Source organism: Dermochelys coriacea, chromosome 1, assembly GCF_009764565.3.
Source record: "Dermochelys coriacea isolate rDerCor1 chromosome 1, rDerCor1.pri.v4, whole genome shotgun sequence".
NCBI lineage: Eukaryota > Metazoa > Chordata > Testudines > Dermochelyidae > Dermochelys > Dermochelys coriacea.
This window is the reverse complement of record NC_050068.2, coordinates 119,260,804-119,528,074: the sequence shown is the minus strand read 5'-3', so window position 1 is coordinate 119,528,074 and position 267,271 is coordinate 119,260,804. Positions and strand designations below refer to the sequence as shown.

Sequence of the window (267,271 nt, the reverse complement as noted above, 5' to 3'; positions counted from 1 at the left end):
TCTAACAGCATCATCAAAATTAGCATCGATAGCAACCCTCCAGACTTATGAAGGTCCGCCTGCCATATGGTTCTAGTTAACAATATCCAATCCTTTTTCCTCTCCAAGTGTCACACAGTAACTCTTTTGGGTAATAGTCTCTTGTCCTCTGTCCAGCTTAGGCCAGGTCAGTGCTAGAAACTTTAGCCAGTTTAGTAATGTCAGTTAGGGGTGTGATATTCTTTACAACATTTCTATACTGGCAAAAGCTTTAGGGTAGATGCAGGTATACTCACATAAAAGTGATTTTTCCAGTGTAACTTATTTCACTCAGGAAACCAATATAAACTGTATTGAAAGCCATTTTACATGACAATTGTTTTCACACTTTCTCTTCATTCAGTAAGGCCAAATTTAATTAGGAAGGTTTGCTGGTATAGTTATGCCAGTATAGCTACACTTTGACATTCTCTCTTTAACTATTAACTTCCACCATCAATAGAGTAACTAAAAATAGAGCTTTCCACAATATCCAACTTTTCCCCCTTGGGTTAGTTGCATGAGAAGAAAGGCAAAATAGAGAACAGAAAAAAATCAGAGTAAGGACACCAACCATCAACCTGCCACAATACAACAGTAAGCAAACATCTATAGGCCTGTTTTACCGTTTGAAAAGTAGAAAATTGCACAGCTAAGGACAATTGTGCAGGTGGATCTGCAATAAAAGAAATTCGGGCTCTTTGACAGAAGCTTCATAGTAATTGTTTCTGGTAAGAGTGGCAGTACACCTTGGAAACTGAACACTCTGAAACCTGTCTCACACCCGTAATTCCTCAACAAATCTTTTCTTTCTTCTTGATAGTCCTATGTATTCTACTATAAGCAACTGAAGTTTTGAAATATAGTTCATAGGTCTACACTGTTTTAATTTGACAATGTAATTGAAATAAATTAACTCTTCCAGTAAAACAGGTTCATTTTAAAAAGCAGAGCTTGAAGAGAAATCACTATAAAATGAATAAATTTAAACCCTTAGTGTTCCACTTTAGCCTGGTGAAAGAAGCCCAAGGGCAGTCAGTCTATTGTATACCAACATTAAAGAGACAGTGGCAATCAATGGTATCTCAGCATAATAAAGATCTCCTGCTACAAGGCATCTGCCAAGGCATTTATCAAAAGTAAATGTCAAACAGAAGTCAAAGTGTTACAAGAAACATCAGACCTGTGGTGATTTTACTGTAGATAATTATTTCTGTAATACCAAATGACTGGTTTACATTCATATTATCTGACGGAGCCATAATGTTGTCACTATTCATCAAGTTTGGAGCTCCTTTGCCAGGCACCTGTACTTTCTCCTAATTCTTTCAGCAGTGTGGATCCTTGTTCATGCTGCTTTCATACTGGCTTTCCCAGAGAGCTAGAGCAATGAAACAAAAACGGTAAAATGGGTAAGAATGGGGAGAAAAAGACGATCTGGCTTTACATGTGGTTTGGTGGAGATGCAGGAGTGAGGCTAATTTTGAGTTTTGCTTAGCTGAAAAACAGCAGCCTAAGCAGACTGACAGCTACATTTAACTGGTTCAGAGAACAAATTTCATGTGGTTCAGCTGTCAGAAGCTAGCTGATAACTGGAATCTGTTCCACTTCTGTCACTGACCTGCTTCCTGCTTGTGTAATCTTGGGCAAGTAACTTCCTCTCTGTGTGCTTCTGTTCCTTCCCACCCAAACCATTGTGTGTTTAAACTATAAACTTTTCAGGGCAACGATTGTCTTTCACTATGTGTTCATACGGTGCCTAGGACTATGAAATCCATATCTTCACTGAGGCCTTGATACACTATCATACTACTGCAACTGCTAATAAAAGTACAGAATGTTTGTTATGGTTTATTGGTATATTTTCAGAGCATACAAATAACCCATCATTCCATCTTTATAGACGTAAAAGCAAAACAAATACATGTTGTAATGAATACGCTTGTTTGCGAGAGACAATTATTGGTTTTCAGTATTATAATCTGCTTTTAGATTTTAATTGGCTAGGAGCAGCAATCATGTTTTCATGTGTTTCTTTTGCAGTGCCTCTCTTATTGCCAATATTTAACAAACAAATAAATAACTCCATACAAAATTCCATGTAAAGGTGAAAAAAGGTTGCAGAGTGATGTGATCAAAAGTAAGAAAATTAATTGTCTGCACAATCTTTATCCTGGCCCTTGGGTGCATGCTTTACAATACAGTCTTTTGTTATATGACCTTGCGGAAAAGAAGAAAATTTTAATAGTGTCTCTGCTATTGCATAAATCTGGAAACCCTGAATTTTATTTGGTGTCTCTATTGCTCAGAGAGATTTAGGTCCAAAACCCAAAACAGAAATAGATGGATCTGTTGCTGAAGATGAAATCCTTGATGGGTTCAGGCAAAGAGAAATCATATAAGAATGAAGAATTGAGATTTCCGGCTCAATCAGTCCACTGACATATCAATAAACACAAAGATTTACTCCCAAATGTGACATACAAGCTGAAAATAATGCTCAGCCATAATTTTAATTTAAAAACAAGCTTACGCTAATAGGGAAATTAGCTTCTTTCAAGATGCTTCTAAATGTAAATGTTAGCCTACTTCATGTTAAAAGAAAAGGAGGACTTGTGGCACCTTAGAGACTAACAAATGTATTTGAGCATAAGCTTTCGTGAGCTACAGCTCACTTCATCGGATGCATTCAGTGGAAAATACAGTAGGGAGATTTATATACACAAAGAACATGAAAAAATGGGTATTACCATATACACTGTAACCAGAGTGATCACTTAAGGTGAGCTATTACCAGCAGGAGGGTGGGGGGGGGGGGCGGGGAAACCTTTTGTTGTGATAATCAAGGTGGGCCATTTCCGGCAATTGACAAGAATGTCTGAGGAACAGTGGGGGGAGGGGGATAAACATGGGGAAATAGTTTTACTTTGTGTAATGACCCATCCACTCCCAGTCTCTATTCAAGCCTAAGTTAATTATATCCAGTTTGCAAATTAATTCCTATTCAGCAGTCTCTTGGAGCTTGTTTCTGAAGTTTTTTTTTGTTGAAGAATAGCCACTCTTAGGTCTGAAATCGAGTGACCAGAGAGATTGAAGTGTTCTCCAACTGGTTTTTGAATGTTATAATTCTTGACCTCTGATTTGTGTCCATTTATTCTTTTATGTAGAGACTGTCCAGTTTGACCAATGTACATGGCAGAGGGGCATTGCTGGCACATGATGGCATATATCACATTGGTAGATGTGCAGGTGAACGAGCCTCTGATGGTGTGGCTGATGTGATTAGGCCCTATGATGGTGTCCCCTGAATAGATATGTGGACAGAGTTGGCAACCGTCTTTGTTGCAAGGATAGGTTCCTGGGTTAGTGGTTCTGTTGTGTAATGTGTGGTTGCTGGTGCTTTGCTTCAGATTGGGGGGCTGTCTGTAAGCAAGGACTGGCCTGTCTCCCAAGATCTGTGAGAGTGATGGGTCGTCCTTCAGGATAGGTTGTAGATCCTTGATGATGCGTTGGAGAGGTTTTAGTTGGGGGCTGAAGGTTATGGCTAGTGGCATTCCGTTATTTTCTTTGTTGGACCTGTCCTGTAGTAGGTGACTTCTGGGTACTCTTCTGGCTCTGTCAATCTGTTTCTTCACTTCAGCAGATGGATATTGTAGTTGTAAGAATGCTTGATAGAGATCTGTAAGTGTTTGTCTCTGTCTGAGGGGTTGGAGCAAATGCGGTTGTATCGTAGAGCTTGGCTGTAGACAATGGATCGTGGGTGTGGTCTGGATTAAAGCTGGAGGCATGTAGGTAGGAATAGCAATCAGTAGGTTTCCGGTATAGGGTGGTGTTTATGTGACCATCGCTTATTAGCACCATAGTGTCCATGAAGCGGATCTCTTGTGTGGACTGGTCCAGGCTGCGGTTGATGGTGGGATGGAAGTTGTTGAAATCATGGTGGAATTCCTCAAAGGTTTCTTTTCCATGGGTCCAGATGATGAAGATGTCATCAATGTAGCGCAAGTAGAGTAGGGCAATTTGGCATGTCTCTTATTCATAGTTCATGTTTTCTCTAATACCTGTAAGAACACAGGAAGTGCTGTTCCGGAGTATTTTGCAGAACTAGACTCATCATTTATAAAACTCCTAATGAGTAAGTAAAAAAAAAAAAAAACCCACACTAGCGATGATTCTCCTTTCACTGATATTGGTGTAAATTAGTAGTCATTCCATTGAAGTCAATGGAATTACACAAGTTAAAGTGTAGGGGGAGAATTTCTGTATTTCTGTTTTGGCATTAATACCCACACGCCCTATAGAATTCCTGACAACAACAACTAGAAATCCATCTTGGCTGCCCTTCTTCCCCCTCCTCAGGTATATTTTCCTGCCCTTTTCTACCGAAACCCGGCAACCATGTGACACATGATCTGCCCAGTAACAGCAGAACATATAAGGGTTAGCACATCAGAGGGAAGCTGCTTCCCATCTGAGTGGCAGAGTGCTGGATCACAGCAGTGTGTTCTATTCAGGTGCGTAAGCCAGAGCATTGCACCTTAGGGTTGTGGGAGGGTTTAACACACTTGCACACAAGGGTGAGCTGCTAGCTGCCACCCTCTCATCTGGATCTTATTTGCACCCACGACGCAGGGGAGGAGAAAGAAGAATCATCAGCATCAATCAGAGCTACCACCTACCTGTTGCCTGAGGTCCACATTCCTCACTCTGCTGAGTCATCTGGTTGGTTCCAGACCCGATCTGTGTTGTGAGGTCAGGAGGCTCCAGACACAAGCTTCAAGAAATGGTAGAGCCCTTTTAAGTCTTCCATATCCCTTACCTGGGACCCATCTTGGGAAGAGAGTAAACCCTTTTTGGTCACAGTCAGTAATAGTTATAGAGTCACCTTTACCTATTTACCTTGCTTACCTGTGTTGGGAGTCCTTTATAGCATATCTCGTTTACTTACCTTGTTTCTAACAAACATACCTGTGTTTTACTCCTGCACTCCCTTGTTGGTTTTTATTTTAGGTGATCTCAAACCCTGATAATAGATGTGGATAGGGAGATGACTCTCTCGACTGATCTCCGACCATCCTAAAACCCAGACAACAAAAGGGAGAGTTGAAATAGACCCAATGTTTGTGTAGATTTCTGAAGGTCTGATAGAACTATTTGACATCCTTGCCCAGCAAAAGGAAATATGATTCAGAACAGTGCTGGGAAAGCATCCAAAACAACTTACAGAAAGAGGCACTGTGGTTTTATAGGAAGATCTGGTGTTTTGGAAAGGCTGTTTCAAAGTTTTCTACTTTGTCAAAGTACTAGGTTAAGTTTTGGGAAAGATGATGCACTTAAGAACATAAGACCAAGCATTCTGGGTCAGACCAAAGGTCCATCTCGCCCAATATCCTGTCGTCTGACAGTGGCCAATCCCAGGTGCCCCAGAGGTAATGAACAGAACAGGAAATCATCAAGTGATCCATCCCCTCTCACCCATTCCCAGCTTCTGGCAAACAGAGGCTAGGGACACCATCCCTGCCCATCCTGGCTAATAGCCATGGATGGATCTATCCTCCATGAATTTATCTTATTCTTTCTTGAACCCTGTTATAGTCTTGGCCTTCACAAAGTCCTCTGGCAAGGAGTTCAGCAGGTTGACTGTGCGCTGTGTGAAAAGAAATACTTCCTTTTGTTTGTTTTAAACCTGATGCCTATTAATTTCATTTGGTAACCCCTAGTTCTTGTGTTATGAGAAGGAGTAAATAACACTTCCTTATGTACTTTCTCCACACCAGTCATGATTTTATAAACCTGTATCATATCTGCCCTTAGTCATCTCTTTTCCAAGCTGAAAAGTCCCAATCTTATTAATCTCTCCTCATATGGTAGATGTTCTTTACCCCTAATCATTTTTGTTGCCCTTTTCTGAACCTTTTCCAATACATCTTTTTTTTAGATGGGGTGATCAGATCTGCATGCAATATTCAAGATGTGGGCGTACCATGGATTTATATAGAGACAATATGATATTTTCTGCCTCATTATCTATCCCTTTCTTAATGATTCCGAGCATTCTGTTTGCTTTTTTGACTGCTGCTGCACATTGAGTGGATGTTTTCAGAGAACTATCCACAATGACTCCAAGATCTCCTTTCTTGAGTGGTAACAGCTAATTTAGACCTCATCATTTTATATGTCTAGTTGGGATTGTGTTCATTTATTATTTAGTTTGTGCAGTTGGTGCTAGAAGGATTGGAGGCAGAGTGTGAGTTCGTTGTATCCCCACCATCTCCAGAGTATATTAAATGCCCATAAACTTTATTAATTCAGCTTTAAGGTTTCCCAGTGTTGCCTCATGCTCTTCCACAAAGTGGAGAGTGGCTGAACATAAACCTGTGAAACCCAGGAATTGAAACTTAAAATTTCTGAAAACCAGGAAATAGAGAGCTAAGATACATCCCACCTGCTGGATCCTTGGCAATGATTACTCTTTCCACAGAATGCACTGGCTGTATGTTAGTCCCATGGCTGCTCTGGTGTCATCTCTTCATCTCCTGACTCTCTGCTTGTCCACCACAGCCCAGTTCTCTCTCCTCAGCCCTTCTCTCCACAAAGAGGCAGGCATCAGGATGGAACCCAGAGGTTGAGTTGCTGGGGAGAGGATGAAGAAACAGTACAGGGGCATGAATGTGGCAGATGTTGGGAACAGTGCTGAACCCCCCTCCCACTATCCGCTACTGCAAAGCTGTGATCCCCTCCCTTCCTCACCACTCTTCCCTGCACTGCTCCAGCACCCGCATAATCCCTTTCAGTGCTCAGACCTCACTATACTCCCCCAACTGTTCCCACATTTCCTCCAACATGGACATTGCTCCGACAAGAGCCGCACTGCTCCAATCACACCCACCCACACTGCTTTGAGCCCCCAGCTCCGCCCTCTTCCTTGCTCTTCCATTTTCCTAGTAAGCTTGGAGGAGTCATGGGGACAGTGCTTAAAGTGATCAGGGGTCACCACTCTCATATCTGACAGTCCCCTGGCCCAGCAATTATTTCTGCCCTCCAACTCCCAAATGAATCCCCTCACATCACTTCTGCTCCTCCTGCAGCTCCTGGGTTCTTCACCCCTCCCCCGACACTTCTCCCAAGCCTGATGAGGGCTGCAGCATGATTTTCTTCTCCCTCTTCCTAGGGGAGAGGGAAGGAACAGGAGGAATGGGGAGCTGTTGGGTTCTTTCTGCTCCCTCCCTGCCCTGCATGGGAATGGTGTGGGGTTGCTGCTGAGAAGAGGAGGATGGAGTTCTGCCTGTTGCCTGCAGCACCATGATTGGCTTTTCTTCCCCAGGAAACAGGGCACTAAAGAAAGCAGCCAATCAGAGTGGGTTCCCCCACCCCCCCACAGTACTAAAAATGTAGGCCCTGGAATATCCTGGCTTGCTTCTTAGCAATTTTATTTCTCAGGTCTGAAATCTGTTGCAACCTGGCACACTTTAAGCACTGCATGCGGAGGTGGGAATGGGGTGACGATGTGAGTAATGCATGTGCCAGCTGGAGACAGGGAGTGGCAAGGAAAGTAGAGATGCTGCATCCTTGCCTCACATCCAGGCTTAGTGTATGGAGAAGGGGCTCTACATATCCATCTGCATTGGGAGGATCAGAGTCATGAAGTGGCCGACTGATCTCAGTGAGATGGTCTCAGCTGAATGGGAATGCCCCATGAAGATTAATGCAACCTGAAACAATAGCTCAGACTTGGGAACTGCTCCATTCATTTCAGTGCGTGTCCTGTCCCCACCCCCCCGGCCCCAGCAAGTTGCAGCACTTTTGGGCCTGCGTTACATACCAGCCATGCCTCTTCTCAGCTCCTCACCCTAGTCTTCGCATTGTATGCCGGTGCCATGCACCAAGCATTTCTGTTCCCAGCTCCTCACCCCATCTCAGCACTGTGTCCCTGTTCCATGCACTGAACATGCTCATTTGCATCTCCCCATCCCAGTCTCATCGCTGTAGCTGCATGTTTTGAAGAGAGGACAAATGGGGGGCATGGAAGTGGTGGGGGAGAGCAGAATCCCTTCCTACATCCCTCACTTCATAGCTCTGATGCCCCTTCTTTCCTCTCCACTCACTGTTGACACTTTCTCTTTCTAGCTAGAAGTAGCAGCATTGGGGTATGGGTGAGCCTAGTGTTCCTCTCCCACTGCTGGAGGCAGCATGGAGAAGATGGGGAGTTCTAGGTTCCTTCCCCTGATCGAGAAGCAGTCTGGGGGAGCAGCGGGACACTAGGTACAGATTCCTGCATTTTAGGAGATTTTAGACCAATGTTTTAGGCAAAAGGCAGACAAATCTCAAACAAATAGGAAGCCTATGGACTAATTATTAGTAAATCTAGAATAGTTTGTACCTGTCAGACACCAACAAACATGCACCAAAAATCATGAACCTCAAACATTTGTGTAGTGTCTGTCAGACACACACAAAAAAATTAGTGTTAACAAAAACCAACAACCCCAAAACTGTCAGCACGGAAGTACATATATTAAAATTAAGTAGGCTATTCGCTTTTCCACAGATCCAGTAGGAGCATTAGATGCCAATATCCAGATGCCAGCCAGAAGCCCAAATCTGCCCCTACGGTATACATGTAACTTCCATTGTAGTCAATGGGAGAACAGCTATTTAAGTGAGACATGTCAACATTGATCCTATAAAAGAAATATTGTTTGATATTAACCCCCCCTCTTCCCCCCCGTGACGCTAAAACCCAAATCCTCAAAGATATTTAGGCATTAACTCTCTCTGAAATCATCAGGAGTTAGGTACCTAAATAACTTGAAGGATCTGGGCCTAAGTACTGTGTGACCATGGAGATGAATGCTGCTCCCACCCACCAACTACACAGGTGATTAGAATGAATGGAAACGGCCAGGAATAAAACACAAATCAAAGTCAGAAGTATTACTGGCAGCCAGAGTACACTAAGCAATTAATAAACTGCTTCTGAGGCTGATAAAGTGCCAGAGATCACAAGTTTGATAACTTCAAAAGCTGTATTGCTAGCATACACATATCATGAATAGTATTCCTCTGTTCCCATCTCAAGAGAAACAAATCAAAACAAAACAAAGCTACCCAGGGACAGATTGTGCCCCCAAAACACAGCATTGAGTAGGGGACTGCGGAGTCACACTACCTCAGGGGCGAGCTCCTGTGGCGAATGGTCACTGCACCTCTGGCTATGAGGCTGTCATGTACACACACTTCCATAGCTGGGCATGACCCTGTGTCTTCCCCATTCTTTTTGGAGAGGTTAGTGCCTCTAGGAATATTCCTGCCCTGCCCTCAAGGGAGTATGTGGACTGTGATGTGATCTTAAACAGGAGATGCAAGGGAAGAAACGGGAGAGCTCCTTTTTCCATCCCTATTATGGAGAAGCTAGCTACAATCTGGCCTTAAACCTATAACGTTACGCCTTCCATTTTGCCTAAGCCTGTGTTTAGATTAGGATAAACGAATATATGCTGCTAATCACAGGCCAGCATAAACAAATTCAGTATACACACAGGAGTATCATCCATTGTTTCCTATAACCCGAACACTGGGATTGTTGGCACTTGCATAATGTTTAATTATTTAGTCAGAACATAAAATGTGTCTCTCTTTTAAAACACATTTTAATAAAATGTCTCAATAATTAAACACCGCCACAGTTATTAGCAGTAGGGAAGTCTTTCAAAATATATTAGTCAAAGCAAATAAGTAACTACATCTAATTCCACTCATCAAAATATACCACTTGGAGAGAAATCCCCAAGAGGGATCAGGGGAATCAATACAGACGACTGCATATGAGTGAGCAAAAAAACCTCAAAATATAGCAGTTTAGCTACTGTATCTGGCAATTTCAAGTCGACAGAATTCAGTCTTAATTTACTCATTAATCTGTATATCTGTTCCTTAAAAGACCAAATCAATAGTATAGATATTGCTGAGAAGTTCATCTATACTTACTGAGGTTAAATTCAGGGCCAGCGGAAGACCTATATGAGCTTATTGCATATTCTGGAATGTGTGGACATAGGCCCAAAACTAAAGGCCCAACCTCTCAATCCACAGAGACAAAGAATGAAAAAATAAGGACAAGAGTGACTGTGATAGGGATAAAATGAGGGATCCAGTGGGGGACACCAAGCAGAGAATCCTGAGCAGCACTTGCTGCTCCTTAAAGGAGTCCAAGGAGCCAGTGGATGCTGCCCAGAGGAACTCTGCCCAGAGACATGAGGCAACGAAGTGTCAGAAACATGTCCCACAGTTGCAGACCCCCCTCACGCCAATGCATTGAGCTTTGTCCTCCTAATCTGGGGAATGGCCATCTTGGTCAGCGCCAGGTGGAGGTTGACAAGGAGATCTTGCAACTTTGTGGTGCCCATGAATGATGTGCGCAAATACCAGGAAGGTGGGGAAACATGCTCAGCAGGAGATTCTGGATGAGCCGGAAAAGGGACTGCAGCCTGACACATTCTACATAGATGCTCCACGGTCTCCCTCTTGCTGCAAAAGGGGCAAGTTTTGGGAAACTCCATGAGCCCTGCCAACTGCACAGCTGTGCTCAGAGCTGCATGGAGGAGCCACCAAATAAGATTCCCAGGGGACCATGGGACTAACGTGGAATATAGGCTGGCCTCCTTGGCCTCTGCAGACAGCAGCAGGGTCCTATAACTTTGGGTCATGGCAGGACGTGAGGGCCAGGAAGTAAACAGTATGGAGCATTAGCATCTATAGAGATTTGTGAGGCATGGTTCTGAAATGTGTTCAGCCTGCTTAGGTGATGCATCAGAAGCAGACAAGGGGGTCCATGGAGTGGGGACCTGAGGGCAAGCTCTGGAGGGCCAAGCATGAACAGAGAGTGATCTCCCATAGGGCTTGCTTAAAATAAGTGAGAGAAGCAGGGGGCAAGGCTGCCCTCACTTTCTGAAGCACAGAGTGGGGTTGTATGTGGGGTGGGCAATCCCATGCACTGGCCAAGCACCATGGCACTCCAAATGTAGTCCAGGAGGTCCATGATTCTGGTGACTCCAGCCAGGACCAACCTCTGGTGCTCCAAGGGGGACTCCACCACCTGCATACGAAGATGTGGGTTATGTACCAGTGGTTCAGCAAGGCAGTCCTCCCCCTCAGTGGCCACTACAGACCCGGTTGCTGAAAACAGATTTCAGGTCCTGAAGAAATCCTGGTTAAGACTGGCAGCTCAGAGAGATCTCACAGATGGAGATAAAAGAATTGCCGGTCATATCAGAGCCCTCAGAGGTAGATGTGCACCAGCACACTCAATGCTGGATTATAAACACCAAAAAGGAGTCTCTGCAGAACCGGAAGGCAGAATGCATAGATCAGGCTGTGAATGAAAACCTGGCCCACTCCGCTCTCTCCCAAGGCCTATGTGGGATATGATGGCCTGGGGACTGAACCCAAGGCCTTTGGCTCTAAAAACAAGAGCCTCTACTGCTTGAACTAAAAGAACCAATCCTGGCAGCTTAACATCCGTAAAACTCCTAAACCTCTATATGGACCAGCCACTACAGAAGGAAACTGGTGAATTTCACTGGATTAGAATGTGATTTCCAAACAAGACAAAAAAAGGAAAATGTAAGAGTTAGCCAAGGACAGAGTTTGAAAGCTACTGTGATTATCTGAGAAAGGTTTAATCCACAAAATTATTTATATAATTTGTCATTGATATAGGGATAATCAGATTCTGATCTAATTTATACCTGTGTAAATACTGAATAACTGTATTGAAATCAATTATCAGCATCTGAGTTATTTTATTTAGCAGCAATGGAGATTTTTATTTTTTCTTCTAAATCAGACTTTATGCTTTAGCAGCATTTCAGTACTCTTTTGCAAACAATTAATCTCATGTCCCTCCACCTTCTTCTAAAATCACCTATTACCTTCAGCTCAGGGCTCTATTTTATTAAAAGAGACTTATAAAAAATCTTTATTTTTAGTGTCACCGCTGTTCTCATCAGGCTGCATAACACAGGCAAAGAAACCTCCATTTCCACTCCTGAATCCTTGGGGTAATGTCTAAGGGTCAATATGAGTGTTACTATTCCAAAGCACTCCAGCTGCAGTCATATCAAACAGGAACTAGGTGAGAGACTTATCTAGAAAGGTTGATCCCAAGAAATTATCCACCAGGCTAGAACAGGGAAAAACACCTGGGGAAAACTAGCACAAATTTGCTTTTTCATATAACTGACCTCCTGATCTCCATTTTCTCATATCAAATAAAAATTTAAGTACACATAAATGAACTTAAACTGTGAATGGTACCATTCTGTAAAGAGACTAAAAGACTGAAGTGCCCCCCATAACAGTGCACAACCACCTCTTGTGAGTGCCGCCTGTCGGGTGAGTGCAAACCTGCACTCTCTCTGCTCATGGTGCCTTGTCAGCCATTAACCTTGGCAGATGGATCTTCAGTGGCTCAGCCTTCTGGGCCTGCCCCGGTGCCCTAGTTACCATCTTTAGCCTGGTCTCTGGCCTCAGTTCCCAGCCCCTTCTGTGCTAGCTTTAAGTCTGCATCTTCCCTGGTATAGAGCAGTGCCCCAAGGGCTTTCTCCCTGGAGCCTCTAAGTCCTGCCCTTCACTTGGGCCCATAGACGCTGACTCTGTGGGTGCTCCGGGGCTGGAGTATCCACAGAAAAAAATATTGGATGCTCAGCACCCACTAGCCACAGCTATTCCCACTCCCACTCATCAGTTGACACCACCACCAGCTGATGGGGGTTGTGCCACCGCCTGACAGCTGACGGGGGGCCAGAAGCACTGCCCAACAGCTGTTTGGTGGCTCAGGGAGGGGCTTAGGGGAGGGCAGAGAGCAGAGAATCGGGGGGACCTCGGGGAGGGGGCAGAATGGGGGCAGGAAGAGGCAGAGCAAGGGCGGGGTCTTGGGGGTGGGGGCAGCAGTTTGGGGGAAGGGGGGGTGGAACAGGGGCAGGAAGAGGCAGAGCAAAGGCAGGGTCTTGGGGGAAGGGGCAGAGTGAGGGTTGAGCACCCCTGGGGAAAAGGAAAAGTCAGCACCTGTGCTTGGGTATCTAAACAAGCTTTATCCCCTTCTCAGGGCTTAGGCCACCCTACCAGTGGCCTATGGGTGTCCCAGGCCTGTCCACAACTCTGGATCCCAGGCCAGAGACCCTATAAATAACAGCTACATGCTGCTTTCTGTAACAGTTGCTGGTGTATTCCCTGGGCCACTTCCCACATAACCTCTTCATCTTCACCCTTACCGCAGGGCTGAAAATCTCAACTCCTCTCTTTCCTCACCTTTGTGGTCCCAACCAGGAACTGGGCTTCTCAGGCCCTGCAGCTCTTTTTACCTGGGCCTGCTGCGCTCTGATTGGTCGCTTCCCTGCAACCTTTTGAGGCAGGTCTGGAGGACCCACCTTCACTGCTCCTTTTCTGGTGTGGGAGTTTGGTAGGACCGAGAGTTCTCCAGAGTATACCCCATCACACCCTGCTTTACTACCTCTTCAGTAAAATAGATCAAAGCAAGGTCTACCTGCCCTGATCTGCTAACAGTGATTTCAAGGTAACTTAAATTCTATATCTCACTGTAATCAAATAGTCTAAAGGGAAAATGTGGAGTCAAAAGTAAACAGGAATCTCTCTGGAGGATAGCTAGAGGCACTATTCACTACCAAGGGTGTTTTGAAACCAGTTGCCCCAGATAGTTATTGTCCTGTTTTCTTTTTCCTCTGAATGGAATGTACTCAGTATCTGAATCAGACTTTAAAGAAATAAAGTTACTATTCAGCAACAGGCTGCCTACTGCTGGACTGTGGCATCACATCCGGAAAATGGAGAAAGCAACACAGGACAATCTTGGGAGGAGCTCCTTGTAAACATCAGCAAACCCAGATCACATCCCTCCTTAAAACTCTCCTTTGCTGTGATGCCTACAAAAACCTTGACAACGTTTAGGCCACTACCCATCATGCTACCCAATATTGTCTGATTGTACCCTTGTTCTCCCCCTCTTGGTCTGTCTGTAGCCATCTGTTGTCTCTTGTCTACTTATACGGTAAGCTGTTTGGGGGACTGTCTTTTTATTCAATGTTTGCACAGTGCCTACCACAATGGGGCCTTGGTTCATGACTGGGGCTCCTAGGTGTTACAATTAATACGTAAGTAATAACATACGAAGGGAAGCCTGCAAGGAAGCTTCACTGCACTGAGACAATGCTCTGTTAAGCCAGAAGCAACTGGCCATGTCATCTCATGTTCTTTTCTTCTTTCTTTTTAAACGTATAGTGTTGTTTTTTTCCTCCCTTCTGTTCTTTGGATTTTCACTGGTATTATACGGGATGGTAGGAATAAACTGTAGGAGGGTGTGTATTCTCCTTTGCATCCATCTCATTAGCTTGTTTATACATTGCCTTCCTGAACTATTACAGCTATCTACCTACTGCTCTCTTTGTTTGTCATTCATACTTAAAAGTCAGAATGAACCACTGTAAATAAAGGCATGTTCCAAAGAAAGGACCTAATCCTGCAAACACTTATGTACATGAGTAATTTTACAAACTCAGTAAGACTGTATTCACATGTATACAATTACTCATGTGTTTTTGCAGGGCGGGCTGAAGTGTGTCCTTCCAGTTATTCTAAGAAGATGCAACATGCTACAGGTGAATTAAAAAAAAAGTGAATAACTGTTCAAAGGAGGGGCCAGATTGGACATTCTCAGGACCCTATTCTTTACCCCCTTCTCTGTGCAGGCAACATACCCATAGAAGTTCACTCCTGCCCAGGGAGCATAGAATAAGGTCCAATGAGTAATAAGGACTTCAAGATTATTTTGGCTGAGAAAGGAAATGAGTTTTTTTCGGGACTGTGATTGGCTGAAATCCTTTTGTTATAACTGTGGAGGCTTTCCATCGCTCCTTTCAACACATGATACAAATTCTGGTTGGTTTATTGACATTGGCCAAAGTAGCTAAATGAGCCTAAGTTTTTGAGGTGCTTATGATAGTCCCATTAAACAAAAGTCACTGTCTATTTGGGTGGAAACAAATGAGGTTGGAGGTGGCTTTAGTCCAGGAGACACACATGCCAGAGCTGGGGTTGGGATGAACTTGGGTCTCCAATTCATTCACTTCTGTGAAGAAATGCAAGTTTACTTGATGATGATGCCACCCTTATTCATATTGGGCACTTACTCATGCAAATAGTCAATTGATTTAAATGGGACCAATCACATGAGGAAACAATGTTGCTGTATCTCTGTGTAGGCAGGTATCAATCGTCTAGGACAACATAACTCTTAATTGTGGTTAGGAGGGTCTTCCAGGATTCCCTTTGTGACTTCCTCTCCCAGCCTCAGATCTGTCCACATTGCTCCACATGCCAACACAAGAGCACAAGAGTTGTCCCAGTTTCCTTCCAGGGCTGAGCACCTCATTTCATTTGTGCTCCCAGCACCTGCCAGTAGGGACAGCAAGGGGCAACATCCAAATCCAATAACCTGCCCAAGCCATGGAGTAGAATTTAATTTTCTAGTAGACAGTCACCAAGGATTTATTTTCTGATCCTTCTCAAGGCAGATGATGGCTCCTATATTTTCTTTCCATGCCTTTTCCTCATTAGGATGTTTCTCCAGTAGATTTTGTTTTCAGGCAGCTTAGTAGAGTTAATTACAGATTAATTACAAACTCCTGGAAATCAAAAGACCATAAAGAATCCCAGAATCCAGTGGGTATACCAGGCATTAGTATGAATTAGTAGGCATTCTGATACCATCTGTAGACAGGTGCTGCCGTCCCAAGGCACCCCTCATGACGTGGGATGGTTCTGCAGGCACCCTGCTTCCGTTTTCCTTTGAGGTTCCTCTGACAGGGTTCCCTCTCCACTCATGACACCTCCTGCTGGTCATTCTGGGGATTAGCTCCATCTGCACCCTCCCCAGTGGTCTCTCCACCTGTCTTCTCTTTGTATGTGGCTTCTGTTGCTCTTGGTTCTGCCGCTTCCAGTCTGTGGCTTGGCCCTCCATCCAGGTCACTAAGTCCCTCCCCGTCTGGCGAAATCACAGTCTTTCCATCCCAGCTGTCCAGCAGGCGTCTCCCACGCCCTGAACCACTACCCAGTGGTTGGTAGGGGAACCCAAGCCCGCCCTCTACACTGGGTTCCAATCCAGGGACCTTGTAACATACAGCTTAGACCTGTACTGCCTGTGACCTTACGGCTGTTTCTCTGGGCTTTTTCCTACCTAACTGGCTCGCTACTTCTCTGGGTTCACCAGCTCCTTTACTCCCTCCTCTTACGGAGTCTGTGCAGCCTGCCTTCCTGCAGCCACAAACATTCCTCCCTCTTTCCAGGGAGTGACTACCCTTCCCTAGCAGCCACCTCTCTCTCTCTAGCTAGCTACCTGGCTTTCTACAGCCCCCCCTCCCCCCGGTTCATATCCTGGAGACACTGTTCCTTAACAATTTACTCCCTGGCTCACAGCCTAATTAGCTGCTTGGGCCCATCTGGCCCCACCTAACTCTTGCACATCCCATCACAGTTCCAAAAAACCCCCAAACTCTACACTTACATCCAGAGTCTTTAAAACAATATTCCCTCTCTCATGGAGTCTAATTTATTGAACACCATGCAGCTCCCCAAAGAGCCCCTTTTGGTGCCCCTCCCTGAGATTCAGGGTTTAACAGATCTCCTTCTAGGGACTATGCTTCAATCCTGGCCTCCCTGGCCTGCAAACTCTTCTCCTTCAGTTCAGGAGTTGCACAGCCCTCCTTCTTGGGCTGGGTCCTGGCTGAATTTCTCCTCCTAAACAGCTCCTCCAGCAGCTCACTCTGACTGGGCTTGGAGCATCCTATTGATTCCCTTGCCCAGTCATCTAATCAGCCTCTTGATCCATCCCAATAACCCCAAACTCCTGTCTGCGCTGGTTAGGAGAGAGAGGAGCATTGCCCCACCTACTCTACAAGGCTCCTGGATCCATACCCTTAAAGAAACAATCGTTTGGAATGTCCCCCATACTTTCTCCTCTCCCAGACACTGACTGTTTTCTGGAACCATCTTCCTCTCTCCCAATTACTGCTTCAGTTATTTTCCAGCTTTCATCTGCTTCCCTGGACACAAAGAACGTGGTAACTGGGCTCTCACATTATTCCCTAGGGCCTTAAAGAGCAGTACCCCATTACACCATGACACGCATGTGTTATAAGAACTTGAATAGAACAGAATGTCATTCATCAGAATTATTGACATACAGCATGTACAATTTTATTTGCAAAGAATCCATAATAAACAAATCAAAGTCACATGAGGATTAAAAATTTGAATAAATCCTCATTTTTCTGATACTGAAACAGAATGAAATCAACAATGAAAGGTACAGAGAGCAAAGGTACAAGATAGAATGATTTCAAAATCTACTTTGTATCAACAAAATTTTCCACAAACCTCACTGAATTTACCCACAGTTCTTGGGTATATTTTGGATCTTGCTGCGAGGAAATAGTTTAACATTTTCCTGGATGACTTCCATTTAAGCTGCTTTAAACCAGGTAGGGAAGGTTCTGAAAATAAAGCCAATGTACATAAAGAACTGGAATGTTTAGCTAAAATATAGACAATGAAAGATATTACAAAGCAAAACGATATGGAAGGGATTACAGACATACACCTCACCTTGGTACCCCTGCATTGAACAGCATCATGAGGTGGAGAATTATCTGGGTATTAGAATTAATAAAAGTCTTCTGATAGCATTTTCAAGTTTTTGATGTCAGACAATAAAACATCATACAGAAGAACCTCACCAATTTACACTAATTACTGGGACATCAATGACTGCTGGGAATATGCAAGTGAGGGTGAAATTCAGCCATGTGAAGAGAGCGAGCATAAGCCTATCATGTAAGACGCACATAAATCCTATTTTTAGGACTTAAATAGTACATAGACCTTATGCTGGCTCTCTAAATGTGTGACTTTCACCCTAGGTTTCTATGGAAGGTGCTGCACTGCCAAATCTTCTCAGAGTTGCTTGTTTTTTTCACAATACAAACCTGTAAAGTTACAACCATAAACAGAGTCCTGTAATTAAACCCTTTTCTCCCACAGTAGAGTGCTCATCATGTATATGCAACCCTTCTGCCTGTCACAGTTGGCAGCAACAGGGGCCGGGTTCAGTATCTAGGGGTTCTGTTTCAATAACACAATGTAAAACCAGCTCGAGCCCCCACCCAGTGATCTGGGACAATTATATACCACCCCCCTGGGCACCTCTAAGAGGCAATACTCCCTCTCGCAAGTTCAGAGCCTGAGTGTAGCAAAAGCCTTTTAATAAAGGAGGGAAACAACGAGGCATTATGTTGGGGAAACACCACAAACAGGACTCATAACACTAACCACGAGCAAAAGACCCACCCCCAAATAAGTTTGGCAGTGTCCTTTTCCCCTTAGGGTCTTAAGTCCAGCAACCCAATAGTCACCCCACCCCCAGTTTCTGTCCTTGGTAGGTGCAGCCCCCCCCAGAGTTCAGAAGTTCATCTGCAGAGTTTACCTCCCAGCCTGGTGGAAGTGCAGGGAGGTATGGGGGGCATCTTATGTGCTCCGCTGCTCGGGTCGACAGCTGATTGCCACGCCTCTCCAGGGGGTTCTGCTGCAGTGTTCACCACCAGCTGCGCCTCTCCTCTCCACCAACTGCCCAGCTATCTGCTCCGCTCTCCGTGCTAGCCGTCCTGCTGTCCACTCACCAACTTGTCTTCAGGCACCTCCCTACTTAACATAGCTCTCAGTGATCTCAGCTCTTAGTAACTTCAGTTCTTTAAAAAGAAAAGGAGTACTTGTGGCACCTTAGAGACTAACAAACTTATATGAGCATAAGCTTTCATGAGCTACAGCTCACTTCATTGGATGCTCAAATAGATTTGTTAGTCTCTAAGGTGCCACAAGTACTCCTTTTCTTTTTGTGGATACAGACTAACACGGCTGCTACTCTGAAACCTGTCATTCAGCTCTTTAGCAATTTCAACTCTCAGTGATTTTTAGTTGGTAGTAGGGGAACCTAAGTGCTGGTACACTACTAGCCCAAAGTAGGTCTAATGTTTAGACATAGGTATCAGTGATTTCAGCTCTGCAGCATGTAACAAGACTCCTAATAGAGCAAAAATTAGCTTTGTTATTACACAACAGAGAGAAAGGGTCAAACTGGTGTTTGGGACCCTCAGAAGGCACTCATGCTACCAAATACACAAACCTATCCCAACCTCTCTCAATTCTCCAGGTTTTGGAACCCATGTCCCTTGCCTAGCAAGTACTACTTAATTGAGGGCGAGTCCCTCCATCATAAAATGCCAAGTACAGTTCTACTGTCCTTGATTCACATAACCAGGATAACACCCTTTATTACTTCTGCCCCAGTAACAAAGAGACTGGGGATCTCACAGCAGCCAAAGTGACCATTTGGACAAGCAGTCCATCATGCTAGGCAGGGTGGGTGTGCCCATGCAAATGAGATCAGCCCCTGAAGTCCTTTTCCACAGCTCACCACCAGATGTCAGGGTAGAGCTCATTCTGACTCTGCTTACATATATGAAACAAACATGTTGGCAATTTTATTATACTCTTTGAGATTAACAGGCTATTAATGGTATCACAAAACAAGCAGCTGTTTGCTAAACTACTGTTGAACATTTTTACTGGTAAGACCTCAAATATCTATTTGTCTCTAGAAAAACTGAACAGATTTTGTAAAGGTTTTCTCTTTTAAATACAACAGATGGCACAACCCCATTTTGAAGTAAAGTCCAGAGAGATGTTTTAGCCTTAAAAACGTATTTATTACATTTTGCTATACATTGAAAATGGTTTAGTTGTGATTTTTTACTTAAAATTACTGAGCTAAAAGTTAAGAGGTAGCTATATTATAATAAGCAAAATAGTAAACACTGTTTAAGTCACAAAAATCTACAGTTTTCTGCATTCAGACACATACAATATACAATTTCATTTACACTATATGCATTACTTTAGCACTGGGGGTGATAGCACCTCCAAAACTTGAACTTGATCATTAAACAGTAAGTGGAAGAATTGGTTTTAAACAACATATGGTCCGTCATTTTGGGGAGAGAAAAAAGGTCCTAAGGATTTCTGGTCTTCACCTCCATATTTTTTTTCTGCTTGTTTGTTTGAATTTAACTAACGCTGTATTACTTTATATGAAAAGGCCATGAATTATCCTTGGTTTTTCCAATATTATTTCAGTAGATTTGCTACTGGATACTGACTGTATTGTACTTGTTGCAGTTGAGTAAAATGGATCATGTTGAGTCAGTCATATTGTTTCTGGGCTGGAAAAGTAGAATGACATCTACAGTAAAATTGATCACAGTTGTTTCCATACAGTCAAGAATATAAACCATAAATTAGTTTGCCTAAATACATTTATATTACATCCTAGGATTGCCAAAACAATCCATTTGGCTGAGACAAAATACGCAGGATCTGAAATAGTTTTGCACTATTTTCCATGTTGGTGGATAATAGTGACTGTTTAGCAATTGGCTATAGCAGAGTCACATGACCTTTTGATCTAAAATAAAGAAACTCCAGCACAAGATAATATTGATACAATAACCTATTTGAGGCAAAATCAGGCCCTACATTTGAGATACTTAAATTGATGCCATTCTGATGGACTAATCCTTTAAGGTCTGAGCATATATCATCTGACCACCCTGTAAAACCAGAGCTTTCTCCCATGGAAATCACTGGAAGTTTTAGTTTGATTTCAGTGGATCCACATGCAGGCCCATAGGAGCCAATTGTCACTGTTCCTGGCAAAGTCAAGCTAGTGAGAATATTGAACATAAAGGATGCTATCCTGGCCCCACTGACTTCAATGGGGCCAGAATTTCATCCAGAAGGTGGCAAGATCAGGCCCACATTAGAGTTAGGGCTGCACTTTGTGGGAAGGTATAAGACAGCTGCATTTGCTCATCTCTCAAAACTGTGTGTGGGGTCCATTCTTTGTATGTTTGTGAGACCCAGAATATTGTGTAGGAAACCCTAGATCACTCTATTAATAACCTCCTTTATCTTGAACATTTGTCTGTCAAACAGAGAATTTCCTTAGAGATATTTGGAATTGTCCCACGTAGTTGGACTGCTCACTCCCCAGAAATTCAGCTGAGATCAGATACATCTTAAATAATTTATAACAGAGAGAAAACTTTAAAGCAATATAACATACCATTAACTAGTTCAAGTTAATTTCCAGAAAACATTCTACTCTTCAGCGAGGATCTGAACGGGCAATAATCAAAGGATAACATCGATTTCTTTAAAATTTAATTTTATGTTGTACATTTTCCCTTTAATGTGGAATAGTTTATTTCCAGAATTATACAAATTGTAATGCAGTACCTTAAATAAACTTTGCATTGTGATTTCATGAGTTATTTCTTAATGTTAGTTTTTGGGGCTTTTTAAGATTGTGTTACGGTACCTGAAAAGTGTATCTGTTTATATTAGAGAGTGTCTTACAATACATTTAAGAAATAACTGTAGAATAAACTGTGATTTTGTATTCTATGATTTGAGAAATTAATGATTATTAATCGTGATTAAAGACTATATTGGAAATGCACATGCACAAAGGGAAGAGTGAAGGTTGCTCATGCAAACAATCTTGGGGCAGTTTGGATTTGAATCCGAATTTTGTGCTTGAATACATTTCCACTTTTAACATGAACAATATACAATTGATGAGGATGATTTTCATATTTTTAAGATTACCCCCAAATCCACAGGAGTCTGCCTTTAAGACTGAATTGTTAAACTTCTCCTACTCCTGGTTTCTGAACATTTACAAAAACTGTTGTCTTGAATTTTGTGATTCCAATGAGATCGGTGGGAGTTTTGCCCGAATAAGAACTGCAAGACTAGACACATTAACAGCAGATTCATATTTATGTTTTCAAAAGACTGACAAACATTCTAAATAATGTGATACAAATGATGACATTTATCTTTTTAACAGAAGCTCTATTCTGTTTTTATTCTTTAAATATATGAGTTGTACTATACACTTACTAGAATCTCTAAAGAGCAACTAATGCCACATTGAAAATCTTCAAAAACATGCTTTTTACCCATATATTCTTTTTATTTCCCTCATTTTCTAGTACTAAGGGGATCTGATGAAAACAGCTTATTTATCTCAAGTGTTCATATGTGCCAATGTCTTATTCTTTATCTAAGTTGACTTAGAAACGCTTCATTAAAGTTGATTAAAATACATATTGCCTTCTGCTCCCCAGACCCTTATGAAACATGAGATTTCAAAATCTCAGACTCATGGGTTAGAAAACAAGGACATTCTAAGTTAAAGTTTCCCTACATATCCCTGAAAAGAATAGTCTGGCAGGAAACCCCCCCCCCCCCATAAATTTATAAAAACTAGGAAGTGAACATCAAGGTGTTGCTAAATAGATACAGCACAACCACCCAGCCTTACTCTAGTGCAAGGGTTCTCAAACTTCATTGCACCATGACCCCCTTCTGAGAACAAAAATTACTACATAACCCCAGGAGGGGGGACTGAAGCCTGAGCCCGCCCAAGTCCCGCTGCCCCAGGTGGGCGGCAGGCAGAGCCCAAGCCCCACTGTCCTGGGTGTTGGGAGCCCAAGCCCAAGGGCTTCAGCCCCATCAGAGGGCCTGTAACCTGAGCCCCACCACCCACGGCTGAAGCCCTCAGGCTTCAACTCCAGGCAGTTGGGCTTGGGCTCTGGTGACCCCATTAAAATGGGGTCACAACTCACTTTGGGGTCCCGATCCAATGTCTGAGAACCACTGCTCTAGTGTTTTTATGGGAGGAGAGACTGTTTCCCTTAACAGGAGGACACTAATGTTAGGAAATTTCCTAATGAACTCTTGTTAGTTTCTTTGTGATTGTACAGCAGGAAGAGAGGAAGTATAATAAATTCAGCATGATCTCTATCAACCAGCAGTAACTACTTCTTCATGTCAATGTTGCTACACAACCAGGAGAGAGGCCCATGAAACTGCATAAATAGGGATCCTGATCTGGAGTTCCGGTGGGCACAATGAAAATAGTATTGTTACAGCTTGTTAACATACTGTGCTATTCCCAGTCCCTTTTGCCATTCAGATGAGGGCAGAGTTAAGGCTGGGAGGTTGTATTGTGTTTGAAGAAGCACCTTACTGTTCAGTTCCTGGTTTTGTAACATTTGAGTTTGGGCTCAACAAGTCCCATACGCTGGCTCGTTAATCTTTATCTGAATTCATAATCTTCATCTTTGATATCATAAGCATATCCATTTCCACTAAATATGGTGCCACAAACCAATATGATGAATTTCCATAAAAAATAGAACACGCGCATCTGGGTGAATTCCGGAGAAGAGCATTCATGAATACATACATGGGATTCCAATTAAATCTGAACACATTTGTTTCCTCTTTGCTTGCTTTTCTGTGCCCATTTGTGGAGCCAGTTTTGTTCAGGCAAATATTTCAGGAGGAATTTTTATTCATTTTCATGCACTAACAAGTTTATTCATGCCTCAGGAATCAAATCAGAAAACAGAAACCATACCATGTGACTCAGCTAACCAATCACACAGTTCAAACAGCAAATTCTGAATATCTGATAGAGTACTCACGGAAAACAAGTCATGAATACCTCATTGGCCCAAACATTTTTAAAGAGTGTCTGTCAGATAATGTCAGCTAAACAGATTTATATTATCATAATCCGATAGTGGACAATACTCAAATAGATAATGAGCCCTGTAACAATGTTTGCAACAAAAAGTTCAACAAGATTTAACAAAGATACTGGTTTTATGCAAATTTAATTGGGGATGGAGGGGAAATACACAATGTATATAGGCAGAATGTTTTTCTAAGTAGGTGTAAGTATGTCCTTAAAGAAGCTTATTCTTAAACCATTTCTAGTGCCACCTGGATTGTTACAGAAGGTTTAAAAGTAAACTTTTTGACTGCACTTATTGCACTCTTTTTTTCAAAGCTTTATAACAAAACCCTTCTGATGTACCATAGATTCTTCATTGTGATTAACTAATCTATAGAAGTTCAATTACGTGGACTACTGAATTATCCAAATAGCATGTACTATTAGTCTGAGATGTATCACCCTATTTTATAATCTGCGGCATATCACTCCAAGCTTGGGATTTCTTTTTGGCAAGTTCCATCCATGATGGCTGATCTGGAGCAGAATGACTGACTTTCTTAAACTGGTTCATTTCTTCTCTCTCTGTCAGCACTGAGGATTGAGCTAGTGTGAAAAAAACCATATATACATTGTGTTAGCTTGATGCTCATCTACAGACCTCACCTGTTTCTTTAAATAAACCTTTTAATTTCACATGGAAACTTATTCTACAGTGCATTAGCAAAGAATTAAAATTGTACTACAGATCAAACGCAACGTTTGCATGCACTTGACTTCCTCTAACAGGGGCAATGCATCTAGGTCCCAATCCAGTGAAATGTCCAATGCCCTCAACTCACATTGATTTCACTGAGAATTAGCCCATTATAAGCAGCATTCCTCAAAATAAAACTGTGGAAACTAGTGTTAAAGAAACAATTACAATTCTTGCTCTCACTGCAGACAGTGAGAAGTGGGAAAGAGACAAGTCACTGTGGCATGGATCCTGCAAACACTGGATCCATGGGCAATTTTGCTCATATGAGCAAAGTCATCCACATGCTTCAGAGTCTGAAGGACTGGATCCTACATTAGTATTTCAAGCATTTGTTTTCATACCAGGGACATGATGCGACAGTGGGCTGGCTCTTGGCAGAGGCTCGTTCACGTCAGACTTTGTCTCATTTCTCTGTTCTTCAGAAGAAGTTTTAGGTCCTAAATGTGAAGGATTTCTCCTGATGAAGTTTGCTTGTTGCTTCATTGACCCCTAATTACATTGGGGGGGGGGGAAGCAGGTAGAAATATTTTAAATAATTCAGCAAGAATGAACAGTGGGAATTTAAAAGAACATGAGCAACACAGGAGTGAACATGCTCCTGCATAACAATGGAAAAGTCTTGTCACACACCTGTTCCATTTATTTCACTCAAGTTATCACCAGTTCATAAAGCTTTAACATTTTGAGATTTGTTTCCAGGACACTAATTTTGCAATGTAAAAAAGTGCCTCTGTATTTTGTCTTATTTACAGCAGTGATTGCAGAAGGTTGTTATTTTCACTGCAAATTTATTCTCGGCCACATGCATCCCTCTGCTATGTGAATAGGGAGAAGCCATGCCTGGCAGAAAATGGTTTCTGGTACACACTGCAGGAGTTGTGGCTTTACCGTAGGTTTCCCTTTCTTCATCCCAACTCCATGAGTTTAGGACTCTGTGGTGGTGGAGGAGGCTAGGGTTGGGGTTAGATGTTCTTTGAGGCACAATTTTCTCCAGATCCTCATGGATTTCCTTAAGGAAGGCAATGACGACTACGTCAGCATATTCTCCCTTGGATTCCCCTACTGTCCGGTGAAATTCCCCCGTGGTGGGAATCCATTGTGGTATGTTTCTGGAAGGAACCCTGTTACCATGTGGGACAGAGATAACGGGAGCAGTGCAGTGGCACGGAGCCTCATGACCTATGGTCAGCAGGATCTTGGGGTACCTACAGGCTAGAAGGATCATGTCCCTTAGCTGTTGTATGGAACCAATCCACATGGTACAATCTGCAGGATACAATGCAACTTGAAATCAGGAGATTTCTGGCCCTTAGGAAGGAATTTCTCAAATAGGGGATGATTTGACCCTCTATGTTTTAAGTGTTGTGAACGTGTACAAACGTTATTATGGTTTATAATCTCATCTGGACACATAATTAGGGAACATTTCTTGTTAATCACACTGCCATTATTTATCGTTTGTCATCCTGTAGAGAGGCCTATTTTAAAATTTTAGAATATAATACAATAACCTCAAAGCTTATGCTCAAATAAATCTGTTAGTCTCTAAGGTGCCACAAGTACTCCTTTTCTTTTTACTTTCTATCAGGAGAGCTTCATGTAAGGAATTATTTAGCATGAGTTTTCTAAGAGGCAATGCTAGCTAATATCCAGTGTCACCATCACATGCAAGTCTGATTTATCACAGTACAAAGAGCCAAAATCTAGAGCATAAGAATATATATAAGAACATAAGAATGGCCACACTGGGTCAGACCAATGGTCCATCTAGCCCAGTATCCTGTCTGCTGACAGTGGCCAATGCCAGGTGCCCCAGAGGGAATGAACAGAACAGGTGATCATCAAGTGATTCATCCCCTGTTGGCCATTCCCAGCTTCTGGTAAACAGAGGCTGGGGACACCATCCCTGCCCATCCTGGCTAATAGCCATAAATGGACCTATCTTCCATGAACATATCTATTTCTTTTTTGAACCCCTGTTATAGACTTGGTCTTCACAAGATCTTGGTATTGTCACTGAGTGTCAAACAGAAAAGTTATTTTTACCTTATTTAATTTCTCCAGACCCTGAAAATTGTTGGCTAGAGCGTTTTGAAACCAAGTTGTTCTGTCAGGCTTAAATCACTGAAAAGATTTTGGATTACTATGAAATGTGTGTGTGTGTGTGGGGGGGGGGGTTAAATACACACAAAAAGAATAGATTCCCTCAGTAGGGATTGCACAATTTAGCACATCAGTCAATTTACTTCAGTGTCTATATACACAAAGCTAGGCCTTTAAGAAGATGAGTAATTTTACACTCAAGGAGCAATCCCACAACCACTCACATGTGTAAAATTATTCATGAGAGTAGTCGTGGGACTTTGCACGTGCACAAGTGTTTGCAGGATCAGAGCCTTTGTAATTAAGCATCAATAATAATTAGATTTTTACAGAATTATTTAATAGCAACTGATCCAAAGCAAGAATGCCACAGCAATTTTACATAAAAGCATTAAACAAGTTTGCCTGTAAGCACCTTCATTCTTTCCTTCTCCTTATTTTGTTTTTCTGTGTCTGACTTAATGTCTTGAGCCACAAGTTTCTCTTCTTTAGTAGGCTCCGGCTCTTGTTGCACGCCCTTCTGCTTCTGTCTTGCTATAGTAATCCAGGCTGGCGTGGACTGGCTGTCAGTTCCTCCTGGAGAGTCTGCTGTAATCACTGGGAAAGGCACAGTTGACAGATTCATTTGGAAACAAGGTTATTTGAAAGAAAACCTTAATTCATTTTAGCTCCTCCACTTTCTCATTTCAGATTTGTTATTACAGAAAATGTGATTAAAGAACATTTTATTTTGACCCCTTGAGGAGTTTTGATATTACTGTTCCTTATTCACTTTACTAAATTACAATTTTATTTGTAAGTGATGCTCCTGTATCTTTGTCCAAAGAGTGTCACTCCTGTCATATGAGCAATATAAAGCAGCACCAGTCAAATTACATCAACACTGCAATTGTCAATTGCAAACTCACAACAGTTGACCACTCTTGATCTTGCCCTCTCTCTCTCCTAAATACCAAGGCAGTGCTTCCATCGCACTCAAAAAGAGAAAAATGTTAAAATGGAAAGCCACAAAAATGAGTGCATCAGGCCAGTTTCACTGCTGGGGTAAGTGAATGAGTGGAAATTCCATTGACTTGAATAGCTGCACCCACTTACACCAGGGGTGAATTTGGTCCATCAAGCAGACATAGCGCTTACTTCTAACTGAACAAGTTAATCTCACAGTGCTTAAAAGGTACAAGAAAAGTAAACTAACCCTAAAACACTAACTACCTGTGGGCCTGCTCTCTACACAGGAAGTCAATGGAAGTCTTGCCATTGATGTTGATGGCAGCAGGATCAAGTCTTAAAGTATCAGGCACTTGTGTATCACTAGTAACTGAAAAATCAATACTGTCAGAGAGTGTCATTTCAGACTGGTGTATGAAATACAGGAACAACATTTACCAAGGAAATCCTAATTTCTGCAATCTCTGGTACTAACATCTGGGATTCTTGGGAGCTGTCAGGCAGTCCTGTAGGACTTGTCTTCACTAGAAAATTAGGTTGTGTTAGAACCTTGCAGACATATTAACTAATGTGATGCTCAACTTGCTGTTGCAGTGTGTAGACAGGGACCACTGTGTTTTACATAGTTTTTTCTGGACATAAGTAAACTCTACTGGAACCAAAGGTTTAAGCACAATCACTGGACAGGATGTTTACTATGACTTGTCCCTGTCTTCACTGCCTGCAAAGTCATGTTTAACACTGTATTAGTTAAACTCCTCAGGGTCGTGTTCTAACACAACCCAGTTTTCAATTAAGACAAGCATGACAAAGGAGAGACAGTATGTGGGGAACAAAGCAATCAGACAGTAAATTGTCAGAAGAGTCACCTCTCTGGAGTTAGCACTGTAGACTGGTCTACATTAAAAAGTTAGGTCGACCCAGCTACATCGCTCAGGGATGTAAAAAATCCACTCCTCTGAGTGATGTAGTTAAGCTGACCTAACCCATTGGTTCTTTTAGGATAAAATTTTGCAGGCTGACACCAAGTGTGTGCCAGAAGCACTCCTGGTTGTTAGAAAGGGAAGAGCAAAGCCTGAGTAATATTACCTCCTGCCAAGGACCCATCCAGCCCCTGCTCATGGCCCTCAGCTGATTCTGGTGATGAACATGGTCTCTTGATTGCCTGAAGACTCCAGCAGGCACAGTCAAACTCTGCAACAGGCCTGAGTACCCGGCTGCTCCATAGCATTCCATGGTTGCAGCTGTAGTTCTGGTTCTGCTCTCTGTTCCCCCTTGCTCCAAGCCCTTTCTCCAGACTGCTCCTGGTGCCTGATTCCTGCTCCCAGTTCCCATTCCTGGCTCCTGTCCCTGCTCCTGCTCTGGTTGATACTTCAGCTCTGACCTTTGATTCCTGAGTTTTGGCTCTTGCTCACTCCCTGGACTTGGCATTCAGTTTCTGAACACGGCTCTGGCCCTTGGCTCCTGGTTTCTGGCTCCGGTTTGTTCCCCAGGTTTGATAACTTGGCTCCTGACTCAGGCCACTAGGCCTGGCTGTCCCTGTTCCAACAATTAGGCGGCTCCCGTGCCCTGACCACTAGGCAAGGCTGCCCATAGCTGGGCATTACACCTCCCGGAAGAGGTGAAAGTAGATGATTGGTCCTGGAGAGGAATGAAGAAAAGGGCAATTCTTAAAAAAAAATTGTCATCACTGTCTAAAATAAGAAAGAAAAGATGAAAACACAGAGCTGCAGAACTGTTACTCTCTCTTCTCACGGAAACCTCAGCAGCCAGGAAAAATATTGTCAGAAGTTGTCATTCTCTGGTGTACAGTGCTCAGGGACTCCAAGGGAGTGAAGGAATAACCCAGACAACGAGGATGAGGTGTCTCACCCGGGGGCTTGTTAAGAGACACTACCTGAAGGCAGCTGATCACTAAGTGACATGAGTCAACCGGATGCCCAGACACTCTTACTCAGATAGCTCTGAGGGTGGAAGTTCGGACCTGAGGGATTCTGACATAAAAGCAATTTTAAACAAAATCCAGAATGCCAGAATGCAAGCAGGAGGTAATGGTAATGGCTTTGGAGTGACACCAAGAAAAATATTTCCCATGCTCTCCAACCAACAGTGGTGGTACTTGAATTCTTAAGATAGAGTGTCAACTACTTGAGAGGGAAAAGCTCCCACGCACAAGGATTAATCTCTCCAACTCCAGGCCAGCAGTAGTACTGTAGTAGGAAGCTCTGCAGAGAGAATTGCAATATGGCTCAGATCATCGCTTCGGTGACTGGATGCCCCTACAAAATTAGACTCCTCCCACAAGAAAATACTGCAGGTGCCTGTTTATTCAAATAATGCAGCACTGGTTGCTTATCTGCCCGGGATACCACTGGTTTCACTATGGAGGACTCCCTGAAAGCTAACAGTGCTCACCTCATGAGCCCCCATGTTCTAATACATTGATACATTCTCCCAAAATGACCATTTCCTCTGAATCATCCTGCATCCCACAGAGCCCCACAGCCCAGATGACTGGTATCTGTAACCACTAATATGGTTTTGACAGAAAGATTCCTTTTAACAGGCAGTTTGCCACTAACCACCAAGTGAGGAAGATTTCACACGGAAGTTTAGCAGAGCAAAATGTGTCTAATGCTTCTTAAGCATAAGTGCTAGAGAGGTTTAGAAACCGCTGGGTAACTTGGGACATACCACTACAACTGGAACCAGATGATTCTCTCATTGATTCTCACCACTCTCTAGAGATGAAAGCCCAGATTCACAAACAAACTGCATAATTTTTAGGTGCCTAGAAAAATCACTAGAATCAAAAAGCCTGAGTTAGGTACCCAGGCTTCCTATACAACAAATAGGGAGAGAGAGGTGCCTAAGAATGGGATCTACAAAAGCTAGCCAGCAGCAGATGCCAATGAGAAGGTGTATCCGAAGCGCCACCCCTCTTTGGGACTTGAATGCCTAAATTCAGGCTGGAGGGAGGCACCCATCTCTGCTTGGGATCCACAGCTGTGAACCTTCTCCTGGAGTCAGGTGTCTACGATTTTTTGTTTTGCAAGAAACACCAGACAAGAAGGAGAAAGAGGTGATGGTGGCACCTCCCTAATAACTTTTAGCCCAGTGGTAAGAGCACTTGCCTGGGATATGGGAGACCTGGGTTCAGTTCTGAAATGTTTCTCTCAGTCTCTCTGGTTGAAGCTGTTCCACTTTGTATAAACACTTACATAGTCATTGAAGCAGCCAAAGCAGGGGCATTTGGGCATTCAGAGACCTTTCTACAGTTCTGACTGGATGTTCTCTGCCCTTTGCTGACTGGCTCCAACCCTCTCCCTCCCTCCCAGTCATTTCACACCTGCCCCTCTGACTTTCTTCTCCACTGCTCTGCCCCCCTCATCCCCTTCTATGTCCCCTTTCCCTTTTGCTCACCCCCTCCAAACTAAACTAAACTAAAAAAAAAATCAAAAAAATCATGGCACTAACATGCTGTTTGCTGCCATCCCATTGTTCACTCTGCTTTCATGCCTTTCCCCACCCTGTGTCTGTCTTGTCTGTTTTGATTATAAACTCTTTAGGGCAGGGAGTGTCTACTTCTCTGTGTTGGTATGGTGCCTAGCACAATGGGGCCTGTTCTTGGCTTGCCCTTACGCATTACCATCAGAAACATGATTAATAATAACAATTAACGTCTGGGATTGCCCAAATAAGAGACATTTACCAGCACATGGAGGGGAACCATCCATTCCCCCACCCTCAGCCCCCTCCCGTAATAAATTGAGGGCACCCCTGTGGTAATGGACAAAGTGGCAAGTTTAATCCTAAATCACTTATTCATATAACCTTATATCCAAACTAAAGTCTCCACCTGTTTCTTCAGCATTTTCTGGTAGATGTCCATCCATCAACTTACACTCAATATGGCAAAAACTGAGCTCTTAATCTTTCCACCCAAGCCCTCTCCCTTCCCCTACTTCAGTAATTATGCACACTGCCACCATCCTCCCTCACCATCCTCCTGCTAACTCAGGTGTATAAACTCAGCAGCTGTCTTTCTAGATTCATATGACTAAACCATGTATCAAACCTACTGCTCCCTCCTGTGCAGTGTCTCTAAGATCAGCACCTTTCCTCTCTGTCCACACCTAAAACATTAATTTAGGCCCTCATCTCACTCCAAGGTACTGTATCCTCCTCCTTTATGGCCTTGACAAATGCCATCTTAAATCCATTCAAAACTCTGCTACAAAGATCATTCCTGGCTCATCGCTCTAATCATGTCTCACACACACACACACACACACACACACACACACACACCCACCCCTTTGTGTCCCTCTGCTGACTCCCACTGAATCAAACAAAAATGACTTGCCTTCACTTTGAAGATCCTCATGGCTTGCCTCTGTTCTAACATCTCTTATAGGATATTGAGCATTTGACATCTCCCTCCATGCTGCCAGTGATGCCAGAATTCCCTCAAACACTTTTGTACTTTCTCCTGGACTGTCTCTTATGGGTGCTAGAAACTCTCTGTAAAAACCACAAAGTTACCTTATTGTCCTTCTTCAACTGCCCTCAAAACTCACCTCTGAAGTGATGCTTCAAAAAAAAATCTACAATGACTAGACAGCTGACATGTTGTGATCACTGCTTATTGTGCTAAACATAATAGTCTCATTGTTATCTTGTTCTCCTGTTAGTTTGTCTGTAGGCATCTACGGTCTCTCATCATATATACTTGGACCATGTTTTTTGCTATTAGTGTAGACAGCGCCTAGGTCAATAGTAATGCATTGGTGTCTTTGGGTGTATAATGGGGCGGTACCCACCTCTCATGAGCACCCCCTTCTGGTTGGGTGTGTCTGCAATTGTTTAGTTTATGGTGACCCCTGTCAGTGGTTTCTTGGGTGGTTTTTCAATGAGTCAGCACTCCAGCCAAGTCACACACACTGTATGTGGGACAGAACAAACCCCTTCCAGGGTATATAGTCTTTACCTTGTTCTGGCCCTAGTATGGTGCTGTACCCCCAGGGCTTCCTCCCTTCCACACAGTCTTCTTGTGGCCCTCCCTGGACTCAGTCCTTACTCAGTCCCAGCAGCCAGCCAGGAGCTCCTTCACAGCTCCCCTGGTCCCTGCCAGCAGACTGTCTTAGGCTCCTTTCTGGGACAGGGTGTGGCAGGACCCTGAGGCCTCCATCAGGGGGCCTCTGGGTCTAGTCCACACCATCACAGGATGTAACCATAATAATAATGTTTTTAAATAAATAGGAGAAGATGACATCAAGCAGTTATGTTCTTCTTATAACACTTCTTCAAGGTTGAAAAACTCAGCATCCCTGTCAGCCATGTTAGGGGGGCAGCTATCACCTCAAAAGATGGGAAGAGAGCACTCTCGTACTAATGGCAAGCAGCTTTTTGTGATTATTTTCAAAGAAATTATCTGAATCTGTATGGACCTGACCCTGGATGGCAAAGTTGTGACAGTTGCATTCTTAGGAGCCATAGCTGATCTGTTTATCCTTTGGGAAGGAGGCTGTTTTAAGGAACCAGTCTGTACATTTGCTTTTGTGATAGTCTTTGCTATGACTGAAGCCAAGTCTGGCAGGAAAGAGAGAGGTAGAATAGTATTGTCAACTCACAAAGGAGACCTAGCCAGTGCAGGATTTACTACCGCTTCCACAAACAAGTTTGGCAGAGCTACTGCAGGCAGCATAACAATTGTATCAGATTATTTATTATATCTGTTTCCCAAAGGCTTCAATCTCTCTGGTCACTCGATCACAGACCTAAGAGTGGCTATACTTCAACAAAAAAGCTTCAAAAACAGACTCCAACGAGAGACTGCTGAATTGGAATTAATTTGCAAACTGGATACAATTAACTTAGGCTTGAATAGAGACTGGGAATGGATGAGTCATTACACAAAGTAAAACTATTTCCCCATGGTATTTCTCCCTCCCACCCCACCCCCCACTGTTCCTCTGATATTCTTGTTAACTGCTGGAATTAGCCTACCTGCTTGTCACCATGAAAGGTTTTCCTCCTTCCCCCCCCTGCTGTTGGTGATGGCTTATCTTAAGTGATCACTCTCCTTACAGTGTGTATGATAAACCCATTGTTTCATGTTCTCTGTGTGTGTGTATATAAATCTCTCCTCTGTTTTTTCCACCAAATGCATCAGATGAAGTGAGCTGTAGCTCACGAAAGCTTATGCTCTAATAAATTTGTTAGTCTCTAAGGTGCCACAAGTACTCCTTTTCTTTTTGCGAATACAGACTAACACGGCTGCTACTCTGAAACCAAAGGCTTCCGTGAAGGATTGAGACCCCATTGGAGGGAGGGGTGGCTAGACAGGCTACACACATAATAAAAGAGTCTCTGTCCCGAACAGCTTACAGTCTATCAAGTGATAAAAGACAATGGGTGGATACAACAAAGAATACAAGCTGGAGGAAGGGAGGACAAGGTAGCAGTCTAAAGCGTATTTGAGACTCTCCTTTAGAAGTGTGGGGTTCTGAGGGGCAGTGGAGGCCCAGTAGCCATGACATACAGTGGCTATCCACAAAATAAATATTTCACTCACCTTTTTCCTCAGTTCATTGGCCTTCTGATTCACCTTGAATAACACTTTTCTTTCTTATCTCATTCAGTCATTGGGCTGTCAATGCTCTGTTATGACTTGTGATGTGGCAAGTCAAAGGATTCGGGAACAGAGATAGTCACGGTGGAACCAAGAGTCCTTAGTAGTAATTTTTTTTAAATTAAGGCCAAATTACAGTAAAACTTGGTAGCAAGTCTTAAGCACAATTCAACTGTTGTTTCTGCTTATTACTCACAGGAAGAACACCCAAAAGTTCCAATACTTGTGCATTCTACTTTTTAGAGAGACAGGGTGTCCAGTGGGCAGGATAGAGGATTGGAAGTCAGAAGATGTGTTTTTTTTCCTAGATCTTCCATGGGTTGTGTGACATTGGGTATACCATGAAACCTCCCTGTGTCTTGGTTTCCCCATCTGTAAAATAGGGCTAAAGATACCCACCTTTGGACTACACTTTGAGATCTATGGATTAAAAACATTATATTAATGCTAAGTACTATTCTTTGCTTTTTGCTTCACTGGGTAGAAAAAAATCATTTAAGGTATTTAAAAATAATTAAAAAAAGAAAAGAAGTACTTGTGGCACCTTAGAGACTAACAAATTTATTAGAGCATAAGCTTTCGTGAGCTACAGCTCACTTCATCGGATGCATTTGAGCTGTAGCTCACGAAAGCTTATGCTCTAATAAATTTGTTAGTCTCTAAGGTGCCACAAGTACTTCTTTTCTTTTTGCGAATACAGACTAACACGGCTGCTACTCTGAAACCTGTAAAAATAATTAGTTATTGAATAACTTTGTCAAGTAATAAAGGATACTGGGCAATGATTCAGAATCATATTCAGTCATTCAGAATATGTTGACACTCATGGCTGCATCTTTTATTTGTTTCTTTAAAACATAAGGAGTTTTGAAAGAACTATGGGATTTCCTTCCTCCTCTTGAATGAAGTTTGCCCTCATTTTGGAAATAAGTGTCAATAAATGGAAAAGTACCGCCAGCCACATGTATATTGAGGCGAGAATCCCTTAATTCTGCTAGTGCTTTACAAGAGCACACTTAGAAAGAAGCATGTTATCTGCTGAAATTGCAGGTCTTAGTCTGCTTTCAAACTTTTCTCAAACAGAATTTCTCTTCCTTCTTCAAGACTATGGGCCTGATCTGGCAATGGGAGTTTTGCCTGCATAAAGACTGCAGGATCAGACTGTATACCCTTATGTGAAGGTTATTCTTTAATATATTTATCTCTAGTTATTTGAACAATAAGATTAAACCTGTAGAACTAATCTTGAGATACAAAAGGAACTTTTGTTGTTGACATATTTACTAGGTGAGTGTGGGTGATTTTGCACATTCGTAAGAGATAGTGGCCAATGATTATTTAATCATTCTCTTTTTCTGTTATCCATCTGCAGTCCTATATCACTTGTTATATATTTGAAAATTATTTTCTCTAACACTAAAAGTAACTGAAGCTGTAAGGCTTAATTTTTCAGAGGTACCCTCAGATATTACTCCCACATTTTTGTGTCCACAAATATTTGCAGGCACAAAAAATTACAGATGTATTTTATAGCACTAAGATGTCTAAGTATCTGAAAATGAGGTGCTTACATATCTAAGAGCTGTAAAATAGGTCTATAATTATTCATCACCACAACAACATGCAGGTACAAAGTCAGACTAAATTTGAGGCCTTTTTGAAAGTCATGACCTTAATATACAAGCAAAGTCATATATTCCAAGCATATTTTTAAAAGCAAATATTTTCAGAACTAATGCAAATGTTTTTGTGGGGGCGGGGGAACTAGGGTCATTGTTTTATAACATACTGTTTGTGGATGCATATTTCATTCCACGTTACTTTATCTTTGTTCATTCATAAACAAGCAAGTTACTTTAAGAAAGTATATAATGAATATGACATTTAGGATATCTCAGCCTACACATTTTTCTTTGTTTTTTAACATACCATATGTTTCTCTCAGTGTACGCACCTTATGCTTTCATATCAGGCTAAGCATCTCTGAAAGGTTTTGCTAAGCAGCTCTGACATCTTTTTCCCCCCCTCTAAGCTGCTGTGCAACATGAGCTGTAAATTTTGGTTGGATCCATAATAGACCTCCAAGAGAGTTTGTTACAGAGAAAACTGCTACCTCTACATCAAAAAGTCTATTGCTTTCTTGGAAAACAGCCCTATCAAAAAATTGTCTGAGACAACTAGAAACAACTTCTTTTGAAGAGAAGTAAGCTTCCTACATATATTGCTTTAATGCAATCCCGTTTAGATATATAAAAAAAGTCTTTTTTATGCAGGAAGACAGAGAGAAGTACTTTTCTTGTAATTTCAAAGCCTGGATTTTCTGGACAATATATTCTTTTGCTCTCCTTCCTTGAATTCCTTTCCAGAATGTCACTCCTACTACAATTTCTCAACACAAAAGTCAATTACTTTTATTTTTATAACTTTTCAGTGGCTCCAAAAGGCGCGCACAATGTTCTCCTACAGCGATGGGTTGTTTTTAAGATTTGTGCACAGTCATTTATCCTAAGAGACAAAAGGGAATACATGGTATGTTTATATCATGCCATCCATTCTGAAGGATCCCTTGTCACTTTACAAATGATGGCCCAGATCTTGCGAACATAGAGGGATGTGCATAACTTCCCTCTTGCGAGTTTAGATTTTAAAGACCTGTTGGGTTAATACTCATGCGAGGAAAGTGATACACATGCTTAAGTGTTTTTGCAAGCTTATGTGAGGTCATAGGCCACTAACAAGGCCTATGAGGCAAAAAGACATCCTTTAAAAAGTGGAAGATAAATCCTAATGAGGAAAATAGAAAAGAGCATAAACTCTGGCAAATGAAGTGTAAAAATATAATTAGAAAGACAAAAAAAGAATTTGAAGAAGAACAGCTAGCCAAAGACTCCAAAAGTAACAACATTTTTTTTTAATTCATCAGAAGCAGAAAGCCTGCTAAACAACCAGTGGGGCCACTGGATGATCGAGACGCTAAAGGAGCACTCAAAGACTATAAGGCCATTGCGGAGAAACTAAATTAATTCTTTGCATCGGTCTTCACTGTTGAGGATGTGAGGGAGATTCCCAAACCTGAGCCATTCTTTCTGAGTGACAGATCTGAGGAACTGTCCCAAATTGAGGTGTCATTAGAGGAGGTTTTGGAACAAATTGATAAACTAAATAATAATAAGTCTCCAGGACCTGATGGTATTCACCCAAGAGTTCTGAAGGAACTCAAATGTGAAATTGCATGACTACTAACTGTGATATGTAACCTATCATTTAAATCAGCTTCTGTACCAAATGACTGGAGGATAGTTAATGTGATGCCAATTTTTAAAAAGGGCTCCAAAGGTGACCCTGGCAACTGCAGGCCAATAAGCCTCACTTAGTATTGGGCAAACTGGTTGAAACTATCATAAAGAACAAAATTGTCAGACACATAGATGAACATAATTTGTTGGGAAATAGCCAACATGGTTTTTGTAAAGGAAAATCATACCTCATCAATTTACTAGAATTCTTTGAGGGAGTCAACAAGCATGCGGGACAAAGGAGATCCAGTGGATATAGCGTATTTAGATTTTCAGAAGGCCTTTGACAAGGTCCCTCACCAAAGGCTCTTAAGCAAAATAAGCAGTCAAGGGATAAGAGGGAAGGTTCTCTCATAGATTGGTAACTGGTTAAAAGATAGGAAACAAAGGGTAGGAATAAATGGTTAGTTTTCAGAATGGAGAGAGGAAAATAGTGGTGTCCCCCAGGGATCTGTACTGGGCCCAGTCCTATTTAACATATTCATAAATGTTGACTATTTAACATATTCCTATTTAACATATTCTTATTCCAGTCCTATTTAACATATTCATAAATGTTCCAAATATTCATCTGGAAAAAGAGGTAAACAGTGAGGTGGAAAAATTTGCAGATGATACAAAACTACTCAAGATAGTTAAGTCCCAGGCAGACTGTGAAGAGCTGTCAACCTCTGGAACTCCACTGTCAACCTCTGGAACTCCTTGCCAGAGGGTGCTGTTAAGGCCATTACTATAACGGGGTTCAAAAGAGAGCTAGATAGATTCATGGAAGATAGGTCCCTCAATGGCTATTAGCCAGGATGGGCAGGAATGGTGTCCTAGTCTCCATTTGCCAGAAGCTGGGATTGGGTGACAGGGCATGGATCACTTGATAATAACCTGTCTGTTCATTCCCTCTGGGGCACCTGCAATTGGCCACTGTCAGAGGACAGGATACTGGGCTTGATGGACCTTTGGTCTGACCCAGTATGGCCGTTCTTATGTGTGTGTGGAACTCCATTAATGGAGTGATGTGCCTGCAGTATTGGGTCTCCTATAGATAAATTAAAAAAAATCACTGAAATGAAGCTAGTTCAGGGTCTGAGGATGGCAACCGAGACACTGAACACTCCACAGTGCCAAAGAAGGAAATAGCACATTTAAAACAAATCACATATTTGAGGCAACACATTTTCAATCCTTTACACCTGGTGGAATTCTGCACCACTGCGCAATGCAGATTTTTGCAGAAATTAATCTTGTGCGCACAGGATTTCCTTTCTCCCATAGAAATGGGCTGGAGTGCTGCTGGCCACCACTAGGGGCTGCTGGACCTGGCAGAGCCAGTATCTGAGCAAAGGGGAGCTACGCAGCTGGGCCGGGGGTGGGGGGAAAGGGTGCGGGTGTCTGGGCGGGAAAGGGTGTGGGTATATGGGCAAGGGGGGCCCGCAGCTGGGCTTTGCAGGGAAGGAGGTTTGGATGTATTGGTTGTGGGGGGGCACTGTGGCTGGGCTCGGGGTGAGGGAAGGGTTGTGGGTGTCTGGCTCCCAGGCTGGGCTCAGGGGCTGGAGGGAAAGGGCCAGAGAAACAGGAACTGGGTTGTCATAGGGGTTTCTTTAGCTCTGTATTCCTGGGAGAATTTGCATGTCTCTGTATTGTTACAGACATAGTTGCTGATAGGTATTTTGAAATAAATGATCAAAATAATTGAAACTGGCATGATTATGTAGGGTTATTTTGACAAATAAAATTTGCAGAATTTTAAAATATTGTGTGCAGAATTTTTATTTTTTGGCGCAGAATGCCCCCAAGAGCAGCAAGTGTTCTGAAAACTTGACTTCCATATCATTTGAACGTTTTACACCATGTTTAATGTTATTTCTGGAGATTACATTATTTCCTTGTGCATTAGCACCACGAGCTCAATTCTGAAAAACTCCCATTGATTTAAGTGGAAGAAGGAACAGGCTGTGTGTGAATTATTGCTGTTTTTCCATAAATAGGGACTTTCTGATCTGTTATAAGGTGTTTCAACATTTTAGCTGTTTGGAGGGTGTTTATTTTTATTGCTACCTGCATCAGTCAAGTCATCTCCATGGAAATAGAGTCATAGCGTGTAAGGCCAGAAGACCACCGAGTCATCCAGTCAGATCCCATGTACATCTCAGGCCACCATCTGCACTGCACAGTAAACCTTACATCCAAAATTAGACTGAAGTATTACAGTACACAGGAGACTAGACTATTAGGTGCACAGGAGAGAACAGGAAGGACTGAGGTGCACCAGTGTCAAAGGCCCCCCCATTGGCAAGGAAATGATTGTGAAATATAACCAGATAATCCCAGCAAGTGACCTGCACCCACATACTGCAGATGAAGATGAAAAAAACCCCAAGGTCATTGTCATGCATGCTGATGTGGGAGAAAATTCCTTCCTGACCCCACATATGGTAATCAGTTAGACTTTGAGCATGTGAGCAAGAACCAGCCAATGAAGCACCTGAGAGATTATTTCCTACTGCAAAGAAAAGAAATGTTACAACAAACGTAATTATAGTATATACTCGTTCATAAGCTGCATTTTTTTTAGTAAAAAAGGGAAAATTCAGAGAAGGGGGTCGTCTTATCAACAGGTATAGAAATGGAGGGGTGGGACACAGATTCTCCCCCCAACAGAGGGAGCAAGGAGAAGCAGCACAGCCAGCAGGGAAGAGGAGGGGCCAGAGTCTCTCTGCTTCTGGCCGTGCTGCCCGGCCCGCTGGAGCAGCCTGCAGCGAGGCCAGAGCATCCTCCCCTGGCCCTCCCCAGATAAGGTGGGAATTATAAGGTCAGTTTACAAATGGGTCATAAAATTTTTCCATTTTTACTTATCCATTTTGGGGGGGGTCGGCTTATAAACGAACCGGTTTATGATTGAGTATATATGGTAATCTTTGGATTTAGCCTCCCTTAAGATGAGCATATAAACAAAAAGTTTATTTACATTTGATTCAATTCATGTGAGATAAAAGAAGTAGTTTATTTTTTCCTCTAAGTGAGGTTGGGGGGTGATAGAAAATGTGTTAAGATGTTAAAAATAGTTGGAGATCCTAAATGAAAGTTTAATGGAAAACACATCCTGACTTAAAAATGACAAGCCAGTAGATTTTAAACCCAAATATTTCAAAATCTCTTTGCCCTGGCTGCCAAAATCACCTCAGGATTCTGTGTTCCCTTTGCAATAACTGATGTCATCATATTAGAGAACTTGGATTCTCAACTCTGATTTGACTCTGGCAGAGGAAAGCAGAACCTTGAACTCGGGTCTTGGAAGGTAAGTGAAGATGGCTGATGGATTTTCAACTATGTATTTTCAAAATGTATTGGTAATCTTTAAGTCAACATGTATGTTACGTTAGGGCCTGACAGAGGCATTCAGGCACTGGGAGTGCAGAGCCGAACGGCAGCTCTAGGAGGGAGAGAGGAATTCTGCCTGTGGATGATACAGCCTGATCCCGACCCTGTACACCTGCCCTGCTCTGTTGGCCAATATGCATGAGAAGAGTATAGCTCTTTCTCTTCCTCTGCCCCCCTCTCTTGGGGTGCATAGTGACTGTGGGTGCACCGACGGTGCAGTGCCTAGACACAGGGACTTCCATTGTTTCTATTTCTGAGATGGGGAGCACAATGGGCAGCAGAAGTCTGGTTGTGCCATCCTCACATGTGCATTCACACAAGGGCTAATTATGGTTTTTGCTACTGTGACCCCACTGGTTAGTGTGTGTCACTTGTCCCACTCTGTATCTGATCCACAGAGGATGTGAATCTGCTACAGCCCCAAGCCATGGAGCTTGGCTCTTTAGCGCAAGCTGTAAAGACTCGTGCTTTTAGCCCTGGAGGTCCCCAGGGCCAGCCAAGACGACAGCAATCACACTATTTTAAAACATTTCCTGTTCAATTTAAAGGCACACAGCCACCAAGCCATCCCCAACTATTTCCAAAGGCCTTTCTAGTAGCCTTGACTGCTGGTTGTATTTGGGTGTGGAGTCAGCATGCCACCAACCTTACCAAACACTTTAATACCAGTTCTCCAGGTAACTGGAAAAATCTAGAGATTAAATTGAATGGAAGAGACCAAGTTGCTGTTGCGAACACTGAACATAGCAATCTTACTCTCTCCAAACCGCTGTACACGAAATGTGAACTGCGCCTCATCATAATAATGGTGCAATTTGTTTCCCTTTCAGCATAATTAGACCAGCACTCTTTTCCAGCCCAGCAGTGTCTCATCTTTTGAAAGGTCTAATAAACTTGAGGGATAGAAGTGGCCTGTTGCCAGAACTAGCAGAGGTTTGGATGCAATGCAATGTCAAGTGGGAAAGAGCAGAGCTGATGGCCCTGCATACCTGGGAACAGATTGTGTCCATCTAGCCACACATTCCTTTGAAGAGCTATGTTCTGGAGGGTTTTGATAGCAGCTCTTTGAGTTGTCTCTGCCACTGGCTAAGGAGAATGATGAATTTGCACGTACTCCTAGGTTGGTGAGAGTAGAGGGCAGGCCTTTTTTACAGTATAAAATAACTGAAGACTATGTCATCAGTTTGCAGTACTGGTCAGCACACTGCTCCACCAATTAATTTGTTTTCATTCGTTATCACAGGGGCCAGAGCTCAGCCATGCCTTATAAGCTGTGAACAGCATTGGTGGCTGATGCACTAGTGCACCGCCCCAGAAGCTTCTCAGGGCATTAGGGGAGCACACCTGCTGCTATACCTCTTCAGTGGGTGCTGCATAATGTCCCTTCCAAACCCAGCCACCACTGGGTATTTAGTGAGGATGGGCACAGCCTGCATATGTTACTGAAGACGACATATCCACAAGCAAATGTTGCCAACCCAGTGTCACATGATAAGCAATACCAGGACAAACAGTGCCATGATCAGATTTCTAAGCAGAAAGGTCCACAATGAGACACTCTGGACCTCAAGTCAATATAGAGCAGTCTGTTCCATATTTAAACTAACATTGTCCCTAGTTAGCTCATGCTAAAATGTCAGAAGCCATTTCAATTCTATTTATTCCCTTCCCCACAGCTATTCAGTGAATACATAGAAAATAGCATGACGGCTTCTTTTATATGCTTAGTCAGTTTCATACAGTTATGAAATGATCCAGGGTTCTTGTATGAGTATTTCATATCTTATACTAAATACGTCTGTAACCCTAGCCCAGCTATTCCAGTCTTGTTTACAGTGAGCAAGCAATGATAAAACCTTTCAAAGGAGTTTATGGGAGACCATGAATAAATATTGTGCTGAGCATGCTAGACAATTAGTAAACTCCTTCAATATCCCGATTAAAAAGAAGGATGAGTCTTCCAGAGGTCTGAGTCATCCATACCCTGAAAGGCTTGTTTGCACCTGCAGAATGTTACTTTTGGAATCACTATCCTGCAGCTCCAACAGCTCTTTTCCTGTTAAATGAACGTGATTAACTTGAATTTTTTTGTATTGGCTGATTTTTTAACGGGTGCTCTGACAGATGCTTTTCAACTATATGACTTTTTTTTAAAAAAAGCCAGTAAAAATATTTGATAAGGGGTTTTCTGTTTCTATGCTAATATCTATAAAGGCCTTCTCAGCAAGGGAGAGAGGACAGGTCTGAGAGCAGCATTGCTAAATGTGTCTGTCCCCACCCCCACTCCTAACCACACACTCAAGCTTGCTTGCCAGCCTCCTAAACAACAATGAGGTAAGGTTTCCCAACTTCAGGAACTGCAGAACAGCTCCAGGGAGCCTCCACACCTCCAGCTTCCCCACTAGGTTCCCATTGCTTCCTGGCACACTACCAGAGTCTGGGGAGTGAGGAATCTGGTAGGTATACCCTCCCCCCACCCTTAGCTTTCATCTCTCCCCAGCTTGGTGCAGGAGTCTGGAGAGGGAAGATAGGGACCACCATGGCCATCCTCCCAGCTGCTCTTGCTTCCTGGCTCAGTGCAGGGGTCCTGGGAAAAGGAGACACCATCCTGGCTCCAAATGGAGAAACAGCAGCAGCTCTGTTACTGAATTACGTGCACTTGAGCTCCCCCAACATCCCCAGTGCTGCCTGAGAATGTGGTCAGTAGAATAGCATGTGACATAGGAAGTACAAAGGCCCATCAGCAAAACCATAAAACTGGGCTGTACACAAAGGGCTGTCAAATACACAAAGTAAACACGCTAGGTCAGATTCTTAGCTGGTATAAATTGGCACAGCTCCCTGGAAGTCAACAGAACTACACTGATTTACAACAGCTGAAGATTGGAACCAATGAAAACAATTTAACTTCTTTCATTTACAGTCCTTTAAGTTGCAAACTAGTAAGCATAACATTTTCAGAAAGAGATGTGATTTTCAGTGTCAATGTCCTATAACTAAAGAGCAACCAGTAAAGTTTTCTGCAAGTTTTCCAGTAAGATTATTTATCATTTTACTGCAACGGCAATGAAATGTTACATCATTGTCATGAGCAAACCCTGGTTTTCAGATAAAAAGAGGAGTTAAATCTAACCAGATTGAATGGCTCTATGTCACGTCAGGCAACAATTTTTCATGTATTCTAAAATATGCTTACAAAAGAATGTTAAAAATGTCTGTTGGTTGTGGGGGTTTTTTGTTTTGTTTTAATACAGAATCCTTATTCATTCTAAACCTAGGAGAAATCAGCTCTTTAGTAGATTTGGACCACAGTACTACATCTGATTTGGCCACATATACCTGAACATTGGCCAATAGGTGAGTTGGGTCTCAGGTCTTTCTATACTGGGCCAAACAACACCACAAACTCCAAATAGCACTGAACTGGAGAAGTTCACATTCAGATATAGACTTGGACCTATCTCTGTACTTCAACAAATCTGGTTGTGAAAATCTCTAGCTACCTTTTTAGAGTCAATATCAAAAATATTGCTAATCTTTAAAATACACAAATTCAAAATGTGCAACAATTCCATTAGACCTCCTGTTACCTTACCAGAGAAATCTCAATGAGAAATCAGACTGTGGCCAGTAGGGTATTCAGGGTCATGTTTTCATCTTGCTCTGGTAGAAGGGATGATTTTGAAAAATTCTAACATACTGCACAGTACCCTAACCCCCCTTGGACTTTCTTTTAAATAGGTTTGTGGATCAGAGCTTGGCTCTTCCATAGGGTTGCCAGTTTTGGTAGGACATATTCCTGGAGATTTAATCATGACATAATCTTTAATTAAAGATCTTTAATTCCTGGAGACTCCAGGCCAATATTGGAGGGTTGGCAACTCTACTCTTCCAGTACCCTGGCCATTACAAAAAGCTTCACTATTTCTTATTAAGAGTCCATTCCTGCAATTGCCTCTGTGTGGATGGACTCCTGGGCTTGTTGCAGGATCAGGGCCTAACAGTCAGATCCTCAAAGGTATTTCACTGGAGTTCGGCACCTAAAATACAGTTGAGGACCTGGGCCTAAGTCAGTATCAGTGACCACAAGGAAAACGAGTGTTTGGAACTAGAAAAGAAATACCACTTCACTGGGTAACTTTTCATTAGCACAGATGGGATGCTGCTGCAGACTGAACTTGCAGACTATCTCGCATGGCTTCCATTAAGTCAAAGAGATATGATCAGCTCAAATGATTTTGAAACATTACTTTGCTGATATCATTCCCTCTTTCCCTTTGAGAAATAGTAGAGGTTTAATTTCTCATTTTTTGTTGCAACATTTAATTTCTATTAAACTGCATCTGCATGTATACAATGCTTCTGCTTTGGCAAACAGATTAGTAAACTGTACAAAGGAACAAATGTAAGGAATGTGTTACTGCTAGAAGTCATCTTCATTGTTTCAAAGAGAAGTATACCTTTCAAGACCATAAAAAACCCCCTCTCTGAATTCAAATGAGCTTAGACAACTATATAAAAGTATCAGAAGTCTTACCAGGCACTTTTGAAGGACATGATTTTTTCCCCAAGTCTCTGTCTTTACTTCTGGATTCAGGAGATTTAGTGACTTTTTCCTGCTTCTCCACGTTCACGTTACTGTTTGCATTAGTTACATTTTGCAAAACAGGCTTCCTAGGCAATGGAGGTTTTGTGCTAAGCTGTTCCGAGGGCTTTGTTTTAGATTTTATGTTGTCATTCACAGAGCCATTGATATTTACATCAGCAGTTTTTTTGATCTGTGCCTTTTCACCTTTTAGAAGTGATGCCAATCCCTCTTTTTCTAAATTAATCTCTGCACTGTATCTTTTAAACCCCTTCGATTCTGGTGAAGAGCTGTCTCTATATTTCAAGGACAGTGAAGTGGATCTAAGTTTTACTTGAAAAGGAGTTTTATCTTCACTGCGTGGTTGGCACTGGGATACCACTGGAATTGCATCAATGGCCTGAGAAACACAGCCAGCCACCATTTTGTCTGCTGCTTTGTCCGTGACCTCAGAGTCAGAATCTGCCAGTGACACTTGCTTTTTAATGCAATTTTTTTCCTCCTGCAGATCCGCGCCCAACTGCACATCCTCTTTCAACTTCTCATTTCTTGAAGAGAGCTTGGTTTTTGACGGGGGTAATTTGGCGCTTAATGGACTTTCACATTCTGAGTTTTCTTTCAGGTGGAGGCTGCCAGCTCTTGGTCTCTCCCATGCTGATGACACTGAAAATTTTCTCAGGGTACTGAGTTCATTGGCAGCTTTCTCTGTTTTTTCCCCCCAAATTGCCTCCCTGTGTCCCAGGGACTGATTGTTTTCCTTGTCAGATGCAGCTAGTTCTTGAGTGGGCGCAGTTTGCTCCAGAGACCAGGAAGCAGATGACCCCAGCTGCAATGACAAAACAGGCTGTAGGATGTCAGAAGAAACACAGGGTGAGTCTGTGAGCTGAGAAGACCCTTCAGGTAACTGCTTGCTGCAAGCTGGCAATGCAGCAGACTCCTCCTTTGTTTCCTTATTACAGGAAATTTCCATGGGTATCTGACCATCCTTCTGTACATTTTTTTCTGGCCCTCCCAAACAAGAAAAACTGCCAGTACTGGTTGAAGTATCCTCTTCAGACAGCAGATTATTCACTGAAGACCCATTAAAAAACTGTTTATTTTCTTGATTTAAAGTATTAACTGACACATCACACACATTCCTGGTGGACTCACTCAGTGTTCCCGAGGGCTCTTTTTCCCTTTGTGTTTCTCTATCCGGAGGGGGATACAGGGTGATTACTTTTTCTTTAGGCTCTAAAGGAGAAGGATAATCTGACTCAGAATGTGTTAATTCCAGCATAGTTTGGCAGCCCTCAGGATTATTCTCGTGTAATGAGGCTTCCTGTACAATGGCAGACTCAAAAGTGAACTGCCGTGTGGGAGGCCTTTCGTCTCTGTGTCTCAAGCCATGGGGAAAGTCTTTAGGCATTTCAGGTCTCTGCCAGGAGGCCACATCACTTGTCACAGCTGTGCTGTGTGTCAGCTTCTGGTGGCTGGTGGTGAAGACTTCATATGTCAAGTCTGTCAGCATCTCTCTTCCATCGTGCTCCTCTTCTTCTGGGGTGCAGCTCAAGTCATTCAGAGACTCTGATTGGGTCCGCTATAAAGAGCAAACAAGTATTAAGATTTTATTATTTCTTTATAACTTCACACACTTTTATTTATTGTTTAGACTGTGGCAGAGCCCACAGTCTGGCAACTGCTTTCCAAAGATAGAGGAAGACAGTCCCTGTCTTGAACACACATAGCTAATTAGTTTATATTTAAGTACTATATGCTGATTTCATCGTATTATGCTTGGCAAGCTGTATTATGTATATGTATAATAATTTTCTAACCAAACTATCAAGAAATCAAATGAAGATGTCATTTCCTGCCCCTACATAATTAACCTCTGATGCCTTTGTATCTGTAGCCAATATCCAGCAAAGCTGAAGCTGTAGGACTCTGGGGATAAGTTTTTGGGGCTGGATTCACCAGTGCAATTTGGCTACATTGTGGTGCTCCAGTGGCAAAAAGCAACTCCATCATGCTATTACACATCACACAAACCCTTCTTTGTAAGGCCTGACCTTGGAGTAGCAAGTCTATGCAAAGGGAATAGCAGAATAAAAGTATTAAATACGATAACGTACAGCAGATGGTCTTCTTATCTTTAGTCAAATTGTGACACACCCTTCCAATCTTTTGTAGCTTTTGTTTTCTTTTAAGAGTTAAAAATATTTCACAAAAGCTTATAAAGGATCTATTTATTTGGGAGGTCTTTTGATAACACATCAGGTAAGCTTTTGTAAATATGTACTTAGAACTGGCTGAATATACAGGATTATTTCAAAGCATTTTATTAACCTGTGGAATATGCATTTTCATACAGTGCCTTTGTTATCTTACTGAACCATTATAGTCTATTGTGTAAATCCATATTTTAGATGTAGGTACTAATTTGAGGACTACAAAGCTTGCATTCTAAAGTGACTTACGTCTCATTCTACTCCCAGTTTTGGGAACAACAAAGTTACCATGCTAGTTCAGTATAAAATGTAGACTATGCCAAATAAAGGTCCAGGAATATAAAAACAGGATGTAGATTAGGACAGAAGTACTCAGACAAAATTGTATGAGGAAAAAATTAGTGGTAAGATCTATTAGACAGTGCAAAAGCTTTCCAAGGGAAATCAGGGAGGCTCTATCACTGGTTATTTAAGACAGGACTGGACAAAGCAATAGTGACTATACTTTGGCAACACTCCTGCACTGGCAGAAAGGAATGGATTAGATAGCCTTTTCCATGGCTGCTTTTCATGCTTCTCTGATACAGCCTGCATTGTCATTATGCATAGCTCAAGATTGCTTTCCCAAGCACAAAAGTTGCTTACTGGTTTTGAAAAAACAACAAATCCTCTTGACATCATAATTGGGGGAAAATGATATTAATGTCTTTATGTCTTAAAGAAGGTTCAAAATATCCAGACACACTAATGCAAATAATGTATTAAGAGCCTGTACAATTTTAATTAAAAAAAATCAAGATTTGAGACAGAGTCAGAAAAATGTGTTCTCAAATGGCTGTCTTTTTTACTCAGAAAAACTTCACTGGGGTACAAAAAATGTTTTTTTGCGAGGGCATATTTTTTGCTCAATTTTCCACCTTTGCTGGTGAAGCCACATAAGGTTAAGTGATTGGATAGCCCCACATAAAGGGGATTGGAATGCACAATGTTCCCAGGAACTAGAATTTGGCTCCCACTCATAGGCCATGTGATCTCTTATTTATGTGCCTTTCTAAAGGTAAAAATGTCCCAGTTGCCTCGGGGATTTTTTTTAAAGCCCAACAACAAAATTCTTTCTAAAGGGTCAGATTTGACAGACCAAATTTCCATCCACAAAAATATGTTACAATCAAGTTATGCTCTGGTTTTTAAAAAATGAGTAACAAATGCTACTAGAGCATCAACTTTATCATCACGGTTAAACACTGAAATAGCACCTCATGGTAACTTTAAGAAGAAATGAAATGTAGCCATAAATCCTTATATCAAGAGAACTAACAAGTAATCCCCTCTCGCAGTGTGCAGTTTATACGTTGCCCTTAGGGGCTGTATTCCAGATGCATACACAACGCTTATTAAACATTAGTGATTAGAAAGCAATGAAGTATCCATTCACAGCTCTGGCACTACTTAATACATGCTTATAGAGGCTGAAATAAGAATGGCAAGTCAAGTAAGAATGTGTAGGTTAAAGTCAGTGCTGAGTTCTCTGTTTATTTTTACAATTACCGAAGGAAGTCTTCTCATTTTACTAGATCTCTGGTTCCGTGGTTTTATTAAAAGCTTGTGTTTAGCAGCAGAATTATCCAAGCAAGTGGAGAATTCAGGCGGAGTGTCAAAATCAGCTGCTGGCGAGATGCTGCTGTCAGATGTTTGGGGAGATATAGTTTTAGCACTTGCATGCCTAGGGAATAGTTGGCCTTCTGTAGAGTGGGGCCTAGAAGAAGGACCTGATGTGACCTAAAAAAAAAAACCCAAAGAAAACATCAAACAATGAAATCAATCAATGAAAATAGGAATTTTACAGAGAAAAACCTTATTTACTGGGATTTGGGGTTTTTTTTTGTTTTTTTGTTTTACTTTTATTTCAGTTGCACTGCAATTACTAGCTTTTGCACATGAAATACTGTGATAGCAGTTTTGCATTTTAACAGCTAGAAGATTGCAATATCCAGTCTTTTGGAAAAGAATGCGTCACCGTTAAATAGCAGACCTAAAACAAATGAAAAAAGAGTCAACACATCTGAGAAAGGAAATTAGGAAAAACTTCAAAGGCCAATCCTCCTGGGTCAGCTCCCTTTCTGACTCCTACCCACAACCTATGAGGCTAGAACCCTTCTGCATTCCAGTCATACAGGGCCACGTCCCGTTCCAATCCTACAACCCTCTCTTTAAGATAACACTGTCAAAGGTTAGTGTTCCCAATATTTAACCTACAGTGCATTTTTTCAGTTTATTTCCATTAGGAAAATCTGTGAAGTTTTTACCCCAAATGGAATATTTCATATCCCCCCCCACCGCACCCCAAAATAAAGTATCATTGCCTGCTCGCAGCCTGGAACTTCCAACCAGTACAACAATCTATCCAGAAATAATGCTCTTGGTATCTTTAGGATCTGGTAGTTTCCTGCTAGAGGAGTTCAACTTTTCAGGCTTCCATAAATTTAATATATAAATCCCAAGGTTTATGCATAATTCTCAATTACCATTCAGGTATGAAATTAGGATCATCTTACAAAATGAATTTTTAAAAGTGATTTTTCTTTTTCAATAATTAAATTATTCAAAATAAGGAAAAAAAAAAGGATATTGCCAAGGTATCAGCTATAACTTTAAAATGATCTCTTATCACTGTTTATAGCAGTCCTGTGGCAGCTTGAAACTGAAGTATATTCCCTTATTGCAGTTTTCCCCTTCATTCTCAGACAGCTGCAGCGGCACAGGAGCTAGCAAACAGAGCTCTAAACAGGGGATTTTGAGTGGGAGTTCTGTTGGAGGAGAAGGTAGTTGTACTTGGTTTTGTATTTTTAGTATTTGTGTGTGTGTGTAGGGGCTTTGTGCTGAGAGAGCAGCTGAGCCCTGCTTAGGGAGTGGGGCTTCTGACTAGGGGCCCTATAAAGGCAGCCAGCCAGTCAGGCAGCGGCACAGGAGCTAGCAAACAGAGCTCTAAACAGGGGAGTTTGAAAGGGGAGTTTGGCTTGTGGTGCTTGTTTGGGGTTTGCTTTTGCTGGGGGGTGTGTGGTCTTTTTGGTGTGGCTTGTGTTTCCCAGATTAACAGGATTTAGGTGGGAAGGAGATGACAGATACAGAGGCAGCTGTGGGAGTGACTCCTTTAGTGAAAGACACATTGAGGATGACTGGATGTGGAAGCTGTGGTATGTACATGATCCTGGAGGGGGGAACCGGTAAGAGTTTTTTCTGCATGAAATGTTGTCTGATAGAGCTGATGGAGGAAAAGACCCGAGGTTTGGAGATGCAGGTGGAAAGTCTCGTTGAGTTTAGGAAGGGGTTTGAGCAGATGATGGAGCAAAGATATGAGGTATCTGAAGGGAAAAGCTCAGACTCACAGATGGAAGCAGGGCTGGGGAATTTTGAGGAGAGACTGGATGAGGAAAGTGGTCAGTGGAAACATGTGACTCAAAGAACCAGGCAGAGAAAAAGACGGGCTAGTGAAGGAGAAATAGAGCTTAGGAACAGGTTTGCAGAGTTGGAAAATGAAGAAGGGGCTCAGCAGGTACTTGTTGAAGGTGGAAGGGTAAGGAAGAAGAGAAGAGAGGCTAGTCCTATAGAAAAAGGGGAAGAGTCAAGGGAGACTACACCAAATATGAGCCCCAGGAGGATACAGGATGGGTTGAAGAAGATTGTAAGGGAAAATAGGAATGGAAAGAACTTGCAGCCAGAGGGAACAGGGGAGAGACTGAAGAATAGCACTGTCACCAGGAAAAGACAGGTCTATGTGATCAGGGACTCTTTATTGAGAAGAATAGACAGGCCTGTAACTAGAGCTGATCCTGAGAATAGAAGGGTGTGCTGTCTTCCAGGTGCTAAGATACGGGATGTAGACCTGAGGTTGAAAAGGATCCTAAAGGGAGCGGGAAAGAATCCCCTAATTATCCTTCATGTGGGAACAAATGATACAGCTAGATTCTCGCTGGAAAGTATTAAGGGAGACTATGCTAGACTGGGGAAGACGCTTAAGGAAATTGAGGCTCAGGTGATCTTTAGCGGGATCCTTCCTGTTCCTAGAGAAGGGCAACAAAGGTCTGACAAGATTATGACTGTCAACAGATGGCTTAGGCAGTGGTGCTATAAGGAGGGCTTTGGGATGTATGGCCCTGGGAGGCATTTACAGACAGAGGTCAGTTCTCTCAGGATGGACTTCATCTGAGTAGGGAAGGAAATAGACTTCTAGGATCGAGGCTGGCACAACTGATAAAGAGAGCTTTAAACTAGGAATTGGGGGGAGATGGATGGGAGATGTCCAGAAAATCTCCACGCCAGATTTTAGCATTGAGAGGGAAGAAGATGAAGTAAGAAAGGATACAGCCGTGGGTAGGAGAATGTATATAAGGAGCGAGGGCAGTGTGGATACTAGTCTAATAGGTTATACTGGCTGTAGAATGACTGTGCCTAATAGGGTACAAAATGTGAGCGAGTCCAAACAGCAAAAATTAAGATGTTTGTACACCAATGCGAGGAGTCTAGGTAACAAAATGGAGGAACTAGAACTACTGGTGCAGGAAGTGAAACCAGATATTATAGGGATAACAGAAACATGGTGGAATAGTAGTCATGACTGGACTACAGGTATTGAAGGGTATGTGCTCTTTAGGAAAGACAGAAACAAAGGTAAAGGGGGTGGAGTAGCATTGTATATCAATGATGAGGTAGAATGTAAAGAAATAAGAAGCGATGCAATGGATAAGACAGATTCCGTCTGGGTAAAAATTACATTGGGGAAGAAAACTAGTAAAGCCTCTCCTACGATAGTGCTTGGGGTGTGCTATAGACCTCCGGGATCTAATTTGGATATGGATAGAGCCCTTTTTAATGTCTTTAATAAAATAAATACTAATGGAAACTGCGTGATCATGGGAGACTTTAGCTTCCCAGATATAGACTGGAGGACCAGTGCTAGTAATAATAATAGGGCTCAGATTTTCCTAGATGCGATAGCTGATGGATTCCTTCATCAAGTAGTTGCCGAACCAACTAGAGGGGATGCCATTTTAGATTTAATTTTGGTGAGTAGCGAGGACCTCATAGAAGAAATGGTTGTAGGGGACAACCTTGGCTCAAGTGATCATGAGCTAATTCAGTTCAAACTAAATGGAAGGATTAACAAAAATAAATCTGCAACTAGGGTTTTTGATTTCAAAAGGGCTGACTTTCAAAAATTAAGGAAATTAGTTAGGGAAGTGGATTGGACTGAAGAACTTATGGATCTAAAAGGTAGAGGCGGCCTGGGATTACTTTAAATCAAAACTGCAGAAGCTATCGGAAGCCTGTATCCCAAGAAAGGGGAAAAAATTCATAGGAAGGAGTTGTAGACCAAGCTGGATGAGCAAGCATCTTAGAGAGGTGATTAAGAAGAAGCAGAAAGCATACAGGGAGTGGAAGATGGGAGGGATCAGCAAGGAAAGCTACCTAATTGAGGTCAGAACATGTAGGGATAAAGTGAGACGGGCTGAAAGTCGAGTAGAGTTGGACCTTGCAAAGGGAATTAAAACCAATAGTAAAAGGTTCTATAGCCATATAAATAAGAAGAAAACTAAGAAAGAAGAAGTGGGGCCGCTTAACACTGAGGATGGAGTGGAGGTTAAAGATAATCTAGGCATGGCCCAATATCTAAACAAATACTTTGCCTCAGTCTTTAATAAGGCTAAAGAGGATCTAGGGGATAATGGTAGCATGACAAATGGGAAGGAGGATATAGAGGTAGATATTACCATATCAGAGGTAGAAGCGAAACTGAAACAGCTTAATGGGACTAAATCGGGGGGCCCAGATAATCTTCATCCAAGAATATTAAAGGAATTGGCACCTGAAATTGCAAGCCCATTAGCAAGAATTTTTAATGAATCTGTAAACTCAGGAATAGTACCGAATGATTGGAGAATTGCTAATATAGTTCCTATTTTTAAGAAAGGAAAAAAAAGTGATCCGGGTAACTACAGGCCAGTTAGTTTGACATCTGTAGTATGCAAGGTCCTGGAAAAAATTTTGAAAGAAAAATTAGTTAAGGACATTGAAGTCAATGGTAAATGGGACAAAATACAACATGGTTTTACAAAAGGTAGATCGTGCCAAACCAACCTAATCTCCTTTTTTGAAAAAGTAACAGATTTTTTAGATAAAGGAAATGCAGTGGATCTAATTTACCTAGATTTCAGTAAGGCATTTTATACCGTGCCACATGGGGAATTATTAGTTAAATTGGAGAAGATGGGGATCAATATGAACATCAAAAGGTGGATAAGGAATTGGTTAAAGGGGAGACTGCAACGGGTCCTACTGAAAGGCGAACTGTCAGGTTGGAGGGAGGTTACCAGTGGAGTTCCTCAGGGATCGGTTTTGGGACCAATCTTATTTAATCTTTTTATTACTGACCTTGGCACAAAAAGTGGGAGTGTGCTAATAAAGTTTGCAGATGATACAAAGCTGGGAGGTATTGCCAATTCAGAGAAGGATCGGGATATTATACAGGAGGATCTGGATGACCTTGTAAACTGGAGTAATAGTAATAGGATGAAATTTAATAGTGAGAAGTGTAAGGTTATGCATTTAGGGATTAATAAGAATTTTAGCTATAAGTTGGGGACGCATCAATTAGAAGTAACGGAAGAGGAGAAGGACCTTGGAGTATTGGTTGATCATAGGATGACTATGAGCTGCCAATGTGATATGGCTGTGAAAAAAGCTAATGTGGTTTTGGGATGCATCAGGAGAGGCATTTCCAGTAGGGATAAGGAGGTTTTAGTACCGTTATACAAGGCACTGGTGAGACCTCACCTAGAATACTGTGTGCAGTTCTGGTCTCCCATGTTTAAAAAGGATGAATTCAAACTGGAGCAGGTACAGAGAAGGGCTACTAGGATGATCCGAGGAATGGAAAACTTGTCTTATGAAAGGAGACTTAAGGAGCTGGGATTGTTTAGCCTAACTAAAAGAAGGTTGAGGGGAGATATGATTGCTCTCTATAAATATATCAGAGGGATAAATATAGGAGAGGGAGAGGAATTATTTAAGCTCAGCACCAATGTGGACACAAGAACAAATGGGTATAAACTGGCCATCAGGAAGTTTAGACTTGAAATCAGACGAAGGTTTTTAACCATCAGAGGAGTGAAGTTTTGGAATAACCTTCCAAGGGAAGCAGTGGGGGCAAAAGATCTATCTGGTTTTAAGATTCTACTCGATAAGTTTATGGAGGAGATGGTATGATGAGATAATGGGATTTTGGTAAGTAATTGATCTTTAAATATTCAGGGTAAATAGGCCAAATCCCCTGAGATGGGATATTAGATGGATGGGATCTGATTTACTATAGAAAACTCTTTCCTGGGTATCTGGCTGGTGAATCTTGCCCATATGCTCAGGGTTTGGCTGATTGCCATGTTTGGGGTCGGGAGGGAGTTTTCCTCCAGGGCAGATTGGAGAGGCCCTGGAGGTTTTTTTGCCTTCCTCTGTAGCATGGGGCATGGTTGACTGGAGGGAGCCTTCTCTGCTCCTTGAAGTTTTGAACCATGATTTGAGGACTTCAATAGCTCAGACATGGGTGAGTTTTTTCATAGGAGTGGGTGGGTGACATTCTGTGGCCTGCGCTGTGCAGGAGGTCGGACTAGATGATCAGAGTGGTCCCTTCTGACCTTAGTATCTATGAATCTATAGCTCAGACATGGGTGAGGTTTTTCATAGGAGTGGGTGGGTGAGATTCTGTGGCCTGTGCTGTGCAGGAGGTTGGACTAGATGATCAGAATGGTCCTTTCTGACCTTAGTATCTATGAATCTAAGTATGGTGGGCTGCTGATAGATATATATAGTTTCTCTCAAATAAGAGCCGTGAAATATTTATTTTGCTTATGGAGAAAAATCAGCATTTGTATCCAATGTGCCAAAAAACTGCTTTATGCACTGCAGCCAAACAGGTATTCTTTTGACTATAAAAGATCTGTTCCTGCTCCTATTGAAATCAAAGGAAAAACTCCCACAGACTTCAGTGACAGCTGGATCTCCAATCATTCTATATTAAAAAAAAAAGGGGGGGGGGGCGGATAACTCAGTTATGCCAGCTAAGGGATGTTTTAACTAATTTGGACTGAAGTTTTCTCTATGATATCTGCAATTTGATATCCAAACATGACTAATGTGTAACAATGATACATGGGTACATTACACATTAGTACCTTACAGTGAATACATTGACATTTCAGCTCCTTGATAAAGGCACAGCACTTGCTCGCCTGAATGACTGACATGAATGCCGAAAGCCCACCCTCCCCACCCCTTTCTCCTTGATCACTTGGAGATCAGACCTTAGGTAATCCTAACACTGATCATTAGATTAGGAAAATAAAGAACACAGTTTCTGTTGCTTCACTTAAAATACAGCATTCAAACTGACTTTCAGATGTATATTTGCTGCAGAGATCGTTTGTCAGGGTATGGCTGGCCTTGTGTGTGTGTATCGGGGAGGGGGGGGAGGGTTGAGAAAGCCCTTCCCAAGCAGTGCACAGTGATAGGGGACAACCATCATTCAGCTGGCTGCACTGGTGAGAACAGGGCGTGAGGCCACTGCAGGGGAGCCAGCCCCAAAGGGAGAGTATCCAGTGGAGGTGAGGCCACAACACAGTCTTCCCTCTTCAAACCAACAAAGCTGTGCTGTTGTGGATGGGGAGGACGACGACTCTGGCTACATCTTTTTCAGGGTGTAGCAGGTCGTGCTGCCCAGCATGTGCCCTCCCACAGCCCAGGAGGGAGGTCTTGCACTGTCACTGCGGTGATACGTCTCCTCCCCTCTCCTAAAGAAGCCCAATCTCTTAGAAGCTGTTGCTAAAGCCTGCACTGGCAGGAATGCATTTGTGCTGTGCCACTTTCTGGGTGTTTCCTGAATTGGCCAAAACACATTTATAATGTATTTACACCTGTTTTCAGAAAAAAAAAAAAGGGTTATTTCCTTTTTTCCTGAAATGGATTAAAATTTCACTTTGCTCAGTAACAAGCAGCATTTCAAATAGTTTTATGTGAAATATATATAGTGAAGAGGAAAAGATGCCAGCAATCTGTGTCATCTAAATGGGATTTAAAAGTATATTGTGCATGATTATCACATAACAGTCAATTTAGAACTGGCCAGCTTTTTTATTTTTCCTTTGCAATTCCCTCCCCCCATCTCAAAATTGCTCCTCACTTTACCCCTCCCCCCCGCATTGCATCCACGATAATGCAGCTGAGGAGGACTAACTGAGACTCTTCAGAACCTGTCAAAACCACTTTTCAATCAACCAGAATGATTTAGTGCTGATTGAAAAAAGGCATCTATTCACTTTTCCTCAAGGACTGCAGACATCACCACAGAAGAATTCCCAGCTCATGCTTGTCAGGTACTGACTAAAGACTGAACCCAGGTCTCCTAAGTAGCAATGCTAATCACTATTACCAGGCCAAGTGTTACTGCACCAATGTAAGAGGATGGGGTGGTTTTGTAGTCAAAGCAGGGAACTGGGACTCAGAGGATCTGAGTTTTATTCATGGCTGTGCAACAGACTGCCTCTGTTTGGGCACCTCATTTAGCTCTCTTTGCCTCAGTTTCCTCATCTGTAAAATGCAGATAATGATACCAGCCTCACAGGCTAAGTTTATCTATGTGTTTGGAGGCTAAATTCATTCATGTTTGTACAGTGCTTTGAGATTTTGAGATGGGTGATATACCAGAAGGGGTCTTTAATTATTATTATTATTATCATCATCATTATTACCACTACTATTATTATCCCTCAGTATTACAGTATGAAGAATTTTTTTAAAACAAATAGCCTTCACAACATACAAAATCTTTAAACATAAAAAGAGGAAAGCCACTGTCTAAAATTCATGCCCAGGAGTCACCAATAAATCCTGACCATGAACTAACTCCATAGATTTGGGCAGTCGGAAATTTTGTTAAATCCTCTGCAGAATTCCTGCATTTTAGGTGTTCAAATGCAATTGTTTGTTCTCTTTTTGACTTTTTATCATCATCATCATCATCATCATCATCATCATCATCATCATCATCATCAATTCTTTGGCATTAGAGAATTCTGTTGATTAAAAGTTGCAATTCTTTATGTTAGTAGGACAAGCATTAAAAAAAGCAAACAGGTATATACAAAAGGTTGTTCTTGCAGCAAACAGGCAACAAAGTAACATATTTATGCCTTACATTCCTTAAAAGACTAACATATATGTTGCTTGCTTCTTAATATATTTGGTGGAAGTTACCTGCTCTTCTTCTTCACTGCCTGTTCCAGCTAAACTCAAAGAGCTAGGATGCTTGTGAGAGTCAGAGAACTGTGGGATGGAATGAGGAAGAGATTCAGTAAAAGATGACAAATGAGATGGTTACTAACAGAAAACATTTACACCCCCCCCCCCCACAGAGATGATCTAAGCTATTGTCCAGTACTGCTACCAAGTTCTAAGAATTAGTGAGGACCTTGCAAATATAAAACATAAGAGATGCAGGAAAAGAATGAAGGCTTCATTAAATACTGCATAGCAAAATTATATTTTAAAAATAATTACAAATTCTTGAAAGCTTTTTCTTCCCATGCCGGAAGACACAGTGTTAAGAGTGAGAGTGCTCTGATTTTATTGACTGATTCCAAAGAGACTACAGATTTTTCAGCTGTTTTTTATTCCTGGCTGTTTTGTAATTCCTGAAAACTCTCTCTCTCTGGATTGCTACAGTGGCTGGCTATAATAACCCAATACACATAACTGGCATATAACCACAATCAAAACAGAAGAGGGACACAAACATTCCTCCAGGAGCTACTGCAGCTGACAGCCTATCACCCATATGGTTTTATGCATAGATGTTTGAAGAAGTACAACCAATTCTGATGAAGAGAGAGCAAACTTGATGAAGGACAGCAAACTAAGTCCTTTATCCTGCCCTTTCACACAAAAAAAGGATGCTCAAATAGGAAAGTCTAGTCCAGTAAATGTTGAGATTGTCAATATTACAATCTACTCACCCTTGTTACTGTGCTGGAACTTAAAATTTCATGTAGCAAAGATATTTCTGGAGGACTCCTGGGTAACCCATCATCTTCAGAACTAGTCCCAGCATCATCCCCCCGCTTTGCACGAATTCCAAATGGAGGAGGAGGCCCCAGTTTCATGCCGTGTTGGAGTTTCAACTGCAATATGACATGGAAGTACATTCTGAATGTTTTTTTTCCCACATTATCTGACTCTGTCCATTCCAATGATTTATTTTGATTTTAACTCTACACAACAAGATACAATTTTATGTGCCAGAGCATGGAGCACCTCCATTTCAGGTTCTCCCTGGGTACCAAACAGCTCATATACCTTACTACTATAATTTAGATTGAATCAAGATATAGTAATGTTGTCGGATTAACAAATTATGCACTTATTATGCTGTGTTTCCTCAAACTTCATTGCACCGCGACCCCCCTTACGACAACAAAAATTACTTCATGACCCCAGGAGAAGGGACCGAAGCCTGAGCCCACCCAAGCCCCACTGCCCTGGGAGGTGGAGGACAAAGTCTGAGCCCCACTGCTCCGGGCCGGGGGACCAAAGTTGAAGCTCTAGGGCTTCAGCCCCTAGTCAGGGGGCCTGTAACCTGAGCCCTGCTGGCCAGGGCTGAAGCCCTCGGGCTTTGGCTTTGGCCCTGGGGCTCGGACTTCTGCCCTGTGTCCCAGCAAGTCTCGGCCAGCCCTGGCGATCCCATTCAAAGGGGGTTGTGACCCACTTTGGAGTCCCGACCTACAGTTTGAGAACCACTGCCCTAATGTAATTATTGTTATTTAGCAGAAACCAAATGTTCAGTTACAGACAATTCTAAAAAGTCAAGTTTGAAAGAAACTTAATTTCTAATATTTTAAAAGAATGTGTTACCTGCAAAGCTCTAATCCGATCGGAAACGTTTTCCTGAGAAAACACTCGTACAGGCCTAGCAGGCTCTTGCGCAGGCTCCGGAATGAAAATGCTGTCATGTGATAAAGCTCTGCTTCCCATAATACCTGTGTGGGACCTAGGATAATATAATAAGCTAGTGAACATGTATACGCTTGGTTTTTTAATCCTTTTACCGGATACTTAATTCTTAGATTAACTAAAGAGGATCTTGTAAATGGAGATATCAGATAAATGTTGCTTATCATTTGTTATGCCTAAAATTCTAAATTGCTGATTGAAAACAATGGTTACAACAGTTAAATAAACCTGTGTAGTACTTTAAAAAGAAAACAACTTGAAAGCAGTGACATCTGTAATGTTGATAAAACAGACTACTAAAATCCTGGAAGTGAAATCCTACAGAATTTAATCGATAATTATAATTTCTATAGTGGGTTTTCATTTAAGAATCCTACAACATTTAATAAAAAATTAAAAATTATATAGGATTCCGAATGAGAGGAAAAAAGAAACTATGGAAAGGATATTGTCCTCTATTAAATTTTAAGTGTTTTTAGAATAGTCTCTATGGAACCCTCCTAGTTTCTTCTCTATTAAAACGATAAGGTTTCTCCATAAATAATTTTTACACACATCTGTGTGCACTACTTATTCCCTTTTACTCTTCTGAGTCCTGATAAGTTTCTCCATGTACAGATTGCCCATCCACCAGCCTATACCAACATTTTCACTGATCTGTTTCCTTCAGGGGAAAGCCATGGCATGAGGGCAGGAGAGAAAAGAGAGGAATCCTGGTGACAACTCCAGTGGAGTTGGGGCAGGGGGGAAGGGCTGCCACATTGGCTATATGGGACCTGTTTTTAGACTCCCATGGATCCCCTAGGATCTGCTAGGTTAAGGCTGGTAATTGTGTGTAGAGTTGGTGGGGCAATTTTTATTGGGTGGGAGGCGGGGAGAGGACAATCTGAGCCCTGGATATTATGGCCTGGATCCTGCAAGTGGATCGGTAAGAGTGGACACTTCTAATCATATGGAGTCCCACTGACTTCAACTACACTCCATGCGGATAGACTCACCCATGAAGAACCAGTTGTAATATTGGAACCTATGAATGCAATGCTGCTAGTCTCACTGGAGCTTGTGGACTACAGTTTTTGTGGACACTGCTTGTTGGCTTGTCACAGAGATGTGAGACTCCTTCATTTTACTTCTTATTTCTGAGGGGACTAGCAAGTAACTGCTTCTACAAATGTTGCACAGGGTGAATCAAATGCCTTGTTTCCTCCAGAGAACTGCTGGGCAGTTCCATGGGTCATTCAGGTAATGCTCTGTCCTGGTAATTTTCATTGTATGGCAGGGTAGTAGCACTGGCTGGCTGGTAACCTTGCTAATGACATCCAAAATACTAGCAATTGTGTACCTGCCTCTGTTTAACTGATGGTGTTATTATTTATTTGTACTATCACAGCACCTAGAGATCTGAAATGTGTGCACATAGATTTGCTTCTTCCCCCCTCTTTCTTTTTAAATAAAGCAAACCAAAGAATATAGCAAATCTTAATGTGATTACGCTATTAGTTTTTCTATGGCACTGGAATCTTGAAGAGATTATAAAAAAAATATACACTACTACCAGTAAATAAAAAAAAATCAGAACAAAATCGTGTAGCCCTGAAACTGAGATACAGCCAGAGGGACATAAGGGAATGCAAACATGAATGGAGAGTGAAATTTTCCTTGCAGTAGTAGCTATAAATATATTTGATAAAACAATAGGTGGAAAGAGATAATCTGTATTCCAGCGGCTGAAGGAAGGAAAGCCTGCTGCTTGTGCCCCATACATTAGAGACATTACAAGAACAGTTTATCTAAGTGAAAATGTGATCTCCGTAATGCGGACAAGGTCAGAGAGAGATCTATAGCAATTTGCTAAGTAAGTGCCAGTCAGGGGCGTTACAGCTCCTTTATGCACCTACATTTTACAAGACTAAAACTGGAGAAGCAATGTTATATGTGCACATGTATCCTTGTTTTCTAATTGCTTCATCTTCTTTCTGGACATGTAAACCTTCCAGATGGGCGTTAGAGATTTACAAATGTCCCAACAAATTGTGAGAGAGAGAATTCATTTTCCTTTCTTTCAGAGTATTTTATTGCCTTTGTTTTTATACAAAAAAGAATAAAAAAACCAACTATTTAACAAAAACAGCATGTGAGCAAGATCAGAGCGCTATACACACATTGCCACATGATAAGACTGAATTACAGAGCATGAAGGGAAGGTCTGGCCATTACTGTTCTTAAGGATTTTTGTTGAGCAAGAATGCAACAACTCTGCTGTACCTATTGCTGCCAGTTTAGATACTCTGGGGTAACACCCAGGCCTTCACATTAAAGACCAAGCAGGAGCAATATTACTACTGCCAATACTACAGAATGCAAATTTTTTTATTAAAAGATTATTTGGTTGTGTGGCGCTGCCTAGTGGCAATACTGTCTAATGTCCCTTTAATGGACAGTACATTTTGGAAGGTTCGATCTCCAGCATCTATCCACACTTGCAAAAATAGCATCTCTTTTCCTCTGCTATATAATCTCTGGAATAACCAGAATCTTGTTCATGAGGAAATGCTGTCCATTAAAACAAAAACTTTCTTTCTGAGCAGCCAACCCTACTCAAGGCAGTGCATTGCAATGAATAATGGACCTTTCCCTCTGTCTGTATATTCAATCAAATGTTTTAATTTTACACCATATGCCTCATATAGTTTACATGTTACAGATTAAAAATAAGGGAAAACTTTTCAAAAGCACCTACGTGATTTAGGAGCCTAGTTCCCATTTTCAAAACAGACTTTGGGTCAGATTTTCAACAACATTTACATTCCTAAAGATTCAGAAAGAAGCCCTAGTGAGATTTTCAGAAGTGCCTAGGCATATTAGGCATCTAGCTCTCATTAGTTTCAATGGCATTTAGCTGCCTAATCTGTTTAGACACTTTTGAAAATTCCACTAGGTGCCTATCTCTATCTTGAAGAGCACAAATACCTTTGCAAATCTGTTCCATAGGAGCTGAAATTCCATTGAGGTACCTAACTTCCCGAGAGTCAGTTTTGAAAATGGGACTTAGGCACTTTTGAAAACTTTATCATCAAGTTTATTTCTCCTCAGATAAGATGCTAGTAACTGTTGCACGTAACTCACATTTATTTGCATTTTCCCCATTACCATCAGTATTTTCCTAAAGAAAGAGAGGTGCCTGAGAACGTAGCTTTTTGAGTAAGAGTTGGAGGTAAGCACTTGGATATATAATCCATAAACATCATTATGTCTTTTGGAAAAGCAATTCCTTGTTTGTTTGTGAATAAAAGAAAGACTTACTCAAGTTCATCTTCAGAATCATAGTCAATGTGCCTGGACTCTGGGGTTGTGACATCACTAGCTGACTGGCATGGTTTCAGAGTGATGCTCCCGGAAGATGATAAGGTCTCTTTTCTTTTCCTTTTCCCAAAGAACTTTTTGAAAGATTTGAACTTTGACTTTTTCTTTCCTAAATAAAGAAATATTAAGGAAAGTCTATATGATAGTTTTAAAATTCCAATAGAATTTAACAGAGAATTATGACTTTTTACTTAGATTTCTTCATAAGAAGTTTTTCTTGGGAGAAGCAACCTGGCCCAATGTGGGGTTGTTGTTTTTTTTTTTTTTTGTATTAACAGGTCTCTCAAGTCTAAATTGATTGCAAGGTATTACTATTATTATTAGCTAGAGGAATGCATTGTGATGCCTATGGCATGTTAGAAATAACCTATAATACAGGAAATAGGATCTTTTCTAATTCTGTTTCCACCTGCCTCTTCAGATAAGATTTAATATAATTAGACTATGAAGAAAAACCACTGTGTTAACTGACTGGGATGCAGAGATTTAAATTATAGTTTGGAAACTCAGTGTTGTTATTTAGCAAACTAAACAGTTAAGTTCTGGAAAGGCTTGTTTCCAAATGGCAAAACTAATTTAAATGCAAAAATGTCACATTTAGGTGGAAAATGCAGTGTCAGAAGGCTAATGCTTTTAATAATATCAGTTTTATAACAAATCCAGAATATTTTAAATGGTAATTATGTAACTCATTGGTTCTCAGAATATTAAAATAGAAATCAAGCAATAATCTTGAAAAGTGATGCTGTGCTGCTCAGAGGGGAGGGAGCTTAAATAGAGATAATTGCAATCTTCTTGTGATAAAAATTAGTGTTTTACCCAAAGCAATCCAACAACAAAAACCCAAAACACTCGCAGAGGTGTCTTGCAGGGACATCATGCAAACTAATACAGGATGGGCACACGTTTCGAACAGCAGAGATTATGACAGTCCCCAGAGATAAAGGGCCAAAACTCAGACATGCTGCAAGTCCACTGAAGTGAAAAGAATTATGCTACTAACACCACATCTGAATTTCACCCCAAGAAAGTGTTTTAATTTAAGCATCTGAAAAAGTCCCAAAATTGTAACTCAGAGAGCGAGCGAGCATGAGCGCATTCCCTAAATAAATAGAATCATTACTGTGAGAAGACCAAATGATACTGAAACTCAAGAATTCTTAACAGTAAATGAATACTTTTCATATACAGATGGAAAGAAGGCACTGTACCTGAATTGTCCTCACCACATCCTTCAGCCTCTCGCAATTTAGCATCCATTATCCTTGTGGAACTCATGTGATAGTCACTAAAAAAAAAAAAAAGGGTGGGGGAAGGTGTTTATTCATTTCAAAGAAAAGTTAGTTTACAATCATCAAATGACCATTTTACACTGATACACCTAAGTGTATACACCCAGAATGATAAAAATAAGTCATAGGGCAAAGTGCTTTAGGTTATATTGGAATGAATTCCATAGGATGTTGCAACTTAATAAGACAACTCCCAATACTGCTCCCATTTCATTCTATGAGAGTTCTATCACTGGCCTCAGTTGACAGAAAATGAGGTCCCAAACTTTTTCCATAGTGTGTGAACTATCTCTTCAGAGAGAATTTACTTCACAAAGTATTCACAGCCTATTTCCCTTCCTATTCGCAATTGTGTTTCTGTCTTCCTTACCTATTAGGGATCTTATAACTTCTCTGTTGTAACTAGAGCATCTGATTACATGGAAAAATACTATTAGAAAAGTATACTGAATGTAGTTTTATTTTATTTCAATTAAATTTAAACTGAAGGGATTGTGGCCCATTGTTGTATAGTTTCTTTTTTTTGACAAATTCACAAAAGGGTGACAGCCTTTTTAAAATTCATTTACTCACCAGGACAATGTAGAAATATAAGTCAAAAATAAAATAATGAACATCTTATCACAGTTCATTATATGTGTAATGATTTTCTTTTAAAATAGTAAGACCATTCCTAAATCATAGTTCTGTCATAAAAAAAAAATCTAATTACTAAATATTTCTAAAGAAATACATGTCCCAGGCTTGGTGACAAAACAAATATTTATAATTTAAAATTCTATTTCAGAGCAGCTGTGCTCCTTTTTCCTCCTCATCTGGAGGTTGGCTTTGTTTGCCAAAATCATCAGTTCATGGTAGACATGGTATAAAATAGTAGATACCATTGATTGTGACTCAAATACCGTGATAAATATTCAGATACCATGGTGATTGGTGCCCATATCAGAACCTACATTGAAAAACTAACAGATCCTGGCTGTCATGGACCACTAAAATAAGAGAAAGCTTCAATAGTAGGCACGTAATTCAAGGACTTAGAGAAATGGAAATGTAAGATTGATTGCTCCAGCCTGAAACATGATGCATTGCCTGAAACATCAGTGGACTTTTGAGCCAGACTATGACAAACCATTACACTACCCAAGTCACTGCCATCACAGAATAACATGAATGCTTCTCCTGCCATATTCAGGATCTACATTCTACATCAACCAGGCCAGTAAAATTCATTGAAAATGAACCCTACCAGAATCAATCTGAGTTTTTAATTTTTTTTATTATTTAGCAGAATTAATAATCAATAAAGGTAAACACTGAGAAGCCAGTGAGCTCAACACATGCAAATGAGGGAAGGGAGTGCCTCAGGTTAGTCAGCAAGTGCAGTAACTTGCCTGATTAAGGAATGCAGTGAAGGAGCAAGGCCAGGGGTCTTGTCCAAAGACCTTATCTGCCCCTTCACATGGGGTGGGGTGGAGGGAGAGGAAAAAGAGACACAACTATGAGGAAGCAGAATGGCCAACCCCTGAGCGCATGGGACGGGAAGCTCCCTCGGGAGTGGCCTATGAAACTCCCCAAATCTCCTCAGGAGGCAGGGAGCAGCAGTGATGGAGCAACCAGAGAAATCCCTCCTGATGCCTAGTACCACAGAGGATTCCCACACCATGTCTACTCCCAACCAAGTGAGGCAGTAGCCTTCCCACTTCCAGGAGCAGCTCTCCCTAGGAGGCAGAGAACAGCAGCAATAGTGCCAGAGCAGCAGGAGGCTGGGAGTCGTAGTCGGAGGATATGTCCCTCTCTAGGAAACACTAAAAGGAGTCCTAGAGCCCTTTCCATTTTAACTGATGTCAAGCATGTTGGACACTGGGGCCCCCTCCCAGGGAGCTGTCTAGGGAAGACAGCAGCACGGGGTGCCACCTTCAGTATCTGCGGAGCCCTGCTGACATCACCAGCTGTTGACTTTGGGTGGCATTTATGAGGTTTCTGGGTTTTGGCTTGAGTGTATGTGTGGGCGGTGCCAGTGACTGAACCATACAGGAGAGGCTAGGTATATATCTATATATACAGTATGGTTCAATCACTGGCACCCACCCCCACAAACATACATACATATTATATATACAAATACACACACACACACAAAAATACCCAATGGTTTATGATAGATTAATGTGTATGGTATCTAATCAATTAGTCATGTTATAGCTCTCCACTTCTGGGGTGCCAAAAAAGCTCAACGTCACCTTGTGATAATGCTACGGACAGGCATGGACCCAAATCAATGCCTCCATACCCTAACTTCAGAACCTATTTACACTTGGTAGTATCTATTAGACAGTATGAGCTCTTTGGATCCTGCAGTCCCTGCATAAGCAACAGATACTAAGGCTCAGATCCTCAGCTGGTACAAACTGGCATAGCTCCATTCACTTTGATTTACACAAGCTGAGTATCAGGAACATTATAGACCCTAAACAACCTATAGATAGAGTATAGACCACTCATTATCTGAATATTTGGAAATCATTTTGTCAACTAAAATTTTGGGTGATAAACCAATTTGGTGACAAATACTCACATATAAAGAGATGTTTATGACTAAGATGTTAAAAAGCTTCAGATTAGCAAATTTAAAGTAGCATTTTCCAGTCTACAAGTGAGCTAATTATCAAAGCTCAAATATTAGGAATTTAACTCCTAGAGGGATCAGAAAAAAGATTTGACTCAGCAAAAAAAATGTCAGAAAGGGTCACTTGGAAAGATTATAAAAACTCATAAGGAAATTAACAGTATTACTTGTCAATTTTCAGAAAAATCATTCTGTACTCAGTAAGTGAGCATTTCAAATTTGGCGTAGATACACAATCTCATTTACAAAGTATCAATCCCTGCTTTCGAAGTAAATTTCACTATTTTAAATTAGGGTCCCTATGATGCCTGCATACTAATGAACCAAATTTGAAAACTGCATGCTAACACCCTAAAATCTAGCAAGGCTTTGATTTGGATTTCAAATCACCAAGGCAAGCGAATGTTCAGATGATAAACATTTGCAATTTGGATTCAGAGCTGGCATTTGATTTAGTTGTTACAGACTTATCACAACCATCCACATTCATCTGTATGAAAGAACACAATACTCAGTGGAGCAGAAGGTCAGTAGTTTCTCATGAAAGTTGTGTTATGAAAACATACTATGCGACTAGCACAACAAGGTGTGTCCATCTCTTGATGATGACATGTCATAAAGAAATTTGTCCCATTCAATCTCACTCCTACAGAGGAAGGAGTTTTAGGTTGGCATTACTAAATAAGGATTTTTTTTGCTGTCTTTCTTCCTTCCCGCACCCTTTTTTAAAAATTAAATGAGTTCAGAAGTAAGAATTAGACTTGGGGAGAAAAAGCGAATGAAGAGAATACAAGAGAGAATGTGGCAATGTGATAACTGTTAATTTTCCTCTCTCTCCTACGGTTGATATATCCAGATATTTTACAATTAGACAAAATAACATTTTATTGCTAATGAAAAACTTCAATATAAATAATATTTTAAAAAGCATAGTTACAAATAACTTCAGTGGGCGGAGGATCTGGCCCTTAACCCTCAAAATACTGTGAAATGTACTAAAACTTGTACCTTTAGATTAAAGCTGTGTGTTAATGTGGGCTCAGGGTAGGCAAATGCAGGCATTCTTGGGGTATGGAGGAAGCCCAACAGCCAGGAGTCCCTAGCTGCAAGTAGCTACAGCCATGGAAGCCACATCAGATCCAGCCAACTGGGGGTCTCTTTATTCCTCTCCATAGAGCTAATCCTGATGTGAGGGGCACTTTGCATGGGCCATGCTCCTCACAGTCCCCTCCCCCAGTCATAAGACTCAGGGAAGGTAAAAGCAGGAACATTAGGAATGAAGCAAGGTCACAAATCCATAAAACACTTCACCTGCAGCAGAGCAGAAGAAGCAGCACCCAGAGCAGGAGTTTCAGGATACAACTGAGGGGTTCCCTCAGACCTAGACCTGTTTGACCTTAGGTCTGTTTTCCACAGACCTAGACCTGACATCAATCCTCGTGCAGTCCCTTCCCCCAGTTATAGATAGGGAGGAAGGTAAAAGTGGGAATTCTTTGGAGGGAACAAGCCCAGAAAGCCAGTAGAGCTTCCCTAGCAGCAGCAGCAGGACTAACAGAACCTTCACGGGCCCCTGGGCAGTGGTGATGTTCCACGGCCCAGGTCTTCTGGCATGCCAGACTTACTGTGGTGTCATTAATCCAACCCCAGGAGGCCAGGATTTGGAGCACATCAAAAGCATAAAACTATTTTTCACCTCCAGAACAACCAGCTAAACCCCCAAGTTTATCTCTGAAAACAGAGAGGATCGTGATACGGAGATATCACAGTAGGTGGTGGGAGGAGGTTGGAAGGTCACTTGAGGGGGAGGGGAAAAAAAATCAGAAAAATGGAAGTATGTCAAGAGAATATCCTCTAGTGAAAAGCACAGCCCAACTCAATATCCCCTCCTGTTGAAACCTTCTTCTAGTGACAAGTGCCTTCAAACTGACCGTCCCTTCCTACCTGCAAAAGCCTTCTTCAACTTCCCCAGTGACAAGCACTTCCAAACCAACCCCTTCCTTGTGACAAATATCAGTGCCTCAGACCTCCTGTTGATAAACCTTCGTGTACCTACTAAAGATAAAGCCCTTCCAACCCACACCCACCAGCTATAAAACTCTTTTGCACATCCCTCACAACACTTTACAATATTAAGAAAAATGCCCCATTTTTAGGCTTCTGTGAAGTGAATCAGAAATTCCCCATCTTCTTCCCACCCCCCAGTCTGGGACCTGGGCCTCCTGTTCAAGGAACCCAAGCAAACAGAGGCAGAGCAGAAGAAGCAGCACCCAGAGCAGAAGTTTCAGGATACAACTGAGGGGTTCACTTGAGGAACACAGCCAAGGGGCATCAACATGTCTCTACTTCTGAAGCCGGAGATGGAGAAGCAGGAAACCCTAATACAGGTGGCAACTAGTTCTGACTACTGAGACCACTATGGCTACTGATCTATACAAACCACCTGTCTCTACTGTCACCTTCCTCCCCACTGCCCCTTTTGTCAGTTAATTCCCCTCTTTTATATTGTCTAAATCCTTGGTGGCGACCTCCCTGGGGTAAGGGACTGCCTTTGTATTACTAGTTTGTAAAAGGTCTAATAGAACGGGGCCCATGATCCCTGCTGGTATTGTGGTAGTACCTAAGGACCTCAAAAATAAAATGAGAAGGACCCTGCAGAAAAGCAGATAAGGGCGGTGGAATACACCTGGCTTCATATGCATCCCTTACAAGGACTTGTGCTAACATTTTAACATTTGTCACGACCAGCATTTCAGTCATCACAGATCAGGACAGAAAAATAGCAACACCATGCACCTACTGCCTCTTCCATTTTCTTACGAGAGTTCTTAGTCAGATATGCTGGATGTGGCTTCTTTATTTAATTCTTTTATTTTGATTTGGCAGTGTACATTTTGCCTCAGTTATCAGACAACCTGAACTCCCATCCCTAGTGCATTTGTAATTATTTATTTCCAAAGAATGTGCAAACTCTTTGGGTAGCATCCTCAGAAAACCTAATGCGACAGCAGCAGTCAGCAGCACATTCCATCCTCTATTACAAACACAACAAAATTCTATGGGGGATTGAAGGGGAATCTGCAACTTCTCCCTCATATTTTCAAACCATGTCAAAGAGCATTTTTTTTCTATGAGTTCAAAAGGAAAGGAGAGAAACTCTTTATAAACATTCCTCCAGAGCAGCCTGTTAAAAAGTAAATTGGGAAAAAAAGAGCACACTCTAACAAAGAATATATAGAGTCATACAGCTGAGGTCAGAAAGGACCACTATGATTGTGGAGTCTGACCTATAGAATTGTACCCAGTGATTCCTGCAATGGAGGAAATTATTCTTTCCTACCATGTAACTGAAAGCTATTGAGTATTTATGGTAGGGAATAATTTATGGTTAAAACAGAACATGTCTTGTAAAAAGTCATGCCTTGTTCAAGGGACAGGCTTAGCTTCCACTCACTTCAAACAGGATGCAAGCGGAAGCACACCACCACCACCTAAAAGACCATATGGGGGAAAAGAGAGAGTTTAGGAGGCATAGCAAAATCAACACAAAATGCACTATACTCAGGACATAATCCCTCCACTCACCACATTATAAATTTTTCTTTTTTACAAAGTTGCTGTTTTAATACATGTTTTATCATTTTTATTTAGGATTGCCAACCCCCCAGAATTGGCCTGGAGTCTCCCAGAATCAGCATCCATTTCCAGGTGACTGCTGAAAGCAATCCAGGAGATTTTAAATAGGATATTTTAAAATAATGACATTATGTCATGCTGGGGAAAAAAAATCTCCTGAAATAGCTTCAGTCAGAGTTGGCAACCCTATTTTTATTCTATACAGTAGAAAACAGAACGAGCTGTATGGCTATCTGATATGATAACAGGATAGCATCTCTTGTCCTTTCTTGGAACAAACACTGGAACGATGAGGACAGGGCTACTTTGTATAAAGTTCCAAGACCCCAGAAAGTCAGAATGTTGCTACACTATTTAGCTGTTCATGCTGTTAACTGTAATTACACATTTTTCAGGTGTGCATCAGCCTTCTTTGCTGATGGAAATGAAAGATATATTTTGCTTTTAAAATGGCATTAAAATAGTATCTAATGTACATGAACAGTATTTTAGCTAAGAAACTTGTTCTACAGACAGTGCAGCCTTTTCATACATCAGCATGCAAAGATGACTGAGGGCTGAGTTTCAGGAAAGTATCGGAAATTTATTGCAACTATCCCTTAAAGCAGTAAAGAAAAAACGTAGAATGTCTTGGTTTAATTACAGAAGAATTACATCTAAACTCCACAATCAGCAATTGCAATTATTCTTAAATTTAACATTCCTGAAACTATTTTACAAAAGCAATTGTTTAAAGACCTATTATTATTCAGAATGAGTGGAAAGTCAAATTGTTATTGAGTCTCAATGGCTTCATTAAAGAACACACAAGACAGCGTACATTGCTCTTCCCGTTCACTTTGAAACTATGAATATAACAAATTGTATAAATATACAACATACTTTCTAGGTGAAATAAAGAATAAAACTCTCTTGGAACCAAAGGAAACCCTACAGAATTCCACAATATTGTATATACTGCAAGTGGCTACATTAATTAAGCAGGTTTAGGGCTTGACCCTCTGAAATGTTGAAATCAGTGGGAGTTTAGGATGCTTAGCACTTTGCAGGAAGTGCTTTGTATTTCACAGAATCAGGCCTTTAGTGAGTTTTAGCTGCTATTAACAAAGCTCAGTGGACTAAATTAGCCAATGAAGTCACAGGAATTGCACCTGCATACAGTAGGTTTGAACCCAGCCCATTGTTCATAATATTCTGCACATTTTCATTAATTCTGAGCCCTTCCATGTTGCATCGACTATTTGTTTTCAGCTACCTAAGGTGTGATCCAATCAGTGATTTCATTAAGTCTCATTAGAATCTAACAAGAACAAAACCTTTTCACATTTCACTGTAATCGCATGTAATAGCTTCCTGCATTGCATAGTTATATCCCAGGGGTACTTGCTGTTGTTTTGCCAAGAATTTATTGAAAAGTGCAAACTGCAAAATAAAGAGCAAAAGTGCATGCCATAGTACAGAAGTGAACACACTTTACTGGATTACTCAGGAATTCCGAGATTACGAAGGTAAAAACAGTCTAACTAAATGTCTGCACAATGCATACAAATAGTCCAAACGTTGCTTGTTATAAACAAAGGAGGTGATTAGAGGACACACAGAGGTAAACAGTATAATTATTAGATGACCCTTTGTCGCTCTAGAAAGATATACCAGCCTGCCATCTAATACTAGACAGAATACGAGAAGGCTGATTTCTAGTATCTGCTCATCCAAGATGTCAATACTGGCCCCCTACCTGCAGTACATCCAGTTTTACTTCATGCTAGACCACATCATTCTGCAGAACCTGCTGCTATTATGCTCTAACCTGGAGTCATCTCGGATGCACTTGTAAAAGGAAACTATGTTTCCAATCCCAGGACCAGTCCTCCTCAATCATTCTAGCAACAGGTAGCAGTGTGAACGAAGTGGGCCTCTGGCTGCTGCTGGAGCAGCAGTCTGAGGAAAAGTTGCTTCCACAGGGAGAGTGGGCACCTTCTCCACCATTCTTCACTCCTCACCACATTCACTCTCTAGATCTTCATCTGAAAATTCAGAGGCCAGCATCTTCCCCAGCATACACAAACACTATCCAGGAAGTTCTGCCACTGCCAATGCAATCTCAACTGCTGAAATCTCCCCAGGCACCAGAGTTTGCTTACTTAACAATAACTATTATCCGGTAAACACATTCCACACTCCCTCATTTCACTAAACCCATGGGCCAAATGCAAAGCTGAACAGGCTGCTGCTTAACAGTTTGTACTAGACTCACTCTAAAGGGGTACATGCAGTAGCTTTTTAATGAGAATTACTGCTACTTAATTTAATTCCCCTCCTCCCCACAACTGAATGTGACCTTCCTTTTGCTGAGCCCAGGTTGGAGGTGGATGAGATTACAATCCATGGGCCTTTCTGCTTTCTCCATCCTGAATGGATGCCAACCTGATAACATTACCTCAGGAAAAATAGCAAGAGATTTTGAATACAAGGCCATATTCACACAATTGCCTCCAAATTGATTTCAACCAGTCTCTGCAGGATACGATCCAACTTGAAGAACCTTTTCAAAATGAAAGCAGAGGATTTACTTTGTGAACAGTGTGAAGGGTTACTTTCTGTCCACCTCCTATCAAGCTACATTGCTATGTTTCTCCTCCTATGCTTAATCTTACTCCTCAGTTTAATCAAAAAGCACAATGAGCTTTTCACAAATCTAGCAGCTTCTGTTGGTCTGGTAGACTCATCATTTTCTATATATACACACATACAAATCTTTCATTCTTAATATCTGTTTATGCCATTCGCTATATTTGTATTTTATGTTTGAAATAAAGAGAATTGTTTTCAGGCAATCATTCTTTTCCCTATTCCTGCATTTGGAAAAATAAAGACTGTCTCTGCTCCAGATCAAGGATATGAACTCACAATTTAAATAGAAACTGTATCACAAACAGTGGAACTGGAGTCGGAGGGCCCAAGTTCTCTGGAGGGACTGTTATTGAGGGGACAGGACAGCAGGAAAACAGGGAAAGCAGGAGGCGGGGTGGAAACAACTCAGCCACATGCACAGACCAGTGCACAGAGTGCATGAGGTTTAATAAACTTCCACTTGTTCAAATTAACCTGCATTCAACTTCACTCTTTGCTAATGGAACACGGTGGTAATGTCTGAGTTGTGAGTTCTCCGCTGTACAACAGCTGGCAGTATGAGTCATGTAACTCAGTGTGAAAACCTCTGGAGCCCTGGATTTTGCAGACACAAACCTAGCCCAGCAATGGATTCAGTGGAAGGAGGCATCCAAGCTGTTCACAGACCTGAAACTCTGGAGCAACACAGGATTCTCAATAGAGACCAATCTGAAGGGGAAGCGATAGACCCCTATGTTACTGCCTTAAACACACTGGCTGCTGCATACAATTTTGGGACTTGACAGACCCCCTGATTCAGGACTGGACAGTCTGTGGCACTTGGAATCACTACCTGTAGTAGCAGCTGCTCCAGGAAGATGATCTCACATTAGACAGATGTTTAGACATGGGGTAGAGAGTAGAAGCCTCAAGAGAAAGGATGAAAGCTCAGTAAGGCATAATATCCCAGGAGGACATGCAGTGAGACAACAGCAAAGAAGAGCAGGTGGCCAGGGATCCATACTCCAAAGAGATGCATTTGTAACAGATAGCAATTTCTGGGACAAATCTTAACTAAAGGTTTGAACTAAATTAAGCCTCATTAATATAATGAGATTTTAAGTATTTTAGCAGTCCTTTGTATTACAAGTGTTTATGTATTACCGTGGAACTGTATGGAAGTTCTTTAGGAGGAAGAGAGGATTAGTGTAATCTCTGGGAAGTACTGCAAACTTCAAAGACTATGTTGAACAATGTAGCAGTCAGGACTGATCTTTAGGGACAATACATGGGAAGTGGGATTCCTGGGAAGAGGGTGATCGCAAACCCCCATCTACAAACTCAGCCTTTGATGCTTTGCTCTGAGGTGGGACCTTTCGTTACATCACCTGTTACATGAGGACAGTTCAAAGACCCAAATTGGGTTCTCAAGGGACCAACAGACAAAGAAAGGACTTTTGAATTAACAGTCTGAGTTTAAGATAGTTCATGGCCTTCTTTTGATCCAGTAAATGGACAGGACCCCTGGTCCACGGAAGACCCCCACTGTCAGGGACAGTTTGGAAGGACTTTGGCCTTCTGAGGCCCCATAAAACTGTGTTCTTGTCTAAGCAAAAAGGGTGATGAACTTGAAACCACAGGAAAACCCCTGGGTGGGGTTTTTGAAGAGCTGTTCCTGCTAGAGCCCATGTTAGTGTTGGGTTGATTTCCAGTAAGCTTATTAACATGCATGTAGGTTCTTTTATTGTTTTATATGTTTTCTCTGTGATGCTTTCACCTAAGAATTAACTCTGCTTGCTTAAAAAGAACTGTGTGGTAACTTATAACTGTGGGCAATTACACCGTTATTGGTCTCTGAAAAGAAGGCAAAAAGAAGCCCTCTTAGACAGCCTGTCTTTTCTGGGAATAGCACTGTGAATGCAGGAAATTGGTCAGCCTGGAAATACCCCAGGTCAGGAGGGAGAGAGGCAGTGACCAGGGGAACCAGAAGCCTAGAGTGGGTGCACTTGCTGGACAACTGAGGGGAAATACAGGTGCAGTTATCTGGAACTGTGACAGCATTTACTATGGAAGACAGCATGAACAGCTAATGGATAAGTGTCCCCACACTACAATAGCGTTGCAAGGAATGTGTCAAGTTGACTTTTAGCTGTGAGAGCAGAGGAAGATCTCAGAAAGACTCAGTCAGATGTGTACGGGGGGGGGAGGAGGAATTGGCACATCAGACAGTGGTGATGACCTCATGACTCTCTCCTTGAGTCTGAGAACTTATCAGGTTCAGACTGTCAGGACAGGAAAGCAACAAGGGACAATACTAACCTCTGTGCATGCAACAATGTTAATAGAAAAATGTCCTGTGTGATTTCAGCTGGACAGCGGGGCCTCCTACAGTTGTGATTCCTCGGGATGAATGGACTCCAACACCCATTACGAAGACCAGACACAATCTAACAACGTACAATGGAGAGCATAATGCCATCTGTAGGAAAATGGGACCTCATAGTCACTAACCCAAAAAATAACAGATGGTACCTACTGAAGTTTGTGGTGGAAGATGCTAAGCACCACAGATCCCTCTTGAGGACTACAGCCATGCTTACAAGCTATGGATCTGATCAGGGTGTAGCATCAGAATTTTATAGCTGCTGTGCGAGAAGCAAAAAGGGGAGTTCCATGGACAAAAGAGACAATTTTAAAAGCAGATGAGGATGTTTTCAAAAGTGGTGGTTGCCTTGAAGGAAAGCCATAGCTGGAAGTAGACCCCACAATGGAACTTATGCGCTTAGCGCTATGGTAAATTCCAGTGACGCTATGTAACCCAGCAAGGACCTCAAAAGTCTGCAGAGCAGGGGTATCATAGCATCTGTAGAGACCAGTACAACCTGGGTAAACAGCATGATAGTGGTAAAGAAGCTATCAGGCAAATCACACATCTGCACAGACCCAAAGCCATTGAATCAGGTATTGAAAAGATGCCAATATCCAATGCCCACGATTGATTACATCTTTTCAGAACTTTCCAAAGCCAGAATCTTTACAGTCTTGTGATGTGAGGAATGTGTTTTGGCACATAAGCCTGGATAAAGAGGCCTCTGTCCTGATGTACTACCAGCCAGGAGAGCTACTGACATGCCAGCGTGATGCAGTTGAGAAAGGACTGGGCATAGCTCTTTTGCAGGAGCAGTCAATTGTGTTTTCCAGCACAGCTCTGTCAGAGATTGAATGGGGATATGCCCATAAGGAAATAGAGCATCTGGCTGTGGCATCTGGAGTGGAGCAATTCCGTCAGTACACCTATGGCCATCCAGTAATAGTCCAATCAGCCCACCAGAGCTGTCCTTAGCAGGACGTGTAGGGCCCGGGGCGGAAGTGACAGATTCATCTCTTCTGGGACTGACTGTGCTGGCCAATCGCACTGGCCCAGGGGGCTCTCCAAAGCGCAAAGCACAGAGCCCAGAGCGGTTGCCCCGATTCGCCCTACCCAAGGGATGGCTCTGGAGCCCACAAACCCCTAGAGACAATCCACAGCAAAGCACCTTCATAGTGGTTCCAAGGGATTGCAGTCGAGGTTGATGAGCCTCCAGTGCTACCAAGTAAGACCAGACTGTCCAGGATGATCACTGGTGTTAGTGGACCCCCTAAGCAGGACATATATACCCAGCATCAGTGAGTTGCGGGAAGGGGATCAGGACACTGAATCCATTAACACACAGCACTATCTCCTGGTTTCAGCAGTGAGGCGGATGGAAATCAACGAGGCTATGGAAAAGAACAGGCAGTCAAGAGAGCAATCCTAGCCAAGTGGCCAGAAGATAAAAGCCAAGTACCCATAGGAGCAGAACCATATTTGTAAATTAAATATGTGCTGAGTGTCCAGGATGGAATCATATTTTGAAAACAGGAAACTTGTCCCTGCTCGTTATGTATGGATGTCATGCAAAAAAATACATGCCTCACACCTGGGCACTGAGAACTGTCTTAGATGGGCTCAAGAGGGTGTTTAGTGGCCAGGAACGAACAGACAAATCCACTCCTTGATAGAAGGGTGTGACGCCACCAGCCGTGTGATTACTGCCAGCAGAAAGAGACTCTGTTTCCGCATGAGCTGGCCTCCTGACCATGGGAAAGAGTGGGAGCAGACTTATTTATCTTCAGGGAAATCCATTTCATTACAGTGGATTACTAGTCAAATTACTAGTCAAATTCTTGGGGGGTTAATGCCCTTCCTTATATAAGAAGAAAGTCAGTAATTTGCAAAATGAAGGCCCATTTTGTGAGGTATGGCATTCCAGAGCCTGTATTCATTGACGATGGACTCCAATTTGCCTTGGCAAAATTCAAGGCAGGTCAGATCCCTTGTTAGCATTTTTGGCACACAGGAATACCCCATCAAATTAAGGAATCCCAAATTGGAGACCAAAATTTAAAAATTGGTTGCAAGTTAAATATTTCCAGTCTTCAATATCCATGGCTCAGATTGTGTGGAAATCATTATAAACTCACATGCAAAGGAACTGCAAATACATAGTGAGGGCACATACGCCAAAGATGTAGGGCCAGGCCCTCAGCTGGTGTAACTCGGCGTACATCCACTGAAATCAATGGCGCTATGCCAATTTACAACACCTGAGGATCAAGCTGTGTAGGCTACTAAAGAAAATTAACCTGCACAAAGTTAGAGGTATATGTTTCCAGATTTGTGAAAGTAGGATTTTCTGTGAGAAACAGTCCTTTAGAAAACTGACTAGTCACATAAGAATCAATAACGGCAAGGGTTCTGGTATATATTTCATGGACTTTAATGCACATTAATAATTTAAAAGAAAGGAAGCTAGCACAAGATGGGCAAAATAATTTAGTTCCTAGGTATTTTGAGAACAGTGCATCGTCTGTTTTCCTTTACTAATACGTTTCCACTTGTACACGAGCGAGGTAGACATAAAAAGCAGCAACGTACTTTCAGCTTTTAAATACAACAGGCAACGTATGCCAGTGACTGCAAACAACACTTAGCTAGAAAAATTAATAATTTCTCATTTGGTAAACATATTACTGTGTATAATAGCCAACTTTAGTGAGGACGTGGCAACAATAACTCTCAATCACTTAAGGATTTTTCATTAGAAAATTCGACAGTAGATTAACTAGAGAAGTTTAAAGGTTGTTTTCTGCACTTCATAAAACAGAAGCAGCAAGCAACGTGGGGAGCCAGCTCATGTTTCCACCTAACTATTTTTCCTTACCACCTGATGAAACTTTAATAAGTAAAAAGGCAGTGCAATATTTGCACAATTTAATGTTGTTCAGCTGAGTAACCAAGAAACACATGACAACACAGGAAAATTAACCTTCAAGCCAATCAAACATGAACTTTAACTACTTACCTGTATGTGTACTTGTTTTGCCAGATTCAATCTAATACAAAACGTTGCTGGTGTAACAAGAGAAATCCCTCACTTAGCCAAACACAGGCACTTTTAAGTTTATATGAAAGGATTCTGAAGATGTCTTGATTCCATTTGACTTGTGAGACACATCATATACCTCAGGAACAACCAGACACCATGCTATACCAATGAGCTTCTCCAAAGTATGAGTTATTAACACTGCCCTGAGCCCTGCACCAAATGATCCCTATATCTGACGCTAAACAATTCAGTCAAAAGGAGAAAGCACCACTATCCCAGAGTTGCTAGGAAACAGGGAGGGAGTTCCTGACCTGAATTCTTAGCAGAGTTTGATGTTGCCCAGGAAGCTTAGGTTCTGATGACTTCCTCGAAAATACAGGAGATAAATAAGCACACACAGATCTTCCAGAGAAAAAATTATCATTGAACTTTTAAAAGATAGCAGCAAAGACAAACATCAAGTGCAAACAACAACAAAGCCACTCTGTAACAGTAAGGAACCACTCATGAAAGCATTAAGCTTATTTGTAAAAATCGATGGTGAATTTGCTATTTTCTTTGCCAAAGAAAGTTGCGGAAAAATCTGATAAGGTTAAAATTTCCCCTTCACTAATCTAACTGGTGGCCACATTACTTTTGTTACAGAAAATAGAAAAAAAAACCCTCACAACCCTCCATATGAATGCAACATTAACGCAGTGTTGTGCTAGTGAAGTCAAACACACAAAAAATCAGGAAATACAAAAGTAAAGGTTCCAATTGCTAAATAAATTGGCCCTCACTGTAAAATATATTAAAAGGCATTCTAAAACTCTAAATGCTGTACTCTGAAATACGACATACGTGCAATGCAGGCAAATTAATGTTGCCACAAGAACATTTACATTTGCATTTCATGCATTTAAATATTAAAGGCCCACTAAAAAGAACAGAACAGGAGTACTTGTGGCACCTTAGAGACTAAAATTTATTTGAGCATAAGCTTTCGTGAGCTACAGCTCACTTCATCACTGTATTAATTATTATATTTTGCATTTAATTTCCTCAGTGTGTGTGTTGAAAACAAATAAAAGCAGGACGAGGGGGAGGAAGAGATGAGAGGAAGATTAAGAAAAGAGGAAAAGAACCCCAGAGTTACTTTTTTCCTAGATGCACCAGCATGTTTCTTGTAAGGGCTACTAAAGGACTTCTATGAAGCACATATGCCTTGAAGTTCACAACTGCGCCCCAATCCTGAACCAGCCACCTAGCTGTGCACTGCACAAATACATAAAAAGGAAGAAGGTATCTTCCCAGTGAAGGATATTCCCGCCCAATGGCTGGAGTAGCTTCATGGAGCCTCACACAGTAAATCTACAGCAATTTCACACAGCAATTTCTTCAGCCCTATCCAGACCCTTTCCCATCCCCCCCCTACATATTCCAGTACCCAGATATTTCCCTCATTTCACAGGAGATCTGCATTAGTTCTATAGACTAGGACCAAGCTTCCACACCTGTGAAGCAGATACTTGATTTGCTCCTTCATGCATGTGGACTTTAAGGAGTGTGCCTTGGAGGAATGGTCTGGTATTTATAAGAACCACAGAGAGGCCTCTGTCAAGGAAGCCCAGGAACAGACTGGGGACTCCATCTCTGGCTGGGTTTGGAAGCAAACCCTTTCTCTACCAGAGCAAGAAAACCATTTCCTAGCTGGGTAGGAGAGAGGCTAGTATGGGAACCCATTCCCCAGCTAGGGAATGTCTCCCTAGATCAGAGGTGGCCCGCGGGACCATCCTGCCAGGCCCCTGAGCTCCTGGCTGGGGAGGCTAGCCCCTGGCCCTTCCCCTGCAGTGATGTTGCTGTGATGCCAGTGCTCTGGTCTGCTGCTTCTCCCAGGCAGTGTGGCTGGCTCCGGCAGGGCTGTGCGCTCCTGCTGTTCTGAGCAGCATGGTAAGGGGGTAGGAGGGTTGGATAAGGGGCAGGGGATCCCGGGGGGCAGTCGGGGCTGGGGAGTGGATGGGTAGGGTCCCAGGGGGCAGTTAGGGGACAAGGAGCAGGGAGGGTTGGATGGGTTGGGAGTTCTCGGGGGGCAGTCAGGGGACAGGAAGCGTGAGGGGGGCAGATAGGGGGGCAGGGGCCAGGCTGTTTGGGGAGGCACAGCCTTCCCTACTCGGCTCTCCATTCAGTTTCGCAACCCCGATGTGGCCCTCGGGCCAAAAAGTTTGCCCACCCTTGCCCTAAATGCATAAGCATATTCTGTGGCATAGAAGATTTGTAAATGCATTTGTGGGGTAATAATCACAAACTTTAGCCTTTAAGATATTTGACTTTGGGGAGGGGAGGGAATAAAGTATAGTTTACAATGAAAAAAAGGATAGGAATAGCCCAAAGCAGAGGCCCCCTGAATGCCCCCAATGATGGTACACCAGCGTTATGATACCTCCAGCAGATGGTCACAGTCTTGCTCATAGTGTTTCACTAACAAAGTACCTGCAAGCTGGTCAAAGCAACACAATTGAATAAATGATCATTAGCCTAAGGAAAAAAAAAAAGAGTATTTGTTCCTGCCTTATTTTGAAAATTTTAAAAATTACTTACTTGTGCGCACTGTAAAAGAACAACTGAAATTATTATTGTTTAACAATGTATATTGTTTTAGAAATGCAAACATTTTTTTAAATTAATCATTACTTATCTGAATAGTTATTTAAATGTAAATAACAGCTAGTAAAATGGTATATCCCAGGGGTGGCCAAACTTACTGGCCTCCAAGCCACATACTACAATCTTCAGAAGTTTGAGAGCCAGGGCACACCTTTGAGAGCTGGGGGTTGGGGCTTCAGCCCCACTCTTGCTGAAGCCTCGAGCCCAGGCAAGTGCGCCCTGCAGGGCTGAAACCCCAAGACCCCCTGTTCCTGCAGGGCAGAAGCCCCCTACTGCACCACCCCACTACAAGACAGAGGTCCTAAGCTCCCCCTCCCTCCCCGGTCTGGTAGGTGGAGAATGGGGACGGGGCTCCACGAGCCTCACTTTAATGGTAAAAGAACCATATGTGGCTCATGAGCCACAGTTTGGCCACCCTTGATATATGCTGACATATAATATTTTAATGCAGCACATACACCGTATAAAACTTTTTACACTGTTTCAGCACAACAATTTGGAGCCTGAACCTCCTCCATTAAAGTCAGTCCATGGAAACAGAATTAGGCCCTTAAAGACCACTGTTTAGCAGGCAGTGGCTTCGAAGGGGTGGCTTAATTACAAGAGCCCCGATTCAGCAAGATATTTAAGTATATGCCTCAATGAAATCAACAGGACTACTTATTGCTTAAAGTTAGGCATGTGCTTAAATACCTTTCTGAATACAACCCAAAGCCTGTTTGTAGGAGAGTAATGGTTCTTTTGCTCATTTTCCCTGTCTCACCCTTCTTCAAGAATCAAAGAACTCAGTGACTATACTAATGCCATCCTGAGGCTGCTTATAATTCCATATAAAATAATCATGAATGATGTCCTGGCACATGCAGTAGGGAGATTCAAATTAAGCTAGATTTTTAAAAAGCAACAAGAGAAAGCACTTACAGTTAACTGTGCAATATCTGGAGCAAGCAGAGTACAAAAGTCAAACCTTAAACATAACACTTACATGCTGTTAAAGAAAACCTGATATGCATGAATAGAAATATTAAATGTAAGCCAAAGGTCACAGATTTGCATAGGAGTCCATAAAGAATACAATTTAACTACTGGTTTCAGAGTAGCAGCCGTGTTAGTCTGTATTCGCAAAAAGAAAAGTAGTACTTGTGGCACCTTAGAGACTAACAAATTTATTAGAGCATAAGCTTTCGTGAGTTACAGCTCACTTCTATGAAGTGAGCTGTAGCTCACGAAAGCTTATGCTCTAATAAATTTAACTACTGTGGGTATTTTTAAATCACCTTTTTAAAATCAAAAGGACATTTTGACATGGAATTAACACAGATTAATCAGAATGATACAGGGATTCAAGGATCCTAGTTACTGAAAACGTGTAGAGAACCAAGTCTGTATTCTTTACAAATGAAATTAAAAATGGATCTGATTTCAATACATTTTTTCCTACACTTTTTCATCTCAAAATGTGCGATTGAGCTAAGTAGCAAAACAATCAGACAGTAAATGGCAGAAATTACACAAAACAGTGGTGAAAAGGCATGTGGTGAGTAAATGCAGTCAGTCATGAGGCCAGCAACATAGAACAAGAGAATTTAAAGGCACAGGTAAGTAAGATTTGAAAAGAGATGGAGAATCTGGGAGGCTGAGAGATAAAGAAAATTAGTTTTACGGGGTAATCAGTTCAGATGCGAAAGGGAATTCAACAGTGGCAAGTCTGTAGGAAAGGGAGAGGGAGGAGACAGGTACTAGATAGGCAGAAGTTGTAAGAAGTGGAGAAGAAAGGGACAGGAATAGTGAGGAAGGCTGAAATAAATCCACAGGGATTTTTACAAATGAAAGCATTATTTCTACATAGAGACAGGAGAGAAATTTTGAACTGGATCTTGAAATGGATGAGGAGTCCATGGAGGTGTTTGACAAGGATGGCAATGTGGAAGGCAGGTGGCAGAATCCAATGACCCCATCTCTGTGGAGAAGAGGATAGCTCAGTCTTCATGCCCAATCAGTACCTGGCCACTAGACTGTCAGCAAGGATGCCAATTACGACCATTTATAGACCTCTCTAAGACCTTGTCTACACTACAGCAGCTTTTGTTGACAAAACAGTGGATGCATACACCCTACAATGCATCTTTTGGCAGCAAAAATGCCCTGTTTTGGAAACAAAATATCATCACCCTTGCAAGAGACATAAGGCTTTTCGTGCAAAAGTTTTGTCAACAAAGTGCCACTGTACACACCATCCTTGATTATATCACTGTAAATGGCCTCCAGGAGGTGTACCACAATGCCTATCCTGACCTCTCTGGTCAGCAGTATGAATTCTACTGCTCTGCAGCCAGGTAAACAACCATCTGTCCCTCCTCCTTTAAAACCCTGGGAATTTTTGCAATTCCATTTCCTGTTTGCTTGGCATGGAGAGGTCTCATCGCATCTTCCCAGGTGACCATGGTGGACTATCGCACCAAACACTCCCCTGCTTGGACCACTGTGGAGCTGCTCAGTATTTGGGGAGAAGAGAAATTTTGATACCTATGGGCAGATTTCTCGAGGCTTGTACGAAAAGGGCTATGACCAGGACATGGTGCACTGCAGAGAGAAGATAAAGGAGCTGAGGCAGGTGTACCATAAGGTGAGGGAGGCAAAATGTCGCTCCAGTGCTGCACCCAAGACCTGCCATTTCTATAAGAAGCTTCACGCTACCCTTGGCAGTGACCCCATCTCCACTGCCAAGATCCCATGGATACTTTGGCAGACCTGGAGGCAGCGGAAAGGGGACCTAACCCGGAGGACAAAGTCATTGATGAAGAGGTGGAGTTAGACAACGATTTGGAGCCCATTGCGGGGTTGCCCAGGGGCAGCCAAGAACTGTTCACCACTCTGGACGTGTCTTGCCAATCTCAGCAGTTGCTCTTTGGTGAGCAAGAAGCAGGAGAGGAGATGCCTGGTAAGTGGCTGTGGTTTGTGTAGTGTGGAGGTGGGTTCAGGGTATAGAAATGTACTAGGCTGGCTGTGTTCCTGTGCGCTGGACATTTCCTACACAGGGCAGCTAATCAGTACAGCAGAACAGGGTGTTGATGAACACCGAGATTGCACGGGAACCCTCCAGAGAGATCTCCAGGAAAGTTCCATGGCAGAGCAGCTTTGTTCCTTCCCCCATTGTAGGAAATTTTCCCGTGCCATTTGGCAATCACTTGTGCAGGGACCAAAGTGGCACAGAGGCAAGCAGGGTACGCACTGCGGGAGAAGCCACAAGTGTGTAGTAGATGTACCTTTGCTTCCCTGCTTACCCTCAGCAATGAGATATCTACTACAATGACCCCCACCGGTGGAAAAAGTGTGGGAGAATTTAGAATTTTGTCCCTAGTTGGCTGCACCGCAAACCTTCCAGGGTGCTCTTTTCCCCATGTAGAGCGTCCCCTCCCCCCAGCCAACACTCACCATGGTTGGGCTGTTTGCCGAGATGTGTGCTTGCCAAGGGTCAGTGAGAAAGTGATTGTTATATTGCCAGAGGTGTAGCTTACTGAAATGTTTCAAGGCTGTGCATGAACTTAACAATCATGCTTCTGTGTATTGTTTCTTGTGCTTTTGGAGATGTGGCCATGAGGGGTACCCTCTACACACACCGTCAGAGTGTCTCTGCCAGATAAGAAAGCACCCAGGATGGAGCAAAGAAGACATGTTCCAGGAGGTACTGCAGTTCTCCAATGCAGAGAAAAAGGAATGTAGGGAGTGGAGGGAAGCCGAAAGGCAGGACAGAAAAGAAAATCAGGAGTTTGTTATGGACGCTACTGTGTGAATGATTAAAGTAAAGGAGGAGCGCAAACAGATGCTGAAGTCCTTAATAATGCAGCAGACTGAGCAGATGTGTGCATGCTTACCCTCCCCTTCAGCACATTCAGAACTCTTTTCCGTGCCCCTTCCGCCCAACTCCACCTGCACAGTCCTTTCTGCTTTCTGGAACTTCTCAGTTTCCTGTCCCCTTTGGACAACTTTCAAAATGACAGCTGGACCTACCCACAGTTCTGAAAGTCTGCCCTTCCCTGGTACCTCTCTTTCCACCAAGCGTGTGCGCGTGCGTGTCTGTGTAAAAGATTCAGAGTCTGTGACCTCTGACTTTTACTATAAATGCTCCTGACTAAATGTTAGCTGCCCTGGCGCTGCTGCCCTGGTGGCCCCCGGGGCGCCTCTGCTCTGGGAGCCACGGGGTCAACTCCATTGGCCACTGCTCTGGCCACCCCTGGGGCCATGCTCTAGTCGCTGCTCTGGCCACCCCGGGACCGCTGCTCAGCCCATGGCTGCCTGCAGGGTGGCTCCAGCAGCGGCCGGTGTGGCTGGCCCCAGGGATGTCCGAGTAGCTGGTCCCTGGGCTAGTTGCTTGGGCAGCCCTGGCATCAGCTATACTGGCTGCTGCAGCTGCAGAATTTCATGGAGGTCACAGAAAGTCACGGAATCCGTGACTTCTATGACCTCCCTGACAAATTTGCAGCCTTAATGATAACTAATCTTTATTTGTGTCCTACAAATTGAGATAGCAGGCTCTACCAAGACATACAAAGGCACTTTAATCATTTGCTTACTGGAAATTAAGGCCCCGAATTTCACCACTGCTTCCTAGGAAATCTACATGTAATGTAACATTGCAGTACCAAATCACAGAGATGTGGGTAACTGGTTCTCATTTTCAAAGTGTTGCCTCAAAGCCTTCCTGATTCAAATTGCCCCCCTCTGTGCCTCTTTGATAGCCCTGATATCTGGCTACTCAAAATCAGCAGTCAGGTGGTCTACCTTAGCACTCCACCCCTGAGGAAACCTTTCACTCTTAGCTTCACAGATATCATCAATGTACAACTTGTGGCTATGACTATGGGAATCTTATCCTTACTGAGGTCTAACCTGCCATAAAGGTATCGCCAGCATGCCTTTAATTTGCCAGAGGCACAGTCCACAGTCATCCAGCACCTACTCAGCCTGTTGTGGAACCGCTCCTTAATGCTATCCAGGTTTCCTGTGTACAGTTTCATGAGCTGTAAGGGGTACACTGGGTCTCCCAAGATCACTATGGGCATTTCAACATCCCCCACTGTAATCTTCTGGTCCAGCAAGAAAAAGTCTCCACTTGCAGCTTTCTGTACAGACTGGTGTTCCTGAAGATACATGCGTCATGCAACTTCATGGACCACACTGCATTGATGTCAATGAAATGCCCATGGTGATCGACAAGTGCCTGTAACACCATGGAGAAGTACCGCTTTCATTTGATGTACTCTGTCGCAAGATGGTCTTGTGCCAAAATTGGAATGTGTGTACCATCTATCACCCCTTCACAGTTAGTGAAAAAATTTCTGCAAAGCTATCCAGGATATTTCCCAGAGTCATGGTCCTTCATAGCAGGATGCAATTAATTGCCCTGCACACTTGTGTTAATGCAGCCCCAACGGTTGACTTCTCGACTCCAAACTGATTCATGACCAAACAGCAGCAGTCTGGAGTCACCAGCTTCCACACTGCAATCGCCATGTGCTTCTCTACCGATAGGGCAGCTCTCACTCAGGTGTCTTTGAGCCACAATGCTGGGGTGAATGCCACACACAGTTCCAGGAAGGTGACTTTCTGCATCTGAAAGTTCTGTAGCTACTGCTTATCATCCCAGACCTGCACAACAATACAATCACACCATTCAGTGCTTGTTTCCTGAACCCAAAAGCAATGGTCCATCATGTGCAGCTGTTCTGTGAATGCCAAAAGAAATCTAAAGTTGCTCCTATCCGTATCACACAGCATGTCAGGCAACTGGGAGTCTTCTTCAGTTAGGAACTTCATGATTAACTGCACTATCATCTGCAATGTGCTAATGACAGTTATCAGAGCATAGGAGAGCAATGTGTGATCCATCCCAGAGGGAGTATAATGCAAACATGCAATACTGACTTTTATTATAGCGCTTTTTCAGTGTCAACATAACTTTTCTTGAAAAAACCCTGTAGTGTAGACCAGGCCTAATGTAATCTAAATTCCACAAAGACCCAACAGGAATTTAACATTTTTTTCTACAGAAAAAAAAATTGATTTATGGAATAAAAATCTGATAATTGGCAGCAAAGCAATGAAAACAACTGGGTAATAAATGATTTATACAGAAATTAGGAAAAAGGTTTTGGAGGGGAGAACTCACCTGATGTCATGAATTTGTTATTTTCCATCCATCAGAATATTTTCTATGTTCACGACTTGAGTTAAAGAGGGGGAGGGGGAAGAGACAGGGTGGATTGGAGAAAAGCATTGCTCTTGTTAAAAATAATGTGTCAGCTCAGACTCTGGTGTAAACTGGCATAGCTCCATCGACTCTGATTTACACCGGCTGAGGATCTTGCCAAATGTACTGAATAATTATGAGAGCAGAAGAAGAGGAAGTTCTCACCTTGTGCAGTAATTATAGTTCTTTGAGATGTATTTCTATGGGTACTCCACTGTAGGTGCATCTGTGCCCAGGTGCCTCTAATTGGATATTTAGGTAGCAGTGTCCATTTGGCCCACACATGCTCCCTCCCTTGTGGTCTGCCTCGAGGATAACTAACGCTGCATGGGTGAACCACCCTCAGTTACTTCTCACCGCACAACCCCTTGGCAAGAACTCTGAAGTAGAGGGGAAGGGGGAGGGGTTGTGGAGCACCCATAGGGACACATCTTGAAGAATCATCATTACTGCACTAGGAGAGTAACTTCTTCTTCAAGTAGTGTCCCCATGGGTGCTTCACTATAGGTGACTCCAGTATGCCCCATGGAGGGCTGGGGATTCGGAGTAGAGTCTGTTACTGACAGTAGTATTGTGGAGCCAAAGATGGCATCAGAGGGAGAGTCCCGAATAGTTGTATAGTGATCCATGAAAGTATGGGCAGAGGCCCAGGTTGCCATCCTATAGATTTCTGAGTAGAGAACATCTTTAACAAACGCGACCGAAGTGGAAACGGATCTTGTGGAGTGGGTCAGAATCCCTAATGGAGGCAATAGATTACATGCACAGTCATAGTGATTAATGTAATTGGAGAGTCTTTGAGCTGATATTGCAGAGCCCTTGGATCTTTCCGCAAATGAATGGAAGAATTTGGGGGGGGGGGACTTCCTAAAACCTTAGTCCTGTCCAAATAAAATGCCAGGGCTCTCCTAACATCCAGCATATGTCGTGTTGACTCCCTGTTGTCATGATGTGGTTTTGGAAAAAATATGGGGAGGTGAATTAGCTGGTTCATATGAAAGATGGAGGATACATTGGGCAGGAACTTGGGGTCTGGCCTCAAGATGATTTTGTCTTTTAAAAAGAAAGACTGTGAATGGTGGGTATGCTATCAACACCGCTATTTCTCCTATCCTTCATGCTAATGTAATGGCCACTAGAAATGTCATCTTCATGGACAGGTGTAACAGAGAGAAAATGGCAAAAGGCTCGAAATAACTGCACCGGTGGCCAAGTCAAGATTCTCAGAACTAGATTGAGGTCCCAGGTTGGAGGGGGTGGTCTGATGTGCAGGAAGAAGTTTCCAATGCCCTTAAGGAATCTACGGGTCGTTGGGTGAGTGAATAGCGAGCATCCATTCACTGGATGGTAGAAGACCATTATGGACATTAGATGTACTTTAATTGAGCTAAGAGAGAGCCCAGGCCTTTGAGGTCTAGAATATACTCTAGAATTAAAGGGAGGGAGGAAGAGGTTGGTTCCAATTGTTTGGCATTGCACCTCCTCAGAGCATCCACTCTCTACGTGTTGTAACGAAGAAGGATCTAAGCCTGGAACCTGAGGATCCATAAGGTGGGGTGAAGAATCCATCCATCCTTTTGGGAGAGCAGGTGAGGAATGGTCTGAAGAGGAATCAGAGGACATACTGCCAGTTGTGCAAGATATGGATACCAAACTTGTCTCGGCCAGAAGGAGACAATCAGTACAACTTTTGTTTTCTCTCGCTGTATCTTTAACAGGATCTTGGACATCAGAGGGAATGGGGGAAAACTGTAGAGTAGCTCCCTGTCCCACAAGAAGATAAGAGCATCTCACAGGGACTGTTTCCTTAGTCCAGCCCTGGAACAATAGCAGAGACATTTTTTGTTCCAGTAAGTAGCAAACATCTCTTTTGTCATGGTTCCCCACAGGTGAAATATGTCATGAAGCCCTGAGGGGTTCAGTTTTCATTTGTGGTCATCTGAGTCATTCACATTGAGACTATTGGCTATCACATTTCTGTCCCTGACAGGTAAGCAGCTGAAATGAGCACATTGTGGTGAATGCACCAATTCCAAAGTTTCAGTGCTTCTGTTTAAAGGGATTGTGATCTGGCACCCCCCGTGGCAATTTATGTCAAACATACAGGTTATATTATGCATCACAACTTTTATGTGAATATCCCTGATAAATGGGAGAAAGCATGCACAGGCATTTCTGATGGCTCTTAATTCTAAAAGATTGATATGGAGAATTGCTTTTGTGGGAGACCACTTGCCCTGGACTTTGCAATTGTTTAGGTGGGCTCCCCAGCATATTAGAGAGGCATCTATTGTTAGAATCAATCAATGTTGGTGGGGGTTGTGCAAATGGAATGCCTGCATGGATGGTTCTTCTCCAAACAAGTCCAGGGAGCATTTGACCCTGGAGGGCATTGATAGCGGCTTGTTTAACCTGTCCTTGTTTGGAGAATAGGCAGATCTGAGCCACATTGGCAAACATCTCATGAACAACTGGGCATGTGGAGTCACAATCGTGCATGCTACCATGTGCCCGAGAAGCTGGAGGCAATTCCTGGCCAGCATTTGTGGGCTGGCCTGGACTGTCTCTATGAGATTCGTTAGGGTGTTGGATCAGTGCAGCAGGAGGAATGCCCTTACTTGCACTGTGCTGAGCTCGGCCCCAATGAACTCCAGACATTGTATTGGGGTCAAGGTTGATTTCTGGGTGGTGAGCTGTGCACAGGCGTCTGGGTGGCCTGAGTTGTCCAGGTACGGGTAGATGACAATGCGTAATGTGTGCAGGTGCGCCGTTACAACGGACAGGACCTTGAAAAATACCCTGGGTGTGGATGAGAGGCTGAATGGGAGCACTCTCTCCTGATACCGGTCCTGCCCAAAGGTAAATCAGAGGACTCTCCTGTGAGATGGTTGGATTGAAATGTGGAAGTAGACATTTTGTAGGTTGAGGACCAAAAATCAAACTCCTTGCTGCAGAGATGGAATAATGGCTGCTAGTGTAACCATCTTGAACTTCTGTGCCTTCACGTATCTGTTTAATGCCCTTACATCTAGTATGGGTCTCCATACTCCCCTTGTTTTGGGGAATCAGGAAACGTACACCGCTGCATGGAAGGGATTCTTGGAAGCGTGTGAGCCTCTTGCACACACCAATGTGACCAGGGACAGCTGCCGGTGAGCCTGGTGACCACCCCAATGGGCAGGCCTGGGGGCGGCACAGCCACACCAGAGGAGCTGCCCAGGCTGGGTGCTGGCTCCTGCGAGTGGTGGTCCAACATGCTGCTGCTTTTGCTGCTGCATCTGTGGAAAATTTTTTTGTATCCACGCAGGGCTTTAATTACCACCTCATGTGGTGAGGAGAAGGAGATGTTTGCCAGTGGGGCAGTTTCCACATCCAGTCTGGCTTCCTACTCCTCAAAAGTTTCTTTCTTGTGTTCCGGGGCTCTGGACACGGAAGCCATAGGGGAATGTCTAGTGGACTCTCTATGGGAGACACTCACTCAATGCCCAAGAAATGTGGGGCCTGTAGACTGCCCATGGATCCCAGGACAACCATGGGTGGGGGGCGGGGGGGCCATAGGTGGTAGTACCCACAGGTACCTGGAAGATTGAGGGTTGGAGTGTGGGTGCAGTTGGGGAGGTCCCTGATGTTGTAATGGTGGGTTATGGTGCGAGACCAGAGAAACATCATTGTCCTGGTCACTATCAGATTCCCCGTTGGAGAAGGGTGGGACTGATCGGTGTGCAGGAGCCAAATGGCTCATTGCTGCTGGGGACCAAGATGGGCTCAGTGTCAGAGCTTTAGTTCCAATGAGCAGGGACTCCAGCTCCTTCGCAACCGTAAGGTCCCTTGAGAAACAGAACTTCTGCAGGACCTTCAGGGATTGCCAGTGCTGACTTGCCAGTTCTGATGGCCTGTTACAGGAGGTGCACTCTGACAAGGGCTGTTTTGAAGCACTCAGCGTCAAGGGTCTTTTTGTTAGTGCTGATTTTTTTTAAAGGCCTTACAGTCTCTGCCCTTATCTCTGGTAGGTGGTGCCGTTGCTTCAGTGCCTTGCCCTTCAGGTCTTTAGGTACTATCGCAGAGCTCACCACATGGGGTCCCTGAGATTCCTGGGTACCGTGCTTCGGAGGCATCAGTGCCGAGGTGATCAAACCCGCCGGGGGTCCCCTCTGGCTGATCAAAGACTTGGCTAAAGGGCTTGCAGCCTGTTTTCTGGAGGTTTTGTCAGGGGAGTCAGTTAACTTTCTCCAAAAATTCCACTTTTATGGATGTTGAAGGCTCCAGGGATGATCTTTGTCCTAAAAAGGATTCAGGGCCAGGGTCAGATGCTGGCCTAACTTCAGCTCCTGATTCTTTTGGGATCTAGCCTTTAGTGTTGGCAGAAGGTGCACCTCTCTAACACACCAGACACAACAAGAGTGTCTGTCTATCACTTGAATTGCCTCCCTGCAGGACAGGCACCTCTTGAATTTGGAGGAATCTGGCATACCCCTAACAGGGACGATCCCACAGCAAAAAAGGCAAGGGGGGAAATGGCCAAAAGAAAAAAAGTTGTTTTTTTTTTTAAATAAAAAACAAAACAAAACAGAAGCTCTAAAGGTACTACAAAAGAAAAGGAAACTAAGAATCACAATGAACTATATAAAGGCTACCAATAAAAAGAAAGTTAAGCAGTCAACAGGACTGCTACACATTCTGTTTGAGGCAATTGAGAAGGAACTGATGGGGGTTTGCCTGTGCAGTGAGAGATAGCCTTGAGGCAAACACTGCTACCTAAAGTCTCTGATTGGAGGTGGAGGGGTGCAGATACACACAAAGTGGAGCATCCACAGGGCCATGACTCGAAGAAGGAAGGCAGGCATGCCAGTTAAACAGTTCTCTCATATGAGCTCTGCCTATATTCCTGTAACCATCATTAAAACAATATTAGGCAGGTTGGAGTGAGGTCTTAGTCCTTTCCAGAAGAAAACATTTATGAAGAATAAAACTTTTAGGTAAGTAAAGTAAGGGTTAGAGAGATAATGAAACATATACATTTCCAAAAACATGCATACTTTACTAAAAAGAAATGCTTTGTAAACTAGACCCTTTAAAATAGCCTGCTTTTATCCTCCAAGGTCAAAATCTGCCATCCAAATATCTATCGAAAGGGATAGCTTTACAGTAAATTGAGATATTACATACTCCAGTCACATCCCAGCATACATCACTAATACAGTACTGAGAAATCTCCTGGTTGTTCAAATTCAGAATGAGCCGTGTGGAGCATTGATTCACACTGATGAATTGTAACCAAGCAACACTGACATTTTCACTCTAGTCTGTTGTTAATCTGACTTGGAAAGAATAGCCACTCTTGGTCATCAGAAGACTAGCACTGAAAACCTGCCAAACTCTGAGTACCCCAATTAAAGAATGCCACCATTCTAACATTAGCTATAGAAAATCTTTAACCAAAATTTAATAGAAATAGACTGTTGCCTCTCTCTCAATAAAAAGATAATGACATGCTTGACAGCAGCAAATAAATTCCTGTTGGTCCGTGAGTGTCTCATAAATAATCTTTACAGCTGGAGTACTTCAAATTTACTTAACACAAGAAAAGCAGGGTGATGAATTATTCATCTGAGCAATGGGTCAGAAATACTGTCTTTTTGTTAGCTCAGTTATTAAATGTGAGGGGAAAATAAAGACGACTAGACTTTCTTTTGACAACAATTAACTAACCAGTAATACAACAGATGTGACTCTGAAATGAACTAGGTACTTGAAAAATACTAGAAGTAAGAGCTTGGTTTTGATTAATTCTAAATCTTGGTATAATTATTAATGTGAATGTCTGAATTTAGTTACTGTGATGAAAAAATCCATGTTAGTCACCTTCTCTCTTATGACATGTTTATGAACCTTACTGGCAACAAAGCAGGGGCCAAATGTACATTTTTGCTCTTTTTGGCACTGGATTTTTATAGAGGTCAGAACTGTTGTCCTTCTGCTTTATACTGCTTAATGCTACATGTACAGATAACAGGAAACAAAGTTCACATTGTAAAATGTTCACCAGTTGGCCATTATAGGAATAACTTGTGAAGAAGATATGCTCCATCAATAAAACTGTCTATTTAGGTTCTCCAGTACTATTCATGGTATGTCTTCATCAGATAAAAGAAATATAGCAGAGAACTATAATGGTCATGCATGAGATAAAAGTGAATGAAAAACCTGACTCTTGTTTTGACAACTTAAAAGACATACTAGCAGTTGGTTGCATTTCTTGTCTGTTGTAAATGTGAAATGACAGAAATGCTAACAGTCCCCTAGATCTCTGTGCTTCAAAATCAAACTGCTTGAAATTGAAATAAAACGGCCTGAAATCAAGCTTCCAACAAGAATAGGAAGTGTTGCACTCATGTAAAACACAATTTCCTGTCTCATTGAATTCTTGTTTAAAAGTTCGAACACAAAATAGCACCTTGCCCCTTCCCTATGAATAAATATACCAGAATGAAAAGTAACAAAACTATTACAGTATTATTTTATGAGGAAAGAATGATAAGCAACTTACCCCCTTTTATTTATTAAACTTTTCCTTTTTCTTCCTACGCATTAGTTATAACAGACAAATGAAATAGTGAAAAATATTTCTTCAAAATAGGATTGTAAAAATGTGTATCAGCTTCACTAATCCCTTTCATAATTTTGAAAATATACTAGGTCACATCCAAGCCTTTCTTTTCCTCCTCCCCTCAGTGAGATGACGACTAACTTTTCTTCATAAATTAGATTCTTCAGATGGGGTATCACATTTGCATCCTATACATTATTCTTGTGCTAGGGTGAGCAATATTGTATATCACACTCCATACTACCAGCAGCCTAAAAGTCAATTTTGTTTCTCGTTTCATATTCTCTACTAAGGCTACCTAGTGCTTTACTTGTGATTTCTTAATGCTGTTGATGGTTTCAACCTCCATAAAACTTCCTAACAGTCAAATTCTGCCCCATATGAGGTGATGAGCTTCCAGTGACTTCAATGTGGTTGTACTGGGTACCTGGGGGCATAATTTGGCATTACGCTCTTCTATATGCCAAATGGTTTAATTTCCCTGGACTGGTTCCTTGCCCTCAGACTGATTCTTTTACATTACATTTGCCATCTGCTGGTCCAATCACTTAAATGATGCACATACGTTTGAATCTAGCTGTATTGATTCATTCTTGTCATTGGTTCTGCCTCTGAGTGGTGTGGCAGGCAGACAGCAGATATGTGCAAGGCTATGCGCTTCAACAATAGTAATTCTCTTCTCCTCACTCCTCTGAAGGTGGCTGTCCAGGAGAGCAGAAGGAAAGTCATGACAGGGAATTAAAAATAAAGCCAGAGTGAAGGACAGAAATCTAGATGAAAAAACAATGTTGTCCCAGTGGCAAAGAGGAAGCACAACCATTAGTGGTGTGTTTCCTTTTATAGCAGAGGATGTCATAGTATGTTGCACATCAGAGCAAGGAGCACAAAAATGCACACATGGGTCCAAGAGAGATAAGTGCTCTATTATTGAAAACCCAGACTTGATGCTGCAGTCAGCCATTCTTCTGAGTCTAGTGAGACCAATATGTTAACTCTTTAAGTACCTGCCAGCACAGAGGATTTGAAACCATGTTGTTACTGAGCGGATGCTGTGTGCACATGTTATCTGTCTTTTTAATTCAGATTGTAAGCTTTTAGGGCAGGGATGTGTTTCTTGTGTTCATATAGTTCCTGCACAATGGGACCCCGTCTTGGTTGAGTCTTCTAAGGGCTACTATAATACAAATAAATAATAGTAAAAATGTTCGCAAAAAGAAAAGGAGTACTTGTGGCACCTTAGAGACTAACAAATTTATTAGAGCATAAGCTTTCGTGAGCTACAGCTCACTTCATCGGATGCATCCGATGAAGTGAGCTGTAGCTCACGAAAGCTTATGCTCTAATAAATTTGTTAGTCTCTAAGGTGCCACAAGTACTCCTTTTCTTTTTGCGAATACAGACTAACATGGCTGCTACTCTGAAACCAGTAAAAATTTGTGATATTCACTTCACTTTCAGATCTTTTCAGTGATGTTGTCCCCGCTGTGCACACAGTGTAGGGACACAAACTAAAAGGTCCAACATGGCTTCAGAGAAACTGTATCCACAACAGCACTCTTGAAAATTAAACTTTATAATCCTTTCATTATTGGTGTCCCCGTAACAGATATCTTAAAAGAGAAAGAGAAAAACAGTCACTTACTGTGGTATTTCTATGCCACAAAAGAGCTACTGTTTATCCTAAGCAGCAATCACAAAATTAACTACAGACTAATGCTTCAGAAATGATGATTTACCTGACTGCTTCTCTATGGTTCAAGGAGTACATAAAATTGTCTTTTACTGTTTTTTCTTTTGTATTTGCTGGTGGCTCATAGACATATCTGTCCAGTGTAACTGCTGTAAATTTTACATTACACATGAAAGTACATTAACAACATGGGAAGCCTCAGTAGACTCCCTGAAGATTTCTTAATATTTAGGTAAAAGAAAATTACACAGTTGACTCAAATTTTCCACGGACTTCTGACCTCAGATATGTTATTGTTGTCTCTTTTCAACCCAAAGAGCTAGTCAAAGTTTGGGGCCCTGGGAATGTTCCAGTGGGGAGTAGAAACTGATGATGGAGTCTAGTATTTCCTTTGATGCAATCTGGTTTATTTACAAAGATTGTATCAAATCCTGCTTCTGTGAATGCAGGAAGAACCAAAAACAAAAAGGAGCAGTTCCTCAGTTTCCAAGCCCAATCTTCTTTCAGCCAGCATCCCCGCCCCAGAACCTTCCTCTAGACTTCTCCCAGGGTCACACTGTGATTACGTGATGCTGTTTCACTCTCTCTCTCCCCCCTCAGGATATGTCTATACTGCAGCTGCAATAGTGGCACAGCTACAGCACTACAGCTGTGACACTGTGGCACCATAACATAGACTCTTCCTACACTGACAAAAGGGGTACTTCCTTTGATATAGTTAATCCACCTCTCCGAGAGGTGGTAGCTAAGTTGATGGGAGAATTCTTCTGTCAACCTAGCCACATCTACACTGGTGGTCAGGTCAACCTAACTACGGTGTTTGGGGTGCTAAATTTTTCACAGCCCTGAACAATGTAGCTAGGTAAATCTAATATTTAAGTGTAGACCAGGTCTGAGACTCTGTGTTTCTTACCTGCCTACCCCTGCGCTTCTCTTTTCACACATATACAGTCACACATGTATCCCTGGTTAGAACAATACTCTGTCAAACCCTCTGCCCACATGGTGCTAATTTCTGGGCAGACTCTATTAGCACTTGTTTGGGGTGTAGCCCCCCCCTTATATGTCTCTTACAACAATCTCAAGTGAAGGGCATCAGTTTCAATGAATTCATGCGTCAGTTTCAATGAGCTTTTTACTGACCCTGTAACAAGGTTAAACTTTGCTTATAACAATTAACTAAACTTCCCCAGTTGTCTGATATCCTTGGTTACAGCATTGGATCAGGGCTACTACGGCTGCCAACTTTCTAGTCGCACAAAACCAAACACCCTTGCCCCACCCCTGTCCCGCCCCCTCTCTAAGGCCCCGCCCCTGCTCACTCCATTCCCCCTCCTTCTGTCCCTTGCTCTACCCACCCTCACTTACTCATTTTCACAGAGCTGGCTCAGGGGTTGGGGTGTGAGGGCTCTGGGGTGGGGCCAGAAATGAGGAGTTCAAGGTGAGGGAGGAGACTCCAGGCTAAGGCAGTGGGCTGGGATGTGAGATGGGGGTGGGGATGCGGGATTCATAGATACTAAGGTCAGAAGGGACCATTCTGATCATCTAGTCCGACCTCCTGCACAGCGCAGGCCACAGAATCTCACCCACCCACTCCTATGAAAAACCTCACCCATGTCTGAGCTATTGAAGTCCTTAAATCATGGTTCAAAACTTCAAGGAGCAGAGAAGCCTCCCTCAAGTCAACCATGCCCCATGCTACAGAGGAAGGCAAAAAACCTCCAGGGCCTCTCCAATCTGCCCTGGAGGAAAATTCCTTCCCGATCCCAAATATGGCGATCAGCTAAACCCTGAGCATATGGGCAAGATTCACCAGCCAGATACCCAGGAAAGAATTTTCTATAGTAACTCAGATCCCATCCATCTAATATCCCATCTCAGGGGATTTGGCCTATTTACCCTGAATATTTAAAGATCAATTACTTACCAAAATCACATTATCCCATCATACCATCTCCTCTATAAACTTATCGAGTAGAATCTTAAAACCAGATAGATCTTTTGCCCCCACTGCTTCCCTTGGAAGGTTATTCCAAAACTTCACTCCTCTGATGGTTAAAAACCTTCATCTGATTTCAAGTCTAACTTCCTGGTGGCCAGTTTATACCCATTTGTTCTTGTGTCCACATTGGTGCTGAGCTTAAATAATTCCTCTCCCTCTCCTATATTTATCCCTCTGATATATTTATAGAGAGCAATCATATCTCCCCTCAACCTTCTTTTAGTTAGGCTAAACAAGCCAAGCTCCTTAAGTCTCCTTTCATAAGACAAGTTTTCCATTCCTCGGATCATCCAAATAGCCCTTCTCTGTACCTGCTCCAGTTTGAATTCATCCTTTTTAAACATGGGAGACCAGAACTGCAAACAGTATTCTAGGTGAGGTCTCACCAGTGCCTTGTATAATGGTACTAAAACCTCCTTATCCCTACTGGAAATGCCTCTCCTGATGCATCCCAAAACCGCATTAGCTTTTTTCACAGCCATATCACATTGGCAGCTCATAGTCATCCTATGATCAACCAATACTCCAAGGTCCTTCTCCTCTTCCATTACTTCTAATTGATGCGTCCCCAACTTATAACTAAAATTCTTGTTATTAATCCCTAAATGCATAAGCTTACACTTCACTATTAAATTTCATCCTATTACTATTACTCCAGTTTACAAGGTCATCCAGATCCTCCTGTATAATATCCCAATCCTTCTCCGAATTGGCAATACCTCCCAGCTTTGTATCATCTGCAAACTTTATTAGCACACTCCTACTTTTTGTGCCAAGGTCAGTAATAAAAAGATTAAATATGATTGGTCCCAAAACCGATCCCTGAGGAACTCCACTGGTAACCTCCCTCCAACCTGACAGTTCGCCTTTCAGTAGGACCCGTTGCAGTCTCCCCTTTAACCAATTCCATATCCACCTTTTGATGTTCATATTGATCCCCATCTTCTCCAATTTAACAAATAATTCCCCATGTGGCACGGTATCAAATGCCTTACTGAAATCTAGGTAAATTAGATCCACTGCATTTCCTTTATCTAAAAAATCTGTTACTTTTTCAAAAAAGGAGATTAGGTTGGTTTGGCACGATCTACCTTTTGTAAAACCATGTTGTATTTTGTCCCATTTACCATTGACTTCAATGTCCTTAACTAATTTCTCCTTCAAAATTTTTTCCAGGACCTTGCATACTACAGATGTCAAACTAACTGGCCTGTAGTTACCCGGATCGCTTTTTTTTCCTTTCTTAAAAATAGGAACTATATTAGCAATTCTCCAATCATTCGGTACTACTCCTGAGTTTACAAATTCATTAAAAATTCTTGCTAATGGGCTTGCAATTTCAGGTGCCAATTCCTTTAATATTCTTGGATGAAGATTATCTGGGCCCCCCGATTTAGTCCCATCAAGCTGTTTCAGTTTCGCTTCTACCTCAGATATGGTAATATCTACCTCCATACCCTCATTCCCATTTGTCATGCTACCGTTATCCCTAAGATCCTCTTTAGCCTTATTAAAGACTGAGGCAAAGTATTTGTTTAGATATTGGGCCATGCCTAGATTATCTTTAACCTCCACTCCATCCTCAGTGTTAAGCGGCCCCACTTCTTCTTTCTTAGTTTTCTTCTTATTTATATGGCTATAGAACCTTTTACTATTGGTTTTAATTCCCTTTGCAAGGTCCAACTCTACTCGACTTTTAGCCTGTCTCACTTTATCCCTACATGTTCTGACCTCAATTAGGTAGCTTTCCTTGCTGATCCCTCCCATCTTCCACTCCCTGTATGCTTTCTGCTTCTTCTTAATCACCTCTCTAAGATGCTTGCTCATCCAGTTTGGTCTACAACTCCTTCCTGTGAATTTTTTCCCCTTTCTTGGGATACAGGCTTCTGATAGCTTCTGCAGCTTTGATTTAAAGTAATCCCACGCCTCCTCTACCTTTAGATCCATAAGTTCTTCAGTCCAATCCACTTCCCTAACTAATTTCCTTAATTTTTGAAAGTCAGCCCTTTTGAAATCAAAAACCCTAGTTGCAGATTTATTTTTGTTAATACTTCCATTTAGTTTGAACTGAATTAGCTCATGATCACTTGAGCCAAGATTGTCCCCTACAACCATTTCTTCTGTGAGGTCCTCGCTACTCACCAAAATTAAATCTAAAATGGCATCCCCTCTAGTCGGTTCGGCAACTACTTGATGAAGAAATCCATCAGCTATCGGATCTAGGAAAATCTGAGCCCTATTATTATTACTAGCACTGGTCCTCCAGTCTATATCTGGGAAGCTAAAGTCTCCCATGATCACGCAGTTTCCATTAGTATTTACTTTATTAAAGACATTAAAAAGTTTTCTATCCATATCCAAATTAGATCCTGGAGGTCTATAGCACACCCCAAGCACTATCGTTGGAGAGGCTTTACTAGTTTTCTTCACGAATGTAATTTTTGCCCAGACGGACTCTGTCTTATCCATTGCATCGCTTCTTATTTCTTTACATTCTACCTCATCATTGATATACAATGCTACTCCACCACTTTTACCTTTATTTCTGTCTTTCCTAAACAGCACATACCCTTCAATACCTGTAGTCCAGTCATGACTACTATTCCACCATGTTTCTGTTATCCCTATAATATCTGGTTTCACTTCCTGCACCAGTAGCTCTAGTTCCTCCATTTTGTTACCTAGGCTCCTCGCATTGGTGTATAAACATCTTAATTTTTGCTGTTTGGCCTCGCTCACATTCTGTACCCTATTAGGCACAGTCATTCTACAGCCAGTATAACCTATTAGACTAGTATCCACACCGCCCTCGCTCCTTATATACATTCTCCTACCCACGGCTGTATCCTTTCTTACTTCGTCTTCTTCCCACTCAATGCTAAAATCTGGCGTGGAGATTTCCTGGACATCTCCCAATCATCTCCCCCTAATTCCTAGTTTAAAGCTCTCTTTATCAGTTGTGCCAGCCTTGATCCTAGAAGTCTATTTCCTTCCCTACTTAGATGAAGTCCATCCCAAGAGAACTGTCCTCTGTCCGTGAATGCCTCCCAGTGGCCATACATCCCAAAGCCCTCCTTATAGCACCACTGCCTAAGCCATCTGTTGACAGTCATAATCTTGTCACACCTTTGTTGCCCTTCTCTAGGAACAGGAAGGATCCCGCTAAAGATCACCTGAGCCTCAAGTTCCTTAAGTGTCTTCCCCAGCCTAGCATAGTCTCCCTTAATACTTTCCAGCGAGAATCTAGCTGTATCATTTGTTCCCACATGAAGGATAATTAGGGGATTCTTTCCCGCTCCCTTTAGGATCCTTTTCAACCTCAGGTCTACATCCCGTATCTTAGCACCCGGAAGACAGCATACCCTTCTATTCTCTGGATCAGCTCTAGTTACAGGCCTGTCTATTCTTCTCAATAAAGAGTCCCCGATCATATAGACCAGTCTTTTCCTGGTGACAGTGCTATTCTCCAGTCTCTCCCGTTCCCTCTGGCTGCAAGTTCTTTCCATTCCTATTTTCCCTTATAATCCTCTTCAACCCATCCTGTATCCTCCTGGGGCTCATATTTGGTGCAGTCTCCCTCGACTCTTCCGCTTTTGCTATAGGACTAGACTCTCTTCTCTTCTTCCTTACCCTTCCATCTTCAACAAGTACCTGCTGAGCCCCTTCTTCATTTTCCAACTCTGCAAACCTATTCCTAAGCTCTATTTCTCCTTCACTAGCCCGTCTTTTCCTCTGCCTGGTTCTTTTAGTCACATGCTTCCACTGACCACTTTCCTCACCCAGTCTCCCCTCAAAATTCCCCAGCCCTGCTTCCATCCGTGAGTCTGAGCTTTTCCCTTCAGACACCTCATATCTTTGCTCCATCATCTGCTCAAACCCCTTCCTAAACTCAACGAGACTTTCCACCTGCATCTCCAAACCTCGGATCTTTTCCTCCATCAGCTCTATCAGACGACATTTCATGCAGAAAAAACTCTTACCGGTTCCCCCCTCCAGGATCATGTACATACCACAGCTTCCACATCCAGTCATCCTCAATGTGTCTTCCACTACAGGAGTCACTCCCACAGCTGCCTCTGTATCTGTCATCGCCTTCCCACCTAAATCCTGTTAATCTGGGAAACACAAGCCACACCAAAAAGACCACCCCCCCAGCAAACCCCAAACAAGCACCACAATACAAACTCCCCTTGCAAACTCCCGTTTAGAGCTCTGTTTGCTAGCTCCTGTGCCGCTGCAGCTGTCTGTACCGCTGCCTGACTGGCTGGCTACCTTTATAGGACCTCTAGTCAGAAGCCCCACCCCCTAAGCAGGGCTCAGCTGCTCTCCCAGCACAAAGCCCCACCCCCTAATCTGGGATCTGGGGTGGGGCCAGGGATAAGGGGTTTGGGGTGCATGAGGGGGCTCCAGGCTGGGGGCTGGAGCCAAGGGGTTCAGAGTATGGGAGGAGGCTCTGGGCTGAGGCAGGGGGGTGGGGTGTGCAAGGGGGTATGGGCTCGGGCTGGGGGATGCAGGTTCCAGGATGTAGCCAGAAATTAGGGGTTCAGGGTGTAGGAGCGGGCTCCAGGTGGGAGTTGGGGTGCAGGAGGGTGAGGGCTCCAGCTGGTGGTGCAGATTTGGGGTGGGGCTGGGGATGAGGGGTTTGGGGTGCAGGAAGGGGCTCTGGGCTGGGATTGAGGAGTTCAGAGGGCTAGAGGGGGATCAGAGCTGGGGCAGGGGGATGGGGAGCGAGAGAAGGATCAGGGCTGAGGAAGGGGTTGGGTCACGGGAGGGGAGATCAGGGGTGCAGGCTCTGGGCGGTGCTTACCTCAAGCAGCTCCTGGAAGCAGCGGCATTCCCGCCTCCAGCTCCTATGCAGAGGCACAGCCAAGTGGCTCTGCCCATCTGAAGGCAGTGCCCCTGCAGCTCCCAACAGCAGAACTGGCACTTGAGGCGGGGGCAGTGTGCGGAGCCGCCTGGCTGCTCCTACATGTAGGAGCCAAAGTGGGGACATGCTGCTGCTTCCGGGAGATGCTCAGAGCTGGACATGGAGGCTGCCTTAGTCCCGCTGACCGGACTTTTAATGGCCCAGTCAGCAGTGCTGACTGGAGCCGCCAGGGTCCCTTTTCAACCTGGCGATCTAGTTGAAAACCGGAGACCTGGTAACCCTATCCAATGCCCACTGAAGTCAATTGATAGATTCGGAATTACTTCAGTGGGTGGTAAATCAGGCCCAAATAGATTATAGTGCAAACCCATGAATGTTTCATTTCTTTTGCAACACAAATTCCTTCACTACTGAACTGAACTAGACTCCTGCTCCTGTTCCAACTCTTATAGTAATCTGATGCCTCTGTGTGATCTACAGAGTGGCATGGAGAAATAAATTTGCTGAAATTCCAAGCTGTCTTGTCTATTTCACATTAATGGTTTGCATGTAAAAGACAACCTGAATATTTTCTTTCATCAATCATAGTTAATGAAAATATGCAAAATTCGTAGGCAAATTATGAAATGTTACTGCTGATCTGCGAAACTAAAACAAAACTTTAAAAAAAAAAACATATGTAATAGAGAAGTGTAAGATAACACCCTGAATCTTAGGCCTGGTCTACACTTGAAAGCTGTAGTGGTATAACTATGTTGGGTAGTGGGATGATTTTTTTTTTAAACTGATCTACCAGTACAAGCCCTATTATGGATGCAGTTGTACCAGTAAAAAGGGACATTATATCAGGCTATCTTATTACTCTTCACATATGTGAATATGCTATACCCATATATGTACTTTTATACTTGTGTAACTGTGTCCCTATGGGGGGAAAAGAGGAGGAGTTGTACCACTTTAACTATACAAACATAGTTGAAGTGGTAAAACTTATGTGTAGACAAGCCCTTACAGGGGGCACTGTCAACTCAAAAAAATCACATTTCCAATTGAAGCTGTTGTGTGTACTGTTGTTGGAAGTAATCCATAAGATTATTAGGTTGGAAAGTGATAAGAAACCTTGATGTTTTTTACTCTCTTTTTTCAGTTAGTTTACTTTGTGCATTTGACAGCACTTTGAGTATTGTCAGTTTCACTGTTTTGTTGCTGGTGCAGGCTTTGCCTCAAGTGCTGCAAGGAGTTTAATAGACACAGAAAAGCTGGAACTGAAGAGGTAGCAGGCAGATATGGCACAAAGGAGATGGGAAAAGAGGGGTGATTGTCATTCTCAGGGTTGTCCAATAGAACCTTCTAAATATCAACAGGGGAACAGAAAAACTCTTAACATTTTAAAGTTTCTGCTGTTTAAATGTCAGGACATATCATCTACCGGTTATTGCATCACAAAACTGATTTTTTTAAAAATTAATCAATAGCAAGACATTCAAGTTGACAGTGGTCCTTTAACAATGTACTTGGCTGATGACTCAGTGAAATAGTAATGAAAGTTCTTGAGTTTACGGTGTCTTTTAGAGGATGGTTTTAAATATCAAATTGAAAACTCACCATCCTTCTGTAAACACTTGAGCACAGTATAAGCAAAAGAATGTGCTTTATTGTTGATGTTAGTTTCCTTCAATCATCATAATGTGTAACTTTATCTTTTTATATATAGGTTTTCTAGGTCTTTTCTATTCCCCATAACATTAGATCCCTGACAACTGTACAGTTCCCCATATTTTAGTTGGACTAAAAAGCCTAGAAGTTTGACAGTTCTATTTGAACTGTTACACGTCTGGGTTTTTAAACTATATAAGATCAGTGTTGTTCCATACGACATGGTCCAAAATGCCTTTTAAATTTCCAGATTAACTTCCATTCAGGTTTTCATTGTAAAAATCAAGGATTTATTCAATATGATCCTTAATCTTATGATTATATTTTATTACAGGTAGAGTGGTAGTGATTTCTATATTAAGGTTGGTTAACACTTTCTATCATAACCCTCTATTTTCAATTGCTTATAACTTAGGAAAACCTTAAGTGTTTGGGTCCTGCAGAAAAAAGAGTTTGCAATCACATAATTAAAGATTATCATAAACACATACACCGAACAGTGCAGAATTAAGGTTGCACAAGCAACCTTAATTCTGAAATTTCATAATTTATGCCCAAATCTGCAACCTTAATAAACTTTGCTTTAACGTAATTTGTATAAAGTTGTCAGGACCTTCCCATTTAATACCACTTTTTCATCGGTTAGCTGAAGTTATGGATCCACTACAATCCATCAAAAACATTTTAAAACTAACAATTATTAATTGGTTCAAACAGCATGTAAGAATTGAGCATTCCTAAGAAAACATCTTAGAGAGCATGTGTTTTAGCAAGAAAAATCAGTTAAGGTTTGGAATTAGGATCAATGAAGAAAAATGAGAATACTGTTTGTATTAACCCTTTAATAGCTCTCCCCCATGGGCTCGCTCATCCTCAGTGGCAGATGGCTCAGTCTCACCTCACAGCACACCTGCGGTAAATATTATCTCCATATCACTACATGCTGTACTTGTCCCATTACAAGTTCTGCCACTACAATCGACTCTTAGGGAGGGATTTTCAAGAGTGTTGGTCTAACTCTGCTGCTATTAAAGTCAATGGGAGCAGAGTTAGACCAATACTGAGCACTCTTAAAAATCCCACCCTAAAGTCTCAGACCCACTTACAATTGGATGGCCTGTGTATAGGAACTACCAAAACAGTGCAAACACTGAATTTTTCCTATGACCATGTATAGATAGAACTATCAGATCAAGTTTATTTTGTGTAGCTAGTATACATAGAAAAGGCAGACAATGTAATGATCTACTGAACAATGGTATACACTGATTTGGGTTAATGTCTCCATTATTTCCTCACTTTAAAAGCGATAGCTTGGATTTCAAAAATTCAGCTATCCTTTTGCGACACTTTCTGGAGGTACCCAGGGTTGTGAAGCACCACACCACCACCACCACCTGCCCTTAGTGTGAGGAAGTCTTCTCTGTGCCTGCTGTGGATCAACAACATGAAACCATCAGCCTCTGGCAAAACAAGCACTACCTTCCAGGCCTCTGCTGGTCTCGCTTTTTCTGTACATGTTAGTGATAGGCACACACCAACCCCCTGAGTCCTTGTAGTGTCCAGCCTCTTATCCACTGAACACTCACAGAATTACCAGGCCTGCTGTTCAAAAAGGAACAGTGAACTGTGATTCACTAGTTATACCTTCAAACATAGCTCTGTTGAACACACACAGCACTTAGATATCTTTAGAGCGAAAACAAGAATAAGTTTATCAAAGAACAGAGATTCAAGTGATAGTAAGAACATTGAAAACAAACGGTTACATATATAACAAAATCATAATATGTTTTCCAGAGACTAAACTTAACTAACAAGGCATTTCCCTATCTTCTACAAGAAAGATTACCTCAAGTTCTTTCCCCAGCATTTGCAAGCAGTTTGGCTGATACACCCTCTCATAAGACTGCTGACAGTTTGTCCTCACAGACTGAAGGGTACCTACAGGTTCATAGTTTCACATTTTCATTGTATTACTCCTAACCAGGATAACTCCTGCTTTTTACCTCTTCCTGTTAATTTCCTCTCTTTGAAGATTTCACACTCCTGCAGTAGCATTCGGCTCAGACGTGTGTGTGAAGGTCCATCGTGAAGCATACCATATTTAATTTACATGTAAACAGACAGAGACAGATAAACGTTTCTTGTCTGAAAGAAAACTTGCTTTTCCCCATTGCTGGTGACCAGTTGTAGATACAGACCTTAAGAACACAATTTTCAGTGCACATACATAACTTACACAACATCCGTTTATGCATTTCACAAAGATATTGATGACCAGTGTGACACAGGACTTCCTTAGAGACCTCACATGACGTTCTTGAGTGACAACGTGGTTTTACAAAAGGTAGATCCTGCCAAACCAAGCTGATCTCCTTCTTTGAGAAAGTAACAGATTTTTTAGATAAAGGAAACGCAGTGGATCTAATTTACCTAGATTTCAGTAAGGCATTTGATACCCTGCCACATGGGGAATTATTATTTAAATTGGAAAAGATGGGGATCAATATGAACATCAAAAGGTGGATAAGGAATTGGTTAAAGGGGAGACTGCAACGGGTCCTACTGAAAGGCGAACTGTCAGTCTGGAGGGAGGTTACCAGTGGAGTTCCTCAGGGATCGGTTTTGGGACCAATCTTTTTATTACTGACCTTGGCACAAAAAGTAGGAGTGTGCTAATAAAGTTTGCAGATGATACAAAGCTGGGAGGTATTGCCAATTCGGAGAAGGATTGGGATATTATACAGGAGGATCTGGATGACCTTGTAAACTGGAGTAATAGTAATAGGATGAAATTTAATAGTGAGAAGTGTAAGCTTATGCATTTAGGGATTAATAACAAGAACTTTAGTTATAAGTTGGGGACACATCAATTAGAAGTAATGGAAGAGGAGAAGGACCTTGGAGTATTGGTTGATCATAGGATGACTATGAGCTGCCAATGTGATATGGCTGTGAAAAAAGCTAATGTGGTTTTGGGATGCATCAGGAGAGGCATTTCCAGTAGGGATAAGGAGGTTTTAGTACCGTTATACAAGGCACTAGTGAGACCTCACCTAGAATACTGTGTGCAGTTCTGGTCTCCCATGTTTAAAAAGGATGAATTCAAACTGGAACATGTACAGCGAAGGGCTACTAGGATGATCCGAGGAATGGAAAACTTGTCTTATGAAAGGAGACTTAAGGAGCTTGGCTTGTTTAGCCTAACTAAAAAGGTTGAGGGGAGATATGATTGCTCTCTATAAATATATCAGAGGGATAAATACAGGAGAGGGAGAGGAATTATTTAAGCTCAGCACCAATGTGGACGCAAGAACAAATGGGTATAAACTGGCCACCAGGAAGTTTAGACTTGAAATCAGAGGAAGGTTTTTAACCATCGGAGGAGTGAAGTTTTGGAATAGCCTTCCAAGGGAAGCAGTGGGGGCAAAAGATCTATCTGACTTTAAGATTCTACTTGATAAGTTTATGGAGGAGATGGTATGATGGGATAATGTGATTTTGGTAATTAATTGATCTTTAAATATTCAGGGTAAATAGGCCTAATCCCCTGAGATGGGATATTAGATGGATGGGATCTGAGTTATCCAGGAAAGAATTTTCTGTAGTATCTGGCTGGTGAATCTTGCCCATATGCTCAGGGTTTAGCTGATCACCATATTTGGGTTTGGGAAGAAATTTTCCTCCAGGGCAGCTTGGAGAGGCCCCGGAGGTTTTTCGCCTTCCTCTGTAGCATGGGGCACGGGTCACTTGCTGGAGGATTCTCTGCTCCTTGAAATCTTTAAACCACGATTTGAGGACTTCAATAGCTCAGACATAGGTGAGGTTTTTCGTAGGAGTAGGTGGGTGAGATTCGGTGGCCCGCGTTGTGCAGGAGGTCAGACTAGATGATCAGAATAGTCCCTTCTGACCTTAGTATCTATGAATCTATGAACTAGAATGGTAATATCAGCCCTAGAGGATTCCTTTAACCCTTATGCTCCTATTATGGCCTCTGCCAGTTGGCATCAAGAGGTCCCTGAGTCACGACTGTTTCTGAGCTCAGCTATAAAAAGAGAGAAATAAAAGGCACAGAAGGGGACATTAAAGATGTATCCAGGACTGGGTTTCTTATGATGACCATATTGCAAAGATTATGATTATTTAGCATGAAAAGGAGTGTTTGAGGGGATATGATTGAGATATTTAAAATTATGAAGGACACAGTGAAAACTGAATAGTCACTTAATTTTATCTTGACCCCAGATACAAGAACAGGGATAACTCAAAATAATGCCTGTGTAGTGGGGCAGCTGCCCCACTCTGGTGTGGAAGGGGTTAAAACAAGCCAGAGAGGCTGCACAGAGCCCCAGCCAATCCTGGGAGGGCTTACTGGGTGGCAGTCAAGTGGAGGCTTGAAAGCAGCCAATCAGGGCCAGGCTAGGCCCTATAAGAAGGCTTCAGGGCAAAGAGCAGTGGAGTCTCTCCCTGGAGGGCAAAGGGAGAAGAAGTGGCTCTTAGAGAAGCACCTAAGATAGAACAGAGCTGGGCAGGGTCAGAAGAGGCTGGGAGAGCTCTAGGCTGACGACTGCCAGACTGGGGCCCTGACACAAAGGGGCAGAGAAGCTGCTGGGGCTACGAGGAAGTGACCCAAGGAAGCAGGCAGTAGAGGAGAGTTTGAGGAGGGCAGTAAGTGGCTGCCACTAAAGGGTCCCTGGGTTGGGGCCCAGAGTAGCGGGCGGGCCTGAGCTCCTGCCCCTTTCCCCCGCCACTTGCCAGTGATGAGAGTGGCGAAGCCAGACTGCAGTTTGCCCTGGGAGGAAGGGGCTAGACTAAGGCGAGTGATAGAACCAGAAGCTGCCAGTCCCCTGGAAGTGCGGGGGAGAGCCAGCGGAGTGGGCACAGCCAGAGGGCAGTGTCCAGAAGCGGACACCGCTGTCCGGGAGTGATGGGGGGGGTCTGATGGTGAGGACGGTGGAGACTGAGAAAGTAACAGAGGGTGAGACACCACTTGTGAAGGCATGCTGGTGAAAGAGCAAATTCCCTAACCAACCAGCAGGAGGCGCTGCTGTGGTGAGTCTGTGCCCCATTACAGCCTGGTACAACAGGAAAATATAAAAGGAATGCTCCTTTGCACATGTGTATTCAACTGGAATTGTACTATGGAATTCACTGCCATAGGAAGCACAGCCGTTCAGAAAAATTCCAACAAAGCATTTTTGGTCAGAATACACAAATTCATTGAAATCAAAACTTTTTGTGGAGATGGATCCATTTTGAATAAGTTCCAGGGGAACCCAGGCAGGTTCCAATTCAAGAGTTCCAGATTAGACCCAATTCAGCAAAACATTTAAGCACATGATTTAGTCCAACTCTATTCTGCAAAGCACTTAAGAATGTGCTTAACTCTAAGCACGTGTTTAAATCCCACTGATTTGGTGAATGGGGTGGATGTCTGAATCAGGGCCTTAATGTGTTATCTTAAGGTGTCTATAAGATAATTCATGGTTTAACCATTTGCCTTAAAACTTCACAGAAAATCTTTGGGCTAGTTCTATGAACACTACTTACGCTGACGGCTGGTCTACATTAAAGCTGTAAATTAATCTAAATTATGCTTCTTCAATGACGTAACTGAAGTCGATGTAATTTAGGTCAATTTACAGTAGTGTCTACAATGCACTGTGTCAGCAGGAGACGCTCTCCCACTGACTTACCTTCCACTTCTTAGGGAGGTGGAGTACAGACGTCAATGGGAGAGTGCTCTGCTATCAACTTAGCTTGTCTTCACCAGACTCGCTAAATTGATACCAATAAATTGATCTCAGCAGTGCCAATTTAGCCAGAAGTATAGATAATCCCTGAGATGTACTTATAGAATAACAGAAATGTAGGGCTGGAAAGGACCTTGATAAGTCATCAAGTCCAGCCCCCTACGCTGAGGCAGGGCCAAGTAAACCTAGACTATCTCTGACCAGTGTTTGTCCTACTTGTTTTTAAAAGCTTCCAGTGTGGGGGACCCCACAACCTTCCTTGGAAACCTGTTCCAGAGCTTAACTGCCCTTATAGTTAGAAAGTTTTTCCTAATAACTAACCTAAATTTCCTGTGCAGCAGATTAAGTCCATTACTTCTACTTCTACCTTCAGTGGGCACAGGGAACAATTGATCACTGCCCTCTTTAGAACAGACCTTACTTAACATATTGGAAAACTGTTGTCAGATACCTCCTCAGTCTTTTTTTCTAAAGACTAAACATGCCCAGTTTTTTAAACTTTTCCTCACAGGTCAGGTTACTTATTTACATGGGTTGTCCCAGTTCTTCATAACATGAACAAGGTATTCAGAAACTGACCTTAAATTTGCAGAATTTAGCCAATTTTTTGATTATGTATAACTTTGGCTAGCAAACTGGTTTGGCCTGAAAATAGCCAGCTGTACTCCAGAGGCTAAGAAGAAGTTTCTGCAAAGTGTGAACTTGGAAAACATATGGCTGGAAGGACAGATACCAGCACATGAGCCATATTTTCATGTCTTTCATGGCATTTAACCACGTTAAGGGGGCATGATCAGTGACAAGCTTGAACGGATTTCCCAGGAGGTAATATTGGAGAGAGTCCACGGCTCATATCACGGTGAATGCCCTCTCCCCAAGGAACAGCTTACAGCTCTGAGTACAGGGTGTTCCTCTCCATTTGTTTCCTGGGACAATACTGTGCCAAGTCCCACCCCTAAGGCATCAGTTTGCAAAATGATCTCTTTTGAGAAGTCGGTATTGAACAGGACAGGCTCTTTACACAAATCGTCTTTCAACTTCTGAAAGGCCTTTTTGCAGGCCTCGGACCAGTGCACCTTCTTGGGACTACTGTCCTTAATTAGATCTGTGTGGAGGACTGCTATCATCGAAAACCCTGGCACAAACAGGCAGTAGTGACCTGTGAGCCCCAAAAACCTTTGGAGTTGTTTCTTTGTGATTGGGATGGTGTGTATGTTAAGAGCCTGGACTTTGTGCACCAGGGCAGTAGCTGGCCTTTCTCCAAAATATATTCCAGGTATGTGCTCTCTTCTTTCCCAGTCTTATACTTTGCTGGGTTTGCAGTTAGCTCAGCTCCCCATAAGGACTGAAGTATGACAGCAACTTGTGCTAGCTGTTCCTCCCAATCTGAGTTGTAGATGACCACATCATCTAAACAGGCTGCTGCATATGATACATGTGGTTGAAGAACTTGATCCATGAGCGGTTGGGACGTCACTGGGGCACCAGGGAGGCCAAAGGGTATAGTCCTAAAATGACAGAGGCCAACAGCATAGCGAAGGAGGTTTTCTCCCATGATTCTATTGTGAGTGGGATCTGCCAGTGTCCCTGGGTTAGGTCCAATATGGTGATATATCCAGCCTCAACCAGCTGGTCTAATAGCTCATCCACTTGAGGTACGGATCTATGCAAAACCAAATAGTGCTGTCCAGGGTTGGGACCAATGCAGCTAGGCTTTGCCATTCACTGTGGGATTCTTCAACAACCCCTAGTTCCAACATCACCTGGCCCTCTTGTCTCATGGCCTCCCACATATTTCTGGGGAGTGGCCATGGATTCTCCCAGACAAGTTACCAGGTTCTGTTAGGATATGGTGTTGCACAAGATGAGTCTGCTCTGGACAGGAGCACCATCAAGAAGGCTTTAACTAGGCTTCTCACCTGGGCACAGGTGTTCCCCCCACATCTGTGTAGGGTCTGGGCCTGGTGAGGTAGGCACTCAGGGCCCCAGTTTTGGCTCAGAGGAATAAGGAGCAATAAATAAGTTCTCTTGCTCCTTCCATGGCTTCAGAAGGTTAACATGGTAGACCTCAGTTAGTTTCCTTTTGTCAGGCTGCCTGATTTCACAGTTAATTGTCCTGACTACTTCATATGGTCCTTGCCATTCTGCAAACAACTTGGACTCTGCACTCAGGAGTAGAAGTAGTGTTTGATTGCCCAGCTTAAATATGCATATACATATCTCTTTGTTATAGGTTCGTTCCTGGGCCTGTTAAGCACTGAAGTGGTTTTCTTTGGCAACAGCCCCTAAGGTTTCAAGCCTATCCTGGAGCTTCAGTGAGTACTATATCACATTCTCCATCCTTGGAACTTGTTCCGCCCCCATCCCTCAGACCAGTTCAAGAATTCCCCAAGGTTGTCTCCCATAGGAGTTCAAATGGGGAGAATCCAATAGATGACTGGGAAACTTCTCAAATAGCAAGTTACAGGGGATCTCAGTGACAGAGGTCCTCAACAATTATCATTTTAAACTTTCTTTTCAGGGTTGAATTGAATTGTTCAACGAGTCCATCCATTTGTGAATGACAACCAGACACACATGAAGTCTTTATTTTTAGTAGATCACATACCCCCTTCAGCAGCTGAGATGTAAAGTTGGAGACTTGATCAGTGAGGATCTCCTACTCTGGCAAAGCCTTTTAGCAGCTCTGCTACAATAGTCTTTGCATTGGTGTTGTGCAGTAGGATTGCCTCAGGATAGCAGGTAGCATAATCAACTACAACTAATGCATGTTTATACCCAGCTGCACTTTTTTCCCAAGGTTCGATGAGGTCCATCCCAATCCTTTCAAACAAGATGTCTACTACGGGGAATGGGACAAGAGGAGCTTTTCTCACTCCTTTAGATCTATAAACTGGTATTCAGGGCAGGAGCTGTGAAAGTCTTTAACTTCTTGGCGATCCAGGCCAAAGAAAGCAATCCAAAATCTTGACCAGAGTCTTCTCATGACCAAGGTGACCCAAAAAGGGGATAGCATGAACCAGTTGCATAACTACACACCTATGAGGCTGTGGAACGAGGAGTTGTCATCGAACTTGGCCCAGTCAGTCAGTCTGTCTTTCTTTATCCACCTAGTACAGTTGCTTTGCCTGGAGTTCAAACTGGTTGGTACTGCTCTGCTTGTTGTGAGTCGAACACCTCCCTCTAAACCACCGGCAATTAGTCGTAAGCCTGGCTCAAGGTATCATCTTCCCTCTGGTCCTTTATGAAGTCCATCTTGCTAGTTAGGATATCCTTTTCCTGTAGAGGGGGCCAATATTGCTTCGTTGTTAGGTGACCCTTCTGAAAGAACTTTCCTTTGACCAGATTTTCCCTCCCTCCCAGGGTCCAACTTCTCATCTACCCCTACCAATGTCACAGGTTTTGAGATCCCCTCTCTCAGGGTCTCCTCATTTACTCTCTCTGGAGCCTCTAGGGCTGGTTTAAACCCTCTCACTACCTCAGAGAAATACTCCCCATTCTGACCTAAGATAAAGGGGTCAGCTAATGTTGAGGACAGCCCCACTTAAAAGGACTTTGTGTTTTCCCCTACTGTCAGCTGCACACATGCACTGGAATAGGGTTTAATGACTCCATGGATACACTGTAGAAAGATAGTCCCAAACCCTGAATCCCCTCAGGAGACTAAGTTGTCCAGGACCAGGGTTCACCCACACCCAGAATCCATCAGGCACATTACCTCAGTTCCATTTATCTGAACAGGGACCATTACCGTAGCTGGGGTTTGCTTACGGGCATGGCTTTCTGTTGTCCACATCTGTCCATAACCACACTCCATAGAAGGGCATTTGTAATACTGATGACCCAGCTGCCTACATGAAAAGCAAGCCCCCACTGCAGGCCAAGTGGTCACTGGCTTTAAGCCTACTGTCTGGTAGCTCTTCCCTAAGAGGCTTGTCTGCTTCCACCCCTTGGCTTTCCAGCAGAGAAGCCCATACGACTCCCAGGGGCCTTTTTGGGATGGGGCCTGAGATGCTGGGGTTTCCCAATGGGGGCCAGTGCAGGGCCCTTAGCCTACTGAGCCTCTTAGAGGCTGCCACTTCTGAGACACCCTCTCCGATTTCTGATTCCCCTGGTTGGGCTCTCCCTTGAGTCAAGGGATCCCATTGTCCTCAGGCACTTGCTTGTGTGATGCTGCCAGACCCATTTCCCCAGCTAAATAATTTTTCATTAGTCAGATAGCATCAGCTAAGGACTCTGGCTGGCGTTTGGGCACCCAGTGCCTACCCCCAGGTGGAAGTACGTGGATAAACTGCTCTGTCACAAAGAGCTCGGCCAACTCGACTCCAGTCTGAGTTTGCCGCTTTAATCACCTCCACCATAGGTCTCTTAATTTATGGGTGACCACATGGGCCAGGCTCCTCAGGGTGTATTTTTCCCTCATGGAACTTTGTCAGGTCTCCCCTGTGATGTCAAGGTAGTCAAGCATGGCCGCTTTCACCTGAGCATAGTCTTGAGCAGATGGCGCGTCCAGCCCTCAATATGTGGCCTGCACTAGTCCCGCCAGGTGAGATGCCAACAGAGTGGTCCACTGATCAGGTAGCCACCACACTGCCATTACCACTCATTCAAACATTACCAGGAAAGCCTCCGGGTCGTCCTCAAGGCCCATCTTTGAGTTTCACTGTCACAGGTGGGACCTCTGGCCTATAGCTCCTGGAGGGGAAGTCCAAGGAAGACCCTGAGGCTGCATCAGGGCCATGACCTGTTGGATCAGTCTTTGCTGCTGTTCCTGCTGTTGCACCCCTAAGTCCCAGATCAGTTACTGCTGGACAGCCATTTGCTGCAAGATTGTTGCTGCTGCTGGGTTGCCTGTTGCTCCTGCTGTCCTACCAACTCACATCTCGAGGTCTAGGGTGTTTGACCATCTGAGTCAGTCAGTACTCCTCTCTCCCCACAGGTGGGAAGGATGTCAACATTGTCCACCCATTGTAAAGGGGTGGACTCACCACTGGCACCTCCTTGTGGTCAGATGTGGCATGGCAGCTCTCTCTCCTGTGGCCTGCTTCTTCCTGTGACTTAGCCCTCCGGCCTGTCACCTCAAAGTCTCTCCCCTTTCTGAGTAGTCCACAAACAAATAAGCAAGGGCAACTAACAAACAAACTGAGTTAGTAATGGAGAAAATGGAATGCCTCCCTCTCAGGGAGTATCAGCATCTGGTCCTCTTTCTCTCAGGGAGTGGTTGGCTGAAAAGCTCCTGCCTTCAGTCAGTCCTTTCTTCAGGAGCTGTAGGTTGCAGGTCTGCTCTCTTCCCTGCTCCACCCACAAGTGAGCTGTTCTGCTCCCTTTTAAAAACTCCTTCTCCAGCCTGTGCATGCCTAGCACCTGTGGTGAGGCGCAGCTGGCTGAGCCCACAGCAGCTCCTTAACCCCTTGTTGTCCAGCATGGGGTTTGTATATCCCATCACAGAGCCTCAAACATTTTTGCTTATTATACTGAGTTATATAGGAGATAGTAACTGGTTGAAAGACTATAATTTTTTCAAAACAACCAGTCAGTTATCCGATCATCCTAGTACAAATGAGAGATAGGTGCCATTAAACTCCCTTGATCTTTAAATTTGTGAGGGACCCAACTCTTTAGTCCCAAGGAAATGTTGCCAAATTGACAGCTGTCAGATCAAGCCCCTGATAGTTACACAATAGACTATAATCTCAGCTTCCTTCTGTGTGGAAGGATTTGGGTGTTTTTTTCCCAATCTCTTGCTTTTCTCTCTCTCTTTAAAATTATTATTTAACTACAATTTCAAATGAAAGGGGAAATGAACACACAAAATATTAATTATTTTAAGGTTGTGACAAAAGGAAAAGGACAAAAGGAAATTCAAAGTTACAGTCAAGATTCTGATCTTGTACCAGATCCTTGTTCTGTATTGCTTAAAGGTAGCCCGAGTCCTAGATCAGTGCATGATCAGTTACTATCAACATGTTCTCAAATGCCTAGGCACAAATAAAGGATGGACCTGCAGATTCCACTTTGAATGTTCTTGGTTTTGTTGGTTTGTTTTACAACTTTAGCAAGAGTTAAAGATAGGGTGGTATATGATCACATCTGATTTCCCAGCTCACTACACTGCCTGACTCATTATGTTTGAGAGATTCACTCAGTGTAATCTGAGGAATATGGATCTTTTGAGAGATTATATCAATTCATTCACTGGGAAAGGCAAAACGTATTCCCCCTGGAAATACAGAATGCTGATCAGATCTGGCACTGGAGATGATGACCTACTCCCTGTATAAGCCTTACTAAAAAACTGCCTGATTTTTCATTTTCCAGCTTGGCAATCTAAGCCTCCATGTTCAGCATCTAGCTAAAACATTGTTAAACTAACTCTGGGCTTTCTGCCACTCTAAACAAACTTACAATGCAGATATTTCAACTCATTTTTGACTGAGGATGAGACAGAAGTAGGCACGGTTTGAAGTACTAGAGGTATAAAAGCCTCCAACAGGTAGAATATTAACAGTTTGTAAGGCTTGTTCCTCTACTTAGGGATTATGGAAAGTTGAGTCTATTTTTGAGGTCTCTCTGTCTCCAGTGAAGGGTAACACATGATCTTTGAACAAATCAGACAAGCGTGGAACAATTTTAATCCCTGAATGAATAAACCCCCTGGGGGACCTGGCTACAGAAAAATCAATGGGTAATTCTATTAGGTCTCTCTGTGAGAAAGATACCAATCTGTCTTCTATCCTGAACCTTAAAGCCACAGACCTTGTCATAATAGTTTATCAGATTTGAGTGAGCAGCCATCAGTATGGAAATCCTGATTAAACCCAGAATGTCATCTGCTCACAACAGCTATGGGAACTAAATTTTGCTTGATCATCTCAGAGTTATGGTTATGATCTAATAGGAAACAAAATAAGGTGGCAAGTCTGCTCTCTTTTGAATGTGTATGTGTCCCACGGAGCTTACTTTTTATTCCCTACCCTTTAAGACCCCACATCACTGTGATCTGCCTTCTGCCCAATAAATGTTAGCTAAGACTCCTTTAGAGGTCCACAGGGTTTCTTCCATATCCCTTCATAGTAATAAGTGGCCTTTCCTGCTCTAATGACTTGAATCACTCCCTGCTAATGAGTGAGAAATCACACACAGGTCTCTCATTTGACCGTGCAGAGCATCAATCCCAATTGTCTCATAACAGAACTGTGTCTTAAAATACAAATAATCATAACCAGGAATTATTGGTGCTCCAGAAAATTAAAGGTATTTTTGACACACACTTTCCCCCCTCTAAAATAATACCCCAGCCACTTTTACATCTTTCAATATAATAACAGAATCACTTGTGTTGGAAGAGACCTCCAGCAACTCATATAGGACCAGATTTTAGGAGGTATTTAGGTGCATAAAGATTTAGATAGGTGCCTACTGAGATTTTCAAAAGCACCTAAAGAGGAGTTAGGCGCTGATCCCACTTATGTGCTTTTGAAAATCCCACTAAGCACCTATCTGCATCTTTAGGCACCTAAAATACCTTTGTATATCTGCCCCCTAGTCCATCCTGTTACTTTATGAAATAAGAAGATTAAAATGTAATAAATGTAATAATTCCCCTACAATCAAAATATTAATAATTTTCACATATTTCTGCTTGAAGACCTTCATTCAAATTCAGACTGGAGCAAGTAAATACAACTCCCTTGGAAACCTCTGAGCCAAACTCTGCAGTGTTTTAAATGACAGTGTGAACTAGTCAGAAGACAGAAATGGGGCCAAGTCGTTTAACTTGTACACCAAATGGCATAAAGTAGAAGTGCTTTTTAGAAAGTAACTGAAAGACAACCAGTGATAAAAGAGAATAGGCTTACTGATCCATATATTCAGCATTCTGTACTCTCAACATTCAGACACAGTAAAATATCATGTACATTGATTGCCTCACTTGTGTACTAGGGGAATAAAGCAAACATTTTAAAGAATCATTTTTCTTATAATATAGCTCAGCATTCAATGATATTATAGAGCAATATATAATTAAGTAGAACATACTGTCAGTAAGATATTTTACATCTATTTTCATCTCATTTTGGGGAAATAAGTGAAAAAGATCTAAAGCTATGAGATAAAGGCACATGCTTATGACCTCATGTGGTACTGAGAGCTGAGATTTGTGAAGAACGTGACTGATAAAGGTGCAAGCAATGGAACACCTGACCAGGCCAGAAGGTTGATCCCGTTGACATTATTTTTGTTTGTCAGTTCTAGGGGTAGGTGAGGAGGGTGGTCAATTTCACTCTGATTCCCCCCCTCCCCCGCTGATTGGTTAGCTATACGTTTTTTGGTTTTGGCTCAGCCACTCAGGGGGAAGGAGGGCACTGAAAACATTTTCCACCCTCACCAGAAAAACAGCTAGAGAGAGAATTTATGTGCAAATGACTGAGAGCTGTCAAGCTGAAATGCCTGAACTGCTTTAAAAGACGCAAAAGAGAATAAAGACTATGGGGATTTGCCTTTCCCTTCTTTCTCTCTGTGCTATTCCTGTTTGTGAGGTAGATGCATGTTCATCCATGCTTGAAAAATCGGACACCTAAACTGACCTGGAGAGGACTGACCGATTACAGTAGTTTGCTTAGTCAGTGTCAGGTGATTAACTCCAACATGTTTCTCATCTGCCCTTCTGATTTCCTCCTTTGTGTGTGCGCGTTCAGGATACTTTTTGTTGAAACAATTTTTAATCAATCTCTAGGTCAGTGTTTTTCAAACTGTGGGTTGTGACCCAGTACTGGGTCGCAGCATGTCAGGCACTGGGTCGCCTTGCTCTGGTCAGCACCGCCGACCTGGACGTTAAAAGTCTGTTGGTGGTGCTGCCCAGCTAATGCAGGCTAATGCCTCTCTGTTCTGACACCATGCTCCGGCCAGGACCAGGTCCAACTGCTAGGCAGTGGGGCCATGGGGCTCCACACCCTATCCCTGCCCTGAACACTGGCTCTATACTCCCATTGGCTGGAAATCAGCCAATGGGGGTTGGGGGGTGGTGCCTATAGGCAAGAGTCATGCCCCTCCACCAGGAGCCAGACCTGTTGCCAGGACAGGTAGGAAGCCTGCCTCTGCACCCCAGCTGTGCTGCTGACCAGGAGCCACCGGAGGTAACTCTGAGCCCCAACCCCATGCCCAATCCCCAGCCCTGAGCCTCCCCAAACGCGGTACCCCTTCCTGCACCCTAAACCCCTCATCCCCGGCTCCACCCCAGAGCCTGCATCCCCAGCCCAGAGCCCGCATCCCCACCCCAGAGCCCTGATCACCTCCTGCACCCCAACCCCCTGCCCCAGCCCAGAGCTTCCTCCCACACCCTGAACCCCTCATTCCAGGCCCCACCCCACAGCCCTCACCCCCAGCCCCAACCCTCTGCCCCAGCCCCTCCCACACCCCTCATCCCCAGCTCCACTGGGTCACGGGCATTAACAATTTTCTACAGCTGGGTCCCCAGAAAAAGAGTTTGAAAACCACTGCTCTAGGTCATTTTGCTTGGTTAAAGAAACCAGGTGAACTGCTTTATATTGTTGGTGCTGCCTACCTTAGTTTCGCTGATCACCACAACACTCCATGTACATTTTAGCAAGTTTTCCTTCTTGTTTTTAATATAAAAGACATTTTATCCTCTAATAACTCCTGCATTACCCCCAAAAGATGGCTAGATACAAGATTTATCTTGAGCTAACCCTCTATTCACTCTTCCCCGTGTGACTCTCAGTTAAACCTCTAAAGATCTCCCCAGTTTCACCCACTTCAAGGTTCTGGGTCATGAACAATACTGCACCCATACAGTACACATTTCCTATATTCTATAGATAGCACTATACAATATCTGCTCTTTTTTAAACAGCAAAGGAATTACTTTGTTTGACAATAAACATGTTTTGAATAACATAGTGTAATATTTCCTTGAAAAACTAATGACTCACTTTGCTTATAATCTGCAACTCAAGAAAGCAGAGAAAAAGCAGGGTAGAAAAAAAGCTGTAGATATTGCCAATGCCTAAAAATGCTGGGGTAAAATGGAGGGATTCCCTTGCTCTCCCATCACCATCTCATTCCCCTCTTGTCACAGCAGCCCTAGAGTCTATTCTTGCTGTTGACAGAAAAAAAGAATGAGGTGAGAACAATCTCTTTCACCTCCTAAATCATCATTTGATACAATGGAGTCAGCTGTTCAAGATTTAGAATCATGTTTGTTGTATTTGATTCTAAACTTGATCCTGTGTTTTTAAGAGGACTTTTTTTAAAAAAGGAAATTGTTTTAAAAATTGGAGGAAGAAACTAAGGAACTACAAATACAATCTAATAGCTCTTTAGACCCATGCAGATGTGCTGATAAAAATATCATTGTATGCCACAGAAAACTTGTGATTCTTGTAAATAAACACTAAATCTTGAGCTAAACACACTTAGATGGCAAATATCTTTGTAACAAGCTTTCTTTAGTACTTGAAACAATATTGGTAACTGCTCTGAGCTGCCTTTCCAGATTGTTGAAGGATTTTGTATAGTCTTTTAATTGCCTTCTCTAATTCTACTTTTTCTGTTTTAAGTTGAACTTTTAAAGTTACTTTAGCCCACACATTGGTTAACGAAGGGGCTGTGAGGGAAGTTAAGTAAAGGTAAATTGTTATATTTATGGCCTTGTCCACAATATAAAGTTAAGTTGATGTAAAGCAGCTTATGTCAACCTAACTATAGAGGTGTACACGCTACAATGCTCCTCCCACCACTGTTACTCGCCCACTATGCCAACCTAATAAAACCACCTCAAGAAGAGATGTAGCGCTTAGGTCAACGTAGTCAGGGTGATGCAGTGTCAGTGTAGACACAAGGAATGTTGTATGGATGTGCAACAGCCGTTTAATTACAGTGATGCTGTAAGTCAACGTAACCTAAGTCGACTTAACTCTGCTATGTAGACAAGGCCTAAGTAAAACAGTTGATGGCTGCAACCTTTGTCCTCACTATTGCTCTTCAAACCCCCTAGCTACAAGGGTAAGATTATCCAGAAACTCTGCACAGGGAACCTTAGAGTTTCCAAGCCCCTCTCTCTCTCTTCCCAATTTTGTTTTTCTGTGACTGGATATAATGTAGTTCCTGAAAAGTCCTCCCCGGTATAGGAACATATAGTAGCTCTTTGACTGCACTTAAGAAAGTATTCTCTATTCAGGGTAGAGGTAGCTGCTGGGGTCAACTGAGGTGCCACAGCTCCAACTGACCCTTGAATGTTATGATAAACATACCTACCATAGGAATAAAAAAATATTGCAAATGACTACTTGATATACACACTTATCTTTCCCTTTTAACCACCCCTACCCCATGAAGGGACAACGGACTGTTAATTCTTGAGAGCATGAAATTTTTCATTTGGTGTAATGTTTAATGAAGAGCTGAGCCCTAATTAATTTTAATAGAACTGCAAATTATATATAAAGAATGCAAAGTTTTATACTGCCTAATCTCTCTAGTTATAATTTTCCCCATTTTGTATTACCGACATGAATTATCTCAAACAATAGTACCTGATCTACAACAAAGATTTGTATTACTCTGACCCCAGATAGGCCCATTATATATCTGAATGTACATTGTTAAATTTTCCACTTAAATCATACTATTACAAAAGATGGTAGAATTTAAACCAGTTCAACTACATAAAGAGAAACTTACTGCTGGTTGTGTCTTAAATATGTTCTACAAGATCATGGATGCTATTAAAAAATGCCCTACTTGCTGCTCAAGAGCTCTACGGCATTGTTGATTTTTATTAATGAAGTCAACTTCCCACCCTGTGATACCAATGAACCTGTTTGTTTCCCAATTTAAAAAAAAAATATTTTTTTTGTAATATAGGTTAACTGTTTACAATTCAACTGGCTATTAAATATCTAACATTAAATATCAGAACAGAACAACCCCACCTGCCATTTTGTGGATGTTAATATTATGGATCTATTCATTTTTATTGTACCCTACATGGCTAGTTATCTAAGGGTCTGAGTGTGAAACCCTTAATCATGTTGAGTAGTACCTTACTCCAACAGTACACCCAACCTTACTCTTCCTGGTGGAATAAGCTATTACTCAACATGAACAACAGTTTTATAATATGGCCCCAAATGAATATGGGGTGAAATCCTGGTTCCACAGAGATCAAAATTCCCCATCAACTTCAATGGCATCAGGATTTCACCCACGGTCTTTTAAACTTAATTATTAACAAAATATGTAAGAACTTTCCTTGATATAAATTAGGGCTGTCAAGCAATTAAAAAAGTAATTACGATAAAAAAAGTAATCATACTTAATCGCACTGCTAAACAATAATAGAACACCATTTAAATATTTTTGATGTTTTCCACATTTTCAAATATATTTATTTCAATTACAACCCAAAATACAAAGTGTACAGTGTTCATTTTATATTTATTTTTGATTACAAGTATTTGCACTGTAAAAAAAACAAAACAGTATTTTTCAATTCACCTAATACAAGTATTGTAGTGCAATCTCTTTATCATGAAAGTTGAACTTACATATTAGAATTATGTACAAAAAATAACTGCATTCAAAAATAAAACAAATGTAAAAATTTAGAGCCTGCAAGTCCACTCAGTCCTAGTTCTTGTTCAGCCAATCACTCAGACAAATAAGTTTGTTTACATTTGCAGGAGATAATGCTGCCCGCTTCTTGTTCACAATGTCACCTGAAAGCGAGAACAGGTGTTTGCATGGCACTGTTGTAGCTGGCGTCGCAAGATATTTATGTGCCACATGTGCTAAAGATTCATATGTCCCTTCATACTTCCACCACCATTCCAGGGGACATGCGTCCATGCTGATGACGGGTTCTGCTCAATAACAATCCAAAGCAGTCTGGACCGATGCATGCTCATTTTCACTATCTGAGTCAGATGCCACCAGCAGAAGGTTGATTTTCTTTTTTGGTGGTTTGGGTTCTGTAGTTTCCACAGCAGAGTGTTGCTCTTTTAAGACTTCTGAAAGCATGCTCCACACCTCTTCCCTCTCAGATTTTGGAAGGCACTTCAGATTCTTAAACCCTGGGTCGAGTGCTGTCGCTATCTTCAGAAATCTCACATTGGTACCTTCTTTGCGTTTTGTGAAATCTGCAATGAAAGTGTTCCTAAAACGAACAACATATGCTTGGTAATCATCCAAGATGGCTAAAACATGAAATATATGCCAGAATGTGGATAAAACAGAGCAGGAGACATACAATTCTCTGTCAAGGAGTTCAGTCACAAATTTGATTAACACATGTTTTTAATGAGCGTCATCAGCATGGAACGTGTCCTCTGGAATGGAGCCTGAAGCATGAAGGGGCATACGAACGTTTAGCATATCTGGCACGTAAATATCTTGCAGTGCCAGCTACAAAAGTGCCATGCAAATGCTTGTTCTTGCTTTTTGGTGACACTGTAAATAAGAAGAGGGCAGCATTATCTCCAGTAAAAGTAAACAAACTTGTTAGTCTTAGTGATTGGTTGAACAAGAAGTAGTACTGAGTGGACTTGTAGGCTCTGAAGTGTTACATTGTTTTGTTTATGAGTGCAGTTATGTAACAAAAAAAATCTACATTTGTAAATTGCACTGTTGCGACAAAGAGCTTGCACTACAGTACTTGTATGAGGTGAATTGAAAAATACTATTTCTTTTGTTTATCATTTTTAAAGTGCAAATATTTGTAATAAAAAATAACACTTTAATTTCAATTACAACACAAAATAAAATATATATGAAAATGTAGAAAAACATCCAAAATATTTAATACATTTTAATTGGTATTCTATTGCCTAACAGTACAATTAAAACTGTGATTAATTGTTTAATTGCAATTAATTTTTTTTGAATAATTGCACGAGTTAACTGCGATTAATTGACAGCCCTAATATAAATCTATGCACATTTTCAGGAACGGAATTTATTACGTTCTAGTATAAGGGCCCAGTCTTGCAAATACTTATCGCTGGGTACAGTGTTTATTACCAATTGTAGTTCCATTGACTTCTGTGAGACAATCCCAAACTGCCTCCCCACAATTCTCCAGGTGGCAGGAGACCCCCACTGGTCCTTACTTAGCTGCCAAGATTTCCATCTTCCTTCTCTGATAATTTATCCAATAGATGTAGGCATTTTCAGTTCAATATTCTGCACTACAATGGACATTTAAAATTGATGAGTAGGAGAAAATTAATTTAATATCAAAATAAATTACACAGGGATTACTGCAATTATTGTATTTATATTTAATTTACATATTTATATTTAATTCAATTGAAAAAACCTCCCTTTTAAATTTATCTGAAGCTGTCAGTGGATCTCTAGCCTTCTGCACTGTAGTGTAGTAGAATCCAGAGCCCCTAACTATAGAGTTCAAATCAAGCTTGCTACCGAGTGCACTGGGCCTGGGGTATTAGTTAAACATCCACTATTTAAAGGATGGAGTGAGGAAAATAAAATCCCCAGAATGCAAAATTACACAAGCAGGAGGAGATTCCAAATGAGTTCTGTTGGCCTGATGGTAAACAGAAGTCCACAGTGACAGGAAATCCATATATCTATATATTTATCTTCCTTAAGGGACAATTAACCCTAAGAAACATGATAGTGAAATGGGTGCCAAAGTGCTCTCCTTCACTGAACATTTTGTTTGAGCTTATGCTGAACTTTATTTTCTATGTAATAGTGCATTACGTTAAATCCCTACAATAAGAAGAGACATACTTAATATTTTGGGCTGTTTCATACTGACTTTTGGAAGCATAGTAAATTAACTTACCGCATGTTTACATTTGCATTTACTTTGAGATTATTAATTGTATTTCAGAGTCTGAAAAGTTATAGAAGGAGACTGGTGTAGTAAATGAATGTGTTGAAATCCTAGCAAGAACTAGCTTTGGTCTGCTAATTTGAGACAAGAATAATTGTGCTCAAATTAGTGTATCTTAATGTTTCTCAGCAAACCAAAACAAACATGTTCAGTTCAATAGCACCTAGGGCTCAGGAAAGGCACTTTTAGACATCTGAATACAGAAAGATAAATGATTTTGGTGCTAATAGATATCTGTCTTGAGCCAAATCTAACTCCCTGCTCCCAAGTGAGCAGACCCCCAAAGGGCAGCAGAAATGATGCATTACAGCTGTGCAGGAGGTTGGACAGCAGAGGGTCCATACAGAGGTGGGGGGAGGAATCTTCACCCTCTGTACATTCCGAAAGATCTCCATTCACAGTAGCTCTGAGTTGGCTTTTGACTGGTGTGGGGCTGCCACAGATCAGCTCCCGCTGAAAGCAGCCTGAAATGGAAGAGCATCGGTGGGATTACATGATGTGGTTGCCTGCGATAATAGGGGATTGGACCCGATGTCCAAGGAGGTCCCTTCTGGTCTTATGTTCTTGTGACTCCATCATTTGATGTCTTTGGAGAACTCATACACAATACCCATGTATTCAGTCTTAGCACAAAGAAGGAGAATTTGGCCCTATATCATTAGCTGTGGATGATACCACACTAACACTGCTGCATCCATAATGCAGCTTTGTCACTACAATAAACAGTTGGCTGAGATGTTTTGCTTCTTTAATCATATTTTGCTTCAACAGTTCAATACCCAGTCTTTGCCATTATAGACATATCTTCTTTTCTATCAATTGCTTAATAAACTTCCATCATGACTATAAATAATATATCTGTAAATTATGTAACATTTGATATGCTATTGGTATCCCCTCCTGTTGGACGGAATGGCTTGGAATGTCACAAGTACTCTGATACACTGAGCACCAAATGAGCAAACCCCTGTCTGGGTGGAGCTTGTTCATGGATCAGGGGGCATTGATTCTCCTCCTCCTGCAAGTGTAAATCAGGAGTAACTCTACCAAAGCCAACAGGGCTACCTCATTGTGAGATAACTATCAGGCCCAATAACTTGGAAGAATATATACAGATATTTAAAAAGTTTTTTTTATTTAAAAGGAGAGCTTGCAAGATGACAATAACAAAGAAACAGAAATGCAAATTTTCTATTGTGTCTTGGTTTATATTTATAACAGTCAAGCAAATTAATTACCTAGCAATAAAAGCAAGCAGAATTGTTTCATTCAGTCAACATGAATGCACCTGCTCCCTTCCCTATGATAAGGCCACAGAGATATAATTAAATTGCTATATTTCAATGATTAAAAAGCTAAAAGGCAAGTGCCTGTAATAATAATACCATTTTCTTCCGCTAATCTAATCTTTGCCCTGTGGAAACTGCTGATGTGAGCTTACTTCTGAAATTTACATAAAAAATAACTATATCTTGTTTTTGGGAAAGGACTGATTCCCCCGAGGTTAGTGGCACGGAGAAACAAGGTCTGGAAAATTATTGCCATGGAAATGATAGATAACCTTATATTAGGATCAAATAGAATTTACAATATATAGTTACCACTTTTGGAGTTTGAAAAAAATAAATATACAGACAATAATATGAGGCTGACCAAACATAAATGGGTCTTTTAAAGGTGGCAAATACAGGGGATAAACAGAAGTGAAGCATGGCACATGATTCCCATCCGAAGGGCCATATATAACCTGCTGCTATGATGTGATTTTATTATGTGATTTACAGAGACAAAAAAGTAGAAAGGAAAAATTTCTGGAAGGTCTCATGTGTAAATTAGAGTAACTATTTACATTTAGATGAAGTGTGCAGCAGACTACAGACTAGACCTTCTAAACTGGTATTCACGTTGTCACTAAATACAGACCTGAGACCCTCATTATATTCTGCAGATTGAAAAAGGTGGAATAAAAGGTGAGATATGTGGGGATTATTAGGAATATGATTTTAAATCCTTGGGTGGAAATGTGAATTTATTATCTGAGTGGTAATAAAGTTAAAAATCTGTATAATTTAAATGATTTTGTTGCTGTTCATGTATGTTAATAGTTACAAGATAGGAAGGTGTTTAAAAAACAAACAAACAAAACAAAAAAAAACTCTGTCCCAGCATTTTTTAAAAGTTTGAATGTAAGTTCTAACAGACTTGTCTACAGATAGTTTGCATTTACCACAGCCAATATTTAAGTATAGCAATAAAATTACACCATACGTGTATTTTATTGCAAAAAAGTGTGTGGTTTTAGAAACTGACACACCAAAACAATTTAAGAATGTGAAGTATTGACTTGATTAGCAATATTTCACAATGCATGCACACAACCACCTCTGAGATCTTACAGGACAGTTTCAGGATACATGCAGATTTTTCTGTAAAATTTTTTTTGCAGCTTACTCTTGCTATAAGTAGTCACACAAACATGAGAGAGAAAGCCATAGCTTTTCAGCACTACAAAACAAACCTCAGAGCTGTACACATCTTGCACAGTTTAAAGGAAATGTAGAACATTCTATAAAGGTGTAAACTTAGTAGAAGTATAAACTCATACAAATTCACTTTCAACGTTTACTATGAATGTTTAACAATGAAATATAAACTACTCAAAAATCTTCTACGTACATGGAAAATTAAATCTGTAAGTGCCTTGCAAGAAGTGTCTCTTCTACACCTTAACTTGAAATGTCTGTTGCAACTCTGAATGTTGTAAGTACCTCATTCACTATATGCTTTATATAAAAAAGCTTTTACCATTGCCCTGGAGCCTTTTGGCTACATACAAAGAATAGGAAATACAAAATCTTTCTGGCTTCCTAAAAACTTTGGGAATGAGCCTGCACTTCTTGCATTCTGCCCCCACTGAAGTCTCTGGAAGTGCCAGGTTTGTAAAAAACACAGAATCTGTGTCAAACATATATAGCTCTCTTTCACTACCCTTCCAAAATAAATTCAATTTAGGCGTACATTAGACAATGATTGTAAAAAATATACAGTACATTAGAGGGGGAAATTCTCAAAGGAGTTACATCAGGGATTAATTTGACCCGAAGGCTTTAAAGTGTTCTACATGCTTTAAGAAAGAAGGACCTCATTCTTTGCTGCCTTGCTCTTCATACACTCATTCGCATGTACACAGGTGAGTATAAAGTGCTACAAGATCAGACTGGTAGCCTCTTACACCCTCTTTCCCCAAGTATACATGATTACAAAGACAGCAGCGGTTCATTTCCAAAGAATCTGTTCTGAGTGTTACCAGCAAGCACTCAAGAAAGGCATGCAAAAACCCTCTGACAATGCAGAAAGCCTCTCCAATTAACTGCAATTCCCAGACCACCCCCTTGGCAAACAATTTTGCTGCATTATTTTCCTGCCCCCGGAACCAACTCCAGAGAAATATCTCCACTATATCTTACAGTGGCATTATTTTAAGCCCTTTCCCCTACACATGTTTCTTATTCTCCCACCCACTGGTATTGTAACCAGTGTGCTGCCTATGCCCAGTCCTGCTCAGAGCAGGTAGTGCACCAGTGGGAGATTTCAAGAAAAAGGCTGGTGTAGACAGGGCCGCATATAGCAAAGCTTCACCAACTCCTCCCACAACTTTTCCTGCAGAACAGCTTTCCCCGAGAGCAGGGACACTGGCACAACGGGTATAGTGGGGCTGCTGAGAGCCATTGATAGGGCAACCTGTCTCAGAACATTTATACATGCTGCGTATGTGACAACGCCTTCAAGCCAGGGGTGCTGCAGCACCCCCGCACCCCTGGTTCCAGCACCTCAGCCGGAGGGGCAGGCTGGGCTGCAACTCCCTTTGCTGACTGCACAGAGTCATGCAACAGCTGGAGGCTTGTACTACACGCTGCTAAGGAGGTTCGGGACAAGCAGCCTCCTCTCCCTAGTGAAGGGGAGACACGAACCAGGTGGGGGCAAGGGAGGGGGCGGGGGCTCTCACAGGGCTCTGGCCCAGCCACCGAGAGCCTATCGGGGGCGGCGTGGCAAGCCCAGGCCCCCAGCTCAGCCCGGGCCAGTTCAGTGCTGGAGGGAGCCGGCCGGCTCAGCAGCGGCTGGGTCACCCCATTAAGTCGAAGGGAAGCCGGCACTCACCTGCCTCCCGGCTGTCAGACCCAGGCTGCAGCCTCCCCCCGCATCAGCGTCCGGCGAGCGCCCTCCAGGCGGCGCGCGCGCGGCGGGAGTCGCGCCGGGACCGGCCCCGGCCCCGGCCCCGGCCCCGGGCAGCTCGCGGCGCTGGAGCCGGAGAACCTGCCCCGCTCGCGCAGCTGGGCCCAGGGGGAAGCGGAGCTGGCGCTGCCGGAGAAGAGGAGTCCCCGGGGAGGGTGTGGGCGGGACGCGGCGGCGGGAGCAAAGGCTGCGGGACTGAGGCTCCAGCCTCCCCCGCCAGCCGCTTCCTTCTGGGCGAGCCAAACCCCGGGAGCCTCTGCCAGGCACCGGCCCCGCAGCCACCTTACTTTGAAGAGCGAGCGAGCGAGCGAGCGGGCGGGGGGGGGGTGTGGGGCAGCCCCAGTCCCCGTGTACCCAGCTGGCCGGGGCCCAAAGCCCAGTGCGAATGTTGGCCGAGCTGGGAGCGCGGGATTTCACCCTCTCCGCTCATCCGAGCCACGGGAGAGTCCAAACCAGGGCCGCGAAGGCGCTGGACGTTTTAAAGGAAAGGGCTATTTCTGAGCTGGTGCTTTGGCACTCACATTTCGGGCGTGTTTAACATGCCTTCCGGGTGTAACTAGGTAAGGATGACGTGCCCTCATCCTCTCCCTTGGAAGCCTCTCCTTATAAACGAGTTAGGAAGTTTTTCCTAATATCTAACCTAAAGCTCCCTTGCTGCAGATTAAACCCAGTTTCTTGTCTTGCCTTCAGGTCAGGTTTGATGCGCTCTTTGTGGTTGATCTGCTGAGTTAAAGAGAGTGGTGGAGTTGCTGGTGGTTGGGTGCTTTGGGCAGGTAGCTGCAGTTGGTATTTGCCACTAGAGACGGATCAGTCTAAAAGTGGCTGATTGGGCAACAAAATGGCAGATGAAATTCAATGTTGATAAATGCAAAGTCATGCACATTGGAAAGCATAATCCCAACTATGCATATAAAATGATGGGGTCTAAATTAGCTGTTGCCACTCAAGAGATCTTGGAGTCACTGGGGATAGTTCTCTGAAAACATCCACTCAATGTGCAGCGGCAGTCAAAAAAGCTAACAATGTTAGGAATTATTAAGAAAGGGATAGATAATAAGACAGAAAATATCTTAATGCCTTTATATAAATCCATGGTATGTCCACATCTTGAATACTGCATGCAGATAGGGTTGCCCCAACTCAAAAGATATATTGGAATTGGAAAAGGTTCAGAAAAGGGCAACAAAAATGATTTGGGGTATGGAACAGCTTCCATAGGAGAAGAGATTAATAAAACTGGGACTTTTCAGCTTACAAAAGAGATGACTAAAGGGAGGTATGACAGAGGTCTATAAAATCGTGACTGGTGTGGAGAAAGTAAATAAGGAAGTGTTCTTTACTCCTCACAACACAAGAACTATGGGTCAATTGAAATTAATAGGCATCAGGTTTAAAACAGACAAATGGAAGTATTTCTTCACACATGGCACAGTCAACCTATTGCCTTTTGCTACCCAGAGGATGTAACTGTAACAGGGTTCAAAAAAGAACTACATAAATTCATGGAGCATAGGTCCACCAATGGCTATTAGCCAGGACTGGCAGGGATGGTGTCCTTAGCCTCTGTTTGCCAGAAACTCGGAATGGGTGATCACTTGATGATTACCTGTTCTGTTTGTTCCCTCTGAACACCTGGCCTTGGCCAGTGTCGGAAGACAGGATACTGGGCTATATGGACCTTTGGTCTGATCCAGTATGGCCTTTCTTATATTCTTAAACTAGAGCCATCCGTTGGAGTTGCTACACCAAGGGTAGAGTGGAACCTTTTAGCCACTAAATTATTATTTAAAACTTAATTATAATTTGAGTTGGAGAACTGATTTGCTCAGGGGATTGGTAATGGAATCTGCTTAGTCAGATTGGAATCCAATTCACTATCAGCTAATGGCTGTTCAGTAGTTTACTACTCATTTCGGGGTCTAGAAGACAAATATTCATTTAAAGAAAACACTAGTATTGATACCGATATGGGGCAGATTAGCAATAAGATCATGGAGAGACCGTTTTGGTCCCATGGAAGGTCCATTCAGTTGAGGGTCATTCTTTGGATGGAGAACTTCAGTAGCACTTTCCATCAGTTAAGAATCTTTCATCACTTAAAATGAGGATGTAGTCTGAGAAGTTGTTACCAAAAGGATGATGATGGATGGACCCTGGTTGTCCATCAATGGCTTCCACATTAAAGTAGCTCTGTTTAAAGGGAGAAATTTTGGATTTATTCTCTTTAACTCACAGCCATGAAAACTCAAGCTGGCATATGAAAGCCAAACTATATGCTCTGGCTCAAATATCACTCTCCTTTTAAAGAGCCAGTAACTATAATGTTTTTAAGAATTGTGTTGACACAGGATACTGAAGTACAATTCATCTGAGTAGGTGAAGTCAAGAGGCAACTTTTGTTAGTTAGAAAAGTAGTGAGGAGTGTCTGGTTGAAATGTAGGGTGTTGGCTTTGACCTTTATAAAGTCTTAAAAGGACTTGATCTTGGCTTTCTTTTTGTGTGACAGAGCAGCAGTTGTGATCAAAGAAGTTCTTAAGCGACCAGACCTCAGTTTAAATGGGAGGGGGACGAAGTTAAAATATGCTCAGTAAGGGGTCCTTGACTCTGGAACTTGCTCAGCCTTGATGTAACTGAAAAAACAGTTACCTACCTTTCCGTAACTGTTGTTCTTCAAGATGTGTTGCATGTGTCCATTCTAATTTAAGTGTGTGCACGTCAGAGATTTTTCCCTCAACAGTAACCATTAGGGCAGCATGAGTGCCTTCTGGTACCTCACTCCACGGCAGACAAGAATGAAGGACCTCTGTCCTGAGCCATCTCGGTTTCCTCCTACTAGAAAGACTGTGATAGAGAGAAGAAGGAGGGTGGATCGTAGAATGGACATGTGCAACACGTCAAAGAACAGCAGTTACAAAAAGATAGGTAACTTTTTTATTCTTTGAGTGATTGCACGTCCATCCGCTGTAAATGACTCACAAGCAGTTTGAACTGAAGGTGGGCTCAGAGTCCAACTTTAACATGGATTGTAGAACCACTCCTCTGAATCTGGCATTGTGTCTAGATTGATGAGAGATGGCATAGTGAGTGGCAAAGATATAGTGCCATGACCAGGTTGCTGCTCTATAAATATCCAGAAAGACATCATGAACCAGAAAGGCCATGAAAGCCACCTGGAACCTGATTGGGTGAGCCACCACTTTACTCAGAGGTGTAACGTCACCCAATCAGTAGTGAATAAATGAATACAGCTGGAAATCCAGGCAGAGATCCTCTAGGTCAGAGGTGGGCAAACTACGGCCCGGGGGCCACATCCAGTCCTTCAGACGTTTTAATCTGACCTTTGAGCTCCCGCCCGGGAGCCGGGTCCAGGGCTTGCCCCACTCTGTGCATGCCGTGGCTCCGCATGGCTCCTGGAAGCAGCAGCATGTCCCTGCTCCGGCTCCTACATGTAGGGGCAGCCAGGGGGCTCTGCACACTCCCTCTGCCCCAAACGCCACCCCCCGCAGCTCCCATTGGCTGCGAACCTAATTTCTGGCCCCACCTGAGAGCCCACACCCAATTTCATGAGCATGAATAGCTCGCCATACAATTTCCATACCCAGATGTGGCCCTTGGGCCAAAAAGTTTGTCCATCCCTGCTCTAGGGGGATACTGTGTGGCCCTTTACTCTGCCTGAAACTGTGACAAAGAATTGAGACAAAGACCTGAATGGTCTAGTCCAATCCAGGTAAAAAGCCCAAACTCTTCTAATATCTAGAGTACGGTGCTTTTCTTCCCTTTTACTCAAAAAGGGCTTTGGAAAGATATTTGGTAAATAAAATCACTTGATTCATGTGAAATTTGGAAACCACTTTAGATAGGAATTTAGGGCGAGGTCAAAGAAAAATATTGTCTCTAAAGAAAATTGTATAGAAAGGCTCTGATATTAAAGCTCACAACTCCCCTACTCTCCTGGCTGAGGTTATAGCAACCAGGAAAGCCACTTTCATAGGCAGGTGTAACAGAGAACAAGTCACTAAGGGCTCAAAAGGGGGACCCTTTCACTTTGCTAGCACTAAATTTAAGCTCCACTGTGGAGCTGGGTTATGAACCTGCGGGTAAAATCTAAGCAAAACCTTTAGAAATCTGACGGACATAGGATTTGAAAAAATTTATTGGTTATCCATGGGAGGGTGGAAAGCTGAGACAGCCACCAAATGGACTCTGATAGAAGAGAAGGTTACTCACCCTGTGCAGTAACCGAGGTTCTTCGAGATGGCATCCCTGAGATGCTCCACTTCAGATGTTGGTGTGTCCCTGCGCCTTTGATCGGAGAATTTCAGCAGCAGTGCTTGTCTGGGTCGTGCATGCTTTCTCCCCATCTCACGCTGTTGTCAGTGCCTATATAGCGCCACGTGACCAGACCCCTCCTCAGTTCCTTCACCACCACCAAATCCATAGAGGTAGAGGGGAAGAGGGGGGGTACTGGAGCACTCATAGGGACACCATCTCGAAGAACCTCCGTTACTGCACAAGGTGAATAACCTTCTCCTCTTCTTCAAGGACTGTCCCTGTGGGTGCTCCACTTCAGCTGACTGAGAAGCAGTGCCCCTTAGTGGACGGAAGGGGCTTTGGAGTTGCGTAGGTAATTGATGATAGTACATTAAGTCCTACCAATGCATCCCATCTTAAGCTCTGATCTATCGTACAGTGTTTTGTAAATGTGTGTGCGGACACCCAAGTGTCCACTTTATAAATGTCCACGATCGGTACATTGTTGAGAAAAGCTACTGAGGATGATAATCTGGTAGAGAGGGTTTGGATTAGTCTCTAAGGTGCCACAAGTACTCCTTTTCTTTTTGCGAATACAGACTAACACGGCTGCTACTCTGAAACTAGTGGGGGCTGTATGTCATGCTGTTGGTAGCAAAGGTGAATGCATCCAGAAATCCATTAGGACAGTCTCTGCTTGGAAATGGCGGAAACTTTAGATCATTCCAAAGTTGAAATAAAACATCTCAGTGACTTTCTGAAGGTCTTGGTTCTCTCAAGGTAGAATGCTAGTGTGAGTCCGACATCCAGGGTGTGTAATACTGAGTCCTGTTTGCTTCTATGAGGTTTGGGGAAGAATTAGGGAAGATGGTTTGGTCGGTTCAAGTGGAAAGAGGAGGATACTTTAGGTAAAAATTTAGGGTGAGGTCTTATGGTGACCTTTTCTTTAAAAAAAGAAGATGTTATATGGTGGGTGTCCCATGAGGGCTCCTAACTCTCCCACTCATTGGGCGGATGTGATTGCGACTAAGAAGGCCATCTTCGTTGACAGAGCATGTTGCTGATGGTTCAATGGGACCCCAGTAAGGCAGCATAGTAGCAAATTCAAGTCCCAAGGTGGGATAGGTATTTCAGGGTAGACATTTCTGAGAAAATATTTGGCAGTAGGATGGGCAAATATCAATATCTCATCACTTTATGGTGAAAAGCAGTAATAGCGGTGAGGTGTACTCTAAGTGAGCTAAGGGTTAGGTCGCAGTTCTTTAGTTCTAGCGTGTATTCTAAAATCATTGGAAAGGGGGCAAACACAGGTTGGGCTCATTTGTTTTGGCACCAGATGGTCAATCTCTTCCATTTATGCAGGTGAGTATTCCATAAGGTTGTCCTACTGTTTACTGATAAGTCTTTCACATGTTCTGAGCAGGTCAGTTTGCCGTGCTGGAGCCTAGTAGGAGCCATGCTCCCAGGTGAGTCTCTGTAGGTTTCGATGGTAAATCTGTCTGGCATCTTGTGAGAGAAAATTCAGCAAGATTGGAAGAGTACACAGTGCACGTACAGACATCAACAGGTACAAGTACCAAGTTTCTCTGGGCCATGTGGGGGCTATCAGGATGATTTTGCCGTTGTCAGCTCTTATTTTATGTATTACCTTTGATAGCAGAGGGATAGCAGAGGCACATCCCATTTGAAGAGAAAGGCGTCGTCCAAGGAAGGGGGGCCCAACCTTGCTCTCGAGCAGAATTGCGGACATTGCGGACCCTGGGAGATCACAAAGAGGTCTATGGATGGTCTATTTATGTGTAATAGTGTCTCGGTAGGAGACTACCTGCCTTGAATTGTTTGATGTTGTAGGTGAGCTCCCCAGCCTATCAAAGAGGAATCGCTTGTGAGAATCATTGAAGTTGGAGTCTGTTTGAAAGGGACTCCCACATACACATTATTGGGTTGTGTCCACCAGTTTAGCGAGTCTTTGATTTTGAGTGGTATTACGAGGCCTCTGTTTAGGCTGTGTTTGTGTGGTATGTAGATGGTTCTTAACCAACCCTGAAGGCAGCGCATGTGAAGACAGGCATATCGTACCATAAATGTGATTGCTGCCATATGGCCTAATAGCTGGAGGCAGGTCTGCGCTGATCTCTGTGGGCTGTTCCGTACGGTGGAGATCAGATTGACTATGATAAATCTGATTGGTGATAGTGACATTTTGGCCTCTAGAGCATTGAGATGCAGCCTGATAAAGTCCAGTTTCTGCACAGGTGTCAGCGTTGATTTTTGTACGCTGAGTTGTAGTCCCAGCCATGAGAGGAGGGTGATTGTTGTGTGGATAGTGTCTCTGGCATCTGCCTGGGTGGTGCTTTTAACAGGCAATAGTCCGGATAGGGAAAAACTGTCACTCCATTTCTGGAGGTGTGTGGCCGCTACCATGAGCACTTTGGAAAACACCAGAACCTGGTATTGATAGTGTTCTGTCCCTAGACTAAATCTGAGGAACCTCCTGTGTGCGGGATGCAGGGTTACATGAAAATAGGTGTCTTGGAGGTCAAGAGCCAAAAACCAGTCCCCCTGTTCCAGTGCTGGTATTATTGTTGCTAATGTGACCATCCTGAACCATTGGAGCCTTATGAATTTGTTGAATTTTCAGAGGTCTAAAGTAGGCCTTTATCTGCCATTCTTTTTCTGGGTTAAGAAGTAGTGGGAGTAAAAAACCCTTCCCTCTGTGTTATGATGGTACCTGTTCCACGGCACCCAAAGGTAGAAGGTGGTTTACTTCTTTCTGTAGAAGGTGTTCATGAGAGGGGTCCCTGAAGAGGGAGGGTGGATGGGTGGGATGGAGATGAATGGTATCATATAAACCTGAATGGATTATTTCTAGAACCCATTTGTCCGTGGTGATGGATTGCTACGCTGCGTTTTAAGGGGTCAAGCAGTATCCAAAATGGGAGATGGTTGGTGATGGTGTCAGCACTGAAGAATGGGGGAGGTCTTTCGGGCCCTCAACCAAACCCTGAAAATTGTTGTTTTGCAGAGGGCTGCCAGGATGTTGATGATTGAGTTGGAGGTTGGTGACACTTTGGAGGCCTCTTTCTTTGCCTTTGTGTGTTGTAGTGCCTCTGTTGTGAGGCGTACATTGAGTGGGATAGTATTTACCCCGTTTTCTTTTTTGCGCCGATGTATATATAACCAGGCAGTGAAGTGTCACCCTCAAGTTTTTCAGGGTATGAAGGGACTCATTTTTTGCCATGGAAAAACTTCTGACCATCCAACAGAAGGTCCTCCATAGTGGATTGTACCTCCCTTGGGAAGCCAGACAGGTGGAGCCACGAAGCCCAGCACATAACTATGGCAGTAGACATGGAGTGTATTGCTGTATTAGTCGCATCTAGAGATGCCTGTAAGGCGGTTCTGGATAGGAGTTAGCCTTTTCAAATGATGGACTTAAATTGGTTTCTTTTGTCCTCCGGTATGTCATCAATAAATTCAGCGAGTTTGGAATAATTTGTGTATTTGTATTTCACCATTAGGGCAGTGTAACTGGCAATCTGGAACTGAATAGTGGCAGATGAATAGGCCTTGCGGCCAAAGAGATCCACACATTTCCACTCTTTGTCATATAGGGTGGATCTGGCTCATTGTCTGCCTCGTTGATTGACAGCATCGACCACTGGCGAGTTCAGTGTGGAGTGAGAAAATAAGAAGTCTAGTCCTTTAGAGGGAACATAGTTCTTCTTATCCACTCTCTTGCAGGTGGGCGGTATTGTAGCCGGAGTCTGCTATATATTTTTGGCTGGCTCCATGTGTGCGTCATTTATGGGAAGCGCAATTTTTGATGAGGAGGATGTATGGAGAATGTTCATTAATTTGTGCTTGGACTCTGGGGCCTCCTCTAGAGGGATCTCCAGGGGATTGGGCATTATGGCCTCCTTTGGGGATGAGGAAGAAATTTTGGTTGTTGGTGTTGTGTCCTGTTCCCGGGCCTCCTCCTGTTCTTCAAAGGAGGCTCTGAAGGTGCAGTAACTGAGTGTGGTGGGGGAGATCTAATCCTCTCCCTGTATAAGCACGGGGGGGCTGGGGTACTGTTGCCTGTATGCCCCCCACCCCAGGGGTCCCAGTAGGGCCACTGAGTGGGGAATGGTATAGGCAGTGGCATCCATGCGGGGCCATACCAGGTCTGGGTGTCAGCCCTGTCATGAGCTTTAGGCTGTACAGGTGGACCCAGCACTGCAGTAGATTGAATGGGAGAGGAGTGGTGAGATGAGAAGGCACCCTCCTCTTCGCTATCTTCTTCCTCGAAAGAGAATGGAGGGGGCAGAGGTGAAGTGGGCTGATACAGTGCCGTGCATGCTGGAGAAACATCAGTGCCGAAGAGGGGTGATTTCAGCATCGATGAGACATCAATGAGACATGGAAGTCCACATGATGTAGGAAAAGGTGCGGTGCTGATGGTTTCGGTACCAAAGTGGTCGGTGCCAACAGTGCTATTGTAGTTGTTGAGGTTGGCATTGGGGCACTCTGAGCTATTGGGACAGGAGGTGGTGCCATAACCTGCATGGAGCGTTTCAGTGCATATCTTTAGGAAGCTTTGTTGGTGTCATAATGGAGGAGGTAGGTTTCTGTTTGCTCCTCAACTCCGAGCCTGCCCACTTAGGGTCACTGGCTTTCATGGTATGTGTGGTACCGGAAGATCCCCGTGTCTCATAAGTACTTAGTTGTGGTGTGGTCAGTACTGAGGATGAGGAGCGGGCTAGAGCCTGTTGCTTTTGTCCAGTCCATGAGAGGAGAAGTCAAAGCCCTTTTCCTCGCTACCTTTTTGGAGGAGTCTGTGAGGCAGGTGAAGTCACTGGGGAACACTGTCCAGGGGGATGTGGGGGGAGGGCATGTCTGCAGACCTGGATCAGATGCTGGGTGCATAGACTTCTCCATTAACCAAAGTTTGAGACATAGGTCTCTGTCCTTCAGATTGGTGCAGTAAGAGCCTTTTTGAGGAACGCGTGTCTCCCCTAGACACAGAGTGCCTGTTCAAGACTGGGATCACCTCTCAGCAGGAAAGGCAACACTTGAAGCCTAGTGAACTGGGCATGGCTCAAGTTATGGCGGTTCAACTCTAACGATGAATACTAAGCAAGCTAAGGGGTATTCAACCTTGGAGTAAAAAGGGGACCGGAAAAAAATATTAAGAAAAGAAATGGGGAGAAAAGGATAAGTAAACATAACTAGGCTACTAAAGACTACTCTAACACCAAGTATAGCTATCAATCTTAACACTGCTGGGAGCTGTCTCTCAGGCAGAGGACAGCTTAGAAGGAACTGAGGGGGACTGGTCATGTGGCACTAGGTAGGCACTGACAACAGCAAAGACGGAGAGGACATGCACAACCCAGACGAGCACTGCTGCTGAAATTCTCTGATCAAAGTGCAGGGACACCCCTTGAAGAAGAATTAAGAGTTAATCTTTGCTGTTTCAGATACATAAGATAGTCTGAGATATGGCAAATCGGAGGTTGACCTGGGAGGATGCCTCTTTGTATGGATCAGATAGAGAATCTCTTCCATTTAATAAGTTAAGTCAGTGGTTCTCAATCCACAGCCCAATCAGCACACAGCTGCGGCCCATGTGACATCCTCAGGGCCATACAGGTACTATATATATTGTGTGGATGCAGCCCATGTAATACATTGGCAGCTGCACGTACAGCCCACATGGTAAAGAATTCACACTGTTCGGTAGAGGACCTGACAGTTGGGATGAAGGAGGAGGCCAGGGTCCTGGGAGATCACATCCATACCTCTTTGGAGCAACAACAGAGGTCTGACCGTAGGGCTAATATAGTCAAAAATCTAAGCTGATGAGACCATGCTGGGGCTATTAGAATAAGGTAAATGAAATCTTGCTTGACTTTGGATAAGACTATAGCCAGGAACAGACTTGGAGGGAAGGCATACAACAGGCTTTTAACCATGGAAAGAGGAAAGCATCTGTCAGTGAACCCAGGCAGTGACCCATGCTAGAACAAAAATATGACTTTTTTGTTTTCGCTTGGTGCAAACAGGTCCACCTAGGAAGTTTCCCATTGCTGGAAAATGGACCTAGACACATCAAGTCAAAGAGATCACTCCTGGGGATCTGCAAATGAATGAACTCCCTCACAAATATTCGTAAGTTCTATCCACCAGTCCGGGGAGGACAAAACCTGAGCTGGTATTTGAACCATCTTGCCCACGTGATGATGGGCTAGTGAGTACACTAAGGCTATCCAATGCTGTAGATCTCAGAGGTGTAAAAAGGCATGCTGTACCACATAAATCAGTGGTTCCCAAACTGAGGTGCATCCACCCCCCGGGCAGGGCTGGGGCCAACCCCCATGGGGGTGGGGAGGTAGTGCCACACTTCCAGCCCTGCTCTGCCCCCAGCCTCACTCCTTTCCCAGCCCCGTTCAGCCCCCAGTCCTGCTCTGCCTCTAGGCCTAAATCTGCCCTCATCCCTTCCCCACTCCCAGACCAGCTCCCCAACCCAAGCCACTGCTCCATTCCGCCCCCCGCTCTCCTCTCATTCCCTCTCTGCCCCCAGAACAGTTCCACCTCCACCTCCAGCTGCACTCCGCTCCCTGCTCTGCCCTCATTCCCTCTTCACCCCCAGACCAGCTCTGACCCCTGCCGCAGCTTCACTGTGCCCCCTGCTGGGCTCTACCCTCATTTGCTCTCTGCCGCAAGCCGCAGCTCCATTCCACCCTACTGGGCTCTCCCCTCCTTCCCTTTCTGACCCCAGCTGTAGCTCTACTCCACTCCCTGCTTCACCCCCAGGCCAGCTCTGCCCTCACTCCCTCTCTGCCCCTAGGCCAGCTCCGCCCCCATTCCCTCCCCAATCCCAGACCAGCTCCACCTCTAGCCCCAGCTCCTCCCACATTCCCAATTCCGCCACTAGCTCTGCCTTCAGGGATATTGTTTTCTTTTTGTGAAAGATAGGGAGCATTTAAAAATCAGTCATAACAAGAAATTAGCTCCAATCTTTACTGTGGAGTCCCTATTGCCACATCAAAAGATGAGTCAAGAAAGTGAATCTGCAGAGTAAGGAGTAGTTATGTTTTTTACTTAGTCACTTTTCTCACTATACATTTTAAAAAGAAAGTATTACAGTGCATAAGAAATAGCCACAATCTTGTCTAAGGGCAGGTGCCCATTGGAATAGCCACATTAAAAATGTTATACTATAAGTAAATTAGCTTATCCATATTTAGACAATTTTTCCCCAAAAGGCTTCATTAATAACTATGCACATGCCAAATTAAGACAGCCTTTTTCACAACAGAAAAAAAATAAAAAGGTGCAAGTTTATTTACTGCTTTGTTCAAACAAAAACTGGATTTGCCAATTTAAATGGTTCGACAGAAACTGCAAAAGTACAATATAACAATAAAAAGAAAAATCACACTGAACAGCAACTCCAGAAAACCTTCACTGCTGCTATTCTCTGTTCTGTTTATTTTGCCATTTTCTCCGATTGTCCTGCACCTGGGAGCAGAAGAGCTGAGAGAATGGTAAACTTGAGAAGCACATTGCCCAGCAGCCAAGTTGCGGGGCAACTCTGACAACAAAGACGATTGTTGCTTTCTTTGTGTTCTATATATAATTGCATGGGTGTGTATTTAGTCTGTTATGAACATATTTATTCTCTCTCACACCTCAAAAGAAAAAAACACTGGGAGTGTCAGTTACTAACCATTCCCATATGAGAAGGCAGAGGTAGGAAACCTCAGACTAATTTCAGGACCAATCTGACCCCACTGAAATCAGTGGCAAAATTGTTTCATGGACTTCAGTGGGAGTAAGATCAGACCTCAAGCCCCAGAGAGCCAAGGCAGAAGCAAATTACAATATGGTAGAAAGGAAGACCAGCTAGCAATGGAGGTCTTTAGATGGGAACATTACATATAAAACTTTATTTTCAATTTGACTATTTATAAATGTTAAGTGTATACGTTCACAGACTTACTTTTTTACCTTCTAAAAGATACGACTGTATTAAAAAAGCCTCACTGGCATTGACTTAATGCGTCAACTAAGGATACATGTTTTTAAACCCAATCCAACCCAAATTACACATGCCAGGACATAAGAAAAATTGAATATTTTCCTCAACTCATCCAGACAGTAATTTTTTTTCATTTTGAAAAATGTCCCAAACTCAAACCCCTTCTTGAACTGATGCAGAAATCCTTTTCCGCATACTCAGGCAATCACACTTCTTGACGCCACAGAGTTACTAATTCATTCACTTCCCTTTTATACGCACTATCTCTGCTGGGGATCAACTAGAAGTTGTAGAGGTTCATATAAAAGTATTTGTTTAATATAAGAATATACTTTCCCCAGATGCCCTACTTCTTGTGTCATTAAAGTAGCTGTGAATTAAAGATTTAACTTCCTCACAGATCCTCCAGTATGGATCAATGAGACAGTTTATATACGTCTTTAAGCCCTTGGGTGCTAGATACCAAAGTATATATTTTTCTTAAAACAATGTTATTCATATTGAGATAGCTTCCCCTTCCATATCATGTTATTAACCCTCATTTAAACCCTTATTTAAAAGCCTTCCCCATGCATTCATGAATGCTTTCTTAAAAAAACATCTTTTAAAGTCTTGAAAAATCTGATTTCTGAACTAAATACATTTCTATTTCTGTAGGCTTAAGAGGAGGCACCTCACCTGGAGTGGCCCTGTTTGCTGCAGCAAGCCTTGCTGCTATGTAACACTCTACAGCCTGTACTCAGAAGGAAGGGTGCATTAATATTGGGCTGGACTAGCTGATGAGATGTAGATATCCTAGTTCTGGTATCAGAATTCTGCTACCAAAGTAATCTCTAGACTGTGGGCATTTTATCAGGTGAAAAGCTGAAGCTAAAAGAAGCTGGCTGAGCACAGGCAGGAGAATTTGAACTCTCCCGAGAACAGTGGTCTCCAACCTTCTTAAGCACAAGATCACTTTGAATTTAAGGGCAACCCAGGATCTACCCTTTCCCGAGGCTGCACCCCACTCACTCCATTCCCCCTTCCCTCCATCACGTGTTCTCCCCCACCCTCCCTCACTTTCACTGGGCTGGGGCCGAGGGGTTCGGAGTGTGGGAGGGGGTCTGGGATGAGCCTGGGGCAGAGGCTGGAGTACAGGAGGTGGTGATGGGTGTGAGCTCTGGGAGGGACTTTGGGTGCAGAAGGAGGTTTGGGGCAGGGGGCTCAGGGGTGCAGGAGGGGGCACAGAGTGCTGGCTCCAAAAGAGGGCTCAGGGTTGGGATGCGGGCTCCCAGCAGGTGGCACTTACCTCAGGTGGCAGGGCTAAGGCAGGCTCCCTGCCTGTCTTGGTCCCACACTGCTCCCGGAAGCTGCTGGCACGTCCCTGCGCTGTGACCCCTGGTGGGGGTACCTGACTCCACACGGCAATGGGAGCTGCGGGGGCAGTGCTTGCAGGCAGGAGAAGCGCGCAGAGACCCCCTGCCCCTACTCCCCCCTCACAGGGACATGCTGGCAGCTTCCGGGAGCGGGAGCAGGGAAGGGCCAGGGCAGGCAGGGAGCCTGCCTTAGCCCTGATGTGCCACCAGATTTTTAGCGGCCAGAGATTGCAATCTACTGGTTGGTGACCACTGCTCTAGAAGCAACCAGCAGCAGGAGCTTTCAGGGGAGTGAGAAAAAAATTAATCTGGTAATTGACCAATTTGCTTTGAAACAACAGAATAAACCCCATTGGTCCAGACTGTTCACATGTTAATAAGAGTCTGCTTGCAGGGATTGTTAAAAAGATGTTGAAATGGTTTCTGTCTAGCAGGGTGTTATGAATTTCTCCTGCTGAGTTTCTGGAATTATAAAGGTAAGGGAAACAGTGTTTTGTATAAGCCACTTCCCTCTGAAAAAGAAAATCAGATGAAGCATGTGACATGGACTAAGGCGAGAGGCACTTTACTGTTAACTGTGGCTCCTGTTAATAGTAAGTGATGTTTAAGGAAAATACCTTCTGTTCGCTTACCCTGATACCATGTCCACAGCCTTGAGTAAGCAAAACCCAGTGAAACACAAATCACAGGATGAATTAATCACAAATGAACCGAGAATGGCTGCTGATCAGATAACAATATTTCAAGAATTCCTTTTGAATTACTTTAGCATGCTTTGTTACACAAACTCAGATTTTATAGTATTTCATAAATAGCAGAGAACAACTTAAATAAAACTTTCAACAGATTTAGTATGATTTTATTCATTCTAGAAAACAAATACAATTATGTTCTCAAATTCAAATATGTAAAAAATTACTATTTCTCAGATTGTTTGCAAATAATAAAATGATTAAGTGAAATATGAAAGCATAACAAACATTACAGTATTTAGTGTTCCTAAATGTCACCAACAAGAAACAGAAATGATAAACATATGAAAATAATCCATTTGTTTATTCCAAACAAGAATACTATAATAAAATGACAAGAAAACTGCCCTACCACCAAGATCCCACAGTATGAGGAAAGATAAACCATGGCAAATGTTATATAAACATTTAAATCTGAACACATTCAATATACTTTCCTGTTTTAAGGGGTGAAAAGAGATATGTTATTAAAAAGATTAGAAGGCTGCTGTCAGAAATAGGAAAAAACTATAAATACTGTCCTGGTTTAGTTCATTACATAATTTTCACTTAGGAAATGAAGCAGTTTAACATGCTTGAATGAAGTAACAGTCTCAAGACTTCAGAATATACTGTTATAGCATACAGTGCTCAGTGAACTAATACTGTCCAACCCCCCTCAGGCTATAGCTGAACAAGAATCTCAGCAAGGTTTTAGTTTTTTGTGTTACATTGGTGATTCACAAACTAAAGCCAAGTCAGTTTATTTCTTCCACTTTTTTTCCCTCTCCCCTCCCTTTCATTCTTTGATCTCAGTTTCAGTTAAATGCAGTGGTGGTGCCAGTACCAGCCCATAGATCCTGTCCAAGCTCTCTCTTATTTTAATATTTCATTCATTTTTAATATGCACAAATATAGAGCAACTAAATGCTCCTGGAAACCAGGCCTAAACCCGTCCCAAATTCATGACTAAAGGCCATCTTCTGTTATGTTCCTCCTGTCCATCCATTCCACCTCAGAAATCTTAGTCTCTATGTACAGTCTATACTGCAGTAAGACTAGTGGTAAGAGGTCCATGTATATAGGGGAGTATTAAATTCTGGTTTGCTTAGTGTTTTCTAAACAAAGGCCAGCCCTGAACATTATTATGAAAGTGTCACATCTAATACTATTATTTTGAAGCAGTATTCTCTTAATCTGGCTCTAATCAGTTCTGATTAAAAAAGGCAATACCAACAAGTTTCTTAAAATCTTGAGCTTTTACTTTTTGATAGTATATCATCATCAATTAACTGATTTTTCTATGCAGCTACAGAGCATTCATTGTTTCTATTAACATGAATACTTGAAAATTTATGTTTCTTGGGGTGGACCTTTGTATATCATGCACAGTCTTGAGGATACCTCATTTTTTATTACTTAACCTCTCCCTCTTCATGCCTTAAGTTACCCACATTAGTCTTATGGATAAGGATAATCAAATTCTCTTCAGACCCCATCAATGCTTTTTAAATCAGACTGCAGCCTCAGTGTTGAATGGCACAAATTATTCTCTCTCTCATATATTCTGGAGCTGTGTGCAGAATTCCCAACATATTAGCAGCCCAGTGAGCAAAAGGATAATACCAAGGTCTGATCCCACAGTCCTTATTCATACCATTAATGTTAGTGGGACTACTCATGTGGCTAAGTACTAGTCACTTAAATAATGATTGCAGAATCAAGCCTCAAAAATTAAACCCAGGTCTCCTGAACAGAAGGCTAGAGAATTGTTGCTAGAAAATAAGGCTGAACTTAAGCATTTTTGTTATAAAAATATATATGTTACAAACAATTGTTTTTGCATATTATTCCTCAAAATACTTTTTAAGAATGCTTTCTTTTACTATAAAAAGTTTTGATACTTGCTATACATACCAGTAGGTTTTAGAGGAAATGAACAGCATTTGAAAGCTGAATTTGAAAGCCACCACAAGTGATGTATGTATGTGTATGTATATAACACATACCAGAGTAAACCATTAGAATGACCAATCCTCCCTGCCCCCAAAGAAAAGACTGACTACATAAAACATTTTCAAAAGGTTTCCCTGTGTTACTATGGCCACAAGGGTGAAGAAGTCTCAATAAAAATTAAGGGAAAGGGCCAAATGGAAAATTATTGGAAATAAAATAACAGCATTATTTTTCAGTGTTTCCAGACATAAAAATGGTAATAAACCCAGACAGATTACAGCAGGGAGAAAGTTTTACCTAGGTTTTAAAATTCATTTTAAATCCATGTATAAAGATAGGTTTATAAAATGACTTGGAAGAGTTGAATAAAACCTGTCAAGCCTGCACCTCACATCTGAAGAGTGCAAGAATCTGACATGGAGTAACAAAAAAGTCACCTAGCCCCTAAGACTTGTATTAGTTTTCTTTTAAATTTTAAGCAAATTAATTTAAAATACAGATATCTTTACAAATAACGTTTATCTATCTACATTAATAAAATTTAATAAAAAAGATGTTAGTACAAATGTAATATGCTCAATAATTAAATACTCCTTCCAATCATAGTATGTATATATTTGTAACAGACACTCATACTAATTTTAATAGATTTACTGGCTTTGAAATAAAAATGAATAAGACCTGATGTTAATCCCAAGAGTATCAAAATGCAAAACTAAGGAATAAGAGAAGACTATGCCTCATCTTGAAGAGAAGGCTTGGCACGTGCTTGCAAATGCAAACACAACATACCTTGGCAAAAATACAACCAATTTAAAAAAAAAAAATCTACATCCAAATATCTGTTGTAAGTTTTGTATTGTTACACTCTTCTTGATTTTCCCTACTACAGTATACATTTTTAATAGGGGAACATACAAACTTTTTCCTTTGCACACTATCAATGTACAGATGCAGCTGTGTGCATTTCTCCTTCTGTTTCCTGAAATGGGTCATTGTGATATGGCACTAAATAATAAAGGTTAGCTGTATCAAAAAATACAGAACATCAAGACTGATTTCTTTCCATTGACCAAAATAAAATACTGTCAGAGTATGTGTTCTCTTACACTGGTATATTAACATATATTTAACATAATTTAGCAGTCACCAGGGAAAAAGAATTGTTTAACAAACCCAGAGTTCAATTTTAAACCTGCAGCTTTCTAGAGGATGTGCTGATTCTTTTCAAGTCATCCTGAGTAACGTTAGAAGTCCCTGAATGTAGAATTCCTACAAGAGAAGAAAAAATGTGAAGTTGAATTGTTCTTATATTCACTTAATATAGAAACCCATTCAGAGGTTTATGTGTGTAAAACTTAAGTGCTTAATCCTGCAAGCCCTCTTTGTATGCAACTCCCATTCACTTCAACAGGGATTCCATGCACAGAGAATTTGCAGGATTAGGCACTAATAGCCCAATTTTCAGAAGTAACGAGCACCCAAAATGTCCACTGAAGTCAAAGGGAACTTTGGGCTCCTTCCACCATCTCTGAAAAATCAGGCTACAAGTGCCTTCCCTACTTCCTGAGCAGGATAGTAGGTACACACCATTTGGGTTCACTTTACAGAAACAGAGGAGTACTATTTTACAGGCAGTGGAAACTCATGAGATAAATGCACTGAATGTTATGAAACGAAGATATCAGGAAAGGAAAGAAGATGAAAAAAGTATGAGGGAGAAGACAATTATTGTCTGATTTACTTCTGATGCCACAATCCCACTGAAACAGAAAGATGTTAACTGGCTGACTTAAGTCTCCAACCAAATCACAGTACAGCCACTTGATTTGTTTTTATGAGGCAGAGGAGCAGGAAGAGTGAAAGAAGAGTGCTGGTAATGAAAGAATGAGTGCAGCATTGGTGTGGGCTCCCAAAATATTTTAGGTATTATAGAACCAGATATTAGCTATGAAAAAGGTCTCTCCTTCCAATAGTGAATTGTGTCTACTTTGTCCAATGATTTGTCCAGTTATCAATGATTCAGGTGATAAATATTATTTCATCACTTCTGTTGAAGGACTATTTCATAGTATAATAAGATCTTACAGGAAGAAAATAGTTGTATTAATTCCTAATTTTACCTGTTTGAACCATCCTAAACAATTTTTCCTGTTTTACTGGTTTTAACAACCTTAAAATTTTTTGTTATTAATTTGGTCAAGATACATATTTTACATTGTTTTTTCTTCTTTCAATCTAGCCTCTTAATTACTGTGGCTGAGTTCCCTCCAGTTTGTCTAAATTGTCAAAAAACTGGGCAAGGAACAATGATCTGAAGGGTAATTACCACCTTGAACATTCAGTCCCAAAAACCAAACAAAAGGAAAGAAAAACCTGAAAAACAGCTCAGGAAGTACATTCCTTTGGGAACTAAGGAGTTTGTATACACACCCTTTTGTTTAACAAACAAATTTTTAAAAAAACAATTTAATTAATTAAACCCGTAGAAACACTTACGTGGACAAACTTAAATTGGTTTATACGTGGTTTATATCAATTTAAATTAATTCAGTAAATTAAACCAGTGGAACATTTATGTGTAGACAATACTTAAAGAAAAAATGGTTACTCACCTTCTTGTAACTGTTGTTCTTCGAGATGCATTGTTCATGTCCATTCCAATCAGGTGTGTGCACGCACGTGTGCATGGCAGCTGAAGTTTTTTCCCCCATAGCAGCATCCGTTAGGTCGGCCTGGGCATCCCCTGGAGTCGTGCCTCCATGGCGCTCAATATAGAACCCTGCCAACCCACCTCCCCCTCAGTTCCTTCTTGCTGGCTACTCCGACAGAGGGGTAGGAGGGTGGTATTGGAATGGACATGAACACATTTCAACGAACAATGAAAGGCAAGTAACCACTTTTTCTTCAAGTGCTTGTTCATATCAATTCCAAATCAGGTGACACACAAGCCCAAGTTCAGGAGGTGGGGTCGGAGTCGTCCACTGATTGGAGCACTGCTCTTCCAAAGGCCACATTGTCTCTGGCCTGCTGGGTGATTGCACAGTGCATGCTGAAAGTATGTATGGAGGACCATGTCGCTGCTCTGCAGATTTCCTGGGTGGGAACCTGTGCCAGGAATGCCGTTGAAGAGGCCTGAGCCCTGGTGGAGTGTGCAGTAATTGGAGAAGCAGGCACCCCTACCAGGTTGTAGCAATCACAGATGCAGAATGTGAACCATGACGAAATCGATTGAAAAGAGACAGGAAGTCCTTTCATTCTGTCCACCACTGCCACGAATAACTGGACAGACTTTTGGAATGGCTTAGTTCTCTCGATGTCAGCGCTAGCGCTCTGCAGACATCCAATGAGTGAAGCCTTTGCTCCCTGCTGCTCGAGTGCAGCTTAGGATAGAACACTGGGAGGAAGATGTCCTGGCTGATGTGAAACTGGGAGACAACCTTCAGGAGGAAAGCTGGGTGAGGCCTGAGCTGAACCTTGTCCTTATAGAACACAGTGTAAGGGGGCTCTGATGTCAGGGCCTTGAGCTCAGAGACTCTCCTGGCTGAGATTATTGCTACCAGAAACGCTACCTTGTATGAGAGAGAGAGAGAGAGAGAGAGAGAGAGAGAGAGAGAGAGAGAGAGAGTAGGGAGCCCATCGCCAAAAGTTCAAAGGGCGGTCCCATGAGTCTGCAAAGATTGAGGTTCCAAGCTGGGACAGGCTGTGGGACACACGGATATAGCCTGTCAAGACCTTTAAGGAAACAGCTGACCATAGGGCCAGCAAAGACCGAGCGGCCCTCTGCGCCTAGGTAGAAGGCAGAGATGGCAGCCAAGTGAACCCTTATTGATGACATGGACAGCTCCTGCTGCTTGAGATGGAGAAGATAGTCCAGTATAAGTGGCACAGAGGCGACCGTCAGGGACAAATGGTGTTGTGCCGAACAGCTTGAAAATCTCTTCCACTTGGCAAGATAGATGGCTCTTGTGGAGAGTTTCCTGCTGCTAAGGAAGACTTGTCTAACCTGATCTGAGCAAGAAAGCTCCATTGGGTTTAGCTATGGAGCTTCCATGCCGTGAGGTGCAGTGACTCGAGGTTCAGGTGTTGGAGATGGCCATGATCCTGAGTTAGTAAGTCCAGGAAGAGTGGCAAGGTGACTGGAGCTTCCACGGACATTTCCAGGAGTGATGTGTGCCACTGTTGGCGGGGCCAGGCTGGAGCTATCAATCTCACTAAAGCTTGTTCCCTCCGTATCTTGAGGAGTACCTTGTGAACAAGAGGGACAGGCGGAAACGCTTATAAGAAATGGCCTCCCCCTGGGAGGAGGAACGCGTCTGCGATGGAGCCCGGGCTCTGATTTGGGAAGGAGCAAAACTGCTGGCACTTCCTGTTGCGTTGCGTGGTGAACAGGTCTATCTGGGGAAAGCCCCACTGATGGAAGATTGAGTTTGCAATGTTCAGGTGAAGGGACCACTCGTGGCCATGGAACAATCTGCTGAACGTGAACTGGTAGTGGGTGGTGGTCACCACAAACCTGGGGTGTTTTCTGAGGGATGGAGTTATTGCTATGTGAAAGTACGCATCCTTCAAGTCGAGGACGGCATACCAGTCTCCTGGATCCAATGAAGGGATGATGGATGCCAAAGAGACCATGCAGAACTTGAGTTTCTTCACGAACCTGTTGAGTTCTCACAGGTCTAGGATGGGCCCAAGCCCAGCTTTGGATTTTGGTATTAGGGTCTAGAAGCCCTTGCCCTTCTGCTCCTGAGGAACCTCTTCCACTGCTCCTAGCAATAGGAGCAAGTGCACCTCCTGTATAAGGAGTTTCTCGTGAGAAGGGTCCCTGAAGAGGAACGGGGAAGGGGCGGTGGAAGGGTGGGAGAGCGCATAATTGGATGGAGTATACCCTCTCTATTGTGCAAAGCAGCCAGCAGTCAAAAGTGATACGGGACCATGCACAGTAGAAAGGGGATAGTTGGGACGAAAAAGTAAGGTGTGGTGGATCCAGTTCTTGCCCTGGTGCACCTTTAGAAGGCCTGTTTCAAGCTGGACAGTGGCTTGGATTGGCCAGAGCCCTGGCCTGAGGAAGGGTGCAGCCTTTTCCTGCCACTCCTATTCCTCCTCCAGGAACCATCCTGTCGGTTCTGTTGATAGAATTGTGGAGGAGGTTGTGGCCTGATGTGTTTCCATTGTGTGGCGGGAGTGTGTAGGCCCAAGGATTTGAGGGTGGCTCGAGTCTTTCAGGCTATGCAGCCTTTTATCCATCTTCTCAGAGAATGGAGTCACTCCCTCAAACGAAAGGTCCTGCATGGTTTGCTGGACCTCATGCAGAAAACCAGAGACCTGGAGCCAGGAGCCCAATCCCATGGCCACTCCTATAGCCATGCATAGTGGCAGCATAAGCACCGTCCAGCACAGCCTGGAGGGAAGTTTGGGAGATTAGATTGCCCTCTTCAATCAAGGCTGAAAACTCAGCACGGAAGTCTAGGGGGAGGAGCTCCGCAAATTTTGCCATTGGCACAAAGGTGTTATAGAAGAGTACCAACTGACAATGGCCTGCTGGTTTGAAATTTGAAGCTGCAATCCACCTATAGAACAGACCTTTCTCCTGAAAAAGGTAGAGTCTTTTAGCCTCCCTATTTTTGGGGAAGGGCCCTTGGAAGCCTTGCCGCTTGTGCTGATTGGCAGCGTTCACAACAAGGGAATCAGGCTGCGGGTGGTAATATCTGTGTTCATAGCCCTTAGAGGGCACAAAGTTTCATCGTTAGGTGCACTTGGTAGTGGGTGGCAATGAGGCTGGTGTCTGCCACAGAGTCAAGGTGGTGTCTGCAATGGTTTTTATGAGCAGCAGGGCAATATGAGAAGATCCAGAGGTCATGAGGATATCCACCACAGGATCAGAATCCTCAACTACCTCCTCTGCCTTGATGCCCAGACCCTGGGAAACCCTGTGCAGCAAGTGCTGCAACACCCTTCTGTCTTCAAGCAGTGCCCACCAGTGTCTCGTGTGGCAATGTCGAGGAGGAGGTCCCCATGAAAGGCAGCTGCTTCCTGTCATCAGCGGCCAAGGGGTTCCATGACTCTCAGGGGTCCTGGGCAGGTGCTGATGTGGACATTGCCATGCCCCTTGGTGCTGGGGCTGTTGGCTCCAAACTCTATGCTGATATCAGTATCAGAGCCACTGTTGGTGCTGCCATCAAAGTGATTTCAGCGCCGAAGCTGGTGTCAGCAATGGTACTGCAGCCGATGGCGTCGACGTAGGTGGTGGCAGGTTAGTGCCTGGTCACTCGGCTGAAGGTGGAATAAAGGTGGCCGAAGCTACCCAAGTTGCTACCGAGCGGGACCCCTGGTTCCTTTCCTGGCTCTGGTGGAAGGCCCAGGGAGTCCAGAAGGGCCACTGCGATGGATTCTGCCACGGCGGCAGCCCCAGTGCCGGGTAAACCCATCTCTCTTGCCGCAACCTGGACCTCCTGCTCCTGCTCTTATCGGAGCTGTAGGAGTCTGACTCAGACTCCAAGGTCTCTGAAAAAGAAGACCACGGAGGAGCCATACTTCAGGGCATCAATCGTTGGGAGCTCAGGGACCAACTGGGCTCTCTCTCTGGAGATGCTGGTGCCGGAGGTGCTGTGGAGAAGGAGAGCGCCAGGACATCATCGCTGGCTTCCCTCTTGATTGCACCTGGGGGCGGGATAGTGCCGATGGCACGGTGTCTCCACTGTCCTAGGGTGCAAAAATGACGCCATGAGCTGCAGCAAGTCCTGAGCCGCCTCAAAAGCTTCTGGTCTCGAGGGGAGCGGCAGTTGCTGGATACTAGGGTCTGGCAAGCGCAGAGGGCTGGACTCAACTGCTTCGCCTGGGCAGGAGTCGACGTGGCCCTGCCCAAGAATCTGGTGCTGTGGCCCAACTGGCTCCTTGGATTGGCTCCTTGGATTTGGTCAGGGGAGAATGATCCCTCTCCAGCTTCCTTTTCTTCTGAGGCACTGGTGACTGAGACCGGTGCCTACCTGCCAACTGGCCATGGGAGGAGCTGTGCCAGTGCCAAGCGTCTTGTGAAGAGTCCTTCCTTGGCACCGGTTCCTGGGATGGTGGTGCTGGACTGCTCCGTGCTAACGAGGATATGCTGGTGCAGGGTCCCCGGACCCTGGGTTTGAGTGGGGGTGGAGAGCTGCCTCCATAAAGGAGAACTTTAAGCCGCTGTTCTTTTTCTTTAACAGTTCTGGGACAGAACTCGCGGCAGATTCTACAACGGTCCTTTTGGTGACCTTCCCCATGGCACCTTAAACAAGAGGCATGAGGGTCACTCTGACATGTGCTTAGTGCAGAGCTCACAGTCTTTAAACCTCTGGGACCACGGCGTACCCCGACTCCGGGAAGTCAGAAGGGGGGGTGAATACTCCCAACTAACCCTAAACCAAACTATAAACAACTACTATACAATAACTAACTACAGACTAACTATATACAAATTACAAAGATAAAGGCGCTTGCTAAAGCAAGGGCTATGGGACGTTCCACTAACCATCATTGGTAGTAAGAAGGTACTGAGGGGGTAGTGGGTCAGCAGGGCTCTATATTGAGCACTATGGAGGCACGACTCTAGGGGGCGCCCTGACTGACCTGACAGATGCTGTTGGGGAAAAATCTTCTGGCTACCGTGCACATGCGTTTGCACATTCCTGATTGGAATTGACATGAACAAGCACTCAAAGAAGAACTGTACCTTCCCCTGTGATAATGACTGAAGACCATGTTGAATATTATTTGTTTGGATTTACTCTGACTGAGTTGGCTTAAGGGAAAGGGATTGATTTATGCTCTAATTTGCAGAAGGATTTTAGTCTTTGTTTTATATTTGACTGAAACTTACTAATGGGCAAGAAAGTACAACTCCTTTAGGAAGAGGGCTTTTGGATTACGGGATTCTTATCTGAATCTTCCAAAAAGCTTAGAAACTGGGAAGGAAGGCGTCTTATCCACAACATTTAATGTGTAGTGCTCAGTGAGTTACAAGGGAAGAAATAAGAAGTTGGCAACCATAAAAAGCGAGTCCTAAATCGCATAATTAAACGGAAGAGCTTAGAGAGTTTCCTTCAGACTCTATTGACAAAATACATTTCTAGCTCCTGTTAAATCTCAGATAACCAGTAGATGGCAGATCTGTATAAGTGGCAATGGGGAACTGAATAGTACATATCAAATATTTTTCTGGTGACTTCATTCATCTTTCTCAGCACATCCCCCCAGGCTTTGTTGGGTTCAGGGCAGCAGCTGTGGCACAACACGCACGTGCAACAGTTCAGGGCTTGTGCATTAGTGTATAGAGCCTGGGAAAGCAAGTTGTTCAGAGGGGTCACAGCACCTGGCTTTGCCCAGCCACTTCTTGGGCTCACATCACTCTGCTCTCCTGTCTGGTTTGATGCACATGGGGACATGGGAGGAAGATGACCCTGCCGACCTAAAAAGCGCCCCTGAAATAAATCCCTTGAGACTGTTGGAGTGCTCCAAGAGAAAATATATGGGACCCTAAAAGCTTCTTGAAGAATGGGAATAATCTTGTCTGGCCTGGAGGCTAAATAGAATTGATTTCTTCAGTCAAGAAGAACAGGAGACAGTGCAGGAGACTAAAAACCCAATCTCTCCCTGTTGCGGTGCATCCCTGCCCTATAACACTCTGTCAAGGTTCCTTCCCCACTCTGAACTCTAGGGTACAGATGTGGGGACCTGCATGAAAACCTCCTAAGCTTACTTTTACCAGTTTAGGTTAAAACTTCCCCAAGGTACAAACTATTTTACCCTTTGCCCTTGGACTTCCACTGCCACCACCAAACGTTCAACTGGGTTTACTGGGAAAATGTTGTTTGGGAACGTCTTTCCCCCCAAAATTCTCACCAAAACCTTGCACCCCCCCCCCCCCCGCCTGGGGAAGGCTTGATAAAAATCCTCACCAATTTGCATAGGTGACCACAGACCCAAACCCTTGGATCTTAAGAACAATGAAAAAAGCATTCAGTTTCTTACAAGAAGAATTTTAATACAAGAAAAGGTAAAAAGAATCACCTCTGTAAAATCAGGATGGTAAATACCTTACAGGGTAATTAGAGTCAAAACATAGAGAATCCCTCTAGGCAAAACCTTAAGTTACAAGAAAGACAAAGACAAGAATATTCATTCTATTCAGCACAGTCTAATTTCTCAGCCATTTAAAGAAATTATAATCTAACGCATATTTAGCTAGATTACTTACTAAGTTCTAAGACTCCATTCCTGTTCTGTCCCCGGCAAAAGCATCACACACACAGACCCTTTGTTTTTCCCTCCCTCCAGCTTTGAAAGTATCTTGTCTCCTCATTGGTCATTGTGGTCAGATGCCAGCGAGGTTATCCTAGCTTCTTAACCCTTTACAGGTGAAAGGATTTTTCCTCTGGCCAGGAAGGATTTTAAAGGTGTTTACCCTTCCCTTTATATTTATGACACACTCCCTCTCTCAGTTTCCCTATTCTCAAGGCCCCTCAAGAATCACTCAGTAATACCACTTAGGTATTGCTTAATACCCCTCCGTGGAGCTGGTTTATTACCAAAACATTGTTCAAATAATCCCCAACCTAAGTCCCAATCATAGTCCAATTCCCACATCCAGCACAGAGTCCTTAAAATCCTGCTCTTCCCAGCGGGAACCTGCACAGTCTCTCTGCTTGAAGATCTTCCTCTTCCTCACTAGGGGTGCAACCCTCACTCCCCCTGGACCTCTGGGTACAGCTCTCCAGCACGGAGATGTCAACAGATAAGTCTGCCACTCCTCTGCCTTCAGCTCTCTGGCTCTCAGCTTTGGCTGTCCAGGTTAGAAGTCAGCAGGCACAACCCTCTGTTGCTCTCTAGCTTTCAGCAATTCCCCCAGAACCACATGCTGTACAGCCTCTTGGCTCACGTAGCTCTCATCTGCAAACCTCTCATTCCCAGGCAGCTTTCACCTGTCCTTTTCTGACTGACCAGGCAGCTGGCATCTACCTTTTTCCTAATTGACACTCAGAGAGCCCCAACCCACCGGATCTGTGTGACCTGTAGTCTCTCTTCTTAGACTCAGGGTTCTGCACAGCCTTCTTCCTTGGGGCCTGTGGTCTCTGAGAGCTCTACTTCTTTAGGAGAAGTTCTCTCTGTGAGCACCTCCCTCTAACTGAGCCCTGATGGCCTTTTAACAGGTACAGGTGCTCGTTATTCAATTAACTGCCTAGAAAGTCTTGTTCTCTTTAAATTAGCTCGGCACAGGTAGCCTGGGCTGGATTCCCCTTAAAGGGGCCAGCAACCCCATGACACTCCCTTAGTGTTCTTTTAGTGGCTATGCCTAAAACTTTCGTGGGGGTGGAGGGGCAGGAGAGGCCCGGAGATTGGATAGATTCTTCTGCTGGGCTAAGAGTATAGCTGGATAGATTAACAATATTGCTGGGTGGGTTAAGGGAACCGCTGTTATGGCCCTTTGTGGCATGTAGTAGTTTAGATAGTTTAGTGTCCTTTTTCTTTTGTAGAGAAGCAAATTTACTGAAGCAAATACTCACCAGCAACCACACACCACAAACACTAACCCAAGAACCTATCCTGGCAACAAAGCCCGTTGCCAAGTGTGTTGACATATCTATTCAGGGGACACCATCCTAAGGTCTAATCACATCAGCCATGCTATCAGAGACTCGTTCACCTGCACATCTCCCAATGTGATATATGCCATCATGTACCAGCAATGCCCCTCTACCATGTACATTGGCCAAACTGGACAGTCTCTATGTAAAAGAATAAATGGATACAAATCAGACGCAAGAATTAGAACATTCAAAAACCAGTCAGAGAACACTTCAATCTCTTGGTCACTCGATTACAGACCTAAAAGTTGCAATTCTTAAACAAAAAAACTTCAAAAACAGACTCCAACGAGAGACTGCTGAATTGGAATTAATTTGCAAACTGGACACCATTACATTAGGTTTGAATAAACACTGGGAGTCAATGTGTCATTACACAAAGTAAAATGATTTCCCCATGTTTATTCCTCCCCCCCACCCCATTGTTCCTCACATGTTCTTGTCAACTGGGGAAATGGCCCACCTTGATCATCACTACAAAAGGTTGGTTTTTGTTCCCCTCTCTCCTGGTGGTAATAGCTCACCTTACCAGATCACTCTCGTTACAGTGTGTATGGTGACACCCATTGTTTTATGTTCTCTGTGTATATAAAATCTCCCCACTGTATTTTCCACTGCATGCATCCGATGAAGTGAGCTGTAGCTTACGAAAGCTTATGCTCAAATAAATTTGTTAGTCTCTAAGGTGCCACAAGTACTGCTTTTCTATCCGTGAGTTGTGATACATCTGACAGGATACTGGCAACCTAGGGTGTACTGGTGTACTGAGCAGCTCCAGTCATTACAAAACTAACACTATATGAACACTAAATAGAACTAAGATGGAGAGCTATGGGATAGCAGTCAAACACTGTGGAGATTCTGTCTTGCTGCCACTGGCATTAAAAAGGAACTGAGAGATGGTTGGGTTTGCTCTGCCATTTATGCCTAAAGATATGTGTGAGGGCATGCAGGGAACAAAATGCCCCCACCAAACACTGCTGGGCAAAAGAATCCAATCTTGCATGTGTATGCAGAGTCAAATGGTCACTTTGGCTGCTGTGGGATCCCCAGCCTCTTTGTTATTGGGGCAGGAGTAATAACGGGTTGTTATTCTGGTTATGTGAATCAAGGACAGTAGAACTGTACTTGGCATTTTATGACTGAGGGACTCACACTCAACTAAGCAGCACTTGCTAGGCAAGAGACATGGGTTCCAAAGCCCAGTGAATTGAGAGGGGTTGGAGACAGGTATTTGCACCTGGTAGTGTGGGGCCCTTCTGAGGGCCCTAAACACCACTTTGACCCTTCCTCTCTCCACTGTGTAATAACAGAGCTAATTTAGACTCAATTAGGACTCTTGCTACATGCTGCACAGCTGAAATCACTGATACCTAGGTCTAAGCATTTGAGCTACTTTGGGCTAGTAGTTCTGATGCAAGAAGACTATCCAGGTGCACCAGCAGCGAGGCTCCCCTACTAACAGCTGAAATCACTAAGAGCCGTAGGAGGGACCTAAAGACCTATTGGTGAGCGGCTAGCAGAATGGCTAGTGGAGAGGCACAGCCAGGGGGGCGGCTGGTGGAAAGGCACGGCTAGCAATGAAGATGGGAGCAGAATCCCACAGAGAGGTGTGGCAATCAGCCGTCGAGGGCCCAAGCAGTGGAGCGTGAGATATGCTTCCATACCTCCCCCGCTTCTACCCAGGCTGGGAGGTAAACTCTGCAGCTGAACTTCTGAACTCTGGGGCTGCACTGACCAAGGACAGCTACTGCGAGTGGGGTGACTTTTGGGTTGCTGGACTCAAGAACCAAAGCGAAAAGACACAGCCCAAGCTACTTAGGGGTGGGTCTTCTGGTTCATGGTTTGTGCTAATGAACCCTAGTTGTGGTGTTTTCCCAATTTAATGCTGAGTTGCTTACCTTCTGTTATTAAAGATTTTTTGCTACACCGAGACTCTGTGCTTGCGAGAGGGGAAGTATTGGCCTCTTTGAGGTGCCCAGGGGTGTGAGTGTGTGTAATTTTCCCAGGTCACTGGGTGGGGTCTAGAGCCGGTTTTGCACTGTATTGTTGAAAGGGAACCCCTGTGTACTGAACCCGGCCGTTGTTGCTGTAAACTCTGCCTGGCAGAAGGGTTACACACGCATGGGGCGCATGTGCATCTACAGTGGAGTCCAACTGCAGTGGACAAATACTTAAAGAAGTGTTGGACTGACATGAAATACTGACTTTGTTGTTGGCAAGATCAAATATTTGTGCCTAAAATTGGACAGTGGGATGATTTACGATTATTAGGAAAGTCTGTACAGTATTGCCAGTGTTATAACTATAACAATTACAGTGCATATAGCTACTATGTATTGTATAATTGATATAGTTGAATACAAAATTTTAAGATCATTAGTAGTGACTTTGGGCCTGATTCTCCTTTCACTCACATCAGTTTTTACAGTAGTGAAATTCCATAGACTTCAACCACGAGCTGAAACAGGTTCATGCTACTTCTTCTGTCTCCTCAAAAGTTGAGTTTTAAGTCTCTGTACTCTTTTCCCACAGTGAGTTGGGATGTTCTTGAATGACTTACCCTTCCAAGGATCTGTCCAAAGTCCAATCAGGAGATCGATGGAGGGAACGTTCAGGTGATGATGTCCTTAAAGTAGAGCTTAATTGGTATGAAGTAGTAATACTTTGGCGACGAAGCTCTTGTACAGCACGTTCCCTAAATCAAAAGGGTAATTGATATTAAAGGAGACATTACCAGCTAAGAAGCAAAGCCTCTCTACAAGACTCTGCTTTAGACCCAAAGTAGTCTTATGTTATAGTATGGCGTGCAATAAAAAAAGAGGGTGCATAAATGTTTTGTCAGCACAGTTCAATAGATAGCACTCAACCTCTAAACCAGAAAGTTGTAGTTAGAAATACAGTAGAACCCGTTTATTTAACCCTCCATTATCCGGCTCTCCATATTATCTGAGCATCCAGCGCACACAGGTCCAGAAGCGGGTGATCTCTTCTGTGGCCACAAGACAGTGCTGTGGCCTCAGACTTTCCTATTCGCTGGATCAGAGGTTCTCAAACTGTGGTCCACGGACCATCAGTAGTCCATGAGCTCCATTCAGTGGTCCGTGGATAGTTTCCTCTAAATTGCACCCCTGGGCAGCCACACACAAGAGAATTAAGGGCCACCCACCTAATTAGTGGAGCCACACAGGCTTGGCTCCGCTAATTAGGTGCCTGGACCCTGGAGAAGACGCACATGTAAGGTGAGGTGGTGGCCTTGGGGGGAATACGGGGTAGGTGGGATGGGGCAGTGGGGAAAGAAGAGGGGATATGGGGAATTTGGGATGTGCAGGGCTGAGGCAGCCAGAGAAAGAGGTGACTTACCCCAGCTCCAGGGCTGCCGCTGCGGGGGAGAGATGGGCCTCCTTCCCAACCTCAGCTCTGTGGCTGCTGTGGCAGGGGAGAGACCCCCCTCCTTCCCAGCCCCAGCTCGGGGGCTGCCACGGTGGGGGAGGGAGGGCACATCCATTGCGTTAGAAAGGTAAGACTACTGATATTAAAATATGAGTTGTGTGCTTTTATTTGTAGAACAAAAATAGTTTATTATTATTATTGGTTTTTTATATAGTGCTTTTATCCAAAGCACTTAACAATACTTAGCTAACGGTACAACGAACATTTAGAAAGATCATTAAGTGGTCCGCCAAGACCCTCAGCAATTTTCAAATGGTCCGTGGAAAAAAAAGTTTGAGAACCACTGCTCCGGATTATCTGAATTTTTTATTATCTGATCTAGTACCAGTCCCCCAATTAGATCAGAAAAACGGGGTTCTGCTATATTCATAGAATATCAGGGTTGGAAGAAACCTCAGGAGGTCATCTAGTCCAATCCCCTGCTCAAAGCAGGACTAACACAAACTAAATCATCCTAGCCAGGGCTCTGTCAAGCCAGGCCTTAAAAACCTCTAAGGATGGAGATTCCACCACCTCCCTAGGTAACCCATTCCAGTGCTTCACCACCCTCCTTGTGAAATAGTGTTTCCTGATAGCCAACCTAGATCTCCCCCACTGCAACTTGAGACCATTGCTCCTTGTTCTGTCATCTGCCACCACTAAGAACAGCCTAGCTCTATCCACTTTGGAACCCCCCTTCAGGTAGTTGAAGGCTGCTATCAAATCCCCCCTCACTCTTCTCTTCTGCAGACTAAATAACCCCAGTTCCCTCAGCTTCTCCTCATCAGTCATGTGCCCCAGCCCCCTAATCATTTTTGTTTCTCTCTGCTGGACTCCCTCCAGTTTGTCCACATCCCTTCTGTAGTGGGGGGACCAAAACTGGACACAATACTCCAGGTGAGGCCTCACCAATGCCAAATAGAGGGGAATAATCACTTCCCTCGATCTGCTGGCAATGCTCCTACTAAAACAGCCCAATATGCTGTTGGTCTTCTCGGCAACAAGGGCACACTGCTGACTCATATCTAGCTTCTCATCCACTGTAATCCCCAGGTCCTTTTCTGCAGAACAGCTGCTTAGCCAGTTGGTCCCCAGCCTATGGCAGTGCATGAGATTTTTCCTTCCTAAGTGCAGGACTCTGCACTTGTCCTTGTTGAACCTCATCAGATTTCTTATGGCCCAACCCTCCAATTTGTCTAGGTCACTCCCACCCTATCCCTACCCTCCAGCGTATCTACCTCTCCCTCGTCTTAGTGTCATCTGCGAACTTGCTGAGGGTGTAATTAATTCCATCATCCAGATAATTAATAAAGGTGTTGAACAAAACCGGCCCCAGGACCAACCCCCAGAGCACTCTGCTTGATACCGGCTGCCAACTAGACATCGAGCTGTTGATCACTAGCTATTGAGCCCGATGATCTAGCCAGCTTTCTATCCACTTTATAGCCCATTCATCCAATCCACACTTCTTTAACTTGCTGGCAAGAATACTGTGGGAGACCGTATCAAAAGCTTTGCTAAAGTCAAGATATATCACATCTACTGCTTTCCCCATATCCACAGAGCCAGTTATCTCATCACAGAAGGCAATCAATTTGGTCAGGCATGACTTGCCCTTGGTGAATCCACGTTGACTGTTCCTGATCACCTTCCTCTCCTCCAACTCCAAGTTCTTCAAAATGGATTCCTTGAGGACCTGCTCCATGATTTTGCCTGGGACTGAAGTGAGGCTGACCAGTCTGTAGTTCCCTGGGTCCTCTTTCTTCCCTTTTTTAAATATGGGCACTATATTTGCCTTTTTCCAATTGTCCAGGACCTCCCCCAATTGCCACACATTTTCAAAGATAATTGCCAATGGCTCTGCAATTACATCAGTCAACTCCCTCCGCACCCTTGGATGCATTAGATCTGGACCCATGGACTTGTGCATGTCCAGTTTTTCTAAATAGTCCTTAACCTGTTCTTTCACCACTGAGGGCTGCTCACCTCCTCCCCATACTGTGTTGCCCAGTGCAGCAGTCTGGGAGCTGCACTTGTCTGTGAAGACTGAGGCAAAAGAAGCATTAAGTACTTCAGCTTTTTCCACATCATCTGCACAAGGCTAGGACACATACCCAATGCACTAAAGAGAAATTGTTCTGCACTATTAGAAATATTTATCTGATAGAAGAAATACTAAGCAGAAGATTCTTTTGAACTTCTCTGGTGGTTCCTCACACCAAAGCTAAAAATTCCATAATAGTGAGGGTAATCCCAATCTCTCTCTTGGCCAATGTTCTCTTTCTTGCATTCCTCAGGGTTCTGCAAGAGCTATTGCGGAGCACATAACGGCTGCTCCAGTTCCCTACAGACAATGCAATACATGTCTCTAACACATTACTTTCTAAAACTACTTAATTGTCTGGATTATGAAAAATATTATAAATGTTATTCTATTCACTTTACTGTTGCCAAAAGTCAGGATTTCCCGATATAAAATATGCTGCTGGCTGTGGCACACAAGGAACAGAACATACCGTTAGATTAATGCAATATAAAACAGTATTAGACAGATATTGGAGGTATGTTGTTCACAAAATGATTTATTAAAGCAAAGATTCTAATTGACACAGCAAAGGTTCAGAATTATGGACTTTAAGAGAACTCAGAATAACAGTATTAGGACTAGTTTACCATACTATCTTCATTTTATCAAATTATAATGTCTTCTAGAACAGTGGTCCCAAATTGTGGGGCATGTCCCCCTAGGAGAGCATGGAGGAACATTCAAGCGGGCGCATGGTGGCGCCCAGGCCAGCCCCACAAGGGGCAGGGAGGGAGCACTACCCAGCCCCTCTCTGCCTCCTCCCAGCTCTGCCCCCAGCTGCAGCTTCACTTCACCCCCTGCTCTGCTCCCAGCCCAGCTCTGGCCCCGATGCAGCTTCACTCCGTCCCCTGCCCAGCTCCAACCCCAGCCACACCTCCACTCTGCCCCCTGCTCAGCCCAGCTCCATCCCCAGCCGCAACTCCACTCTGTCCCCTGTCCATTTCCAGCCCAGCTCTGCTCTCATTCCCTCTCCACTCCCAAGCCAGTTCTGCCTCTCGTCCCAGTTCCTTTCCCATCCCCAGTTCTGCCCTCAAGTTCACCTTCAGCCCCAGCTCCTCTGCTGAGCCAATTGTGCAGTATGGAGGGGAGGTATGGACAGATTCCATTACTGGGGTAGGGGGAGGGGATACGACAGGAAAACTATAGGAGAAGCTGGTGAATTGTCATTGTTTTTGAAGATTTTTTCAAAATACTGCAGAATTTCCTGTATTCCTTCCCCACCCCTCTATATCCCCATTACCTCTAACTCCTTTCCTCCTTCTCTTCGCTTTCCTACTCTTTTTTCTATAGCCCACCTCTCCTCCACACTCCTTTTTCCTCTACTTTATCTTTCTCCTCCTTTCGACTATCTTTGATCAGATTAGCTAGCACTTCCAAAGTAAAAGTGGGGAGGGAGTCAAAAGAAAGCGACTGAACTGTTAGGAGGTTGTTTTGTTTTAAAAGCACTGGTATTGATCGATTAGGATACAAGTGTTACAATCTGATCTATTTTACATAAACTATAGGAGCATTACAGGTAACAGTTTTTCAACTAACATTTTCCAGGTTTTAAACTAACTTTTTGCAGATTTTGCCATAGCCTCAGTATCAAAATAAACATGGGCCTTGATTTGACTGCCTTTAATTAATTAATTACACTGTGGCAGCACGGGGACATTGAACCTACATCCCAGGGTATTACCTTAAATACTCAGCCATCTTTCTTCTTAATTAGTCTAACTACTATTTTATACTTCATTTGAAATAATATGGGGAATTAGGAATAGTACAAAAACATACACTTGCCTTTCAAAGCGCTCTGTCCCCAGCTGCCTTTTGGTGATATCTAGCTCAGACTCTAGCTGAGTAGTTGTATTTCTGAGCTGGGCAAAATCTCGACTCTGGATAGCACTGTAAAGTATATTACATTGTCATTTGATTCAGAAAATAGGGGCAATTATAACCTTCCAAATATATCAATATACACAGCTGATTAGTTAGCAAGGGCAGCATTAGAGTGCAGTTCACATAAACAGTTTTAAAAAGGAGTTAAATAAAAATCTAAAGGGGAAACATTATATGGTACAGCTGCTGAATCAAAAGCAGGTATCAACTCTTGGACTTCTTCCATTTTTAAAAAGTTATTCAGGTACTCTAATTGCTCAAAAATGCAGGTAAATAACCAATATATGTATATACATCCAGAAGAGAGAGAAAAATCACTTCTGCTCAGATAATCAAATAGTTTTATCTCTTGGTTATTTACTCACAGTTTATTCTCAGCCAGAGAAAGCTGCTCTTTAAGAAGCTGAATTTCAGATTCCTTTTCTTGTTTGGCTATCTGAGACTGAAATTCTTTCTCTCGGTTGGACACCAGCAAAGATTCCAGGTTTTTCATAGAGATTCTTTCATTAGCTAGTTGTTTCCTCAGAAGTTCTACTTCAGAACGAGAAGACTCCCATTCACTCTGCAGCTGAAAGACAAAGATTTACAGGTTTTCCATTTATACCTATTTAGCCTATTAACCATTCTTTAATATACTGTATTAATTTAAGATTGCAGGATGGCTACTGAAACCTAAATCATCTTTTCATGTCTCAAATGCCCAACTTTCTACTACCCAGCAGTCAAAACCTCCAGTTCCCTCTCCCCTCAATAACTTTCACAATGCAGTTCTATATAGGTCAATACAAAAATCTGCACCACACTGAAAACTGAAAGTTTGGAAGCAGCATAAACTTAATATGAAATAAATGGTATAAGGCATACTGTAATATGAGGAATACTGTAACAACAGTATTATTCATGATCACTTTAATTCATAAAAATTTCCAATTTTGAATATACTTCATGCTGCCATAGAATTTCCAGTTTGTTGCTGATTTTTGCAATGGAATGCTGTAGAAAGTAGAAGCCTGTGTGGCAGAGTACACATAGCTTTGGGTAAAGTGTACGTTAAACGGTGTGCAAAGCTAGAGACAGTTTCCCAACTTCTGTCCTTCCTCCAAAAACTCTTCCCAGAATCTAATATACATTCAAGTTGCTTCCTTCTTCTCTGCAACTTTTTTCCCTCTCCACAATCACTAACAGCCCTCCTACTTGATGAGCTCATGGAAAGATCCAGCAAGTCTGGTAATCTCACATTACATCTCATACAGCTTCAGTCAGACCTCATATAGAGAGGATAGTCAATAGGCAGACCATAGGCCTAATCCGTAGAGTCCTGCAAATCCGCAGCTATCCGCATTGTATCCATAGACCATTTTTGCAGATCACGGATTGGATGCAGATACAAATTTTGTATCTGCATAGGGCTCTACTAATCTAGACTGCTAGATGCTTTTGAACAGACCCCAAAATCTTTTTATTTACTTATCATAATTTTTTTAAATTATTATTATTTTCTCTGGAGTCTGGGTCTTGACCAGGAAATTTGGACCTTGACAAAAAATAACTGACTACCCCTGTCATACAGTATAAGGCTTCCCCTGCACATCATATCTGAGTGTCCACTTTGTTCTTTTGCTGGGGGCCTGAAGGACATTCACCAGCTCGCTGCTGCGACAATGTGCTGGCTATCAAACTTGGATATAAATTTGTAGTTGCTGCTACCTACCCAAGCCAAACAAAAGAAGAAGGCGGCAGCGGCGGCTTCCCCTATTGGAAGCATCTCAGAATGTATTGCACACTTATGATATGAAAAGCCTGCAGAACATGCAAGATTTGACTAGAACAATTGACCTACAGCCCAGCAAAGAGACTACCAGACCTCACAATGTTATCTTCAAAGGTAGTGGGTCTGTTATGGAGGAGAAAAAAAGATAAAGGAGAATGCTGGAAGTCAGGGAAGGAAAAGAGGAATGATCTAGTGGTGTTGGAAGAAGGGAGAAAAACAAAAATAAAGAAAGGTTGAGACAGGGAATGATACAGAGGAGGAATTATACTGAAAATATTTGAGTAGTATGAATAAGCGTCCATATTCTTCAGAAAGAAAAGGAGTACTTGTGGCACCTTAGAGACTAACAAATTTATTAGAGCATGCTCTAATAAATTTGTTAGTCTCTAAGGTGCCACAAGTACTCCTTTTCTTTTTGCGAATACAGACTAACACGGCTGCTACTCTGAAACATATTCTTCAGAGTTTATCCAGACTGAAGCTTTTGAAGTTTGTCAATCACCAACTTTAACTTCACAATGCTTGTGAAAATCAGGGCCAACAGAAACATACTGTAATTATCAAGCATACTAAATAACCTTATGGACAAGACAGCCTATACTCTACATCCTACAAGAGTCAAGTTTGGGCATCTCAACATTCCTTCGGGGAACTTCTTTGTTAGCAGCCAGCTACTCCAAAGGAAGACACCAGGTGTTAAAATCCAAGGCTCACACTGTCAAAAGTGACGAGTGATGTTAGCTGCCTCAATTTCCAAGGTGTTCAATTTAATACACCTCAAAGGAGCCTGATTTTCAGAGTATCTTCCCTCTTCAATGTCATCACCAGTCCTTTTGAAAATTTAGACCCAAGGCACCAAAAAAAATTTCTCTCTCTTATAAACTGAAATGTAATTTTAACATGTAAACTGTTCTTCCAGTATATATTATTTTACATACCCTTTCTACTTCTTGTGCTGTAGAGTTTAGCTGCCGATTTAGTAGCTCTTTGCTAGAGTCTAATTTAATACAAAGCTCTTGTGTAGATGTGAGATCTGCAAGTACAGAGACTTTCTCCAGCTGCACATTCTGAAGCTCCACTTCCATTTTCATAAGAGACTTGTTTATGGTAGAAATCTGTGACTTGTAGGCTTTTTCTGTTGTTAAATGCTGCCAAAACAAATGGTCTAAGTTAAGTAACAATTTGTACTGAAAATTATTTAACACTATCCAAAAACCTGATCTTATTAGAAAACAATCCATACCGTTTTTGAGAAACTTCCCATGGAAAATGAAAAAAACCCTGCACATTCTTTTGTAAAACATCAGAACTTCTGAAAGAGTCTAGAGTAAGTTTTAAAATAAACTTTTCACACCCCTTGTATCAAATAATTTTAAAAAAAATCTTGTTTCTGATCATAAAGTTGTTACTGACATTTTGAGTAAATCCTATCTTTCTATGTATAGAAAACAGACTGAAAAGGAAAAAAAATCAGAGTAGTTAGATATTGTTAGTAATACTTACACTGCTGTCACTCCTATGGAAGTGACCAAAAAAAAATCACAAAGAAGCATTCCCAAGATGACAGCCACAGGTCTTCTCACCAACATCCTTGCTTAGGGCGAGCACATCCTGGTTTACCAAGTATGTCCATGGGCGACGTGTGAACCCCAGCCCTGTTCCTTCCACCTCCACCAGAGCCCAGAGTGCCCCCCACTCCCAATGCAGCCAATGGCCCAGTCCTTCCCCAGGCTAGACCCCTAGCCCTGGAGTGCTGGGAAAGCGGGCGGTATGTGGCCCCATACTCCCCAACTCCGGAGTGCTGGGAAGGCGGGTGGCGTGCAGCTGCAGTCCCCTCAGCTCCAGAGTGCAGGAGGGTGGGCGGTGGCCGCAGTCCCCCCAGGCCCAGAACACTGGGAAGGCATGAGGCCATAGGCTCCCCAGCTCGGGAGGACAGGCAGCCCCAGCCCCTCAGCCCCAGAGCGTGGGAGGGCAGGTGGCATGCCATCACAGCCTCCCCAGCTGGAACACTGGGGGGGCTGGAGCCAGACTGGAGCCACCACACACAGGGAGCGGGGAGTGGGGTCATGCCTGGCTGTTTGGGGAGGCACAGCCTCCCCCAGCCTATGCGAACTGCCACCCATGGTATGTCCCAATCTGAGGAGGCAGTGCCAGTGTCCTGGCCAGTTCTAATGGCACTGGGGTTTTGTCCCAGTTTTACTGGATCACCCAAGCATTTCGTCCCACATTGTTAAAGGTATATAGATGTTGCTACACTCAGCATTGCAACTCCTAACTGATTCAGGAGCCTAAATTTCATTTTCAAATGGGAATTAGGCTCTTAGGAATCTAAATTCCATCAACAGCCTCCTAAATCCGTGGCTAACAGTATTCCAACCCATGCTATTATAAGATACAACACGGTCCAGGATTCTTCATAAAATTGTGTCTTTTATCCCACCTATCTTTGCAGTATGCAGTAGAAGTAGGTATTACCAAATCTTTAAACAACTGCAGAGCTAAGATATTGCCAGACATTGTTTAGGTTAGGGTGATTTATTAAGATACTATGCCACCTTACTTGCTCAATCTCTGTTTCAAGGGACTCCATTCTTTCTTTCAGCCTACGGCTCTCAGACTCTGTATTGAGAAGCATCAATCTGACAGAGCTGCAATCTCCCTCCGCTTGGTGGAATTTTGTTTCCCAGCTTTCTGCCTGTTCACTGGCTCTATGGTAGCTCTCCGAAAGTTCACGGTTCTCTCTTTCCTAAAATACAGAATCTGATTATTTTTAAACTGATCTTCTGCATTAAGTAGGACAAAATAAATATAGGAAGCATAGTATCTAAAGGGATGACACAAAGAGTCTGCCCTTTCAGCCAAGACATCAAATAAAAGGTTTCTCAAGAGGCAGAATATTTTGTATCTGCTTACATTTATCTACCAGCCACATTTTTAAGTTAAATGATAAAAATGAATTTCTTCAATACAGTGATATGTTTTAAATTAAAAATTCCTGAACAGACACAAATGATTGGAATAATTTCCTATTCCTGCAGATAAATGATTTGCAACTCTGTATACTAAATCCTAGAAATACCATTAAATTACAAGTTCTAACATTTATAGATATTATTGGAATAGTTCATAGTGAGAAAAAAAAATGCGGTGAATTGTTACCACTTCATGGACTAATGCCAGCACTATTACTATTGGGAGTTGTGTGGCCTATTCTGTTGTGTACAGCACTCCCCAAAACAATGGAGGCGAAGAATACCATGGGAAGCAAACAGGTGATTGAGTTCAAGCATTCACAAAAGTCCCTGGATAGTGAGTAGATGCTACATTTCAGTCACTATTGATCCAATCTGGTATGAAACGAATGACCTGGAGATACAAGACACCCAGTCCCTGCATCATGTAGTACCCCATCTTATGAACATTAAAAAAAATGAACCACAAAAAACAGTAAAGTACATTTCTTGCCTAGTGCTTGCCTAATGCAAAAGAAGTAAAACTGCAACTCTGCTTTTGTTACCTGTGTAGCTTTTTCTATCTGTCTCACCTACATACAAACACTTACTATAGAATTCAATGTGCTCTTCAATCTGGCAATATCTGAGCTTGAATCCTGCCCTTTCAACTTCATATCATCAAGCTCATTCTGACACTTCACAAGTTTTTGGTGTAGAATCTGTGAAGAAAGATATAGTTTTTCCACAAGGTTAACACTCTTTATGCCTTTAGTTTCTTATTCCATTTTATTAGCAGGTAAATAGTGAATATTGCTTTGATGCACAGTTTTTTATGGTCAAAAGTTGCAAAAAAAATATAAACAAACATTTCAGCTGTGCAAACATATCAGAAAATATTAACATGATGATTACACTTCTAGTTAATCTTCACAGATTAACTTTTATAAAAAGTTATAAGAGGACATTTGAATCTGTTACAAAACACAACATTCTGCAAAAAAATAGTTGGCTAATGTAAGACAAAAACAATGATTTATAAAAAGGTGCAGAGGTAATTGGTACTAAAGTTCTTCAGCAAAAAGGTAGGGGAGAAGAGGTCAGCTTTTTGATAGGATTTTAAAAGGTTCTGATTTATTTGTGAATCCAGAATTCAGTCCAGGATGAAACTGTTCCATAGGGCAAGAGCAAAACAATTAAAGCTACAAAGCACTTCCTGTTGGTCCAATGAAAGTTGGCCAATTACACAATGCTGGCTTTCTTCCTTACTTCCAACCGCTTCCACAGGCATCCTGACTCGTCACTGCAAAGAAAAACCTGGAGCCCTGTAAAAGTAACTAGAAACTAGAAGGAACAGCAAGCTTTGCTGTCTCTGTCAGTTGGTGTACACACAGAAATTACACCAATTAACAACACTAATAACACAGCCATTTAAGAATGTCCACAGAAGGAGGGGTTGCACTAATTTAACAAAATCAATTCAGAAATGTATTTAATCAATGCAATTTCTGAGGGCAGATTAGGTCTACGTTAAACCACTGCTACTTAAGAAGAGAAGAAGAAACAGGAGCCTCCTTCAGCTCCTATCTATCAAAGCTATCTAGCACAAGCAAAAATAACTTTGCAGTGAAGGGGAAGAGAAAAACACAATGTTGGAGATGTGCTCTCAGCCATGGAGGAAATGGAGTTCCAGAGATTCATAGCCCCTTTAAAGGAATCATTGGAAGTTTACAGGCGTGAGCAAAAAGGCAAGAAAGAAGCAAGGAAAGACAAAGACAAGAACGTAGACTCTGAGGAACAAGACAAGAACAGGGAGGAGGAGGATGATGATGACGGTGGTGAACGGATGGAGGAGAAGGAACAAAATGATGATGGAGGAGGATAGCCGTGTTAGTCTGTATTCGCAAAAAGAAAAGGAGTACAAATTTGTTAGTATCTAAGGTGCCACAAGTACTCCTTTTCTTTGAGCTTCCTAGAGAGACAGACACATGCACATGGGTTGGGCTCTCTTCCTAGGGATATAAATACTGTAAATAAAAAGAAAGAATGTCAACAAGAGAAAATAATAAAACATTCAAGACATCAGATGGAGAAGACCACCAGGTGACTGGGCAACATGCCCAGAAGAGTGAACCAAGTTACAGGAAAGCATCTGCAGAGCAAAGAGAACAACCAGGCAACAGGAGAGAAGACGACCAGACATGAGGGAAGCATGTGCAAGAGAGAAGAGGAGCAAAAGGAACAGAACACTTGGGAAGGAAAGAAAAGAAAAAAAGAAAGAATGAAAGATGACAGTGTAATACTTATTTTTAAAAGGACAAAACATTTGTCACCTTAAAGACAACTAAAATACTAAATACTTTCTTAATATTACTTTTCCATGTAAGCAACTGGTATAGTGGCTCCTCTCTGTGATCCACCCTATGAAAAAAATTGAGAAACCCTGACCTAGAAACTTATTTCACACCACTTGCAGATGAGGTGTAGGAGAAAACAGGACATGACAGGACAGAGCTGAGATTAGAAACCAGTCAGATGATCTGAGTTTAGTTCTTTTCTTATAATAGCACATAAATTACATGTAACACTTTGGGAAATATGCAATTTTACCTTCCAGCCTAGGTTTTTGTACCTAGATATACCTGATTTTCCTTCTTAACTCTATGAAGTTGCTCCTGCAACCTGTCATTCTCCTGAGCTAATGATTCTCTGTCCCTGCCAGTCTGAGCAAGTTCATCATTGGTTTCATCCAGTTGTTGACGCAATCTGGTGATATCCTCCTCACAGATGCATAGAGCTTTAGTAGACTGTCTATGCAGCAAATAAGACAGGATGTAATAAGCATTTCAATATAACAATAATAATTAACCTAACAAGAGAGATTTCCAAGGAGTCAAAGAATTTACAAATAAACATTCAACAAAAACAGTTATAAAATAGAAAATCACTTTTAATAAGGTAATAAACTACAAATAATTTATTTGTTAACACATTTAAGATTTCAGTGGCTAGTGGGATACAGCAGGGCCAGAGAGCAGCAGGAGAGTGATTTTTTTTTTTTTTTAGTAGCTCCACATCCCACAGGAGAGTGATCTTATTGGGTGCTGGGAAGTGGGCGGGCACAAGCCCGCCCACTGCTAAAGGCCCCTCCCCCAGCCAGTAATCATCTATATACAAGGGACAATGAAAAAACAGAACAGGAACAGGTGTGGAGGTCAAAAGGCCAAAACTAGGGAACCAGAAGGGGACACTGAGCAGAGAACCCTGGACAGTGCCCACTGCTCCTCAAAAGCGTCCAAGGAGCCATCCAGAGGAACTCTGTCTGGATGCGTGAATGGATAAAGGAATGAAAACAGGCCCCACAGTTGCAGAGCCCCCCCTCAGCCAACCGACTCTCCCATGTGTATTAAATTAACACCTTGGCCATAGCTAGGAGGAGGTTGACTAGGAGGTCCCTCAACTTCATGGGACCACGGATGGGGTGTGCATAAACAAACAGGTGTGGGGAAAAGTGCAGCCAGAACTTCAACAAGAGATTCTGGAGGAGCCGGAAGAGGGGCTGCAACCTGGCGCACTGCAAATAGACATGCGCCAGGGTCTCCATCACACAGCAAAAAGGGCAGGCTCCAGGAACAGGAGTGACCACGCTAGGTACATGCCCATGCTCACGGCTCCATGAAGGAGCCGCCAGCTAATGTTCCCAGCGGGCCGTGGAACTGAGATGGAATACAGGATGGCCCACCAGGGTCCTTCAACCTCTACAGCTGGTAAAAGGTCCAGCCACTTGGTGTCGGGGTGGGACATGAGCGTAGGGAAGTGAAGAGTGTGGAGCACGGGCATGTAAATATGGTCCCGTGGTGTGGTTCGAAGGCGAACCAGCTGGAAATCATGCAGCTGGCTCAGGGTACAAAGGGGTGGGGGCTGAGAGGGCTCACATGGCAGGGGCCTGATGAAGAGATCTGGAGGGCCTGGGGTGAGGGACAGGCGGGGGATTCCTTCATCGAGTCCTATGAGAGGGTAAGACCGAGAAGTGGGCAATAAGGCTGCCTCCACCTCCCAAAATATGCACCGGGGGTACCAAGGGTGGAGAGCCCCATGAGCCAGCCGAGCGCATAGGGATCCAACCAGTCCTCCAGTCGTAGTCCAGGAAGTCTTCAATCCTGGTAACTTCTGCCAGGACCAACCTCTGGCGCACTGAGGGTGACTCCGCCACCTGCACATGAAGATGAAGATTGTGTAGCAGGGGGTCCACATGGAAATCTGCCCCCCTCCATGGTCACCACAGTCCTGGTCACCGAAACCAGTTTCCAGGTCCGGAGGAGGTCCTGGTAGAAGACCGGCAGCTCAGAGAGGTCTCACAGAAGACCTCTCAGACAGAGATAAAAAGAGCTGCAGGTCATACTAGAGCCCTTGGAGGAGGAGGCGGCAGAAGGTGTGCACCAACGTACTCCACACCGAGCTATCTGCACCATAAAGGAGTCTCTGTAAGGCTTGGAGGCGGAAGATATGGACCTGGTGTGCCTGCGCACACATGCCCTCCCTTCTCCAGGGGAAGATGCAGAACCCCCGCAGAGACCCAGTGCAGCCCTGGACAAAAGAACTCCAGAACCAGCTTCTGAAGCCAGACCAAGAACCCTGGGGCTGGGCACAGGGTGTTGAGCTGGTGCCAGAGCATGGACAAGACTGATTGAGCACCAGTGCCCTCCCCCAAAGGGAGAAGCACTGGAACAGTCCTTCCCAGCTCCATAACCACTCAACCACCCTGCCCTCCAAATCGTGCCAGTTATCCAGCACAGAAAATTAAAACGCCGAGATAGAGCAGTGGACATGCGCCCCACTGAATGGCCTGAAGTGTGGGTGGGAGGGAGCATGCCTGCCACCCAGCCCCGACCATCAGGCCAGAGCTCTTGACCCAGTTGACCTGGGCAGAGGAGACCGCCGAGTACACAGCTTGGCAGCCCTCCACCCACACCAGGTCACCCAGATTCTGGACCGCGAGGAGCACATCATTGGCGTATGCTCACAGGACCAGCCGCATCTCTGGCTCACGGAACACCATCCCCACCAATCTCTTTCGGAGGAGATGGAGGAAGGGCTCAATCGCCAGAGTATACAGCTGGCCTGACAGCGGGCAGCCTTGACGCACTCCTCACCTGAAGCGAGCCCGACCAAACACTCCATGGAGGCGTACAGCACTTGGAGAAAACACACAAATCGGGGCCTGAAGCTGAACACCCGCAAAGTGCCTAGGAGATACCCATGGTCCATCTGATCTAACACCTTCTCCTGATCCAAAGACAGGAGGATGAACAACAGACCATCCCTACACCCAAGCTCAAGGAGATCCTGGGACAGTGTAGGACCATGTCCACCAGCACAGACCCCAGTCATAGTGAGATGGCCTTTGACAAGACCTTATAGTCCATGTTGAGGAGCGAGATGGGATGCCAATTCCTAAAGTTGCGGAGATCCCCCCTCTTTGGAAGCAAGGCGAGCATAGCTCGCCTGCACGACAGAGAGGGGAAACACACTCCCCAAGGGCTCAGCCCAGATGATGACAAGTTCCAGGCCAAAGATGTCCCAGAACAATCAGTAGAACTCCACGGTGAGCTCGTCCATGCCCGGAGATTTATTGGTGGGCATGAGATGGAGGGCTTCCGAGAACTCAACCAGAGTGAGAGGCAGCTCCAGCCGGTTGCTGGACTGGCTGTCGGGAGGTCATCACAAAGCACCCTGCAGTCACTGGAGTTGGTCAGATCCACGGAGAAGAGGCTGGCATAGAAGGCCCTGGCCCTCTCACGCATCTCCACAGGATCTGTGAAGGGGGCGCTGTCCTCCACCAAGAGGCAAATGACGTGCTTTTTCGCCCCCCTCTTTTTCTCCAGGACGTAGAAGAAGCAGGAGCCATGATCCATCTCCTAAAGGAGGTCGATGCAGAATCAAACAAAAGCACCACGGGGCTGACACAGGAGAGCAATAGATGGGAGGTATATAAACCCCAGGATGATCAGAGCCTTATTCCCTGTGGACTGAGGAGAGATTACTACAGGTTAATTAGAGCACCTGGAGCCAATTAAGGTCCTACCAGAGGCCTAATAAAAACCCCTACTTCAGTCAGATGAGAAATGGGAAGGAGAGCTGACTCTAGTTTGAATGAATACTGTTGTTAACCAGAGGATCAGAGCACTAGGGGAAGGGAAACAGAGCAGAGGAACTCCCCAGGCACAAAGAACCGAGAGAAACCCTGCCCAAGGGGAGAGAGGTCAGGAAGCCCAAGAAGCTGAAGGGGCAGTGTGGGAGCTAGCCCAGGGGAAAGAATCACAGCTTCAAGTGCTTAGTCACTGTCCATAAGGCCCATGGGCTAGAACCTGGAGTGGAGGGTCCAGGTCCCTTCCCTGCTCCCTTTCCCTCTCCCACCAGGACACTAGCAGAACCATCAACACACAAGAATAGGGGCAAGAGGCAGCACCCTGACCCATCACATGAAGGAAAAGCGCAGGATCCACCATAATAGTATCGACCATTTGCCACACATGGTGTTAGGAGTGAGATTCCGTGCTGTGGACTTAATCCAGGGTGAGCCAAAACATCCCAGCTCCAAGACGGACGATGTGGTCAAAGCACTGCTGTAAGCCACAGTGACCCAATAGGAGGCTACCTGGGTCTAGGCAGCTGCCCAATAGGAGGCAGTACGGCTGCAGCAGGAGACCAATCACCTGATGATGAGCCAGGCTGCCCAGGACAGGGCTATGCTGCAGAAGTGGTGAACCAGATGAAGATCTTTACATAGCTGAGCTGCAGCTGCGATGAGACACGGACTGTACAAGCCAGCAACTGCCTGCAGAAAATGATGCGTGAGGATGATGTGGAGGTATACCTCCTGTGGGAGGCCTGGCCCTGAGATCAGTGGTCTGACATCCTCAGCCTGTTCCTGTGTCAGGTGGTCCAGAAGATCTACTACGATATGGCCGCAGAGGTTGTGGCAGACTACACCAGCTGAAAGCAGAGATCCTGGCCAGCTCTAAAGTAATGATGGCATTGCGAGCCCAGAGGTTCCATGAGTGGCGATATAGTGAGGACAAGGCTATGGTTGCAACTGTTTAACCTAATCCACCTGACCTGGAAGTGGCTGTGCCCTGAGGCAATCAGCTCTGAGAAAATGAGGAGCTTCTGCTGCTGGACCGGTATATGAGGGGGCTACAATCGGGCCTCCGAGCCCGAGTTGGCCACAATGACCCTTCCACCTATGATGAGATGGTCACCCTTGTAGAGAGACAACTGGCAGCCTGTGAATTGTTCCAGATTTCAGGGGAACTGTAACTGGAAGGAAGGGTGCTGAGAGCAGCCTGAGGCCCTGAAGGGACTGGGGGACTTGGAGGGAGAGAGCTGGGGGAGCAGGACAAATAGCCCCAGGCAGAGGATGACAACCGGGGTAAGGTATCAGTGTTACTAGTGTGGGGAATTGGGGCACATAGCAGCCCAGTGCTCCAACAGGGAGGAGCCCATGCAGTGCAATCTGGGGGAACGTGGGAAGCGATGTAGCCTAATCGGCCTGATGGGGGTTGCAACGACCCCACATGGGTACACAATGTCGGTAAAAATGAATGGTATAGCTCTTGTGGATTCTGGAAGTGCTGTCATGCTGGTCTCGGGGAAGTTAGTGGGGCAAGACACAGGAGTAACGTGCATCCACGGCACGGTAAATTTCTACCCAATGATCCCAGTGTGGATTGAGATCCAGGGGAACACTATCAAGGTGACCACAGGGATGGTCCCCAGACTCCACTGCCTTAATCGGTACGAATTTCCCAGGGTTTGAGAACCTAGGGTTGGAGAACCTACTCCCCCCAGTAGAGCTAGAGGAGGGTAGCAACCCCGGGCTGAGACCAAGGTAACCATGGATAGCCCCACCCAAACTTTTGTCGGATTTGCCCCAGACCCCGAAAATGTAGTCCAGAAAGAAAGGCAGATAAAAGGTTAGGACCCAGGATTTGGGCAGGGAACCAAAAAGCCACCCTGGTTGGTAGGCAAACCCATCCGGGAGACCAGGAGACAGCTCTGACCAGTTTGGACCTAGAGGCGGTCCCCAGCACCAGTAGGAGCAACCCAGGGGGCAGAGTTGAAACCAATCCCATAAAATTAGGCCAGATCAAGTCCCGTATGCGAGAGTTTTGGGCAGGACCAAGCCTACGACTGCTATATGCAAACGTGAGGGAGGAGGTAGTGGAGGTAAACAGCATGCCCATGGAGGAGAAAAATCAAAGGCCCAGGGCCATACTATGTGGTCAAACACAATCTCTTGTACCAGGTAGTGCAAATACTGGGGGGAGAAGTGAAGCAGCTCTTAGTACCACGGAAGCACACAGGGAAGTGTGAGAGCTAGCGCACAGCCATTTATTTGGGGGACATCTAGGAGTAGATAGACCCTGGATAGAGTCCTAAGGAGGCTTTACTGGCCGGGAATATGAGTGGAAGTCTAGCGCTATTGTGCCTCCTGCCCAGAATGCCAGTTGCACAGCCCTGAACCTTATTTATGGGCCCCATTGATGTCCTTGCCTGTTATTGAAGTCCCTTTCGAAAGGACAGCCAGGGACCTAGTGGGTCCACTAGAAAGATCAGCACAAGGCCACCAAAGCATACTTGTCATCCTTGACTATGCCACATGGTACCCAGAAGCCATTCCGCTAAGAAGCCCCACGTCCAAGGAAATAGCAAAATAACTGCTCCAGGTTTTCGCTAGAGTGTGCATCCCTAAGGAGATCCTGACCGACCAAGGAACTCCCTTCATGTAGAAATTACGGAGGGACTTATGTACCCTACTCTGCATCCAGGCTCTGCGGACCTCAGTCTACCATCCTCAAACAGATGATCTGTTTGAGCGATTTAATTGTACCTTCAAAAGCACGTTCCAGAAGGTGGTGGCCCGGGACGGAAGCCTGGGATACTCTTCCATCGTACGTGATGTTTGCGATACGGGAGGTTAACTAGGCATCTACTGGATTCTCCCCCTTTGAGCTACCATATGGACACCACCCACGCGGCATATTAGATATCGCCAAGGAGGATTGGTAAGAACAGCCCAAACCAGGGAAGAACATCACTGAGCATGTGGCACAGATGAGAGCACAAATAGCCCGAGCGACCCCCGTAGTACGAGAGCATTTGGAGAAAGCACAAGAGGCCCAGCAAACCTATTACAACCAGCGGGCAAAAGCACAGAGATTTCCATTCAGGAGAACGGGTGACGCTGATGGTGCCAACAGCAGAAATCAAGCTCCTGGCCAGCTGGCATGGGTCATGAGATAGTGGAAGTCATTGAGGAGGTGGACTATAAGGTAAAGCAACCAGACCACCAGTAGGCCAGAGCAGATCGTACTGAGACCCTGGTGCAACTGGGAGACATGTCCGGTCACCCAGGGAGCTCCACCCCAGGCAGGCGATATCCTTCAAACTAACCGTGGAACAACAAACAGAGGTCATTGATTTGATCCAGCAGAACCAAGATGTGTTCTCCATGCAGTCAGGCCGTACAACAATGATCCAACACCATATCGTCACCTATCCCAGAGCAAGGGTAATGATAAAACCATACCGAGTACCGATGGCAAAAAGGGAAGACATTAAGATGGAAATAAGGAAGATGCTAGAACTCAGGGTTATTGAAGAATCCCACAGACAGTGGTCCAGTCCTATTGTCCTAGTCCCCATGCCTGATGGCACCCTGAGGTTTTGTAAATGACTTCCGGAAGTTGAATGAAATATCCCAATTCAATGCCTACCCGAAACTGCGCATTGATGAGCTAGTTGATCAGTTAAGCAAGGCCCAATACTTGACGATCCTGGACCTGAAGAAAGGCTACTGGCAAATCCCCCTGGCTGAGGATGCCAAGGAGAAAACTGCTTTCTCCATACCCGACAGCTTCTTCCAATACACCGTCCTCCCTTTCAGACTCCATGGGATTCCTGCAACATCCGCCCTATCCTGTCATGTGTAACTTGTCGCTTAAACCAGCCTCTGTACCTGCTCACTGGAGGGTTGCTAATGTAGCACTGATTTTTAAAATAGTCTTCAAAGGCAATCCTGGCAGTTACAAGCCTCTGAATCTAACTTCAGTACCAGGCAAATTGGCGGAAACTATAATGAAGATCAGAATTATCAAACACATAGATGGACGTGATTTATTGGGGAATAGTCAACATGGCTTTTGTAAAAGGAAATCATACACCACCAATCTTTTAGAATTCCTTGTGGGGAGGATCAGCAAAAGTGGACAAGGTTTATCCATTTGCTACAGTGGTTATAGACTATCAGAAAGCCTTTCAGAAGTGCCATCATCAAAGGATCTTGAGCGAAGTAAAGAGTCATGGGATAAGCCAAGGACATCTCATGAATCAGTAAGTGGTTAAAAGATTATTTAGATAATGACATAGAGAGTACACTTATAAAGTTTGCCGATGATACCAAACTGGGAGGGGTTGCAAGTGCTTTGGAGGATAAGATTAAAATTTAAAATGATTTGGACAAACTGGAAAAATGGTCTGAAGTAAATAGCATGAAATTCAGTAAGGACAAATGCGAAGTACTCAACTTAGGAAGGAACAATCAGTTGCACACATACAAAATGGGAAATGACTGCCTAGGAAGGAGTACTGCAGAAAGAGATCTGGGGATCATAGTGGATCACAAGCTAAATATAAGTCAACAGCGTAACGCTGTTGCAAAAAAAAGCAGACATCATTCTGGGATGTATTAGCAGGAGTATTGTAAGCAAGACATAAGTAGTAATTCTTCCGCTCTACTCCGCACTGATTAGGCCTCAGCTGAAGTATTGTGTCCAGTTCTGAGTGCCACATTTCAGGAAAGATGTGGATAAATTGGAGAGAGTCCAGAGAAGAGCAACAAAAATCATTAAAGGTCTAGAAAACATGATTTATGAGGGAAAAATGGAAAAAATTGTGTTTGTTTAGTCTGGAGAAGAGAAGACTGAGAGGGGACATGGTAACAGTTTTCAAGTACATAAAAGATTGTGAAAAGGAAGAGGGAGAAAAATTGTTCTCGTTAACCTCTGAAGATATGACAAGAAGCAATGGGCTTAAATTGCAGCAAGGGAGGTTTAGGTTGGACGTTAAGAAAAACTTCCAGACTGTCAGGGTGGTTAAAGCACTGGAATAAATTGCATAAGGAGGTGGTGGAATTTCCATCATTGAGGATTTTTAAGAGCAGGTTAGACAAACACCTGTCAGGGAGATAATATTTAGTCCTGCCTTGAGTGCAGGAGACTGGACTAGACGACCTCTCAAGGTCCCTTCCAGTTCTATTATTTTAAGATAGGAAACAAAGGTTAGGAATAAATTATCAATTTTCACAGTGGAGAGAAGTAGTGGTGTCCCCCAGGGATCTGTACAGGGACCAGTGCTATTGAACATATTCATGAATTATCTTGAAAAGGGGGTCAACAGTGAGGTGGCAAAGTTGGTAGATAGTACAAAATTACTGAAGAAAGTTAAGTCCAAAGCAGATTGTGAAGGGTTACAAATGGATTTCATAAAACTGGGTGATTGGGCAAGAAACTGGTAGGTGAAATTCAATGTAGGTAAATGCAAACATTCCAAAGACTAATGGATAAATTACTACAACCCCATGCTAAGTATGCCGCTGCCTATTTAGATGACAGTCATTCATAGCCCTGACTGGGAGACGCACCTAGGAAAAGTAGAAGCGGTGCTAGATGTCCTCAGACAGACCAGCCTCATCGCCAACCCTCCCAAGTGGGGCTAACCAAGGTCAGATACCTCAGGTAAGTAATAGGAAGGGGCTTGTTGAAACCCCAATGGAACAAAGTAGAGGTAATACAGGGTTGCCCTGACCAGTCTGCAAAAAGCAAGTCAGAGCATTTTTAGGGATAGTGGGGTACTATTGCAGATTCATCCTTCACTTCGCCACGAGAGCCTGGCCATTGACAGGCCTGAAGAAAGCTCGGGGCCCAGATATAGTAAAGTAGACCAATGCAGCGGAAGACATTCACAGATTTAAGGACAGCCCTTTACAGTCATCCAGTGCTCATAGCCCCAGACTTCGAAAAAGAATTCCTCCTAGAGATGGATGCCTCAGAGGTAGGGCTAGGGCCCATCCTTTTGCAGATGGTGGAGGAGGATGAGCACACGATCCTGTACCTCAGCCAGAAACTCTTCCCCAGGGAGGAACAGTAAGCCATCGTCAAAAAGGAACGTCTGGCGGTTAAATGAGCCATGAAGATTCTCTGATACTACCTACTGGAGCAGCAGTTCACCCTTGTGACGGACCACACCCCACTCCAGTGGATGCACAGAAGCAAGGAGAAGAATGCAAGAGTGACCAGATGGTTCCTATCCCTGCAATCCTTCCAATTCCAGGACAGCATAGGGTAGGAAGCCAACACAGCAACACTGATAGCCTTTCACAACAGCACTACCTCTCATCCTAAGTAGCTCAACACCATGTCGTCGGGAGGTTGAGGGGGATTGAGCAGAAGGCAGCAGAAAAGTAATAGATGGGAGCTCCCAGGATAATCAGAGCCTTAGTCCCTGTGGACTGAGGAGAGCTTACTACAGGTTAATTAGATCACCTAGAGCTAAGTAAGGCCCTGCGCGAGGCCTAATAAAAACCCCTGCTTCAGTCAGATGAGAGAGGGGAAGGACAGCTGACTGTAGTTTGGAGGAATACTAGTGTTGACCAGAGGATCAGAGGATCAGGGGAAGGGAAACCTTGCTCAAGCAGAGCAGAGGGACTCCCCAAGTGCCAAGGACCAAGAGAAACCCTGCCCAAGAGGAGAGAGGTCAGGAAGCCTGAGAAACTGAAGGGGAAGAGCAGGAGCTAGCCCAGGAGAAAGAATTACAGCTTCAAGTGCTTAGTCACTATCCATAAGGTCCCTGGGCGGAGTAGAGGGCGGACCTGGGTCCCTTTCCCATTCACCTTCCCTCCCCCACCAGGGCACTAGTGGAACCATCGATGCCCAAAAATAGGGGCAAAAGGCGGCACCCTGACCCATCACACAAAGGGAAAGCACGGGACGCACCATAATAGTGTCGACCATTTGCCACACTTGGCTAACAATGCAATATTTTCATGGATTTTATAGTAGTCAAACTAAAATCTCTATGATGCTATAAATTGGAATCTGAGACTTACTTTGATGATTGCTCCATCTCAGAAATGAGATCCTTCAAACCTGAAATCGTTTCTTCCTTGAAAAGAGATAAAAAGTTCAGTAAACCTGCTTCTCCGCAGTTAATAAATGAAAAGGATTGAGCAAAATCAGAAATACTGCTTTTCTTCTGGCTCAGATAGCTCTCCAGCTTGATGTAATTGTCTACATTAAAACTCATTCTGGTTTTGCAAAACTTCACCATATATTTTATAGAGAATCACTATGCCAATAGTATACAATACTTTGACTTGGCCAGGACTTGTAAAGGTCTAATCACCTACTTGCCACTGGGGAGTGGAGGAACCAATAATATTAACTTCACCAGAATCTAAATTTTTTTTGGGGGGGGGGAACTTGCATTTCTTCATCCTCCATGGTTACAAAGATAATCTCCTGAATGTGGACCAAATGCTAGCAGACACAGTGTGTCTTCCTAAGACTGCTGACAATTAGCTCAATCTTCTTATAGCTTTCCTATAGTGCAGCTAAATGAAAACTAACTAGAGTGTCAGCTTTTACTGCTGCCATTTAATTCTGCTGACAGCCCGGAAAGCAGGGATACCAACAAGAATCAAATCAATTTCATTCTGCTGCAGAAAGAGACAGGCCAAAAACTGGATGGAGACACTGGAAAGGGGACCCAAAACTGGATGGAGACACTTTCCCATATTGGAGCAAAATATGATGACCTGGCATGCTGATTCACTGACACAAATTCATTCATGATTCAGGGGCCACATTCTCTTCAAAGAGAAACAATTCTTTAATGAACAATTCTTTTTCATAAAACTTTAATGTCAGGAAAGTTGTTGCCTATGCTGGCTATGCTGTTAGTTTACAGATCATTTTGCAAGGTACTGAACATCCTTAAAATGATTTAGATAAAACTGGTGCAACTCCCTGTGTAGACAACTTTATTATACTTTAAGTGTGATTTATTTCAGTTTAGGTTAAACTGATGCAAAATCAACTTAAACTAAACTGAACACTTCAAAACTGAAATAGGAGTGTCCACACACAAGTCTGCACCAGTTTTAATTAAATCAGTTTAAATTCATACCTTGAATTAAACCAGTGCAACTTTCTCATGTAGACAAGCCCTTAGGGTGCAAAAGATGTTGTTATTCAGACCCAACTGCAATAATAGAGGCCAATGCAATTTTGGGCTGAATAAATAAAGCCACAATTCATGGGAAAGGCAGGAAATAGACCCTTTCTATATGGGTTTGGTATAAACAAAGAAGGAATAAAATGTTCAGCTCGTCAATCATCTTTTTGGTAATGAAGTGTTCTAAACTGGAGGGAGTTTAGAAGAGAGCAATAAAATGATCATGGTGCAGGAAAGAGTTAGAAGGAAAGTTTAAAAGAGATAAATATGTAAACACGTAGTTACGTAAAGCTGAGGGTATTGACTGTAGTTCAGACATACTCCTGCGAGCTTTACTTGAGATTAGCATTGCTAAAAGTAACAGTATAGAGGAGGTAGTATGGGTTTCATTGCCCCACCTGGAAGAGAGGGTTACTCACTTTGTGCAGTAACTGAGGTTCTTCGAGATGCGAATCCCTGTGGGTGCTCCACTTTCGGAGATTGTGCCCCCTGCACCTATAGTTGGAGAATTTCGACAGCAATACCTGGCTGGGCCACACATAGGCTCTCCCTTTCTCACACCTACAATGGCAATTAACTAGTGCTGTGCAGCCCCCCACCCCCAATTCTTTCTTTACCACAGAGAATTGAATTACAACTCTGAAATAGAGGGAGGGTAGAGGAGCACCCACAGGGACTCACATCTTGAAGAACCTGTTATTGCATCACGTGAGCAATCCTCTCCTTCCCCCTCCCCCAGTGGAGCCCCTGTGGGTGCTCCATTTTAGGTGACTGTAGAACAGTGCCCCTCAGGGGAAAGGAGGAGCTTTAGAGTTAGGCCTGAATGGACGATAAGACCATGTGTCCCAACTGAGTGTCAGAGGCTGAGACCTTACCAGTGATGTAGTGTTAAATGAATATGTGAGATGTCCAAGTAGCTGTGTTGCATATGTCACTAATAGGCACATGATGCAGGAAGGCAACTTATGTGTCTACAGATTTTGGGGAGTTTGTTCTAACACATGAGGGGTTATAGGTCATGTTGTTAGTAACAGAGCTGAATGCAATCAGAAATACATCTGGAAAGTCTGAGCTTAGAGATGAGTTTGCCTTTGGAGCGGTCCACGGTGGAGAGGAACAATCTAGGAGTTTTCCTGAACAATTTGATCCATTTAAGATAAAAGACTAGCACCCTTCTGACATCCAGGGCATGGAAAACTACTTCTTGCCTGTCCTTGTGAGGTTTAAGGAAGAATGTGGGAAGATGGATAGGTTGATTGATGTGGAAAGAAGAAGGGACTTTAGGCAAAAATTTGGGGTGAGGTCACTGATCTTGTTTTTGGAAAAAACTGTATAGGGAGGGTCCAGCCATAAGAGCACCAATTTCTCCCACATCTCACAGACGTGATGGTGACTAGGAAGGCCACCTTCAAGGAAAGATGTAGAAGAGAACACATGGCCAAATGTTCAAGTGGGGCAGTTGAGAGAGAGAGAGATCGAAGCACTAAAGTCAGGTCCCATGGGGATGTTGGGCCTCTGGGTTCTGGGTAGAGGTTTCATACTCCCTGGAGGAATCTTTTGGTAATTGGGTGAGCAAAGACAAACATCGTCCACTGTGTCATGGAATGTTGTAATGGCTGCCAGATGCACCAACGGTGAAATCATTAAAAGGCCAGATTTCTTAAAGTAGAGCATGTAGTCCAGGACCACTGGTATCCTAGAGGTGGTGGAATTGATTTGTTTATTTAGGCACCACATGTGGAATCTCTTCCATTTGTGGAGGTACACAGCCTTTGTAGTGGGCCTTCTGCTGTTTAGCAGGATGTCTAACGTCCTCAGAACAAGTTATCTCCTTGCCTTGGAATCACTGAGGAGCCAGACTGTGAGATGGAGCGACTCCAGATTTGGATGCAGAGTCTGACCCGTGTCCTGAGAGAGGACATTTAGAAGAAGCAGGAGGAGACATGGGGGGCATGATGACATCTGTTTCAGGTATGGGTATCAAGTTTGTTTGGGCCATGCTGGTACCAATTAGCTGTATCAATTCTGATCTTGTGCAGGACCCTGGACAGCAATGGGGCAGGAGGAAAAGCATACAGGAAGGGTGCGTGATATGAAATGAAAAATGCATTGCCATTGGATCCTGATCCCAATCTCAGTCCCATTCTGGAGGAAAAAGCTGGACATTTGCTGGGTTTTTTTTGTGGCAAATAGGTCTACTACGGGGAACTCTTATAGTTGAAATATGACTGGATCATGCAGGTGTTGATTTCCCACTTGTGGTCGTTCAAGAACCTTCTACTTAATGCGTCGGCTGTGATATTCTGAGACCGAGGCAGGGAGGTGGCTGGTTTGGTGACATTGTGTTGTATGCACCATATCCAGAATTTTATGGCCTCTGTACAAAGGGAGTGTGATCTTGCTCCTCCCTGTTTATGTGGAACATGCAGGTTACATTGTCCGTCATGATCTGTATGTTTGTGTCTTTGATCAGAGGCATGAAGTGGGCACAGTTATTGCGAACTATGCGTAGTTCCAGTCCATTGATGTAGAGTGTTGATTCGGAAGGAGACCATCTTCTCTGTACTGTGAGCTTGCCTAAGTGGGCACTCTACCCCAGTAGAGGGGCATCCGTTGTGATTATCAATTCGGGAGGAGGCTGAAGGAAAGGGACACCTGTGCATATGTTGTGCGGGTGACTCCACCATTATAGCGAGTCCTTGACCTTCATTGGCATACTCAGAATTTTATTCAAATTGTGTTTGTGTGGCGAGAACACTGTCTTGAGCCAACTCTGCAAGCAGCGCATGTGCAGCCTGACATGTTTCACCATGTATGCGGTTGCCGCCTTGTGACCTAGTAGCTGAAGACAGGTCCTGGCCGATATCCTTGGGCTATGCACCGATGTACTGATGAGGTTCATTAGAGCGGTGAATCTCTGAAAAGGTAATGATGTGGTTGCTTCTAGAGAATTTAGGTGCACGACGATAAAGTCCAGTTTCTGGACTGGCATTAATGTGGACTTTTGGAGGTTTATTTGTAGACTGAGACTGGTGAAGAGCGATATTGTCTGGTGCGTGGCTGCGATGACTTCTGCCCGAGTGTGAGGCTTGATTAGACAGTCATGTAAGTAGGGGTATATCATGACCCCGTGCTGGTGAAGGCAAGTTGCTGCCACAGCAAGGACTTTAGAAAATGCCCAGGGAGCCATGGAGAGGCCAAAGGATAGTACTGTATATTGGAAATGGTCCTGTCCCAGTACAAATCAAAGAAATTTCCTGTGTGTAGGGCATATAGTAATGTAAAAATATGCGTCTTGCAGGTCAAGGGCTGCAAACCAATCCCCTTGCTCCAGTGCTGGAATGATTGTAGCCAACGTAACCATCCTGTATCATTGTGTTCTTGCGAATTTGTTCAGCTTCCTGAGATTGAAGATGGGTCTCCATCCTCCAGACTTCTTTCAGGTTAAAAAATAATGGGAATAGAAGCCCTTCCCTCTGTGATGTACCAGAACTGGATCTACCGCGCCCATTTGTAGGAGATGCTCTACTTCCTCTCTCAGGAGGGGCTCATAAGAGGGGTCCCTGAAGAAGGATGGAGAGGCAGAGTGGGTAGAAGGGATGGAGAGGAACTGGATGGCATAGCCAGTCTTGATCATTTCCAGTATACATCTGCTGGAGGTGATGGTTCACCAGTTTGGAAAGAACGGTGTTAGACAACTGGTAAAGGGATAGTTAGTCGGAGGTAGTGTTGGCAGCAAAAGTTGGGGGAGGTCTGGCAAGCCGTCGGCCAAACCTTCAAATCTGCTGTTTAGAGGTTGGTTGTTAAGATGTGGTGGCTTGGGAAGAGCTTAGTCTGCGTCTGGGTGGTCTCTATCTGTGCCTCTGGTTATCGTATTGTCTCAGTTGCTGTGTGTACGGGGCCTGTCTGGGACACTGCGATGTATAATACCTGCCTTGTTTGAGTTTTGTTGCAGGTGTACAGATGCCAAGAGACCTGATCATTGACCTCGAATCTTTCAACAAATGGAGCGACTTGTCGGTCTTGGTGGCTAACAGTTTTGGACTCTCGAACAGAAGAGTTCTACCTTGGACTGTGGCTTGGACCTCTCTAGGGAAGCCTGACAGATGAAGTCAAGAGGCCTGGTGCGTTACTATGGTGGTGGCAATGGTAATGGTCCTTGCTGCTGTGTCAGCAGGGTCCAAAAGAGGCTTGAAGGGCAACTCTAGCTAAGAGGTGGCCCTCAGAAATGAACGATATAAACTGCTCTCTTTTGTCCTCTAGTATGTAGTCAATAAAGTCAGAAAATTTGGAATAGTTTATATGGTCATACTTCACCATAAGGGCTTCGTAACTGGTGATCCAGAAGGCTGATGAATAGGTCTTGTGGCCAAGCAAGTCCAGTCTTTTCCACTCTTTATCATAAGGGGTGATTCTAGAGTAACGCTCTTTGCCCCATTCGTTAACTGCATCAATTGCCAATGAATTTGTCTGAGGGTATATGAATAGAAATCCCACCCTTTTGAAGAGATGTAATCAGCGATGAGCTGCCAAAATCTTAACAACCGGTTCCCTATAAAAAGTTCTGATTCAAAGGATGTGCCCCAGTATGTATTTTTTGTACCAACAAGGTTACCATATGTCCGTATTTTCCCAGGAGGAATTTTTAAAATTTAAAAATTCCTCCTGGACAGTGATTTAAGAACCAAAAAGCGTGACCTTTCTGGGAAAATACAGAGGTATGTTAACTCTGCCTAAAGTTCTTTTTTAAAAAGATGGGCCTGAACTAGAGATGAGCTCTGTTTCACACGTGTGGGTCCCCGCAACTCCCTGGGGGGGTGCTAGGGTGACCAGATATCCCGATTTTATAGGGACAGTCCAGATTTTGTGGTCTTTTTCTTATATAGGCTCCTATTACCCCCCCAACCCCTGTCCTGATTTTTCACACTTGCTGTCTGGTCACCCTAGGGTGTGCACATGTGTGGGTCCCAGCTGCTCCCTGGCCCCCTCATTGAAGCAGATGTGCAGGGTTACTGCCCTAGGAACTGCAGGGTACCAGTGGATGTGGGGCCAGCTGCAGACAGGAGCATGGGGCAGGGCTAGCTGCGGGCAGGGTAGGGGGTGTGGAGCTGGCTGGAGACAGGGGCAGGCTGCGGGCAGGGCAGGGTGCGCATGCGGCAGGGGTTGGCTGGATACAGGGCAGGGGGTGTGGCAGGGGCTGGCTGGAGACAGGCTGGTTGCGGGCAGGGCAGGGGATGGCTGGAGACAGGGGCTGCCTGGAGGGAGGGGTTGCGGGGGTGGCTGGAGGCAGGGCAGGGGGTGGCTGCGGGCAGGGAGTGCGGGGCTGGCTGGAGCCAGGGGCCGGCTGGAGGCAGGAGGTGCGGGGGTGGCTGCAGGGAGGGGCTGGCTGCAGGGAGGGTGTTGGGTGCTCACAGGGAGAGCAGCAGGACGCAGCCCAGGCCCAGCAGAGCAGCCGGAGATCTACCAGGCAGCATCGGGAGCATCAGGGCCAGGGGAGCAGCAGCAGCAGGGCTCGTGCCCAGGGCCAGGCGGCAGCCCACATGGCTCCTGCAGCACAGCGCCCCCGGTGGCCGGAGGAGGAATTACATCTCTTCCCAGCCAGAGCCCATCAAAGCCTCAACAGCCCCTGCAGGGAAGCAGGTTAACAAGCGGTTCTAAAACTGGTTCAAAATTTAACAACCGGTTCGCGTGAACCAGTGAGAACCGGCTCCAGCTCACGCCTGGCTGTAATATTTTTTTGTCCACTCTCTTACATGCGACCAGGATGGTAGCAAGGGTCTGCCAGATATTTGTGGTGGGTTCCATGATTGCTGAGTTAATCAAAAGGACAATCTTGGAGGAGATGGACATGTGGAATATGTCCAAGAGCTCGTGATGTGACTTGGAGACCTCCTCTAGGGTTATCTGGAACATCTTTGATATTCTTTTGAAGAGCTCCTGGGAATTCCTGAATTCATCTCCAGCAGTAGGTGTAAAGGGCATAACATCTCATCTGGTGAGAATGAAGTACAGGTGGCATGAGCTGCCTCCTGAGCTAAAACTTCTTCCATCTCCTCAAGGCTCTGTTCGGGAGGGGCAGCTGGTGGCAATGTGGATCTTGGTGAAGAGTGCCTATGTACCTCCACGATGCCACTTAGGGGTTTGGGGTAAAATGGTCTATAAGCTGCCCCTGGATCCCAGAATGCTCATTGACATGGTAAAAGCATAGGTGGGGGCCCCAAGCAGTGACCATACCACCCTTGCAATTCAGACCCTGGTGGAGGCTTAGGACACTCCTGATGGGCGGACCGAACTCTACCTTCCATAGGTGAAGAGTGTTAAGAGGAAAAAGCCTCCCCTTCCTCATCTTCATCCTCCTCACTAGAGAAAGGAGAAGTGGCTCCAGTTGGCAGAGTGAGCAGTAGTGAAAATACCAAAGCAGTACTGGTACTGAGTAGAGGTGATTCCGGTACCGGGGCAATTTTCAGGTCCTTCAGAGCAAGGAACTGTTGAGGCTATAGTACCATTTGAGGTACCTGTGTGAAAGGTGGTAGAGAGAATCACGGTGATACTAGTGGACCTTGTGGTAACAGTAGGAAAGGAGCCAACAGACAGCAGTGCCAAGGACGGTGTGGCAATGTGCGGTGCAGTGTCTGTGCTATTCAACATAGGGCCAGCAGGTGGTGCTGTTGCCTTTTGTACTGCAGTCGCTCAGTACCAAGCACTTTGTCTGTGCTGCAGGTGCCGAGGTGGAGGAGGCGGTCTTCTGCCGGCCCTCCTCCTCAGAGCCTGCCCGCTTTGGGTTTTTGGCTGAGACGGTACCGCCAGTACCGGAGGTCCCTGCTGACTCTAAGGTACTAAGCTGTGTGGTGGTTGGTACCGATGTAGTGGACAGAGTCAGGGAACATTTCCTCTTCCATGTGGTCCTGGTAGGATTAGTGTTAGTTCTCCTCTGTCCAAGTACTTTAGGAGACACATCCCTTCATTGAGATGTGGAGGAGAGGGGTTTGTCGGAAGCCGCCTAAGGCAGCAGGAGAAGTTTGCTAGCCTGGGTCTGAGGCAGGATGGAGAGACTTCTCCAATAGGATAAATTTCAGTTTAAGGTCCCTCGCTTTCCTAGTCCACGTCTTAAGATTGTGGACTGGCAATGGGTGGACTTCTAGGGAAGATGAGTTTCCCCAGGCACCAAACACATTGCAAGCATCTGTCAGAAAGCAGAATTGCCTCACAACAGCAGAGGCAGTGTTTAAAGCCAAGTGACCCTGGCATTCTGGGGAAAAATAACGTCCCTTAAGGGGAAAAAAGGAAAAAAAGTTGGTATGTTTTTTTTAAATGGGGAGAATCAGCTAACCTAACTGCACTAAGCTACTTGACTAAACTAAATCTGAGGTAAAGCGAGTGCACACACTGCTGGAGCTCCAACTCAGACCACAGGAAGCTAAGAAGGAATGGGGCTGGGGGAGGAGCCGCACATCACTAGTTAATTGCCACTGCAGGTGCCAGGCGGGGAGACCACATATGCGCCACAGCCAGGTACTGCTGTAGAAGTTCTCTGACTAGAATTGCACGGTGCACAATCACCTAAAGTGGAGCACCCAGAGGGACTCCACTCGAAGAAGAATTCTGGGTACCTACTTGAATTGCTGACACATCTACACTGCTACTTTTAGCAATGCTAGCATGGGTATATCTACCTGGGTTGCAATCACACCTTGGACTGCAGTAAAGACACATCCTAAAAGGGACATGTTGAATTCTTGAGCCTTGTGAAGGGCCCATTTGCACTACAAACTGGAAATATGCTGTAACCATTTCAAGGGCTAACAAAGATGTAACTACAGTCACCAATTTGGTTGTATTGGTTACATAAATGGGCCCTAGAAGAGAAAATTAAGTCTGAATTTCAAGAAAAAGTTTCTGAACGTGAAACTTATTAGCCTGTTAGTTTAATCTGCTTCACCCAAGGAAAGTGGTGAAAATCCCATCTTTTGTCATTTTTAAAATTAGACTGTACAAAACGCTAAGGATGGGGAGCTCCAAACTGGCCTAACTCAGTTGCTATTGAAGTCAATGGGAGTTTTTTTATGGACTTTCATGGGAGCAGAATTTAGCTAACACTGAGCAGTTTTGAGGATCCCAATGATGAGGTGGGGGGGTCCTAATGGGTCCTCTGCATATATAACCATTATGAAAAATGTTTTAAAACTAATGAATCAATAAATTATATAGAAATTTACATGTAAGAACATACTTTAATTGCCAGGGTTTCTTGAAAGGAAGAAATTTTCTCAGTTTTTTCATCCACACATTCTTGTAAGGAGTCCCTTTCTGTATCCAGCTCAGCAATAGTTTCTTTGAGAATATGGATTTCTTCTTGTTGTGAAAGATTTTGTTTCAAAAAGTTATCTGTACATATAATCATAAAGGCCTCATTTTTATTAACTCAATTTAAAATAATTATTTTCCATTTCACATTGCTTGATACACTTCTAAACCACAAGAAAACATAACTAAGGCCCAGAACCAGCAAAGCACTGAAGCATGATGATAGGGACAGAAATAGTCCTACTAATGTCAATGGGACTACTCACATGCTTAAAGCCTGTGCTCGAGTGCTTTGCTGAATCAGGGCCTAAGTTACTAAAGACTCGATGCAAATTTATCCCTTTTTAGGGTGTTTTTTAATTGCAAATATTAAGACTAATTATAACAACTCAATAATGTAAAATTGAAGTGCCTACGAAATAGATTTAAAACAGAGCAAAGTAGAGTGCAAATTACAATATGTAAAGCTGGGTATTATTAAACTTTCTTGACCATGTGCAAAACGTTGGTCTCCTCTGTTATGTTAAGAGAAAGAGAGAAAGATGTATAAATGCTAATTATAAACCCAAAAAAGGACATTGAGTATTCAGAATGAGTAACTAAAGAAAAATAACAAATTCATAATAAAATATCACGTAAATACTGCAAAAACACTTTTAGGAGGCTGTAAGTGAATTATATGACACTAAGGCAGGGGTGGGGAAACTGTTTAGCCCAAGGGCCACATCGGGATTGCAAAACTATATGAAGGACAGGGTAGGGAAGGCTGTGCCTCCCCAAACAGCCTGGCCCCTGCCCCCTATCTGCCCCCCCCACTTCCTGCCCCCGACTGCCCCCCTCAGAACCCCCGACCCATCCAACCCCCCCCGCTCCTTGTCCCCTGACCGCCCCGACCCCTATCCACATCCTGCCCCTAACTGCCCCCAGGACCCCACCCCCTATCCAACCCCCCCACTCCCCTGACTGCCCTGAGCCCTATTCAGACCCCCGCCCCAACTGCCCCCCAGGACCCCACACCCTATCCAACCCTCCCCGCTCCCTGTCCCGATTGCCCCAACCCCTATCCACACATCCACCCTCTGACAGCCCCCCCAGGACTCCCACGCCTATCCAGCCACCCCCTGCTCCCTATCCCCTGACTGCCCCCCCAGAACCTCTGCCCCATCCAACTGCCCTCTGCTCCCTGACTGCTCCTGGGACTCCCTGCCCCTTATCCAACTCCCCTGCTCCCCACCCCCTTACCATGCTGCTCAGAGCAGCAGGAGCTCACAGCCCCGCTGTCTGGCCAGAGCCAGCCACACTGCCCAGCAGGAGCAGCAGGCCAGAACGCTGGCAGCACAGCACGCTGAGGCTGTGGGAGAGGGGGGATAGCGGGGGAGGGGCCGGAAGCTAGCCTCCCCGGCCGGGAGTTCAGGGGCCAGGCAGGAAAGGACAAGACGCCGGATGTGGCCCATGGGTCGTAGCTTGCCCAACTCTGCACTAAGGGTAAGTCTACACTGCAGATGCGAGAATGCATCCGAGCAGATAGACAAATGTTACTCAAGTTAGTGCTCTAAAAATAGCAGTGTGGCCAGGGCAGCATGGGCTAGCTGCTGAATACAGTTGCACCAGACCCCCTGGGTATGTACTCAGGCGGCTAGCCCAAACCACCTCCTGTGCTACTGTGTCCACACTACTATTTTTAGCGTGCTAACTAGAGCAGAGCTAGCATGTGTCTCTATTAGTGCTGGGAAGCACGCTTATAGCTGCAGTGCAGCTACACACATACATACATACTCTACATAAAGCAAACATAGATCATGCTCTATCTATAACTTGTAAGAAATTACCAAAAATTTTAGTAGTTAAGAAATAACTAATGAAATGTTTTTGACACAACGAATGCCTACATGCATATGTATTACACACAAGGCAACTACATTTAAAAGAAAAGTATTGAGGCTGCAAAGTCAAGAATTCAATACTCCTTGGGGAATTCTGCGCCAAAAAATGCAAAATTCTGCATATTTTATTTGTTAAAATAATGCAATGTAATCACACCAGTTCCACTTATTTTGTTAATTTATTTAAATTACCATACAGAAAAAAAATTCACAGTAACTGTTCAGCATTTCCTAAACACATGAAAGTTAAGGTACAAATACTTGGTAACCAAGACCCTGCATTCCAGTTATAATCCTGGATTTTCATTTAAATTAGATTACTTTTATTTTGGTGTTCTGTAAAGTAGAATGTCGTTTTAAATTGCTCAGACTTTCACACAAGACAGACATACAGTTTTTCTAATCACTGTCCTGCATTTTTTTAAAATGTATAAGTAAAGTAGATCCTGATTGCAGATCCTAACCCGATTGTGCCTCTCTGGCAAAGGAAAAAAGCAAGAAAGCACTTCGACCTTCCTGGCTGAAGATTCCGTTCCTGTCATTTAAAATAAGTCCCCTTTACACCACTCTGGAAAGGAGCCTTAATTGACTAAGAATGGAAACACTGGGAACATTAGCCGCCAGTCTGTTTAGTTGTTACATTTCTGCTCCGCCTCAGGGACACAAACTGCTTCACACAGCCCTACATCTCCAAGCCCAGGATGCAGCAACTGCGAGGAGAGGGACAGAGTGAGTGTCTCTCACTCATTCGCATGCAGGCAGATGCCCAGCCCCACCCCCTTAACATCTCTCCATGGATGCATGCCCAGCATCCCTCCTCTACCCTATGGTGATCTGCTCTCCGCTGCCAGCTGCTCCCATCAGATGCGCCTGGGCTGCTGCAGAAGGAGCATGTGTTCCCCACAGATTTCTTTGCTGTCCCATTTTTCTACAGGGGAGCCAAGAAATCTGCGGAAGGTATGAATTCTGCACCCCCCGCAAGGTGCAGAATTCCCCCAGGAGTAACTCAAAAGTTATGACAGACCAGAATTAAGTTTGCCTGTGCTACTTTAGTTCAGTCTCCTTATGCATACATATTATCATACATCCTTTAGTTATATTATCAGTTTTTCCACTGCCTCATTCAGTGTACAGAATAAAGGATGATCACTCAATGAGCTGCTATTCAATATTTGTTTTCTCCTTATTGAACATGTGCTCCCAAGATTGAATTACCTCAAATGAATTACTCATCAATTCTGCAAATCAGGCTCCAGGGTCTCAAGTTTGGCAACCAGAAAAGGAGGAACAAACAATTAGTGACCACTTTCAAAAGATGTGGTTTATTGCCTTTCCTAGCATCACACAGGAACTGTGTGGCAGAGGCAGGGATAGAATCCACTTCCCCATGGCAGCATTCAGCTACCTTAACCACGAGGCCACCCTTTCTGCAATCCCCTACCTCATTCATCCACACCTTCCAACAGGCGGGAACCAAATGGCTTGGGGGCGGCATGATAATTATACATAATTCAGGCTTTCACCTGTAGGTCATCAGTACAAATCCACCCTCAGTCATTAGTTTATCCCTGGATGCCTTTGAGGAGCAGTGGGCACTGTCAGGGAGGGGTTCTCTGCTCAATGTCCACTTCTGAATTCCTGATTCTTTACCTCTCACCTGACTCCTGCTCCTGTTTTTTCATTTGTTACCCCAACTAATTTCTTGTAGCCTGGACCTAGTGGTTCCTCCCCCACAATTGAGGGGGTGGGCCCTTAATTATGGGTGGGCCTAGATCTACCTGCCCCAGTGGTACAAACAGTATACTATTTCCAAGGGGTACTCTGCAACTATGGGGCCTATTTCAAATCTCTTGTTAAGTCACGCCTCCGAGCAGAGTTCCTCTGGGCACTGTCCACTGACTGCTTAAGATGCCTCTGAGGAGCAGTGGGTGCTGTCAGGAGTTCTCCGAGCTGTCTCCTATTCCGGTTCCCTAATTTTTAGCCTTTGACCTTCACTCCTGTCCCTGTTTTTTTCCATTTGTTGTCCCCAGAATTTACTTGTGGCCTGGGTCCCTCTTGGTTGAGGGTTTTTAGCTTTGGGCAGGGTTAGGTCCCCTATCTCCCAGCAACCACAACAGGTACACATAAGCAACTGAAAACAAAATCTCATACAACAGAAAATGTTGGGCAATTTTAACTGTAGGTTTTGCCACCTATAATAAATTTTCTTTTCTTTTTGCAAAGTGCTGCATTTTACTTTGGTGAGTGCAGATGATGTTGACTGTGATCTAGAAAGTAGTTATCCAGTGCTATATAACTGGACTCTAGTTTAGTCAAATGCCCCACCATTCCTGTACCCATCTCTTTTACTCCCGTCTTGAGCATATTGCTCTGTACTGCATTTGAAAATTTATTGTGACTACTTACATCCTTAATTAAAGGAACAGTCCCAAGAAGTGCTATCTCAGCACCTTGCAGGATTGGGAGTTACAGTTTGTTAAGCAAATATTACTGATGAGCCCAAACAAATTAAATGGGTAACAAAACTTATTGTTCAACTAATAGTATGAGCAGTTTATCAGGAACAACTTCATTGATAACCATCTTAATTATACTGGTCTGAGATAGGGAGAAAACTCCTAAAAACAGAAAACAAGTTATTTGCTTTTTGTCGATGAAAGTAAGAAAAAAAAAAGTTTTTTGATGTACCCATATGCTTTCCTCTAGCCATAAAATGTAAGACTATTTTAATTTTGAATTTCTGGTGACAAATTAACTGTTTTTCCTTTGTACTACTGGAACACTTAAAATAGTACAAGATAAAATAGTTGAGTAAACATTACTTTTTATATAACATGGAAGAAGTAAGGGAGAGAAAGCAATACTACCATTAATTTTAACTAAATAGCTAACTCACCAATTTTCTCATCCAAAACCATAATTTTCTCCTGGGTAAGTTGTAATTCATACTTTTTTTTAGCAAGATGTCGTTGTGTCTCTGAAAGACTCTGTTCTGTCTTTTCATTTAATAAGCTGTAGAAGTATTAAGAGTGAGCTTTAATGCAAACATTTTATATTAAAATGGCTTTTCTCACATTCTGTAATGTCATCACAACTGCCAAAGTTAAGTAAATCAGCATTTCTTCAGATATTTCACCAACATTTATCCTAGTCTATCTTTAATTGTGAAGGCTGGTCCATTCCTGTGAAGAATCCCACAGAATTAGAGGAGTTTTGAGAGAACAGACAACTCAAAGGATTAAAAATAAAATAAAAAAAAACTTTTAATCAACTATCAACTCTCTATTAGAGTTCTTTGGGGGGGGTCAACAAACATGTGGACAAGGGGGATCCAGTGGACATAGTATACTTAGATTTCCAGAAAGCCTTTGACAAGGTCCCTCACCAAAGGCTCTTACGTAAATTAAGTTGTCATGGGATAAGAGGGAAGATCCTTTCTTGGAGTGAGAACTGGTTGAAAGACAGGGAACAAAGGCTAGGAATAAATGGTAAATTTTCAGAATGGAAAAGGGTAACTAGTGGTGTTCCCCAAGGGTCAGTCCTAGGACCAATCCTATTCAATTTATTCATCAATGATCTGAAGAAAGGGGTAAACAGTGAGGTGGCAAAGTTTGCAAATGATACTAAACTGCTTAAGATAGTTCAGACCAAAGCAGACTGGGAAGAACTTCAGAAAGATCTCACAAAACTAAGTGATTGGGCAACAAAATGGCAAATGAAATTTAATGTGGATAAATGTAAAGTAATGCACATTGGAAAAAAAATAACCCCAACTATACATACAATATGATGGGGGCTAATTTAGCTACAACTAATCAGGAGAAAGATCTTGGAGTCATTGTGGATAGTTCTCTGAAGACGTCCACACAGTGTGCAGCGGCAGTCAAAAAAGCAAATGTGATGTTAGGAATCATTAAAAAAGGGATAGAGAATAAGACGGAGAATATCTTATTGCCCTTATATAAATCCATGATACGCCCACATCTTGAATACTGTGTACAGATGTGGTCCCCTCATCTCAAAGATATACTGGCATTAGAAAAGATTCAGAAAAGGACAACTAAAATGATTAGGGGTTTGGAACGGGCCCCATATATGAGGAGAGGTTAAAGAGGTTAGGACTTTTCAGCTTGGAAAAGAGGAGACTAAGGGAGGATATAATAGAGGTATTTAAAATCATGAGTGGTGTGGAGAAAGTGAATAAGGAAATGCTATTTACTTGTTCCCATAATATAAGAAGTAGGGGCCACCAAATGAAATTAATGGGTAGCAGGTTTAAAACAAATAAAAGAAAGTTCTTCACGCAGCTCACAGTCAACCTGTGGAACTCCTTGCCCGAGGAGGTTGTGAAAGTTAGGACTATAACAGGGTTTAAAAGAGAACTGGATAAATTCATGGAGGTTAAGTCCATTAATGGCTATTAACCAGGATGGGTAAGGAATGGTGTCCCTAGCCTCTGTTTGTCAGAGGGTGGAGATGGATGGCAGGAGAGAGATCACTTGATCATTACCTGTTAGGTTCACTCCCTCTGGGGCACCTGGCATTGGTCACTGTCAGCAGACAGGATACTGGGCTGGATGGACCTTTGGCCATACTGGGTCAGACCATTCTTATGTTCTTAGAAAATGCCTAAGACTGGGATGGGTAAAGTTACAAACTGTTATAAATCATGACTGAGATGCACTGATAGAGCTAGATAGCGAAGCTTATACCTGCTCATACTATGCTTTGGAACTGGAAAGAGCTATTAGTGCTACTTTGGAGGTATGAGAACAATCTTAAAAATAACTGGAATTAAGATAAAGAACATAGCTTCATGAGCACCATCAAAAAAAAGTCTGAGAGACTAACAGGAAGTAGCAGTTTCTCAGATGTTTTCATAATGTAGGCCACATCTTAAAACAGAGAGAGTATTGTGGGCCAGCCCCACTCGCATTCACAGTTCTGTGGAGCAGCTCCCCTGTCCACCACAGACCTACTTGTAACAGTGCAACATTCACATAGCAACTACAGCAATTACTTGTAAGTAACAGTAGACATGTATTTGAAGTATGTTTAAGGGAATTAGATTTTTTTACCATCTTGGAAAAGAATCACAATATCTTTCCTTCCAATATGTTCCCCTATCTCCTGTACATGCTTCTGTGCCACCGTGTCCTCTTCTTCTCGACTCCTCTGCACATGCTTTCCTTTTGTTGATCGTTCTCCCTTGCCACCTGGTTCTCCTCTTCCTCCTGCACATGCTGCCTAACTTGCCTTCTTCCCTGTAGTCCTCTCGTGAGGATGGCTCATGGCTCTTGTCCCACTAGTGGCTAGAAGTTCCAGTCAGGCTGGTAGCTCCAGTCCTTGAAAGAAGCTCCAATATCATTTCCTCCTCTTGGAGCCTCTCTCAAGGACAGAGAGAGGGAAGCTTGAGAAGGCTGAAAACCTGGCTATTACATGAAATGTATGTTTGTTTCTGTATTTACTTCAATTTATAGAAGTAAAGAAAGGTCTTAAAGGAGTTAAGCTGCTGATTCAACAATATCCAACAAAATGTAACCCTTAAACACGCCTAGAAAAATCCCTAACCCCACAAATCTCAATCCCCATCAAACTTCACCTTTTGCAAAAGCCAGAGAAAATAGATATGCCTTGCAGCATGCTCTGAAGGTCAACAAACCTAAGCTATATCAGATCAAGGTGAAGACCTGGGGAAGGGAGGAGAGCTGATTAGAAATCTGAGGGCCCCTCATGAGAACACTGTCACAAGCTCCTTCTCCTTTAAATAAACAGAATAGCTTTGAAAAAAAGTGGATATATGCTTATTTTATAATTGCAGTCGTTTTTATGTATATGCTTTTATTTACCTTAGTGAAGCACATTCTGCTTTTTGTCTGCTGAGCTCACTTTCTGAATCCAGTGCCCTTCTTGCCAATATTTTCATCTCCATTTCCACAGAATCTATGGTCTCTTTCATCAGTGCTATCTTTGATATTTGTTCCAAACGATCACTGTCAAGCTATAGGAGTAAAATGACTAAACATTAAGAACTGCAGGAAAAAAAAAACCAGTTACTAACTTTCTTGTAACTGTTGTTCTTCGAGATGTGTTGCTCATGTCCATTCCAATTAGGTGTGTACACAAGCGCATGCATGACAGCTAGTAGATTTTCCCCCTAATAGTATCCGTAGGGTTGGCCTGGACACTCCCTGGGGTCGCACTTTCATGGCACTCGACATAGGGCCCTGCCAAACCGCCACCCTCTCAGTTTCTTCCTGCTGGCTACTCTGATAGAGGGGTAGAAGGGTGGATATTGGAATGGACATGAGCAACACATCTCAAAGAGATGTGAAGGTGAGTAACTGTTGTTCTTTGAGATGTGTTGCTCATGTCAATGCCAATTAGGTGATTCCCGAGCCTAAATTTGGAGGTGGGGTCAGAGCTTAAATGTTGGCTGACTGCAGCACCGCTTACCAAAGGCTGCATCATATCTGGCCTGCTGGGTAATAGCATAATGCAATCTGAATGTATGAACAGAGGATCACATTGCCGCTCTGCATATTTCCTGGGTTGGAACATGTGCCAGGAATGCTGCTGACGAAGCCTGTGTCCTGGTAGAGTGTGCTGTGAGTAGAGAGGCAAGTACCTTAACCAGGTCATGGCATGCCCAGATGCAGGACATGATCTATGACAAAATCCTTTGGGAGGAGACTGGAAGCCCTTTCATTCTGTCCACTACCGTGATGAACAACTGAATGGACTTCCAGAACGATTTGGTTCACTCAATGTTCAGCAAACATCTAGTGAGTGAAATCTTTGTTCCCTGCTGCTTGGGTGCAGCTTAGGATCCGAAACTAGGAGAAAAATGTCCTGGTTAACATGAAACTGGGAGACAACCTTAAGGAGAAATGCTGGCTGGGGTCTGAGCTGAACCATCTCCTTGTGGAACACAGTGTAAGGAGGCTCTGATGTTAAGGCCTTGAGCTCAGACACCCTTCTGGCTGAGGTTATAGCTACCAGAAACACTACCTTGTACAAAAGGTAGAGCAGAGAGCATGTTGGTAGTGATTCTAAGGGCAGCCCCGTCAGTCTGGAAAGAACCAGATTGAGGTCCCAGGCCGGGACCGGCTGTCGGATGTGCGGATATAGCCTGTCGAGACCTTTCAGGAAACAACTGACCATAGGGTTGGCAAAAACTGACCAGCCCTTTTTACCTGGATGGAAGGCAGAGATGGCAGCCAAAACAACCTTTATTGACAACATAGACAGCCCCTGCTGCTTAAGATGGAGAAGGTAGTCCAGTATAAGGGATTAGACATGAGTGTCAGAGACAGATGGTGTTGCGCTGACCAGACTAAAAATCTCTTCCATTTGGCTAAGTAGGTAGCCTGGTGGAGGGTTTCCTATTGCCAAGGAGGACTTCTGTGACCGGGTCCGAAAAGGAGAGCTCCATCGGGTTCAGCCATGGAGCTACCACACCATGAGGTGCAATGACTTGAGGTTCGGATGCTGGAGATGGTCATGATTTTGAGTTATCAAGTCTGGGAAGAGGGGCTATGTGATTAGGGCTTCCACGGACATTTCTAGGAGAGATGTGTACCAGTGTGGATGGGGCCAGAATGGGGCTATCAACATAGGCCTCATCCCTCTGAACTTTGAGGAGCACCTTATGAATGAGCGGGAAGGGAGGAAACGCGTAGAGGATGTGGTCCCCCCAAGGAAGGTGGAATGCATCCGTGATGGAGCCCGGGCCGTGATTCAGGAAGAAGCAAAAAACTGCTGGCACTTCCTGTGGCATCATGAACAGGTCTATCTGGGGAAACCCCCACGGTTATAAGATAAAGTTCACGACATCCAGGTGCAGGGACCACTCGTGGCCGTGGAATGACCTGCTGAGATAGTCTGCCAACTCATTCTGTACCCCAGGAACGTACAATGCTTCCAGGTGTATAGAATGTGCTACACAGAAGTCCCACAGCTTGAGGGCTTCTTGGCAAAGGGCAAAGGAGCGTGCACCCCCTTGTTTATTTATATAAAACATCACTGTGCTGTTGTCCATCATTACCGATACACATTTCCCTTCCAAATGAGCATGGAAGGTCTGGCATGCTAGGCGGACAACTCTCAGTTCTCTGACATTAATGTGGAGAGCAAGTTACACTTGGGACCAGAGATCCTGAGTCTTGAGGTCTCCCAGATGTGCACCCCATCCCAAGACCGATGCACCCGTCACTAGTAAGAGGGATGGCTGAGGCTCGGTGAAGGGGATTCCCGCACACACTACCTGTGGGTCGAGCCACCACAGGAGAAAGTCCAGGACTGGGTGAGGTAGAGTGACAACCCTGTCCAACTTGTCCCTCACCGGCCGATACAACGAGGCTATCCATGATTGGAGCAGCCGGAATCTGAGCCTGGCATGTTGCACTACGTATGTACAATTGGCCATATCTTCCAGGAATTTCAGGCAATTCCTTACTGTGGTGGTAGGAAACTGTTGATTTCCCCAAGTTCAAAAGAAGGCCCAGTTCGTCGAATGTCGTTTTTTGAAGTCAACTTGTGCCTCCACTTGAAGCCTGGAGCGGCCCTTGTTCAGCAAGTCGTCAAGGTACAGAAACACCTGTACCTGCCATTTGCACAGGAATGCGGCCATAACTGACATGCATTTGGTAAAACACTTGAGCTGTCACTGACAGGCCAAAAAAAGACTGAACTGGTAATGGGTATGGTTGATCACAAACCTGAGGTACCTTCTGTGGGACGGTGTGATTGCTATGTGAAAGTATGCATCCTTTAAATTGACGGTGGCATACCAATTCCCTCGAGTCAAGGAAGGGGTAATGGAGTCTAAAGAGACATGCGCAACTTCAGTTTCTTCGTGAATCTGTTGAGATTCCACAGGTCTAGGATGGGCCCGAGGCCACCTTCGGCTTTGGTATTAGGAAATAATGGGAATAGAAGCCCTTGCCCTTCAGCTCCTGAGGAACCTCATCCACTGTCCCCAGCAATAGGAGCGATTGCATGTCCTGTAAGAGGAGTTGCTCGTGAGAAGGGTCCCTGAAGAGGGACGAGTTGGGGGGGCGGAACGGTGGGAGGGCAGAGAATTGGAGGGAGTATCCCCTCTCTATTGTGCAGAGCACCCAATGGTCCGATGTTATACAGGCCCACGCAGGGTAGAAAGGGGATAGTTGGGACAAAACGGTAAGGCAGGATGGATCCAGTCTGTACGCGTGCGCTTTTCTCATTCGCACCTTCAAAAGGCCTTCTTCTGGCCTTATGAAGGTTTCAGCTGGCCAGAACCCTGACCAGATGAGGGGTGTGATCTCTTCCTGGAGTTCCCATTCCTCCACCACAAGCTCTCCTGCCTATTCTGCAGCTGGTAAAACTTTGGCGGAGGCTGCGGTCTAAAAATGTTTCCACTGCATGGCGGAAGTGTGGAGCCCAAGGGACTTTAGGTGGCCCTGGAGTCTTTCAGGCTGTGTAGCCGAGAGTCAGTCTTCTCTGACAACAGGGCCAGACCCTCAAACAGGAGGTCCTGGATTGTCTGATAAACTTCATAAGGGAGGCCAGACCTGCAGCCAGGAACTCCTCCTCATGGCCACCCCAGTCGCCATGGTGCGGGAAGCTGCATATGCTGCGTGTAAGGCTGCTTGTAGGGAAGTGTGGGAAATCAGCTTGCGCTCCTCCACTAGTGCAGAGAATTCTGCGCATGAGTGCAGGAGCAGGAACTCTGCAAACATTGCCATCACCCCTCAGGTATTCAAATTATACCTGCTGACCATGGCTTGCTGGTTCGCAATGCGGAGCTGCAATGCCCCACCTCCCCCACTCCCTTGAGTACACCTTCCTCCAGAAAAGGTCCAATTTTTTGGCCTCTCAATTTTTTAAAGAGGGCCCAAGGTAGCCCTGGTGCTCGCACTGGTTGGCCACATCCACTGCCAGGGAATCTGTCAGGGGGTGTGTTTAAAGATGTTAAAACCCCTTGGAGGGGACAAAATACCTCCGCTCATATCTCTTAGCTGTAGGAGGCAAATAGGCTGTAGTCTGCCACAGGGTCTTAGTGACTTCACTGATAGTCTTTATCAGCGGTAGCGCAATACGAAATAACCCAGGAGGGGAAAGGATATCAACCATAGGGTTGGCATCCTCCACCACTTCCTCTGTCTTGATGTTAAAGTTCTGGGCCACCTGTCTCAGCAGCTGTTGTAGAACCTTGCTGTTTTCCAAGGCTGGGGCAGTCGATGTGCCAACCACTGCCTCGTCCAGGGAGGAAGAGGACAAGAGACTGACCAGAACCAGAGCCTGCTCTCTGCCCTTGGCCCCTTTGGGGTCCCAAAGGGCGAGGATCTCTGGTGCTGAAGCCGACAGAAAGGTTCCTGGAGCCAAGCGTCTCGGTACCGGCACCTCAGATGGTATCAGTACCGGAACCATCAATGCTAGTACTGTGATCGGCTGCGTTACCGTTGACGTCCCTGGTCCTGAAGGCGTCTGCGGCAGCCCAAAGGATGCTGAGACTACCAACACCGACCTGGATCTACCCCTGGTTCTGGTGATGGGCCACTGAGGTAGGGCTTGCCACTGACTTGGCCATGGTGCCAGGTAAGGCTGATGGTTTCTGCGGGAGCGGGACCTCCTGCTCCTACTGGAGCGCGATAACTCTGCTTCCGACTCCGAAGTCTCCAACTGGGACAACCACAGAGGTGCGAAGCCCCTTGGCACTGGGATCGATACCGAGGGCTGGGAGACCAGTGCGGCTCCTCCACACAAGCGGCAGGTGCCAGATGGCGGTGCGCAGGGGATGGTGCACATTGACCCATAATCCCCAGCTTGGCCACTGATTGCACCAAGGCCCAAACCATTGCCAGCGACCTCTCCCACCTTGGAGGGGAGGTTGGCACCATAATCGCCAAGAGACCCGAGACAGCTTCAAATACCTCCGGTGTGGAGGGGAGCTGCAGGTCTTCATTGTGGCGGGTCGGTGAGTGATGGGGTTCTGGACACAACTGAACCCCCACTGGGACAGGAGTTGACAAAACCTGTGGCGGTTAGGCACCACATGGGGGCCTTCCAGCTGCTGGGTCCTTAGGCCTGGTTGGGGAAAGACCTCTGTCAGGTTTCCTCTTCTTCTGAGATACTGGAGATTGTGACCGGTGCCTCACGGAGGTCTGTGGCATGGCTTTGTGCATTGAGCTATGGCAGTGCTGAGGGTCTCTGGAAGAGTGCTGCCTCGGCACCGGCTCGCGGGTGCCGGCGCACTGCACACCAAAGAGGAGGTGCTTGGGACTGGCTCCAGTGTGCTGGGGTCTGACTGGGGTCGAAGAGCTGCCTCTGTGAGTAAAATATGAAAGCGCTGATCCTGGTCTTTTAGGGTCCTAAGATGGAACCCTCTGCAAATTTTGCAGTGCTCACTGAGATGACCCTCACCAAGACACTTCAAGCATGAAGCATGCGGAACACCTCTGGGAAGACCTGCCACAGTCTATACACACCTTCAAGCCTGGGGACCGAGGCATGCCCCAGTACCAGGGGATCACAAAGGAAACTTAAGAAACTACCACTAGCTACAGCTGTGTACAATGGAGACAAAGGACACTGCCAGGAAAACATGCTTGCCAAGGCAAGAGCTATGGGATGTTCCAGCTAGCCATCACTGGCGGTAAGAAGGAACTGAGGGGGTGGCAGGTTGACAGGGCCCTATACTGAGCACCAAGAAGGCGAGATCCCAGGGGGTGCCCAGCCCGACCCTACTGATACCGCTAGGGGAAAAGTCTTCAGGCTGTCGTGCACGTGGCGTGCGCACATCTAATTGGAATTGACATTAGCAATCACTTGAAGAATATATTTTATATAGAATATTTCTTCTGCTAGTTCAAATTCTACCCTGATTTGTACTGTAAATCATTTATTTGAAAGGCAGATCTCCATACCATCTTCTGTGTTCAGGGCCTGATTCAAAGTCCACTGATCAATGGAAAGAAATTGGAGTGCAAGTTTCATCTTTCTTGTAGTATATCTACGTACCTGAAACAGAGGAGCGCTGGCAAAACTATACTATTTGCCTGAGACCGATCATAGAAACAAAGTGTGAGTTACTGGGTCATATCTTTTCCACTAGCGGGGCAACCTACTACTAGAGCTGAGTCTTGGTTTGGTGCTTATGCCAAACTATAAAAGTCATATGGTGTCTAAAAGAGTCAAAAATCACAAAGTTGGATGATATAGCAAAAGGTATTGTAATCGATGATGATGATGATGATGGAGTGAGTGAAAGAATCACAGTGCAATAAAATCACTGCATCAAAAATGCAAGACATAGCTCTCTCCTGAGCAGAGAGACCCAGATAGGTTACTGTAGAACATAACGCTCCAATTTAAGTCTTATCTCTGGAGTTCCCTCAGTTCTGTAGTCCAGAAACAGAGTAATTCCAGAATCTCAGTTTGGATTCCCTGCAAACCAACATTAAAATCAGATCACTTCAAAAATATGACAGCTTGATTAGTAAATGTTTCAGCTTAATATTCAAAGAAATCACCTGCTCTAAACTATTTAAAGATTTAACACTAAGAAAAAAAAACACCTATAAAAATTCTCCACTTTCTTCTCTCTCCTAGTTTACTGATTCACTAAGTTACTCTGATCAATGGTTAAACCATTTGAGAGCAAAATCAATAGGACTCCTGTACATTCAGCAACCTTCCCAACATTAAAATGACAAGACCCGAATACTGAAGTACCAATCTCCATATTTATCAGGTGAGTTGCAGAAAGAAAAGGGTGTCCATTAACCAAGGGAATTCCCAAGAGAATGCAGAGTACAGAACAACTATTTAAACTTGTAAATCAGGGCTTAAAATTCTCAACAATTATTTTCGGAGCACCCTCCCCCACCAACAGGGCTTCCACGGGTCTGAAGCCCCGAGCCACAAGGCTTTTGCGGGTTTGAAAATATTTACCAGAGCTCTGCTCCAGTGGGCTCTGGATGAATTTAAGCCCTGCTTGTAAATAAATGTTCAGTTAATTGGTATATTAGAATCTCACTTTGAAGAATGTAATGGAAGCTTGTATTGCTCTCAATGTGGATGCACTCCAGTTTTTACTTCAAACACTATAATTTCTGAAACAATACATTTAATATGTACATTTCCTTTATTAATGTTTTTCTTTTATAAATTAAGGGCTCAATCCAGCAAACACTTTACTCATCTGAACAATCAAATTGACTTAAATGGGATTATTCAGACATGTACAGTTACTCACATGTGCCTTTAGAAAAGCAGGCCCTAAAACTATACCCGCAGATCTTTAACAACAAATGTCACCTTTATGACATTAATAACAATCCTATATGTAAACAAGACATTTTCCTTACATCTTGAACTGTTGATTCCAGCTCTTCAATTCTCTGTTCCAGGTGAGCCTTCTCATTAAATGCAGTCTCCTGGGCAATCTGTTTCAAACAACAAAAAATGCATACAAAACGTTACTGTTAGAGTTCATTGCATACATTTAGTTTAACCGCATATTTATTAGAATGGATACCACGTTGCAAACTTAACTATACACTAATGCTATAACAAGCTGGGATAAAAATCAAACCTTTAACCTCTCCCTGAGGCTATCTCGTTCTGTGGTCATCCTTCGGAAGTCAGAAAGAGCCGTATCCCTTTCTGTCTCCACACGCCTTAAGATAGCCTGGGCTGTCACAGTCGTTTTAGGAGTCTTGGGGGATTTGATTACATCTCGGCGAAGTCGGGATATTTCTTCCTGTGCCTGTTATTGTTAAACATGTGAAACAGATACTTTAATGCATTATGGACTACATATTTTACAAATAAGGCTGGTAAAAAAATTCCCATCAAAACTAACAGAAAATTGGATTTTTCACTGAATTTTTTTTTTATTTTATTTTTTTTTTTTTTTGCAAAAACAAAGTCTGCTTTCTGCAGAAAATTGAGATTTTTTTCATTGAAAAACTAAGCACCTGAACATTCCAATGATGCATCACCTGCTCTCATCAAGAAAGACTATGGTGCATCATGGGAGATGTAGTCTGACCAGGAAACTTGGCCTATAGAAGAGAATAGAAGCATGAGGCACCAAACTACAACTCCCATAAAATGCTGCAGTGGCATGTCCAAATCAAACTATTTACATTATTGGCAGAAATATTTCAATTTTGGATTTTTCAAAAAGTCAACATTTTCAAAAAAAATTGACCAACTTTAATCACAAGACACGTGACTAGTGATATAAGTGCACCTCAGCAACACTGTGGGTAATGAGGTCAAAGTCTGAATGCAATGACTCGTGTATGTATTCTTCGATTCAGGTAAGCAGCCCTATTCAGGACAGCATTTATGAATGAGTTTAAATTGAAGTCAAGGGGACTTAAACACCTGCCTAAGTGCCATCCCGATAAAGGGATAAACTTCAACCATAGAATCTTCCAAGGTAGATGAGACCTGAATTTCTAATGCAAGAACAAGACTAAAATATTTTTTCCTTTAAAGTCTTGCAAATATTTTTCCCCACAGTCTTTCACTCTCCCATGAATACAATTACCAGATCATAAAGAATGATGATTTTGTCTCTCTCAGCTGTTAGAACCTTGACGTTACCCTGAATTTCTGCCATGTGGCGCTCATATTTTTCCAGCATTGACTTCAGTTCTTCACGTTCTCTGAATATTTTCATAACTTCTGGATCTGAACTCATTCCCTTAAAGAATGTCAAAAAAGTTTAATGATGAGAAACAAATTTGTACACATTTCCTAGTACTTTAGGTTTTGAAACTACTACTATATACACATACACAAAGAAGAAAGCCCAGCACTGAACAGATTGAACAGTCAAAACTAGATGCATATGCATTTTTATCAATATTATATACTAAATAAAAATATTAAATGGAGATTGGAAATCTCTTTCATATGCAAAAACTCAGTCTCTTATCAATCTGACTCAGTATTCTCTACTCACTTTATATCATGGAACTAAAGGGTTTGATTCACCTTGTTTTGAGTTACTAATTGCCTAACTATTTTTATTAAACACCTTCAGAAGTATTTAAATGTAATCACAGTAAGCCTTAAAGCATGTTTAAGGAGGTGTAAATCTAGAACCCTTAAAGCAGTGCTTAGCTACTTATGAATTGCCTAAGCTTGCCATCCATTTTCATAATGAATAGATTATCTTATTACTGAACATGGATTTGGAGCCAAGTCCTGTGTTAGGGATTTCAGTATAAAATAAATGCATGACTGCTATACTATAATATATTCCAAGCTTACCTGGATAGGTGAAGAATGTTTTGAAATGCTGCTACGAGTGGGGCTGTGCTTAGGACTTGAAGATGTGGATGTGTTTCGAAACATCTTCCTCAAATTCTCAGTTTCACTTTTATAATAATCTCTGTCCTCCTCCAATGTCTTGATAAAGATATCAAGTCTTGAAGGAAACTTCCCTAGTGTTTTTTCAGATTCTGTTTCTAAAATAACCTTTTAAGTGCCAAAATGAAAAATGTGTTCATTGAAATATAACATTTTAAAATGTAATGCACTTATATTTCAACACAATGTGGATAAACACTCTTCAAAATATTAAAGTGAAGTCACTGCTTGTGAATATTTGCACTTTCACATTTTGAAACACTTTACCAAATACGAGTATGTAATTCTACAGTTGATCTAAAGGCTGTTCAGTTATTTAGTTTCTTGCATCTTTTCTCTTAACTACTTTTCTTTTTACAAGAGTTCTTCTTGAAACTTTTAGCATCTTAAATATAACAAAGATTGTGTACTTAGATGGCAACTTGAGAAGGCTTCCTGCTTAAAAGGTAATCCTGAGCTAAATAAACTCCAAGACAAAATGGGGAAGTGATGATTAATCCTTGATACATTACCACCAAGTTAACAGGAAGCACCATTAAACTACTGACTTATATAGCCGTGTCTAATTATATTATAACTAGGGCTGTTGAGTTATTAAAAAAATTAATTGCAATTAATCATGTGATTAAAAATTTAATCACTATTAAACAATACCACCATTCAAATATTTTGGGTGTTTTCTACATTTTCAAATATATTGATTTCATTTGCAACACAGAATACAAAGTGTACAGTGCTTTTATATTCATTTCTGATTACAAATATCTGCACTGTAAAAAACAAAATAGTATTTTTCAATTCACCTAATACAAGTACTGTAGTGCAATCTCTATCATTAAAGTTGAAATTACAAATGTAGAATTACATACAAAAAATAATTGCATTTACAAATAAAACAATGTAAAACTTTAGAGCCTACAAGTCCACTCAGTCCTATATATTGTTCAGCCAATCGCTCAGACAAACAAGTTTGTTTACATTTGCAGGAGATAATGCTGCCCGCTTCTTGTTCACAATGTCACCTGAAAGTGAGAACAGGTATTCACATGGCACTGTTGTAGCCGGCATTGCAAGATATTTACATGCCAGATGCGCTAAAGATTCATATGTTCCTTCATGCTTCAATCATCATTCCAAAGGACATGCATCCATGCTGATGACAGGTTCTGCTCGATAACAATCCAAAGCAGTGCAGACTGATGCACGTTCATTTTGATCCTCTGAGTCAGATGCCACCAGAAGAAGGTTAATTTTCTTTTTTGGTAGTTTGGGTTCTGTAGTTTCTGCATCGGAGTGTTGATCTTTTAAGATTTCGGAAAGCATGCTCCACACTTCATCCCTCTCAAATTTTGGAAGGCACTTTTAAACCTTGGGTTGGTTAGAAATCTCACATTGGTACCTTCTTTGCGTTTCATCAAATATGTAGCGAAAGTGTTCTTAAAACGAACATGTGCCGAGTCATCATCCGATACTACTACAACATGAAATATATGGCAGAATGTGAGTAAAACAGAACCGGAGACACAGTTCTCCTCCAAGGAGTTCAGTCACAAATTTAATTAACACATTTTTTTAAACAAGTGTCATCAGCTTGGAAGCATGTCCTCTGGAACGGTAGCCAAAATAAGAAGGGGCATACAAATGTTTAGCATATCTGGCATGTAAATACCTTGCAATCAATGCCAGCTACAAAAGTCCCATGTAAATGCCTGTTCTCACTTTCTGGTGATATTGTAAATAAAGAGTGGGCATCATGATCTCCCATAAATGTAAACAAACTTGTTTGCCTTAGTGATTGGCTGAACAATAAGTAGGACTGAGCAGACTTGTAGGCTCTAAAGTTTTGCATTGTTTTGCTTTTGAGTGTAGTTATGTAACAAAAACAAAATTGACATTTGTAAGTTGCACTTTCAGGACAAAGAAATTGCACTACAGTATTTGTACTAAGTGAAGTGAAAAATACTATTTATTTTGTTTCTCGTTTTTACAGAGCAAATATTTGTAATTAAAAATATAATATAAAGTGATCAGTGTTCACTGTGTATTCTATGTTGTAATAGAAAAATATATTTTAAAATGTAGAAAATATCCAAAAATATTTAATAAATGTCACTTGGTACTCTTTAACAGTGCAATTAAGACTGCGATTAATCACAATTAATTTTTTTAATTAATCACGCACATTAACTACGATTAATCAACCACCCTAATTACTACTACTACTACTACTAGGAAAAACATGAGACTATCATGTCTGGTGTGGGTAATGGATGGTGAATTTTGAGGATGGTAGTAAACTGGAGTGTAGGTAACTATGTTAATTAAAGGTCATCTGCAAAGAAAAACACGGTGTGGGTTTTTTGTTTTTTTTTTGATGTGTAAAGAAGATCTACCCATATTTTTCTGCCTTTTTTTTTTTTACTTTAAAAATGCCAGGAATGTCAAGTAACATCTTCCACATCTTCCCTAGTATTGAGGGGGAACACTTCGGAGATCTCAGATGTGGATTGGGGGAGTGTCAAGCCTTTATTTGAGCAGGCAGAGGTGCTGAGTCTTTAACAACGATATCTTTTCTCTCAAGTATTTCTAATGAATTTAATTTAAATAGAAGTTAGTGATTCTTATTCAGTTTTTCTCTTTCACTCACGTTTGACCTGATTAGAGTCCTAATAGGTTTATATTACATCAAGTTCGCCAGTCATCCACAGAATCTTTCAGAAAAAGCAGGATAGACAAAACCTGATTTTCTAATGGAAAAGAAACAAAGCAGGAAGCCGGCCTGAAAGGGTTTTTTTAAATATTCACTCATTGCTGTTGGATGATAAACCAAATGTTTAGTTTTACAAATCACCTTTAAAAATTGTTGAACGCTCATGAAATAAGATCTGTACATCATTTCTGTGTTTTGGCTGAGAAAAATCCCATTTCAATACGAGTTAATTTTATCACACAGGTAGATACATGTGCAATAAATACGTGTCTCAATTTGGTATAACTATAACAACAAAAAAAGGCTATTTTGCTTGGCAATGTTTAATGACAAGATCACTGGAAAATGTTTCATGGAGCCCAATTCTCCAGGGCTCTTAACTCCCACAATTCCTACTCAGAGGATCAGAGCCACTAAGGCCCTAATCTGGCAGTGAGATCTGCAGAGGGGTCTTTCCACAGGGAGCTCATTAAAGGACTGGGGTCTCAGAAGCAAGTGTAATTACTAAAAGCCTTATACTGTAAACATGGAAATTTGTGAAAAAGTTAATACTGTAGTATGATAAGAGGTCTATGTGATCTCGATACATTCGAAAAAATACTTCCCAGTTAAATGAAGGAGTCTATTATACCAATTTAATCTGGAAGCAAATAATATACATCGATTTTGTTACCCAGAAGTTTTTCTTGCTGATAAATTGTTTATTAGCCTTTTATACAAGTTTGTGTATATTTCCAAATGTCATTGTTCAGTGTTATGGTTAACATTTGGGGAAGACAGAATATTAAAATAAATATTTAAAGGATAAAATACTGGCTGTGTGTATTTCACATAGATGCAGAATTCTGTTTTAGGAGTATACAGAGCAGTCAATCATTTTGGATTTTGTAGGAAATTTAATGAGACTCCCAAAAAACAAAAAAAATTCAAAGTGAGTTGAAAGATAAAGGATATATTACAGTCTATTTAAAGAATGAGAATTACCAATATAGACCAAAACGGAAATATTCTCCATAATCTTTCTATTTTATTGAACCAGTAAAAAAACGGAGACAATTAAATGTACGTATACTAGTATTAATTGCTCTTTGAAAGTAATAACCTACATAAATGCATAGCTGCAAAAATACTAAGAATACATATTTAACTTACAGATCTAAGTATTTTGATTGTGTGCTCCAACTTTCTAATATTGTTTTGCTGGTATCTAATTTGAGTCTAGAATAAAAAGTAATAAAAATTACAAATTTATTTATTTACAGGTAGTAAACTGAAAAATACAGCATGTTTTGCCCCGTTTTCTTATTCCTTTGAAGCATCTAATGGGAACTCTCTTCCAAGTTGGTTGGACTGGAGACACACTATTTAAGAAAATGAACCTTTAAAGAATTAACTAGAACACAAATGTGCAGTCAATTAGTATTTTGCTTGCATAAACTGTACAGGATCAGGACAAAGAAGGAGCAGTGTCTGTCTGGGTGAGCAAAAAGAAAGTGCAGGATCCCCTTTTACCAGATCTGCATTTTCAATAAACTTTTGGAAAATCGGACCAGTTTGAGTATTCCGAAGGACTAAGATAAGGATGTAGTTACATTAACCACACATGCATAGCTCAGCCTACCTTCCCTCTGAACAGTGCTAATACAATCACACGAAATGTACTATCCGTGCACAAAGTGTGATTTTTCATCACACTGTGAAATCAAAAGCCATTTTCACTGGAATACTCAAAAACACTTTTCAACTACAACTATTACAACTTTCATTCCTCAACCATTTTGGCACAGGAGTGGCCATATTAAAAAAAAATAGCAAGGATGTATTCTACTTTCTTCTTCCCAGTACCCACCATAAAATGTTCATTCCAGCCATTTTAAATGGCAATATTCCAGTCATTACTGCCCTAATCTTACAATCAGTTCCACACAGGCAGACTCTTCAGTGCACAGCACTGAACCCAACAGGACTTCTTACAAGCACAAGGGCCTGCTCACATGGTTACGATGCACAACTGGGGCCTTCATGGATTTTCTGGTTCTAAAATAAATTACAAAATCTGAGGCTCTGGATGTCTTCTCTCATGTGAGATATTCTTCTTCTCCCGCCAGATGGGCCCAAAATGTAGTTAAATATTTGGGACTACTTCATCTAATTTACTACAAAAACTCATTGTCTAAAGATTCACCCTAGGATAGATCTTCAGCTTGTGTAAGTTGTCATAGCTCCACTTATTTCAGTTGATCTAAGATGATTTACATCATCTGAGGATCTGGTCCTCTTTTTAATAAATTCAACAAGCTCTAGAACACTAGTGTTATCTCTCTCACTTTCATATATATAGTGAACTGAAATGGTACTCTTTTCTCATCTGCTCAATAAATTCAAGATACAAGATCTCAAAAGGTTCAGTCATATACTTGAATAATTTATTTAGGGTCAGGGAAGGGTTCTTGTATTGCTCTGGAACTAATTAAGTTTTTTATTTTGAGCTCAGAGAAGCCAGTTTTTCATATTTCAGGCTCTATAGCAGCACTTCCCAAATGTATTATATTGGCTATACAGTCTTAACAGATATAGTGGTACTCCCACAAATCATGAAATGTGTGGCAGCCTCCTCTTGACCTCTCTTCCCAAAATTAAACGCAACTCCTTGTCCTCAGACATTCAGTTTAACCCATTACACTAGGAGTCCTTTTCAAGAATCAGGTTGGAGTGTTCCAATCTTCATTACTCCCTTTCCTTTATTCATTTTTAAGTTTTAAAATGAGTACGATTTTAAATTTAAAAATAAACAAAAATAATTTATCTTCAGACAGAGACCATGGCTATAAAGTTTCATCCCAAAAGATTAAATTTTATAAAACTTACTGGCTCCCCCTATAATATACGAATTCTGTTTAGCATTTAATACCTTTGCTTTCTCAAGCTCCTGATCAGCAGTATCCAAGACTAATTCTTTTTCTTTTTCCAGCTGTTCAGCTAATTTGTCAACTACAGCAAGTTCTTTACACAGATACTCATTCTTATTGGTCAAACTGTCCACCTGACTCTCCACCACCTGCTTATTATCAAGCAGTTCCATAACATGCTGCTCTAAATCATGGTTTTTCGTCTTCAGATCGCCAATCTACTAGGACCAGGAAGAACAAAGACATTTTACTTTTCTTAATCTTAAAAGATATAAACTGGAGGCATTTCACAGCAGAAATATTTATTTACACTAAACTGAATGCAAAGAAAGACAGTGACAAGCCCAAAATTTTCATTAATTTACACTAGTAGCATTTTGTAGAGATGTAAATGACTATCCAAGGTGAAAGGCAGTGAAGAAACAGGCTCCTAATTTCCACCCTAAAATTAAGCAATTTCTCTTATTCATACTAATTGTTTTCCTTTGATCAGCAGCTTCACAGCTTCTTTGGCTGTCCTCTCCATGTGACGTGTACACCATTTATTGGTCTCCCAGTGTGATATGTAACCCCCCAGTGTTCCCTTGCCCACCCTCACAAACTGAGTTGCTACAGTAGCATTTCTCTGATAGTGCTGGGAGAAGAAATGGCTCTCAAGCTCTGCCTGAATATCAATTAGTCTTGCCCACCAAGACTTTGCAAGTATCTTTTCCACCACCTACATGTGGGGTCTATGTACTTCATGTGTGGAAAAAGCCAGCAGGGATGTACTAGGTTCATTATTGGTGAAGATTGTTAATATCCCCCTCAAGGGGAAGAGGACAGGGTATCTGATGTTCTTAAGGAAACTGCTTAAGGAACAATAACATGTCAATGATCTTGTCACCTATCAACCTGCCCTGACCCGCTCACTTTTGGGGAAGATCCCTGAGAAAGTTGTGGCAGACACCCAGGCAATCTTGAGTCCTCAGATTTCAGAGATCTCAGTCAATCAGGCTTTAGACCTGGTATGATATAAAAACTGCACTGGTTGCACTGGTGAATGATTTCATGGTAATTGATAAGGTTTAAGTGTCCATGCTGATATTATTGGATCTGTCAGCTGCAAACAACACCAATTACCACAACATTTTATTGGTATATCTGCAGTCATGAATAGCAGTCAACAGACCTGCCCTTGAATCATTCTTATCAGGGAGGTCCCAAAGAGTCGTTTGGGACAGAAGTTTGTTCCTTCTGTCAAAACTGGGACTTTTACCAGGGCTAATTTTGTCACCCCTGTTGTTCAACTCATATAATATAGTAACAGAGTTAATATGGAAATATGAGTTGCAACAACTGATGAGAATCAGCTTCATATTTCCCCCACAACTGCTTCAGTTGGTGGAGTGGAATGAATAACCCAATGCAGTTATGAACTTGGAGAATGGATAAAGGTAAAGTGATTGAGTTTTAAACCAGACAAAACCAAAGTAATGTCAACAAGGAGGATATCTGCACACTTGGTTGAGGGAATACATTATTTTTTTAAATGTCATTCAAGTTTTAACATGACCAACATTTAAAATTACAAAAATAACAAAGGTGAAGCCAACAGCTGCTTGCCATCTTCATACTCGAAATAACCACAGTAAAAAAATTTCCCTTACCCCACACAAAACCTATATCATCTCCTCTATCCCCAAAACCCAGGCTAAATAGACAGGCCTTGAAACATGCTCAAAAGGTCACCATATTCAGGCTGTTTTGGGCAACAAAGGAAAGAAGTGTTCTCCAAAGCTGAGGCCCCAACAGAGAACACCCTGCTGGCATCTCCCTCTCCTTTATATTAACGGGATTCTAATCTGAGCAACTGTGAGAAGGTGAAAGAGGCAGTTTTTCAAGTACACAGGATCAAAACCATTTAGGGTTTTTCAGATAAAAAGTAACACCTTAAATTCTACTCAAAAATCAAAAGGCAGATAGCACAGATCATGGAGCACAAATGTTACATGCTCCTACCAAAATTCTGCATTCTGCACCAGCTTCATTTTCCAGGTTGACTGAGGTATAACCTCATGTAGAGCATGTTACTATAACAATCTTGAGATGACAAAGACACAAAAACGGTAGCTGTCTCCTAGTCACAGAAGGATGGAGAAAAACATTCCTGGGCAATGTTACTATAGGATCATTCAGCAGCAGCCAGGAGTCCAAAAGCACCTGTAGATTATGAACTCTAGAAACAAATGGCAGGCACACATGCTAAATATGAGGGACAGACATAATATACACAATATCTTCTGATTTCTTCTCCCAACCGACCAGCATCACTTCAGCCAGCAAACTTTCCTCCCATGCTCCAATTTGTTCAACAGCACCAGCTGCTGGATCAAGTGAAACAAGGATATGACACTGGATATTATCAACATATCACTACTGCTGCCCGTACCTCCTCCCAGCTCAAATATACATTAAAGAAAAAGGAACACAAGATGGAACCAATTGTGAAACTCCAAATGATCTCATTCTAAGGGTTGAAGGGCTATTGCCCTTCACAACCATCAGAGAACACTCAATAAGGAAAAGATAGTATCATCTGAGGAACTGCTTGTCCACTTCCGTTAGTCTACAGATAAGTGACTACTACTCCGTGATCAACAGTATAAGAAAACAGCCAATAGACCTAACAGTATCAGTATGAAGATTTCAGATTATCCATCAGCACGAAATCTACCACCACCACCACTACTACCACAGCAGCTTCTGTCTTGCACCAAGGTACATATCTAAATTGACAAGGGTCAAGAAGACTCGAGGCCTCTAGGTATTCTGAAGGTTGTCTCACTATAACATTCTATCTAATTTTAACCAGAAGATTAGATACTAAACAGGAGCCAGATTACTACATCAAATGCTGGTTTCTTGAGAAAAAGACAAGCAACAGCTTTCTTAAGAGACACTGGCATTCTACACTCTCTCATTTGAGAATATCCACCAGCAATGGATCAAGTTTTCTCTTTTAGCCTTCCTCAGCCAGGTAGGACATAGGTTCCAAAAACAGGTTGTGGGGTACTAACTCTTCTAGTACCTCTAGGGTGACCAGATATCCTGATTTCATAAGGACAATTTTTGGGTCTTTCTCTCACACAGGCACCTATTCTCCCCCCACCTCCTGTCCCGATTTTTGACACTTGTTATCTGGTCAGCCTAGATACCCTCAGTGATTGTTATTGACCTAAACTCAGCAAGAGAACGCTTAGCCTTTGTGCTCTCAAAATACCATTTGTGATTCAAATTACATACGATTCAAATGAGCAATCTTGGAATCATATTAGCACCTGGACTGTTTCTGGAAGATAGAATAGCACTTGTAATAAAAAAAAAAAATAGTTCTTTCACCTGTGCCTGCTAGAAGAGAGTAACCTTTCCAGTGCTGACCTTGCTACCATCAGCCACTAGACTACTATAATGCACTAAAAATGTGCTGTCCCTGCCCTGAGCACTGCTCTGCACTGCCATTGGCTGGGAACCGTGACCAATGGGAGCTGGGGGGCTTTGCCTGTGGGTGACAGCAGCCATGTGGAGCCTCCTGCCCCCTCCCCCACCTAGGAGCCAGACCTGCTCCTGGCCGCTTTTGGGGCACAGCACCGCCAGGATAGGCAGGAAGCCTGCCTTAGCCCCGCTGACCGAGATAAGCCTGCACCCCAACCCCGAGCCCCAGCCCTGAGCCCCCTCCAAACCCAGAGCCCCTCCTGCACCCCAAACCCCTCATCCCTGGCCCTAACCCAGAGCCCACACCCCCCAGCCCAGCGCCCAAACCCCCTCCTGCACCTCAACTGCCTGCCTCAACCCCCAGCCTCCTCCTGCACTCCAAATCCCTCAGCCTCACCCCCCAGCCTGAAGCCCCCTCCTACAACCCAAACCCCTCATTCCCGGCCCCACCCCAGAGCCCACACCCCCAGCCCAGAGCCTGTACTCCCTCCCACACTCAAACTCCCTGCCCCAGCCCAGAGCCCCCTCCAAAACCCTGAACTCCTCATTTCTGACCTCACCCCAAAGCCCACACCCCCAATTAGTCCTCAATCCCTCCCACACCCCAACTCCCTGCACCAACCCAGTGAAAGTGAGGAGGGGGGGAAGCAAGCCACCGAGGGAGGGGGAAATGTAGTGTGTGGGGGGCCAGCCTCGGGGAAGGAGCAGGGCTAGGATGTTCGGTTTTGCTCAATTAGAAAGTTGGCAACCCTACATCTGAGCTGGAGCTTCCTCTTAAATAAGGAATTCCTGGAAGCATATCCTCGACTCTAGAATTAGCGTCCCATCTCGATAACCAGACCATGAATTTGTTAGCATCCAGACGTGCTACAAAACCCCTCTTTTCTCATAGGCACTTAAGTGGAGGGGCTGGACAATGAGGATGGTTTAGGATGTCTTTAGGATTTGTGGGAGAGCATATTAACTGGAAAATGTGTAATGATAAATTAATGACTAACTCTGTGCATTAAATTTGGGGAAGTGCCTGCAACCCTACAGACCAAAAAAAATTATGTCAATCTAAATGCAACATTGGTAACTACTTCACTGCTAATGATTTCAGCTGAAACATTTAGATATTTGGGACTGTGAACAAGTCTTGGGTGGATAACCATAATTTCCTCCTAATCTGGCCATTAGTCCTGGGAAGATTCCCCTCTCTCCCAACAACAGAGAGATGAAGAAATGACAGTAGTTGACCTCAAATGAATATACACAAAGTCACTAACTGAACTATGATGTTTTTTGTTTTGTGAAGTTCCATCAATATTTAAAGACGTTAAGTCACAGTTACATAACATCATCACATACTGACAAAATGCTATAATGTAAATGATGCAACATAGTCAGGATATCACACCATAACGGATTTGGTTCTGCAACTCTATTCAGTAAGAAAAGGCTTGCCAGCTCTACAAACTGTGACACTGATTTAAACAACAGATGTTGTTGCCGAGTTATTTCATTATATAAGATTATCAGAATTCCTGTTCCTTACAAACTGCCACCAAAGCAAAAAAACAAAAAGTAGGAAAATAAAAACCTTTAAATTCAGTTTATGGATGACTTTGTCCTTAGCCTTTCCTTCCAATTTAAAAGGTTTCTCACTGTCAGACGCTAGATCCCTTATATCAAAATGGTCTTCTCTTGTTGTTACCTTTTCGAGGAATGGAAAACAGTATAAGTAGTACTTCTGTGGAAAGAATTTCTGCATGCAGTCATGAAGTGTGACCTTTGAAAATGGGAGAAGACATACTCCTGAAGATATTTCATAACAATATTTCCCCTTAAGGTACCTAACACTGCACACTAGAGAACATCCTGAGATAACACTGTTCATGAATGCACCAGAGCAGCTAAAGATAAATTTTGTCCATTTCATTTTTAAAAAAAAAACAAACAAAAGGGTTTAGGTTAGTCTGGTACTTTAGTGGAATTGTTCTACAATCCCATGCAAGACACCTAGATTTCATTACTGGTCTCTTGCTCCACTGGTTGGGGAGGGTGAGGGGAGAGGGAGTTAGCAGTAAAGCATATAGATTTTCCGTTCCTTTGACAAGTTTAAAAAGCAAGAGTGGGGAGGATCTTGTTTTAACTCAGTCTGACATTGGCATCAATTTCATTATTAATAATATTATCTACCATCTTTTACAAGAATAACAAAATATCAAACAAAAAAGCAAATATAAAAAAAACTCAACAGACAAAACCCAAAAATACATTCAATGAAGTGGAAATTTTTATTTATTTTTTTTATTAAAGAAAACAAATGTATACCACCAGGGCCCCACACTACAAAGGCCTGATATTTTGTGTGGAAAACTAGTAGCATAGAAGCAATAAGACTCAAATCTGAAACTTAGAGTAAATTGCAAGAAGAAGAATAAACAAAAATCTTATAAATAAGTGAGTGTAAATATACAAAAAGCCTTACATTTAACTTAATTCTGCAGGTTAGGTTTAAGCAGTGTAATGGCCTGAATAAAGCAGTAATAGAATAATAATAAACATAATGAAAACAAGCTTCATATTTCTGAACAGACTGTACACCAGAAAGAAAAAGTAGGAAACAGTCAAGCCAAGAAATAACTGAATCATACATCAATGATTTAGTAACAAAGACAAAAAATTACAAATATTAAATTCTATACATTTAAATTATTATTACTTAATATGTAAAACATAAGAGTCAGAATTAAACCCCAAAATGTAGAAATGGGAGGTAGGCTTGATCCAACACCCACTGAAGTCAAATGGAATATTTTCACTGACTTCAGTAGGCACTGGATCAGGCCCTTAATGCAGAAAATAAAATAACTCAGTTTGGAACCAAAAAAGTTGTTAGCATTTTTATTTTGTCCATATTACGCAATAAAAAGCAGCTAGTTGCCATCCTAAAAAAATAAAGAAACTAAGTTAAGTATAGTTTGCATATAAATGATACTTAAATGAATCAGACTAAAGGGGGGAAAAAAGCAGTGGACCCAAAATAGAATCCTGCAGAACCTTGCACTGACAATTCATAGGAGAGAAACAAATTCCTGCTGTAAAACCAGAAGACTGATTACCAAGATAAAACTCCAATTATATGCATACCCTTATGTTGTATATCAAATATATATCCTGATCCTGCAAACACTTCCACAAATGTGTAACTTTACACATGTGAGCAGTCCCATTGACTTCAATGTGCGTAAGTGTCCTACATAACTGAAGTGCAATGCTCCTATCAGTTGTGTCAAATATGATAGCAAAAAAATAAAGAGAAGCCAGCTGGAGACACCCCAGGGGGGAAAGGGTACAACCCACATGCAAAGTGAACAGTGTGATGGCAGAAGACATCATATTAGTTTTACAATTGTTTTTAAGAGGGGTTCCTTCTGAAGGGATAAGCAAAATGGAAAGAAAAGGGAAGGGAAGGGAATGGAGGTGAGGGGGATGGGGCAGGGAAGAAACAGGTAACAGGAGAAGACCTGAAGAGACTGAGAAAGAGGTTTGGCACAAATAGCCAGTTAAAACAGGACAGAGAAGGTCCTGTCAAAACAACTGTAGAAAGTTCTCTAAAAATCCAAAGGTCCCTGCTTCTGCAGCTGCTCCTACCAACTGGAGTAGTCATGGAACAGCCACTGGATCTAGCCTGAAAAAAATCAAAACTGTCTTGTCTATTTAGATTGTAAACTCTTCAGGGCAGACACAGTCACAGTGAGCCCCATTCTTAATTGGCCTTAAAGCAATACCACAAAAAATAAGATTAATAGTAATTAATGATTAATAATAAATCCAAGAATCTCAAAACAGATGACGAACAATTTGAGGTAGTAGTGGATATATTATTATAATCTTATAAAATGACAAATTTGGTAGAATAATCATCTCTACAGAATCATACTGAAAATGATCAGGAAAGTTATTGTCATAAAGAGATGGCAAAAACTGACCACAAGTTCTACCCCTGGGGGAATACGGCACGTGCATGGAATTCACGTCCTCTGCAGATTTCTTTGCTTCCCTACAGAAAAATGACTTTCTGACAGGGAAGCTGCAAGAGCAGTCACACACCACTTCCTAGCAGCGCAGGTACAATGTTTCAGGCACCCAGAGCAGCCAGTGGAGAGGTAAATCACCGCAGGGCTGGGGACACCCCAGCCTGTGGCTCCTACCCTGAGCTGGGATCAGCTGCTAATCACGGTTGGGCTGGAGGCAGGAGAGGATGGGACTGCCTCTTCCCCTGCAAGGAGTGGCTGGGGCTGTGTCAGACCCACCCCACAGAAACCTCCCCCAGCTGCAGGAAGCTCAGTATCCTCCCCTGCTTCCTGCCCCCATCACTCCTCAGCTGTGGAGAGATGGATCACTGTGTGGGGAGCTGCTCCCCCATCCACCCAATTTCTGTACAGCTGACCTCCCATACCCAGACAACTCTGCCAAGCCTCACCTGGTACATCCAGAACCCCCCTAGTCCTCCATACCCGAACCCCACCCTACTGAACCTCAACCCTGCACCCAGACCCCCTCCCTCTGGAACCCCATCCCTGCACCCAGACCACCCCCCTGAGCTCCCTGCACTGAAACCCCCACCCTGATGCCCTACCCCTGCAACACCAAGCCCCCACATCCAGACCTTCATGCCACTGACCGCCAACAAGCTGCACCCAGACCCCCACCCCCACACCTACCCGGCTGAGATCCTCACTCCCAGACCCCTCCGCTGAGCCCCAACAACCTTCACCTGGAAGCCCTTGCAGAGTCCCATTGCCCCTGCACCTGGAACCCCCACAAGCCTCTGTGCATCCAGATCCCCCCATACCTAGACTCCCCACTGAGCTGCCTGCACCCAGATTTTCCCACACAGAACCCTCTCACCCCACACCTGGATCCCCCACACTAAACCCCTCCACAGTTGGATCCTGCCTGGTTGAGCCTGCCTGCCCCACACCTGGTGCAGAGGGGCAAGGCCCCAAGGTGTTTCTGGGGCAAGCCTAGCCTTGTGCTGTGTCAGGGTCAGCTGCAGCCTCACTGCTGAGTCCATGTCCTGGGGGTGAGGGAGCTGCAAGGTGATCTCTCACCTTCATGCAGCCAGCGGGCCTGTGCTCCCCACTGCCCACTGTATTTTCCACCGAATGCATCTGATGAAGTGAGCTGTAGCTCACGAAAGCTTATGCTCAAATAAATTTGTTAGTCTCTAAAAGAAAAGGAGTACTTGTGGCACCTTAGAGTCTAACAAATTTATTAGAGCATAAGCTTTCGTGAGCTACAGCTCACTTCATCGGATGCCACAAGTTCTCTTTTTCTTTTTGCGAATACAGATTAACATGGCTGCTACTCTGAAACCTGCTACCCACTGTATTTAGAAAATAAATGTATCCGAATACCTTTATGCAACAACCTTTCAGAATTATCTTTGCCGGGGCAGTGGTGGGTGCTTGTGGGGGAGGTGGGTGGAAGAGGTTAACCAGCACATAAAATAAAGTGTTTCCATCCTGACAGTTGTAATGGTGGGCAAGCAGCTTTTGTGCTGGGCTACGAAATTCTGATATTCTGCAAAACCGGTGCAGATTGGGTAATGGCTTTTTTTTTTTTTTTAAAGTAAACGACGCTCTCTGCACAGCAGTAGGCTGTACGCTCCATACAGCGAGGCGAGGCGTTTCTAAAAACAAAGGAAGCGACACAGGAGCCAAGGGCACGAATAGCCTCAAACAACGCCCAACGTCTCTCCCTGCCCCCTGCCCGCCCGCCGGAGTCAAGTCGTCACCATGGTGATAGCGGGGCTAGCCCAGGGCACGGTTTCCCCAGCCCACGCTCAGCGCCCGGTGCTCCGACCGCCCCGAGGCGCGGGCCGCCGGTGTGTCACCCGCAGCCGGGGAACCCGCGCCTCGCGCCGGCTCTGACAGGGGAGGGGCGGGGGGGCGAGGGGTCTTCCCAGCGCAGGCTGCGCGAGCCCAACCCCCGGCCTCACGCCCCCCTCCCCCCCGGCAGGGCAGGAGGGGTCCCCGGCGCCCACCAGACAGAGCCGCCGCTGCCCCGGAGAAGGGGCGGGTCCGTACCTGCGGGGCACACGCCGCTTTCCTCCTCCTGCGCCCCGGCGACTTTCTGGCGCTCATGGCGGCGGCGGCTCCCCGGGTTCTGGCCGGGCTCCGCCGCCGCCCCCTCGCACTTACCCGCCGCGGCGCCCGCTTCTCCCGCCCCAGCCCCGCAGCCCAATCAGAGGCCCCGGCCTCGCCTCGCAGCCAATCGGGCCGCGCGGGGAGGAGGTATCCCCTGCCGGTCACCCACAGCTCACTGCCCCCGGGCCCCGCCCCGCGCTCCTCTCCTTACCTGCTGCATTAACGCCCCTCGCTCCCCTGCGCGCCTCTCCCGCCCCGTTCTGAGCCGCGCGCTCCATCCCGCCTCCCTCCCCCCCCCCCAACCGCCGCTCGCGCACCCAGCGGGCGGTGAAGCGCGTGCTGGTCGCGTGCCCTCCTGCCTCGCCACCCCCCCCCCAGCCCACCTTCCCTCACCTGTCTCCTCGCGCGCACCGGGCAGCGCAGAGCAGCCTAGGAGCCGCGGTGCCGGGCCTCGGTTGATAACCCCCCTTTCCAGAGGCAGCGAGCTCGCTGCAGCCCGTTAATGGCCCGGGCGGCCTGGTTTACCGACCCACCGGGCTCGGAGCGAGCGCAGCCAGCTGCAGTGTTAAATCACGTGCCGAAAACACAACCTGAAAGCCACACACACAATTGCACCTGCCGGCTTGGGGCAGCAGTGAATGGCCGAGGGAGTTTCCACCACAGCGTTAATCCCCTTCTCACTGCGCTCAGCACCGGCGCTGCTGTATGTAAGCGGGGGAATAGTCCCGCTACTATGGGGAACTTTCGGCTTCTGCACTACCCGGTGAAGTGGGCTAGCGAAAGGATCTGAGTCCTCGCTCCCCTTCCTTTACCCAGTGGCCTCCCTGCCCTTGAGGACTCCCCTTCCACTCTCCTGTCTGGCAGAGTCCTCATAACCCCAACAAGGCTGGGCCCAGGATTCCTGGGGGGCTCGACCCCCAACCCTGCTGCGGTCACCTAGGACAGGGGCTAGGGTGTCCCCATTCCGGGGTACTCTCTCTACACCGAGCACTTCTCTGACCCACTGACCATTACATACAAGTTAAAGCAAATGCAAGTTATTTAATCAACAATTAATTTTAAAAAGAATAAGGAAAAATGGGAAAGGTTAAAGGAAACACATCAACCCACTCTGTGGCAGGGAACATCACAAACTGTGTCTCTGGAACGTCAGGGCAGTTCACAGTCTGTTCCTTGTAGGTCCCAGGCCTTCTTCTCAGGCCCTGGTTGTGCTGCAGGGATGCTGTGGGTTGGACACTTGCTCTGGTGGCGGCCACACGCTCTCGGGCTCTAAGTGGTAGGGCCCTTCTGCCCAGTGTCGCCCCTGCCCTGTCGGGGTTACGATCCAAGCCTGGCCTGCAGAGTCTCCTGGCTGAGGCGTCTCCCTGTGCTGGGCCCGCTGTCCAGGGTCCCCCTCGGTCTCCGCAGCTGCTCACTGCACCCAGCTCCGGACTGCTCCAGTCCCAGCTCCACCACTCTGTCTCTGCACTGCTGCTGCTGCTCTGCCTCCAGCTCCCTGGGCTGCTTCTCTGGCCCCTCTGGCTCTGGTTGCTGCAGCTCTTCTCCCAGGACAGGTCTGCACTGCAGGCTGCTTCTGTGACTCTGCTCCCAGCACTGACCTGCTTCCTGGGCTGCTTTTCTGGTCCCTCTGGATCTGGCACAGCTCTGCTCCCCAGCTTAGCTTGGGCCCCTGCTTTCTCCTTAGCTCAGCCCCACTCTGTCTGGCCCAGACAAATCCAGCACTCACGGAGGACAGGACCTCCCTGGCCTCCCAAGTCCCTGAATAGCCTGCTCGCCCTGTCATTCAGGCTGACCTGGAGCATTGGCCTCTCCCCATTGTTCCTGGGGGCTGTCAGTCTCAGGGTCCTGATTCCCCATCGACCCTTCCCCTTTTTTAGTATTGGGAGCTAGCAACTAAAACACCCCCACTGAATGTTAGTAAGGGGGCAATAGTCCCCTTACATGTAGACTAGCTCAGACTGAGATGCGTTTTCTGTTTTAAGGACAACTCCTAAATGCTGTGAAATCCACATGCATGTTCATAATTTTTACTTGAAATTTGCTGTCAATGGATGGTTAGTGGTTAGTGATCCAGATGTGGGGTCATTTGAGCAAGGGGCTCCTGAGATTCAGGCCTCACCCAAAAAAACCTCCAGCGTTTTACAAAATCAAAAGACCGTTACAGCGTTTCCTTAATGCACATCTGGGCTCAGATTATGGCTCTGATTGTCCCCCAACTGATCTCAGTCTCTTGCCATTTATCTCAGGTAGGGCATGGTACCCATTGCCCCTTTGGGGGAACAATATTTTAAAAGTTATCAAAGCAAGAGTTGGCTCTCCAGAACAGTATGCGCTAAACACTCACAGTCCAAAGGGATTGAAATGTACATGTTCAGCAAGACTAGGTAAGAGGGTCAGTGGTAAGAGGGACAGTGGCCAGTGCATCTGGCACTGGCTACTGTTGGAATACAGGATACTGGGCTAGATGGACCATTGGTCTGACCCAGCATGGCCATTCCTCTGTTCTTATATCTGCAGGCAGCTTGTGTTAGTAATTTAATGGCTCAAGGGGACATCTTGTGGTCCTTGAACCTGAGCTATCCCCATGCTAGAAATCTGAGAATGATTTCTACGAACGTTGGTATTACCTGCCTTTGATGAGTTATTTGTTTGTTTTGTTTTTTTACTTTTGGAAAATGTGCTTTGCTGATTGTGCAGCTCAGTTAGAAAAGGCTGTAACTATTTTCTGACAAATAATAAATTATGTGTCTTATATGCAGATTCTTACAACTTTTGGTGCAGATAAGGAATGGGGCAGGGAGATCAGAGCAGTGGAGGGTGTGTGTGTGAGAGAGAGACAATGCATGGTAGCATTGGCATTAGGAGAGTAAAGGGGAGGGGATTAGGGGGCAGAGAAGTTGGGGGGAATAGGAGAAAGGTATAGGGCTGCAATGTTGAGGGGATAAATTGAGATCGGAATGAGGACATAAGCGTGGGAGGTAAGAGAAGTGAGGGGTTTAGGGGTGGGGGGCCTGTCAGCCCCACGTTCTCCCCTCCCATATTTGTAGCAGGATCAGGGGGACTATAATGCTTTCTCAAGATGCCCAGGACTGTGAGTCACCTTAGTAGCACTGGCCTCCAGCAAGAGGGAATCTTTCTTGTGGTAGCTGGGTGTCAGCTCCCTGACATTGCTTTCAGCCACTCAAGCACTGTCCTTTGGGCTCTACCAGACCTTCCCTCACCTTGAGGAAGCTATAGATATACCCTAGCCCCAGAACTCCCTCTAAAAGTGTCTCCTGCTGTCTCCAACCCCTGTCACTGGAAACTCACAGAAATTACCAGGTTTTCTGTCCCCAAAGGGAACAGTGTATACTTGTTTGATTCAACTGAGGACTCAAACTTTGCTTAATACCACAGCACTGAGATGTATTTATAATAAAAACAAGAATAAGTTTATTAACAAAGAACAGATATTCAAAGATTCAAATGAGTAGTGAGTAAGAATATTGGAAGTAGAATGGTTTAATATAAAACAAAAGTATAACACACTTTTTAGATGCTAAAATTTAACTTTAACTGATTACAATCCTTGCCTAAAGTAGTTTCTCCTCTAAGCCTTTTCTTCCAACATCACCAGCCCACATGGCTGGGATCGACCATTCATGGAAGCAAAAAGCTCCATCCATTTTGCTCTCTCGGTGTTGGATAACCAGGGTGCTGTCCCTGTCCCCACAGATATTGTCCAGTAAACCTTTTAAGTGTAGCCTTTTGAAGTGCATCTTCAGATAAAACTCTTCTCCCCGTTGCTTGTTTTCCTGTGTGCTCCTTTCCTATTGACTTCACAAATCTTGTCTTGGAACGCAAATGTGGATCCCATTGTGTTTGACTTACAATGCTTAATTCACATCAGAGAGATAGGTGAATAGATATGCTTTGTCTAGAAGAAAACATGTTTGTCAACTCTGTCTTGTTACAGACTTTAAAATATGTTTTCAGAATGCATACACAACTCCTTATACAGTGTCCATACATATGTTTTACAATGATAATTATGACCAGTTTTCAGAGTAGCAGCCATGTTAGTCTGTATTCGCAAAAAGAAAAGGAGTACTTGTGGCACCTTAGAGACTAACAAATTTATTAGAGCATAAGCTTTCGTGAGCTTATGCTCTAATAAATTATGACCAGTGTGTCACTGGCTTTTATTTGATACCTTGCAAGACTGACTCTGTGGGTGCTTCAGGGCTGGAGTACCCACAGAAAAAAATTAGTGGGTTCTTAGCACTCATTGGCACCCAGATCCCCTTTTCCCCCAGTGCCTGCTGCCCTGCTAATCAGTGCCTCCCCCTCCCTCCCAGCACCTCCTGTCCATTGTGATCAGCTGTTTTGCAGCGTGCAGGAGGCTCTGAAAGGGAGGGGGAGGAGTGGGGAGGGTGCATGCTGAGGGGAAGGGGCGGGACTAGGCAGGAAGAGGTGGGGTGGGAAGAGACAGGACAGGGTGGGGGCTTGGGGGAAGGGATGGGATGGGGTAGGGACAAGGCCTGGGGCAGAGTGGGGACAGAGGGGGCGGGCTTGGGGGAAATGGTGGGGTGGGGGCAGGGCCTGGGACAGAATGCAGGGTTGAACATTCCCTAGGCCAGGAGGAAGCCGGTGCCTATGTTGCAAGATACTATGGATAAATACTCTGAAAGTAGTGTGTTCGGTGCAGTGAGTTTGTCCAGCTTGACAGAACTTACTGTTGTAGAACAGTGGACCCTTTGCCATTTGGCACTGAGGTGTTCTTGGGGTCACAGGGTCCATGCCCCTTGAGGGGGATCTGAGCCCCTTTCCCAGCCCCCATGTATGTGCTGGGAAATGTGGGGCCCTGCCCCTCTGTGGGAGTATGAGCCCTCTCCCTATCCCCCCATATGATCCAGGATCTGGGGAAGCTCTGTGCCTCTGGAGGAATCTGAGCCCTTCTCCCTGACCCCATTTCATTGCTGTGTAGACTTCTGAGCTAAGTCTGGAACCCGAGCTCTGGGACCCTAGCTTAGATGTCTACACAGCAATGAAACAGCGCCTCAGCCCAAGCCCTGTGAGCCAGAGTCAGCTGGCATGGGCCACCTGTGGGTATCTAGTTGCTGTATAGACATACCCATCCACAAGCGCTCTAAGTCTAAGGGTAAGTTCTGCCAGGTAAGGACACTTAGGGTGGATATGTTTAGTTTTCCAAGGCTTCTGGGAGCTAGTTTAGTTATTTATTAAGAGGGACCCTAGATATATTGAACTCAACTCTTTTGCCTGTCATGAACCAATTGGCAGAAGGATTACACAGAAACCCTTGAAATTCCCTTGAAATTCTCATGAAGTTGCAGGTATCAGTTAGGCAGTTTAAATGAGTTTCCCTGTGCTGCATTTCCTGCTGCACAGCCTATGTGTTGGAATAGATATTTCATTTTCAGCCACAGTAAATGCAACACAGCAACTCATTTTAGTGGTCTTAAATAACAAATATGTGGTATTCTTCCTGTTTTCTTTAATGTTACTTTCAAAACTATCTCATCTATGGTTGTTACACCTGGAGCATTTACAGCTGTGACAAAACTCAAAGATCTGAGTTCAAATATCTGTTGTGACGGGTTCTCCCCCTGGAACTGGGGTAGCTGACCCACCATCCTTGGCTCTCTCTCTCACACTGTATTGTTGTGACAAGCTACAAAACTCCCCAGCCTTCACTTTCACCAGCATACATACACGTAGGGACACACCCAGCTGCAGTTACAAGCAGGCTCTACAACCAGCCCCTGCATGGGAAAGCTATTCCCAGCTCCACAGGCACACACCCCCTCTGGAATATAAACCCAAAATTATACCCTCTTGTGCTGCACAAGGAACTGTACAGCATACGCTCATAAAATTTGCCTCCTCTCTCAATGTGGAAAGAAATATGCAACAGCCTTTTGCCCCAGAGTTATGATTCCCACACACTGGTTTAGATAAAGCAAAACCAAGTTTATTAATTACAAAAAATAGATTTTAAGTGATTATAAGGGATAGCAAACAGATCAAAGCAGATTACCTAGCAGATAAAGAACACAAATTAAATTTAATATACTAAATAGATTGGATATGAATAGCAGATTCTAACCCTAAGAGATGATACAAGCAGGCTGCAGATTCTTAAGGGGCAAGCTGCACTTGCTTTGCAGCTTGGAATCTCCAAGGTGTTTCATTCACAGGTTAAAGTCCCTTAAGCCTGGGTCCAGCACTTCCCCCAGTTCAGTCTTTGTTCCTCAGGTGTTTCCAGGAGTCTTCTTGTGTGGGGAACGAAAAACACCAGATGATGTCACTCCCTGCCTTATATAGCTTTTGTATATGGCGGGAATCCTTTGTTTCAAAGCTTGATTCCTAGACCAGTCTGTGGAAAATCACTGACATCCCAAGATGGAGTCTAGAGACGCCGTCTCATCACATGTCCTTGTAGAGTCATAGCAGCCATCACTCACAGGCTGTTTGGAGTGCTCACAGGAAGGCTCACCAGGTGGGAGGTAAACTTTTCCTAAGGCCTATTGTTTTTTCCTAATGGCCCATTGCACTCAATAGGCCCTTCCCCACTCACTATCTAGACTGAAAGCATCTTGTCTAGTGGGCATTACCCAGATGTAACTACATTTGAAATAGTCAATATTCATACATGCATACAGTACAAATAGGATAATCATGTACAGGAAATCATAACCTTTCCAATGACACATTGCATGACTTATATTACATAAAATACAATTATGCCATAATCATATCATAATAATATCACCGCAAAGAATACGGGGTGCAGTGTCACACCTGTAATTAGGTAAATATGAAATTTTACAGTGCACCCTAAACTATCAGGTTGAAATCCTGACTCAGCTGAAGTGTGAGAGAAATAACGCATATTGGAATACAGACCTTATATAAAGTTTAATTATTTTTATTTCCTTACATGGATTTCATCTTGAGGTTTTAAAGTAACTTTTCCTCTGTCAAGATGAAACTTTCAAAGATAAATAGAGCCCTATGCGGATATAAATTTATATCCAGGGAGGCGGCTATCTGCAGATATAAATCAGTATCCATGGAACTGCAGGGCTCTCCCGGGAATGGCAGCGGCAAAAGGAGCACAACGTGTTGCTACTGCCACTCTCAGAAGCCAGCGCCCCGTGCCAGCAGCTCCTCCAGCACGGCTGTACTACCCCCAGCCCTTCCACACAGCAGTCTGCATCTCCTGTCTGGGGGCTTTCACACTGCTTGAACCCCAGCAAGTGACCTGCACCCACATGCTTAAGAGGAAGTTGAACAAACCCCAACGTCACTGCCAGTCTGACTCAGGGGTGTAGCCATGGATGAGCCTGTGTGGGACACAGTCAACCCACTTAGCATCCAGCACACCCAAATCGGAGCCAGAGCCTCCCAAATCCACAGGCTGGGACTCCCAACCCCGTTCAGTGTCCGTCTGGTGCCAGCCCAGCTGCGTCCCTCTCCTGCCAGTGCTACCTGCTGCTGCCCCCGGTCTCTGGCCCCAGTGCCTGGGTTTGCAGGTCTGGGCAGGTCTAGTGCTGGGGCTGGAGACTGGGGCAGCAGCACATAGCGCTGGCAGGGGAGGGAAGCAGCTGGGCGGACAGACACTGAGCAGGGGTTTGGAGGGATGGACGGAGCTAGAGCCCTGGCGGGGCCCCCCTCCATCCCACGGGTGCGCCCTGCAGCCTCATCTTCGGGTGCCTTCTGAGGTAAGGGGCCAGCTGGAAGGGGTGGGAGATGCGGGTCCCCCTCCCTCCTGCCTCCCCTCCTCTCACCCCCGTCATTGCCCACCCCCCCAAAAGTCAGGGCACACCCAGTTTTCCTGTCCTAGCTATGACACTGGTCTGACCTAGGAGAAAATTCCTTCTTGATCCCACATATGGCGATCAGTTAGACCCTGAGCATCTGAGCAAGAACCAGTCAAACAAGCAGCTGAGAGAGAGAATGCTCAGCGCCACCTTAAGGCCCTGGTCCTCCCCACCCAATGTTCCATCTCCAACCCTGGTTTTCTCTGATGTTTCAGAGGAAGGAGATTAAAAGAACCCATCCCGAATACACTGAGGGAAAAATCCCCTCCAGACCCCTGCAGATGGCCAGCTGAAACCCTGAAGCATGCTTTTAGGAACGTAAGACACAAAATTGGAAGTGAGCCCTGCCCCCTATCATCACAAGTGCTAAGGGACAAGAAGATTTGTCATTCCCCTGGGACCTGTTGCACCATTAATGCCTGCCATTGTCCAGAAAAGGTGTGAAGGCGGAGTTCCTGACAGAGACTTCTTTGGAGATTCCAAGAGCTGGGCTGATGGAGAATGGAAAAGACATGCCTCCTCCATCTCCTCCTCCAGCAGGTTTTAGCACAGGAGTTTGTATGCAGGAAACCCTGCTTGGCAAACTGTCTGCCACCAGCCACCACTGAGTATCTGTACAAACACACAACCTATATTTAGACAGAGATCACTCCCTTCTGGGGATTAGGAGCTAGCAGCACCTTTGAAACAATTCTCCAACGCCAGAGCAACTAAACATCAAAAATCCTCAACCAGCACCAGGAAGAGTCTTCCTTTCACTGTTTCGTCTCTGACAGGTCAGGCATCATCACTGCTTTTCATCTCCGTCAGCTGTAGCAGAAATTGTCAGATAAGAAAATCTGTATTATCTAACAAATTGTCTAGTCTCTGAAATCAAGATGGAATTACAGGACAGGATTTCATATCCTTCCCCAAATTCTTCACTATGAAAAATTCATTTGTAGGAGAAAATATATATAGCTTTTGTTGGAGCTTTATTCTTGTATTTTTGATTTTTTTTTCTGTAAGTGAAATCTGATTAAATGAATATCAGTTAAATGAATAATTCTGTTAAAAGAAGGCATTTTCTGTGCACCAACCAATATGTTGTGAGGAAATGGAGACTGGAGACTATACACAAGAGTGTTTTCAGAAGGGGAAGAGGTGACAGCAGCACTTACGAAAGAGAGAGAAAGACACAGTTGAGATGGTGTGATTAATTGTGATCTGTGAGGGTTATAGTTGAGAAATAGGAAGTTAAAACTGAGTTTAGATAGGGTATCAGTTAGGGGAGATGCTTTTGTTCACAGAGGATATGGAACATAGTGATGGCTTTGACCTAGCCTTCACATATGAAGATTGTATTAAGAGAGGTTTCAGAGTAGCAGCTGTGTTAGTCTGTATTCGCAAAAAGGAGTACTTGTGGCACCTTAGAGACTAACAAATTTATTTGAGCATAAGCTTTCGTGAGCTACAGCTCACTTCATCGGATGCATTGTATTGAGAGAGAGAGAGAGAGAGAGAGATTTTCATACAAAGTCCAGTCCCTATTGACTGAAGAAAAGAGAGAACTAAATGCCTCTTTGTGTGTGCACTTTATAATTTTGGAAGGCATTCTTAGATGCCATTTGATGGGAGTTTGCTCCTCACATTGGTCTAAAATAGCCCCCATTTGGCAACTTTTCTAGACACTGCAAACAGCATCTATTGGAGAGCCTGTTTGGGAAGGACTGAGGGAATGTTTCCCAGAACGATGAAGAGGTGGAAAAAAATTTTTTTGTAGGTGAATTATTATTTTAAAGCAGCTGGAGTTTTGTTGTTGTATTAGTTGTGTTAGGGCACCTAGAGCCTTACATATGAATATTTATTATAATATCATCATATTATTTAAATATAAATAAATAAGAACCTGCACACATAAACAGATACATTTAGTGGTAGGAGAGATTGAAAACGTGTCAGCTTACGTATGGGATCAAAGAAGAATGAGGCCCTTGGATTCAAAACAGCACTGAAATAATATATATTACTGATTTTCCAAATTAAGAAGGTAGTAAACCCCTCAGATCACTCACCAAAGAAAGAAATATTATATTATTATTATTAGATCTATTGGCATCCAGGTATGTTCTTGTCCCTTCCCAAAACAGAAAGAAGACACAACCCTACTCTGAGGAGTTTATAAGCCAAGGCCCAATCCTTAAATTGATCCCTTATTGATGTAAGCTAAATTGATATAAGACAGGTTTAAATCAATTTAAGAGTGTCCACATAGGGTTGTCCCACCATTTAACTAAAAATACACTGTTAGTTAAAATGATGCAATTTTTAATATAGGCAAGATATAAGGTGGGTATTCCACATACCTCAGTTGTGAGTTCCGACTTGCTGTACATCTGTACCCCTGTGTTTGCAAGAAAACAAGTGAATCCATATTTCCAACATCATAACATTAATATCATTTAAGAATCAGATTTCTTTACTAGGTTTTAATTTGTGTTAAATGAGTCACTCCTCTTATTTTATTTTTTTCCCAATATTTTATCTTTTTCTAATATTTTGCATAGGATTGTTACAACAATCAAGTTGAAGAAAAGCATCCTAACTGACCCAATTCTATGAGCTTCAAGAGACTTTCTTGCATGTTTGTATGGTTTGCATTGTAATTGCACAATGGGCTTCTGCTTCAGTAAATCCAATACTCCAGTATTCGTCTTACAGAATGCACCAAAAGTGGGGAATGTTGCAGAGGATTATTTGCGACAAAACACTGAAGAAATCCAGTTAGGAGACAGGACTCACTTATTTCAAAATACAGAAAAAATTAAGTTTGAAGAAACAGAAAATAGTATTACAAATAGTGCAGAAACTCACACGGATTCCTATTCTGATAATGCATTACACTGTGTGACTTGTTAAAGAAACTGATGGTTTAGAAATGACAGATGTGGAATGAGATTTGATGATATAATTCAGGACTTGATCCAGCCTGAACAAATGAATATGGCATAAAAATATTCTTATTAATCTACCAAATAACAAATAACTACAAAATAATGTTTAATAGCCGAGTCAAATAACCATAATCGAATACTCTTCCGATTTCAAGATCTATTATTTGGCAATCTTTGTAGTAATTTTTATCATTGTTAAAAGTTTTCTCTTACCATCCACGACAAATCAAATGTCTTAAAGTATATTCTTATTTTTGGGAGTATGATGGGATGCACAAACCCCACACTGGGCCTGAAGGTGTTCAACGACAATACTGGGCCCAAATAGCTCTGCCCCTCCAGCCTCCAGAGCATGCTCCAACTGAAGAGGAAACTTAAAAGGGAGCAACTCAGTTCAGAAGAGGGAGGCTAGGGAGGAAGACGAGGCTCCTGGACAAGTGTACCAAAGAAGCCTCCCTGTGAAGACTAAGGCCTTGTCTATACTACATAGTTTTGTCAGAAAAAGGCGGCTTTTGCTGACGAAACACTGCAAGTTTACATGCTACAAAGTTACATTTGGCAGCAAAATGTTGCTGTTTCGCCGACAAAGTAAAATCACCTTGACGAGAGGCAAAAAGCTTTTTGTGGAAAAGTTATAAAGTGACAAAGCATCAGTGTTTGTTATGTCAAGATAACTGGCCCCTCCAGTATCCCACAATGCCCGCCGTGACCGCTCTTCTCACTGTTTTGAACTCGGCTGCCTTGCAGGCAGTGTTCCCTTTAATTTTTCCCACCCATGTGTGAAATGAATTTTGTTATGTGCATCAATATGGAGGTGATGTGTGACACACCACCTTCATATTGGTGCACAAAACAATATTCATGTGGTGGGGGTGGGGCCAAGGGGTTCACAGTCTGGGAGGGGCTCAGGGCTGGGGCAGAGGTTTGAGGGCTCTGGCTGGGGGTGCAGGCTCTGGGGTGGGGCCGGAGATGAGGGGCTCAGGACTGGGGCAGAGGGTTGGTGCAGGGGGGTGAGGGCTCCACTGGGGGTACAGGCTCTGGGGTGGGGCCAGGAATGAGGGGTTTGGGTTGTAGGAGGGGGCTCCAGGTCTACAGCGGGGAGAGAGAACTACCCTCCAGTTCTCTCTCCCCACAGCAGCACCTGGGCTGGTGGGGAGAGGTGCCTCTCCACACTGTGGCAACTCCAGGACTGGGACCGCAGGATAGGTGCCCCACCCCCAGCAGGTCTGGGCCGGGGCTGGGTTCGGGCCGGGGGACGGGCACTGCACATCTCTCTGCCTTGAAAAAGTGGCAGAGGGAAGTCTAGTCTCTGGCTTAGGCTGGACTCCCCTGGCTACTGGGTTCACTAGCAGCCTCTCCTCTTGGGCCATCTTCAACTTTTTAAGTTCCCCTTCTCCAAGCAGGGCATGCTCTGCACGTGTGCCTAATTTGCACTGCCTGAGTGCAGGGATGCTCATAAGGCTAACTGTCAGTGGGATGGGGGCATGTCCCATCACATTCTACCCTCCCTCTGCCCCTCCACCTCTAATCCCTCTCAAGACCAGAAAAGTTTCTTGTTCAAGCATCAACCCAGTCCCAATGTTTCAGGGGGAAAAAAATATCTGCATTTGCATGCTCCTGTCCTGTCTCGGTGCTGCATCTGGAAGCTAGCTATAAGTCTGGAGTGCGAGATACCAGCACATAATCCTGGGGCTAGAGTCCTTCAAAGAGTGTAGCCACTGTAAGGGCACAGTATGTAACTAGGGAGAAAGGACTACCAAGCAGGTAATACAAGCGGGTGTCCACAGTCCACTTTATTGCCAAATCTTCTTTCTCAATAACAGAATATGCTTTCTCCCTGGGGAACAACTGAAGGCAAAGAGTAGAAAAAGTCCTGGGAAAGCACTGCTGTCAGGCCAGTGTCAGATATGTCCGTATTCATCACATTGTCTCAACAGGCTTTTTGGTGTCTTTGCCCTGTAGCAAATCAGTCCAGGGTGCTGTGATGGATGCAAAGCTGGGGATGAACCAATGATAATATCCCACCAGCCTCAGGAGGTAGTATATGTGTCTTCTGGTCCGGGGTGGAGGGCAGGAGTTAAACACATGGACTTTCTCTATAATTGATTTCACAAGACTTCCTTCTTCCTGATACACTAAATAAGTAACTTCTTACACTTGGCAGGTGAGGAGGCAGAGCTTCAGGGGAGTACGCGTATGAACACTCTCTTTGCCATACAACCTTCTGTGTAGTTGCACTCCATCAGTGAGCACTCTTTCCTCATGTGTCTGTGCTGCCCACAGGCGGGTGTGCACAGGAATAAAAATGTGACTGCTTTTGGAAAGACACATTCTGTGCCCCTGCCATGGTCCCAGACCCAGAGGAGGTGTCAGTTGTCGCCCCAGGCCCAGAGGAACTCTGTGCTCCTGCCAATTATTGGGGGGACATGTACCCCTGCTTGCCCTCCCTTGTGCATGCCCCTGCCCACAGGAATAGCAGGTTACCAAGCTTATGTCTGCAGGCTCCTTTCTGACAGGGGACTTATTTAGACTACGAGGGAGTCTTTGTCTGAGCTCAAGGACTCCAGCCCAGTTGTTTGTGTCACTGCGCAGTTATCTGGGTAATAGTTCATCTGAGCTCAGCCATATGTCTTGCCAGTCTCTCTCTCTTCATGCGGGTAGGTCTTCTGGGGTGCCATGTCTGCTGGGGGAATCTGCTGTTGGTAGACCTAGTTGGCAAGTGGACAGAGGCTACATGTTTCCCATCTCCAGGGACCTTTTGACTATGAGAAAATTATCCATCCGTTGCTTCGTGTCTGACAACAACTCAGGGCAATGCCAGAGAACCCACTCCCAGCCCCTCTCTGAAAGTATGGGCATGAAATGCTCTATGAGGACCAACTCTGCAACTTGAGTCCTGGAACGCTCCTCAAGGTGAAACCATTGCCAGCAATGCTCTTTTAAATCTTGCACCTCCAAGCATGCCCCCTTGTGGTAGGTCTCTGTCCTAAAGTTCTGCCAATATGTCTCTTTGGTAATATCCAGATACTCCAAAATAGCAATCTTCACCCAATTGCAGTCTCTAGCCTGCTCTGAGCCAAGGTTACGGCAGGCCAACTGTGCCTGTCTCATTAGGTAGGGAGCTAAAACTAACACCTGATGCTCCAGAGGTCACTGAGATGCCAATGCTGCCTCTCAAAGGTGGTGAAGAATGCGTCCAGAGCACTGTTGGGGCCCATCTTAGTTAACTTCTGGCACAAGTGAGAGAGTTCCTCCTGGTGTATTGGGCCCTACCAGGCCTCCCTGTGCAGGGGCTGGGGTTTTTAACTTTGGAAAAAAGTCTCTCTGGAGTTCTTGCTGGTAGGTCACAATCTTTTTCAACAACTGCTGCTGTGCTGACTGGGCCATCCAAGGCTGCAATATCTGCTGCTGGCATTGCTGTTGTTGGAAGGCCTGCTGCTGTTGCCATTCCTCCATCTAGTGCTCAGGATCCATCTTAACCGATGCCCCCTCTCCAAGGACTAGCACAAAACCTGTCTCTCTCTCAAGGCAGTGTACTGTAACAGGCACAGAGCATCATGCCTGGATCCTTCACCACCTGTAGTCAGCTGGCTCTCAGCTGTCACCTCTTTACATCTCTTGTCCTTGGAGCCCTCATTCCTGGGCAAGCTCACGGTCCCCTGTGGCAGCTGAACTCACTCCTGGGTTCCTTTCTGAGTCTAATTACTCCAGTCCCTGGCACCGTTGCTTAGGTTCAGGCAGCTATAGGGCACAGACGGAGAGCAGATGGCCAGGAGCCCCTCTCAGAAGAAGGGGAAGGGGAAGGAAAGGCTAGTCACTGCCTTGGGGTGTGTTCCTGATGTCAGATATGACACAATCGCTTTGTGAGAAGCATTCACCCATGGTGGACACGGTGTTTCTGTCTTTTTTTTTTTTCTTTTTTTTTTTCAGACAAACCACAAAGGCTTGTCTCTGAGCCCAGCAGAAGTCGGTCCCGCAGAACTGACGCTATCAGCCCAACCCTGCCTCGCTCACAGAAGGACACACACACCGAGCCAAATCCCTTCCCTTCCCGCCCCTGCCGTGCGCAGCCTGCTCTGGCTCAGCCCCAGCGCGCAGAGCTCCCCTCACGCTGCGCCAGCGGAACCAAGCGCAGCTCAGCTCAGCCGGGCCTTCTCCCGCCAAAGGCCCCGCCGGCCCACGTGACCTGCGAGGCCGCCTGGCAAGCCCCGCCCCGCGAGCGTGGGAGGGACGCGGTGTGTCCTCTTCTCCCTTCCCCCGCGTCACCCAGCGATTCGCTGGGGGAACGTCAGGTCCCAGCTGCGGCGCGGGGCCGGAGGGGTTTGGCAGGCGCACCTAGGACAGGCGGTCGATGTCACGGGCCGCGCGTGAAGCGGAGGCGGCTGGGGGTCTTCCGCCGTGAGTAACGACCTGACCCCGCTACAGGCACCGGCGCTTCTTGCTCTCCTGGCAGAGCCGGGCCTGGCCCCACCCTGCCGCCCGCCCCTGGTCCGCGTCCCAGCGCTCTGCGGTCGGAGGGTGCGTAAGAGGAGGGGCACGTTCCCCCCTCCCCCCCCCCGGCGCTGCCGAGCTTCCCTGCCCCGCCCCTGAGCCGGTGGAACGTCACGCACGGCGCGTTCCGTCACCGCGGAGCTTAACTAGCCTCGGGCGGGGCCCCTCCGTCGCGCTCCCGCCCTGTCCGCGGCTGCGGCTCCCGGCAGGGTTGGTAACGCACGTGCCCAGTCGCTCCTTGGCACCGAACTGACCTGTGCCCGCTCCTCTCTAGTGCGATCCCGGAAACGGGGAGGGGGGGAAGAGTGACATTGACAAGACGACGCGCTTTAGTGGCAGGGGCCATTTAAATCCTGCACTTACTCGCTGGACCACTTTACTGTCAACTTCTTAAAAAGTTGACGGGCCTGTTTGTGGTAGACTAGATTGTTAAATACTTCTACTGCTCCTGAGGGAATTCCGTGCCCCCCAAAAATAAAAATTTTGCACACGTTTTGAAATTTTGCACCATTCTGCAAATATTATTTGCCAATACATAAATGGGGAGGCTTCAGCAGGGGAGTGGGGAGCACAGGCCATTGGCTACACAGAAGTGGGAGATCACCTTGTAGCTCCTCCTCAGATACAGAGGTGAGGCTGCACCTGACAGTGCCAGGGGTTGGCCCTGCCCCTCTATGTCAGGCACACCAGATGTGGGCAGGCAGGCTCCTAGTGTGGGGGCGGATCCAAGTGCTGGGTGGGGCAATCTGGCTGCTAGCAGCTTGGATACAGCTGTGGGGGGGGATCTGGATGAACAGGGGCTGGTTGGAAGGTTCTGGGTGCAGGAGCAATGGCACTCTGCAGTAGGGTCCAGGGGAAGGTGGTTGTGGCTCAGCGGGAGGTCCAGGTGCTGGGGAGTGGGGCTTCATGGGGTCAGGGTCTGGATGTAGCTGGTTGGGGCTCAGTGTGGTGGGGCATGTGACCACTCTTGTGGCTTCCCTTTGCTTCCCCAGCAGTAAGTCATTTTTCTGCAGAGAAGCAAAGAAATCTGGAGAGGAGGGGACCATGAATTCTGCACATGCACAGTGGCACAGAATTCCCCCAGGATCAATGTTAATGACAGTATTGTAAAATTACATTGTAGGGGGGAAAACAAATACAATCAGATACTATGCTTTCCTCCCCCTCCTTGCTTCTAGTAATATGCAGCAAGAGGAAACAGCCTTCTATAGCCCCATCTTAGATATTGACCATGCACCCATGGTGGAATGCCATAATCATATCTGGAAGAAGGAAATCTACCTTGAAAACACATTCATTGTGGTAGCATCACTATTTGGTATCCTGGGAAGAAAGTGAGTACAGCATGATTGCCTTTAGTAATGTGTTTGTATTGGAGGAGTGCGGATTATGAACATTTTATACTAAACTTTGACAGACCTGCCTCTCCTTTCACAAGTTATCTGATAATTTTATTAAAACATGGTAATCCCATCATCTCTGAAGAACTGTTTTCAGTTATTTTATGTCCTCAAGATTTCAGCAGCTGGCTTCAAGTGTACAGCAAACAGAGAACTCATTCTACAGTCTGTTTCTAGTGATGTTTACCAGAATTTGGCTGTGGAAGATTGGATTCATGACAACATGAATTTAGAGAACAGACAGGTTCTTTTCCTTTGGAGAAATTCTCCCACTGTGGTGATTGGGAGACACCAGAATCCCTGGCAGGAGTGTAACCTCAAGATACTGAGGAAGAACAACATAAAACTAGCTCGAAGGAGAAGTGGGGGAGGGACGGTTTACCATGATCTGGGCAATATCAATTTTACTTTCTTCACATCCAAGAAAAAATACGAGAGAATGGAAAACTTAAAATTGGTTGTTAGGGCTCTAAAAGGATTGCGACCCCAGTTAGATGTGTGTGCCACTGACAGATTTGATCTCTTGCTAGATGGGAATTTTAAAATCTCAGGTACTGCTGCAAAGTTAGGAAGGACTGTTGCTTATCATCACTGCACTTTGTTATGCAATGCAGATAGGTTTCTTTTATCTTCTGTACTGAAGAGTCCTTACAAGGGGATAAAAAGCAATGCCACTCCTAGCGTGCCTGTTTTAGTGAAAAATCTCTTTGAAGAGGATCCTACTTTAACATGTGAGATGGTTATGGATGCTGTTGCTGCAGAATATGCAAGATGCCATCAAATTGACCATCATATTACCCTCATAAACCCAGCCGATGAGACAGTGTTTCCTGGAATTAATAATAAAACCAAAGAACTACAAACCTGGGAATGGATATATGGCAAGACACCAAAATTTAGTATTAGCAGTTGTTTTAACATGGTGTATGAACAGATTCTCCTTCAAGTGAAAGTGAATATTCATGTAAAGCATGGGAGAATTGAAGTTTGTAACATAGATTTGCCAGAGCAGTGGCTGCCACCAGCAATGTGCAATGAACTAAGGAAAAACCTAATTGGCAATAAGTTTTGCCCCAGTGAAACCACAGCAGTATCAAGTGCTCTGCTGAGAATATGTCCACAAAACTATGAGTTGCACAGGAAGTGGAGTCTCTTATGTGAGAACGTGATGACACTAATGTGATTTTCATAATGAAAGTGTAAGTCACATTTCTGATATTGACTAGTGCATGATTTACTAAAAATGTAAAATAAAATCTGCTTGTTTTTCATATGTTGTGCAAGTTGATTTTATAGGAGTAAGCTACCACTGAAGTAACTTTCTCTTGCTTTATCCACTAAAGTTCTTGAAGTCTAGTGCTTTAGTTCATGACTGATTTGGGTAACTACTAATTAGACTGATTATATAACTAAATTGCATGTCAGCACTGTCAACATGAAACTATTTCTCAATTACTGAAGACTGAACGTGTACTTAGTCACCCAAATACATGAAGATACTTCAAACTAGATCTATATGCTAAGAGTTCACATCTCGGAGGCAGTGACTTGCTAGAAAGCTATATTGGATTTGGACAGAATGACAGTTCATTTTAAAAAGACCGTGAAGCCACTAGTCTAATATGAGGTGCTATTTTGATACACTGATAACTTCTAAGAGTTTAAAGTGAAATGTATACATGGAGTATCTGCTTGGTCTACATTTTAGGCTCTAAATTAAATTTTATTCTAGACTTCCATCTTATGGTCTACTTTAAAAATAGTAAAGTTTGCATGTTAACATCATGAAAAAAAATCAGTATTAGTAAATAATGGGCCCTGCACCTGCGACCAGCTCAGACATCAAGCAGGAGAACTGCATTTTTGATTCCTGTCTCTTGCTCTCTGGGATGGTTCTAGTCCTCAACTGGAAGGATAATAGCCACAAAGCAGGACCACACATTTAGATAGTCTGATCCAGTATGGCACATTCTGTTCAGTTATCTTCCATTTATCAGTATGTGGGCCCCTCAATACATGCACTGCCATTAATATTCAAATAAGTTAATCACTGAAATGGAGGCTTTTGAAGGCTGTTAAATTGTAGTGTGATTGCCAATTGGTATTTCACAGAGGACTCTGCACAAACATTCACTAATTTTACAGCTCTCCACCTTGTTTTAGAAGAAAACAATTGGCCTTAATTATCTAGTTAACTAAGCTACAGTTTAACATGGTGTTTTCCTTCAATCCTATTTTTTTCTTTAAAGTATAATAATAAAGACAGTTGCCTAACTTCTATATATTTGGATTTTCTGCGTTGTATCAAAAACATCTAAGTTTGGGAAGTGTGTATAATTTACAGAAATGTAACTAGTCTCCTAAGCACATGTGAACTTTTAGCACTTCTAATTCATATTTGATGCAGTAGAACCTCAGAATTTACAAACACCTTGGGAACGTAGATTGTTTAACTCTGAAACGTTGGTAATTCTGGACAACATATTATGGTTCTTTCAAAAGTTTAGAACTGAACATTGGCTTAATATAGCTTTGAAACTTCACTATGCAGAAGAAAAATGCTGCTTTTAACTATCTAATTTAAATGAAACTAGCACAGAAACAGTTTCCTTACCTTGGCAATTTTTTTAACTTTCCCTTTTATTTTTTTAGTAGTTTACATTTAAACACAGTTCTGTAGTGTATTTGCTTTTTCATTTTGTTGTCTCTGCTGCTGCCCGATTGTGTACTTCTGGTTCCAAATGAGGTGTGTGGTTGACCAGTCAGTTTGGAACTCTGGTGTTGATAACTCTGAGGTTCTACTGTACCTTGCTTTAAAGTGTTACCCCATTTAGTTTAGAAATTCTATCAAAAATATTTTAAAAATAGTTTATTCCATAAAAAATGTACACTACATGTAATTGAGAGAAATTAAAAGCAGGCATTTAAAGCTTGTAAGAGCAGTAATTAAATAATAAATATTTGGTCATGTTTTCTTTGTATGTTTAATATGAAAGACATCCACTGTTGTTTCATGACATGGTCTCAAATCAAAGTCACAGTATCCAAGGTAAAAACGACCCTGCAAAAAGGAACACAATTTTAGAATAAGCCACTTCGTAGTTCAAATTCATTCAAGAGAAAATACGCACCTACCTGTGGTTTCTTAAAATAATCTAGCCCTCTTCCAATCTTAATCATCCATCCATTGTTGAATCTATTTAAAAAAATTCCCAATATTATTCCATCTTCACAAGTTTACAACCGTAGGTACATTTAACGTAATTAGGAAAAAAAATGTAATCATATCTACAAATTATGCAAATTCCTCCCACCATTTCAATCACAATTTCTAGCTAGAGTAGATGTCAACTGTATAATACAGCAATGTCTTGTTTTAAAAATTAGATCCCAGCAGTTCCAAAGTTGAACACAGTATAAAACTATGAAGAACCTACTTTACTGGATAAAGTAACTGCCTTCTGCTTTGAATGACATTTGTAACCAGGTTTATAGATAACTTGTCAAGATTAAATAATTTGGAATTTATTAGTTTTCTGCATCACCAACCTTATTTCTCGATCATGAATTGAAGATGAAAATGAGACATTCAGTGTTACTCCATAGTTCTTTAGTGATTGCTTTATTTCTTCTAGGCTACTTGTCTGCTGACTCTTTCCACTACCCTGTTAAGAGTAAAAGTTGTTTGTTCATCATTCATGTTCCAATTGTGTCCATTTATCTTCTTCAATTCACTAACACCACTTTGTCTGCTGACTCTTTCCACTACCCTGTTAAGAGTAAAAGTTGTTTGTTCATCATTCATGTTCCAATTGTGTCCATTTATCTTCTTCAATTCACTAACACCACTTTGTCCTTATACTTTTTATCCAAGTTTCAAAATGCTTTATGAAGGCAGATAAATTATACTCATTTGTGCAGATGGGATGATTGAGGTACAGTGACTGCCATGGCCAAAATCACATAGTAAGCCAATGACAGATCATGCACAAGGACTCAGTTCTCCCTCCTGGTCCCATGCTCTAACCATTAGATATGCTGCCTCCTCAGTACACTGGATTTTCTGTTCATATTAAGATTTGGGCTAGAATGAGTACAATGACAATGAGAGGGTTTATACTTGTCATAACTCCAAAATATTAAAATGTATCCTTACTTATTATAAAGAGTCTCCCAGCAGAATTTATTTAATGGTGTTTCTTACAATAGACAGTCAACTAGGATAATATAAACATCTTTCTTCCAGGGTCACTTCCACTTAGGATGCCACATAAATAGAATTTATTAGTTAGCAAAATATTTGGAATTACACTATTCAGTATTTGTTAAATCCTCTTGACCTGCTTGCATCTCTTGTTGAAGGAGAGAGGGCCTCAGTCTACCAAATATTGGTAAATATGAATAATAGATATTATAGATGAAGTCTAGATACTTACTTCATCATAGGAAGTTAGGAGGTGGATAGTTTTCACTCTGCAGGGCCCCTTAACAAGCATCTCACAGAATCTTAAGAAGTTGTAGAACTGTAAGAGTTAGTTTAATTATTTAATAACTGAAAAAAATTGTTCTGGTTTTATATATAAGCTACATTCAAGATCCACTTGCCTGGTGAACATGTCTAATGTATGGGTCCTCTACCCAAACTTCTGTAACAGTCTCATTAAGATAGTCTTGGAAAACCTTCTCATAGCTGAAACCAGTTGCATTTTCTTCAATTTTAATTTGCTGGTGGTATTTACCATCTAAAAAAGAAGTATCCTTCACTTAACAAGACAGTGCAATTATACATTTGTATTCTATAAATCCTAGGTAATTGTATTATAACTTCAGATGTACAAGTGCATCATTTCATGAACATTTAAAAAAATTTACATTACAACTTCATACCTTCTCTTTCTTTTTCAATATGTTTTTTAATTGCTTCAGCTCTCTTCATGTAGTCAGATATTTTTTGTCTGTAATGAGCTTTTTTTGTTTCATCTTTTGTAGCTGTGAATCAAAAATATTCAGATTCAGATTATCTCAAAAAAGGAGGACAAGTACGTCTGGTAATTATTCCCCAGGATAAAAAGTCCTCTGGGTTTTTTTTTTCATTCAACAGTCTATAGGAGAGGAGAGAAATCCCCTACTGGACCTAAATCCATGCCCAACAGCCAGTCCCTTTACTGTTTGATTTTCAGTATTTTTCATTGTGTGTACCTAAGCTTGGCAGAATTTGATATTTTTTAAAAATAATTTTGACTGGTAATATCAATGTTTATTTTAAGCATTTTTAAAATGTTCACAGTTCCAGAAAATTATGGGTGGATGGTGAGAACAATTATTTAATGAAAGTAGGTGTTGAGATTCAACAAGTTAAAGCTTTTTAATGGTTAAAACACAAATTATCAACATCACATGTCAAAATATACAAATTAAATATCCTTAAATGAAACTATGTTCTCAAGCAGTTTTTCTTTACATTATTTCTATAAATTTTGATTATTATTCATAGAAATACTTCGCCAGTACACAAATATTTTGGGTGTTTCTGGTGAAATCAACTCTTGTCAACATTCATCAATAAAAATCTAAACCTTCCAAGCCTGCATATACCCCAGGATAAGCTTCTTGAACCACAGTGTGTGGGAGAGAGAGAGAGAGAAAGAGAGGAATTTAATAGCTATATACTAGAAACAAGGTGTTTTTTAAAAAAAGTAAGTGGGGGCCATTCAAGTACAGCAGCCAACCAGCCTTTTGATTTTATTAAGGGCTTGGCTACACTTGCGTGTTACAGCGCAATAAAGGAGCCCCGGGTGCACTAGCTCACTAGCCGTCCACACTGGCAAGACACGTAGAGCGCTTTGACTCCGTGGCTTCAGCGCTGCTGGTACTCCACCTCCATGAGTTGAATAACATTTGCTTTGGTGCCAGTGTGAATGAGGTGTTGCTTTACTGTGCTCTGATCAGCCTCCGGAAACATCCCATAATCCCCTTAAATCAAGTGGCCACTCTTGTCATAGTTTGAAATCGGCTGTAGGAATGCGGAAATGCCTGTTGAAAGCTCCATTTCTGACAGCCAGCATGCTTATCTCCTTCCAGACAAAGCAACCATTACTGTGGAATGTTGTGAGAGAGAGAGAGAGAGAGAGAGGCAGGGGAGGGGGTTGAGGGTCTGCTGCTGTCTGAACTTACAAAACAGCATGCTGACATGTTCAGCCCCCTAAAAACCCACTCTCTCCCCACCACATATATACACAACACACTCCCTGTCACACTCCATCCGCCGCCCCCCCCATTTGAAAAGCACAGTTGCAGCCACTTTGCATGCTGGGATAGCTGCCCATAATGCACCGCTCCCAATGCCACTACAAGTGCGGCAAATGTGGCCACGCCAGTACGCTTGAAGCTGTCAGTGTGGACAGATTGCAGCACTTTCCCTACTGCGCTCTATGAAGGCAGGTTTAACTCAAAGCGCTCTACATCTGCAAGTGTAGCCAGTAATGTTCTTAGGACTTGTCTACATTTAAAATGCTAGTGGTGCTGCTGTAGCAATTCAGTGAGGATGCTGTCTACACTGAAAGGATGGGATCTCCCCAGTGTAGGTAATCTCTCATGGACCTTGTTCTATCTACAGCCACGGTTAGGTCGGTTTAACTGCATTGTCCAGGGGGGGTGGATTTTTTACACCCCCTGAGCGATTTAGTTATTGACCTAATTTCCTAGTATAGACCAGGCCTTAGTCATTTATGAACAGAGAGGCCCAACACAGGCACCTATAACCGTAACATGCACATCACCACCTCTCTAAGCATGCAGCACATACATTAATGTTATTAGGGCTCATCTACACTTAAAACACTTCAGTGGCACAGCTGTGCGGCTTCAGCCTAGACACTTCCTAAGCCAAGGGGAGGGGTTCTCCACCTCCCCAAGAGGCAGTAGCTAGGTTGTGAGAAGAAGTCTTCTAGCACCGTTTACACAGGGATTTGGGTCGCGGAGGGGTGTGGATTTTTCACACCTCTGACCAACATAGTTAAGATAACGTAATTTTCTAGTAGAGACCAGGTCTTAAAGAGGCAGCACCTGCAGGTCAGCCAGAGCTGGGCTCCCTCTCGCTACGCGCTCTCTGCAACCCCGGAGAAAATGACAGGCCCCAGCCCCAAACGTTTGCAAGCTCAGGAAAGAGCAGCGTTAACTCTGCCGGGAAGTTGCATTGGTGTTGCGGCTCCCGACCTTTCCGGGCGAAGCGGAGCGGGCAGGAAGCCAGCCTCGGCTCTGGGTGAGGCGAGCTACAGCGCTGGAGGGGAGGTAGGGGCCACGCCGCAGAGCCCGGGTGCGGGGATCCAGCCCGTCGGTACCTTTCAGCACCTGCAATAGCAGGTCAATCCCCTCCTGGTAACACACCAGCGACTCCTGGAAGCGGGACTCCGAGTCCAGCTCCACCGCCCGCTTCAGCATCGCCACCGCCGGGGGCTCCAGCGCGGCCACCGCGCCCGGCCCGGCCCGGGACATGGGGGCGGGCGGTAAGCGGCTCCCGGCGGGCATCGAACCCCCAGCTCGAGCAAGCCTGCGCGCGCCAGCAGCCACCACTTCCGGGAGCCAGGGGGAGGCGGTCACGTGATTTTCAGGACCCAGAAGAACCCGAGGCGGCCGCCGGTGTCGCCCTTTATTCCCTCCCCTTCCTTGCGCCGGAAGTAGTCGGAACCAAAGTGCAGCGGCTTCTGGGCGCGGATCTTAATGGCTGCCGGAATCCGGAAATAACATTCGGGGCCAAGATGGCGGCGGCGGCCGTGCTGGGCTGCGTCGCTAAGAGACACTCGGCCGCCTGGAGAGTGAGTGGGGCGCAGAGCTGGGGGGTTTCCCTGTGCTGGTCGCCGTGGGATTGGGAGGCAGATCCTCCAAGGCGAGGAAGGGTGGCCTGAGAGTGGGACCCGGTCCTGCAGCCCCTCGCCTCCCAGTGCCCCGGCTGCTGCGCCCCGTGCTCCGCGCCCCTGGTGAAAGGGTCGCAGGACTGGGGCTCTTGGCCCTCCGAGCTATCCTGGGCCACGCTAGGGCGGGCTACAGCCCGATTCCCCTGGGACCGGGTCAGCCCCAGTGAGTTGCGCTGCCTGATCGCGCTCAGAGTGCGTGTCCCGGCTCACCGAGGTTTTCCTCGTTTGCAGGGCCAGATGCACTCCTGCCGTTCTGCAGCCTCCGTTCTAGTGAAACCAGGGGTTGTGTCCTCATTTCACTAGGCACCAGGAGCAGAAACACAGGCTTGAAAAGGTTTCAAAAGGATTTGGTTTCCTTAAGCAAGAATATGCTAAATGTCTTGGTGTCAGAGCACCCACTGATGTAGTAAGGGCACAGTATTGTATCGGTTATTCTGGTTGCACAATGGTACCCTGATCCTAATTTAGTCATTACACAGTTTTATGTACAATACAAATGTTAATAATTTTCTCCTTGAATAAATTTGACAAATCATGCCATAATTTTTTAGATTCTGGCAAAAAGCAGCGTGGAATCACTGACTTGGACAGGATGGATTCGCCATAAATTTACGAAGTCAAGAATTCCAGCTTCAGTAAGCACAATATTTAAAGATGTGAAAGCACATTTTGGGTTTGTTTATACCTTTAATTTTTTTAGTAAGACTAATTTGTAACAGTACTGAGCAATACTATTGTTAAACCAGAGAGATATGCGCTCAGAGTCTTGTATGAAAAAACAGTGTCTGATTGTAGTCGATTTTATTTCTGAAATAGGGCATTCTTGAGTAATAAGCCTGTCACAATCATCTTACAAATTTGGGTCCCAGTCCTACAACTCACCCTTCCTGCCTAGACCTCTGCTCTTATGTGTTCATGTATATATGGTTGAAGAATCATGCCCCCAAAGACTAGGCTATATATGACTGGAGGATCATGACCCCAAACTTATTGTATCTTTACGCAAATTGTCATGAGGAAACACTTGAAATAATTTTAGGTTATTTGGAGATTAGCTTTTTTAATACTATGATCATATGTTGCTGCTTTGCCTTTCTGGAAGGGAAGTTTATTAGAAATGGGGGGGGTTGCCACATTTCCTTTCTAGTGAAAGACCAAAATATATTTTAGGGGAATATTTTTACAGCAAGATATTGTTGGATTCAGTAACTGTTGAAATGTTTAAAAATAAAAAAACTAAAACATGCCTTTTGTGAACTACTTATTTGTAGGTATTTCAGCCACGGCCTTCAGATCATGAAAAATATGGAGGTGATCCTCAGCAGCCTCACAAACTGCATCTTGTCACTAGAATCAAAAGTGGAATAGGTCGTCCATACTGGGAAAAGAAGATAATACATGATCTTGGACTGGATAAAGTATACTTTCTAATTTACTTTATTTCATATTTTTCATGCACCTCTGTAAAGTAATTAGCCTAGAAATTTACGGCAGAATTATTTTCTCAGATCTTCAAATCCCACTGAAATCAAAAGGACTACTCACAATAGTAAATTTGAGCAAATAGGTAGGCATTTGCATGATTGGAGCCTAGATATATGGATCTCCCATGGATATTAATAGGAAATAAGCATTTGTATTAATGAAGATGTTAGTGAATCCCAAAAGTTTAATGAATTTTAGCACACTTATTCTCAGTAAGTGTGAATTTCCCAAAGTAGTTTAATTTTGTATACCTATGTTCTTCTTTTATTGATATGTGAATTCTTCAGTTGAATACATTGGTTCCTAGAGACATAAATTGCCTTTTTGAAGTGAGTTTGTAACATTTATTCTGCATTGTTTATAGGCAAATCAGCCCAGAGTACACAAAAATATCCCATCTGTGAACGGAAAACTGAAAGTGATAAAGCATCTAATAAGGTTTGTTAACTTTTCCTTTAACCAGTAACAATTAAAATAACTTATCATAGTCCATGTTTTAAACAAATTCTCTTGTCTGTAGAATTCAGCCCCTGAAACTGCCTCATGGAATTCCAACAGAAGAAGAAATGTCAGATACCTTACTTAAGAGCACAGGAGAATTAGTAATTCGGCGGCATCTGAAACACGTGGAACAAAAAGCAATTAAATCGTAGTATGCACTGACTATTCTCACTTTTATAAAATAAATTATTTAACCAATAAATTGGGAGTTGTGTACAGTAACTCCTCACTTAAAGTTGTCCCGGTTAACGTTTTGTTGTTACGTTGCTGATCATGCTCATTTAAAGTTGTGCAATGCTCCCTTGTAATGTTGTTTGGCAGCTGCCTGCTTTGTCCACTGCTTGCAGGAAGAGCAGCCAATTGGAGCTAGCTGGTGGGGGCTTGGAACCAGGGTGGATGATCAGCTCCCCGCACTCCTAAGTTCCCTGTGTGGCAGCCGCCCAGCAGGCTATCAATTGCTGGCAGTTCAGTTGTCATGTGCTGCTTCTGCCTTGGAGCTGCTCCCGGGAGCCTCCTGCTGTGCATTGGGGGGTGGGAGGGAGGGAGAGGTGGAGGGAAGGGGGCTAATGTCAGGGTGTTCCCCTCCCCTGTGTCTCTGTCTGCCATGCTGTCTCCCCTCTCTCCATTCGTGCTGCCTTGTAGAGTGTGAGGCTACATTAACAACAGTGGGTTAACCCTTGAAGGCTCAGCCAAAAGCTAGTTCATCGTTTAGCAGTAAGGCATTCCCTGGGAAATATTCCACCCTCTAGCTTCACTACCTCAACCAAGCTTCACAATCATCATCGCTGTGTATAGTATTAAATTGTTTGTTTAAAACTTTTATTTTGTGTGTGTGTGTGTGTGTGTGTGTAACATATAGTTTTTTTTTGTCTGGTGAAAAAATTTTCCCTGCAACCTAACCACCCCCCCATTTACATGAATTCTTATGGGGAAATTGGATTCGCTTAACATCGTTTTGCTTAAAATCGCATTTTTCAGGAACATAACTACAACGTTAAGCGAGGAGTTACTGTATTAAGAAATGATTAAAATGGATCCCAGCCTGTCCATGAGTAGCACAGCTTACTGTCTCACTATAAAAGTTTTGAGTTAAGACTTGAAACAACTACTTCCTCCAACACCTTGTGAACGTTTCCCAAAAGGCATTTTGCCAGAAGGCAGCAAATGGCATGCTGGGATGCCTACCCACCATGTATAGCACTTTGCATCAAAACAAGAACTCCTGGAAAATACGTGCAGCGCAGACACAAGTAGCCAAATCAGCAAGCACATGAGTGATAGACATACTTCAGCAGCTGAATGATAACATAACTTGTGTAGACATGGCCTGAGTGTGGGATACAGGGAGGCATCTATCTGTGCTTGCGATCTACAGCTGGGAATGCCTTTCCTGGAGTCAGGCACCTTAGATGTGTAAGCTGTTGCTGGAGAGAACAGAAGTTAGGCACCTGCCTGACTCCCACAACTGTGTGTGTGTGTGTTTGTGTGTGTGTGTTAGAGGAGGAGATGGCAGGTGCCGTCCTTTGTCCCAGCGTCAGAGCACTCAGCCAGAATGTGGGAAACTGGTTCAGTTCCCCACTCCGCCTGACAAGGAGAAGGGATTTGAACAGAATTCCAACCTTAGGTGAGCGTTCTAACCATTGGACGATAGTCTCATTCTTTCTCTGGGTCCATTAATATTTAATTTAATTTAATTAATAATTATTAACAATTAATATTAATATTTAATACAACATAGAATGACTACAAGAGACCCACATCAGAATATGCCCTGGTGGTTAGGGTGCTCACTTGAAAGGTGGGAAACTCCTGTTCAAATCCCCTCTGCCTAATGAAGAAAAGGGGGAATTAAACGGGCTTCCCTCAGCCCACCTGAGTACCCTAACCATGGGATCAAGGTTATAAGGGAGTTGTCCTCCTCTGTTTTGTGTGGAGTAAGTCCTGCTTAGAAAATGCCTACCCGATCAGGCCATGATGGTGTTCCCCCATCTATCTTCTGATTTGAGGCTCGCACTGGGGCTTAGATGTGAGATAGGCATCAGTATGCAGGCCCAGAGGCAAAAATGAGGTTCCTAGGGAACTTTTCAAGTGAAAATTTATTCTGTGAGTGAGTTTAGGCACCAACAGGGTTAGTTGGCAGCTCAGTGGGAGTTTTGTGGATTGCAGTGGTACCCACATTTGGGATTTAGGCACCTAAATTCCTTTGGAGCTGAGCCACCATCCCTTCTCAAGATGAATTACTGGGCTGAAGTCATTTCACCATGTATGTCCATTGTGGATTTTTTGGGGTGCAGCTGGTAGCCACACCCGACCATAAAAGCTGAGTTAAAGAGCAATAAGCCAATTTAGATAAACCCAATTTTTGTTTAAACAGGGCTTTATCAAGGTACCTGAAAAATGACTGACTATATATGGGAACACAAACTTTTATTTACCTTTAAGAAGAAATGAAAGTCCCATTTCTGTGCTCCTTTTTGGGTACACTTACTATTACCAGATTGTCTGGAAGTTAGATCCCATGGTGTTTGCAGCCTTTGATAAAGGTCTATTAAACTATGTGGATTCTTTAATTGAACACAGAACAGGTAAAGAAAAATAATGTTGACTACACAAGAGGTTCTTTAGTGCAAAGCTCTCTGAGAGCTGTTCTGAACCTTTTTCAACCTGAACCCCCAAACCATACACTATTGCCTTTGACCCCACCCCCAAGACACCAACTTTTCTCTACAATGCCTTCACTACATAACCCAAAGTCTCTCGGGCTGTTTCAGCCAAAACATTCCAAAAAGCCTACATAATCTGGTAATTGTTTTTTTTAAAGTTTATTGTGCCTGCTTAAAACAAAGGGGACACTTATATTCAATGTTTATAAATTTGATGTCATTTAAAAAAATACTATACTATCTATATGTTCTTACTAAAAATTATGTATTGATCATTCTATGAGTGTGTGTATTTATATAAACAGTAAACAGTTACTGCACCAGTTTTGCATTTGGTTATTAGAGTTAAGACTTCCAATTTTAATAACCTATTGTAATCTAACCTAATCTAGTATAATTAATATATGTAATTTTTCATTTTTAGAAATTATTTCTAACCAAAACTAAAAGCTTCTTGGAGCTCTTAACTTATTTTTCTATTTCCAAGATTTATATCGGAAAAGTAGTATTTTTTTAAAACACTCTGACTACACTACTTTTAGAAACTCTTCTCTATACGAGTGCTAGTTTCCAAATCCATTTCTCTCCAAAAACTGGACTCTTGCAGTAACATCATTGCCATAGTCATTATTTGTTGTGCCAGTATCCATTCTGTCATAGCTCTGGACATTTTTAGATCCTGCATTATATGCAGAAATTGCACCTGAAAGGAAAAAAAAATAGATATACTTAAGAGAAACTAGTTTCTTTTTTAAGAAATAAAACCAAACACAAATGCACCTCAGAAGCTTGTTCCTTCAGTGTGCAGTTCCCTTTTGTTCTATAAACACCTTTAGCAAAGTGTGACCCTAACAGCACTCCAAGTGAGATGGCAAAGGGCTCCCAGCTATGCAACAGTAAATATTAACTGACCTGACAAGCTCAGCACACTTCACACTGTTATCATGATATTCATATAAAAGGTGTCTTGTAATATATCACTTTCAAACTAATAACATGCTGGTCATTAATATAGCGCTGAAATGTATGTAACAAAGCTGTGTGACAGTATTGATAAGCGTGGTGTAGTACTGGGTATGTACAAAGAGTTATAAATGTGTGCTGGAAGTATGTTCTTAAAATGCATTTAGCAGTCAGTGCATAAAGCCCAGCCTCCCCTAGACAAAATAATGAGTATTTACATGTCTGACCAGCTTGATCACCCAGAACAATGAAAAGTATATTTACATAGAAGGTAAACAAAGCTAGCAAGTGGGGGTGAATGATCTTGATGGGGAATGGAGTCCGCACCCCCAGGAAGCCTTCCTGGCTCTTGAAACAGACAAAAAACATTGGGGAAATACAAAGGGGGTAAAGAGACATTCGAGTCACCCATCATCTGGGAAAAGGAAGCTGTCGCTTTATAGTGATGAAAGACGCGTCCTCCTGCAAAACTAGTTGGAGAATGTTGACAACTTGGTGTAAGTAAGAAACTGTGTTAGGCAAACTGTATCTTGCTCGAATTAAGTTGTAGACATTAGAATGCAGGTTAGTTTTGTTCGTAACCCTTTTGTATCTCTCGCTTGAAATCACTTAAATCTGTTTTCTTTGTTAACCTTATTCTTAGTTTTACTACAGACCATCTCAGTTCTGTGTATGAAAGTGGGAGGGTATGACCCCAGCTGAGCTAACAAGCTGTTCTGTGTACTGGCTCTCTGAGGACAGCAAATGTGGGGTTATCTCTGTGAGTGTCCAGGAAGAGGGACTGGACACTTGCAGGAGAGACTTGACATTGGAAGGTTTGTTGCAGTGACTTCACAACATGTAACTGGGGTGATGGAAGGTCAGAATGAGACCTTTGTGCTATCAGCATGCTGCTGGGGCCAGGGCTCTGAGCCAATGCTGCACAGCCTAAAGGCACTCAGGGTTCCAGGGCTGGTAGTGGAACTAAACTACTATGTTTCTGGGGATACCCCCAACTGATCAAGCATGATGGCTTTCACTGCATCATACTCTCTAGCTGTTTCCTCATCTAGAGCACGGCAGGCCACCTGGACTTCCTTGGAAAGAAAAGAGCCCAAGTGGATGGCCCAGGTTTCTCTACTCCAGACTGTAGTTGTTGCCACATGCTCAGATATGACCAGGTAGGCCTCCGGTTTGTCATGGGGCCCCATCTTGGCCAGGGGTATCCCTGGGCTGGGGTTCAACAAATTTTGGAGGGGCTAAGCTAGTTAGCCACTATAACTGTGACTCCTGGAACTGCTGTTCCTGCCGCTAGTGCCGCTGAAGCACCTCCAGATATTGCTGGACAGCCTGCTGGGCCTCTTGTTGATTTTCAGCTCATAGCCGCTGATTTTCAGTGGAGCTGTCCTGCTGCTGGGATAGAAGTCTCATCAATTCTTCAATTTTTAAAGTTTTCCCCTGCCCTTGTTTCAGTGGCCAACCCTCAAAAACCCACTTCGAGTACCAAGTTGTAACGGGGCCCTCACCTCTGGAGTGCCTCTGAGCAGTGGGATGCCATATCAGTCCTTTTCTCACCCTAGGTGCCTCCAGCAGGCTGCTGGCTGACCTTGCTGGGTCTTTGGTGGCTCTCTGGCCCTCCAGTCCAGTCACAAAGTCCAACTGGACCCCTCCAGGGTATTAAAGAAGCCAATAAATAAATGGTCTATCTGCCTTCACTAGGGTCTTCAGCCCCAACTCTGAGCCCTTTAAAAATTCAGCCCTTTGTTCAGGCTGCTAAAGAAGTTCAATCCTCTTCTTTGGATTTATGCCACTTTACCTGTGGCCAAGAGGAGCACCCAGGGCTGCCCACTATAAACAGCAGCCACATATTTCTCAATTTGGTTAGTTACTGCTTCTTCCTGGACTTCTTCCTACCTGGCCCTTTAAGCTTCACCCTTATCTCAGGATTAAAGTTCTTAGGTCCTCTCTCTCCCTGCAAACCCAGCTATGCAAAATGCAGCCAGGAAACAAACTCTGTCTATCCCTCCAGTTCCTTTTGCCAAAGAGGAGCACCCTTCCTTACCCCTTTGGTCCCAGTCAGGCACTGAACTGCTAAGGCCAGGCAACTACTTTTATCTGGGCCAGCAGGGCCCTCATTGACTGTTGCTAGCCCTTCTAACCCATGGAGGACTAGGGCTCTGTGGTTTCCAAAATGGCCACTCTGGAGATGTATCTTTAGGCAAGCTTGGAGCATTCAACTCCACTGCTCTTGTCCTTCCAGCTTGCCCCTTCTTACAGCGGGCTGTAGTAGGACTGCAGGGCCACCAGAACAGCACTGCCAAGGTTGAATACATCCCGTTGCAGAGACAAACAAATCATGGGCTACATCTGTGATCCGGAGTGCTTACAGTTTGGTTCTACTGCAGGCTGTTCGCTAGAATCTTTACATGTAGATTAAGAGTCTTGCCCACATGCTCAGGGTTTAGCTGATGGCCATATTTGGGTTTGGGAAGGAATTTTCCTCCAGGGCAGATTGGCAGAGGCCCTGGGGTTTTTGGCCTTCCTCTGCAGCCTGGGGCACGGATCACTTGCTGGAGGATTCTCTGCACCTTGAAGTCTTTAAACCATGATTTGAGTACTTCAGTAACTCAGACATAGGTTAGGGGTTTATTACAGGAGTAGGTGGGTGAGATTCTGTGGCCTGCATTGTGCAGGAGATCAGGCTAGACTATTATAATGGTCCCTTCTGACCTTTAAAGCCTATGTGGGGAAAAAAAGAGGACGCAAGTGAAAATACTTATTAAGCCATTTAGTATTTCTGTGCATACTAAATGCACTGATGAAGATGGTTTTCCATTTAGGAAAAAGAAATACAGATTTTTGTTGGTGTTTTTTGTCAGATATTCCACCAGGAAACATGGTTACACATGCTTCTATCAGACTAACAAATTTATTTGAGCATAAGCTTTCGTGAGCTACAGCTCACTTCATCGGATGCATTCGGTGGAAAATGGCTCATCTTAAGCGATCACTCTCCTTACAGTGTGTATGATAAAACCCATTGTTTCATGTTCTCTGTGTGTGTATATAAATCTCCCCACTGTATTTTCCAGCGAATGCATCCGATGAAGTAAACTGTAGCTCACGAAAGCTTATGCTCAAATAAATTTGTTAGTCTCTAAGGTACCACAAGTACTCCTTTTCTTTTTGCGAATACAGACTAACACGGCTGCTACTCTGAAACCTGTCATTATGCAAGGCACTGAATTTAGCTGTATAGAGTGGAAATCTATCAACTTCATGAAAAAACTCGTACAGATACAGACAGACATCATCTTCCTCTCCAAATGCAAACAGATGGACATCATACCAAAAGGACTGAAGGTAAAAAATCCATTACAATCTACATACCACACAGACTATGCTGACAGCTTGTGCCACACACTCTCAAAAAACTGCACAACCAGCTGATCAACATCCTCTACAGCAAACAGGGAAAGATTAAGAATGAGCTCTCAAAACTGGATACTCTCATAAGGAACCAACCTTCCACACAAACTTCCTCGTGGCTGGACTTTACAAAAACAGCAGACTGGACTTCTACATAGAGTGCTTCTGCCAACATGCACGGGCTGAAATTGTGGAAAAGCAATTGCCCCATAACCTCAGCCGTGCAGAACACAATGCCATCCACAGCCTCAGAAACAACTCTGACATCATAATCAAAAAGGCTGACAAAGGAGGTGCTGTCGTCATCATGAATAGGTCAGATTATGAACAAGAGGCTACTAGGCAGCTCTCCAACACCACTTTCTACAAGCCATTACCCTCTGATCCCACTGAGGGTTACCAAAAGAAACTACAGCATTTGCTCAAGAAACTCCCTTAAAAAGCACAAGAACAAATCCGCACAGACACACCCCTGGAACCCTGACCTGGGGTATTCTATCTGCTACCCAAGATCCATAAACCTGGAAATCCTGGACGCCCCATCATCTCAGGCATTGGCACCCTGAGAGCAGGATTGTCTGGCTATGTAGACTCCCTCTTCAGGCCCTACGTTACCAGCCAAACTCCCAGCTATCTTCGAGAAACCACTGACTTCCTGAGGAAACTACAATTTATCGGTGATCTTCCTAAAAACACCATCCTAGCCACTATGGATGTAGAAGCCCTCTACACCACCATTCCACACAAAGATGGACTACAAGCCGTCAGGAACAGTATCCCCAATAATGTCACGGCTAACCTGGTGGCTGAACTTTGTGACTTTGTCCTCACCCATAACTATTTCACATTTGGGGACAATGTATACCTTCAAATCAGCGGCACTGCGATGGGTACCCGCATGGCCCCACAGTATGCCAACATTTTTATGGCTGACTTAGAACAACGATTCCTCAGCTCTTGTCCCTAATGCCCCTACTCTACTTGTGCTACATTGATGACATCTTCATCATCTGGACCCATGGAAAAGAAGCCCTTGAGGAATTCCACCATGATTTCAACAATTTCCATCCCACCATCAATCTCAGCCTGGACCAGTCCACACAAGAGATCCACTTCCTGGACACTACGGTGCTAATAAGCGATGGTCACATAAACACCACCCTATATCGGAAACCTACTGACCGCTATTCCTACCTACATGCCTCTAGTTTTCATCCAGGTCACACCACATGATTCATTGTCTACAGCCAAGCTCTACGATATAACTGCATTTGCTCCAACCCCTCAGACAGAGACAAACACCTACAAGATCTCTATCATGCATTCTTACAACTACAATACCCACCTGCTGAAGTGAAGAAACAGATTGACAGAGCCAGAAGAGTATCCAGAAGTCACCTACTACAGGACAGGCCCAACAAAGAAAATAACAGAACGCCACTAGCCATCACCTTCAGCCCCCAACTAAAATCTCTCCAATGCATCATCAAGGATCTACAACCTATCTTGAAGGATGACCCCATCACTCTCACAGATCTTGGGAGACAGGCCAGTCCTTGCTTACAGACAGCCCCCCAATCTGAAGCAAATACTCACCAGCAACCACACACCACACAACAGAACCACTAACCCAGGAACCTATCCTTGCAACAAAGCCCGTTGCCAACTCTGTCCACATATCTATTCAGGGGACACCATCATAGGCCTAATCACATCAGCCACACTATCAGAGGCTCTTCACCTGCGCATCTACCAATGTGATATATGCCATCATATGCCAGCAATGCCCCTCTGCCATGTACATTGGTCAAACTGGACAGTCTCTACATAAAAGAATAAATGGACACAAATCAGACATCAAGAATTATAACATTCAAAAACCAGTTGGAGAACACTTCAATCTCTCCGGCCACTCGATTACAGACCTGAGAGTGGCTATCCTTCAACAAAAAAAACTTCAAAAACTCCAGCGAGAGACTGCTGAATTGGAATTAATTTGCAAACTGGATACAATTAACTTAGGCTTGAATAGAGACTGGGAGTGGATGAGTCATTACACAAAGTAAAACTATTTCCCCATGTTATTTCTCCCCCCCACCCCACCCCACCCCCCACTGTTCCTCAGATATTCTTGTTAACTGCTGGAAATAGCCTACCTTGCTTGTCACCATGAAAGGTTTTCCTCCTTCCCCCCCTCCTGCTGGTGATGGCTCATCTTAAGTGATCACTCTTCTTACAGTGTGTATGATAAAACCCATTGTTTCATGTTCTCTGTGTGTGTATATAAATCTCCCCACTGTATTTTCCACTGAATGCATCTGATGAAGTGAGCTGTAGCTCATGAAAGCTTATGCTCGATATAAATTTGTTAGTCTCTAAGGTGCCACAAGTACTCCTTTTCTTTTTGCTAATACAGACTAACACGGCTGCTACTCTGAAACATGCTTCTATGACTCTGAAGATGGACACAAATGCTCATGGTTAAACTTAGTTGAAAGTATCAACAATGGAGACTACTGGTATGAGGAAATTATCATGTCTGACTGGACAAGTGGAATCTAATAAACTATGAGTTAAGTTGAATAATTATCAGTAATGTTATCTTTAAGATTTGTTTGTTTGTTTTGTTTGTTGTATAACATATATCCATGAAGCCCAGAATGATCACCTGAATTAGATCACCTGAATATACAATTCTACGAGTTTTCCATCTTGGCAGTGAGATTGATGAGGGTCTATATGTCAATATGAATTGTTTCTCTTCTGTTTATAGTACAACAGAATGGACATTGGTTCAGGCTCCTAAAGTCCTAAATGAATTGACCAGCTTTTCAAAAATGCTCCTTTATCCTGTAGCTCCCATCTACATTGGGAGCAAATGGATTCTGAATGCACTCCAGAAAAAGTGCTGATCTTAAAGTCAAAAGAGTGTCAGACATCCTGTACTGGATAGGACTAATGTTTTCTCAAGTAGGTTATCACTCCTTTTCATTTAATGAGGTGTTAAGGCCTTTGGAAGCAGCAAAAATACATATAACCCTGGGTAGCACAAATTTCTTTCATTCGATTCCCTTTTAAGTTTGTTTATCTGCTTTAAATGTATTGTTGTCCTTATCAAACATTTGTTAATACAACTGAAAAGATGAGCACTGGAGTCTTGCTTCATTTGCTAAATAACATTTTTTTATTCAATTTTCATTTGCTTATTTCTGTTCAATTAAAAGCATCCATCCCAGCCTCTAGGCATTTCCATGAAAAAGTAAAAGATGCGTCAATAAAATCCCCACATACAATAAGTTTATAGATCTTTGTCCAGCTGCAATGAAAAATAAATTGTCAAACTAAATCACAAAAAGATTGAAAATACATGTTTTCTTCCCCAAAGAGATTACTTTTCCGTTTTTATTTCTTAAGACAACAGCAGATATTGAAATATATATATGATTAAAAATGGGAAGGTAGAAGACTAACAATTGATAGAGCAGCTTTAATAACTCAGAGAAATAATCAGAATAGGATAGCATATTATCAATACTCTGGTTAATGTTTCCTTTGGTTAGATAGAGGCCAACTGTTTTGAAGTTACCATATAACCAATGTTTTAGTGATTGCAGAATTTAAAAATCTGGTGCCTGAGACCACATACCCTATTGAAGCAATTCTTCCCACTGCAGTCAGAGGGCCTATGTGCATCAATAAGGATTTTCAGGATACAGCTTTTAATCTTCCTCCACACATACCTAATGAACGTCAGACCGATAATCAGATTCACCACAATTTATCTGAAAGAAGAGAACTCCCAGATTCAGTATCCATTTCTCTTATAAAACTTGGCTCGTGCAATGACATCATTGGCATAATCATCGCCAGGTGTGCCAATATCCATATTTACATAACTTCGGACATTTCCTAGTCCTCCATTGTAGGCAGAAATCCCACCTGAAATGAAACACCAAAGTAGCTAACACAGTCAATATAAACTAGATGGGGGGGAGGGGTTTATAAATATTCCCCATGCAGTGTTAGAAACACTGCATGGGGAACATGCAACAACACTGTGCTAAAGAATGGGACACTGCTCTAACTCAAGAAGTAGACAAATCAAGAAGTAGACAAACAGCATCAGTGGTGAAAAATTATGTGAGATTCTTTTAAATGCTTATTATTCTAGAGTGTCAGTAACAAAAACTTTCAAAAATTATTTCTGCCAGAGATTTTCCCTTAATTCCTATACAAATCTATACTGTACCTTTCATCTGTTGTTCCTTTGTCCAGCTGGAGAATTTTTTCTGGATTCCCTTAATCATACCAATAAGGATTTGTGTAGCATCAAGGAGATGATCTTCACCATTCCACCGTCCAACAATACTATGGTAGTTTTTATCAACCTAGAAGAGCCAGGGGGGAAAAGAGGATGTGTTTATGCAGTTTATTTCCCTCTCAATATACTCTAGGTGATTTTAGTTGTCAAATTTTGTTTGATAAATCAGTTTTTGGTCATTAACGTCCATGGATCTTCAGTGCACTTCCTGTTGTGCTCTGAGCACAGACACTGAGGGATAGTACATTGGACTGTGCTAATGAAAAAAGACTTATCAAGTTGTAGTTATGCATTTGGCTACCACTGCTGCAGTGTCTGGTGCTGCAGTATGTGGGCCACACTTCCTGACCCACAGAGGAAATTAAGGGCTTTATCCAGAAAATCTTTACTTCTCATCCTTAAGGATTTTCCTTCTGAGTAGTCTCACTGACTTCATTACAAACATATAATGCCACAGATGACAAGGGCCTGGCTAAATTCAAAGAAATGCAAAAGTTCAAAGTGAACCATAAGATTACACTCTGTTCTTTTGTTGTTGGATTATCACTGACCATCTTATTTTACGGTGTTAGCCAGTTGCATATTTTAAAATCTGTTGTTATCACGAAGAACTCAGTGGCATGAGATTGTGGCTAAAGCCTGCCCTGTCATTCTGAGCCTGCCAGTTTTTACCTAGTCTTTTTGTCTGATGCTTTCCCTCTAACTTGCTGCTGCCACTAAATACTTCACTTTTCTTGTGTAGAAGGGTAAACTGTGCAGCCTCTTCAGGGACTTCCATTAACCCAGAGAATTAACTGCTGTTCAAACTGAAGCACAAGAATCCTCCTCTATCACCCCAGGTCTGACCTATGCCAGTGCAATGCACTGCTGACCCAGCAATAGTTCATTTTCTAGTAGCGTGCCAAGTATCAAGCTCAACCAGGGCTGCACTAGTGAGAAATGAAGCAGGCTCTCTCTGTTGAAACACTTGGATATACACTAGTATTTTATTCCTAGTTTATTGATCATTACTGACCTGCATCAAACCAAATGCATTGCCTTTATCGCCCCAGCCATCCTTTAGGAGAGTTCCAGCATGCGACTCCCGAGAGATGATACCAGCGATCACAGCTGGATCCACACATCTTTTTTTGCTAGCGCTCTTAATGATGGTTTTATATTTGTTCATATTATTTAAGTCCCTCTCAGCAATCTTTTCTGATGCAGGAACTCCTGTAGTAAATGTAAAAGTAAAGGTGTTTTCTTTAAGATTATTAAGTCAATGTGACATTTCAAAAGCAGAGAGCTCTGGTCTGCCATATGAGAGCCTTCGTGAGGGTTTGAGTAGCAGCCATGTTAGTCTGTATCCACAAAAAGAACAGGAGTACTTGTGGCACCTTAGGTGAGAGTTGTGTGTGTTGTGAAAGCAAGGCAAAAATGAATTGTGCCTTGTGTAATTATTAATGTGTAAAAGCAGGTTTAATTTCTATATCTTTAGGTCCCAAGATGGAATGGTTTTGGGAGGAGTTGGAGAGAGAGAGTGTGTTCAGCCTCTGAAGAGAAACTGACAGCAACCTGCCGGTGTCTGGATGATGCAGGAGTGATGTTGAGAGGAGTCATATCTACCCCTCTATGGCCAGAAGGACAGGACTGTAATATGGGGTTTCAAAGCTGAGAGGGGAATTCAGAATGGTGGGATTCTTAAGGACAGATGCAGAAGACTTATGTAGAGGGGGACAACTGCAATTTGAGACAGTAATTCCCAATAGTTGCACTTTCGCCTCAGTTTCTTTTGGAGTCTCAGGACCATTTCATGCTACATTAGGAGGGAATCTCAATCCTACCCACAACAGGAGGGTTTGGCATTAAGTCCAATTTTATTTGTAGAGCAAAAGAATAGGGAGCTCCTTTGATTTTCCCAACAATACCAGATAACTATTGATCTGATGTGCAAGTAGCTGGTGTAACATAATGAGGACTAACCAAGCAAATGGGATCAGGAATTCCTCGGTACCAATCCTAGCTTTGCCACTGATTTGCTGAACAGCCTTGGGAAAGTCACTTGTGTCAAATTTTAAAAAGTGACTGTTAATTTTGGATACTTTAATCAGAGATACCCTGGGCCTGATTTTCAGAGATTCTGAACATTCACAGCTCCTGGTAAGTTTAATTAGAGGTGCTTGTGTGAGCACTTCTGATAATTAGGCCGTAAATGTCTGAAGTTGGATACCTAAAGAATCAGAAGCCACTTGTGTAAACACTGACTTTTTAATTTCTGGACCATAATCATCCCAAGGTTTTATTAAGTCTTCCTCTCTGTCTTTGTTTCCTCATCTGTGAAATGAGGAAAATAATACTAGCCAATCAGAATGTTTTTGTGAGGTTTAATCAATTAATGCTTGTAAAGTGCTTTGAAGGTGTAACGTACTATGGATCATTGTGATGACTCTGTGTGCTGAAGTACAGCAACAAAACCGCAGAATTATACTCACCACAGTAATTTAAACCTTCTTGTCTTGCAGTTTTGCAGGAAGCCCCAGTGGTATCAACTTTGTTTATGTTACCAAAGCATCCAGTCTGACTCGCAGAAGTACCTGAAAAATTAAATGCAGATATTTTACATTAAGCATCTATTGTGAACATAAGTAAAGCTAAGAGAATTCAAAGTCATAAACTAGACTCTGGTCCACTCTGAGATTGGGTACATTCTATTGTGGGTTGTTTTGGAATAAGATCTTGTGGAGAGGAGGACTTCCTAGCCAGAAGACACTGCCTCAGTTGAGGGGGGAAGGCCTGTGCAAAGAGATGTTTCTTTCACTGGTCTCTAAAAAAGGCCAGACATGAAAGTGTCCTGACCTCTATACCCCAATGCTCCTCACTGGGAACACTTGATTCTCACTCCTTGCAAGAGTCATCCTTGATACTGAAAGCTGCATTGTCAAATATAGTTTGTCTATTCCATTTGCTGTTGCACCAAACTCATTCTTCCATCCATGTCCATAATTAGGTTTTGTAGGAGTGGTCAGAAAAATGCCTTAATCTCTTATCTCCCCATCCCTACAATCATCTCTTTACACTGTTGCTTTGGCATTGACCTTAGTGAAGTAGGCATGGACCTCAAACTCACCAAAAAGGGCAGGAAGGCCCAGAATCATCAGTGTTAGTAGCATGGGGACAGTTCTTCTCAGGCACCCAAGAGAGTCGGAAAATAAATCCAAGTCTGCAGAGAAACCAAAATATCAAAATGTACAGTACTGCTGTGAAGAAGTATAAAGCAATGATTGGGTGCTTTCTTCACTGAATGTGCAAATACTGAGATACAAGGGAATTTTGTGTATTAGTGTATAAATACTGGGACTGAGGGCACAATAATAACTCTGACCTCTGAAAGGTCATTTCAGTGTAGAAAAGATCTGAAAGAATAAACACAGCAAGTTGTAATAATTTAATTTTGATCATATTCATAATGTGGCCTTTGTAGCAGCTTAATAGCTTACTTCAAAATACAAACTCCAGTAATATTTGATCTGGAATTAGTAACATTCATAGTGTTTAAGGTGACCTGCTGCTACAAATGCACCTTTATTCTATGCCAGGGTCCCCTACACCCACTGTGCAGTTGATTGCTAATTGTTGTTGTTATTTCTATGAGCTCATAGTGTAAACTTTGCCTAAAGGACAAATCCTGGAGTCTTTACTCAAGTAGAATTTATTTCACCTTTCATTACTACCCAGAGGATTTTCTAACTAACAGAATTCAGAATAGCTCCCACTCTGAATTAGCTTAATATTTTACTCACCTGTCTTCAGCTTCTCTTCTCCTAGAACATGGATGTTTTGAAGAGCTTTATATATACTAGACAGTACTTCCCTGTTTACTCAGAATGTTCTTCTGGTATCAGATGTGATAAAATTTACTGCCAAGTTTCATAATGAGAACAAACTCCAGTGTGTGCCCTTGTGGGAGTTGGCATGAGGGCAGATGTAATCTTCCACTATTTGGCATGATTCAAATTTCAAAACAAACAAAAAACTTCTCTTCCCAGCAGTTCTCCCCTCTTCCCCTTCATTTTTCTCTGATTTCACAACCTCCTCCCTAAATGGTCTGTGGCAAAGTCCAGAGCAAAGTCAAGACATTCACCCTCCCTGGGAATGTTTCCCCCAGTCCAGTTCTGGTATCACAAACCCTTTTCAGGAGATTTTGTGGGAACAAACTAAAAACATTTTTCCTCCCTGGCAGGAACAACCAGTTCCTAGAGGGTGGGACCTCACTGCACACATCAGTGGCTCCTTCCATTCCCCCAAACCCTTACAAGTTATCCAGTGGGATGTCCACCTTCTTGGCTAACACACTGGAGGTTGAACTGGGGACCTCTAGAGCTAAAAGCATCAGCTGATACAGATTGAGCTAAAGCTTTGTATTTGGTGACTGCTGCAACTCATCTCCTCTGTTTACTGGGCACAGAGGGGGACCTGGAACATGCTCATTAGAGGGTTATATTTGCACCCTCACACCCCCCTCTGTTGCAGAGACACAGTGCAACCCTCCCCCTTAACAATCAGGGACTGCATATAGTCCCCTGTTTTCCCTTCCCTTCCACACCAGGAGTTCTGAGTCCCTCATTTCCCCCCAGCCTCCAGTGTAGGAAGCTTCCTTCCTTCAGTGCTCCTCAGATTGGGCACTCTTGCGCTCTCCCCACTATGGAGCAGGCTTTGGGGAAGCAGTATGTCAGGCGTGAAGAAGGGAAGAAGCTTCCTCCTCTCTCTTCTGCCTCTGGATTCCCCCATTGGCTGAGCATCCACCCCACAGGCGGTAGGCAATTCTCAGAAGAGAGAGCAAGGAGCCACTTTTTAAGTGCAAATGGCTTTTCTGCTTTTCCCAGAAATCAGTAGGGCTCTGTCCACTGATGACTAGCATGTTCCCTGAGATACTGGAGGTGATCAGATGTGATGTTCAAAAGTTATCATGTTATACCCTGACAGATGGAGCAATAACATTGAGTTGAGTGCATTATTGATGAATATCTTGCTTAAGGCAACAAAACAGATATTTAAAGTTTAGCTGAAATAGTGGTCCAAGGAGTCATTTTTGCCCTACTCTTTTATTACCTAACTCGTGTGAGGGAGTGAAAACCGCAGTTGACTGGACTGATGCAATCTGTTCTATTGACATTGGCTTTGCAATACTCATCCACTTTTGGCCACTGTTGGGTTTTTGTTGTTGTTTTTTAAACCCTGAAGATGGGAAATAGTAATTTCTGCCATGCAACAAGACTACATCCCATTCTGGAATAATCAGAAAGGTTTATTTCAGCACATCTCTCCAGAGCAATGGGAAGAAAATTGCAGGCCCGTATCTTTGAATGTACAATGCAGGCACCTTAGGCATTTCCATGATGTCATGGATTTTAGTGATTTTTTTAAATGATGGGGCATTGTTCTTTACTGAATTTGCAAAAACTGACATATACTGTAGAAGACAGCCAAGAGAATAAATTCAGAATCAAGCTGTAATAATGCAGTTTTGTTGACATTCATATTTTGTCTTTCATGGAACATCTTAATAGCTTATTTCCAAATACAAGGTAATATTTGATCTGGACTTCATATTATTAATAGTGTTTAGTATGACCTACTGCTACTATATATGTACCTTTATTCTATGAAAAGATACCCTACACACTCTGTGCAGATGTTTGCTATATTCATTATTTCTTTGAGCTGGGCACAGGGAGTACCCAAATCTACTTGAAGCTGCTCAATGACTCTAGTTTTCTAAAAAGTAATCTGAATAATCAGAAGATGCCTCTTATTTTGAGTCACAATAACTAAAGGGAAAATTTTGGAGTGTTTTCTCAAGCAGAACTTTCATTGAATTCAATGAGTAAGGAGTTGCCCTTCCATTACCACCCATAGGATTTTACTAATGAGCAGAATTGAGACTAGTCTCACTCTGAATGATCTTGGTATTTCACTCAGCTGTCTTCAGTTTCTCTTCTCCTAGAAGGTGGTTGTTTTGAAGAACTTTA

General features: G+C 43.5%; 5 protein-coding genes and 1 non-coding gene across 24 annotated transcripts; 2 read left to right on the top strand and 4 right to left on the bottom strand.

Annotated features, from left to right (window-relative positions):
- Positions 1–21,965: 21,965 nt before the first annotated feature.
- On the bottom strand, positions 21,966–129,526 carry CRACDL (CRACD like). Of its 6 annotated transcripts, none has more exons than XM_038388140.2 (11): positions 129,148–129,526; positions 64,271–64,347; positions 63,000–63,168; positions 59,598–59,733; positions 58,703–58,867; positions 57,945–58,013; positions 49,191–49,421; positions 45,385–47,011; positions 27,010–27,191; positions 24,833–24,980; positions 21,966–24,337 (listed from the first exon to the last, which is right to left on the bottom strand). In XM_038388140.2, the coding sequence occupies exons 2-11, from the start codon at positions 64,335–64,337 to the stop codon at positions 24,195–24,197; spliced, it is 2,937 nt and encodes a 978-aa protein (XP_038244068.1). In that variant the 5' UTR covers positions 64,338–64,347; positions 129,148–129,526; the 3' UTR covers positions 21,966–24,194. The 6 variants fall into 6 exon arrangements, with proteins under 6 accessions (XP_038244068.1, XP_043374780.1, XP_043374747.1 ...); XM_043518845.1 differs by having other exon boundaries at positions 27,010–27,207; positions 45,380–47,011; positions 129,148–129,524; XM_043518812.1 differs by lacking the exon at positions 129,148–129,526 and adding an exon at positions 78,608–78,848 and having other exon boundaries at positions 27,010–27,207; positions 45,380–47,011.
- A 14,168-nt stretch (positions 129,527–143,694) lies between these two features.
- Positions 143,695–223,931, bottom strand: TSGA10 (testis specific 10). 11 transcript variants are annotated; one of them, XM_043517934.1, is made up of 20 exons: positions 223,303–223,472; positions 218,805–218,918; positions 213,751–213,966; positions 211,992–212,057; positions 208,031–208,237; positions 207,303–207,458; positions 206,337–206,510; positions 206,110–206,187; positions 198,610–198,761; positions 195,657–195,772; positions 190,804–190,958; positions 181,447–181,502; positions 170,921–171,089; positions 168,890–169,000; positions 167,888–168,073; positions 166,266–166,475; positions 163,922–164,124; positions 163,458–163,562; positions 158,718–158,852; positions 143,704–146,813 (listed from the first exon to the last, which is right to left on the bottom strand). In XM_043517934.1, the coding sequence occupies exons 1-20, from the start codon at positions 223,357–223,359 to the stop codon at positions 146,789–146,791; spliced, it is 2,691 nt and encodes an 896-aa protein (XP_043373869.1). In that variant the 5' UTR covers positions 223,360–223,472; the 3' UTR covers positions 143,704–146,788. The 11 variants fall into 11 exon arrangements, with proteins under 11 accessions (XP_043374239.1, XP_038237796.1, XP_043373962.1 ...); XM_043518304.1 differs by lacking the exons at positions 213,751–213,966; positions 223,303–223,472 and adding an exon at positions 223,756–223,931 and having other exon boundaries at positions 143,695–146,813; XM_043518070.1 differs by lacking the exon at positions 213,751–213,966 and having other exon boundaries at positions 223,303–223,470.
- Positions 223,932–238,359: 14,428 nt separating this feature from the next.
- Positions 238,360–241,351, top strand: LIPT1 (lipoyltransferase 1). Its single transcript, XM_038396812.2, has 2 exons — positions 238,360–238,516; positions 239,788–241,351. Exon 2 carries the CDS (start codon positions 240,071–240,073, stop codon positions 241,190–241,192), a length of 1,122 nt encoding a protein of 373 aa, XP_038252740.1. The 5' UTR covers positions 238,360–238,516; positions 239,788–240,070; the 3' UTR covers positions 241,193–241,351.
- A 1,507-nt stretch (positions 241,352–242,858) lies between these two features.
- Positions 242,859–247,628, bottom strand: MITD1 (microtubule interacting and trafficking domain containing 1). 3 transcript variants are annotated; one of them, XM_038396826.2, is made up of 7 exons: positions 247,350–247,628; positions 244,897–244,998; positions 244,615–244,751; positions 244,446–244,532; positions 243,559–243,674; positions 243,145–243,205; positions 242,859–243,070 (listed from the first exon to the last, which is right to left on the bottom strand). In XM_038396826.2, the coding sequence occupies exons 1-7, from the start codon at positions 247,534–247,536 to the stop codon at positions 242,975–242,977; spliced, it is 786 nt and encodes a 261-aa protein (XP_038252754.1). In that variant the 5' UTR covers positions 247,537–247,628; the 3' UTR covers positions 242,859–242,974. The 3 variants fall into 3 exon arrangements, with proteins under 3 accessions (XP_038252754.1, XP_043374508.1, XP_038252763.1); XM_043518573.1 differs by lacking the exon at positions 243,145–243,205; XM_038396835.2 differs by lacking the exon at positions 244,446–244,532.
- Positions 247,629–247,704: 76 nt separating this feature from the next.
- On the top strand, positions 247,705–249,304 carry LOC119853611. The gene is made up of 4 exons (XR_006282696.1): positions 247,705–247,823; positions 248,154–248,256; positions 248,474–248,557; positions 249,194–249,304. It is a non-coding gene; the product is annotated as an uncharacterized LOC119853611 (transcript).
- A 10,799-nt stretch (positions 249,305–260,103) lies between these two features.
- Positions 260,104–265,185, bottom strand: LOC119853570 (lysozyme g-like). Of its 2 annotated transcripts, XM_038396792.2 has the most exons (6): positions 265,043–265,185; positions 264,370–264,462; positions 263,735–263,836; positions 262,279–262,475; positions 261,192–261,330; positions 260,104–260,881 (listed from the first exon to the last, which is right to left on the bottom strand). In XM_038396792.2, exons 2-6 carry the CDS (start codon positions 264,410–264,412, stop codon positions 260,748–260,750), a joined length of 615 nt encoding a protein of 204 aa, XP_038252720.1. In that variant the 5' UTR covers positions 264,413–264,462; positions 265,043–265,185; the 3' UTR covers positions 260,104–260,747. The 2 variants fall into 2 exon arrangements, with proteins under 2 accessions (XP_038252720.1, XP_038252728.1); XM_038396800.2 differs by lacking the exon at positions 265,043–265,185 and having other exon boundaries at positions 264,370–264,472.
- Positions 265,186–267,271: the final 2,086 nt, after the last annotated feature.

Bases quoted from the DNA above. Each gene is read 5' to 3' on its own strand.
- CRACDL (XM_043518845.1), bottom strand. From the start codon at position 64,337: ATGAGTTCCACAAGGATAATGGATGCTAAATTGCGAGAGGCTGAAGGA. The intron at 58,868-59,597 runs GTAACACATTCT...GTCATATTGCAG, and splicing joins ATCGGATTAGAGCTTTGCAG to TTGAAACTCCAACACGGCAT. The intron at 58,014-58,702 runs GTGAGTAGATTG...TCCATCCCACAG, and splicing joins GTTCCAGCACAGTAACAAGG to TTCTCTGACTCTCACAAGCA.
- TSGA10 (XM_043517907.1), bottom strand. From the start codon at position 219,143: ATGAAATGGACAAAATTTATCTTTAGCTGCTCTGGTGCATTCATGAAC. The intron at 212,058-213,750 runs GTATTAAATGCT...TTTTTATTCTAG, and splicing joins AGGAGCTTGAGAAAGCAAAG to ACTCAAATTAGATACCAGCA. The intron at 166,476-167,887 runs GTAAGGTGGCAT...TTGTTTTGGCAG, and splicing joins TTGAAACAGAGATTGAGCAA to CATTTAACAACAGAAAAAGC.
- LIPT1 (XM_038396812.2), top strand. From the start codon at position 240,071: ATGGTAATCCCATCATCTCTGAAGAACTGTTTTCAGTTATTTTATGTC.
- MITD1 (XM_038396826.2), bottom strand. From the start codon at position 247,536: ATGCCCGCCGGGAGCCGCTTACCGCCCGCCCCCATGTCCCGGGCCGGG. The intron at 244,533-244,614 runs GCAAGTGGATCT...TAACTCTTACAG, and splicing joins ACATTAGACATGTTCACCAG to TTCTACAACTTCTTAAGATT. The intron at 243,675-244,445 runs GTAAGTATCTAG...TACTCTTAACAG, and splicing joins TCCTAACTTCCTATGATGAA to GGTAGTGGAAAGAGTCAGCA.
- LOC119853570 (XM_038396792.2), bottom strand. From the start codon at position 264,412: ATGCTACTAACACTGATGATTCTGGGCCTTCCTGCCCTTTTTG. The intron at 263,837-264,369 runs GTGAGTTTGAGG...TTAATTTTTCAG, and splicing joins GGGCCTTCCTGCCCTTTTTG to GTACTTCTGCGAGTCAGACT. The intron at 261,331-262,278 runs GTCAGTAATGAT...TGGCTCTTCTAG, and splicing joins ATGCATTTGGTTTGATGCAG to GTTGATAAAAACTACCATAG.